At 38.9% G+C, this 288358-nt stretch overlaps 12 protein-coding genes and 1 long non-coding RNA gene across 23 annotated transcripts; 8 read left to right on the top strand and 5 right to left on the bottom strand.

The window, feature by feature from the left end:
- Positions 1–10582: 10582 nt before the first annotated feature.
- LOC116257116 (transcription factor UNE10-like) lies at positions 10583–17919 on the top strand. Its single transcript, XM_031633730.2, has 6 exons — positions 10583–10688; positions 11366–11897; positions 12075–12173; positions 13349–13414; positions 15976–16359; positions 17743–17919. The coding sequence occupies exons 1-6, from the start codon at positions 10645–10647 to the stop codon at positions 17839–17841; spliced, it is 1224 nt and encodes a 407-aa protein (XP_031489590.2). The 5' UTR covers positions 10583–10644; the 3' UTR covers positions 17842–17919.
- Positions 17920–27815: 9896 nt separating this feature from the next.
- Positions 27816–28364, top strand: LOC116257115 (secreted RxLR effector protein 161-like). Its single transcript, XM_031633729.1, has one exon. It carries the CDS (start codon positions 27816–27818, stop codon positions 28362–28364), a length of 549 nt encoding a protein of 182 aa, XP_031489589.1.
- A 13609-nt stretch (positions 28365–41973) lies between these two features.
- LOC116257481 (uncharacterized) lies at positions 41974–73323 on the top strand. Its single transcript, XM_031634267.2, has 6 exons — positions 41974–42325; positions 42945–43515; positions 44885–45023; positions 52874–52935; positions 71730–71868; positions 72957–73323. Exons 1-6 carry the CDS (start codon positions 42160–42162, stop codon positions 73092–73094), a joined length of 1215 nt encoding a protein of 404 aa, XP_031490127.1. The 5' UTR covers positions 41974–42159; the 3' UTR covers positions 73095–73323.
- Positions 73324–92789: 19466 nt separating this feature from the next.
- Positions 92790–108187, top strand: LOC116257388 (uncharacterized). Its single transcript, XR_004173385.2, has 2 exons — positions 92790–92892; positions 108063–108187. It is a non-coding gene; the product is annotated as an uncharacterized LOC116257388 (long non-coding RNA).
- Positions 107249–108187, top strand: LOC116257387 (nodulin-related protein 1). The gene is made up of 2 exons (XM_031634093.2): positions 107249–107753; positions 107840–108187. Exons 1-2 carry the CDS (start codon positions 107318–107320, stop codon positions 107920–107922), a joined length of 519 nt encoding a protein of 172 aa, XP_031489953.1. The 5' UTR covers positions 107249–107317; the 3' UTR covers positions 107923–108187.
- A 4607-nt stretch (positions 108188–112794) lies between these two features.
- LOC116257386 (probable ubiquitin conjugation factor E4) lies at positions 112795–131234 on the bottom strand. The gene is made up of 16 exons (XM_031634092.2): positions 129928–131234; positions 128752–128956; positions 128519–128670; positions 128159–128408; positions 123867–124019; positions 119880–120083; positions 119440–119552; positions 117212–117326; positions 116157–116246; positions 115833–116036; positions 115597–115692; positions 115379–115501; positions 115167–115259; positions 114868–115032; positions 113421–113510; positions 112795–113303 (listed from the first exon to the last, which is right to left on the bottom strand). Exons 1-16 carry the CDS (start codon positions 130761–130763, stop codon positions 113187–113189), a joined length of 3006 nt encoding a protein of 1001 aa, XP_031489952.1. The 5' UTR covers positions 130764–131234; the 3' UTR covers positions 112795–113186.
- A 5741-nt stretch (positions 131235–136975) lies between these two features.
- On the top strand, positions 136976–150369 carry LOC116257081 (uncharacterized). Its single transcript, XM_031633695.2, has 5 exons — positions 136976–137312; positions 137722–137854; positions 147535–147659; positions 147770–147916; positions 150038–150369. The coding sequence occupies exons 1-5, from the start codon at positions 137058–137060 to the stop codon at positions 150170–150172; spliced, it is 795 nt and encodes a 264-aa protein (XP_031489555.1). The 5' UTR covers positions 136976–137057; the 3' UTR covers positions 150173–150369.
- LOC126410195 (uncharacterized) lies at positions 140456–142267 on the top strand. Its single transcript, XM_050078571.1, has 2 exons — positions 140456–141143; positions 141437–142267. Exons 1-2 carry the CDS (start codon positions 140477–140479, stop codon positions 141478–141480), a joined length of 711 nt encoding a protein of 236 aa, XP_049934528.1. The 5' UTR covers positions 140456–140476; the 3' UTR covers positions 141481–142267.
- A 249-nt stretch (positions 150370–150618) lies between the features above and the next one.
- On the bottom strand, positions 150619–249644 carry LOC116257716 (uncharacterized). 8 transcript variants are annotated; one of them, XM_031634674.2, is made up of 16 exons: positions 249167–249644; positions 248487–249026; positions 233368–233445; positions 233194–233249; positions 225397–225516; positions 225232–225302; positions 225046–225139; positions 224544–224756; positions 221847–222098; positions 185048–185156; positions 157306–157373; positions 157053–157097; positions 151691–151760; positions 151545–151619; positions 151061–151152; positions 150619–150963 (listed from the first exon to the last, which is right to left on the bottom strand). In XM_031634674.2, exons 2-16 carry the CDS (start codon positions 248802–248804, stop codon positions 150843–150845), a joined length of 1782 nt encoding a protein of 593 aa, XP_031490534.1. In that variant the 5' UTR covers positions 248805–249026; positions 249167–249644; the 3' UTR covers positions 150619–150842. The 8 variants fall into 8 exon arrangements, with proteins under 8 accessions (XP_031490534.1, XP_031490532.1, XP_031490535.1 ...); XM_031634672.2 differs by having other exon boundaries at positions 248487–249120; positions 249236–249644; XM_031634675.2 differs by having other exon boundaries at positions 249236–249644.
- On the bottom strand, positions 159045–161676 carry LOC126410229 (uncharacterized). Its single transcript, XM_050078798.1, has 2 exons — positions 159531–161676; positions 159045–159444 (listed from the first exon to the last, which is right to left on the bottom strand). The coding sequence occupies exons 1-2, from the start codon at positions 160718–160720 to the stop codon at positions 159270–159272; spliced, it is 1365 nt and encodes a 454-aa protein (XP_049934755.1). The 5' UTR covers positions 160721–161676; the 3' UTR covers positions 159045–159269.
- Positions 164104–167557, bottom strand: LOC126410230 (uncharacterized). Of its 4 annotated transcripts, none has more exons than XM_050078799.1 (3): positions 165484–167557; positions 165189–165393; positions 164104–165092 (listed from the first exon to the last, which is right to left on the bottom strand). In XM_050078799.1, the coding sequence occupies exons 1-3, from the start codon at positions 165491–165493 to the stop codon at positions 164813–164815; spliced, it is 495 nt and encodes a 164-aa protein (XP_049934756.1). In that variant the 5' UTR covers positions 165494–167557; the 3' UTR covers positions 164104–164812. The 4 variants fall into 4 exon arrangements, 1 of the variants encoding a protein (XP_049934756.1); XR_007573862.1 differs by having other exon boundaries at positions 164120–165092; XR_007573861.1 differs by having other exon boundaries at positions 164119–165092; positions 165189–167557.
- LOC116257717 (uncharacterized) lies at positions 243356–246076 on the bottom strand. The gene is made up of 2 exons (XM_031634680.2): positions 244104–246076; positions 243356–243822 (listed from the first exon to the last, which is right to left on the bottom strand). Exons 1-2 carry the CDS (start codon positions 245179–245181, stop codon positions 243785–243787), a joined length of 1116 nt encoding a protein of 371 aa, XP_031490540.1. The 5' UTR covers positions 245182–246076; the 3' UTR covers positions 243356–243784.
- Positions 249645–273652: 24008 nt separating the features above from the next.
- LOC116257293 (uncharacterized) lies at positions 273653–277485 on the top strand. Its single transcript, XM_031633906.2, has 4 exons — positions 273653–274008; positions 274657–274746; positions 276345–276441; positions 277144–277485. Exons 1-4 carry the CDS (start codon positions 273756–273758, stop codon positions 277280–277282), a joined length of 579 nt encoding a protein of 192 aa, XP_031489766.1. The 5' UTR covers positions 273653–273755; the 3' UTR covers positions 277283–277485.
- The last annotated feature ends 10873 nt before the right edge of the window (positions 277486–288358 follow it).

Genomic DNA, 288358 nt, shown 5'->3' with positions numbered 1-288358 from the left:
AAATTGGCATAGTTTCGCTTAAATTTGTGAACCCATGTCTTCCAATCTAGACCTCATTTTCTAGTTTTGTAAAAGAAAAGTCTTCCACCTTGTTTCTAGTTTACCCAGCTCAATTTTTAGGAAGAACTGAGAAATTTTACCATCCCCCTACCCCCTGGCCAAATTATAAATGACTATTCCCTAAAAAATACAATTTGCAGGATTTGGGTCCCAAAAATTGGTTAAACTGTGAACTCAATAATTTGAGTCTTTAAGAAAAACTTTAGGATTAGTAAAATGGGTCCATTTCTATCATATGTCTAATTATCTATGACCAGTACCCAGGTCCAAGGAGTCTAGTCTACGTTTTAGGCCATTTTGCTAAAATCTCTTTTTTGTAATCTCTTTTTGTATTTTTTTTTTCTGCACAAATCATGATTTCTATCACGGATTGCTTGCATCATCGGTTTTTCAATTCCATCACATGGAACTATGTCTTCGTTACACCCTATGAAACCCAAGTGTGCTTGTGTGCCTCTCAATATATTCGAGAGGGTCAATGTTCAATTATGATTATTCCTGGTTTCATATCTATTACCCAGGTTTTTGCCTAACTTCATTGCATCATACCTATCATCCTAAGACAAGTTTTTCTTTTCAACCATTTGAAACAATCTAAATATGTTATAGTATTTCCTAAAGTTTTGGCATGAATCCATTTGGTGGGGTAGGTCTTTTATTTATTTTACCATAATTTATTTTTGGTTATTGTTCTTTTTTCTGTTTTTGTAATAACAGAATTTTCAGCTGAGTTTAGTTTTTTCTTTCCGAATCTGGAATACATTTTCCAAATCTATCACTTGCGGTAATTCTCAGTACATGTTTACTTCCTACAGAAGAAACGTTATGCCAATTCATGGTCATTTTCTATCTTTTTGTTATATCTCTCAAAGGTTTGTTTTTGTCATTGTTTTATTTTCTATAGTTGGATATACTTTGCCCTAACTTTCTTGAATTATATTTCAGTTTCTTTTACCGATTTTATGTTTTCCCACATGAACTTGGTTTTTACATGTAATTAGTGCATCAACATCAATTTTCATAAGAATCCAAGGTCGTTTAGGTTGTCTCTCATTTACTTTATGATTGCCTATTTTATGTAAACATTTCGTTCTATATTTTCTGCACAATCTAATCTTAAGTGTGAATTGCTTGAACGATATCCTGATTTCTATGTTGATATTTTCTGTTCTTTTGCTTGAGTTAAATTTACATGCATGTCTAGCATCCATGGTAAATTTTTCAGGCACTTACATGCTCATTTCCTAGGGTTTTGCATCTAACTATGAAATATAGGTTTCTATGGATTTAAAGGTTTTGCATTCATGCATACATTCAGTTATGGGGTTGCATAAGATGGAAAACAAGTTAAAGTCGAAGTCCCCAAGTGGAGACAAATTGATGTCATTGAGTTATCCTTGAATTGTATACATATCATTTCTCTAATTTCCTCATTTGTTACTTATGAAGCTGTTTGCTTTTCTCTTTTGTTTTCCTATTTCTTATTATTATTCAATTCCAAGAATGTATAATGCAATAAAAGAAAAATAATAGAAGATGCTTATTCTTTTTGCTTTAGTTTAGGGTTGCATCTCATATAGTTCTTTTATATCTCCATGCATCTGATCCTATAAATTTTCTATTGTTCCCACTTATGGGCTACAATTTGGACTGCCACCATAGAAGAATATGATCACATCTCGGTGTGAGCTGACTAGTTGAAGTGAAATTGAGCTGCAAATATGCCGAATAGGTGAGAGAGCAACATTGTGTTGTCCATTCTATAGCTCCAACATGGATCCTAGAACTGAAAGTGACTCAAGAAATACTCAAGTTGCATTGAGATAGTCCTAAGATGTGTTCAGCCAAGTTTGACAAGGTCCTATTGATTTATCGCAAGTGACTTGGTTCAATGAACTGTTCTGGATAGAGTGAGTTGGTTTTGACGTAGAGAAAAAAAGATTGAACTAGCTTTAGGCAATTCTCAGAGTTCTAGGGGGGAGGGGTGGTGGGCCTTTGAGATTCAAGACAAAATGGCAAGGCTTGGGTGTAAAGTGGTCTTTTAGCTGAGTGGCAACCTAGAAGATTGTGGTCTACTTTTAGATGCATAAGTGCCATTATGTTTGTCCATCGTTCAAAATGAGTGGCCCCTACATTTGAAATGCCTTAAGAAAATCCGTTCAAAAACCTCTTTGTAAGGGGTAAAATGGTCATTATAAAAAAATTGAAGTGTTTACAAATGCCCCTATTTGCTATTAAGTCAGTGAGAGTCGTACTTACTGGTAAAAATAAAACACACCAAATTTTGCATGGAATGTTTAGATCATGATGTACAAGGCCGAGACCTCTAGTTTTTAAAAAAAATGCCCAGCGTGAGCACTGGTATGACATTGTGAAAGGTGCTTATTGAGAAATGCTTGTTCAAAGCCTTATTTAAAAGATGATCCAGTTTAAAAACTGGTACGATGCTGCAAGAGGTGCTTGTTAAAGCATTGTTCAAAAGGTGCCTTAGCCGTGACAATTTTATGAGAGCCCTTGTAAAGTTTACCATTTGATGAAAAAAAAATGGTAATTCCAAATATTGTATTCATATAGACACTTCAATTTTTTCATGTCAAATTGACCCATTTTACCCCTTATATATGAGATTTTTAAGTCAATCTTCCCAAGAAGAATTTAGATGTATTATCATGAATTACATTAAAGCAAATCATATACCCTAAGTATCAATCACCAAGACCCAAAGCATCTAGGTGTTTGCCACCTAAAAATGACCATTTTAACCCAATCATCCATATTTCGTCTAAGTTTATAGAATAGCTATAGAAATCATCCACCTAAAAATGACCATTTTAACCCAAATCAGCAACAATTTTTGAAACAAGTTTGCCAACTTACATTTGGTCAAAAATGGCTCATTTCCCCCAATTTCCTACATTTCTTGCCATAAAAAACACTTGCACACTGACCAAACTCATGATAAGATCCCCCTAGTGCCAACAAAGCATTTCCAGCTCCATTTTTAGTTTCCAAACCCAAATTTTAGTGTTAGAACAACTGTTTCTAGGAAATGGTATCTCATTTCCCCCATTTCCACATGCCTGATGACCATTTCTACTTTATTCCAATGAGCCAGCCCAAACTGAGTAGGGATCATATTATTCAGTGTTGGATCTGAGTCTTTCTACTTTTAGTTTGAACAATGTTATCTTCAATTGAGTGTAATCATAGTTTTCCAATAACTATAGAGTGTCCATTTTCAGACACTATCACTAGTGACTTCTAAGCATATTTTTGAGAGATTTGAAATGTCAATTTCAATCAGATCGAACTAATTGATTCAAGATCGCTCTAGTAGAATATCAGTGTGTTCATTTCTCAATATAAGCCCAAATATGTATTTTCCTTATTTTACCCATTACATTCCCATTTATAGGTTTAAAAACTTATTTGGTCAGTTTTCAAAAATGTGATTTTTCATCGGAAAACATAGGAATTCTTTAGTCGAACATGGCACAACCCCTAAACTGAACCTAAGCTATGTCAGTGTTGTCAAATTACCCAATTAGGCTCACAAAGCCAAGTTTCTATGCCAAGGTTTAAAATGTCATTTTGATAGGCTTAGGGTATATATGTGCTAATCTAAGCTCAACGGGCTCATGTAGGGTCAGGGCCTGCTTAGAACTGAGCAAGGCCAAGATTAAACCTGGTTGAACCTATTTGAGCAAAACTGAATCTAGTTTAACCTAAGTCAGTTTGTACCTACAACTAGTAACATCTAGACCTAGATCAAGTCCAGGTCAACCAGACAATCATTGAGCTTGAACCTATTTGACCTACACTGAGCTTAGTTTGGGTGCCTCAAGCACACATCCTTGATCCATATCCTTTTTCATATTTCAGATCCATGATTTGGTATGATTCAAATCTAAATATGTGTATTAGATCTCCATATCTTAATGTCTCAATCAAGATCTCAATGCTGAGTTTTGATCCAAGTCCTAGGTCCAAATTCTTCTTCAAACCTCAATCTAGATATTCTCCTAGATCCATAACATGATATGAGTCTGTATATGAATCCAAATCTTAGATCCAAATTGACCAATATTAACACATGTCAGCCAATTTAATCTCTTACATGGATGACACTTATCAATCATCTAACGTATTCCCAAGGTTGCGTGTCAAAATCCTAACCTTTAGAACTTTGGACACTTGTCAAAATTTAATCTTTTGAGAATCCTCTAAAGGGAACATCGCCAACATTTGGAACCCCTCCAAAGTCTATAAATAGGTTAGAGAGGGGACGCCCAACCCATCTACGACCTTTCTTCTTCTCCTAAGGTAAGCTGTAGATTATTTTCTTGATTTTCTCTTGTGTTTCGTTAGATCACTAGCTTTTCTTTGATCTTTTATTTTGGAGCTGCATTGAAGTTAATGCTAGCATTGACTGTGCTTCCATGGACATCCTAGCTTGGCACAAAGAAGAAGAAGAAGAAAATATGAAGATAAGAATAAGAAGATGAACTTGAAGCGAACAAGGAAAAGGAAAAGAAGCAAGACACGTTTTTCTTTGTTACCCTTCTAGATTTTGTCAATCTCCCTCCTCGCTCTCCCTTCTTCTTGTCGCTGCCCTTTGAATTCCTTCTCTCCTCTTTTCCACATCTCCTTTTTCATTCTCCTTATGAGCCACAACAATTTCCTCAAAATAATGGAAATCAACCAAATAGATCTTATCACCAAAATCAAGGTAACTGTGGGTTTAAGGACTCTAACTCAGCGAATCAGCCAGTAGTATGTAAATTCTGTGGCAGGAAAATCACATAGCTCGTGAATGTTATGATATTCCTAAAGCATTTGCTGCTATTTCCTTGGGTCAGCAACCTACTGATACAACATGGAACCCAGAGACAGGCGCTTCTCACCATATGACTGCACAAGAAGACATTCTCGCAAATCAGATTATATGGGTACACATGGTGTGATGGTTGCAAATGGATCTAATGCTCGTATCTCCAATATTGGTAATGCCTCTATATCTACTAATTAATTTGCCTCATGTTCTTTATGTTCTTGGAATTGCTAGAAATCTACTATCTATAGCCAAATTCACTAGAGACAATCAATGCTTCTTTAAATTTTATCCTCATAAATTCTTGGTTAAGGACATGCAGACCAGACACACACTTCATCAGAGACTGAATAGGCATGAATTTTATGTTTGGGCCTCCTCTTGGCCTCTCAAAGTCGAAAACGGGCTTGTGTGCAGCAGACACGTGAAAAAACCTCAAGATATCAAGCATTGTCTACTTTAGCAAGGAATATAAGATGCCACTGTTTGGCACTGTCGCCTTGGTCATCCTAGCTCTAGAATATTGAATTTATTGAATCAGACTTCTTCTTTGTTTGTTTAGGCATTATCAAGATGTTGATTTTCGTTCTAGTTGTGTGGTTGGAAAAATGCATTGCTTACCTTTTGAAAGTTCAAATAAAGTTGCTAGCTTTCTTCTTGAAATTGTGCATGCGGATCTATGGGGCCCAGCTGCTCAAGAATCTAGAGAGGGGTATTGGTATTACTTGCTGCTTGTTGATGATAATTCTAAATTCTCACGGATCTTTCCTCTCACCAAGAAGTCAGACACTTTCAAATGTTTCAAAAACTTCAAAAATATAGTTGAAAATAGATTGGTCGGAAAATAAAAACTTTTCAGAGTGATGAAGTGGGTGAGTTCATGAGCCATGAGTTCTCCCAATTTCTTAATGATCATGAAATTAAAAGTAGAATATCATGTCCACATACCCATTAACAGAACGGCATTATCGAGAATAAACATTGACATGTGGTTGAAAGTGGTCTTACCGTGATGTCTCATGCTTCACTAAAGGATTTTTTATGGTATGATGTCTTTAAAACTGCAGTACATATTATCAATCACATTCCTTCTTTTCAACTTGGAAAGAAGACTCCGTATAAAATGTTATTGAAATACAAACCAGATTTAAAACATCTCCATTTGTTTGGATGTACATGTTATCCTGCCTTGGAGCCTTACAGGTTGAACAAGCTTGCTTCAAAATCCAAGGCATGTACTTTTACTGGATATGACATTTGCTATAAAAGTTATCTCTATTATGATCCAATTTCTAGAAAGACCATCATCTCTCGCCTTGTGGTATTTGATGAAAATAATTTTATATTCCCAAAGAAGAATTTTTGTGCCTCAGATATAGCTAAATGGCTTCTAGAGGAAAAAACGTCTTCAACAAGCATGTCAGACAATGAAATTATTGAGTTGCCAAATCTTCTTAACCACACTCTTCATGGTGCTCAACCTAGACAAGAAGACGACCAAGTGATCCCTCAGCAAGACTTGCACGACACATCCGATGGTGCAGAAATTGTAAATCAAATGCCTCAACACACTCATCACATGGTGACCAAATCACAAGATGGCACAAGATGCCTAGTTCCTTTCTCTTTTCTATCATCTTATTCTCCTGGAATGAGTTAAGAAGACGAGGAGCCTCACACTTTTCAGCAAGCTCAAAACAATATCAAATGGATGAATTCTATGAATGAGGAGATGTCTGCATTAGAACAGAGTCAAACTTGGGACTTGGTTCCACCACTGGTCAACAAAAATATTATTGGGTGTAAATGGATTTATAAACTCAAGCGCAATGCCGATGGATCTATTGCTCGACACCATGCTAAATTGGTTGCCAAGGACTATAGTCAACAGGAAGGGGTAGACAATTTTGACACATATAATCTTGTGGTCAAGCCTACCACCATTTGTCTAGTCATATCTATTGCCATAAGTCGGTGGATTATTCAACAACTAGACATCGACAATGCCTTTCTTCATGGAGCACTACAAGAGAATGTATATATGATGCAACCTCCAGGCTTTGAAGATAAACACGTACCACATTATGTATGCAGATTACAGAAAGCATTATATGGTCTTAAACAGCCTTCATAATCATGGTATGATTGATTAATGATATATCTAGAAAATTTTGGTTTTCATAATTCAAGGCAGATTCCTCTTTATTTATTGCTAATTGCAATAATCAAACTACACTCATACTTATTTATGTTGATGATATTATGATCACAGAAAGCTCCAATGATTATATTCACAATCTTATAAAGGCATTTGCTTAAGAATTCTCTATTAAAGATCTCGGATCCATTCACTATTTTCTTGTGACTGAAATTGGTAGAACAGAGAAGGGCTTAGTTCTATCTCAGTGCAAATATATTAAAGAATTATTTCACCAATCTAATATGAAAGAAGTCAATCCAATGGTTGGAGGACTATTAACTCCACACCATCAAAATATAGTTGACATACTTTCAAAGAACCCTCCACTTATAGGAGTATAGTTGGAGGACTATTATATGCCACATTTACAAGGTCTGACATTGTTTTGCAGTAAACAAAGCTTGCCAATCTATGCATGACCCGACTGAAGAGCATTTGAGCTATGTCAAACTAATATTGAAATACCTTAAAGGCACTCTAAATCTTGGTCTTCATATTAGTAAGAGTGACTTTAAGTTATGTAGGTATGTTGGTGCTGATTGGGCAGGGTGTCCAGATGACCATCGATCCACTGGTGGGTATCATACCTTTCTTGGAGCTAGTCTTATTTCATTGAGTTCATCCAAACAGTTTCTTGGCGCTTCCTTTTATCTTATTATTTTTATCTTTTTTCATTTATACTTGTTTCTTCCTTTCCCCCTTCCTTTTTCAGAATTCAAGGTAGGAGCCAAATTCAGCTCAAATCGGCATTACCCATCCTGGATACAGTTTCTCTCTTCATAGTTTTGATCCTTGAAGGTGGGGGACTCTTCACCCTGAACACAATCTTTTTTCTACCTATCAGTGGAACTTTGTTGTCCTTTTTTTTTTTTGAAAAAAGGATAGTGTTTTTCCAAATGAATGAAATTCATCACATATAAATAATCGTGGACAAGGCTTATAGGCCAGAACAAAATTTTATGTTAATAAAAAATGGTTTATTTTGTAATTCAAACAAAACTTTATCCACCCACGCACCTTATGTGTAATAGTTAAAAGAACTTAGGTCGATTTTGAACAATCAGTTTTAAATATGGAATATGACCGTAAAAGAAAATCACACCTTCATAAATGACTATACTTTTTTCATCTTTCATAATGTTTCCATTTAGGGTGTTTTTTGGCGATAAACATATACTGTTTTTCTAACACACGTTCCTATGACATGTGTTTTAAAAACACTATTTATTGTTTCAAGAAATGTGGTATAATTATGGCCAACATTTAATTGTTAGGTTTGCAAACAATATCTATATCTACAGTTACATCTTGTTTCGTCAAACAAAATTATGGTACTTGTATACTATCATGTATACATTTTGATAACATATATATGAACAAATGTTATTTTAGGTTACTACCCAATAGTGCAAACACTTCGTCACAACTGTAGGCAAGAAATGTATTTCTCCAACCAGAGAATCATATCCCCAAAGTAATTAAGCAAAGGATCCATTAAATATTTAAGAAAAAATTTGAATAGTGAAAGTTATTGTTAGCTGCAGCCTCATGAACACCAGGATTGTGAGTGCGATCTAGTTAGACTTTGTCTTTTGTCATTTTTGGCCTACACTAGATCGGATACCTACCCCACTCAATCTCAATTATATTTAGCTTCTTTTAAATTTTTTTTCCTTGTTCCGACAACTTGTACCATGCGTCCATGGACAAAGGAGAGGGCCCAACTCATGTTAATGGCATAGCGACCTTCTGTAGTAGAACATGCACTGTGTAAGACCTTGATCAAGTTGGTACCCAACACACGGCCACTAGGTCCTCTAGCATAGGGCCAGCCAATTGTAGACCATTTAAAGATTCTGTTCCTCAGCAAAACCCGTAAGCTTGTGGACGATATCTTCCCAATATATCTACAAAGCTAGCGAAACCATCTCATGCGCTTTAATCTCATCAATCAAATTTGTGGATCATTGTCTACATCTTGGCTCCACAATAGGCCTGCAGGGCTTAGGAGAAAGTAGGCTTTAAATGACCACGCTGAACTTGTGCTGTCAAGGGTTCGATGTAGGTATTCGAGCCCCAAGTGTGGCTTCTTTTTTATGAAAAGAACTGAATTTCCAGACTGGACCTCTCCAACACCCTTAGACATTGGGCCTCCTATGGATCTTGTCGCCATTCAGTCTGTCATTTTCAACAGTTATTTAGAGCAATCAATTATTGTGGCCACTAGACCACCGTCTGCTTGGCTATTGAGTTGGGCTTAATACCATTATGTTGGCGAAGCTGTAAAATTTTACTACTTGGGCATCAACTTGTTCATGAAGAATCCGCCTATCTGTAACTTGCCTAAAAAGTACGCCAGATGTCTAAATTAAAGAAACAGAAACAGCTTTCCTCTCTGCTTTTCCTTTTCTTTGGTGCTGCCACTGAACATTTTTGTCAACGCATAATACTAATGAGAGGCCAAAGTGACAAAGATCTGGGGTGATTAATTTCAAGGAGGTGCCATAGACCTTACATTTATCTGGCGATCTAGCAAGTTTAATGAGCTCGGTGAGGATGATTGGAAGGGTGAGCATGAAAGACAACACTCTTACTGATGGATGTCTTAGTTTTAATCCTAATTTGGTTATTTCAAACAACAAAAGAGGACCGGAAAAGCAAAAAGATTAAAGTACCAAACACGATTTTTATCCCATCTGTTAACATACCACTGTTACTGGCGATAATCTAAATTACTTTCTGTTGGTTCTGTCTACAAAAATATTTCATGATTAAGATGCCCATGAAGGGATCGCTCATCATAACTTCTTTACAGAGCCCAATTTACCTTAAAAAGAATATGACTTGACAAAAAGCCCGGGCTTTTAGACGTAAACAAGAGAGCAAAAGAAAGATGGAAACTAACAGTTTAAGTTTGTTGCTTTCATTTCTCTTGGTATAAGCTGCTGTCATTTATTATGGGAAGTTCTATTTACAGAAGAGGAATCCCCACTTCCGGTGAAAAAATAGTTCAGAACCAACTAGACGACCCAACAGAATCCCAGGCACCCAGACAGAAAACACTTTCATAAACTTGGAGACTCCCATGGAGTTCACGAAGCAATGGGGAACAACCCATAAACTTGGAGACATCGATGGAGACTCATGAAGAAGTGGGGTACACTTAAGAAATGAGAAATCTGGCCGGAGCATTCAAATCCCCAGATCAGATCTTCATAGGTGCTGAGTCATCCACTAAGAATTGACAATTCCTTCACAGAGAAATGTTGACAAGTACTGAATCTCCACGTTAAGATCTATTTGCCTATGGGTAGAAGGAAACCAAAAATCCCTATTTATGCCCACAACAATTTGTTGCTTATATATATATATATATATTTCATATTGTCATCTTATGGCACTTCTTATATGTGACAAGGATCTGGTCACTAGAATACATTCTGTTATATCATCATCAAAAGAAGAAGAAGAAGAAGAAGAAGAAGAAGAAGAAGAAGAAGAAGACGGCAAAAAAGAAGAAAGTAGTGAAAAGAAGAAAGCAAGTGGTCGATTGATGATGAAGCCCTTCTTATCGACCTTTGATCCAAGTCATACTTTGTGAGTAAACTAGTCTAACATAGCTTCTGCGTGTCCTTCAAGCTTTTTTTGTTCATCTCAAACATGTAGAAAAACCCATGTTTGGTGTATTATGGCTGACTTCCTTGTTTGGTAAGGGAGAAAGAAGAAACTACGAATCAGATGCCACGTATTTTGCGGTAAAGATTGTGCATGAAATCATATTGGAGCTTTCAGTTTTTCATGTTTTTTCTCAAAATCTGGTATGGCGATGTAATCTGCATTGCTCAAGGTGTTGGGATGGATTGCTAATTAACTGGTTCTTTTTTATGCTTAAATAGGCCTTTAATGATTCAAAATTTAGAAAATTTTATGTTACAAGTGATTGCAGACAACCAACCAAACAAGACTGATTCAAGCATGAACAGTAATGTTTTCAATCATGCAGATTACGTCAGCATGTTTAGCATCATTAATACTCGTTTCCAAAATCACCATAAATCGCTACATAGTTAGAGCTCTTTCTGATTTATCAGTTTTTCTTTCTACTATTGGTAGGAGGCTCGGACCAATGTATTTTTTAGTCTTATATTTCTTAATTGGCCTAAAAAGCAATATTTGGTTCGCATGTATGTGAATTTTCATAAAATTCTCAACATCTACATATTGATCAGCTTGTATGACATCTCTATTTGATTTTTCTGCAACAATCCGGGCAGATCCACCTCTGATGTGGCCGAATTGACATGGGAGAATGGGCATCTTGCCATGCACGGGCTTGGCAGTAGTAATTCACCAACTAGGACAGCGGGAGCGAGTCGATCTACTTGGGACAGCAACAGTGGCACTCTTGAATCTGTGGTGCACCAAGCCACCTGCCACGATTGCCTAAGGACGAGTAGATCACAGCTCCAAGGCCTTGTAAGACATCAGAAGCCAGCAAACATGTCATCAGTTGTCGCATCAACTAGTGTGGTGAGTACTGATGATTTGTTGCTGTATGAGAAACGGCCATGGCCTGATCACTATCATGAGAATCAGGCACTTGGGGAGGTCAACAACTACAGTGAGAGTGAGAGTAAGAAGTCGGTTGCCGGCTGGCAAGCCAGCAAAACGCTGATGGGAGACGGCACAGGGACGGCGGTAGTATGGCCGTCAACAGACCAGGCACAGAAGCCGCAGGGAGGAGGTAATTGTTCATCCAAACCTGTGGAAGAGGGGAGGAATTCCTGCGGCGTGGCGTTGAAGAAGGTAAAACCTGCACCATTTGTCTTTGACTCTTTGTTAAAACCCTAGTAAGGGCTATGAGCTTCCTTCGATATTGAGCAAGAAGGTAATTGGTTAGACTGGGAGTGCAGAAACAATAAGTGCCTACTAAATTGAATGTTGTTTTGCTTACATGGGATCTGTTCACATATGCATTTTCAGAGGAGCCATGAAGAGGAAGAAGCTAACAACAAGGAGGAGACGATTTCTCTCTCCACCAAGCGCAGCAGGGCTGCAGATGTTCATAATCTCCTGGAGAGGGTCAGTAAGGCACTTACTGTTGATTCAGATGACTTTATGTGATTTGAAGGTCGATATGTTTACCGTAGCATAAAGAAAAGCTCTTGGTTTTTAGTGTTTTACACTGTCTTGCAAAATTACCATGGCTCAGCGGCAGGCAACAAGAGTTTGCATGTGTGAGAAAAAAATGCTTTTGCATGCGTCCCCGAAGGGCTGAACAACAGTGCCGTAACCTTATTTGGTGTTTTTTTTTCGCCGAGGAATCTCTTCTGCCTGCAGTTGCATTTCTTGGATCTGTAATTTCACCTTATAACCATTAGAAATAAAGTACACACACACAGAGGCGGGGGGCAAGAGAGAGAGAGAGAGATGGTCCTGCAGATTCAAAAGGTGCATTAATTCAAACAATTATTCTCCTTTTCACTACAAAGAGATGCCGTTACAGATGGAGTGAGTGCTACCAACTGAAGAGGGCTACATACATACATAAACTATATTGGTGGGGCAGTTTGGCTCACTGCGTTTTCTGCTTTCAGATAAAAAGACAAGCATCTCTCTCTGTTTCTATCTATCTAAGCTGAACTAACAAAGAACTTTCTCTCGTTTTATGATGTATAACAAATGTGCTTTCTATCGTTTTATGCTGCATAACACGGAATGCTGCATGGAAGTTTCACAGCGTGAGCACATGACGCAGACCCATATATATTGAAGATCAAAGAACAGAATATTGATTTGCTTGACAACGATAACAAACTTGTGGAAGAGAAATCTCGAGAACAAAAACAAGAAAAGATTATAAGTTCATCCTTGATTTTGTTGTTCATTCTAAGGCATTGGTAGATGGATCTTGGGCATTTATATGTCGTCTCACGAGGCCCATAGTGAGAAAAAATGTTTTGAGAACAAACACATCCACAAATTTTATAAGAAATCAGCGACAAAAAGAAATTTATCTCTCAACACGAAATTAATACATATAGATGAAGAGAAGAAAGAAATATTACTCGAACGGAAAGTGATCACATCGACTGTTCGAGGTCAGAAGATGAAGATAAATACTCAAATCAGCCTGGCGCTGTTCACTAAGTAACTGCAATTTCGCAGAAATTACTCAATTTTTCGTTTTTTCTATTTTTTTTTTCCTGGAGAGTAATGGTCCGGGTTCTGATATCGAGAATGCGTACCTGATGCAGAGAAGACGTGATCGGATCAATATGAAGATCAAAGCCCTTCAAAAACTTGTACCAAACGCCAGCAAGGTAATAACTCTTTGAGCATTTATTTGAGAGTTTTCATGCATATACGGTTCTTTGTAATAACTCTTTCAGCATTTAGTTTGGATATTTTTCATTCATATACGGCTCTCTCGCTCTGTCTCTCTCTCGTGTGTATATATATATATATATATATATATATATATATATATATATATATATATATATATATATATATATATATATATATATATATATATATATATATATATAGGATTCGTGGATTTCTTCAACCTTCTTTGGACAAAATTTATGTGGATATCTCACAATATGGCAGTGCGTTTAATCAGGCTTATCCAATGCACTGCATCGGGAAACATGAATGTTGGACGGAGTTCAAAATGGCTGGAGGAATATTTCAGTTTATATATATATATATATGTGGGGAGAGAGATAGATGGGGAAGCTCTCCTATTACTTATAACCGATATGATTTAAAAAAAAAAACGTAAGTTTTAAGAGAGGGGAGGCCATTGCCACCCTACACAAAGCTAGAGATACCTGGCAGGCCTTGCCAGCAATCCTGGCGGGGTCAGTGTTGCTAAGGCTAAGGTCGGGCTGGCTGGACAATAAGTGGGGCTCAGGCCCGAAAGCAACCCATGGCCCACTTAGAATAAAAAAATATAGTTTGGATATAATTTGATAAATAAATAAATTTAATTATAACAAATTTTATATAATTATGTCTATATTTAAATAAAAAAATATTAAAAATAAGCTTTCGGCCAGTTTGCATAGGGCCTTAGTTGGTTAGGACACCAAGTGCCTATAGATACTTGGTTTGATGCCCAACCCTAAGCTTCAGTGGTGACCATGCAGATTTTTTTGAGCAGGCCGGCAGGCCACTTTAACTTAAACCCCCTGTTTAAGGATGGAGGAGGTTGTTACCACCTCGATGCCATTGGAGACACCTCAGTGGCAGGCCTAGCAGTCCTGGGCTGCTGGGGACACCTTGCGGCATTGGCAGACGGCGACCTCCTCCACTTTTTTAGTGGGAAACTGTTGCCTTACCCTGAATAGGGTCACAAAGTGTCGGGCCTCAGTCGATGCATATCTGCCTTTTTTTTTCCAAGTGTCTGATCAAAATGATGAGACGCACCACAAGGAGTGTACGCCTTACGCCCAATGCATGACAAACAATGTCGATATAGGATAAAAAGAAAAGATATGTAAATCAGAGAAAAAATGCGGGAGGAAAAAAAATATAATTCTATATGTAAATTTGTTTTGCCGAAACCTTGTTCGATTTTTGTCAACAATTATTGGCATTACTAAATTCTTGGTTCTCTCTTTTCATTCCATTTTCCATTTTACAACATTTCGAAACTTTGTTTCTTTCGTATCCTTCCACTAGCATCATTAATTTGCTAAAGTCAAAAGCTAATGAACCTTTGTTTAAAGCAAGAGGACATCCTTTAAGTTGTAAAATTCTGCTCAAAATATCGGAACTGGCGTTCTTATGTCTGAATTTGATATCGTTGCAAGTGGGATTAAGGGCTGGAAGGTGTCACAAATGGGTACGTTTGGTGTAGTGGTGTTTGCATGCATATTCAAGGTACCGCTGACTAAGTGTTTGACATCTCTCTCTCTCTCTCCCTCTGAGTGTGTGTCTATGTGCGCGCGCACCATGATTGTCACCTGTATTGTCACCATCGTATATTCATCATCTCCATCACTGTCAAGTCATTTATGTCGACTAATATCACCTTCCTGCCAACATGCCCCACCACATGCACCATTGCTGCCATCATCAATTGGACCGATTGAATGAAAAGAATAAAAAAAGCCGAGGCTAATTAATACGCTTGAAATGGTGATACCATGCATTACCAACTATCATACTCATCTTCACCATGGCTGTAATACTAGGTCTATATAGGCCGTTAGGCCTCCTTCATTCTCCTTGACCGCGACCATATCACCATCATGAGGAAAGCTAATGATGAGATGATGCGGGCAATCCCGAATATGTGCCGGCGAATTAAGTAAAGGCTCTACAATATGCACGTGCACATGCATGAAACATCCTCTTGCATGATGCCCACCGTCCATGATACATCATGGAATGTGATCCCTTCCATTTCTACTCAACCATACAGCAGACAACATGCCTCTAATCGTCCTATGATTCGGTCCCCATATCAATCGCACTCCCCTTCTCGTGATTGTCACATATCACCGCCACCCATCATCCTCATCTCATCATGATCATCATCATATCATCATGGCTGTTAATTATCATGTGATCTTGAAGAGCGCAGACCCTAAGCTGAATACGCTACTTGCCTATCATTCCTCATCACCGTCAGCGTAATTTTCTTGACACGAAACTGCCGACTCGTCATAAATAACATGATGTGTTTGAAGCAGTAAGAACATGAAGAAAAACATTCGTGTATAATGCACTCATATCCCTCATTTCTCTCTTGTTCAGTCTTTGACGTCATATCTGCTTTCTTTTGTCATCATGATCATTATTGTATGTAATCATCAACATTTGTTGTGATCATTATCATCATCAGCATAACGGTGACTGGTTCATGCAGACTGATAAGGCATCAATGCTGGACGAGGTGATAGACTACTTGAAGCAACTGAAATCGCAGTTGCACATGATGAACCAACGAGCCATCCCATGCACGCCCGGTATGATGACACCGTCCATGACCATGCAGCAGCAATTGCCTCTCATGGGGCACATGATGGGAATTATGGGAATGGGCATGCCGATGCCACTTATGGACATGGTTCCCGTCGGATTACCACCAGTGCCACCTCTGGCGGGGCTCATGCCACCGCCGGCGACGCCACCATTCATTGCACCACCACAAGCGGTGGTTGCCTCTGCTCCCTCACTTGTCAACCAGGATTCAATACTGTCATCAACTTCAAGCCCTCCTGGGGATCCGTACTATGCGCTCCTGGCCCAGGTAACCAACCAACGGAGAGAACTCACGAATTTGAAGTCATTTCCAGTCTCTAGGCCAGGTAACCAACCAACGGAGAGAACTCACGAATTTGAAGTCATTTCCAGTCTCTAGGCCCAGGTAACCAACCAACGGAGAGAACTCACGAATTTGAAGTCATTTCCAGTCTCTAGGCCCAGGTAACCAACCAACGGAGAGAACTCACAAAGGATACCAATGTTTGTTCAACTCTCAGTAGAGATTGAGAGCAAGGGGGCGGAGATAAGTAGGGGGTCTCGGTAGGGTGTATGTTAAATGGAACCCATTCCAAAACTTAATTTTAGTTATTGAATTTAAAAAGACCTGAGTTAGTTATATGGGTCAGCTCCATGAAACCCCGGTCATTGCCCAATATTAATTGAAAATTTGTTAATTATATATTTAATGTTCTCTCAAAAAAAAAAAATCTAGAGGCCCAACAATGTTCTATACCAAAATGCTCTTGATCTAAGCAAATCAACAAATCATTCAAACAATAAATGAGAAAAGACCCTTTTTCATATATCATTCAATGTGCGTGCTCCTTTCAAGGCCCAAATACCTTTGCTTGTGTCCAAGACGGTAGCCTTCAATTTGCTTCACTTTAACAGTTACACTCTTCATACCCATCGAGTAGTTCCAATAACTTTTCCTTCAATAACAAAATAACCTGATGTACCTAAGAGGTGGTAGGAAGCATTAAAACTTAAAATTCTTGTGTCCGGTTCTGTCCCAACCAATAGCAAAGCAATCATGTTTTGGTGGCTTCCACTCAATGATGTCCAGTTTATTTATAAGGGAGGAAAAAATGTCGGGTATTCGACCAAAGTACAGGAACACCACATCCCCTCATACGCCTTGCTTTCTCATCCTCCGCCACAACAACCACAGCCACAATTTTTTTGATCTTATCATGAAACACCCTTTCATATGATTGGTGGGGCGGCAGTTAGATGATGTCTAGTTTATTTATAAGGAAGGAAAAAATGTCGGGTATTCAACCAAAATACTGGAACACCACATCCCCTCATACGCCTTGTTTTCTCATCCTCCGTCACAACAATCACAGCCACAATTTTTTTGATCTTATCATGAAACATCCTTCCATATGATTGGTGGGGCGCAAGTTAGGAGGAGTTGAGTGTAATGGTTGGTATATATTTTCCATTTTTTCTTTTCTTGTGTCAACTAGCATATATTCTCAGAGGGTGCATGTCAAATGTGAATAGCAAATTTCAAACACATTAATTCTTGTGTCAGCTTTTCTTATTTCCTCTGGTCATTTGCGCTAATAATTAATTTCAATTAAAATTATTACTGTATGTAATTTAATCACTTTTTAATTTTGTCTTTTTTGCTTTTATGCAGTCTATGAATTTTCATTACTATAATAAGATGGCGACGTTCTACCAACAATTGCAGCAATCCACAAATGCTACCCGTTCCTCGCAGAACCGCAATCCTTGAATGACGTTAATTTTCCAGCTACGTGTTGGCGTGGGTGTAATTTTCTCATGATGTGACATTACAAGTTGCAAGTGGTCATGTAATTAAGAGGATATAGACTTGTATGAATTGTAAGTGCTCACTGGTTCCTATCTTCTTTTGGACAAACTGTATGAGAAGAAGGGCATCAATCATTCGGTGCTTTGTTTCAGAAGGAGAGAATTTGTTTTGTTAGCAAAAGTATGATTATAAATATCCCAAGCGATCAAACTTCATCTTTAATTCACAAAGCAATTCCATTGGATGAGGTTTGGCCTTTCCGTTATCAAGAATGAAATTGTGATTTGATGTATTAGCAAGTGGAAGGGCCAGGCTAGATCCTTACCGGTAGGTACTATTAGTGCAGTGCATCACTAGAGGTTCACATTGGGACGTCTAATATGTGGTCGAAGATGCATGTCGCAGTCTTGGTTCCCTAACAAGGCTTTATAACCATAGGCTAACTTTTCCACTCACATTCACACGCAACTGCCACACATTTGCAGGCGCACACTCTTAGAAACAGAGTCACTCGTAAGGAAACCAAAGCCCATGGAAAACAGAACGAGAAAATAAACTGGACACCAAAAGTTTTAATGTGGTCATCTGGCACTGGCCTACTAAGACTGTACAAATTAAAATCAGAGCGCAGGGAAGCCACAATGCTCTGTTATGAAACAGAGACACCAACAAAAAAAAGGAAGTGTGGCAGAGCAAAAACAGGGAGGCTGAGAGAGTGGGTTACCGCAGGAAAGAAAACCCTAGCGATGACATTATTGACACACCAGCATGGTTATTTGTAAAGATGTCCATACAAATTCAATGATTTTGTTACACGTGCAAAGGAAAAAGGAAAAGAATCATTTTTCAAACTATAAAATAACCAACTCCTTTTGGGACATGGGCATAGAGCAGATAATCATATCACATATGTACATATTTGTATTTGTTTCTTAATACACCCCCTTCATACTAGAGCGTGAAGACGGCATATTTGTATCTGTAATCTAAGAGCTGCCTTGTAATGTACCCCAGTGGGTCTTTGCATAAATCTGTTGAGAGAATGGACTGAAAATGTGATGTCTAAACATGTTATAGTGAAGTAGATGAGTCTACCCACAAAGTATCGATAAATAGATGGTTTTAGCATGAGATTTATCTCACTTAATCGCAAATTCAGTTTTTGTCCATGGATATATGTGATGGCTTAGTATTTAGAAGACCTACCTCATCTAAGATATCACATACATGCTTTGCAAAAGAATGATGCCTTCCTTGAGGTGGGTCAGTTCAATACCGAGAAAATACTTTAAAGGACTAAGGTCTTTCATTTTGAATTGCTTTCTTAAGTAGCTCCTAAAAGTACTTATTTTGTCATCTTCATCACCTGCAATGATTAGGTCATCCACATAAGCTAACACCACAATAAATACCTTACCTCTTTTGTATGTGAATAAGTTGTAATCATTCTTAAACTACTCGAAACCATAGGCTAACATGGCACTTGAGAGCTTTGCGGACCAATTTTGAGGGTGCTTGACAAAGTCCATGGAAAGACTTGCAAAGCTTACATATCCTAATTTCACCATTCTCTCTATAACCAGATGGTAGTTCCATGTAAACATTCTCTTCCAAATTTCATTTAGGAATGCATTAAAAATATCCATCTGATAGCTCAACCAATTCATCTTGGCCACCATGGCAAGTAAGCACCTCATAGTCACCAATTTTGCCAAAGTGCACCTCACCATTAGCCTTATACTTAATTTGATATACTCACTGGCAACCAATAGGCTTTACATCTACAGGAGAGTGTACAAGGATCCAAGTCCCATTCTCTTCTTATAGTGTTATTTTTGTTTGCGTAGCTTCAACCCAACTTGGATATCCAAAGGTCTCTTCATAAGTTTTTGGTTCATAGTGTTGAGAAATTGAGGCAAGAAACTTTCTATGTGGAGGTGGAAAATTGCAAAAAAGACAAGGAGTTGCCTATTGAATAGCTAGTTGCTTGCCCTTTCTCAAGTGACGATGGAGCAGGTGACTATATTTGTAGCACTACATATGAAATGCTTCAATAGGGTGGATGGTGTTCATTTCCTTGAAGATCTTTGTAGAAAAGAAACTTCATTAATGTCTTCAAGGCATGATTGATCTTGAATATTATAGTCACGGGTTTATTCACTATTAGATATTAGGGAAGGTACAATGGCTAAAGCAGATTCTTGCTCAACATTACTAACGGCACTACACAATATTGATCTCCAACATGTTTAAATGGAAATACCAACTCGTTGAATGCAACGTCTCTACTAGAACATATTCTTTTGTTTTCAACATCATATACTTTGTAACCTTTTTGACCAAAAATGTAACCAAGGAAAATACAGGTATGAGCTCTAGTATCAAAATTTAGAGTTTGGTCTTAAATTCTTGGCAAAACATAGTCAAATGAAAACTCTCAAATGAGTATAACTTGGCTTTTAAAAAAAAAAAATCAAATGGCATTATTCCATTTAAGCTTTTAGGACAACTCCATATTGAAATCTTAGAGGCCTACCACATTAAGAATATGGTAGTGGTGCCTTTCCACAACACCATTTTGTTGTGGTGCATGCAGGGAATTTTTATCACAAAAAATTCCTTTTGGAAGCAAAAATTGACTGAACTCATTCTAGAAAAAATTTAAGTTTTTGTCTATTCTAAGTTTCAAAGCCTTTGCATTATAGTTTTTTCTTGTCAAACCAATAAAATTGTCCAAATGTATCCTAATTTCACTAAATAGGTCCATGTATATTTGGAAAAGTCAACCACAATCATTACAAAATAATGAACCCTTGAATTTGAGGCTTGGGTACAGGGACCCCAAATGTGAGAATGCAAGAGGTCTAACACATGACTTGACTTTGTATTAATTAAAGGAAAGAGAAGTCTTGAATTTTTTTTTTATTTGCTTTTTCATTTGACAAACCTCACAAAATGGAACCGACATCTCGTTTTAGAATGACATTTGAAAAAAAAAAACTTTTTCACCGAAAAGGAGGGATGTCCTTGACACATATGCCACATATCTAACTAGTTTTTTTTACAACTTAATAGAAACTGTAATAGCAAAGAATTTTGGTTCAGTTTCCTTAAGGCTTCATGGCAAAATAGAATCCTCCTCGTTCGTTATCTACTCCTGTCGTCATCTTGGAGTTCTAGCCTTATAACACCCAGTTAGATGAGGTAAATGACAAATGTCACTAATTTTGTTTGGTTAATTTGTTGATTGAAGTTAAGTAGAATGTGAACAATGGGACATAATAAACCTTTCATAGAGTGACTAAAGGCAATAGAGAGTGTTCTTTTGGCACATATACTAGTGAGTTATGAAGAAAACGAATGGGAAATGAAAATCTAGTTTAATGGCATTACTTAGGAATTTCAAAGAAAATCATGTTTGGTGCAATGGAGCGTAACAATGATATAGAAATTTGGGTTTAAATGGGACATACTAGCGAAGCTGGCTTGGGAGATGCTGGAGACAAGATGTGAGATATCTCTTTTAGAAGCGACTTCTATTGGGCAAACTCTTCGTGGTTGAACAACTAATTTAGACCCTTGTTGGGTTCTTTTCCTTTCATAGCAGCTGCAATATAAGAGTTTTGGGTATTTAGATAGTTACCGCCACCATCTGAAAATGCATTTTCATTGGGAGTTTTATCGACTCTTGTTTGCAGACTTGGAGTTGAACAGGTACCTTACTAATTTAAAACATCTCTCTTTCATGTGTCCATTTTGACAAAAATATGCACACAAAAAAAATTTGGTATCTAATATTCTTTTCCAAGAAATTTCTGAATTCAGAATATATGGCAGCTAGACTAACATGTCCAGCCAGACAGGATGACAACATCTTAGCCTCTTTGTTTTTCCTCTTGAAGAATGAAAGCATACACTTTTTTTTATTGATGGTAATCTTGCAATAAAATCTGCTCCCTAATGGTATTATATGTTTCATTGAGGTCCATCAAAAAGTGAAAGACCTTATTCTCTTAGAGGTCATTTGATTGCTCCATTAGGACAGGACAGACGACAGGCGTCCTGTCCATTACACTGTTGTCCTGCTCTTATGAACAATGGTGTTCCTTATCCATCGTTTGATTACTTTAGGAACAAAACACTACATTCTTCTTGTCCGACGTTTGTTTTGTATATGTCTGTTCTGTTCGTTATGTCCGTTCTGTCTGATGTTTGTTTTTGTCCAGTCCGATCTATTCGCTTTGTCTGATGTTTGTGCCTCCATGGTTAGTTCTATCTATTTTGGCTGTCTTTTTTGGTGTTTGTATATGTGAATTGTCTGTTTTATTCAGTGTTTGTATCTAGTTTTGGCTATTATATTTATGTGTGGTTTGCAACAATGCCTATGATCCTTCATTGGGTGGAAATTGGCTATATTTATGAGCCTACATTTGTATGGTTACATACATAATTATGTTTGTGATCTGGCATGAATGGCATGAACAAGGTTGCAGATGGCAGATCTGATCTATACGCCAGGAACGTGCTTTCAGCAGCTTCTTTTCTATCACCACCAATCTTGGTTGTTTCATCGGCCTTGGAAACACATTAGAATTCATTTATTTTAACACACACACACATATTGATACATATAAAGTGAACTTGAAATCAATGAAAAGGACAAAAAATTTGAGATAAGAAAAATAAAAAATACAAACTCAAAAGAGAAAAAAAGTAAGTAAAAGAACAGGAAAATATTTGACAAGAGATGGAAAACATGAAGGTTGAATTGTTAAGTATCAAGTGCAAACATCTACGCTAAAGCTGATTTTCTATCACCACCAGTCTTAGTCTTGACCACTGCCAAATGTTAACCCTTCATCTTGAGAAGGAACATCTTTGACATAGCAGCAGCAACTTACATAATATTGAGATGAGATTCAAGAAGGTGCTTATTCACATATGAATACGCATAACGAATTTACGAAGGAAAATAACCAGCTTCACAATCAGGTATCAAGACATGAACAACAGGGTGAAAAAATGCAAAAAGTATCAATTAACGAAAAACATTTTAAATTCATCCAAAAAGTGCCGGTTAAAGATTTGAATATGTATCAGAGTTTGGTGCTCAATTTAAAACTATTCTTATCTTTGTTCACCTAAAAGTTCTTCATAGCTAGCTTGTAGGGTAGTGGTGCCCGTGCCTCGAAACATCAAAGTGTCTTTGACATGCTTGTGCAGAACAACAAGCTCTCATCTCAGGCATTTCAACAAACACTTAATCAGTAACATTGTGTACAAGCACCGGAAGAAGCGAGTTAGATAATTAAGCAGTGTAACAAGGGGAAAGGAGAAAAGAAAAGAAACAAGGGCAGAGTTCCGTGTTGCTTCGACTACCCGACCAACGCCTTCGCTGCCTGGCCAGCCATTCACCAGGTCCATGCGGTTGGTCCAAAGCTCAATTCTAGGGTATACTGTGATAAAATGACGATGGCTAAAGATCACAATGAAAGATCTTCTCCTAAAATCAAGCAATCGGCTGAAGATCAAGATAGAAGATCTCTTCCTAAAATCAAGCAGTGGGCTGAGGATAACAATGAAGAATCAATTCCTAAAATCAAGCAATTGGCTGAGCATAAAGAGTTACCTTGTTTATCCAAATCAAGATCCATGATTTGTGGATCCCAGCTGTAAACGCCAACTATAAATATCAATAAAGAACTCTCTCACCATCATTGAGAAAGTGAGAGGTTTCCCTTTGTCGTGGATGTAGGCTGAGTTTAGCCGAACCACGTTAATTGTTTGAGCATTCTTTACTGTTTCTTTTGTTTTTACATGATATCAGAGCAAAAAGGCATCAGCCAAAGCTTTGGTTTTTAGACCTGCGATTGATGCATTCTTGCTAGTGTCTGAAAGTTGTGCGTCCCTCCTTCACTACAGCCTCACGTTTCACCATTTCAGAAAGTCGTGTGTCCTTCCTTTGCTGTAGTTTTTCTTCTTTTCCTCATTGACAGCATTCTTGCTAGTATTGGAAAGTTGTCTCTCTCTTTTGCTGTAGCCTCACATTTCACCTTTTCAGAAAACCATGCATCTCCCTTTTTCGCAACAGCCTCACTATTGAAAAGTTGTGCATCTCTCATTTGCTGCAGCCTCACATTTCACTTTTTTGGAAAGTCATGCGCCCCCCCTTTTTTGCTGCAGCCTCACGTTTTACTCACTATTGGAAAGTTGCAACGTTCTGTTTCTTTGGCATTACAGCAGGGTTCAAACCTGATCTGAGACGGAAGAAGAGCTTCTCCAATGAAGAAAAGAGAGAGCAAACTGAATTTGGGACTGTCAGGCTGTAATAAGGCAGGTTTCTTGGTGCGCTTTACCTGAACTCTTTCTCTGAGGTACCTACCTCTGTCACTGCTTAGTTAATATACTATGTTATCTGTGAGGCAAATCATTGTGAATATTATGGCTGCTGTAAATTCGACTGAGTCTAGCTCAACCATAGCTCATGTCCCTAATCCAGAAACTCAATGGAATGCTTTTTCCAGCCTAGTTTCTGTTAGATTGGACAAAAGCAATTATTTGATATGGCGCTCACAAATTACTAGTGTGATGAAAAGTCAAGGCTTATTGAGGTACGTTAATGGCTCTTTTAATGCTCCACCCGAATATCTTGATGTTGATCAAACTAAGCCGAATCCAGAATATGATACATGGGAACGTGCAGACCAGTTAGCCTTGAGTTGGATTATGGAGACTGTGTCTGAACCCATTTTACCTCAGCTAATTTCCTACACCTCGGCCCGTCAAGCTTGGTGTGCTCTTAAACAACAATATGCATCACTGTCTAACTTAAGGATCATTTAGTTGAAACGAGATTTACAAAAAAAGGGAGACATGTTCATGGCTGATTACTTGAATCATGTTAAGTTTCTGTATGACTCTTTAGCTGTTGTCAATCATGTGATTTCTGATTCAGATCTTGTTATTTATACTCTTAATGGCTTATCAAGTGAATATGAAGCGTTTATCACCACTATTACCACCTTCAAGCAATTGCCAAGTTTTTCCGAAATTTTTGATATGCTGGTCACTCAAGAAAATCGTCTTCACATTCTTACGCCACCATCATATAATAACAATGATTCTTTCGCTGTCGCCTTTGTTGTCCAACTTGGGCGGGGCCGAGGTAACTTCAACTATGCAGGCCGAGGTAACTTCAACTATGCAAGAGGAAGAGGTAATGGCCGCAATGGTGGCCACAGCTGCAACAATAATAATTATGGCAATGGTGAGCGTGGAAACAATACTCTCAACACCAACTTCAAATCTGCTCAAGAAATCATTTGCCAATACTGTGGTCACAGAAATCATACGGCTCACCAGTGTTACGATATACCAAAGGCGTTTATGGCTATGACACTTAATGTTGGAGCTAATACAAGTCAAGCCAATACTGATGCATTTCCCTCTAATACGACTAATGATAGTCAAGAGTGGTACCCTGATACAGGAGCCACCCACCACATAACAAGCACCAATCAGTCGATGCAAGGTACTACTTCTTACTCTGGATCTGGTTCTGTTGTTGTAGGCAGTGGAGAAAGACTTACTATTAAAAGTATTGGTTATGTATTGCTACCATCTAAAAATACCTCATTTACCTTCAAGAATATTCTGCATGTGCCGACATTACAAAAAAAAATTACTTTATGTGGCCAAGTTTACTAAGGACAACTATTGCAAAATGGAATTCACACCTCATGATTTTACTGTTAAGAATATGCAGACAGGGGAGATAATGCACAGAAGACGACGTCTTAAAGAACGATTATACTTGTGGTCAAATGCTCTTGGAAACACTGCTGCCGCTAGGACAAGGAATAAAGTGCAACATGAAGGTTGCAAAAGCTATCTTTCTATTTCAAAGGGAGTTGTTGATACTTCTGTAGGGAACTCTAATAAGTTATTTGATTTATGGCATAGACGCTTGGGACATGCAAATGTTCATTTGATGAATAAGATGATTGCATCAATATTGATTTCTACTGATTCTATGCATAACAATAAAGTGTGTTCTGTGTGTGCCTTAGCTAAGATGCATCAATTACCTTTCCCTAAAGCAGATTTCAAGGCTTACGCTCTTTTAGAAATGCTTCATGCAGATTTATGGGGACCTGCTCCATGCAAATCTAGGGAAGGCTACAACTATTATTTGGTGATAGTAGATGATTACTCACGCTTTATATGGATCTTTTCTTTAACAAAAAAATCAGAAACTTTTGCTTGTTTCCAGAATTTTCACAAGATTGTTGAGCGACAACTTGAACAGAAAGTAAAAATCTTTCATAGTGATTCGGGTGGATAATTCTTGAGTCACGCCTTTTCTGATTATCTTAATGCTCAAGGCATTCGACGATGGCTTTCATGTCCACACACACCACAACAAAATAGCATTGCAGAGCGAAAACATCGACATATTGTGGAAATGAGATTGAGTATGGTCATCCAGGCAAGTATGCCCACATGTTTTTGGATTGATGCTTTCAAAATGACAGTTTACATTATCAATCGGCTACCTATAATTGACATGAAGGTGACACCATATGCAAAGTTACTTTGTGAAAAACCCCAACTTAAGCATCTTAAGGTTTTGGATGCACTGTTTACTCTCTTGCTGGGTCTCAACGAAAATCCAAACTTGCTCTAAAATCTTATGCTTGCATTTTCCTTGGCTATGCTAAAAGTCATAAAGGTTACATCTGCTATAATCCCTTAGACAAACGTGCCATCACATCTAGACATGTCTTATTTGATGAGAGTACCTTTCTTTATTCGGCATTTCTCCACCAACCACAGCCAACGAAATTACCCAATGGCTAGCGTTCAATCATACCGATCCACCAATAGTCAAGCCTCTTATTTCTCTGTCAAACCCTTGTTCCAACATTATTAAACCATGTAACCAAAATCCTAGCAATCAAGATACCGAGCCTACACCTATTAGAATTGAAACCAATGTTGAACACAATGAACCTCTTCGTCAACCTAAACTTCAACCACCATCGTCACATGCCAACCATATCAGGAGTCACCCTATAGTCACTAGATCTCAAGATGGGACGCGAAGACCCAAACTTGTCTCTTATCTCAGTGAAACCAAGACCCCTATCGAAGACTCTGAACCCATAAACTTACAAGCAGCTCAAAAAGATTCTAGGTGGGCCGATGCCATGTCTAGTGAAATCTATGCTCTTCACAACAACAAAACTTGGGAATTGGTACCTTGTCAGTCTCATTATAATGTTGTGGGTTGCCGATGGATATACAAGGTCAAGCGACATGCAGATGGCTCAGTGGCACGACTCAAGGCTCGTCTTGTAGCCAAAGGGTATAGTCAAAGAGAAGGTATTGATTATTGAGAAACTTTCAGCCCAGTCATTAAAGCTACTACTATTCGTTTGGTTTTATCTATTGCTACCAGTCAGGGATAGATTATTCACCAACTAGATGTGAACAATGCCTTTTTGCATGGCACACTAAAGGAAGAAGTATATATGAGTCAACTGCCAGGATTTGTAGACAATGATCACCCTGATTATGTGTGCAAATTGAAGAAGTCTCTATATGAACTTAAGCAAGCTCCTTGCGCATGGTTTGAAAGTTTGAGCATATATCTCATATCTAAAGGATTTGCAGGATCCAGATCTGATTCGTCTCTGTTCATATATACTTCAACATCATGCATTGTGTACATTCTCATATATGTTGATGATATTATTTTGACAGGAAACTCCTCACTTGAGATACGAAACATCATTCATGAGATAAGTAACAAATTCTCTATCAAGGATTTGGGAAAGCTACACTACTTCCTTGGGATAGAAGTTGAATATAATGGATCTGATCTTTATCTCTAACAAAAAAAATACATAAGTGACATCCTTGTTAGAGCTCAAATGGGAGAAGCCAGAGCCATTGTCACACCAACTGCTCCTAACATATCTCTTTCAAAATTTGAAGGAGAAAAACTCAAGGACGAAACTCTTTATAGAAGCATTGTGGGCGCACTTCAATATGTGACCCTCACACGTCCGGACATTGCATATACAGTCAACAAGGCATGTCAGTTTCTTCATGAACCCACTGATCTTCACTGGACTCATGTAAAACGGATCCTTCGGTATCTTCAAGGAACTCGAGCTTATGGTCTACATATAAAAGCATCCCCACATTGGAAACTTGAAGCATATTCAGATGCTGATTGGGCTGGTTGTCCTGATGACAGAAGATCCACAAATGGATTCGTCACTATGTTGGGTGGAAACATAATATCTTGGGGATCAAACAAACAACATACAGTTGCCCGTTCAAGTACGGAGGCAGAATATAAGGTAATGGTGGGAGCTACTGCAGAACTTACATGGCTAAGGCACCTTCTCAACGACTTACAGGTCCCACTACATGATGTCCCTATATTAAAGTGTGATAATCTGGGAGCCACCTAACTTGCAGCCAATCTTGTTTTTCATGCACGGACAAAGCATATCAAAATAGATTTTCACTTTGTCAGAGAAAAAGTCAGTAAAGGAGAAATTCAAGTTGAATTTGTCAAATCTGAACATCAGATAGCAGATATTTTAACTAAGCCATTACCAGGGCCGAGGTATCATTCTCTCAAAGACAAACTCAATCTTATTGACACAAGTATTGGTTTGAAGGGGCAAGATAAAATGACGATGGCTAAAGATCACAATGAAAGATCTTCTCCTAAAATCAAGCAATCAGCTGAAGATCAACATAGAAGATCTCTTCCTAAAATCAAGCAGTGGGCTGAGGATAACAATGATGAATCAATTCCTAAAATCAAGCAATCGGCTGAGCATAAAGAGTTACCTTGTTTGTCCAAATCAAGATCCATGATTTGTGGATCCCTGCTGTAAACGCTAACTATAAATATCAATAAAGAACTCTCTCACCATCATCGAGAAAGTGAGAGGTTTCCCTTTGTCATGGATGTAGGCTGAGTTTAGCCGAACCACATTAATTGTTTGAGCATTCTTTACTGTTTCTTTTATTTTTACATATTGAGCCTTCGGCGACGGCTATCTCTAGATTTTCAGCACGATCAGCCCCAACACCAGGTCCTAGAACCCCATCGAAAGCGAAACCAGATCGATTGGTAGTGACAGCATCGATAGAATCTCCCACTTCGACATCCTTCAGCTTGGAAGCTTTCCTCTTCCGTTTTTGCTTCCGCTTCTTCTCCAAGAGGAACTAGACTCTGTCATCGGCCAGCTCCTTTGTAATAGTTGCTGATTGCGATCCAGAAAGAAGCCCTACACTTTCTTCGATGCTCTCGTCGGTGAGGAGCTCAAAGGGAAGCTTCCGCCCCCTGGGCCTCACGTCCATGGATGGGATCCTAGCGCGCGCGTGAGAGAGAGAGAGAGAGAGAGAGATGACGATGACGACGGACTTGTTTCCAACGGCTGATGACTGCGGTCTCTCTCTTTCGCTCTATACCATTGCTCTCTCGCAGTAGCTCCTTCGGGGTTGGGGTCGGGGTTTCGTGGCGAGAGAGTTCTGTCTGTACAGAGGTCGTTTGATGGCAATGGAACAGGCTAGAACGGACACATTCGTTCCATTTATTAAAATGTGCATCAAACACCGTCCATAGAACAGAACGGACAGAGCAGACACTGGGACAGGGGTATATATTTCTTCCCTGTCCCGTACCGTTCCATGGTTAACCACAGAACTGACAGGACGCTTTTACGCTCGAGCTCACCTCCCTCTCTCGATACTCATCTCTCTCTCATTTTTCTCCATGAGTCCCTTGCACACTGCTCTTCACTGATGCTATGGAGATGATCAGATGAAGTCTGTCTCCCCCATTACTCACCATGAGTCACTGCTCACTACTCCTCACAATGCACCAGTGACGATGTCCAATGATCGATTGCTATTTGCACTCTTTCTCCCTCTCAGTATCTGGATTTCTTGCCCATCTCTTGCTGCTTACCGTGGTTTAGCAAATATGGTTGTTCTTCACCATCTATGTTCATGCTTCTCCCAATCTCCATCCTCCAAATGAGGGGTTTAGGACATAATAGAAGGCTCTGGTCTCCTACTCTAACCGATGACCATGATCTGGAGCTTCATGAGAAAGCCATCGAGTTCTCTCACTCATTCTCTTTCTCTCCAGCTTCAGCCCTAAATCTCTGAGATGCTTCATTTGCAGCCCTTCGATGGCTCACTTTAGCCTTAAATCCATGGAACGCCTCATCGACAGCCTTTCCTAAATCCATGAAATGCCTCTTTTGCAGCCCTTCAATGGTATGCTTCAGTTCTAAATATGTGGAATGTCCCATCTAAAGCCTTTTCATAGCCAGCTTCATATCCGTCAAATGACAAATTTCAACCCTTCGACGGCCAGCTTCATCCCTATATTCGTGGAAGCCCTTCTGCAGGTAGGGCAGAGATTTCTCGCACTCACTCTGTCTTTCTTTCTCACTCATTGTCTACTTCGCTCACTCAGATTGTATTTTAGTAGCAACAACATATTTGCAGCTCATTTGAAGTTATGTATCAAGACTTGCACTCCACGTGTTTGATGGAATGTTTGATCTATGGGACTCTTTTGACAATAAAATATCTCATGATCTTGCTATGATTTTTTTTGAAATTTTTAGATTCCTGATGTTGGTCCTTGATGAATGATGAAAATCTCACTCTGTAAAGTCAGTTCTTGTCCATGCGAAGGAATTTTTATCACTCGAACTGTGCCTATAAAGCGAAGAAGCAAAATCAGTCAGTTGCCATTCTTGGCTTTCACTCTGCAGACATCTTAGATTTTCGTCACACCAGGTGATACCACATTATGATGGACAGATTTCAGAACGTAAACAGAGGTTAAGCTCCCCTTGAGTCCTTTCCACCAAAGAAGGGAAAAGTGAAGGCAAACATTTGAAAGAAAGCTCAAGGCAGCAGTTTTCTGCTAGAAGATTCATGATTCCATGGCTGCTGTAAAGTATTATGGGTTGTCATCGTCATCTTTGAGGGGTAAAAGTTGACAGATATTGAAAGAAAAACTATAAAATATTATGTTCTTTATTTTTTCTTTTGAATGCAGTCCGTATGGAATCTAAGTGAAAATTTGGTGATAAACAAACAAGAAGTGTGTAATGAGTGCTTTTGTACTTTGCCTTATACTCTAGATTCTTGTAAAAAGGGCATGACTTCGTTCAAGTCTCAGCAGATCATTGTATTCAGTTCTATAGCTTAAGCATAGTATTGGGAAACAGGTCGAGTGAACTTTCTTTGAACGAACTTTCATGGCAATGACAGATCAACAGTCTGTTTGAATTGATCATCTCTCTCTATATCTCTCTCTCTCTCTTTATATATATATATATATATATATATATATATATATATATATATATATGGAGAGAGAGAAAGATATATATATATATGGAGAGAGAGAAAGAGAGAGAGAAGGATATATATATATATATATATGAAGAGAGAGAGAGAGAAGGGAGTGAGAGAAATTTCTAAATCTTGATCCATTGACATATCTCAATTTACATTAGATTGACATAAATAAAACATATTGCAGACAAATTTTCATTTTATCTTTCATAATTGTAATTAGTTTTGTTTATTATGCGAACAAACAAACGTTAGGACGAACACAACAGACAGAACAGACACACACGAAACAAACGCTGGACAAAAGAGCATAGTGTTTTGTGTCTAAAATCATCAATCGGTGGACAAGGAACACCATTGTCCAAGAGGACAGGACATCCTGTCTGTCCTGTCCCAATGGACAGCAATCAAACGACCTTTAAGAGGGTTAGCTCGAAACAGCATGAAACAATATAACAATTTATACTCTTGTCCTGGTGTCTGTCGTGTCTAGTCTGTCCTGTGGATAGTGTTTGATGAAAATTTTGATTAGACAGGACACACTTGTTCTGTTTCGTGTGTCTTGTGGCCATCAAACGACCTCTTAAAGTTTAACAACTCAACAACCATCGTATTCAAGGTCCACATGTACACACTGACAAAATATCATAGGATGCCAACTCCTCCCAGTATGACTTAAGCTTGGCATAATAAGCAAATATAGAAAACGACTGGTGAGTTATCTGCACATTGCAGATTTTAATTGAAAGTTTCTCGGCAGTCGGCACAAGACTCTGAGAATAGCTCTCCTTCAACTCATACCAAACTTCCTAAGCAATGGTAGTAAAAATAATGCTATCAACTATGTCTTTGGAGATAGAGTTAATTAATTATGCGACACCACAGTGTTGCAGTGGACCTACAAAACTTACTACTCTACACTTGTGGATGTAGTATAGGTAAAGAACCATCAATGAAGACATATTTGTTCTTAGCAATGAGTATCATGATCATGGAGTGACTCCATGTCGCATAGTTTTCTTTTGTTAAAGGTTTTGAATCAACAATTGCACCTGGCTTATCATTGTGTGCAGAAAATAAAGATTGATAGGCTCTATTGGAGTATCTATTGCTTATGTTGATGACGATGGTGGAGGGTTTTGAAAAGAAAGGAGAAGAGCAAGTGAGAGAGAATGAAGAGCGGAGGCCTGGGGCTTCTAGCGGGGATGTTGGGCAAGGTTGGTTCTCCTCCCCTACTGAGAACAATGGAGATCGAGGTGGAAGGGGGGACTTGAAGAGATGACGCGGGAGGCAGATTTCCCCTCGCAGGGGATAGTATAGGGACAAGCTAATGCTAGGAATTTGAGAGGATCAGCAGAAGGTCTGCATTCATGGGCTCAAATAGTGGAGGCCCTGGAGGGCAACGTGATATCTGCCATGAGGCAGATGAGATTCCTCCACTGGAAGCTCGTGAGGTTCAAAGGAAGAAAAGATCGTTTATACTGAAGGACGCATTCCAGAAGCTGATCAAGCCTTTTGAGCACTCTGCCATTACTGTGCTAGCAGGAGGATTGGGAGGGGTAGGATTGACTATGCTTTTGTTTTTTATTCTCTTCGAGAGCAATGGAAAGATTTTGGAAATGCCAAGTTTACAGTAAGGGCAGCTTCCTTATCCATGTTGAGAGCGAGGATGCCCTAAACGGCATCCTTGCTCCAAGGAGATGGTCTGTGGGGAAGAGGGCTTGTGGCAAATAGATGGAAACCAAGGAAGCCATTGAAGGTTGAAGCCCTAAATTAGTGAGGTTATGGCTTCGGTTAGTTGATCTCTCGGTGGAGTTTTGGTATGAACGATGCTTCAGGGATTTGGCTTCCATGATTGGGGCCAGATTTGTGGGCATTGGTAGCTTTACCAAGGCCATGGACAGGAATGGTTTTGCTCGCTGCCTGGTGGAGGTACTGCTTGGCTTTATGGCAGTAGAGGAGATGGAAATAGAGGTGGAAGAAGGGAAGGTTGTATCGCAGGTGATTGAATATGAGTCAAAGAGAGTTTTTCAATGCATGTACCTCCACCAGCCACTCGTTCGTGAACTATGATGCTCAAGGCAGGCTCGACCAAAGCAGCCCAGAGAAAGGGACGAGTAGAGCATGGTGGGTATGGCAAGGAAAGCACCAAAATCTCAACAGAAACCCATTAATAGTGGGTATATAAGACCACAACCTAGCAATCAATTTTAAGTGCTCCAGGAACCTGCAGTGGGAGGTACATAGAAATGAAAATGTCGTTAGCAGTGCAGCTGCAAGATGGGGGGAAGAGGAGTCAGTGGCCGCCGCAGCAGCAGCAAGAGCAACCGTTGGATCAGGAGACAAGCACAAACGAGGTGATGGATGTTGGCGTAAAGAAGTCCGGCGAGGTGGCTGCTAGAGAACAGTAGTCCGTTGGGCCCTGATAATCAGGATACTAGGATAAAATTGTGTTTCAACTCTACTAGAAAACATGGAGGGGAATCTATCACAGCTAAAGCAAAGAAGAAATCTTTGAAGTGCAAACAGGTCCGCTCTTTCAAGAAGCGGGCAAGACGCTCCAAGGGGAAAGATGTGCTTAAAGAAACTAATTCCGATGTCCAATTGAAGCTAGGAAGGGAGTAGGGAGGATACATGGATACTAACTAGAAAGGTGTTTTCAACGGGCTGGATGGACGCAGCTGTAAATCTGAATGTGGGGTGGCTTCCTTGAATGGTAGTTATATATAAGGGAAAGGAATGGAGAATATGAAGGCACCGGATGCCAGTGTTGGAGTCATTGCCCTTGGTCCACCTCCCACTACTCGTTACCATGCGGGTGCTTGCATGAAACGTGAGAGGCTTGTCACAAGCCTCTGCCCAGCACGACCTGCAAATAATTCTTGATAAGCTCAACCCTCAAATCACCATTTTGTTGAAAATCAAATTAACGAGAGAAGGTCTCACAAGTTGTCTCTCAAATTTTCATCCCTATGTATCATTTCAAATATTGACGTTGATGGGTTGTGGGCCAAAATTTTGGTTCTATGGCAGCATTTGGTGCCGGAGCTTAGAAACTGAAGTGGGAAAACTAGCTAGGTTCATATGGGGTTAGGTCCAAAGTGACAGAACTTGACTTCGATGTTGTTAACTTAGCCCCAGCTTCAGAATCCAAAATGATTTTGATTGAACTTAGTTCAACATTGAACTGCATAAATAGCCCCCATATATGTGCCAGAGATTTTAATTTTATTATGAAGGCAGAGGAGAAAACTGAGAAGGCTTCCACTACAGCGACATGCAAAGCCTTCTTTTGCTTTGTAGCTGCTTGCTCCCTAATGGAGGTGAGCGACACCCAGTATAAGTTCACCTGGTCAAATAACAGGGAAGGCTCATAAAATGTTATGAGCAGAATTGATAGTCTTCCTCGGTTGAAAGTCTTTCAATAAAATGCGAGCGTGCTGGCTTTGAGCGATCATCGTCAGATCAAAATGGTATTTTATTGACAACAAGGCCAAGATGTAAATAGGTAGTTGGCAGATCAGTCTTCAAATATTATTCCTATTGAAAGGACTTGAAGGGCAGTACAGAGACTATTGAACTCATCAACATCATAAAGAATCATCAAAATTTCATGCTCCGATCGAATTTGAAAAGAATCAAACGGTACCCATTTGGGATTTGTTATGCATAACTAAACAAGAGCTTCATCAGACCGCATTCACCTACCAGCATTTCAATCATATTGTTTGCCACCAGGCATGAGCAACATTAAATTGTATCCAATCTCTGCTACTTGTTTTTTATACAGAGAACGTGCATGTAATATTGACCCCAAATACATAGATGACTGCTACATGATTGTGCTTGGAAGATTCAGGCAACAAATTGAGGATGAATTTGTCAACTTGGTTAATTTTCAATTTTCCTTCCTGTGATTGCTTCTATCTGTTTTTTCAGCCTATATGATCTAAGCTAAAATGCTTCAAGCTCAGATGGGCTTATTTTGGTAAAACACAGTTGACCCATAAGAATTAAACATAATTAAACATAAGATGCTTGTGTTTTCCAAGCTTAAATTAGCTAATAATTAACTTCAAACATGATCAACTGCGCCCAATATTAAAAGTATGTATGTTTGCTCTCTGTGCTGGTAGATGAACCAAGGGGTTGAAGAATTAGAAATGGTTGGCAGGGACATAAGCCTTACAAGGTGGAACTGAGCAAAGGGAGAGCCAAGGAGGATGACATGGGCCATGTTCTCCCTAAATTTTTGAAAAATTAAAATTTTAGTACTGAATATTCTGGAAATTTTAATTTGGCTTTGGTAAACATTTTGAAAATTATATAATGCTCCCCTTTAAAAAATGTTGGCTTCCCCACTGGAGCCGAATACAAAAATATTGTGCATGCATGTCTGTGTGTTATATAGTTAACTGTTATATGTCATCAAATATTATTTTTATCCCAACATGATGTAAAAACTGTGCTGAATCATAATCATGATCAGCTTGGGCTTGATCCGGCTCATGCTGTCCTTCGATTCGTTAGATCTTCACAAATAAGGAGAAAAAGACTTACTCATCTCACTTTGTTCGATTACCAGCTGCAGTTTATTGCTGCGAAGCACCTTAACTATGGCTTAATTACAATATCCCTGTAGCATATTTGATTCATTGATGCATAACGATTGAGAGTAATGATAAACATGTTGTGTAGAGCTGTGTCCTTCTTGTTCATGTTAGGAATGAAATGCTTTTTGAGATTGGCCTCATCATTCTATTAAAACATGTATCTACAAAACTTGAGCGGTGGACGTGTTACTCATTGAAGATACTACCGATAGGTTGCGGGTCCTTGTCTAGGCTGACCCAGTTGTCTTGGCCAATGATCGGTGGTCATTCATTACCACAAATGCGTGGGGACCTGTTTGTTCATCTTAACCAAGGGCATGGATGGGCTACATAAGTTGAAAGCCACTGCACAAAATAGACAGACGGATCTATCAGAAATATTGAGCCATACCGATCGAGTTAGTAGGGAATTAAGTCTTGGCAGAATGACTTTTGCTAGGGACCAATCAGAGCTAGAGCGGCCTCCAATCCATACAAAACTCAATGTTGGCGGTACTTTGGGGAAGCGTCATGGGGATTTGGCAATTATCATCAATGATTTGGTATATCTAATTATTACTGAGATTTAAAATGCTATGGAAATTTATATGATGTCGTAGGTTGCAATAGTTTCTTACCAATTTCATGATTTGATATATTTAAATATAGCAAATATAAACAGTTAGATTGGCATAATTAAATGAGTAGATGGAACAGATATAGGTCCTTGCCCAAACTGATGCTAAATAATTGATATGGTGTAGGTCTGGCCAACATGGTAGTTAGATAGGGACGACCTTGTTGCTAGGGCGTATTGGGAAGAGGCTCCCTGGGTGGGATCGTCTCTCCTTAGAATAATATCCTTGAAAGATTTTGGATCCATTCACATGCATCCATATAAGCAAAATGCCTGAACGCAAAATTAATCAAGTTTACTATTTGCATGATACTTGCCGCCTCCATCTATGTGGATACATCTGATTTTCTTTCCAATGACATTTTCAACATGGTTCTTAGATTTTTGGTACACATTTAAAGCTTCATACTAAAGGCTGGTTCCAGTGCTTCAAGAAGCCTCGTTTTGGAAAATTGAGACGTTTACAAGACATTGGATCTAGGTAGTTTAGGTCTGGGTTATGGGATTTGATGCAAAAACCCATTGTTAGTTTGATTAAATCACATATAACACGATATTTCCCTGAATTCTGCTCAAGAGCCCTGCAATGCCTGCACATCCAAATATGGTGTCTCCCTCGCAATTTATCTATACGGATTAGTCCGGGGGAGTCATCACTTCACACTCTAACAACTTTGTTTGATTGCTAAGAGTGTCGAGCCGTGAAGTAGGGAGTAAAGTCAGATGAGGCAAAGACATTCTGAAGAAACCTTTGTGAGAAGATAATTCCTCAATTAGTTTTGGAAGAAAGGAGGGATAAAGCAGTAGGAGAAAAATAAGGCTTCATTGATAGGTCCTAATCTTAACAAGATGGTCCAATTAACAAGCTAGGGAGAGTTCTATGTCAAAGTCCATCAGGTTGAATCAGTAGTGTTTCCCCATCCTTTGGGATCATCATAGAACATCCAATCATGACATATTGGGTAAATTTTTGGCAATTCCAAATCAATCCTAGACAGGGGCGGAGGGAAGCAAAAAAAATATATACTATTCGGCCTCCTACACAAAATTCTGAAAAATATTGTTTGGCTCCTACACAAAATTTTGAAAATACTATTCGGCCTCCTTTAGAAAAAAAATTCTTTCTCTGCCCCTGATCCTAGACAAGTTTGACATGCCTGGGGTTGTGGCACAGGCGCCCATGATGAATAAGTCTGGCTCTCTCTCTCTCTCTCTCTCTCTCTCTCTATATATATATATATATATATATATATATATATATATATATATATATACACACAAGGATATCTCTGCCCCCTACATAAGTTTGTCTAATAGTGCCATCAAAACATTTCCTATAGAACCTACTAGGCCGGATAGCAGGGTGGCATTCTATGGGATACGAATCTCACATAGGCTAACTAGGGGCAGTGCAATAACTCATACTCATACAGCTATAGAATGTACCCCGAGTCAAGTTAGCCCCACCCACATGCATATAATAGAGATAGGTATTAGTCTTGCCCATGACCTATATATGTAGTTCATTAACCTAAAATTAACCACAAATATTTCTACACACATGTGAAAAATAATGTAAAAAATGCTAACTGCATTCAAAATTAACAATAAAATTACATAAAAATTAAGAAAAAGCACACAAAACAAACTCCTTCCTGCACAAATCAGGAAATCGGGATCAGTAGGTTCTAACAGATCCAAACATTTCTCATGCACAAATAATGTCCTAAAATCACGAAAGAAACCATGTACTTGAACTTAAAAACAGAAAGGAACATATAGAAACACCCAAAAATCTGTTTCCTATATAAATTAAAATTCAGACTGGGGAGGTCAAAAATCAAGGGTAATAACTTTCTGTTTTCTAAACAATAGAAAGATAGAGAACTTTAAAATTTTGTAACAAATAAATTATATCCCCAAAATTCTGAAAACTTGATAAGTAGATTTTACACTTGTAAATCTTACTGTTTCATAAAAATCAAAAGGAAAATTTGCCTCTAATACGACGTTATGGAGTTCACAATGCCTGCCCTGAAATAGGAATAGGAAACTACAGTTTTTAACTAGCTTCAAAATTTTGATCAGAATGGAAGCTTTTTGGATCAGATTTTTCACCAAACTAAAATTGTTTTGACTCTATATGTATCTGAGATAACAAATCAAAAAATTATAATTTTTCAAACTGGTTTAGTACTAGTGAAAATAAACTCTCAGCTTGTTCAAAATCTTGTCAAAAGATAAGGAACAAGAAAACCACTAATCTATGCACTATAAAACAAAAAAGAACAACTTGATATACTCTATAAAAGACTAAACAGCTAACCTGCACAGTCTGCTATGCAAAATAAGCTAAGTAATCAATTAAAAGATCAATAAACAAAAAAATCAACAATTAACTACTCTAAAACCCACCCGTCCTATTCTCTGCTTGCTCAACTATCAAGAAAAATTGAAGGAGAGAACAAACGGAAAGCTGGTGCTCTAAATTTGAGAAAAACATGCACTGTGCACTAGATACATGAGGCGTATATTTAGTAATTATTTCAAAAGTTTATAATTGTTAGTTGTGAAAGTAACCAAAAAATGCACTTGTGCTTCACCATTCCCTAGCCATAGAACCAAATCTTTGATGTGGTCTTGATAATATATGGACTTTTAAACAGAATTTTTAACAAAAATGGGTGGAAACCACACAAGAAATAAATGAAACTATATTGAACTTCCATGAAATGCTAGGTTGATCCCAAGGAATGAAATTATGGAGGAGATAAAAGGAGTAGTTTATTGCTTTCACTTGCAAAAACAAGGTTTTACTGTCCACTGCTCTACGTTACGTAGTGTATGGGCAATTTACCGTTAGTGATTGTTTACCATACAATGATAGCTTTTTACTGTTATGCATTTATTAAAAGTAAATAAGAACCTAAAGTTCCTTGAGCAGTTTAGTTAGCGAGATATGTGAGTTCCTATAAAACCAAAGATACCACTTGGGGTCCGACCATTTAGTGATTTGCGAAGCATAGCAACTTAAGCAAAGTGATGCAATCTCGAAGAATTTTTCAATAATTTGCTACAGACTGCCAATTTACTTTTTTCCATACAATATATATCTAAAGCTAACGAAGTTCCTTGAGTCTAACGAAGTTCCTTGAGTACCTAGAGTTGTATAAGCTCCCATAGCAAATCTAAACAACTATTACATGATTCTAAAAAAAAAAAATTCACCGGAACTAGGAGACTGAATGGGTTGAAGACAGGAGAGGAGATAAATGTAGGTAGTCGTAGTAGCCGACACCAACACACAACAATGAACAGCTTAATAATGGTGACCTACGTGATTGTTTGAGGAACTCGCGTACTAGAAATTCTTTCTTCTCTAGTGAAAACTTGAGGGGTCTGGTCATGAAAGTTTGGTGAGGGTTCTTATAGTGAGGATGTAGCTGGGGCTTAGAGGCATTTTTACCTGCTTTGCTGGTAATAAAGGAGAGTGTGGAAGATATTAATGCTACCATATTGATGGCCTTTTATGTACTTGTATCCAAGCATCATATTTGTTGAACTTCTTAATGATGGGGCATTTACATCTTTAAATTAAATTATCACATCAGTTGAAATTTTCAAGTGGAAGTGATATAAGACACATGGTGTCCGTAGGGACCCCTGAACACTTAAGTCGTTTGTTCAAGGGTCAATGTGCCCTTTTGGACAATAAAGTTAACAGTTTTCTTTGTACATGTAAAATGTGTGAAATTTGCTACTTTAGTTAACTGGATTTACAGTTGCTAATAATTTCTTAGATCCAAGTGCAATCGAAAGTATTTATTTGCCCAAGCTACCAAGAAGAGCAAACTAGGTCATATTTATACTAACCTCTGTTAATCCATTGTCAATCCTAAAAATCAAGCCATAAAATGTATTTTCATAACTTGGGAATGTGCCATTGAATAGCTTGTTTGGATGTATAGACTAGATTTCATAACTTAAAAGAATTTACATTAACGAACTTAAGTTTTATGGACTCGCAAAATATTGGTAGACTAATCCAAGATTAGGTTTAGAACATGAAAATCGCCAGTTAGGATTGAAGAAAGATCGAAGCTTGGTTGTCAGGTCTACTTCTATCATCAAGTTATAAGTGAGATTTTGGTTTTATAAGGAGTCACTGATCTCCGAATACAAGTAAATATTCTTATTCTGCTAATAAAAATCAGGGACACCCCCGCCCGCTTCCCCGAAAGCGTGGTTGCAGAGGAATCTCTGACCACAAACAAAATAGCTCACTGTAGTTAGTTTTCAACAAAAAACATTGATCAAATGAGAAGGTGGGTGGACCTCTTGTATCTTTATTTCTTTCTCCTTTTGTTTTTCCCTTTTTCCTTTGGTATACTTTTAAACATTTTGGCTTACTTGATCATTGAGACATGAAATCAAAGTCCTTGAAAGCCATGAGGGGCAAAGCTCCCATCAATGTTTTTTAGTACATCATTAGTGTGTTAGGAAATCTCATAAAAATGGACTTGTAGAACATCTCATAACACAAATAAGAATGAATGATACATTAAAACTATATTGTTTTTTCAAAAGAGGTATTAGTTCCTTCATGCGTACTTTAGTTAATTATTTCAGTTTTCTACTGATTGCTTCAGCTATAGGCCCAGTTCTTTTTATTGGCCCGAGCAATATATGACTTATAAAAAAGATTAACTGAATGCACAAGCAAATCAGGAGATTGAAAATCCAGATTTCTATAAATTCCATTCTAGGTATTCTATGGTTTTACTTCCAAAATCAATTGAAAATTCTTGGGAGTTGAGGTTACTTATTTAGATTAGGGACAGATATTAACTTTTCTCCTTTCCAAACCAGCTCAAAATGATTGAGGATTTTCATTTGGAATCGTGTTAGGTCTAATTCTTTTATTTTAACTGGATTGTAGTTAATGCCTATTTACAATATAGAAAAGGTGGTCAGTGAATTCTTTATTAAGATTTCGTTTTTTTTTTTTGTTATTGACTATCTACAGTTCACCTTTATGAGGTATTTTATTTCATTGATATTTGTAAATCAAGTTAATGGGATTCAATACAAAGTGGCATCACGCTCTGTAAGATTTGAACCTGACGTTGTTTTGGCGACCTAGGCTCCACCAAAGTGAACTAAGAGCGCTTTTTCATGACAAGAAATCACTTGATTGTTTTTCCCAGTACTTCTTAGCTGGCATGTGGTATCATTAAAGGATAATAATAATCATGACAACCCAATTTCATTTATACACAAAGAAAAAGAACAAAATGAATCTTCCACATAGTGTGGATCTTCGGAGCTTATTCGTAATAAAATTAAAGAAATATATCGAGGAGGACCAATTTTGAAGTATGCCTATCATGTTATAACGTAATATCCAGACTTAAATTTTATTTTCAAGGCTTAAGTTTCATTGTTAACGTGTGACTTCCGAAAATGAACTTCAGTCTTGCAAAGCGTTGCAGACAATGGGAGGCTCCTTCCTGCTGCGTTCCTTCAAGTCATTGCTTGAGAAAAGATGGACGATCACGAATCAAAGATTGAAGACGGAAAATCCGTGAAGCGGGGTCCACGCTGTGAGAAGTCGCTTGCCTTCTCTTGCCGGGACGCGCCATGACGGCGAGAGCCTGCAGGCTCGTTTGGTCTTCGGCGTTGTTATCGGATTCTGGGTTTGCCAGGCGAAGATGGTCGTCGAGTTTCTTTCGTTTCTTCACCCCCACCCTCTCCTCGTCTGGCTTCTGCAGTTCCCGCTCGACCAGTATCCGCATTCGAAACGGTGGTATGCGGAGCTCTTTCTCTTTCTCTCTCTACAAATTGGGTATTTCGACTAATTTCAGTGAAATTTCAACTGCGTGTCCTAGTCGACTTCATGTCACTCCATTTCATTTGTTTGAAATAATGACAATAGGCAACGATGAATGGAGAGTTACTCGAAATTGTACACAGAGAAAACTGCCATCTTCAATGGTGAACTTTATCGCGACACCGAAGCTCAGTTTGTCTTGTATGCATGTATATGTGCTTGTATGACTAGTCTAATTTATTTTTTTCAAGGAGCTTTTATGTTATGATAATGAAAAAGAAGTTGTTATTGCTCATATGGTCAAAGTTTCATGTCCACTATGCGTTCTTCTTTCACTGTCGTTTTTACTCATATAGAGCATTAGTTACTGTTGCTACCGAGACATATTCAATTTATTTTTTGGTGGTTAACTTCTAATGTTTGGTTCAATGAGCATGGAAGTTTCAGTTTTTCCTCGTGTAATTAAGTTTTAGTGTCCCTTTATTGGTGATAAAAGGATAGATTGGTCTGTTCTTCTACATACGTTCTTTGGATGCTTGTTCTGAAGGCTCCGCTGTTTACGCTTTAGCCTTTAAGCTCGTCCTTTGGAACATAGGTTCAAGGTTGCGTGCTACTCTGGCAAGTTCAGTTTCTGAGGAGGCTGGAGATAATATTGACCTGGCCACCACTATTTATGAACAAGTTGCTGGAGATGCTGACTATCCGGTCTCGATGTTGGCGGAAGAAGAAGCTCATGGAATGGTTAAGGAGAGCCATCTCTGTGGCTCCAAGAATGCAGTCGAGGAATTGCTTGGCAATGCTGAGAAGGTAAGAGGATTGATGAGAATGGAGAGAAAGCCTGATTTAAGCAAAGCTGATGAGCCCGTAGATATGTCATGTAGTCAGTTGGTAGAAGATGCTGCCGGGAAACGTTGGTTTCCATATCTTGATGCATTCAGAACAGGGGACACAACGTTGACATGTGCAGAGATTCTTGAATCAATTGAACCTCGTCTCTTGTATGCCCGGAAAGAAAGGCTTAAAAATGTGGTGAAGAATAGAAGCTACTCTGTCTGTCTTGTGGTTGAGGGGCTTACAGACTTTGGAAATGTGTCTGCTGCATTTCGTTCAGCAGATGCACTTGGGTTTCAGTCAGTTCACGTGATCTCCAGAGATAGCTCAAAAAGGTGCACCATGCTGTGAGGTGAAAGTAAATTTCGTTTTTGCTTAAATGAATATCTGTTCCATGGCTATGTAAATGAATGCAGTGCTAGAAAAATGAAAACCATGAAGCCTAGTACAGGGGAAGGTGGGAACTTTTCACATATTTTACTGAGTAGCTTTTGCTATTAATTGGTGGCTCAGTACATTAGAAAGTGAAGACTGTTTACTTTATTAACCAATACTAGAAGGTTAACTGGAAATATTTTCACGTTGCATGATGATTTTCGTTTCTCAATGGGAGACTGAAAATGACATAAGGGAATACTTGTGCATATAATATAATTAGAACATTTAACCTCTAAATATTTTCAGAAAGAGAAGAGGACCATCACATGGTGTTACTTCACTTGAAGAACATAGATGTGCACATGGTTTGACCTTGTTACAACAACAGAGATGCTTACGTGCTTGCATGTATTCATACTGCACACATACACATGCACGCACCTGTACCTAGGCAATGCCTCTCTCAATAGATTGTCAACAAACTAAAAAAACTGTGGATAGTTTTCAGTTCAGGCATATATTGCTGGGCAGATCCGCCATTTATTTGTTTGTTAAGAAGATTTTGGTTAGTAAAAAAGAAACATGAGGGCATATGAGTAAGGGAGAACAAAAATTAAAGTGATATAATGTGGAACAAAAAATCTAAATCTTTTGAGTTAAATAATGTGCTAGTCGACAGACAACAAAATAATCAAAGGAATATGAGTTTTGGAAGATGAAAAATTAAGATGGTATATGGGAAGAAGAATCTATTCAATCTAAATCTTCTGAAAGCTAAGATAAATATATAAAGTAGTCAACCAAATGTTTCCTTAGTGTATTTTATTTCTTAAAGGCATTTCTCATGTATAGCAATGTAAGAGTTAGGGTATTGGATGATCCTTTTCTCTCTGATATACATAACCTTTATGCCACCTCTATCACATCTACTTAGCTCTGAAACTGAACCTGCCCATGCTGATGACGATGATGCAATGCAAATTGCCATTTAAGCGTACCTGTTGCAGACTCCTCTATTTTCCCTGCTCTTTCCTAAGGGTTTGGCAATTCATCATTGCCATAATTTTGGTAGATCACTATGCATTTCTTGTAGGATGTCCTCCATTATTGTTATTAGCTTGAATTTGTGTTGATTTCTTTTGGATAATGTGTACTTCCTAATATGAGCACACTTCTTTGTTGCATTTTGGCATGCATATAAATTTCATGTCAATATTTTTGTTTTGTGGTCCTTATTGATTTGATTTTTCAAGTTAGCATCCTTTAAATATGCTTTGCTTCTTTTGCTATCTGTTTTTCCATCATGTCTGTGTTAATTAATTTTAGGTATAGAGAGAATCGAAATGTTAGTATGGGATCAGAGAAATGGTTGGACCTTGAGCTTTGGAACTCAACTCAAGACTGCTTCAAAGTGTTAAAGTCACGTGGATATCGAATTGCCACAGCTTGTGTTGGAACTGATGTGGTACTAATGCTCTAGAACATGCATTTTCTCAAATTTTCTTGTATGACTATGATTGTTAATCTCTTGTTCAATATATGTGGATCGAACATAGTATCTTTAGGTCTGAAAGTTTGACTATGATATGATAACTGTGAGAAGTGCTGTCAAAAGTGCAATCCAATTAAATATTCCATGTACTGTTGTCATTACATGCAGATACACAAACATGCACCTTCACACACACACGTATATAGGGATATAGGGAGAGAAAGGGAACATGCAGCATTGACAACCTATTGTGATTGAATTCATCAATCACACTCTATTTATATTCTCATTTATCTAGAGAAAAATTTGCTCTAGATCATTAAATTTTGGTTCCTAGACATGCTTCTCATAAATCTATAGACTCAATGGTCCATAATATTGCATTTGGAGCATCGTGATGAAGAGACATATATAAATATTGAGAATACAATGTTTCAAAATATATTCATCACGAAGATGACTATGAGGAGCCAATATTTTGGATAAGTTAGACTGAAAAAATATTGAGAAAGAAAACCATTGATCATCACCTGTATCTTTTTATAAATGTGTTGATGAAATTTTAAAATCAACATTATGATTTTTTTTTTTCATTTTTCTTCTAGTACTCATCTTCATGTCCAAAAAACATTACTTTTATGTTGATTTCTATGTTTCTAAACATGTGGATCATTTGTTCATTGTTGTTTTCTAAAAAGATTGAAATATATACATGGTACACACACACACACACACACACATATATATATGTGCAACCAGTTTGGCCTTGAGAAAATTGAACTCATCTCGATTTAGGGACTTGGTGAATATGTCTGCAATTTGGTTTTTGGTTGATATGTAGGCTGTTTTGATGAAACCAGAAGTAACGCAGTCGCGCACAACTAGACAGTCTATTTCAATGTGTTTTGTGCGCTCATGAAACACCGGATTGCTTGAAATATGTAAGGCAGCCTGATTGTCGCAAAATAAGATAGCTGGCTCATGAACATCAACACGAAGATCAGCAATTAGTGATTTCAGCCATTTTAACTCACATACGGTATTTGCCATAGACCGATATTCGTATATATATATATATATATATATATATATATCCTGAGGCCTTTCATTTAGGCTTCATATTAGGTCCTGGTGGGGACCATGCCAAATGATGTTTTTCGTGAAATCCAAGCCTGTGATATGCTTTTGAATCTTTTTTTATTATGGAACATACTTTAAATCAAATTAGTTTATCGAAAAAAGTTGAGTTTGTTACTATTAAGGTTTTGTGCAAGCTAAGCTGTGAATATTTCAACTTCTAGAAAAATAGTTATTTGTATAAAAAGTAACTACATTGAATGTGTTTTTCTATTCAACAAAACATAAACACATTTATGATCTCTAGTTTGGAATCATCCACCATGCTCACTAGCTTAGTGGTGGGACCTAATATGAGTCCTTACACACACACACACAAAATAAATAAATAAATAAATAAATAAGTAAATAAGTAAAGACAACCCAATTGCTACGTGATTTAGGTGGGATCTCATGATCATTTTATTGGCCTAAATCACAAAGCATGCTGCCACATCGTGTTATGGGACGTGGTCTGGACATGATAAAAAATGTGCTGTTACAAGTTAGAGCCAATGCACTGGACTGGTCTTGAATTTTCTTTCTCAAAACTTTTTAGTATTCTTTTAATTTGCTAAGAATGTTGTCTTTTTATGCTCTTAAAACCAATGTTGTAAAAGGCGTATCGTAAGCCGTATCGATATGGTTTTAAGATACGTAGTATCGTAAAATATCGTAACATATCGTAACCGTATCGTTTTTTTTAATAAATCAGAAAAAATAGGAAAAAAATTCGAAAAGTTCATAAAAAATCAATAAAAATCAAGAATAATATGTTCTTCATAAAAAACATGTTTTACAAAATGATAGACTTATTATTGCTATAAAGTTATGGTTCATCATTCGTAAACATCGAAATTCATAACAATATCACTCTAGAAAGCACAACAAGTCAACAATTACATAATGCTCGAGTCTCATTCATAGTCTTCAATTCTTCATCATATTCATTCTCATCCTCATCTCCATCTTCTTCTTCATCTTCATCTTCATGATTTTAAAAAACCACTTTCCTCCCAACTGGAATCAGCCACCCACGCACAAATCCATGGTTTAATCGATGATTTCATGGTAAAAATTGATGCTTTAACGGTGGAAATCGATGATTTCCCTCCACAACGGCACAATCTCTAGGTTAGAAATGAAGAAGGGGCGGGTTTTCATAAAGAAAACTCGAAAAAGGGGGATTCGAGCCCCCCTTTTTGAAATCTGCCCTTATCGTACAATACGGGGCGTATCGTACGATACAAACACAATACACCCTTATTTACGATACAAAGGGTGTATCGTATTTTATTTTGTAAACGAGACGATACGTATCGTACGATACGGTCCCGTATTGTGCGATACACACTGCTTAAAACTCTATAGTTGTGACTGTTGTAAAGTGTGTTTTTGTTCATGTCTTGACTATTCGCATGTATGTGTATGTCCACACATGCACACACACATATCATCACCACAAATATCACAATGTTTTCGAAAATGTCACGATATTGATAAGAAAAAATGAAAAAAAAGAGAAAAGGATGCAATATTTGAAAATATCATAAAAAATATTTTATTGTGATTCTTTTGTATATTTCAGTAACACGCTGAAATGGGGATGTCTAGCCATTTTGAAACCTTTAAAACACATGCATTTTACTTTTTAAAAAAGTGACATTGTATGTTAAAAAGTGGCTGAATAAGGGCATTTCTGAACTAGGATTTCCATTTTAGTGGTAAAAGAGAAACTTAAGATAGGATTATTAATTCTAAGCCCTCATTTTCACCATGGAAGGTTGGGTGTTGCTTAGTGATGTGAGAGGGAGGGAGACCACCGTGCAACATTTTTGTGACTTTGTCAGTTTGCTATATTGGATATCCTTCATCATCTTGTGATTGTTAAATGTTACTTTTAGTTGACATCAATGTCACGAAAAATGCGTCTTATTCGAAAAAAACATGTATAATACTCCAAAACACAGTAGGATGTATAAGACGTGAAAAAAATGTTTTTTTTTTAAATGGAAGAAAATAAAATCCACGTATTATATGCATATTGTACGCTTTTTTTTCTCATTTTTTATTTTTTTATAATTTTTAGGATTTATTAATTGTTTTAAATTTTTTAAAAAATTACCAAGATTTTCTCGAGATATTCCCGAGACATATAACTTTGCCATATTATACTCGAGAAATTCCTCGCCGTGTAATATCCGTACACATTTTTTGTGACAATGGTTGACATTGTCAAATTTTAAGTTTAAACTTGAACTGAAAATTTTTCATTATTTTCATCGTCAGGAAAAATCATTTTTAGAAGTTTACCATTTTAGTTGGATATTTTTTGTCTTCTGATTAGTTTTTTCATTTATCTTATGTTTACCTAATTTTTTACTTTTTTCATTTTTTTAATGCTGAGATTTTCCCAAAAACCAACTTTGTCAAAATAATATCTGAGAAAACCTCGCTGGTAGAAACCTGAAAATTATATATATATATATATATATATATATATATATATAATCTTTTAAGCAAACAAACATATATGTTCATTATTTATATTCATAGAATATAGATTATTAAACAAAAATTATTAAAATATAGCAAAAAAAAAAATACTCGAGTGTACTGCATCCATAGTTTTTTCATTTATCTTATGTTTACCTAATTTTTTACTTTTTTCATTTTTTTAATGCTGAGATTTTCCCAAAAACCAACTTTGTCAAAATAATATCTGAGAAAACCTCGCTGGTAGAAACCTGAAAATTATATATATATATATATATATATAATCTTTTAAGCAAACAAACATATATGTTCATTATTTATATTCATAGAATATAGATTATTAAACAAAAAATATTAAAATATAGCAAAAAAAAAAAAAAATCGAGTGTACTGCATCCAAGCCATGTCCCATACCTACACTTGTGTCTATCTATGTGGAAACAGGTGTGGCACCCTTTTAGGCATGTGCATGTGCCACCGACAGTCACAAAATTAATTTACCTTTTATAGCAAGGTATAATGAATATGCCAAAAGTAAGGAAAATAAAAATTTGAAGTCTAACTATAAAGATAAAAATGATTTCAGGGACAAATTGGTTAAAAAATTCACAATCATAGAAGGGACTAACCAATTTCATTCATTTTCTGAAAAAGACTGAATAAATTGACAATGGACCTGTGCCCATAATTGAGAGAGCAGGAGCAGTCAAAGGAGTCTCTGGTGGTGACTCTGTCTATCGTCAGAGAGAGAGAGAGAGAGAGAGAGAGAGAGAGAGAGAGAGAGAAGCAACAAGATTGGTTGCCAGTGTACAAGAAAGAGAGTGTTGGGTGACATCTGTGAGAGAGGAAAAGAGGCGAGAAAGGGGGAGGAAGAATGTACCTTAACTTTCTCTCAAAAGGCAGCAGTGGCCAAGGGAAGAGGGTTACTGGTGATGTTGCTGTTTGGATGCCGATTGATTGGAAGAACCCGATGGGGTTTCTCAAAGATGTGACGATACAGCAGCAGGAGGAGAGAGTCGCCATTGAATTAAAATTTTATTATTTACTTAAAAACAGGGAACAAAGTAGATCCAGCTAAGACTATACACGGAAGAAAATAGCCACGTGTGCATTGACTCACTTGACACGACATTGAATGTGGTGAGGTTGAGTCTAAACCCACACCTGTGTTTGGGTGTGTCAACGTGGGTGCATCAGGTTTTCTGATGTGTCCTTGTTACATAGCATAGCAGTGTCCCTTTACCCAAGTTTTTATACTTGCTTGCACCCATTTTCCATATCTATATTTGTAGCTGCACCCATGTGACACAGATCTTGACCAGTTTGAAGTAGAGACATGTTCAGCATAATTGAAGATCTACCCTTCAGTTGTATTCTTTTTTACAAGAATGTGTTCTTTTGAGCCTGTAGATTTCAGCTATTGGTTTGTGAGTCATAAAAAAATCTTCAGTAGACATTATATTCTGGTAATTTGTTGATCCCAACTGGCACTCTAGTAGTTTCCCCACAAACTAAATAGGTGGTTTTGGATTGATACAGAGACGTTCTCTGAAAGTAGATAACAGCCTTTGATGGGCCTTCTTTTGTGGGCCATCAAAGGCCTCAATTTTTTGGGATGATTACTTCCTAAGTGTCACTGAAATTCTTATTTCGATCTGTCACAAATATTACAAATATCTCTAATATTTTTGAAAATATTGTGACTTTTAGTCTAGATGATATATCAGAAAAATGTTGCAACGTCTTCAAAATATCATTGGAAAATACATTTCATGATATTATCACATAATATAACAAAATTTTCTTCTTTTCTTTAGAAAGGTATGCTGCTTAGATCTGCATTCTTGTGTTTTCCTTCCTTTCATTGTAAAAGAAAAAGTAGAAACTCATGTTCTCTTCATTTTTCTGTCATCCTTATACTTTTACCTTTTTTTTGTTTCCCAAAAAACCAAAATTTTAGAAAGCTTCTTATAACAGCTTTTAAAACTTGCCGAGTTAACTCATTAACTTGGTTGACTCGGCTCGACTTGGCCCCCTACCAGATCAACCCACTAGGGAACTCACTTTTTATTGAAGCTCCATGTGACTCTGCTATGAATCTGTTGGACTTGGCCATGACTCAGCTTGACTAGGCCAAATCTTGGTTTAACTCAGTAGAACTCGGTAGGCTCTGCCAAAACTTGTTTGACTCAATGCAACGAAGTGATTTGCTTGCTAACTATTTAATTACTTAATTTTTGACTTTGAATCTTCTAAATTATTGGAATATAAGGATATAGAATTATTGTCCATTTATTAAATTTCCATATTGCAAATGAAAAGTTAGAGCATTGACCCTTTGGACTTTTAGTTTTACAGTGTATAGTATAAAGTATAAACATAAATGTTATGTTTGTTAACTATTGGGTAGTTGTAAATGTTGAGTATAGTGTTTTTAATGTTTCATTGATTCTTGCTACTCAGTTGTGTTGAAGTTATGCAATTATAAAGTATGAGCAACAACTTGGTTGTCTGATTCGTGTTATCACATGATTAAATATAACTTATTTATTACTTGTTGTTAGGTTGATTTATTTCTCATTTATGTATTTGTTGTTTTACAATGTTTTTTATGTTTAAATGATAAATAGTATATTCTTTTGCATTCAAAACAATAGTTAATAAAACCCAACCCGAGTCACCGAGTTGGCCTATTGAGTCATGAGTCAACAATAGACGAGTCGAGTCTCGCATCGTTGGGTTTTAAATGGTTGTCCTAGGAAGTCTTCCCAGGAGATTGCCGAGAACAATATTGGTCATTGTGAGTTCTATTATTCACCTATATGTGTGTTGTATGCCAGTCATTTGTATGGCGGTTGTTCAGAGGAACCTACTTCCTTTTGGCAGAGGTGGGGCTTCCAAACAAAACAACTAAATCAAATGATTTTTGTCTGTTGGTGTATACATATTAGATTTATTAACCCCTCCTGAAGATAGGAAGGCGTGGATCATTTTACTGCTAATTTTCAGATTTCACATTTGTTTTAAGACTTGATTACCTCGATATCATCTACATCATTTCTTTAGTATGAATCTACTATCCCATTCATCTATTTTAATTTAGCATTGTTATATGTGAGGAATTTCAGACATGAGTGCCTCCCTATTCTCTACTTATTCAAGCCTTAAAGGATCAAGTTTTCATAAAAGAATGAAATGAACAAAATGGCCATGCTAAGAACCTCGACATGATTTGATTTGGTCATCATCCTTTTATATGTGTGTGTGTGTGCATATAACAGATAGGTTTGATTTTTTAGCCTCCTTTTTCCTCTCCCACTCTCTCACATACTTTTTCTCTCTCCCCTCCCCTTCTTTCTATTTGCCACTAAGCTACGATTCTCCTACCTTGGGATTGATGGAATCCTAAGAAGGGGTAAAGACCTGAAAAATAATCCCAAAATGAGACTGGTTTTTTTCATTTATGTACACCAAGCAAGCACACATGATTGTCACAAATATTTCCATCTAAAGAAAATAAAAAGGGGAAATAGAAAAAGTACAAATGTGAAAAAATCATGACATTTTAACAACACAAAAAAAATGAAAAGATCACGTCTTTTAGGGAATTTTTGTTTTTATTTTTAAACTTTAGATGTTTCTTTTAACACTTTAGTTATCTTTTCCATCAATGCTTTTGTAAGAAAATCAGTAGAAAATTCAGAACTTTGTATTTTTTTCTTTTCTTTTTTGAATCTTGGGAAAAACAAACTTCCTGATTAATAGCTGGAAGATCCTTGTTGATAAACTCAAAACCAATATTTTTTAAAATGATATGTGTGTGTGTGTGCACACTTCAGCATGTTCAGGAGCTAAATGATTAGTGAAAGAGAACCAAAATCTATAAATCAGTGGAGCAGATTGACCAGCTGAGAATTGCACCTAGATGCTGAAAAAGGAACTCCAGTTGAAATGGCTGTCATACCTCTGATTTATGTGCAGTTTCTCGGCATATGTGATGTTTGAATGTCAAAATCAGCTGAATTCTGTTACAATGTTTGCTATAGGGATACTGGACCATAATTCTTAACACTGATCACATTTGAATGGTTAGTCCATGTATTTGCAGATCTCCAGATACAGCATGTCTGCAGCCTGACTTGTATTCATGTTTTGTCATTCACTAATTTTTATTTGTATTTCTGATAATAGTCTTATTGCCAATCATACAGGTTTCCATTCATGATATAGACTGGACCATTCCAACTGCTATAGTTGTTGGAAATGAGCATAGGTAAAAGACGATGAGAATTGTAATCCTAATCTGCATCTGAATGCTAATACTACTTTGTGCTTCCTAACTACATGCAGTGGATGAATCTAGAAATTCATATATATAATGCTTCAAAATCTCTTGTGACTGTGTTCCCTTAGCAATCAGCATTTTACGAAAAATACCTTCTGATACAATGGGGAAAAGAAATAAATAATAAATACTGAGAAATTGCATCCATACAATTTGGTATTGAATGTTTAGTTTGGAAAGATTGTGCCAAAAAGCTCGATATAGTAGGAGTGCATCGTAGGATGTCCTAGCAATCTGCTGGATCTTTTCTTTCTATATGCAATTGAACGTATCTCGGTACTCCATTTCTAGATTTTGTCAGGTATGACCTGTCCGCCTAATACCAGACAGCAGTTTCAAGAAAATGCTGGCAGCCAAATTATAATGACATTTTGAGATGTACCGTGTTTTCATTGGGAAATTTTTGGCATACCTTACCTGATTAAAGAGTTAGAAGAAAAATATGTAAGAAAGAAGAGAGAGAGAGAGAACACCAAAATATTTGAGCAACATGAACAGAAATATTGTGATATTTTGGCTGAAGTTTCTACAAAATGTTGGCAGCCAAATTATAATTATTTTTGAGATGTACCACCAGTATGTTTTTGTTGGGAAAATTTTGGCTAAATTAAATTATTACAGAGTAGAACTCAAGAGCAAAATATGTAAAAGAAAAAATAATGATAAAGAAGAACACTCATAATATTTAAGCAATATGAACTGAAATGTTGTAATATTTTGGCTGTCAAGAATGGGGACTGAGGTATCATGTTTCTTTTTATAATATTCTTAACTTGTAGTTGACATTTGTTACTTTGCCTTATACAACTTCAGACATGCTATGGTATGCCATCTTAATAATCAAACCTTTGTCCGACATGGTAAATGATCTCAACTTCATTATGTCTTTCTTGTGGTCTTTATTATCTTTTATGTGTGTCTGTGTTTGTTTGTGAGTTTATGTGTATAGTTTCTCTTGGGTCATATAACCATTGTTCAATGTTGAATTCATTTATCGTAAGATTCTTTACAAAAATCCACAACTTTAATTTTATAATGCAACTATTTTTTTGGATAGACTAATAGTTAGTTGCTGCCAAGGGACTTGGTGTCATGGTTCTTTCCTTCTTTCAAGCATATCTAGGAAGATGTTTTTTCCTTCAGTCTAAGTATATATCTATTTTCTACTTTTCTTTTCTTTTTTTAATTATTTTTTATTTTATTGTTTAGCTAGTCGACATTCAACCTCATCTAAGCCTCATGGTATGGGGTAGAGCTCATGGCTGCATACTCATGATGTCTAGTTTACTAATATTTACAAGTAGTCCCTACCTGAAGAGCTGGGAGTTCATGAGCTAAGCTGCTCTTTTCATGAACGAAGAGCAGCTGCTACAGCAGTTTTGCTAATTGCAGTAATCTGAAACTCTTTAAAAGATTTTCTAATACTTATCTGATTGTACATACCCCTGGTCTGTCTTTTCTTTTTTATGGAGAAATTGTTGTATTATTTAGAAATGGGTGAAATATCATATCATTATTGCCAATATATGACCTGGTCTTCATGCCAAGAAGAAAATGAACAGCTTCAGATTGAGATACCTCCACAGGCTAGCTTCTTGATTTGTATTGTAAGATAATTTGTATAATTTTTTGCTGCATGGGTATGTTATATCTGGTCTATAGGATATGATTTTAATTCGTACTTTTTCTTGATTTCTTTATTCATTCACCTCTCTTAAGCACCAACTGTTTCAACTTTCCCTTTTGAAAATTGAAAATATAAACAACTCTGCCACCTCCATATCCTTTTTGTTGGTCTGCTTTTGGAAACTGATATCAATGTCGCCCTGCTCATCCTAGCCAGCAGATGAGCACTAAATCACCAATTCCTGCAAAATTGTGTGCTTTATGCATGATAATGCAGATAGCGATTAATTTGACTGTCCACCATTTTGCTATCTCCTTTGATATGATGAGAGAGATAGAGCCAAAAGAATTCTTCACTTACTTAACCCTAATCTCTTTTAAAAGAGATTAGGGCTGGCTGTAAACATTTTACAAAAAAGGTCCAATAACAATATGAAAATGTTTAAAGAGCACCTCTCTAACTTTCTAATATTTCAATAAAACTCTTTTAACACTCCCCCTCAAGCTGGAGCATATATATCAATCATGCTCAGCTTGTTACAACATCTCAGGAAATCGCCTATAGGAAGAGCCTTGGTGAGGATATCAGCTGCCTGATCTTCTGAGGAGACATGAATAGTGCTAACAATTCCTTCTTGAACTAAGTTTCGAATATAGTGGCAATCCACTTCAATGTGTTTAGTCCTCTCATGGAAGACAGAATTGTTAGCAATATACGTAGCTGCCTTGTTGTCACAATACATCTTCATTGGGAGATTCATTGAAACACCCAACTCTAAAAGTAGTGATTAAACCCACGACATTTCAGCTGCAGTTTGAGCCATAGCCCTATATTCCGACTCAGCACTAGAACGAGCCACCACATTCTGCTTCTTGTTCCTCCAGGAAATAATATTACCCCCCACAAAAACACAAAAACTTGTAGTAGACTTTCTGTCATCTACAGACCCTGCATAATCAGCATCACTATATGCTTTGATGTCAATACATTCTCCCTTTTTGAACCATAACCTCTTTCCCGGGGCTGATTTCAAGTATCTAACAATCATTAGAGCAGCATCCCAGTGAACCTTCCGGGGTTTTTCCATGAACTGGCTTAACTTATTCACAGCAAAGGTAATGTCGGGACGAGTGACAGTCAAATATAACAGTTTCTCTATCAGAGATCTGTAGGATCTATAGTCAAATGGCTCTGAGTCATCATCATGTATATGAATGCGGGGATTCATGGGAAGTGTGGCAGGTTTAGCCCCCAATAGTCTTGTTTCCTGCAGAAGATCAAGAACATATTTCCTTTGAGACACTACAACTCCTTTATTACTACGAGCCACCTCAATACCAAGAAAATAATGGAGTTGTCCAAGATCTTTAGTAACAAAGTGTTGCTGTAAAAACTCCTTTGTTTGAGCTATCTCTTGATCATTTTCCCCAGTAAGAACAATATCATCCACGTAGACAATCAATATCACCATCCCTGATGAGCCTCGCATGATAAACAATGAGTGATCAAGGTGGGATCTGCGAAATCCACACTTAGATAACAACTCAGTAAGCTTCTGGAACCATGCACGAGGACTCTGCTTAAGTCCATAAATAGCCCTCTTTAATTTGCATACCTTGGAACACTCCCTCTACCGCTCAAAACCAGGTGGTTGTTGCATATAGACGGTTTCAGAAAGGTCTCCATACAGAAAGGCATTTTTCACATCCAGCTGGAAGAGAGGCCACTCTCGCTGGACAGCAAGAGATATAATCAATCGAATGGTACCCAACCGAGCCACAGGCGAAAAAATCTCAAAGAAATCAACACCGTAAGTCTGAGTATACCCTTTTGCGACAAGACATGCCTTGAACCTTTCAACTGAACCATTAGAATGATACTTGATGGTGAATACCCATCTTGATCCAACTACATCACAGTGCGTCGGGGGATCTACCAAATCCCAAGTCTCCTGAGAAAGAAGAGCATCCATTTCCTCCTGCATGGCTTGTCGCCAACGTGGATCTAACAGGGCTTGATGGTGAGAAGACGAGATAACATGATTAGATAGAGCTTGATCAAACTGCACCAAACTTGTACTCAAACAATCAGTAGAGACAAAATTAGAAATAGGATGTAGTGTACACTGTCACTTGCCTTTGCGAATGACAATAGGGAGATCTGCAGCAGAATGGTCATCATTTAAACCTAAGTCAGTCTTATCAGTGGAGCTTACCTCTTGAGATGATGTTAGTGGACAGTTGAGAGAGGGACCTAGACGACGAGTGTAAACCAACGGAGGATCAAGGAAACGTTCATGTGACCTAGGTTGAGATGGTGGAAATGACTCAAGTGACACTGGTGGAATAGGAAGAGGTACAGGTACATGCATCTCAGACAAAGATGGACTTAACGAGGCAAAATAAGGACGAGACTCAAAGAAGGTAATATCCGCACTGATAATGTCTTTTTTAGTCAGGGGATCAAAGCATTTATATCCTTTTTGATTGGCTGAGTAGCCAATAAAGACACATTTGATGGCTTGGGCAGCAAGTTTATTTTTGTTTAGGCCTAAAATATGTGTAAAGCAAGTGCATCCAAATACTTTGGGAGGTAAGTGAAATAATGGACGCCCTCGATATAGAATTTGAATGGGAATACGTTCTTGGATGGAGGAAGAGGGTAATCTATTAATGAGGTAACATGCAGTCAGAATAGCATCACCTCAAAAATAAGCAGGTATGTGAGAATGTAGCATAAGGGTGCGAGTCACATTTAGGAGTTGCCGATGTTTGCGTTCGGCTACACCATTTTGTTGGGACGTATGCGGACAAGTATATTGAGGGTGAATTCTATGATTGACATAAAACTGAAGCAGAATAGAATACTTGAATTCAAAAGCATTATCAGTGTGAATATTTTTAACAATGAGACCAAACTGAGTTTTTATTTTGTAGAAATACGATCAAGGATAGGAAGAGGAACAACGATCACGATGTAACGTGGAAAACCCTCAACACGAGGGAGAAAAAACCACGAATGAGGAGGAGTCGGTGCCCACTTGCCGCCAGACTCTCTCTCTCCTTAGATTATCATTAACACACAAGGATTAGAGTTACATGACTTAAGTAGTGCCCAACACGGGCTACAAGACGGGTCGGGTATGGATCTGGACCCGAAACATACGATCTATCAACACTCCCCCTCTAGTTGGGCATACATATCAAACATGCCCAACTTGGACACATTCCTCTCAAATGAAGCTGAAGGAAGAGCTTTCATCAGAACATCAGCAGTTTGGTCTTCAGACTTCATGTAAGGTAAGATCAACTCTTTCGCATCAATTCTTTCCCGAATGAAGTGATGATCAATTTCAACATGCTTTGTTCTGCCGTGAAGAACAGGATTGTTGGCTAAGTTGATTGCAGACTTGTTATCACAATACATCTTCATAGGTCCTTCAATCTATATTCCAATGTCAGTCAGCAATATCTTCAACCATAGTAATTCTGACACTCCCATAGCAACTGCCCTATATTCTGCTTCTGCACTAGATCTAGAGCAAACATCCTGTCTCTTGCTTCTCCATACAACAAGGTTTCCTCCCAAGTAGACACAGTACCCTGTAATAGATCGTTTGGTATCACCACAACCTGCCCAATCCGCATCAGAATAGCCCTCGATTTCCACAATCTCTTGTTTCACATAGAGGAGTTCCTTGCCAGGATTTTTCTTCAGGTAGCATAGTACTCTGTCCACAGCCTTCAGATGTGCATCGGTTGGTGCATGCATGAATTGGCTCAAAACATTCACCGCAAAGGTGATATCAGGTCGTGAGGGTAAGATAAATCAACTTCCCAACCAGACGTTGATATCTTCCCTTGTCTTCTTCACAGAGAGGCTCTCCATCTCTAAGACTCAACTTTGTGCCCAGTGTCAAATGGGGTAGGAGTAGTTGAGGAGGAGTCGGTGCCCACTTGCCGCCAGACTCTCTCTCTCCTTAGATTATCATTAACACATAAGGATTAGGGTTACATGACTTAAGTAGTGCCCAACATGGGCTACAAGACGGGTCGGGTATGGATCCGGACCCGAAACATACGATCTATCAACATATTTCATTGACAAACTTTTGAAGAATACATATGACTTCAGATCTTTCCCTTAACAAGAAAACCCAACTGACTCTAGTAAAATCATCAACTAAAACAAGATAGTATCGGAAACATGACCGAAAAGGAACTCGACTAGGGCCCCATACGTCCACATGAATGAGATCAAACGGACTCTGACTCGAAGGAAAGCTGCTCCGTGTATGCTTGCCCAACTGACAAGCATTACATAAGGACTCTGATGCAGGAATATCTGGAAACATGCGACGAAGTTTTGGTACTGACGGATGACCCAGTCTGAGATGCCATTGGAAGGGAGAAGGCTTTGAAGGGACTGAAGATGCAGCAACATCAACTGGAATCGACAGAAAATAAAGTCCCTCATCTTCATGGCCACCACCAATCATCTTCCCAGTTGGTAAGTCCTGAAAAGAACAAGAGTCAGGTTTAAAAATGACTTTACATTGTAAGTCGATAGCTAGCTGCTTAATAGATAACAAATTAACAGGAAACTGAAGAACATATAACACATGTGTAATAGTGCCTAAATGTGGAATGTAGATATCACCGCTGCCCAAAACAGGAGACAGCTTGCCATCAGCCAGCCTAACATGCTGTGGTGTAGAAAATCTGACAAATGATGAAAAATTTTGTGGTTGATTACAACAATATCTAGAAGCGCCAGAATCTATCATCCATGTCATACTTGGATCATCAGTAGGAGCACCAACAGACAATGCTGAATCTATAACAGTAGCATTGGTAGATGTAGAGGTAGATGTAGAGGCAGACCTTTGAGCAAGAACACGATCATATTCATCCTTGTGAGAATCTTCGCTTATTCACGTCTCTCCCTCTGAAAATAGGTAGAATGAGAAGAAAGAACAGGAGAGAAGACAAATGGAGGAAGAGAGTCGCCGACACGCACAGCCGTGCGATGCTTAATCTATATTAAAGAATTAACCTAATCAGGTTATAACAAAATGTACAAAAGTGGATCGGGTCTAAATAGACCCGAGCCTCCATACGCACAAATCTTAACAGCCCCCCTCAAGTTGTGCATGAGATTTGATCATGCATAACTTGTTCTTCAATTCCCAAAAGTGCTGCCCTGTGAGTCCTTTAGTAAAGATATCAACTATCTGTTCACTGGTGGATATATAAGTAGGCAAGATCTTAGCTTCTTCAAGCTTCTGACAGATGAAGTGTTGATCAATTTCTATGTGTTTGGTATGATTATGCAAAATGGGGTTTAAGGCAATTTTTATCGCACTTTGATTGTCACATAGTAATGATGACTGGGCAATAGGAAGATTAAGCTCTCCAAGCAAATGTTGTAACCATGATGCTTCAGCTGTCCCTGCAGCCATTGCTCTGTACTCTGCCTCAGTGCTGGATCGTGCAACGGCACGCTGCTTTTTACTGCTCCAACAAATGAGATTAGAATCAAGAAAAAGACAGAAACCTGAAACTGATCGTCGATCATCGGGATCTCTTGCCCAGTCTGCATCAATATATGTATATATGCTATGTCCAAGAGAAACATTGGGACATTTTGTGTAGACTAGTCCATCTCCAAGAGTAGCTTTGAGATATTGCAATATCCACTTAGCGGCATCCATATGTCCTTCTGTGGGTGCATGCATGAACTGAGAAATCTGATTTACAGCATATACTATGTCTGAGAGAGTAAAAGTGAGGTATTGTAACATAGCAACAATGCTGCGATAGAATGTAGGATCGAAGTATGCTACAGTTCCATCAGATGAAGTCAACTTTGTGTTCAGAACACTAGGAGTAGTTATGAGTTTGCAATTAGTCATGTCTTGTGCTCCGTAAGACTCAATCTATCATTCGTCCTATCAAGCTCAACACCCAAAAAATACCGTAATTCGCCGAGATCCTTCATCTTGAATTCTTGCTTCAACATATCTTTAACATAAGATATATGTGATGCAGAGTTCCCAGTGATAACAATATCAACAACATATATAAGCAACCAAGTGGTAGCTTCTCCGGAATGATAGATAAACAAAGAGTGATCGAGAGAGCTTTGGAGAAAACCAACTTGTTGTATATGATGAGAAAACTGATCGAACCATGATCTAGAAGCTTGCTTCAACCCATATAGAGATTTTTGTAATTTACAGACCCATTGTTGAGGATCATGAGTAGTATAGCCGGGAGGTTGCTCCATGTAAACCTCTTCCTTAAGAATCTCATGAAGAAATGCATTTTTAACATCTAACTGATAAAGAAACCATCCATATGAGACTGCAAGAGAAATAATCACACGTATTGTTCCCATCTTGATGATCGGACTGAATGTTTCATCATAATATTTCCCATATTGCTGAGTGAACCCGCGTGCCACAAGACGTGCTTTATGTCGATCAATGCTACCATCTAGCTTATATTTCAGCTTGTAAACCCATTTGGAACCCACAACATTCTTATCATTTGGACGGGGAACAATCTGCCAAGTTTGACATTCATGCAAGGCTGCCATTTCCTCATTCATAGCTTCAACCCAACATTTTTCCTTACTCGCATGGTGATAGGATTTTGGTTCCACCTTTTTGTTGACTTCTGTCATAAACAACTGAAAATCCAAAGAAAAATTATTATAGCTCACCCATCTATCAATAGGATGTCTCACGCGTTGTGACTGGCGTGGAACTGCGGTAAGAACTGATCGCCTAGAATACATCAGGCCTGAGAACCGATTATGTGTAGGTGGATCATTGGGCTGAGAAAATGGAGGCATGCTGTCCAAGGAAGTACTGCTGTTCAAGGAGCTACCTACAAGTGTTTCGGGTTCATTAACAGCTTGCTCCTTATGTTCATTCAACTTTTCCGCCCCTTGTCTTAAGATTTCAGCATGTAACCAAGTATCATAAAACTCATTTTTGTCCTTGAGTGTCACAAAAGTTGCCTTGGAGTCCTGTAACCTGCTTTCATAAAAAACAACATGTCGTGAAATATGTACACGCCCAGTTTTAGGGTTGTAACACCTATAACCCTTGTAATTTTCTGCATACCCTATAAATCTGCACAAAACAACACGGACTTGAAATTTGTTTCGTAAGGAAACATCAACATGCACATAGCACACACATCCAAAAACACGTAAATCTTCATGACACGGCTGTTCTTGATTTAATAGAAAAAATGGAGATTTTCCATCAAGCAAAGCCAATGGCAGTCAGTTTATAACATGAACAGTCGTATGAAAAGCCTCGGTCCACAATGTCATAGGTAAGTCTGTGTCATGCATCATGCTAAGGGCGCTTTCAACAATATGCCTATGTTTCCTTTCAGCAATTCCGTTTTGCTGAGGTGTATGCGAGCATGAAATTTGTCTAGTGATCCCATTATCTAGTAGATACTCAGTAAATTCATTAGAAATAAATTCACCACCACCATTACATTGAAAATGCACAATATTGCTGGAGTATTTATTCTGAACCAAAGCATGAAATTGAGTGAACAGGCGGAAGACTTCTGATTTGTGTTTCATGAAATGAATCCAAGTATATCGGGAATATGAATCAATAAAAATGACATAATATCTACTCCCAGAAAAAGAAGGAATTGGAGCAGGCCCCCAAACATCGAAATATATAGTGTCAAAAGCCTTTGAAGCTCTTTTATTTATTAATTGAAAAGGAAGGGCATGGCTCTTACAGATATGACAACTCGAGCACATGCTGGACTCACTAACTGAACTCAGACTGGACTTATCTAAGAGCCCGTCTGCAACAAGACTCCGAACAAAAGACTTACTACAATGAGCTAACCGACCATGCCAAATGGATGGCTTATTATATTCTGCGACATTGATTTCACTATGAATTGAAAAACATGAATCTGAAGGGTGAGATTTTGACAGCTTTGGAGCCTCTTCAAGAACATACATATCTCCTTTGCGAGTGCCCTCAGCGAATGTCCTCTTGGTTCGAGCATCCTTGACATAAACAGAAGACAGTGTGAATTCAATAGAGGAGTGAGTATCATCAGTCAGTTTGGACACTGAGATAATATTTTTCTTGACACTTGGAACAACAAGGACATTCTTTAATGGAATGGAAGAAGAACCCATAGATATTTGTGCATTTCCAATGTGCGATATTGTGTGATGGGAACCATCTCCTGTGACAACTGAGCCTTGATCTAAATAAGGGAAAACACTAGATAAATTACCTATGTCACCAGTAACATGGGCTGCTGCTCCAGAGTCCACATACCACTTTCCTTGCTCATTTTGCTTCAAGTGAAGCTTAGATAAGGCTGTCATAAGAAGTTGTTGCACCTCCAATGAAACATTTGATGTTGGATTTGAGCTAGATGAGGATGAAACTGACCTGCTGCTGCCTTGTTTTCACGCTTGACTTGATTATTTTTATTCTGAGGATTGTGCCAACATTCTGATTTTACATGCCCCCTCTTATTACAATAGAAGCAAGTCAGAACCCTTCTAGATGTGGCAGCAGTAGTATTCATGCCTGGTGGTGTCGGGAGAATCCCTCTTCCCATTCCTGCCTGAGGAGTCCAAGGGCGAGTACAATTCCCTTGCAATGCATGTGTCCCTGTGATCAATTTGTTCGGAGAAAAGAGATTCTGTCGCTGAACACGACTAGCTTCGTTTGAAATAACTTGGCTTTCAGATCTTCAAAGGATGGGAGGACAGGTAAGACCTCCAAGGCTGTGCAAAAAATATCAAACTCTGTTCCCAGGCCACTCAAGGCTTGTTGTACTTTGTCTTTATCGCTGACAGGATGTCCAATGGCAGCAAGTTGATCACTTACATTTCTTATTTCATTCAAATATTCCAAAACTGTACGCGTCTCACGCTTGATATCCTGAAATTGCCTTCTTTATTGCAGAAACCGTGTTTACAATACTTGAGAATACGTTGTGGCAAGGGTAGACCACAATTCTAAGGCTGTTAAATCATCATCAATACCTCCTAATACCTCCTTTGACAAGGTAGAAGTAATATATGCAACAAGTGACTGGTCGTGGGCCAGCCAAACATCATATTCAGGATTACTTTCCGTAAGAGTTTCATATCCAATGCTAGTTTCACTTCCAGCCGAAGCCCCAGTAGCTTGATCTCCCACTACGGTCTTCTTCACTTCACGGTAAATATATTTTTGGAGGTGCTGGAGTAGTGCCATCGATATGCCCATAGAGTCTATGACTTTTAATAAATGGGACAATTTGACGTTTCCAAGTCAAATAGTTACTATGATTCAGTTTTTGGGAGATAAGTTGGGAGAGAAAGCTGGAGGATAGAAGAGAGGGAGTCGGCTGATCCATGACTGAATAAAGATGATTAGGGCAGACAACGTGAGGCAGAAAATTGGGGCAAATTGGGGCAGCAACAGAAATTAGGGCAAATTGATTAGGGCAATTCAATTTAGGGCAAATCAATTAGAGTAAATCACACAAGATTCAGGGCACAAACTGAAATGAAGGATATCCACGCCAGAAAATAGTACTTAGGGCAGATTAGGGATAATCACGTCAAACTGAAATCACTCATCGGAGGACGAGGTAACCTGGCTCTGTTACCATGTGAGAATCTTCGCTTATTCACGTCTCTTCGTCTGAAAACAGGTAGAATGAGAAGAAAGAACAGAAGAGAAGACAAATGGAGGAAGAGAGTCGCCGGCACACACAGCCGTGCGATGCTTAATCTATATTAAAGAATTAACCTAATCAGGTTATAACAAAATGTACAAAAATTATATAACATTTACAAAAGTGCCACCGCCTAGTATGTTTAGGCGTGTGGATTAGAAAACAAGTGGATCAGGTCTGAATAGACCCGAGCCTCCATACGCACAAATCTTAACAATCCTTACTTAAGTTAAGAGAATATGACATAGATATAGAAGGATCAGTAGAAGACTCAACCATAGATATTGTTGCCTTTGAATGAGTTGCTTGGGATGAAGAAGGATCTTCGCTTGTGGCGATTCATCCCACACAACATATATCCCCTTTTTCTCAGTAGGTTCATCCTCCTCAAGAACATTTTTTTTCTTATGCCCAGCCACAGACATCATGAACACCCTAGACCATATTTCATAGTTTGAACCATTCAATTTTATCGTGGTTCCATAAGAGAATGAATTTCCAGCCATCTTGTATTCAATAGAACTTTCTGATTTACTGTCTTCAGCCATAAGAAATCAAGAGGACCCAGCTGGCTACTAATATTAGAGGTATATCAAAATCACTGCAATGCAGGAGAATCTAAAAAATTCTTACAGCTCCAATATCAAATCAGAAGTTCAATAAAGCAGGCAGCAACCCAAGCATAAACTCTGAATATTTCCAGCAGACACAAGCAGCAATATGGACTGAAATTTAGGCAGTAAAACAGGAAAGAAACACAACAGACACTCAAATAATAGTTGCAGCCGATGAAGACAACACAGGCAGGAAATCTTCAAGAGACAGTAATGTTAAAATATAAATCCTTCACCAGCACGTTGAAGAGGAGTCTCTTAGGATTCCACCTCTTTGTAGAATGTGTTAAGATATTTAATGTCCTTGTAACATGTGAAGAGTCTCCTATGATTCTATGTTGTAGTTAATATCCTTATTATATGTGAAGTCTCCTAGGATTCTATGTTGTAGTTAATATCCTTGTAATATGTGAAGTCTCTTAGGTTTCTATGATGTAATTAATGTCCTTAGAGCTTGTGAAATCTCCTAGGATTCTACAATTGGAGACTCTTAGAATTCTGGAAATGGGATTATAAATAGAGGCCGTGCAAACCATTTTGGCTACGGCTTTTTCTCTTCAGTTTCTTCTTGTTTTCATTCTCTCTCTCTCTCTCTCTCTCTCTCTCTATATATATATATATATATATATATATATATATATATATATCTTCCTGCGTGAGTACTGTTTTCTGGTTACAGATATTGGTGCTAGATTTCTATCATGGTATCAGAGCGCCAGGTTACGTTATCTCTACCAAACGAAATGCCCAAACAGGTCTGATCTGGTTAGAACTCTTTTCTCATCTTGTCTCTATCCTGAATTTACTTTTCTCTTGCGCAATTCTTGTTCTTTTTTCTTCTTGCTTACCCAAGGACACATCTTGTTATATCATGTCTTCTTTCCCTCTCATCTTCTACCTATATACCATTCCTTTCTGCTGTCATGGAAAACCTTTCGCATTCTGGCATGTCCTCAAGTTTTCTTCCTCACCTTATTACCGAAAAACTCAACCATGAGAATTATCTGATCTGGAAAAGGCATATCATGCCTTTCATAAGAAGTTAAGGCCTCTTTGGACATCTCGATGGTTCAACAAAGGTTCTACCAATATCCGTTTTACAGGAAATAAAAAATGAGGCAGGAGAAGTTATTGTTGTTCATGAAGACAGCAATCCTGAACATGCTATGTGGATGAGACGTGATCAAAGTCTGGTTGCGTATATTTTGTTCATTTTATCTCAACAAGTGTTACTTTCAGTTTCTGATGATTGTACTGCAGAAGAATTATGGGAAACCCTTGCTGATACCTTTTCCCAAATACCAGAAGCTCGAATTATGTACTTAAAGAAAGAATTTCAGAATTTGAGCAAAGGTTCAACGTCTATCATGGATTATTTGGGGCGTATTAAGGCCTTCGCAGACCAACTTGCTGCCTCAGGGAATAACATTTCTGGTAAGGAAAAGGTGCAGCAAACCTTGAATGGACTTGGGCATGATTATCATGCTTTTATTACAGCTCTTGAGGTCCTTCCTGTTCTGCCTTCCTTCAACGAACTACAAGGTAAACTTCTCCAACATGAAATGAATATGAAAAGAGTCATTGAAAGGACTGATAAACGGAACTCCCAAAATGCGTTGGCTATGAATGTAAAGTTTGGTAAGAGCCATGGGAACTCCAACCATGGTGGTCGTGGCATTCTACCAACACCACATAACCAAGGTATGTCTCCTTTGGATACTTCAAGAAAAATACCAATTTGTTTTCAGTGCAACAAGAAATGACACATGAAGGCACAGTGTTGGTTTAATCCTCAAAATAAAAACAAAGGGGTAAGACATGATTATAAACAAGGAGGACAAAGTTCTAAATCCACCGCTGAAGATATGCAACAGCTATTGATGACCGCATTCTCAAAGATGACTATAAAACAAAATGAGCAGGGAGAATGGTTCTTGGATTCAGGTGCAGCTACCCATGTGACAGGAAATGCAGGTAAATTGACTAACTTATCCCCTCATTACGGTAGAAGTTGCATTATAACAGGTGATGGAAAATCTCATCCCATTACACATATTGGAAATGCACATATTCCATTGTCATCCTCGTCTCTATCACTGTCTAATGTTGTTCTTGCTCCCAATATCAAAAAGAACATCATATCCATTTCTAAACTCATTGATGATACAAGCTCTTCTGTTGAATTCACACCTTCTTCTGTCTATGTCAAGGACCTCCAAACGAAGAAAATGTTCGCTAGAGGGGAGCGTCAAGGGAATATGTACGTCCTCAAGGAATGTCTACCCAAGGATTCATCCACTTTTGATATAAGATTGAAGACATTTTCTCTTTCTCATAATGCATCAACAGTGCCAAGTTCTTGCCGTTTTCAATCAAAAGTAAGGGGCCCTAACCAAATTTTGGAGTCTAATTTGTGGCATAGTCGGGTAGGACACTGTGGTCGACATTTCATTGAAAAACTTGTCACAGATAGTCTCATTCCAAGATCAAGTTTACCTCTTACTTCAAGTGTCAAAAAATGTTCAAGTTGTGGACTTTGTAAGAGTCATGTTTTACCTTTCCATAATATAAATCAAAGGGCTTCCAAACCTTTTGAAACTATTTTTTCTAATGTATGGGGGTCAGCCCCTATTGATTCCATGTCTGGGTCAAGATATTATGTCTTATTCATTGACTCTTACTCACGTTTCACCTGGATTTACTTCATGAAACACAAATCAGAAGTACCCCACATATTTCGAAACTTCTATGCCATGATTCAAACTAAATTTTCATCCAATGTGGTGCATTTTCAATGTGATGGAGGGGGAGAATATTCCTCGCTTGATTTTATTGAATTTCTACGTGAAAAAGGGATAACTAGACAAATTTCCTGCCTTTACACACCACAACAAAATGGTGTAGTTGAGCGGAAACATCGACATATAGTTGAAAGCGCCATGAGCATGATGCATGATACTAATGTGCCCATTTCCTTGTGGACTGAAGCCTTCCATACTGCTGTATACATAATAAATTGTTTGCCTATGACACTCTTGATGTCTAAATCGCCATATTTTACACTCTTAGGCAAACAACCTGATTACAAGAACTTGAAGGTTTTTGGTTGTGTATGCTATGTTCACGTTGATGCTGCCTTGAGGAACAAGTTTCAAGACAAAGCTATTCAATGTAGATTCGTTGGATATGCTGATGAATATAAAGGTTTTCGATGCTATGATCCAACAACTAAACGTATCAAAACTTCAAGAAATGTCATTTTTGATGAACATAGTTTTAACAAATGAAATGTCTATGACCATTGAATCTTATGATCCCTGGACCAGTACACAGTTATTCAATGCAGATCCTGTTATAGAAAATGATGTGCCTCAAAATGAAGATCCAGAGAGAGCAATACAACCATCGGATATGGCTCAAAGTGAAAATCAAGAAGATCTAGCACAGTCATCAAGTCATCACGAAAGCAATAATGAAGAACAGAGCAACGATGCACATCGGTATTCGGGTCTTATCTACAGTCGACGACTAAGGGACAGAGATGCTCACAGTGAAGAAGACAACATGCCCCACCTTAGAAGATCCCAACGCATTCGTCATCCCATTCACAGGTGGGTTAGCTATGATTCTTTATCACTTGATTTTCAGTTATTCATGGCAAAAGTTGACAAGGAGGAAGAACCTACTTCATTTGATCAAGCATCAAAATCACATCATTGGAGAAATGCTGTTAAAGAAGAAATGGATGCCTTGCATGAATGTGGAACATGGGAGATCGTTCCGAGGCCACACGAAAAGAACGTAGTGGGCTCCAAATGGGTATACAAAATTAAATACAAACCTGACGGCAGCATAGAAAGAGACAAAGCAAGGTTAGTAGCAAAAGGGTTTACACAACAATATGGAGAAGATTATGATGAAGACATTCAGCCCTGTGATCAAAATGGGAACAATTCGCGTGATTATATCATTGGCAGTTGAATATGGATAGAGACTACATCAAATGGACGTGAAGAATGCTTTTCTTCATGGTGATTTAAGGGAGGAAGTATATATAGAACAACCTCCAGGATACACGAAAGGAGACTCTCATGCATGGGTTTGCAAACTAAGAAAATCTATTTATGGACTTAAACAGGCCTCACGTTCGTGGTTTGACAGTTTCTCCTGCAAGATTCAAGAATGTGGTTTTCGGAGATGTCCTCTAGATCACTCTCTTTTCATTTATCGAAAGGAAAACATATTTACTTTACTTCTTATATATGTTGATGATATTGTTATCACAGGCAATTCAGAAAAACACATAGAAGAAGCTAAAGTTTTGATGATGCAAAACTTCAAAATGAAAGAGCTTGGTGATTTACGATTCTTTCTTGGAGTGAAGATTGATAGGCACAATAATCGCCTCACATTGACACAACAGAAATACATGTTGGATCTGCTGAAAAAGTCAGGTATGTCTGATTGTAAGCCTGTTGGAACTCCTAGTGTTCTAAATCAAAGACTAAGTGCTCAAGATGGGGAGTTATATGAAGATCCTACGCAATATCGAAGTATTGTTGGGGCACTTCAATGTCTTACATTTACTAGACCAGATATTATATATGTTGTGAATCAAGTATCTCAATTTATGCATGCACCTAGAGATACTCACATGGATGTTGTCAAAAGAATATTAAGATATCTTAAAGGGACAGCAGGAGATGGCTTAGTTTATGGTAAGAGTGAAAATATAACTACTGGACATCAACTTATGACATTCACAGATGCAGATTGGGCTGGAGATCCCGATCAAAGAAAGTCCATTTCTGGTTTTTGTATTTTCATTGGACGTAATCTTGTGTCTTGGAGTTGTCGAAAGCAAAAGGCAGTAGCAAGATCCAGCACTGAAGCTGAATCAGGTACTGCTGAAGTTACATGGGTTAGACATTTGCTAGAAGACATTGGAGAAAAGATTAAAACATCAATGTTAATGTGCGATAATCAAAGCGCTATTAACATTGCCTTTAATCCTGTACAACATGGTCGAACAAAGCACATTGAGATTGATCAACACTTTGTTAGACAAAAGGTGGAAGACAAGGAGATTCAGCCTATTTATGTTCGTACAGATGAACAAGTTGCAGACTTATTTACAAAAGGATTAACAAAGGAACGACTCTGGTTTCTAAAAGGCAAGTTGTACATGGTGCAAAACCATGCACAACTTGAGGGAGGGTGTTAAAATATAAATCCTTCACCAGCACGTTGAAGATGAGTCTCTTAGGATTCCACCTCCTTGTTGAATGTGTTAAGATATTTAATGTCCTTGTAACATGTGAAGAGTCTCCTATGATTCTATGTTGTAGTTAATATCCTTGTTATATGTGAAGTCTTGTAGTTAATATCCTTGTAATATGTGAAGTCTCTTAGGTTTCTATGATGTAATTAATGTCCTTGGAGCTTGTGAAATCTCCTAGGATTCTACAATTGGAGACTCTTAGAATTCTGGAAATGGGATTATAAATAGAAGCCGTGCAAACCATTTTGGCTACGGTTTCTTCTCCTCAGTTTCTTCTTGTTTTCATTCTCTCTCTCTCTCTCTCTCTCTCTCTCTCTCTCTCTCTCTCTCTCTCTCTATATATATATATATATATATATATATATATATATATCTTCCTGCGTGAGTACTGTTTTCTGGTTACAGATATTGGTGCTAGATTTCTATCAAGTAAATATTAACTTCAACAATATCTGCCAAAGACAACAACTACTACCACCATCAACAAATGGCTGCTGCTATTCTTAAATACAGCCACACCACATAAGACTGGTTGTCCAAGACATACGGCAAGGATCTCAACATAATCAAATGTTAGATTTCATACTTACGTTCAGCAGCAGTCCACAGCTCATTAAACTTTAACTTTCAGACTTCATATCCACAATCTATAGGACAAATTAACATCCACGATCTATAGGATATTTTGCTCCCCACGGTCAACACAAAATCTGATCACAGCAGCCATATCATCCACAAGATTGATAAACAAGGATCTGATCACGCCTTCCACATAGGCGTGATCAGGTCCTTCCCCACGCAGCCCCCTCAACCTCTATTCTCTTACCGTCTCCTTATTGGGTGGTAAGAAAGAATAGAGGTGGGAGATGAAAAAGAGGGAGAAAGGAAGAGATCACCGGAGGGGGAGGTCGCCGGAGTGTTTGCCGGAGAGCCGCCGGAGAGAGAGGTCGCCGGAGGAAGAGGTCGCCGGAAAAGCTCACTAACCTGGCTCTGATACCATGATACGATGAGAGAGATAGAGCCAAAAGAATTCTTCACTTACGTAACCCTAATCTCTTTTAAAAGAGATTAGGGCTGGCTGTAAACATTTTACAAAAAAGGTCCAATAACAATATGAAAATGTTTAAAGAGCACCTCTCTAACTTTCTAATATTTCAATAAAACTCTTTTAACATCCTTGACCACCATTATGTATAATTGATTCTTAACTTTTATTTTTCATAGTATCTTGTTTTCTTGTGGAACTGTATAAGGGTCTTGGACTCAAACCTAGTTCAAGCAGCCTAACAAAAAATAAGAAAAAAACAAATTGAAATTTTAGTTTAAGAACTAGGGTTTCATTTTTAATTTCCTTTTGCAAAGTCAGCCAAAATAAACCTGTTGTGTTATTTCGACGAACATAAAATGCTTTTGGTAATGCATTTTCAATTCACATTTTGAAATGGTGAAATGTGTTTTCACAGTGGCATTAGTGAAGAGGCAGGACAACTAGCTGATTTGCATTGTTGTATCCCTATGATGGGCATGGTTGATTCTTTCAATGTTTCAGTTGCTGCCGGTATTATCATGCACCATGCAGTTCGTGACAGGAGTGCCCGTTTGGTAAGCATCCACACATAGTTTGTACAAATAACGTCTAGGAGAATTGTTGATCAATGTTTTATGTCCGTGTTTCGCAGAATGACATTACCTGATCTGCAACCCTGCATTTTGCTTTATTGTATAGTTCGAAGTAATTGTTGGTCCAGCATGTGCAACAGTAACAGTTTTCAGGATGCTAAAGTTTGAAATGGAATTTAGATTTATGATCTTGGTTGAATAGAGGAAAACCGCTTGACTGGCTGGTCTTGGAAAAGGCTTCGGCATGCATAAATATTCTTAGGGGGTGTTTGGCTACAGGAACACTGACACAATTTTTCAGGAATCTCTTTCAAAGCTTAGGGCAAATTCATGTAACACTGCTTTCTAATGATCCATGAATTTGCTTCAATCTTTGGGACAATTCACGGAACACTATATTACTGTTTCTGTTGCCTTTACTGGTCTAGCATCACTCGCTCATACATTCGTTTCCCAACCCTATTTTTAGCACCAAACACCATTTGTGATTTGATAAAGGAAATTATCATGGTTAGTTGCCTTTTGTAGCTCATTGCAGCATCGATATGCTCTCATTTCTTTATTTTCTTACATTTTGTCTCTCTTCCTTATCCATGTGAAGACAAAATTCCAACTAAAGGATCTAACTAAAAAAAGGAAATTAAAAGTCTTGAGCTTTTAATGGAATTGGATTTTTAATCTTAGTCGAGTGGAGGAACCCACTATACTGGCTGGTGTTCAAAAAGGCTTCTGCCTGCATACTCAATATTCTTTCTGATCTAGCATTACCCACTGATATATTTCCTGTTTTAGTGCCAAGTATCGTTAGTTAAAGGCAATGATCATGGTTAGTTATTCTTTGTATCTCATTAGGCATTGACACTGTAAGCTCTCATGTCTTCTTGGCTTTTTGTCTCTCTTTTTTATCCATCAAGACATAAATTTCCAGCTAAAGGACCAAAATAGAAGAAGGAAACATTTCCTTATAGCGTGTTCTGAAACTTGAATTTGTTCCATTTGCTTATACATTGTCATCTAAGTAACAGTGCTTTGTCATCTTAATATGAACTAGTTGCTGCCATTGTTTTCAGGGTTTCCATGGGGATCTTACTCCTGAAGAAAGCAAGATATTACTTGCAGAGTTCTATCTTCGTCACAGGAAAGATTCTGTCAGTATTGCCCATGAGTTTGCAAAACGAAAGTTGGTCCAGCAGATGGCTAAACTGTAGTCTTCACAGTTCTGTATTGTTCTGAAAGAAAATTTTCAATGTAACAGCCTAATTATGCTTAAGAGCCTCAATTGCTTTGCCATTTTTGTTATCAATGTCTTTGTGACATATTGATTACCTAGCTTCTTTAATCTGTGTGTATTATCATTTAGTGTTAGCATATACTTTTGTATATCAATGAATTGAAGGTTTAAAACTTAGCTTTATGATCAATCTAACATCTGGTACAGACATTTTGTTGTTTAGATTGTTTGTTCAAGATTTCCAAAAGCTTTTACTTCCAAATGAGGCCCATCAGCAGTGTGAAGTAAAGCTCCAGTAAGTTTATGTGTTTAAATAAGAGAGGTTTATAAAGAGTTATACGAAAGAACATACTAGGATCAATAAGCTTTCGTATCTTGCCAAGAGGATGCTAACACAGCCCGATGATAGGTGTGTCTCTGATACGGGCCAGTCTGCGTCCTACCAGTCTCCCTCCAAGAGTGCTTGAAGACTATTTGAAAAGCTGAGTAAAAGGCACAGATCCGGTTCATCGAAAACAAAAGAGGCACAGATCCGAGAACTCTTATTTATTTTTTGATGAGCCATCCATTGTGGGTACCATCTTATCTTCTTTATTGAAACTTGGGCAATATGAGTTTATGTATCTTGGTTATCCACAGTTATAACATTGTATCTTCCTTGAGTTGAAGTTTTGGCCCTTATATCCTTCACGTTCACAATAATCCTTTCTGAAAATGAGTGACATACAAGGTCCTATATTATTTCTGGATCTAGATATAGCCATAACGGAATCTTGTCCGCCATTGCACTTTTCTAAGCCTAGTTCTTTATATGGACAGCTTTGTGAAGGCTTACTCCATGAATAAACCTGGGAATGTTGATGCAAGTTTATCGTAACTTGTTCAAATTTGGAGCCTTCATCTATTAAGGAATTGAAAAAACTGAATTGGAGATTGTGTGATTTTAAAATCTTGAGTAGACTCCATGTAGGCTCAAAGAAAGTCGTTTAGTCCTACAGCTTGGTGATGGAATTTACCTCACTTATTGTCATATCATTTTGATTGGAAGGCGTGATTCGTCATTCAAAATGATGATGATAGGCAAGTAACTTTTGTTGTATTCATTCAGTAGCTCCATTGATCATTTTGACATCTTGTCTCACATTCTTCGGAAGCAGAAAGTAAATATTAATGTGGACCCATCAACTTATCCCCATAAACTTTCGTTGCATGCTTCATGGCTAAAGTCTGCATTATACGGTATGATTTGAGTCTTCAAGGGATGTAGTCATTATCCTCTCTCCCGTGATGAAGGTTTGATATGAATTAAAAATTACGAAGATAGACCACAAGGAGAAAACTAGCTTATGAGGCAGCACAAAACATTTCTTAAATCAGGCTAAGGCTTTGATACCATGTAAGAATTGAAACTCTTTTTCATGAACACAAATTAGAGAACCTTTTTAACTTTCATAATGTAATGTCTCACTTTATCTATCAAAAAGATATGCTCAAACACACAAAGAAATATAATCACACAAAAAGAACTAGAAAAGTTTTTACATCTCTAAACTTCATACGAAAACCTATAACTAATGCGAAGGAGAAAGGTCTTCATCTCCTCCGGCGTAAAAGGAAAAGTCATTCCAATTATCCAAGCTTTTTCTTCTTCCAAAATTGTGTAAATTTTATAATGAAAAAGGCTACACGTGCATTGCTTGTATTCTTAGCAAAATATGGAAGCTTCCATTTTCACATGTAAACTATGTCTCTTTCAAACAATTCATATTAGTGCATTCATGTGTATGGGGTCCAATTAGGTGTGATTTTATGAAGAAACATATTATTTTTATGTGATGTTTGTAGACAATTATACATTACATACATAATATAAATTGTTGGGCACATTTGAACTTGAATGAACTGCTTACTGAAGATCATGTATGTAAACTTCCCAACATAAAGGACTTCAAAAATGCATGCGCGTAGTAAAAACGAAAATTAAAGGCACATAGTCGAAACTAATTGAACACTTTTGAACTCAAGTAATGTTGCCAAAAACTATTCAGGCTGAAGTCATTCATAGTCATCTATCTAACCAATTTTATGCCTTCAGAAACTGTGAAACATATAAGTCCAATGGAAATGATTCTCAAAATAAAAACTAACTATTCTCAACTTAAGTGGGCTTAAATGCAAATGTTTTATTTTATTCAAAAAATGCAAACTGTCTTACCAAACATTATCTTGTGTCTTTTTGTTAGGTATGACTAAAATCAAAAGGGATATGAACCCAAATGTAATGCTAAGTCTGTCTGTAAAAATATTTGTTCTCTGGAAAATGAAAAAATGTATGAAGTCTCTTATAAAGATAATGAATATTCGTCTTTCTATAAAGGAAACGGTTTAATTGAGCATGAGGTTCATAGTTTATAGATAGATGGTACTGATACTTTTGTTGGTGTAAAATTCATGTGTAGTCCTGACAGTCGCAAAATGTGATACAATAATAGAATAGAAACATTTGATTTAATGTCTACCAATGTTAGAATTAGGTGAGACAGAGTGCTCCCGTATGCAGACATGAAAACAGGAAAGGCACGCAGCAGCTAAACGATCAGGAATTAGAAAGCGCAGAGAGTAAAATAGCTCTCAGTTAGAATTGTTCAGACTTAAATGGTTATATACACGTTTTTACAAGAGGGTAGAAAGGAGATACAACATACAATTCTGTTACAAGAATCATCCACGAAATCACCTAAGAACTTTCTGGAAGCGGCTCGAGAAATATCTACGCAACAGCTTTACAGCTGGACAGGGCTAATACATAATTGAGGAACAATATTCAGCTTTAGTTAAATTGCTCACTAGTACTATTAATTGCATCTGATGGCCGACTTGAATCGGTATTCTTCAACTGCCCTTCCTCAAACGGCGCATGGAGATTATACATGCCAAGTTTGATCTTTAAGTAAAGGAACTGATTTTTCATGAGAGCTTTAGTGAACAAATCAGCAATTTGATGTTTTGAAGGCACATACTGGTTTCAGTTGTCCTGCTTTTGACCAAATCTCTAACTAGGTGGCAATCCAGTTCAACATGATTGGTTCTCTCATGTTTAACTATATTGGCAGCCATTTTCGGAGAAGATTTACTGTCACTCATTATTAGAACTGCACCTAAATGCTGAACTTTGAAATCGGCCAGAATATACATCAGCCACTGAATTTCACAACTGACATTTTCCATGGCACGGTACTCTGCTTCTGCAGAGAACCGTGATAACAGCTGGGCTGTTACTTGGTTTTCCAAGACACCAAGCTACTGCTCATGCAAACACAGAAACCAGAAAGGGACCTTACATGCTGCCCAATCAGCGTCACAATACGCTGCAAGTTGACAATCTTCAGACTTGAAAAAATCAACTCTTGACCTGGGTTCTTTTTCAAGTAACGTAGAACTCTCATGGCTAAACTGAGGTGAGTTGTAGTTGGATTTTGCATATGTCTACTGAGGGCATGAACAGCAAACATGATATTCGGACGAGTTATTGCCAATTTGCATTCAGCAATCCTGTTTCATCCAACAGGTTACAAGTGTACTTGGGCTGTGCGAGAAAAATAACTTGTTTTGTATAGGTAAGTTCAAGCCCCAAGAAATATTTAAGTTGCCCTAGATCTTTCATTTTGAAGCAGCTGCTCAAGTGCCCTTTGAAGTCTTCAACACTTTTCAGATCATTGCCACATACAATTAAATCATCTATGTACACTAGCACGGCCATAAACACATTTTCAAATGTGAGGGTGAACAAGGAATAATTACACCTTGACTGAATCGAGGTGCTTGCTTCATGGACTTGTTCAATTTGCGCACAAGCTTGTCGTTGGAGTCTTTATATTCAGGGGGAATGAAATATATATTTCTTCATCCTGCCAATCAAAAAGGCATTGTGAACATCCATTTGATGGAAAAACCAGTTTCTCTTGGCTGTGATGGCAAGGAGACATCTAACAGTGACCAATTTGGCTGCAGGTGCATGTGTTTCATGATAATCCGGTCCCTCTGTTTGTGCAAAACCTTTGGCCACTATTCTAACCTTGAACCTCTCAACACCACTATTAGCTTTGAAGAACTACTTGGGAATGTGAAATATATTAGAGAAAATTAGAATTGAGAAATCTTTGTAAAGATCATTTGGAAAGATTGAGAAATTATTTTGAAGTCATTTTAGTGTTCCCTTAAGACTTTAAGTATGCTTGAGATTTTACTCTAATTTGGTTACTACCTAGTTAGTGCTCCATCTCATCTTGCTTAAACTCTTTTGGAGAGGTACTTGTGATCATGAGTGATATTAAGTGATTGTGGATGTATGAATGCATTGATCCTACATTATTCATTCCTACCACAATATTTATTTAAAGACATTTCTACCATAACGTTCATCTAGAAACATTCCTACCATAACATACATCTAAGATTTTTGTTTTCATGGTTACCATATATAAGAAGGAAAAGTTTTTGAAAATGGGTTGAAGTTGTAGACCATCAAGCATGAATCCAATATTGTGTCATTACTTAGTCATTGGTCCTAGTGAAGTTGGAAAATAAAAGGATCATGAAAGGAAAATGTTAAAAAGAATGGAAAAGATGAAATACTCTCATAAAAAGAAAGAGAGAGAGAGAAAGAAAGAAAGAGATGTACATATATCATCACATATGATATGTACGTATATGAAAGTTTGTAAAAATGATATTGATTTCAATAGAAAGAGAGATTTTTAGAGGAAAAGAGAAATATACATACATAATATACGTGTATGTATAAGAAATTTGTAAGAGAAGATGTTTATCTTGAAAAGTGAAATAAAATATTCAAGAGAGAGCAAATAAAATACATGTATGCATGTATTCATGTGTATATGAAAATTTTTAAAATAGAATATGAAAACATAGAAAGAGAAGGATAAAGGGGATCATCATGTGCACATATGTGTATACAACATATGTATATAACATATGTATATATAAATGTCTTCATGAGATTCGAAATCAAGAAATGGCTTAAAATAACCTAATTCAAGGTTGATTGTAGGTAGGAGGGGAGCTTGGACTCATACAATAACCTAAGCTAAGTCTCCAAAGTCACATTAAAAATGGTTCTTTCGAAAATATTTTGGAAAGCATGTTTTCAAATATTTGAACATAAAACATAGTTACCTGCTTTGTTACTAGGGAATATGTTTCTTCCACTGTTCGGTATGAAAGAAAAACAAATAATAGGATAAGATGCTCATTTGGGTTCCTAATAGAATGATTAAAAAGGAAACTAGTGCAAAATGTTACATATTCGTGGGGGTTTCCCTCGGGTTAGACAAGCATCAACCTCAAAAATCAACATAAAATGAAGAGTCTCATACCACACTCTCATTCTCGTTGTGCATTCACATATAAATGAAAAATCAAACAACTATGCATGGATAATATCTTGAAACAAAGTAATATTCAAGGAAAGAGAGAGAGCACGATTCAATCATAACATGAAATATCATCTCACCTTCTCATGCTCCTGGTACACTCGAGCATAGCTTCTTGACTCTAAAATAGAGATTGAGAGCTATCTCATATGGTCATGGGGAGATGAAGAGGAGAGAAAATGAGAGAAGCAAAAGAAGGCTATATTCAAGAAAAGAGATAGCATGCTTCAATCATAAAATGAAATATCATCTCCTTTTTTTCATATTCCCGGTGCACTCGAGCATAGCTTCTTTACTCTAAAATAGAGATTTGAAAGCTATCTCATATGGTATGGGGAGATGAAAAAGAGAGAAACAAAACAAAGGAAAGAATAGAGAGGGATGTTGATTACATACCTCTAATGAGAATGGTTTGAAGGAAAAATGATCACCCTTGCTTCGAGTGATCCTAGACTCACCTTGAATAGAGCTCCAAGGCGATGAAGAAGAGGCCTCCAAGAGATCTTCGTGTTCCCTTGAAGAGTTGTAACTTGATAAAGTTTGTTCTAAGTTAGAGAAGAAGAAGGAAAAATGAGAAGGAAAGAAGATGAAGAGAGCTAATGGTCCAGCCGATACTAGAGTATAAGTTGTATGTATTGTTTGAAAAATATTTAGGCTTTGGACCCATAATTGGGCTTATTTTAGTACATTTGAGAACTTCTTTTGTTCAGCCCATATAAACACACATACAAACACAAAAACGCACAGATACACACAAAGAAATTGGATACTCACCTTTGTGATGACGATTTCAAGTTCAGTGTTATCCCCATCGATGGTTGAACAATCAAGTTGCTTACCGAAGGGCATATAATCATCTGCTCTTGTGAACTCCAGATGATTATTCGGTGGTTTTCTGTCGTCATCATTATAGAGCCATGTGTTGTAGTCGTCATTCTGTTGAAACAAAGGAAATATAATAAGTCTTATACCATTCACACTACATTTCTCCTAATTTATGCAGTTTTTACTTCATCATGATGACCATAGGAAAAAAGCAGCCTGTTTGTTGCTTCACATACAAATGGAGATAGTTTCGCAGAGAGGGATTTTATAGGAATGAGTGAAACGTGCATTTGCATTTGCTAGTGTATTATTGGTGCTCTAAAAATCAACACCAATGGAGTGAGGCACAGTCATTTACCATGGTGAAGGCAAAAAACCGTGTTCTTCTATCTCCATATAACATAGGATAAACCTTCACCACAACAAAGACAAAAGGTTAAATAAAAGTGGAAAAAAGGCAAAACAAATAAAGCTAACTTGAATTTATTAAAAAGAAATGATCATCTCTTTTCCTGATGTGAACAAAGGAATCAAACATACCATCCAACCAGCTTCCAGTGACACTTCTATTTGTAACCCATATTTGTGATAAGCTTATCTCAATATCTTCCTCAAGCCTAGGTTGCCAAATACTCGAAGTTCCTCCTCCACCTCCATAACTTCCGGTTACATAAGCTGTTGCATACTATACATAATCCATGTATATGTTACAAACCAATACATTGTAAGGCCTTTGTTGATCAGGCACAACACACAAGATAAAATGAGTGCATGAAAGATCAATAAATTGTAAGAAGAAGAAGAAGAAGAAGAAGAAGAGTGATCGGAAAACGGGATATAATAGATATCAGACCTCATGTATTGAAGGATTGTAATCAACCAGCGGTTTTGTGGTTTTTATTTGAGAAACGATCTGGCACGTAAACTTACAAAACTTTCGATGGCACTGAAATTTAGCGGCCCTGCTTTGGTGGCCTTCAGAACTGGAAAACTTCCCGGTGGGCAGATTACTTTTTTGAATGCTCCGGCCTTTCTCTGCTTGTTTCTCGTCGATTCATGATCAGAATTGTTAGCTGTTGTTATTGTTCCATGTAGCGAAGGCTTTTCCCTCGACTGTATCTTTCTTAAAATGGAAGGGTTCCGCTTTCGAGGGTGACTACCAAGTTTCATGCAATCATAGATGTCTCCATCATCTACCTGAAAATCAGAAAAAACTATTAGGGACAATTGAAGTTAGGAGAGCAAGGAGTTTTATCCTTGCTTAAATTTGCAAATGTCATATTTTCTTAGCAACTATCTTTCAGTTTGTTTGAACAATTTGATAAAACTGTTACTGCGCTTCCTTTTGTGGCCACTGGATCCAAATAGAACTCAAAGGATATTGCTTCCAAGTTTGGACTATATTACTTAGAAAGAATGATCGTAGATTGAAAAGCAACTATCTATGGCTTAAGTTTAGTTGGTGCCTCCACGTATAATCTTGCATCAGATTTGGTTACCTTGTGGACTTCTATGGTTTACCAATCAATGTTGTCAATATTAATCTCTAATGATCTTCAAGACAGTGTTCCACCAAATTAATATGCTTCTGTCCACTAAGGGCTACATCAACCTCTTGATGTTTATATTGAAAAATAATTATATGCTCATTATAAAAATTATAAATAAATAATTAAAAGCTATTTTAAGTTATATACACTAAAAAAAAATCAAACATGTTTTACGTTTGTGGACCATGTGAAACCGAAATTTGTGAAACAAAAACAGACATGTCTAGTGGCTGACCTGTTAGAAATTCCTGGCTAAAGGGCACCAATAGTTTAAATTTCAAAATTGAAATTGCATTCATATATAAATAAACAAAAATGAAGAAGGTAGCTATATGTATAAAGAAGGCAATTTTTGTAGCTGGGCACACTTGCCATAGCAACTAAAAAGGTATAATGACAATAGGAAAATGGGAAATAAAAAGGGGTGCATATACCATGATGGTTTTGATGGGGACCTCCTTTCGATAATATTTTCCTCCCTCGAGCATGTGCCTGCTGCCTTTACTCAACAGGGCATGATTGAACAAGATGATCACAAGGAGAGGAAAGCACAAAGTTTTGAAACTCAAATGCATATCAACGGCTTTGAGCATTCTAGACCGCAGGGTAAAATCCAAAATCTAGTATTGGTTGTCCTCAAAGTGAAGCTATTGCCAGCTTGAAGTGAATAAAATGTGATATTTTTTGGGAAAGAAAATCACTTGGTTAAGGCCGCAAACAAGAATCAAAAGACCATAAAATGAAATCCTTTCTTTCTTTAAATAGAGAAAGTGGCCTCGTTTTGTGAACCACTTGTTGTGTAACTTCACTCAATTTTTGGTTATCTTGGATCCCATGCTTTTTTTTACATGTGGTTGTCAAATCTTTCGTATATAAGTGGCATTAATTCAGTATCATAATTGATTCTTAATCATATCAGAAGGTAAAACTTAAAAAGTGTTTCTCTTAAAACTATTTCAATAATGATTTTAGTCCACCAAATTTTTTTTAAAAAAAAAAAAAACCTTGCGTGCTTGTTTAAAAGAAAAAGGTGGAAAAGTGAAGGAATGGCCTTAAATTCAGATGTATCTTGTGAATGAGAAAATCTTTTCTTCTTCTTCCACTTCTTGCAGTTCTTTAAGTTTTCCTTTGGTGGTTACTGTTTAAGCAATGGGTTTGGTGTGTCTTTTTGAGAGGAGGTACTTAAAAAAAGGATGCTTTCCATAAAATACAGTGTAGACGAAGCACCAATTGCATATATCAACCTGCACTTGAATGCACAAGGAACGTGAATCATATTAGAACATCCAAGAAATTAATTTTGCTAATAGTTAATGTCCTTGACCCCAACAGGTCAGAAAATTGGCAGTGCAGAAAACCAGTTTGGAGAATACCATAAAAAACCCAACAAAGTCCACTAGAAATTAGATGAAATTTCGTCTGCACTTAGTTGATACGTGGATTACTTAAAAATTTAGAGTTAAAATTCATCCAAAATCCACATGAAATGAGTACGCCAAAGATGATTGTAAAATTTTCAGTATATAATCTTCAATAGTCTTCTATAAGGACTTGTTTCCTTTACTATATAAAGTATTCCCGGCCAAAAAATTGTTGGGTAAAAACCATATATATTTAAAACAGAGCGCAAACGTAAAATACTTAGGCTAACCTAAAACATGAACCAAATCCACAAGATCAAACACGAAAGAAAACTCTATAAGTATTGACTAGAGGCACCTATGAAAAGTGAGCCTAAGTACACCTCCTAGAGGGACCCATGCAATGACGTAAATGCAATTTCAACTAAACCAGACGAAATAGCGCACGTATTAAATGCATTCTAATGAAATTTAAATGAAATGAAATGCAAATGACATTGAATGCAATTAATTGAAATGCAACTCCAATAAACCTGGATGAAAAGCTAACCCGAATGAATGAGAGGATGAGAGAGAAAGGATGGGAGCCCAAGGGAGATGGAGGGTGGGAACTAGGCTGCCCAATTCGAGGAATACCAAGCAATGTGGAGAGTGAGTTGTGTGCGTTGTTAGGTGCACACAACACATATATGCCAAAAGAAAAAAGGAGAGATTTTGGTAATTATTTAAAAAATGAATGTCCTTTTTAATTTTTTCACTTTTTTACGATTTTCTTTTTGTCTTTACAAAAAGTTTTCTTTTTCCATTAGCCGTATTGGCGCATGAAAAATGCAGGTTGGTACTTCGTCATTATCAGTATTCGAACATGAAAAATTTATGACATTCATTGTGTCTGTAAATCTTCCTCTTTACTGACGCCAGGTAAAAACTTCAATAGTTACTTTAAAGATGAACGTCAGTCCATGGGGGGAAGAAAAAAAATTTAGAAAGTTGGAAAAGTTGTAATGTTAAATAACAACTTTGGAGCTCTACATGCCATCCCCACAATCGTCAAGATGAAGTAAATTTGCAGTAAGCTTCAAAAAGTAAGCCAAACAAGCTATTAGCAATTGAGCACAGACCTGCTATGTTAATTTAAGAAGATCAACATACTAAACAACTGGTTAAATGAATCAAATCCAAAATTAAGCATAAACGTGTGCAGATGTCATATAGTTTCAAAATGTACACCAAGCTTTGAATGGGATGCCGATTGCTTCCGCTGGAATCTTTGAACAGCTACCAAAACCCTCATGAGTGAAGGGGATGTCGATTGCTTCGGCTGGAATTCTGAACAGCCACCAAAACCCTCACAGTTTATTTTGCTCAGCTCAGAGTCTTGACAATGCATGTTTTAGCAACGCATTGGCCTATTTGCGTTAGGAAATCATCTCTGGGTGTACCACTTTCTCCACCATGAGTAGCGAATTGCGTTAGCGAAGCAAAGGATATTTGGGGCTTTACCAACGCATTGTCTTATGTGTTTGAGAATAACCTTCGTTGCAAACGCACCATGGTTCTGCGTAAAAAAAAACCTTAACATTGCGCCCCATTTCCAAACGCAGCTTTTTCCTGTGTTACGGAAAGTCCCGCAGTTTTTCTTCTTTTTCTCCTTCATTCCTCTCGTGCGAAGGTCATTTCTCAGTGTAATCGATTCCAGAAGGTGAAGGAGTGATTAGAGATCGCTGCTGCAGCTTTAACGCTTTGTTCGGTTGGAGGGAAAGGAAGAGATGGAAAGGGAGGAAAGGGAAGAGAAAGAGAATGGAATGGAATGGAATGGAAATAAATAGAAATAGTTGATTAAAAAGTTTGTTTGGATAGAAAGGAAAGGAAAATGAATAGAATTGAAAACTCTTTCACTTACCTTTCTTTCCTTTCCTTTCCAATCCGTCCGATTTGGGAGGGAAAGGATTTACACTAAACAATCCATTTCTTTCCTTTCTTTTCCTTTCCCTCCCCTTGCAGTCAAACACATTTTGCCCTTTTCCCCCCTTTTCCCTTCATTTTCCTTCTTTCTAATTAACCAGCCAAACAAAGGAGAGATTGTTCAATCCCTTCCTTTCCTTCTCTTTCCCTCCTACCAAACAGGCCCTAACATTCAGAAAAAAATTACGGCCAAAAAAAAAAAACTAAATCAGATTCAATTTCTTAATAGATATAATTTTTTTTATATTCTTTTTTTTTTGTGATGGTCAGGTTGGACCATGAATGAACAAGAACATCACAAGAAAGAGAAGGATACAGAGGTTTGGAACTCATATGCAGTGCTCCGAGCAATCTAGACTGCATGGTGAAATCCAAAATCTAGCTTTTGGTAAACCCCAAAGTGAAGCAGTTTACATTTTATAGCAAAAGAGATGATTTTTTTTTTAGAGAAGGAAATTTATTTAGTGAGGTGGCAAATAGGAATTACAAGAAAAGACAATAAAACCAAAATCCTTTCTTTCTTCAAGCAGATAAAACGGCCTGCTTTTGTGAATCCTTGATCGTGCAACTTCACCCATTTTTTGGTAATTATCGATACCGTCCTTTTTACGTTTAGTTCTAAATCTTTCGTACATAGGTGACATTAATTCAATGTCAAGATTGATTCTTTGTGATATTAGGTAAGGCAAAACTTGGCAAGTCTTTTCTTAAAAAAAATTTCAAGCATTGTTTTAGTTCACCCAATTAATAAAATCTTCAATCTTGCAAGAAGGAAAAGGAAGGTAAGCGAAGGGAAAGGCCATAACATTCAGACATATGTTGTGAATGAGATGGAAACCACATTTCCTATTTGTTGTTGTTAGCAACTTTTTTGGTCCTTCCGACCCCATGAAGCAGAGTTTTTGTAATCAGTAAATTTTACATATGGAACACTGATGCAGCGGACTGTCAAAATGGCCGTAAGAACTGAACGGTGGACCTTTTCAAACTCATATGACCCCAAAGTGGTTATATGCATAGGCCTGTATGCACTTGTGTGCCGTACACAAGTTCATGTGCATGACATATACTTCTTGACATTGGCACAGAAAGACACATGTCATGCACGAGGAGCTGTGCATGTTGCATTCCGGTGCACATAACTTCCCATGAATCCGGGATGGCTTGAAAGTCTGATGCTGATGAAAATGACTGAACTTTGTTGAACTGGAAAACTTCTGCTGCTCCAAGAAGAACGGATGTTCACAGCGGGCAGGATAACCAGGCAGGGCTGTAAAAAAGGCCTTGGGAAATTAAGATTAATGGCCTATAATTGCTATATGGTTTTCATGTATAATTTCACCAAATTAATTAAGACTTTAGTTATTGGTAATTACTATATATTTTCAGGTTACGCACATTAAATTGTGCGTAGAGAGAGAGAGAGAGTTCCTAATTAAATGTCAATTTTTTTCCTTTTTATTTTGTAGAAAAAAAGCCAGTAACAATGACTTTCCCCTTTCGTATTTGTCTTGTCAGGCGTTCTAGTCTAAACCATCAATTATCGGGTCGGTCATAATTTGCTTCACTGTAGTGGTACAATTAATTAATTTCCCATGTATGCCATAATTAAATATTTTAAAAGATTTAAACATGCAAATTATTTGTTTTGATTTACACAGGAGAAATGATAATCGACTTGATAGAAAATAAGATTGACATATGATCTATTCCCTATGAGTTACTTGACCCAGCTGATGATGAACATATCTGCCATGATAAGTGTTCCTTAGTGGCTATTGAAATCACATGCATGACATTTCTGAGGGGGGTGGTGCAACAAATAGGGTCAGTATTAGGGTCAGTATTGGTAAACAGTCAATCTCTATTTCCAATGCCCATGGAAACAGCCAATATACTTTTTTTAAAAAAAAAAGCAAACAAAGGACATTCATATGCAAATTGAAACATAAGTGGTCAGTTCATGAAACACTAAAAACAGATTATAAGGAGAAGGTGACTAACTTGGCAGTCACTCGGAATCACATGGATGACACCAATAGGAGATGAAGATGGTGTTGTGCAATGATTTTTCTCATGTCTCAAAAGTAACTTGATTAATTCAAGGAACACCACAAAACAAAACGCAAAAAAAACAAAAGAGGAATTACTTAACAGTGCAGATTAGCATCGATAACAGTCTAATCAGAAGGTCAAGGACATTTTATTCTATCATAACCAGGCCCACCGAATGTTATATGCTGGCGATAGCCATCGTCATCATCATCGTCATCGTCAAATTGGAAATATTTGAGATCATAGCAGTCGGGCTCGGTGACGTGTACATCGATCGCTTCGGGAGCATCATAACGATCCAGGTCGAGATCGTATAAGGCCATGTTACTGATGTATGCAACCCTCCCTGTCTGTTCGCTCGAGAAATGGCCGTTCCCCATCTGGGTGGATGTGTGCCTTCCCCTTGTCCGCTTATTCACTATCTCACCTCCCCATATAATTTTGTTTGCATAGGGTTTTCTGTATCTTGATTTTGGCCAAAAGCCGATCATGGTATCATCCACCCAAAGTCCCCAATCTTGATCTTCATCCTGACAAACATGAAAATACATTATTAATCCACTAATCAATAAGACATACCTTTTCTCTAATCTCTGCCTAGCTAAGTTGTTATTTGTTTGCAATTCTTCTTTTATTTTCTTTAGTTTTTTGGTTTGGAAGATTTTCTAGTGTGATGTAATTGGAACTTCGAATTTGAGTTATATTATAGTGCAAACAACAAACCAGAGTATTAAGTCAATGTTCTTTGGTGAGCAAGAGGAATATTTCCTTCTACTGTTCAAGAAGAGAGTCGAAGCATCCACCTAACCCCTTGTCCCTTTAAAGATATAGGGCAGTCATGTATTGGCGTCTTAAAAAGCCACCACCCCCACACCTCAACTTGCATGTTAGTGGGCCATGTTTTTTCAGCAAATAGAGTTGATGCCTACTAGCACTCATCGCCCCTACGGTTGTGCTAACTTTTTCGAGAACTATTAACTCCATGTTCAATTCTTTTACTTGCAAGGCAAGCTTAGATATTAATTTGCGATGATGTGGCTGACGCAAGGTCTTTACCAAGTCGGTTAATAAATGACAGATGTTAATTGATTTGGCATCACATTGTCTTAGGGGGCCTTTGGAATATTGTCTCAAAGACCTGATTTTCGCAGAACCTGGTTAGGTTAAAACGTGGTTTTTTAAAGAGCTTTTAAAATTTGGTTTGCCTGCTTGGATGAAAAGGCTAAAACAGGTTTTCACTTCAAAACCTGGCTTTTGTTTGTATGACAAAACCTGAATTTTTGAAGATACTTGTAATATATATATATATATATAGAAGAAAAATATTATTCTCAAATATAAATTTTCATTTATATATATATGTATATATATATATAGAAGAAAAATACTATTCTCAAATATAAATTTTCATTTATGTATTCTTAACAAATTGGACACCCTTACACTATGTCATGCTGAAAGTTCACTTCTACACATCCCCAATATCAATTAGTGAGTTTACACGTGCCTGTTTGTTAAACATATAATATGTATAAGCATGCACATAATCCACTCAAAAGTCATGTGGCTGTTTGAACTTTGAATTCACTTATTGGAAAGAAAGTCGATTAGTCCACCTTAACTTAAGTCGTTCATATTTGAATCCTCCACGCCTGCCAGAACATGGTATATTCTACTCCCGACAATAGAGCATTTAGCCTTGCTTGGACGTATTAGGTATTTATCCCCAAATCAAAACACTGTCTTGTGAAAACATGGTTTATTCGTGTGATCCAAACCCCACCAAAAACTTGGTTTTGGGGTTGTCAGCCAAAAATTTTTATAAACATATATATGTGCTAATGGTCCAGCCGATACTGGAGTATAAGTTGTATGTATTGTTTGAAAAATATTTTGGCTTTGGACCCAAAATTGGGCTCATTTTAGTACAACTGGGAACTTCTTTTGTTCAGCCCATGTAAACACACATACAAACACAAAAATGCACATGTACACACAAAGAAATTGGGTACGCACCTGTTTGATGACGATTTCAAGTTCAGTGTGATCCCCATCGATAGTTGAACAATCAAGTTGTGTACCGAAGGGCATATAATTATCCACTCTTGAGAATCGCAGGTTATTGTTTGCTGGTATTCTGAAGTTGTCATTATAGAGCCATGAGTTAAAGCCGTCATTCTGTTGAAACAATAGAAAAATAAGTCTTATAACAGAGAAAAAGCTGCCTATTTGTTGCTTCACATATAGGAATGACACGAAAACATCGCCAGCTGAATCTCTTTTTAGCACAATATCCTTATAACTTTCTAGAGTCTGATTTCTTAAGTATGAGAGTGGGTTTAACAAGAATTGTGAATTGGATAAGAGAAAGGGCAGCATCATGGGTATCCTTCAGAGCGTAAGAAAATTCTAATGCGCACACACATTACTTTTAACCATCTTACAACCATATATATTGTAGCCACACCGGGGCATTAGTGATGGCTTATCAGTGCAGCAAAGGTATATGGTACCCTTAGCATCACTTTCACTTTATATGGTGCTTTAATCGACAGATTTTTAACTTTAACCATCCAGCAACTATGTTAAATCTGGTATAATAGAATATTCCTATATATGTATACTTCGTCCATGTTATAAAGTAATAAATGTTATTTTGTAATTTTGAAGCTAAAACCCGTCTTCATAATAGTTTCGCCATTAAAGTCAACGAGTGAAAGCGTGCATTTGCATTTGCTAGTGTGTTATATGTGATCTAAAAATCAACACCAATGGAATTAGGCACAGTCACTTACCGAGGTGAAGGCAAAAAACCGCGTTCTTCTATCTCCATATAACCTAGGATTGACCTTCACCACAACAAAGACAAAAGGTCAAATAAAAGTGGGAGGAAGGCAAAACAAATAAAGCTAACTTGAATTATTAAAAAGAAGGGATCATCTCTTTTCTTGCTGTGAACAAAGGAATCAAACATACCATCCAACCAGCTTCCAGTGACATAGAAAAGTCATCCGGCGTTTTATTTAAAACCCATATTTGTGATAAGCTCATTTCACTGTCGTCCTCAAGCCTAGGTTGCCAAACACTCAAAGTTCCTTCTCCGCCTCCATAACTTCCGGTTACCGAAACTGTTGCATACTATACATAATCCGCGTATATGTTACAAACCAATACATTCTAAGTTCTTTGTTGATCAAGCACAACACACAAGATAAAATGGGTGCATGAAAGATCAATAAATGCTAAGAAGAAGAAATAGTGTGATCGGAAAAGGGTATATAATAGATATCTGACCTCATGTAATGAAGGGTCGATATCAACCAGCGGTTTTATGGTTTTTGATTTGAGAAACGATCTGGCACGTAAACTTGCAAAACTTTCGATGGCACTGAAATTTAGCGGCCCTGCTTTGGTGGCCTTTAGAACCGGAAAACTTCCCGGTGGGCAGATTACTTTTTTGAATGCTCCGGCCTTTCTCCGCCTGTTCCTCGTCGATCCATGATCAGAATTGTTAGCTGTTGTTATTGTTCCATGTAGCGAAGGCTTTTCCCTCGACTGTATCTTTCTTAAAATGGAAGGGTTCCGCTTTCGAGGGTGACTACCAAGTTTCATGCAATCATAGATGTCTCCATCATCTACCTGAAAATCAGAAAAAACTATTAGGGACAATTGAAGTTAGGAGAGCAAGGAGTTTTATCCTTGCTTAAATTTGCAAATGTCATATTTTCTTAGCAACTATCTTTCAGTTTGTTTGAACAATTTGATAAAACTGTTACTGCGCTTCCTTTTGTGGCCACTGGATCCAAATAGAACTCAAAGGATATTGCTTCCAAGTTTGGACTATATTACTTAGAAAGAATGATCGTAGATTGAAAAGCAACTATCTATGGCTTAAGTTTAGTTGGTGCCTCCACGTATAATCTTGCATCAGATTTGGTTACCTTGTGGACTTCTATGGTTTACCAATCAATGTTGTCAATATTAATCTCTAATGATCTTCAAGACAGTGATCCACCAAATTAATATGCATCTGTCCAGTGAGCGCTACATCAACCTCTGGCTGTTTGTATAAAATAATTATGAGCTCGTTATAAAAGTTATGAACAAATAATAATGTTTAATTTAGAGTGGGATCAACAACACTTTATGAGAGGTCAAATGGATGCATATTAGTTAATGGCATATAGTAATGGCTACACCAATACTTGCTAAATGTAAAAAACAAAAAAATAAAAGAGTTTTAAATGTTATGAAATATAAGACTCATCATAAAGTTCGCATAGACAAATTAGCTGTCGACAACAAGTTGGAGGACGACAACGACGATGATCGATCAGAAATGGCGACTTTGTTACTACTAATAAGACGAATCAGCCCTAATTGATCAATATTTATTAGGCCATGTTCTTTCACTTTTTAACAATTAAGAGCTATTTTAAGTTATATACACTAAAAAAAAATTCAAACATGTTTTAGGTGTCTGGACCATGTGAAACCGATCTTAGTGAAACAAATACAAACAGGTGTAGTGGCCGACCTGTTAGAAATTTCTCGCTAAGGGGTACTAATAATTTAAATTTTAAAATTCAAATTGCATTCATATATAAATAAACAAAAAAGTAGAAGGCAGGTATATATATAAAGAAGGGCAATTTTTGTAGCTTGTCGCACTTGCCATTGCAACTAAAAGGTATAATGACAATAGGAAAATGGGAAATAAAAAAGGGGCATATACCGTGATGGTCTTGATCGGGACCTCATTTCGATAATATTTTCCTCCATCGAGCATGTGCCTGCTGCCTTTGCTCAACAGGGCATGATTGAAGAAGATGATCACAAGGAGAGGAAGGCACAAAGTTTTGGAACTCAAATGCATATTGAGCGTTCTAGACTGCACGGTAAAATCCAACATCTAGTATTGGTTGTCCTCAAAGTGAACCAATTTCCATCTTATAGTAAATAAAAAGTGATAATTTTTTGGAAAGAAAATCACTTGGTAAGGCTGCAAATACGAATCAAAAGACCATAAAATCAAATCCTTTCTTTCTTCAAATAGAGAAATTGGCCTCGTTTTGTGAACCCCTTATTGTGTAACTTCACTCACTTTTTTGGTTATGTTGGATTCCATTCTTTTTTTTGCATATGGTTGGCAAATCTTTCGTATATAAGTGGCATTAATTCAAAATCATAATTTATTCTTAATCATATCAGAGGTAAAACTTAAAAAGTGTTTTCCTAAAAATATTTCAATAATAATTTTAGTCCACCAAATTTAAAAAAGAAAAAGAAATCTTGCGTGCTTGTGTAGAAGAAAAAGGAGGGCAAGTGAAGGAAAGGCCTTATTGCGTAACTTCTTTTTCTTCTTCTTTAAGTTTTCCATTCGTATTACTGTTTAAGCAATGAGTTTGATGTGTCTTTTTGTGAGGAAGTACTTCAAAAAAGTTGCTTTCCATGAAATACAGTGTAGACGAAGCACCAATTGCATATACCAGCCTGCACTTGAATGCACGAGTACCCTGATTCATATCAGAACATCCAAGAAATCAATTTTACTAATACTTAATGTCCTTGACCCGAACAGGTCAAAAGAATTTGCAGTGCAGAAAACCAGTTTGGAGAATATCATTAAAAACTATATGAAATTTGGTCTGCTCTTAGTTGACACATGGATTACGTAAAAATTTAGAATTAAAATTCGTCCAAAATCCACATGAAATGGAGTATGCTAAAGATGATTGGAAATTTTCAGTATATAATCTTCAATAGTCTTTTATAAGGACTTATTTCGTTTACTATATAAAGTATTCCCGGCCAAGAAATTGTTGAATAAAAACCATATATATTTAAAACAGTGAGTTGTGTGCGTCTGTAGGTGCACGCAACCCATATACACCAAAAGAAAAAAGGGAAGACTTTGGTAATTATTTGAAAAAAGAGTCCCCTTTTTAATCTTTTCACTTTTTATGATTTCTTTTTTGTCCTCACAAAAAAAAAAATTGTTATCTGGCAGTATTTTCTTCATTACCCTATTGAGGCAGGAAAAAATCATACACTAGTATGACGTGAGCAATGCGGGTCCTACAAATCTCTCATCTTACAAAGCCTGTGGATAGAAGGAGAGGGAGGGAAATAATGGAAAAAAAAAAAGGTAAAGTGTGTTTGGATGGCTAATTAAAACTGGGACCCGGGGGAGAAGTAAGACTACCACCATGGGGAACCAGGGGACGGCGGATCGTGGGGGTTATGGTGACTATCTCAAAATGGCTCAAGGATTCCTTAATAAACGTTAGTCCCAAGTCCTAAGCTGAGAGGATGCTCTCTCTCTCTCTCTCTCCCGTTCCTGAGCGATATAATTTCTTTTTTGGTTTGCAGCTGCACATGAAGGTAAATCGAAAGGGGAATCTGGTTATGGGGACTACCTAAAGCTGGCTCAAGGTTTCCTCAAGAAAAACTAGATTCTGGGTCTCTTTCTCTCTCTCTCTCTCTCTCTCTATATATATATATATATATATATATAAACGGGATTATCATAAATAAACCTTGAACACCAAGTTTGTATTTTCAAAGTCTCTGCAATTTCTTGCGTGATTGCAAGGAATCGGGCGAAGCCCTTTCTCCCGCTCCTCTGCCCTCCTTTGTTACTTCAGAAACCGAAACCGAAAAAAAAAAAAAAAAAAAAAAAGTAAAATGTCATTTGTTTCACTTGAAAGTAATATGTTACATGTTTGTATTAACAGTTGGTGAATTGACTCAGGTGCTACTGTGCATATTGTCAATTCTTTACAGGTCTTTCTGAGCAAAAGGGAACCAACACTACATAAGAGGAGCATTTTCTCAAGAAACAAAATGCGCTCACATGTGAAGGCTGTAGGAGAATGCCAGATTAGGCTTGATACTGGCTTTGTTTTGGATTTTCATGATGTTTTCTTTATTCCATCATATAGTAGAAACTTAATTTCTGTATCAAGACTGGACAAATTTGATTTCTGCTTAAAGTTTGAGAATTGAAAGATGTTCATTTATAAAGATCTTGTTGAAATTGATTCTGCTATTTTGTGTGATGGTTTATACAAGTTAAATGTGAAGATCCAATCTTCTGAATCGTTGGTTTCTAGTCGTTGTATAAGTGGCAATAAGCGTAGTACCATAAAAGATGATTTGTACATACTATGGCACCGTCGTTTGGGTCATATCTCTGAAAAGAGAATAAGGAGACTCTTAAATGAATGGATCTTACGATCTCTTGATTTTACAGATAAAGGCATATGTGTAGATTGCATAAAGGCAAAGCAAACTAACATATATAAAGAAGGTGCTGAGCAATGTACTAAAAGATCAGGAATTGTTCACACAGATGTTTGTGGACATTTTCCTCCTTGTTACACAGGCAAAAAGTATTTTGTCACCTTTATAGATTACTATTCTCTATATTTGTATCTCTACTTAATCTTTGAAAAATCCGATGTGTGTCAAGTTTTCAAGGACTATAAGAAAGAAGTAGAGAAACAAACCGGTGAAGTTATCAAGATAGTTAGATCAGATAGAGGTGGTGAATATTATGGTAGGTTTACTGAGATGGGACAAAGGGAGGGACCATTGGCACGATTTCTAAAGGAAGAAGGCATTGTGCCTCAATACACTATGCCTGGCAGCGCCTACCAAAATAGTGTTACTGAAAGAAAAAATCGTACGCTTAAAGAAATGGTTCAAGCTATGTTAAACTATTTGACTCTTCCTCTAACTTTGTGGGGTGAAGCTGCCAGGACAGTAGTGCATATTCAAAATAGGGTTCCTAGTAAGGTTGTTCCCACAACTCCTTACGAATTGTGGACAGGTAGGAAACATTCCCTCTCTTATATGCACATATGGGGATGTCCTGCTGAAGCTAAGTTGTACAACCCTTACATAAAAGCATTTGATCCTAAAACAACCAGTGGTTTCTTTATTGGTTATCCAGAAAGATTGAAAGGCTATAGGTTTTATTGTCCATCTCACACACCACATATTGTGGAAACAGATAAGGCTAAGTTCCTGAAAGATTGATCATTTGGATTAGATGCATTACAAAACCTCACTTTTGATGAAATACAGGATACTGAAAGTAGACCTGATAAAAAAAATATAAATGTGTATGATTATGTTGTCTCCCAGGATGACATGAATGCAAATCATACAGGTAATGCATCAAATCCAGATGAATTAAATGTAGATCATACTAATGAACACGAATAGGATGTAGACATACAAATTGAAAATGATCAATTACCTGTTCATAAATCTGCGAGAGCCAGGATATCTGCTATATCATCAGACTATGTGGTATACCTACAAGAGCCTAGTGATTTCATAGATGTTGATGATGATCATTTCACATTTATTGAAGCCGTTGAAAGCAAACAATACAAGCACTTGACTAATGCCATGAAAGAAGAGCTTGACTCTATGGCTAAAAACCAGACATGGAGTCTTGTGTCGTTGCCTGAAGGAGTTAAACTCGTAGGGTATAAATGAGCCTATAAGACCAAGAGGGACTCTAAAGGCAACATAGAGAAATACAAGGCAAAATTGGTTGCAAAAGGATTCACACAAATGGAGGGCATTGACTATAATGAGACATATTCACCTGTCTCTGCTAAGGAGTTAATGAGGATTGTCCTTGCACTTGTAGCTCATTTTGACTTAGAACTACATCAGATGGATGTGAAAACAGCTTTCTTAAATGGTGATTTGAATGAAGAGGTATGTATGGATCAACCTCAAGGGTTTTCTGAGAGTGGTAAAGATCATTTGGTTTGCAAGCTTAATAAAGCAATTTATGGACTTAAACAGGCCTCGCGTCAATGGTACATTAAGTTTTTCGAAGTCATTACGACTTTTGGGTTTATAGAAAACATCATTAATCGATGTGTGTATCTTAAGACATGTGGGAATAAGTTCATAATTTTAACTTTATATGTAGATGACATTTTACTTGCTTCAAATGATCTTCAATTGCTAACAGAGACCAAACATTTTCTCGCATCTCATTTTGAGATGAAGGACATGGGTGAGGCTTCATATGTTCTCGGCATTGAGATTCGTCGAGACAGATCTAAATGTAATTTAAGTCTCTCACAATCAGCATACATCAATAAAGTACTAAAGAGATATGGGATGGAGAATTGTTCTCCTATTTTGGCACCCATAGCTAAAGGTGATAAATTGAGCCTAAATGATTGTCCAAATGACGAATTTGAAAATGCACAAATGATGAACATTCCATATGCATCAGCGGTTGGCAGCTTGCAGTATGCGTAGATTTGCACTAGGCTTAACATTTCCTTTGTTGTTGGCATGCTTGGTAGATTTCAATCTAATCCAGACATGATACATTGGAATGCTGTAAAGAGAGTCATGCAATATTTGCAAGGGACAAAAGATTACATGTTGACATATCGCAAGGTGGAACATTTAGAAGTGATTGGCTATTCTGACGTCGATCTTGGAGGATGTACTGATAGTAGAAAGTCTACTACTGGTTTAGTTTTTCTTCTATCAGGAGGTGTCATCTCATGGGGGAACAAAAAGTAGACTGTGACTGCTGCTCACACCATGGAAGCAGAATTCATTGCATTATATGAGACTACATCGCAGGCAATTTGGATAAAGAATTTCATTTCACAGCTCAACATAGTAGAATCTATTGATAGTCCACTTAAGGTTCACTGTGATAATGAAGCTGCAGTGTCTTTTTCCAACAACAACAAAAGTATTACTTCTTGTAAGCATATGGAGCTTAAGTATTTTGTTGTTAAGGAAAGGACAGAGAATCAACTAGTGTGTATTCAACACATTGGAAGTGCAGATATGGTTGCAGATCCTCTTACTAAAGCGCTACCATCTGGTATGTTTTTTTAACATGTTAAGAGGATGGGTTTGTGTAGTTCAATGTAAACACACTATTATGCAAACATTTATGAATGTGATCACATACAGTTTTTTTATTCTTATTAAGCTTGTTGTCTATTTGTTTTGTATTCCCATTTGTTTATTGAGAAGTTTTGTAAGACAACAAAGGTGGGACCTTGAAATGGATCTTAAGGCCACTCCATTCATTTTGTTTACCCTTGATATCAACTTGGACTAGTGGGAGATTGTTGGGATTTCTCCATCTGGATAGTCCTGCGTCGATACGGGTCCATATCCGTTTCGGACCCTTAAGTATAAATACTCGTGTCTTGTGATGGTGAGAGACACATTCAGTTTTTACCGTCTGGGTAATCGGTCCCCTTAGTCATACGTGAATTGCATGTCCCCATCACTGGGCTGTTATGGCTGAGGAGAGACACCCATTGCCGCTGCCGCCGCCGCTACCTCCACAAGGGAACGACTCTATGGTCACTGTAGCCGTTCTACCAACAGCCGCTGACATTCAATCGGCGATCGCCTCTACAGGTTATACTTCCGCCCTATGAAACACACGTTTCTATGAATGGTTCTTTCAATTTCTGCATTTTCGTTTGTGCGCTATCTTGATTCCTCGCAAAGCTCCAATAGATTGATCTTGTTGTTGTTGTTGTTTGATCAAAAACTTTGTGTTAGGACTCAGCCTGATGATGAATAATAGTTGAGGAAGGTCTGCCCACTTTAATGTTTTGTTGTGGTATACAATGATCTGATATTTACTTCTTGTGGCTTCCGAATCATTGCATCCACAGATGGAAAGAGGGCTCTTTAATTTGTCTTTTATACGTGTTATCAGACGAGTACATGAGCAGGATCTGAATAACAGATTGAGGCAGACTCCAACTACAATGGGAAGATGTAATAACAGAGAAATGGGAAGCTGAAGAGGAGTTATCACTTATCAGGCCACGATCAACAATGTGACTGTCCCATATCTGTCGGAAAACGTGGTTGATTTTCAATCATCTATAGTATGATTTCCTTCAAGTTGGTAGAATCTATCCATCCCAACTTGTCTTTTATGATTCTGAATTTTTAAACTGAAAGGAATTTGGTGAATATATCTACCAACTGCACTCATTGTTAACAAACAGAGGTAGTAATAATTCCCTTGCTTTGAATATTTTTCTATCAACCGCGGAACTGCTTAACATAAATATGATCTATTTGACTACCATACATTATTTTCATTGAATCGACTATTTTAACCATCATATCTTGGACAAGTTGCCAAGTATAGACAATTATTTCTGATAGCTCAACCTTGGCATTTAATATTGACAATACCACATTTTGGTTTTCACTTTTCCTTGTAATCAACTTATTGTTTTCTTCAATTATAGTCCAATACCTTCTAGCATTAGGGTCTGCAGCCCAACTTGCATCATTGTGTCCAATTACACCAAAGCCTTGATTTTTGCCCATCACAATATCCTTCCCCTGTTATCGCTTTAAGACATTTTAGAATGTGATGAGCAACTTCCAGACGAGTTTTTAACGGTGAAGACATAAATCGACTTATAGGATTTTACCACTTAGGTTATATTGGTCGTAGTCATATTAGTCATGTAAATTTTCCTCCAGCCTTGCGAAATTTTGATCCTTTATCAATTTGAAGTTGAAAAATCCCTTTAGTAATAGTTGTTTCGCATTAGCTTCAAAGCAAGTACTCTTCTTCAACAAGAGTATGTTTTCTCTGACATTAAAAAATTACTCTATTTGAGTGAGCCACTTCTATATCTCAAAAATATCTTACGCCTCCTAAGTCTTTAATTTTTGAACTTTTTGTGAAGATAAACTTCAAGGTGTGTTAAGAAGTTCAGTTATTTTCTAGTTATTTTCTTGTAAGAATGGTATTATCTCCATACAAAAGTACAAGCTTGGTTATTTTACCTTTCTGGGACACGGACCTATAGTGATTTGCTTCACTCTTTCTGAAACCAAAAGAAAGGACAACCTTACCAAGTTTTGTATACCAATTAGCCCTAGGACACTGTTTTGTCCCATTTTAATTATTTTCTTTACATACAAGGGGTCTGGTAATCAAAACCCTAAAGCAAATCCACGTACACCACTTTTCCAAAGCCTAATGAATGTAAAATTTTTAATATCAAGTTAAAAACTTTACCAATTTTCTTTGGCATCATGGATAAAAGTATTCTAACTACACTCATCAATTGGTGAAAATGTTACAACATAATCAGTATGCTTAATTTTGGTATATCCTATTGCAGCCAATGCTTCCATTAACCTTTCAACTGTTCCATCACTATTACATTTGATTCTATATATCCAACAAGATCATTTCTTTTTCCAATGTCAATGGATACAAGGTCCCAAATATAAACCTTGTCAAGAGCATGTAATTCTTCATTTATTGCCTTACACAAATCTAGGTCTTGTTGGTCTTCTTCAAATTGGGGGGTGTGACACTTCGGACTCGTCAATGAATTCTTCATTCAAATGACAATTCGGTATCTTAACGTGATATGCATGGAAGTCTCTTAACTTAGAAGTAACTTTATGTTTCCTTAAATAACGCTGAAACTTGTTGAAAGGCACAGACATCTTATCTCATTGATCGCTAGCCTTATTATTATTATTTAAAACATCCAATCACTAGTTTTACTAGTCTCAAATTTGTGGACGATGGGAAGACCCAATTTGTGTTCCTCTTCTCAATTTCATCACATGTTTCCTTCCTAAATAATTTTTTTATAGCAAATTTTACGTCTCATGACAAATAAAATTTTTTAACTTGGGGATGAAAACAGGACGCTTTTTCATGGTAAAATATCCAAAATAGATTTAATTGCTCAATTTTCCACCTTTTTTTCTTTGGTGCCCTTGGTGTATATAACATGTACATCCAAAAATACAAAAATGAAACAACAAAACTACCTTGCCCCAATTGATTTTCATAAAAACAAATTCCAAATTGAATTTTTTGAGGCAATATTGCTTTGAAACATAAGAGTTCAAGTCACTGCGACTTTGTTACAGGACAAATATTTTGTGTATAATTTCCCTGACAAGTCATATATGATTCTAAAGCCTCATTAGCATACCACCATTATCATATCTAAGTTTTCTAACTTTAGTATCAAACTGCATTTTTATTTCTTTAGAAAACAAATTTGAACTATATTTAAAACTATATCTAAGTGAGATTGTATTACACAATTGAAAGTTCGAAAATTTAAAACTTTTAGGTTTCATGTATTATAGACTTTGATGACTAAATAAGTATGTGAAATAGGTTTATTAGTTTTGTGCCATAGAGGTCATATACCTTGATTTTACATCATGACATTCATCACGTGAATGGAAACCATATACTAGGTTTGATCGTGCTTGAATAGCTTTTCCAAGTTGAGTCATTCTCGGTTTCACAATTCAACTGCACCACAAGATTGTCTGTGTGTGAAAGCCACAGGAAAAGGGAACCAATACAGAGATCCTTCTGTCTATTCTTCTCTTCAAAATTTTGAAGTTCCGTACGTTATAAACTCTTATCAACAAATAAATGTGAGAATCGTGGTTATTAGTTTTCGAAAATGGACATTACATCTGTGCACATGATTTTGAAAGGAAAATTTGAGATTTTGATCTTTTGAAATGTAATCAAGCACATACCATACAGTCATTGCTTCTGATTCTCATTCCATTCAGTTTCTCTTTCTTCAACTTAAGTTGATCCAAAACCAGTTGTCCCGTGCCGTTGTGATGGTACCAAACGGTGGTCTAGTGGACATCCAGGGTTCAAGGGCTGGTATGATCGAATGTAACACCAGTGGCAGCCAGTATGCAGATTCAGCCCATTCGTTTAGTTCTTACGTGAAGATCGAGTCAAGCACAACTATACAGTTATGCTGGTACAAATAGAGTATTATGCTCGTGACACCTGTAAGTTGAAGGTTCTTAAATGCATGTCCTCCATATCCAAGATTTTGATTTTCACCAAAATTGTGTTGCTAGTGAATGTTCTTTTAAATTCATTTGTCTTCTGACCAATTGATTAAACAATATATGAGATAAATAAAGAATTTTCATTTCTAAGTAGATAAAGGTGGATGAGTACACCCGTCGTGAGCCGCTTTTATTAGTTTATACCCCAGCAAGAGAAGAAACATAATGATATTAAAGCGCAAACACTAAACCACCGTGCTCCTTCAGGCGCGCTAAACAGTGGGATGCTTCAAGTACATGATCGTCTTATACGCAAGGTTCTTACTAAAGTAAACAAAAGAATTACTAAAGTAAACAAAAGAAAATACAAGAATCTCTCACGTCACCCAAAAACTAACTTTGCATGAATTCATAATCTGAAGGCTCATGGAGATTCTCATGAGTTCCCACACTCTACAGTTTTTATATCTGATAATATATAACCAACTAGTAGTAATTGTATAAATGACTAGTGAAAAGCATAAAGCAACAATATTTGCATCAATCAAATGGGGAAAAACCTGCTAAACGTTTAGTAGAGAATTTCTTAAAAAAATAACCAACTACATCCAAGAATGAACTGGTGGTTATCCCACATCGACACAGCAGTAACAGAAAACGAGATGCCTACAAGAGCGTGCAACGATCACCATTAAAAATTGAATGCATGATAAGAACTTCGGGCTTGAGTTAATTATGTTATGGTGCAAATTGATATGAGATTCAGAATTATTTAAGGGCGTCGCAAGCGACCGGAGGGGGGGGTGTGGGGACTGTTGTACCACATCAGAACATTGAATTGCTAATTGATCGAATTACGGTTTTAGCAAATTAGCAACGTTACTGCTCCTAAGTAGAGAGATTTTAAAACATAACATGTTTCTCATACCCATTAAAATGTTCCAACAACAGAAATGGAGTGCGATAAGCTAAGAATCCCTGTGCTCTCCTTCTGAAGGAGGAATGTAGGATTAGATGATGTGAGAAGTTGTAACATGACATGAATCCTTGTGTACTCCTTGTGAGGGATGGATGTAGGATTAGAAGATGTGAGAGTCTGTAACGTGCATTTATGATTCATCTAGTTATTAAAGTTAAGACATCTACATTGATGTGGGCAGCTTGTTTTTACAGATTGAAGTATCAAAATTGCACAGCCTTTTGACATGTAGAAGGAAAACAAAGATGATGTCTTGGGCGTAGAAAAGCATTTTATGGGGATAGGATGAACTAGGTCATGTCTAAGTGGCAGTTGTAAAATGGCTAAACTTGCTGAATGTGGACAGTGTAATGGGGTTGAGATTTGCTCCATAACCTGATCGGATATGATATGAAAATTTTGGCTTAATTTAATAAAAATGTATTTCAAGTGATCAACTCAAGGTCATAGTGGAAGATTGTTGAAGCAGTGGCTCCTTGCGTGATGCGGGTTTTGAAAGGAACCAATTTTAGGCCAGAGAACGACATTGTTAATGTACGGAAATAAAGTGGCCCAAAACATTACAAGGAAAGAAATGTACAATCCCATTCAAACAAGAAAAACCATAGATCACATGAAGAACTTTATTTGGAGAAACGATGGCTTGCCTAAGAAGAAATGGTGTCCATATTTAGCTTTTGAAGGAAGATTTTTAACGCTGGATGGAATAAAATAACATGGCGTACATATGGCAAATAGATGTTAGTATTATAAGGAAAACGGAGTCATATTTCCCACAGTTTCTTCAAGTGTCATGCCACAATTGTTTTATGTAAGAGTGTAGGAAGATGATTCAATTTAACAAGCTCACTCTCCTATGTACAGGGGCAGAGCCAATAAATTGTCGCTAAGAGGCAGTGATTATCAAATTTTTGGCACTACCATACAAATGAAAAAAAATGAAAAAATTACTCTGAAGCATCAATATGAAAATAAGCATTTTTGTGGGTTTGTGTGGACAATTTCCCACATAGTTTCTGTACTTGCCTCTTCCCCTGCCTACCTGTTTGGAAGAGGCCATTAACAGGTGGTGGGAACCAATGTCAACTCAAAAAAGATGGCATCTATGTTCCTCTATGGCATCTGGAACATTTGGAAGCATAGAAACAAATGTGTGCACAGTGGTCGGGGGAACATTTGGAGCTTAACTAAGCAATTAACGGCAGATGTCAACCAGCTGATAATTGATCGTATGGATGATTACTGGGATCTGATCTCATCCTTGCCGTCATTTAGAAAATGGGACATGATCACCCAGTCTATTTGCCTATGGAAAGAAAAGAAACGCAAACTGGTTTGCATGATCTGCAGGAAAGAATAGAGACGAGATGCTTCCTAGCAACCTAGAAATAGGACACGGTTGTCCGGTAAATCTTTAGAGAAATTTTCCTAACTTCGAAGGTAGGATAGGAATTACACTTGGTCCTATGGAATGGAGAAACACCTATGAAACAGAAGATGGGCGGAGGGTGAGAGCAGAGTAAACAAGCATAGCAAAGAAGGGTAAGAGAGAGAAGAAGTAGAATGAAGCGCATAACAGCGAATGAAGGTATTGATTCTGCTTGATCATTATGATTTGGAAAGAATACAGCTTATATGGGCCATACTGTGCCTCATTATTACAGCAATATGAGAGAGGTTGCATCTCGATCATTGGATTATCATAACAGAATTGAGATTTTGTTACACTTAGAGATAGTTTCTGATTATGCCACAACTCCAAAGAGCATACTACAATGAATAAATATTAGGAACACTCTAAAACTCATAAAGTATAAAAATTGGTATACCTTAACATCTATTTCAGGGAGTTTTCGTTTATTGAAATCTTACCATGCAGGCACTTCTTTTTTTGTCCCGGGCATCATGTACCCATGCCTTTCCTCGATTGTTTGTTTCATTCTTTTAGGCAATAAAGATAGGGGGACCTTCTCCCAGGCTTCCGAAGATCTTAAAACCCTTGAAATATATTACTTTTGTACAGTTGCTATTTCAACCTTTCTGGGAACATAATCTTTATCACAATTTTTTCTTTTAAAAAAACCTTATTTGCTTTTATTAACACCTATTTCATTTTAAAATAAAATTTTGAGAAATTTACCATTTTGTTTCTAGTATATATTAAAATCATTGAACTACTACGTTTGTTTACAAAAAACGAGAAAAAATTTGCTCTTGATTTCAATACACATTTTAAGAAAACATTGAGAAAGGTGAATCCCACAATTTCAATGTTTTGAAGAAAATACAACCAATTACATGTATATTAAATATATAAAATTAAAAAACATCTCTCACTCTCAAAAAAATATAAATATATAGAATTAATTGTATTTAAATATATAACATTATAATATATATATCTTTCTCTCTCTCCTCTCTCTCCATCTCACCTTCTTATCGTCGGAATCTGTGGCATGCCTTGTGTAGAGGGATGTCCACTTTGCTATTCGGCTAAGGCGCTATCCTTCGCCTATTGTTAGGTGACTCTACCGCTTCGTCTGTCCATTTTCTTTTCATCTCTCTTATTTTGTTTTATTGTGCTGCTAACTTGTATATTTCTTTCTTCTATTTTATTTTTGTGGTTTGTTCTTGTATTTAGAGAACTTCTTGTCCCCAAATTTTGTTATACATTTTCATTTTATCGGCTCCATCTCTCTCTCTCCCTCTCTCTCCAAAAACAAAGTTACTTAGTTACATTCCTGCAATTGTTAGGTTGTTGTCAATAATTTTCTCCAACTACTTATTTGAGCTCCACATAAATTTCCAGCTCTACCTTAATTAATGTCTTTATGCCTTATCGATAAAGTTGGTTGAATCTCAAGTTAGTGGTACCGAGATGGCATATGCTTTTCCTCCACTTGAAAGTACCTTTTAGTTTAAAATCTCTTTCTTTTTCTCTCTCTCTCTCTCTCTCTCTCTCTCTCTCATATCTTCTAGGGATATGATAGCATGAAAAAAGAAACTAAGATTCCGAACCAGGTTAGCACAATGGATATGGTAGGGGCTCGTAGGTGGCAAGTGTTTGTTTCAATCTCTTGTAGTATCAACTCTTTGTGTTGTAAAAAAGAAAGACAGGATTTGAACATAACAGAGACATCACCCAAGGCACTGAAAGCTTGTCTACTATCTTCAAGAGATTGAGGGAAGGATGTGGGCTTCAACTCTCATTCCAGCAATAAGATACTCTCCAACTCACAAAAAAAATGAAAATAAATTATTAACATGCCAATAGTCACTAGTCAGATCCACATCCCAAACGCACACAAGGAAATTTGTATACAGAATGGTCTTGAAACAGGAAATTTAATTCTCGTGAGCCATTCAAAGCAAGAATATCTTTAATCATTCCTCAAGGTGGATGGAAACTCGCTTCTGACTTAGTTGGATCTCTTTGAATTAAAATTAGTGGATTCAGATTTGGTCTAGACTTAAATTTATGGAACCAAATCTATATCCCGCGACATATAATCAGGTCTTAGATTCAGACTTGGCCTCAGATCCCTTTCTGATTTCTGGTTCTGACTGAGCGGATCCATATGTTGATTATTCATTATTGTTGATCCCTTGGTCTGTGTTTTATCTAAAATTTGCAAGGAAAATCTCTCCTAGTCTTAAAATCCTAAAATCGATTGTATAATGAATTCTTGACATTTTTTTATGACACATAATTTATAGGCATTTTGCATTGTTTTATAGTTGAACTTGTGAAAAACGTTAGTACATCAAATTAAATGTATCCGTTGGATTTTGATAAATTTTCTTAACTAACATATAGTTTTCCATGATTTTACATCCATCTATATGCTTGGAATTGTATGAAGAAATAGAAACTTGTTCCAATTGCTAGACAGCATTGGCCAGAAACATATCTCATATGGAGAATGCTGACTTTCTCATCGCCCTCCCTTCACAGAAAAACCTAACTTGATAGATAGACAACAAACAATAAAAAAATTGGAATTAAATAAAAAGTGCAAACTCAAATGTTTAAATTGAACTTAATGAACCACGATTATTAACCTTAAAATCCTTGTAAAAACCAATTTACATCTTGAATTGTTACTACCGTTTTATTTAGAACATACAGTTTTCCGCAGTATTGCATCTATTTGTACGAGTGAACTTAGTAAAAAAAAAAAAAGAAAAAGAAAAAATAAAACTGGCTCAATATCTGGATATGCTATTAGATCGGCTAACCATCTAGTAGTCCATTGTTTATTCATTTGTCAGGATCTAACCACATAGAAGAATGTAGAATATTAGACAATGCAAAAGCGAACATAGAACCCAAGAAAATTTAATGTCTATGTCAGGCTTCCTAAGCATAGAAAGCTAAAAGTGTCAGTAGATCTTGAGACCCTTATAAGGTCAGGCGTATACACACTTTTCTGTTCGCACTTTCTTGACATGGTATCTTGGTATTTCTCCTGCCATATTCACTTCATGAAGAATGCTTTGGTTCACATTAATACTGCTTTGGGATGCAAAATGTGGCTAGAGAATTATCCAAGATCTGATTGGGTAGCTTAATTATACTTTATAAACATATACCTTATGGGGGAAAAATTAGAACCTGGTTTTTATCTTGTCATCAGAACACAGAAATCAGGTTTTAGAAACAGGTTCAGAAATCAGGTTTTCAAAAAACTACATATTCTAAAAGGAACATCCAAATGTCTTATAAGTTAATGGAATTACCAATGTGTTTATGTTATTAAATTTGCAAAAGTACTATGTCAAATAACGATATTTCACAAGCATATTTCGATTAATATATGTAACTCAAGCTTAATTACTACTGTAAGTTGTCGGCCAACCGTATCTCTTTATGAAAGTTAAATGTCTAGAGAGTCCCTCCCTTTCTCTTGATAAAGTCAACTGTATGATGTCAGTCAGATGTAACCCTATCCTTTCCAACAGTGCGCCTCTGACATCCAACGGTTGGAGCTCTGCCACGCCATCGGTTTGCCTGGATGATTCCAACCAACCAATGGTGTCACTGCCGACTTGGTACTTTTCCGTTTCCATGACCTCTTTTTCTCCAATTGACGGAAACCACCGCCCCATTAATTAGCACTTGTTTCATCAGGACAACCTTATTTGATCATTTTTTTTTCAATATATTGATTTGTTGTTAATGTCATTTGTAGATCATTATATCTTTTCGGTTTTCCCCAGCGTGAGCGGTGGGGGACTTGACAATATTGGAAAAGTTCGTGAGCCTATTTGAGTAGCGATGTCCAAATTTGTTATGCTCATTTTTGTAAACCAGATCATTCTTATTCGTTCTCAACTGTTTCCCTCAAAGTATAACTGCTTTGAGACTATTTGGCAGGAAAAAGGAGGCTGCTATACGGTTGATAAAGCAGGGAGGGGAATTGCTTTGAGAAATCAAGAAGAATAAATATTTTTTTGAAGGAATTTTTCTTTCTTGTAGTTGACTTCTTGTTAGGCATCCTCTTATGAGAAGAGGAATATATATATATATATATATATATATATATATATATATATATATATATACCGGTGAGCCAGTGGGGAATTGACTGCCTCATTGGGAGGTTGAAATTTTCCCTCTTTTTTCATGCTCTTAAGAACTTGAGTGAACTTCTTGTTCTCTTCAACTCAAAAGTAACACCTACTATCTTTTACAATCTAAAAAAATCAGAGCGCTCACTCGAATCAAATAGACCATCATGCCTTTAACGACTCATCAAGTTCCACTACCTATGCCCTTTTGGAGCAAAAGGAATTTTTCTATGAGAATATCTTATCTTATCAAACCGTTTTAAACATATCACTTTTTCTTCCCATTTTAGATTTCTTAAGAGAAACTGTGAAACTTTACAAGGAAAAGCACATTTTTAGCCATGATCTAAAGGTCATTTTGGAAGTGAAGAAAGATACATGGATGATTTTGAAAACTAAGCATGAAAAAGTTGAGAAAGAAAAGGGATGACATTGAAAAACTAAAATTGCAAGGACTATGTGGAGAAAAGGCCCCACCGGTTTGGCGAAGACGGACGGATATTAATGTGTCGGCGGGGAGCTACCGACCACCAAGGCACTCGTTCTCCCACCGGAAATATCAGACATCGGAATCCGGCTGATCTTCGATGGACGATCAGTTCTCCCACCGGAAACCAGCTGAAAATCCCGAACACGGGGGCCACCATGGGCGAAGATCCCCAACAGAACTGCTATCCAGCGCCAAGGTGATTGCGGAAGCAGGGCAGGCAGCCTACGGGCGCCAGATGGACAAGGTGGACAAGGCAAGAGTGGCCGGTGCGGCCGAGGACCTGCTGAGCGCGGCCAACCAGTACGGTAAACTGGAGGAGAGGGGCTTCGGCGAGTACGTGAAGAAGGCGGAGGGATACCTCCATAGCTACCATTCTTCAAGCCCCGGCGACGCCCACACTGCCGGCTCAGGTGGCGCCCACCACTCATCGGCAGGCACCCATGAAACGACTACCCACCATGGGGAACCAGAGGAAGGCGGATCGGGGGGTTATGGTGACTATCTCAAAATGGCTCAGGGATTTCTTAACAAACGTTAGTCCCAAGTCCTAAGCTGAGAGGATGCTCTCTCTCTCTCTCCCTCGTTTCTTAGCGATATAATTTCTTTTTTTGGCTTGCAGCTGCACATGAAGGTAAATCGGAAGGGGAATCTGGTTATGGGGACTACATGAAGCTGGCTCAAGGTTTCCTGAAGAAAAACTAGATTCTGGGTCTCTTCCTCTCTCTCTCTCTCTCTCTCTCTCTCTCTCTCTCTCTATATATATATATATATATATATATATATATATAATATAAACGGGATTATCATAAATAAACCTTGAACACCAAGTTTGTATTTTCAAGGTCTCTGCAATTCCCTGAGTAATTGCAAGGACGATTGATCTTGTTGCTGTTGTAGTTTGATCTAAAACTGTGTGTGGACTCAGCCTGATCGTGAATAATAGTTGAGGAAGGTCTGCCTACTTTAATGCTCTCTTGTGGTATACAATGATCTAATCTTTACTTCTTGTGGCTTCCGAATCATTGCATCTACAGATGGAAAGAGGGCTCTTTAATTTGTCTTTTATACGTGTTATCAGACGAGTACATGAGCAGGATCTGAATAACAGATTGAGGCAGACTTCAACTGCAATGGGAAGATGTAATAACAGAGAAATGGGAAGCTGAAGAGGAGTTATCACTTATCAGGCCACGATCAACAGTGTGACTGTCCCATATCCGTCGGAAAACTTGGTTGATTTTCAATCATCTATAGTATGATTTCCTTCAAGTTGGTAGAATCTATCCATCCCAACTTGACTTTTATGATTCTGAATTTTTAAACTGAAAGGAATTTGGTAAATATATCTGCCAACTGCACTCACTGTTAACAAACAGAGGTAGTAATAATTCCCTTGCTTTGAATATTTTTCTATCAACCGCTATATAACGTTCATGAAAGGCGGAACTGCTTAACATAAATATGATCTATTTGACTACCAGACATCATTTTCATTGAATCGACTATTTTAACCATCATATCTTGGACAAGTTGCCAAGTATAGACAATTATTTCTGATAACTCAACCTTGGCATTTAATATTGACAATACCACATTTTGGTTTTCACTTTTCCTTGTAATCAACTTATTGTTTTCTTCAATTATAGTCCAATAACTTCTAGCATTAGGGTCTGCAGCCCAACTTGCATCATTGTGTCCAATTACACCAAAGCCTTGATTTTTGCCCATCACAATATCCTTCCCTTGTTATCGCTTTAAGACATTTTAGAATGTGATGAGCAACTTCCAGACGAGTTTTTAACGGTGAAGACATAAATCGACTTATAGGATTTTACCACTTAGGTTATATTGGTCGTAGTCATATTAGTCATGTAAATTTTCCTCCAGCCTTGCGAAATTTTGATCCTTTATCAATTTGAAGTTGAAAAATCCCTTTAGTAATAGTTGTTTCGCATTAGCTTCAAAGCAAGTACTCTTCTTCAACAAGAGTATGTTTTCTCTGACATTAAAAAATTACTCTATTTGAGTGAGCCACTTCTATATCTCAAAAATATCTTACGTCTCCTAAGTCTTTAATTTTTGAACTTTTTGTGAAGATAAACATCAAGGTGTGTTAAGAAGTTCAGTTATTTTCTTGTAAGAATGGTATTATCCCCATACAAAAGTACAAGCTTGGTTATTTTACCTTTCTGGGACACGGACCTATAGTGATTTGCTTCACTGACAACCTTACCAAGTTTTCTATACCAATTAGCCCTAGGACACTGTTTTGTCCCATTTTAATTATTTTCTTTACATACAAGGGGTCTGGTAATCAAAACCCTAAAGCAAATCCACGTACACCACTTTTCCAAAGCCTAATGAATGTAAAATTTTTAATATCAAGTTAAAAACTTTACCAATTTTCGTTGGCATCATGGATAAAAGTATTCTAACTACACTCATCAATTGGTGAAAATGTTACAACATAATCGGTATGCGTAATTTTGGTATATCCTATTGCAGCCAATGCTTCCATTAACCTTTCAACTGTTCCATCACTATTACATTTGATTCTATATATCCAACAAGATCATTTCTTTTTCCAATGTCAATGGATACAAGGTCCCAAATATAAACCTTGTCAAGAGCATGTAATTCTTCATTTATTGCCTTACACAAATCTAGGTCTTGTTGGTCTTCTTCAAATTGGGGGGTGTGACACTTCGGACTCGTCAATGAATTCTTCATTCAAATGACAATTCGGTATCTTAACGTGATATGCATGGAAGTCTCTTAACTTAGAAGTAACTTTATGTTTCCTTAAATAACCCTGAAACTTGTTGAAAGGCACAGACATCTTATCTCATTGATCTCTAGCCTGATCATTATTATTTAAAACATCCATCAGAAGATCACTAGTTTTACTAGTCTCAAATTTGTGGACGATGGGAAGACCCAATTTGTGTTCCTCTTCTCAATTTCATCACATGTTTCCTTCCTAAATAATTTTTTTATAGCAAACTTTACGTCTCATGACAAATAAAATTTTTTATCTAGGGGATGAAAACAGGACGCTTTTTCATGGTAAAATATCCAAAATAGATTTAATTGCTTAATTTTCCACCTTTTTTTCTTTGGTGCCCTTGGTGTATATAACATGTACATCCAAAAATACAAAAATGAAACAACAAAACTACCTTGCCCCAATTGATTTTCATAAAAACAAATTCCAAATTGAATTTTTTGAGGCAATATTGCTTTGATACATGAGAGTTCAAGTCACTGCAACTTTGTTACAGGACAAATATTTTGTGTGAAATTTCCCTGACAAGTCATATATGATTCTAAAGCCTCATTGGCATACCACCATTATCATATGTAAGTTTTCTAACTTTAGTATCAAACTGCATTTTTATTTCTTTAGAAAACAAATTTGAACTGTATTTGAATAATCCTCAATCAATGTCATGAAGTACGTGAACTAACGGAACCAATTCAAACCATAGTTGGCAAACCCAGCGATCTAACTTAGGAATAGCCCGAGTCTTTAGGATCGTTCAGCTATGGGCCATGATTCCAGGTTTAACCCATATAAAACCCATTTTTAAAGAAATCAGGCCTGGATAGCTTGGGTTGCCCCAAATCACTGAATCGGATCCGGATCGTCCGAGTTGTTTCCTATCCGATTTCAGTATAAAACCTCTCGATAATGTATTGACCAGTTCATGGCAAACTTCTATAATAGGAAATTACAGTAGCAAAGGAAGTAGGAATTGTAGGCTGAGATCAACAACCTGACTGTCCTGTTATCCTATATCTACAGAAGAATCAACCAAATGCCCATCATATAAAGTTTGAATTGCTTATAAATAAGTGAGATTGTATTACACAATTGAAAGTTCGAAAATTTAAAACTTTTAGGTTTCATGTATTATAGACTTTGATGACTAAATAAGTATGTGAAATAGGTTTATTAGTTTTGTGCCATAGAGGTCATATCCCTTGATTTTACATCATGACATTCATCACGTGAATGGAAACCATATGCTAGGTTTGATCGTGCTTGAATAGCTTTTCCAAGTTGAGTCATTCTCGGTTTCACAATTCAACTGCACCACAAGATTGTCTCATTGTCAAAGCCACAGAAAAAGGGAACCAATACAGAGATCCTTGTTTCTACTTCTCTTCAAAATTTTGAAGTTCCGTACGTTATAAACTCTTATCAACAAATAAATGTGAGAATCGTGGTTATTAGTTTTCGAAAATGGACATTACATCTGTGCACATGATTTTGAAAGGAAAATTTGAGATTTTGATCTTTTGAAATGTAATCAAGCACATACCATACAGTCATTGCTTCTGATTCTCATTCCATTCAGTTTCTCTTTCTTCAACTTAAGTTGATCCAAAACCAGTTGTCCCGTGCCGTTGTGATGGTACCAAACGGTGGTCTAGTGGACATCCAGGGTTCAAGGGCTGGTATGATCGAATGTAACACCAGTGGCAGCCAGTATGCAGATTCAGCCCATTCGTTTAGTTCTTACGTGAAGATCGAGTCAAGCACAACTATACAGTTATGCTGGTACAAATAGAGTATTATGCTCGTGACACCTGTAAGTTGAAGGTTCTTAAATGCATGTCCTCCATATCCAAGATTTTGATTTTCACCAAAATTGTGTTGCTAGTGAATGTTCTTTTAAATTCATTTGTCTTCTGACCAATTGATTAAACAATATATGAGATAAATAAAGAATTTTCATTTCTAAGTAGATAAAGGTGGATGAGTACACCCGTCGTGAGCCGCTTTTATTAGTTTATACCCCAGCAAGAGAAGAAACATAATGATATTAAAGCGCAAACACTAAACCACCGTGCTCCTTCAGGCGCGCTAAACAGTGGGATGCTTCAAGTACATGATCGTCTTATACGCAAGGTTCTTACTAAAGTAAACAAAAGAAAATACAAGAACCTCTCACGTCACCCAAAAACTAACTTTGCATGAATTCATAATCTGAAGGCTCATAGAGATTCTCATGAGTTCCCACACTTTACAGTTTTTAGATCTGATAATATATAACCAACTAGTAGTAATTGTATAAATGACTAGTGGAAAGCATAAAGCAACAATATTTGCATCAATCAAATGGGGAAAAACCTGCTAAACGTTTAGTAGAGAATTTCTTAAAAAATAACCAACTACATCCAAGAATGAACTGGTGGTTGTGGTTATCCCACATCGACACCGCAGTAACAGAAAACGAGATGCCTACAAGAGCGTGCAACCATCACCATTAAAAATTGAATGGCTTGGGTTGTATTATTTATGTTATGGTGCAAATTGATATGAGATCCAGAATTATTTAAGGGCGTCGCAAGCGACCGGAAGGGAGGGGGGGAACTGTTGTACCACATCAGAACATTGAATTGCTAATTGATCGAATTACGGTTTTAGCAAATTAGCAACGTTACTGCTCCTAAGTTGAGAGATTTAAACATAACATGCTTCTCATACCCATTAAAATGTTCCAACAACAGCGAATAAGCAACACATTTGCATTCATCAGTCAGAAACAAGACCGTTTAACCACCCCATAACAAGAATTCAGATGTACTAATCACAATTAGTAATGTATTACAATTCTTAACCAGTTCTATGCAACCCTACAAGAGAGAGAGAGAGAGAGAGAAAGAGGGAGGCTTCATGAATAGATACAGGAAAAGCAGATCATGCCCCACCATACCTAGAGCGTGCAGTTAATAATATACATGCATGGAATAGAACAGTTTTATCATTTATGGGAGATGTACAGAAGGCCGAAAACTCGAGACCCGAACGAATCTTCGAAACCACATCCAAGGAATGTACCATAACTCAACACTCACAGCAAAGGTTGATCAGTATTCCTTCAATTGGGCAGAGTCGACATTCAGATTAATTCACGCTGTTTCTGTATCACTGGAAATCTTAATTCTGTACAGTATGTTCATTGGTTTTGGGAAGGCGATTGATGAGAGCGGATGAATTCTTCAATCCGGACTTTCAGTTCAACATTTGGAATTAGCATATCTTGAGTGAGATGTGATCGGTTGAATGGGTCGGTCTGCAAACACAAGGGGGGGAAAAGGCACTGTCAAACAGGTGATGCAAGCAATTGCTAAAAGGATCTATACTATTATCATGAGATTAAAGAAACTGTCTTTTTTTTCTTTTCACATACACTATCACTCAACAGGTGTCTCTGGATGATTGCTCTGTCCATTGTAGTCTTCGATGAAGGCAAAATTACTGGATCTCTCATAAGTGTATACTGCAATATCAAGCACCATACATTTTCACGTAAATAACTACAGCAATAAAACTGGTTTTTCCTCTTCATGTTTGGCAATCAGTGTCTTGTGTATCTTCCTAAAACGATTAAGGTGGTACAATGCAGCCAACAGGTTAGTGGAGTTAAAAAGAGAAAGAAATTCCATTTTCTTGTGCCAACAGGAATTCTATAAAGGGAAGCATGAGGCACTTTTCATAGACACAGTAAGCCTCAAAAAATCTGAACCTCCATGTTCTATAAACATAAAACTTGAAACACCAAAATTCCACAATCCCAATAAGGCATAACATTCAAAATAGTCACAAATAACGTTTTGAAGTTTTAAACGGCGAGGTTTTTCTCGGGTATAATACGGCGAGCTTGAAAAAAATGAGAAAAATATGATAAATTTTTAAAAATTTTAAAAAAGTTAAAATGAGAGAAAAACAAAATAAGTGAGAAACTAATAACAGAAACCTCAAAAGATAAGTAGATTTGCAACAAATAAAAAATAGAAAATGAAAAAAAAAATGTTTGGCATTAAAAAAATGGAAAAAATGAAAGTGAAAAAAAATTAACGTTTTTTTCAAAAAAAACGCGTGTTTTTAGTTTTAAATGACCAAATGGTTATTTTTTTATTTTGTATTGGTAAAAACTGTTGTAAAAGATTGATTTGCAACATCCAGTTGCCTGTCCACAGTTTTTAGTGATGAAATGTACCTTTTGCAACAGTTTTTGGCAACATATAAAAAAATAACCATCCAGCCAATAGAGGTAACTGGCTGATTTCAATTTTTCTATATACATAAGGGATTTTTGAAATCGGTCGGCTACTTCTGTGATCGAATAGTTATTTTTTTTATTTTGTATCATTAAAAACCGTCATAAAAGGTTTTTAAGTCCCTTTCCTTTCCTAGGATTCTCTGACCCTAAGGTGAAAAAGATGGTCTTGAGAAATAAAAATAGAAGAAAGATGGAAAAAATTGATGATAGAGAAAAAGGGGTTGAAACACACACACACGCACACACACATATATATATATATAGAGAGAGAGAGAGAGAAAATCAGAATGGTGCTCCCTAGTTTGTATGCCCTTCCCAAGCCAAAAGAAAGTTATGTACTACAAGGAGATTTTAAAGATGTACCAAGAGAAGAAGGACATTTACTACCCACATCTTAGAAACAACCATCCTTTAGCAGGGTTTTCAGAAAAATGCCATAATACAATAAGTAGGGATAATAATGATGACGTTTTTAAATTTGCTTGGGGCATATGATTGTAGTAAACACATAAACAAGCATGGAAGATTTACAAGATTTGCAGGCAATTCCTGAGAGATTTCAAACTTCACTTACCTGAATTGGATCAAGAAACTCTTCTGGAATGTCCCCCAAGGCAGCTTCAACATCCATTGCTTTTGAAGCTGCAGCTTTGGCTTTGTTGCCAAGTTCAACAAATGCCTGAATTAGCCGTCCATCTTCACCTATTTTACGAAGAACATCAGCTGCAGCTGTAAACAACTGGTTGCATTTGTAACAGCCATTAGATCCAACAACAGAGAATCAGGAAAAGAAATGCAAATGCACTTGCTAAGATGCATCCAGACTAGCTTAAATTTGTAAGCAAAGGCAATGATATAAGAGTAACAAAGTACCTGATCATTATACGATCGACCATCCTTAGATATTGCAACTGGAAAAACTTCTTCTTTATCACCCTTTGCAAGATGAACATAGATGTCCACAATCTATACACCAACAAATAATATATAAAGCATAGTTGGTGATATGCTATACAAGGAATGAAGAAACAAGACAAGGAAGTGAAGTATGAAACTTATATCAACTACTGATGAGAGCGACTCACTTGTTTGAGTAACTTCTTTGGTCTAAATTCATACTTTTCAGGATCCTTTAAGCTAAGAGCTCTTCGCTGGGGTCCCACTAATTGTAACAAGAAGTAGTTCAGCATGTTTGCCACTCTTTCAACCTGGAATCAGAAGAACCAAGATAAAACTAAGCACACAGTTGATGAAGGCATTAGGGATACAATATTAGTCACGCCTGCAAGGGAGAGAACGGCACCATTTCAGGAAGGAGGAACGGTGCAGTAATTTGCTCAGACGTAAAGGCCAGCATACCCAGATCTTCATGTGCCAATTTCATGTCAATCCGGATAATCTACAATATCAACATGTGCATGCAATGACTTACACGAGGAACTTATTCTGTCATTCTTCATAAAAGGAAGAGATCAAACAAGGATAGCATAATTAGAACTGAAACACAGGAGAGTACTCTTAAACAAACTCTGAACCTACATTCTCTTGGGCATGAAGCTGGCGTGTTCTATCTTGCCTTTCTTGAGCAGGTCTGCGTTCCCATTCTGCAGTGTTCGACATCTCAGCTTCTATCTCTTTAAGCTCAAGAATTCTGTTCAGACTTTCGTCCAACAGAAAGATGCTATCATTGATAAGGAAATTTAAAAAGTTCAAATACACCCCCTTCATCTCTTCCTTTGCAATCTGGATAGTTATAAACAAAGATAATAACCAAAAAAAATAAGTTTCTCATGAACTTTTCTTCAAAAAGTTTTACATGTGAAACCAAATACATTTTATAGAAAATAAAAAAAGTAAACTTACTTTCCTCCATAAATTCCGATGGCTAGGAATCTGCCACAGATACTCAAGCAGTTCCGCAATATTGTGGCGAATATTGAATTTGTCATAGAACTGTCAATATCAAAAAAAACAAATCAAAATAACTAATAGACTGACAAGTATAATCACAAGATATCAATCATATTGTCACTGATACACCAAAAGCAACAGAAAAGAAACTCTCTTTTGACACTACAATCGGGATCTCAAATATATGAAACCAGAAAACTTAAGCTAGAAATATCCCTCAGGAGCTGGAAAGAAATTCCACATGAAAGAAACAGCACACCCTTTTGTGCCACTACCGTTGGTGATGTCAAATACAGAACCTGCAAAACTGTACTAGAAAGGTGGCTATAGTCTGCTGGTTGTAATATCTGTACGTACCAGTCAATGGCTAAAGCTTTTGCGACCTTTGCTGTTAGCTTTATATATTTCAAATTTTTTAAACTTCCATATTTCCCAACATTTTCCAAAGAAACATAATATCTCAAAGAAAATGTTTGCACCAATGAAGACCATGCTCAGCCATCCAGTCCAGATGATTGGAGGGCTTGCAGGCTGTCATATCAAAAGTAAATTTAGAACAAACTTGTAGCTGTAATCTACACTTTGGGAAAGTCGCTTTTGTGTACGGAAGATGATGTATTGATGGAATGGAATGCTGATGTTAGTGCCAAACACTGACACCTTGACCCAGTAGAAGTGTCAAGATAATGGCTGCAATGCATACAGCAGTAACAAGCAACCAAGAAGCATTGAACAACCACCCCAAAAAAAAAACTCACATTATTTTATTGTGGTCATAACATAATCTTCTGATTATTCATTACACTTTCTAGAGAATCTGAGCTAGCATGGAAAACATACCAGGAACAGGAAGGCAAGAACTTTATGAATGGTTGGCACATTATGCATTTGGAAAGTCCAATTTGAACAGCAGAACATAATGGAACACCAGGGCGGAAAAAGGATAACAAAAGATAGCATATATAAATAAGATAAAATTAAAATAAGCATAATTGTCATGAAACTACCTGTGTATGAGAACCAGTGAACTCAATGTCCACATAAAGCTTCAAAAGGTTGTGTACTAAATGTTGAAGGGCAAGTTGGTGTCCTTCAAAGAGTGCTGCCATCGCAGAGGACTCACTGCACAGACATAAAACAAATAAAAATAAATTTTTTAATATTCACATAAGCTGTAATGGAAAGTGGTGTGCGAGATTTTAGAAAAATGGAAGTTACAAGTTTTAATCTGAATGTATATATATTTGCCAATTGGATTTGCTAAAAGAGTCAACTATTTCATCACAAAACACCAGTATACTACCAGCATTTATATTTAGATGGACCCTAGTGATGAGCTTTCAAAAAGGGTCGGTGCCTAGGCAGGCCAAAAACAGCAAATGAAAGAAAAAAAAAAGAGGAAAAAGGAAAAGGAAAAGAAAAGAAGAACTAGAAGGAAAAGAATAAAAATGTCAACCGAAATCAAGGAGCAGGGGGGCCGGGCCGGGGGCACAGGGAGGCCAAGGCATAAAGAATAAAACTAATAAAAAGAATCAAGAAAGATAAAAGTAGAAGAATAAAGAAAAGGAGAAAAGAAAGAACTTAGAACATACTTTTCACTTGGCTACCTAGGTGCTATGTCACATGGGTGCTTCATTTAGGGTGCTGCAACTGCATTGATGCAACGTGGGTGTGGACATGGCTGCACTTCCGACACGCACAGGGGCTGCACCTGCTTCTTTTTCTTTCATTTTTTCCTTTTCTCTCTTCTTTCTCCTCTTTCTCTCCCTTTCTTTCCTTTTTCTTTTTCCCTCTTTCTTTTTATTTTCCCCCAATTTTTCCCTCCTCTCTCTCCCCTCTTTTCCAATCACAGGCATCTCACTCTCTCTCATCCTTTTAAAAAGAGGACATCACTTGGTTGTCCTTTTTAAAGGACGACCAGACTGCCAATATTTTAAAAAAAACTTCATTTTATTTAATATAAAACTTTAAAAATAAACTAAAATGACCTTTGCATAAAATCTATTTTTCAGCAAAAAAAACTATAAAAGGTGGCCGCCGAAGTTTTAGCCACACCCCGCATCCAAACTGACACTGGCACCCCCACCCATGTAACATAGCCTAGGTGGTCCAGTCTATCTGAAAAGGTGGCTGCCTAGCCACAGTTTCATGTATTGTCTGTTAAAGCGCATGTAGTAACATGTTTGGATTGGATCCAAATGTAAATCAGGCCCAAGTTAGGCAAATACTTCAAGAATATCACTCTTGAATCTCTCACTAACTCAACAAGGCAATACACAAGAATCCTCTAACAAGAGGATAAGGAAAATATATTGATCTTCAGCCAAACAAGGCAAAATACTACAAGATGTGGCTTAACAAGCCATGACCTAAAAGGGGACAACAGTCCTTTATTTATAATACAAGGGAAGAAGAGAGGAGGAGGGGAAATGGCTGTTGGGCCATTTCCAACGGCTAGAATTCTAGCCGTTGGAGAGAGGCCCAACAGCTAGTTCCCCTCTTAAATAATAATAAAGGTGTAAAAAGAAATAGAAAAATACATAAAAGAAAAAGGAAAATTACAAGTATGACCTAGGTACCCTAAAATATACACATATCTATATATGTAAGACATATATTAGCACACTAATATATGTAATGTACATGCACATAGATATATATATATATATATATATATATATATATATATATATATATATATATAGGAATACATACATTCTAACACCAAACATGTCTCATGTTGTACACACTATGTTAGGTGTATCTTTTATTTTGCATATGTCTTATTCTTTGATTAATGGCATCATGTATCCTATGTCAGTATGTTGTATTTAGGGACCTTATTGTCCATATGTGTACAATATGAGATTAATGTTAAATTAGGGATGAGAGGCTGATCGATACCCACAGCCATCTCTCTCTCTCTCTCTCTCTCTCTCTCTCTCTCTCTCTGTGTGTGTGTGTGTGTGTGTGTCTCCTATCACTGATTTTCTGCAAGACCAGAACTTCAGTGAAGATTTGAAGACTGATTCCTCTAAATCTCTCACTATGATCATATGAGATACAGGTATTCTAGCATCAAAGGGGAAATGTTCAAAAATTTGTTAAAAGTCCTATACCATGATAGTAGTCAAGAAACCAAAATAAAAGGAGAGATACAGCCATACAGCCTGAAAATAGACAAGCATCAAGAGAGAGGAAAAGAAAAGTTCAACTAATGAAGTGCAATCGAGACCTTCTCTGGCGCATCCAACAGTTCAAGACCTCCACCATCTTTGCTCTCAAATATGGGTTTCTCACATAAGACGGACTTGCCATGAATATGATAATAAAATTCATGAAATCATCCTGAAAAAATAAACATAAAGAAAAATTAATTTAGCCATAACCACACTTTCAGGATATGTTTTGGATAAAAACTCCTCTAGATCATATTGTCCATAATCTCATTTATTTATCTCTAGACTTGTATTAAGCGATGTGAACCAGCAAGCAGTTCGCAGAACAAACTTATGTTGAGCACCTTTTCTATTAGCATCTACCTTCTTAGAGTATTAAGATACTAGACTGCCCAATCGTTCAACTTATTATTGTTTCATGATGAAATGTAATGAATCACGTTAATGAGAAAATATATACTAATCTTCAAAGAAAAATGCAAGCAAGACTACTCACTAGCAAAAAACCATCAAGAGCTTTTGGGATCCGAGAAGCAAAGAGAAGCAATTCCATGGCATCTTCAATGAAGTGCTCAGGCATGCACGCAAATATCATTGGACAAACAGAAGGCAGAGGCAATCTAAATCCACCAACAAGGTCCACCAGCCATACAATCATTAGCCTATAATAAGATAGTCCTTGCTGAATAAGTGCACCATCCTATGAAGAGTAATGAAACAAGAAAATGTTAGAGAAGCAATAGTGCAATACTATACGCAAACAACCAAATGAATATAGATATAGGGAAGAGTGTTATTAATGGAGGATATGAAACTAAGCACCTAATCCCTCATAATTTTTTCATCACACTTTACAGATTATAATGCCCTCAAATACTGATGGTAACAACTATTGCAAGCTGTACAGAAGTAACCAACATGATCTATTGTGTCTGAAATAATCTTGGATCATTTGATTTTGACACTTAACGGGACCTTCCAAATGATTAACTAACGGTGCATGAAAACTTTATGACCTATGCTTAGCTTGCCCCTAAGAACACACACACACACAAACACACATATATATATATATTATATATGTGTTGTCAAGGTGCCAAGGCGCCTAGGCGGGCCTAGGTAAAAAGGCAACCAATTTTTATTTTGATTAACTATTACTAATATTTGAAATGTAGAGAGTAGTAATATAACAAGCATAATCAACTTAAACAGTCAAAAATTAATTGTTGACTTCATTAAATATGCAAAATCAATAGAAGAATTTTAACATTACTCATAAATGTAATCCAATAAAAGAAAAAAGAAAACTAAATCTAATCACTAGAAGAAGGAATGTAAATCCGCAAGAAGGCTTTAATCTATCTGTACTTACAGAAAAACATAATATAATAAAAAGACTAACAGTACATAATAGTATACATATAAGTACACAACAGTAACAGTACATATATAATATGTAGTATTGTGATACCCATTATATGTATACATTCGTATGGTTATGTACATATAATAGGTATAACAGAGTACAGGTATTACAATACATATAACAGGAATAACAAATTGTTTGTATTACAATACATATAACAGGTATAACAGCAGGTATTATAACAGTATTATAACAAATTAATAATACATATAACAGGTATTACAAAACACATAATAGGCATAACAGCAGGCTAACAAAACAGACTAACAGTACATAATAGTATATACATAATAAGTTTATATAAGTTTAGAACAGGTATAACAAATTAACAATCAAGATAACTATATCATATAGGTATGTAACATAATCATACTATCGTATACATATAACAGGTATGAGGTATCACAATACTATATAACAGACGAAGTGACTAACAGTATATACATGCAACAGTCTACATACAAAAGCATAATCAACACAAAAATACGTAATTAATACAAAATAAAGTACATAACAATATATACTCAATTAAGAAACTTTAATTGAAAGGGAAGGTGACTTTTCACTTTCCCATGGGCTAAGCGTGTTGGCGACAAGGCGCCAACACATATCCCATCACCTAAGTGATGGACTTGACCCATGGCTTACCTTGCACCTGACAATATATATACATAGGTGATCATCTGATTTTGACACTAAATGAGACTTTCCAAATGATTAACTAATAAACTGCCCACACTACATGAAAACTTCATGACCTATAGAACCACATTTTTACATGAAAAACCTGATCCACGGCTTAACTGATACACACGCATGCGCACAGCCAGACACGCACACGCACACACACACACACACATATATATATAAGGAGAGAGAGGGATCTGTCCTTTGACAAATAAATACAACTATCTATGCAGGAACAAGTACAACATCCAAGACATTTGATGTTTTTTGTTCCTTTGGCATCACCTCCATGAAAAAAGCAATAGTAATTCAGAATGACAACCATTTTCCCAGCATTAACATAAAGTATGAAATAGTCTTAAAACAATTTTTAAGTTTGAAAAGGCGAGATTAGTATATGGATTCTTGATTTATAACAACAGGAGGTAAGCCACTAAGCTAACTTCTTCAGCAGCTTATGAGAAACATCACCAGCAAAGGCCTGAAAAGATGGTTAACCAGAGAGTTTTCTCGAAACATTCAGATTCAGTAACTCACGGTCACCATGTGCTTGACTGCATGAATCTAATATTAATAGTTTTAAATGACCATTTCCACAAAAATAAGAAAGTGAGAGATGCTTAGACCTTGAATTACCATTCCCTTATTTTTAGGTTGGCAAGCTCGATCAGGTAGACCATTTACCAGGTCAAGCCAAAGATGAACCCCTCGTGTTGAACTCTTGACCTTTTCAACTTTATGGTCTTATGCTGACCCACGCAAGACAGGGTTACACACATTTCTTTGGTATTATAGTTCAAGGCATTTACTTTGAAGCGTACAAATTTATCAGCCCATAATGAGACTATGACTTTACATATGGTCTCTTAAATAGAACTGCTACTTATAATGTTGATTACCTTACACAATCACAGATATACTCTGTGCATTGTGTTTTTTAATTGATTTACAATTTAGTTGATTATCCTACACAATCTTACATGTAGTTGGTGCGTTTATTTGATTTTCAGTGACACGCTTAATAAGGTGTTGTGATGATGGACTAGATCATGGACTGGATCAGATTCGTTCTCATCCAGATCCAAAGTGAATTATTGTCCGATCTGTGTGCATGTTGTTTAATAAGGATATTTGTGTACTATTTCTTTTGTATTTAAGGACAGTTATGTCCATTGAAGATATTGTAAATCTCAAATACAATGAAGCATAAAAGATCACAATTCACATTGACAATCATAACAGGTCCTGCCCGCCATTTCAGCATTTTCTCCTCCTCCTTTGTTGGCAGACTTCCGTTTTCTCTTTTAGATCTGACATGGCATAAAAGCAAGGTCAGGTCTAGGGCTTGTCACTGACTCTAAAAGGTATGCCCACAGAGATTGCTATCTTCTTCAAGTCAAGAGATGTCTATTATTTTTCTCAAAACTCTAAGTCGTCCCAACTAAGTAGTTCTTTTCTCAAAAAATCAAAAAAAAAACCCAAGTTTTCAAAACCCTAAGGTTGCATTCTGACGACACCTTGAAAATTTGGTTTTTGTGAAGACCAATTTTTTTATTAGTTTTGAAAACCTGATTTATGTGTTTGGTGACATGACAAAAACCAGGTTTTAAAAACGTGGCTATTTTTTGGATGAAAAAAAATGTTTTGGATGGTGCTTCTGAAAGCTGTATTGTAAGACCACGATCCGTATTGTAGACCGTGACATGTTGAGCCCCCACCTTCTCCTCTATTAACATCCCATCTCTCTGTTTTCTCCTTCTCCTTTGTAAACAAATTCTTGTGCCCTCTTCTAAATCTAACAATGATATGCCTTTTATTGCTTTTGACAATTCAATTGTTGTGACTCCATATTCTTTCAAGTGATTTTCTCTTGGGAGACTACTGGGGCCAATTTGCACCAACTGGTCCCAGCTGGTCTTTTCAGGAGCTTTACCAACTTGACAAGAATACTCCACTTTGGCACTCTTTATCCTTATCCCCAGAAATTTTAAAAATGTCGTAATCCCACCCACATTCTTGCAAGGTAGGTTCAAAATTCAGAAGCATATAACAAAAATGGAATATGAAGCCAGATAAAGATATCAGAGTTGTGGCACTTTATGGACTCGACCCACCATAACAGTTACTTATATTTAAAGAATAAGAAGCCTCTTCAATCTAGTGTATTACAATATGATAGACAAGCAAACCTGGCAGATATAATAACTTCTTATATAGAATTCACATTTTGGTATCCTGGGCCTTAAGAGTATGTTAAGAATGAAATACTAGCAGAATTATTGATTGATTGAAATACCATCTAAGAATTATTAATGTTATAAACGACTAATCTAGAAAATCAAAAGTTTTCATCAAGGTCCCAATGAGTACCCTCAATATCTGAGCTTCATAACACAATTTTTCCTGGGTAAGCCTCTCGATTTCAGCCTCCAGTCGGTTTATATCTTCCTCTAGTTGTGGAGTGCTTCCTTGTGCTTGCATCGCCCGGAAGTTTGAGAGTGTTTCTTCGCATCTAGAAAGGTCCTGCAATTGGTTCCATAGTTCAGCAGATCAGACACAAAAACAATCAGGCTGTAAATAAAAGATAAAGCACAGAAGTACTGAAAGCTAATCAGTTGGCTGCATCAGGAGTAAAAGAGAGAAAACTATGAGCATGAATGCAATGCACAATTGTCAACTCAAACCACCATTAATCAAGAAAAAAAATTACTAGAAATGAAAATATAGGTAAACAGTAATCTCATCTCATGGAAACTGCATCCACATTGGGAAAGCAAGAAGGGGGAGATTTAAAAATTGTAGCGGTCAATTGTTCCAAAAAGAGCCACCATGAAACATAAACTCTCACAATCCATTCCCTCTATCAAATTTTCAAAAGAAAGGATATGTACACCTTGGTATCTGCTGAACAGAGTGTAGCATAACCAATACAGCCATCACACTGAAATCAATGGCACCACTATCCAGCTCCCTCTCTCTCTAGATGGAGAGAGATTTTAAGTTTCAGCCAGTCACAAACAGTGTTGTTAAATGTGTATGCATCAAGGCATGATGTGCACAGCTCAGCACACACCAGAGCACTTAACGCATCAAATATTATATGTGAGGCGCACAACGACCAGTTGTGTGCGTCCCACGGAGCTGATCACGTGCATCAACATGATGTGCATGCTGTGCCTGAAGCGGACACTTCGGACAAAGTTTTTTTTTTTTTTCTTTCCCCCTCTAAAAACATTTTTTTTTGTAAATTTTCACGTTAGTTGAGCTCTAATGTTAAGGAATAAAGGGTTTGTAAACCCTTTCTCCATCTGAACTCTAAGAGTTCTTCATCATTATCTCTCCGGCAAACCCTCTACCTCCATGTGCTACTGTCCTTCTCTCTAGCTGTCTGGTGAACATTCCAACTGTCTGCAACTGTCGATTAACCTCCAGTGGTGAATGGTAAATGCATCTCTCTCTCTCTCTCTCTCTCTCTCTCTCTCTCTGTGTGTGTGTGTGTTCAAGGTTGCTGGCAAGGATTGTAGACCAGCCGGCAGCTGTTCTTGCTGGTTGTCCTGCTAATAGGCCACCAGTTGGCAGTTGTTTCTTGGTTTTAACCTCTGCTGCAACAAGGGTCACTAGCTGGCAGCCCTCTTTCTTGTTAAAATGTTCTTTTTTAGATTTGAGAAGGATTTGCCATATCGGTTTGAATGTTTCACATGCAGCTCTTCCAATCTTCTCACCTTTCCTATAAGTGAACTATGAACTAGTCCACAGACACAGATTGTTCTTCCTACATCAAGGAATGGAAGGCAGAGGGAAGGGGCTACAACGATTTGCATACATGGGCAAGTGAAAATGTCTCTTCACTAAGGTTGTGGTCTCCGAGCGTAAAATTGGAACGGGGCAAAAAGGCTGGACATAGGTCATTACCTCTGATCCTCACAGCCACATGTTTGGTTGGAGAATATGGCTGAGCCCAACTACGTTTTACTTTGATCTTTACACATTTCTCCAGTTATTTACACTGCAATTTGATTAACAATAATAGGTGACTTTGATTTGGCAATAGCTGAATCCAGTGGAAGACATGATGATTAACAATAATACTAGTTAATGTGCTTTGCATTGTTCTTTATTTATGTACTTGTTATTTCAGTCTTTTTATTTTTTATATTATTTTTAAGGATATTATATGCTTCAAAATTTTCGTCATGATGCTTATGCATCACTTCGCCTCGTTTTGCATCGCCTCGCCTCGCCTCGCCTCATAGGCTGAACGCATTGGTTTGCATCATCGCACTTAACAACATTGGTCACAAATATAGTTTTTTCATTTTTAAAAATGAGGTTTTCCTGATAAATAATATGGCGAGTTTGAAAAAAACAAGAAAAAACGAAAAAATACAGTAAATTTTTTAAAAATTTAAAAAAACTTAAAAATTAGGAAAAATAAAATAAATGAGAAAGTAATAATACTGTCAAAAAATAAGTAGATAAGCAACAAATAAGAATTAAAAAATGGAAACAAGCAGCTTGGCATTCAAAACCATAAAAAAATACCTAAATAAAAAAAATGGGAAAAGAACATGAAAAAAACATGTTTTTTTTTTCATTTTGGTTTTCTTTTAACAACTTTTTTTTGCCATTTTCTTGGCTGAAATATTTTTTGTGTTTTTAAAGAGGGTTATTAAATAAATGGTTGTCTAAGTTCCTAGCCTTTTTGAGTTGGAGCCAAAACTGCTAGGGGGGGTTGGGATCCACTTGACCAAAGGTCCGAGTGCAGGAGTGAGTCGGGTCGTTACAATGGTATCAGAGTCGGTTCAACACTCGGACTTGGGGTCCCACATGAGCGAAAGTGTGTGTAAAGGGAGTGGATTGTAACATCCCAAAAATTTAGTCTCGTATTGAAGATTGTGGGGTCTTCAAGGTTTTATAAATGGGTTTATTAAATAAATGGTTGTCCTGGTTCCTAGCTTTTTTAGGGTTGGAGCCAAAACTACTAGGAGGTGGGTTGGGATCCCCCAAACCAGGGGCTCAAGCTCAAAAGTGGGTCGATCAACATAACCAATTCAGATTTCACACTGAAAGCAGTCACATAACTCTGCAGCTCCAATTTATTCTATTTTCAGTTGTTCTACTTTTTCCTGATCTCATTCCTAAAAGCAAAGCACCATTCATGATTCATCAATCATTCACTCTTACCAACCACTCCACTGACTTTCTTATCAAGGATCAATTTCAATTAGAACAATGTCTGCAGTGAGCCAAGCACAAACAGCATTCAGCCGTCTTGATTCACTAAGAAAGTTTGCATAAAATTTTTACTGACGAACAAGATTGAGTTAAGAAATTGGAGAACCAATTTTCACAGCGAAGCTCTCAACACTTGTTTCTGACGCAGTATAGTCTAGAGTAGACTAGATCTTATATTCGGATCCGTTAGGCTTATTTGGACTTTGTTGTATTTTTTGGTTTAGATTTTTTAGTTTTTGTGGACCCAAGATCCAATTCGAATCTTAGGGTTATGCCACTTAAAAAGGCCTCTTTTCTTGTGATTAGGGCTAATTTGCATTGACAAAACCTTAACTTTAATTTGATTATTGAATTCCCCTTTGTTTTCTTGCATTTTCCCCTTCTGTTCTTGCTTTTGGTGCTTTTCTCACGGAAAGTAGAGTGAGGAACTCTAATCACTATGTCAAATTGGTATTAAAGCCAAGTTGTCGCCTCGATTTTTATGATGTTAGTAAATCAAAGGGACGATCATGTATTGGAACAGATCTCCATCAAGGAGATCGCAAAAGAGAAAAATCAGAAGAATAATAAGGTCATATGATGAAGTTGATCGGTATGATGACCCAAATGCAAGAAAGCATGGTGAGGATGAACAAGGGACAATCAACACCATCTTCAACCCGGGGAAATTGACACAGTATAGTCTAAAGTAATCTGGATCTTATATTCGGGATCCATTTAGGCTTATTTGGACTTTGTTGTATTTTTGGGTAGTTTTGTGGACCCAAGATCCAATTCAGATCTCAAGGCTAGGCCCCTTAAAAATGCCACTTTTATTGTGATTAGAGAAAACCCCAACTTTTGAATTCCCCTTTGTTTTCCTGCATTTTCAGTTCTATTTTTGGCCTTGCTTTTGATGATTTTCTTTCTGCGATTAGAGTGAGAAACTCTAATCACTGCATCAGTTTCTATCAAGGAAATACCAAAAAAAGAGTACTTCAATTATTCTATATTCATATGCAACGTGACAAAGGCCCCATATATTGGACTATATAAACCAAGATTATTGCTTAGCAACACAAAAGTGGCACATGCTTCATTTTAATAATCTCTTCTTCCTCCCCACTTCCCCCCACCCCACCTGTCACCCCCCGCAAAAAAAACAAACAAACAAGCAAACAATATATTGTGTTCTATCACTACTATCATAATTACTGCTAACGCTCCTGAGACCATGCCTTTCCTTAACTACATCTGCATATAAAGGAACTTGCAATAAAATCATGAGCAAAAAAAAAAAAAAAACAGAAGCAATTATGTAACAAATTATGAGAAATTGGAGTGATTTTTTTTTAACTTTTTTATAATCAAAACAGCTGATTGATACGTTTGCAGATTACTCTAATATATATAAATATTACAAGTTAGGGGCATAAAAAAGTGTTCACCTGAATAATATTCTTGAAGTCAGATAATGCTTTTAGGAGTCCCAGATTTAGTGCTCTTGCTGTCATAAAAAAGCATTCACATATAAATGAGTATTTTCCCTTGCCAGAAGAGCTTGCTGATGATCTGCCTTCCAAGTTGGCAGACATTTGACAGCTGCTATCAGCTTTAAAGCCATTAGGCTGCATTTCTTTATCATTCGCAAGCCATGTTGCAACCTCCTCAGATGAGGCATGGATGGCTGTCAAGTCCCTGACGCAGAACAGCTTTAGCATATTAGCATTTGGCCAACATTCAATGAGTAGCCAGACCCAGAAGGAAGACTAACAACACAAGATAAGAGCCATAAGCGTGAAACTTACCGCAAATTCAATCTAGTATTGTAGAAGACGTACTTTGGATCAATTTTATCCCTTTTTGATAAATTTACATCTAGGAATGGTTCACAGAGCCGAAGCATCACAGCACTGAGATTAACAAATGCACCAGAACTTGCACAAATAAATGGGTTAACCTGTGGTGCAAGAACAGAAGTTTAGAGAATTCATATTCATATTTAACCCTAAAAACTAACAGATCATCTAAAAGGAATCACCTGCATATGAGACCTCGCAGAATTTCTCTTTATAAATTCAGATATATATTCAAGAATATGCTCACGTGTCTCTGTATTTTTAAGGAGTAAAAGAAGAATATCTTTAAGTCCATCATACAAGTGGTTCATAACAGTCTTAATTGATGTAAAAGAAGACAATAAATCTGCTGGACGGCGAGCCGATGCATTAGAGAAGCACTGCTTCCTGAAATGGAACATATATTAGCACTACATTCACATTAACGAGAAAATCACTTCCAAACTTAGGACTGGAAGTTCAAATGTAGCTTAAAAGATGTTACATTGAAGCAAGCAAGCAAAGGCAAGAGCAGCATCAATTTCAAACTAACTTCCTCCAAACAGCAAAGCTTGCCCAATTATGTATAATCAATTTTTTCACCAGGAATGAAAGAAAGGAACACATGCCATATGACCAAATATTATTACTGCCTTTGAAAAAACATACTAATTCCACTGCTTGCCATATTCCACATTGAAAAAGAAATTATACTTTCTGTCAACGTGAATTAAGGAGTAACTAGTTTGGAAAACAACCCGGAACAAACTGGCCTATAAGGAAATGAAGTAAACAACCATGCAACATGGATGAACCACTCACGAACAGCAGTACAGAACAGGAAATATCCACTCATGGAAGTTAATATCCACGGGTCTAAATGCATGAGTTCTCCTGCAGTATATAACAGGAGAAGGAGACCTTAAAACTTGTTTCTCACCATTCAAATAATAAACATCAAAGTTCCATTGGTCGACTAAGGGATCAAAAACCATTAGGAAACTCTCAAATAGCACCTCATACCTCAAACTGATATTAAGCATCCAAGGGCCTGACACGGAAGAAAAAGTAAAGGAGAAAAGTTGCCTCAGTTTCATTTACTAACCGTAAAGGAGAGGCTGGAACACACATTGAGGACACAGATGCAGCAGGCCCTTATAATTGGAAAAACATAAATATGGAGAAAACAGATTTGAATAAAAAATCCATCACCTGGAAGTGACACGATTTAGTTAAACGATCAGAAACCGGGGCAATTATTTCAAAACAATTAAAAAAGAAAAAAACAAAAACAAAAGGAAAATCTGGTACTTTTTTTTCTTTTCAAAACGCCGTGACTCGAGAATGTCGATAGCAAAACTTCGGCGAAAAATACGTACCCAACATCAGGTTGGCCCACGAAAATGGGATGATCGGGGAGAGCGCTGACGTGAAAGAACGGTCCAAGCAAACTCGTCACCTCAAAGACTCGTCCATCCACATGGCTCGGCACGGGGCACCACTTGGGATGATTAACCAACGCCTTTGCACAAGCCGGATAACTAACAAGCAACTTTAACGCTCTCAAAAGTGGCTGAAAGTTCCCGAGAGCAGAGACCTTGTTCACCTCAGTCCTCAGGTCTTCAAACACCGGCCTAAGAACAGTCTCTAGAGTCTCCTGATCCAAATCCCTGAAGAACTCGTCCAAAAATCCAGGAGGACACTGAATTCCACTGCCACCACCAAACCCATCAATGGCGAGTGAAACCTCCGAGCAGATCAATGACACAAGCGGTGAAGAAGGTGAGATCTTTGCCACGGTCTCAGCTTGGGGAAACATATCAGGATTAGCCAAATGGATCCTACAGTAGCAAACCACCAACTTTTTCGCCTCGCGGATGACTGCCTCCATCTCTGCTTTCGTCTCCCTATCCCTCATCGACGCAATCTTCCTCCCCTCATCGATCGCCCTCCGGTAGCACCCTACAAGATACTCAAACGGCGGCTCCGCACCAGGAAAGACAGACGAAAGGCGATCAACCAGAACGCGCTCGATCAGGTCCCTTGATAACTGCATGGGGCGGCCCTCGCTAAGGATCTCAGCGGCCGTGAGCTCCAGATAGGCGACCTTTGCATCGGATTCATTAGGTTCCATAAGCGAAATGAGGAAGATCCGCCGGAGGAGGATGTCTTCAAGCTCAGGAAGCGTTCTCTTTGCAGACTTATGGCTCGCCATTTTCCGAAGAACGATCAGACGAGAAACGAAGACAAACGCAGGAAGAAGACACGAATACCGCAAAATTCTTCTCTTCTTAGACTGAAGAGGACGAATTCCGCAAACCGGATAAAAGAAAAAAAGAGGCCGGCTGCAACCTGATTAGGGATTTTCCAAATTCGTTCCGGCCAAATAATAAATTTTTGCTCATTCGAAAGAGAAATCAGATCCTGTAAAACAGGAAAATGAAGAATTGGGGGACAGGTCTGTTCAAATTCCGGCGCTCCTCCGTAGGGGTTCGCGGAAAGGTACCGCCGTCCGATGCCGTCTTTCGCGTATTCCACCCTCTCCCGGCGAGAAGCGAGAGGGGACCGGGGGAGGATCGAACTTCGGAGGCAAGAGAGTCGGCGAGGAGTGCCGCCCCGTTAGAAAGCGGCTCTGCTATGCTTCGTTTGCCTTGGGTTCGTTACTACGACAGTACCCTTCATGTGCTCGAAAATTCCAAATGTAATACATCTTTTTGTCGAATAATACCGCTCCTTTTGTTGAGGGCCTGTTGGGTGTTCGGCCTCCAATGCGACATTGTGTTTACGGGGGAGAGGATTAGTGCTAATTATTTGTTTTGTAAGTGAAATGTTTTAACCTACAATATGTTTTTTTAATAGTCTTTTAAATATATATATATTTGTTTTGGCCCTCAAACAAATTCTTTTTCTAAACATAAAACATTGAGATGCGACGACACAATAATTCAAAAAAAAGAGTCATTTGAAACAATGGAGCAAATTTTCATTTATATAACAATTTCAGTTCATACAAAATCACATTTATGTGCATCACAAAAATGTTTCAAACCATATAATTGATGTCTAACAAAAATAAGATATCAATATAACCAAAATAAGATGCGCTGACACTACAAAGACCTAAAACATCCTCAGTAAAATGTGAGTGAAGCCATCTGATCAACTTGTTGTTTCGAGTCCACCAAAACCTGAAAAAGGAAACAACCGAAGGCTTAGTCTTCTCAGTATGACAACAAGTCAGAAAAATCCATAACCCCCTACAGTGAGGGCTCAAATATGGGATATAACAATTTCAAAAACAATCACTATCATGTCGCAATGGGACATACTTTTCCATGATTTGACGTGAAAGTCTCTCACATATACCATGACATGTAAAGGCCACTTGATGGCCATCATAACACATGCACAAATCAGATTCAACTCATGCATAAATCTATCATTCTCATTCACTTCATTCACACCACAATATGTAAATGTCACTTAATGGTCAAACTCAACATAATTCATAATCGCATTAATTTCATGCATATTCACTACATTCACATTCACTTCATTTATATTCACAATCACATTCTTCTCATTTTCTTTAACTACGAAACAATTTACTATCATGTTGTAATAGTTCACACAGTCACAAAACTTGTCAAGAAGCTCATCACATATACCACAACATGCAAATGCTACACAAGGGCTACAATATCACATTCAATAGTCACACACAATTCATGCATATTGCATCATTCATATCACTTCTTTCATATTCTTTCATTTACATTAACTTTAGTGAATTGACAGTTCTTGTGGGTGCAAACACAGGTACGTGCACATCGCGGGCGGCCTACAGCCGAGAGACACCCCCTGTGGTGACCCATAACAGTATGAATCCATTCCCGCTGCAGCGATAGAACAGTCATCCATGAATATGTGAATTCTAAGGAGAGATACTCAGCATTTCCTAGGACACCCAGGTTGGGAAGGTAGGAGCCCAACGCTCCAAGCACATCACACAACAATACATTAAGCCTTGCACCGCCTGTGCTTCGAACAGGCGGGACTAGTGGCGAAAGCGGGACAACTCCCAAACACATAGCCACATCCCACTGTCCTCTCATCCCTTATTCTTTCATTATTATTATTATAATTACACATTAACAAAAAGACTGGCTAGTTCATGAGGTTGGTTCACTTCACGAATGCACTCATACCTTCAATTACCTCCACACGAGGGCCACACGTAGCATTAACAGTCTTAGCTAGCCGTCATAACAATATGGGTACATCTACCATCTAATCTCGTTTAATTGCATCATTGCCCACGGTAATACATATGCAACAAATCGCCATATTCACATTCATAAAAATTCACATATCAAACACATCGATCATATCTTTCAAAACTTAACTAAATTCCGAAGAATAGTCTCGATCTGTGATGGCTCGTAACTGTCCTACACAATTATCATTCTATGATGCTCTTTAGTGCACAATCGGGGTCGATGAGACACTCGACTCGATATCTCATCTCATCTGTCCTAAACAGTTATCAATTCTAACATGCATATGCAAATGCGTAACAATTTTCAAAACAAGCTTCTAATAGTTTTCTAAAACAAAACTTGTCACATGACAAATCATTCACAAAATGACTGGCTAGCTCATGAGGTTGGTTCATTTTACAAGTGCACCTACACCTCCAATTGCCTCCACAAAAGGGCTACACATAACATTAACAGTCTTAGTTAGCCGTCATAACAATACGAGTACAACTACCATTCAATTGCATTATTGCACATGGCAATGCATATGCAACAAATCACAATGTTCACAATCACACACATCAGTCACATCTTTCAAAACTTAACCAAACCACAAAGAGTAGTCTCGATCCGTGATTGGCTCGTAGTTGTCTTAGGCAAGTATCATTCTATGATGTTTTTTAATGCATGATTGGGGTCGAGGAGATACACAACTCAATACCTCACCTCATCTGTCATAAGCAGTTATGAGTTCTAGCATGCACATGCAATTGCATAGTATTTTTTTTTTAACAAAACTTATCGTATAAGCATTCAATTTCCATGTATATACATTTTCATTCCAGTACATCACAAACATTCAGTCACATCATAAACACAGGATTCAACAATTCTGAACACACATCCAAAGGTTGGCCCCAGGCAGGGAATTGCTTAGAATGTCGCTATACCTGTCGCGCGTCCACAAAACACTTCAAAATATCTCGAGCTACAAACTGCGTTGCTCAAGGTCTACTTAACGTGCCCGGTGTACCTGCAAACACAATCAAGCAGTAAGTTTTTTATTCGGATCGCTATCCAATTAATACAAATCTGACAATAAAATCATTGAGGCATGTCATTGCCTCCAAAGAGTGTCGACCCACAAAGCCCTCCAAAATGTCTCTTCCCAACCCTAGAGGTTGTCACCAAATGATTTATGTCCTGAGCTTTCGATTCAACCAATCACTAATACACTTTTTATTTGCTTCCATAGTTGAGGCGACTTCCCAATAGTTACACCCATCTCATGTACTCTTTCCCAACAAACGCCACAATTCACATATTCATAATAGTATGCACCACATAATCCAAAAAATGGTTTTAAATTTTCTCAACCACATCAAATTTCTACCATATTTCTTAATTGCTTCGAAAGTCAACCCATAGTGCTAAAGAGGTAGATATACACGTGGATTCTCGTCCTTCTCAAAATAATCCTAATTTTTTTCCAAAATAGTAACATTGCTAGCATGCAATCTAAATCATCAAATCATGAGTCTAGCACTCAAATAATAATTATACATGCTCTAATAGATAACATTCAACAATTTAAGCTCAATTAGGCTTTGCTCACCTCAAATTTAGAGTCTTAGCTACTGCAGTCCTTCCGGCAGCCACCTCACGTGTTCGAGAGATCCTCAAACGGCTAAAATCTCTCAATGCTGCCACCACCAAAGCATGCTAGTCACTATTAAAAGGGGGAGAAAGCGTCCCCAAACTGCAATCCATTCAACAGCCACAAAAAAATCGAAATCAGTGAAAATGAAGTTTAAGAGAGGGGTATGCCGCAAGAAGAGCCCACGGTAGCGGTGAGGGTGGCTGAAACAAGTGAGAGAGGGCGTTGACAAAGAGGAGAAACTGAGAGAGAGAGGGTTCGGACAAAGGGGAGAGACAAGAGAGTGGCGGAGGAAGGGGGATAGCACGGGAGAGAGAGAGGGAGAAAGAGAGAGAAGGGATGGGGAGAGAGGTGCGAGTGAAGAGCGTGCGAGAAAGAGGGGGATTCGACAGGGAACCAACATGCTTACCTACGCGTCGCCGTTAACCTCCGTGACGGGCTCTTCACGCAAGCGGGTCCGGGTCTGGACTCGACCCAACCCACCCAAAAAGTCGAGTGTTACAATATGTATATTTATATTAAACCAAAATTCTCGTACTTTTACCTCAATTTCATCACTACATAAAAATTCAATGGCCCATATTAAGTTTAAAGACATATAAGTCTAATTATATATTTAAAATACTAAAATACATGGAACAAACAAATGAGTTTCCTTAATTGCCATTTTTTGTCTTATTTGAGGGGTATTTTAATATCTTAATAATAAACTAAGTTTCAGTTTTTTTAACAGAATCTCCACCTCGGGACATTATTATTAATAACCCAAAGAATTCTCATCAGCCCTGGCATATTAAAGTTATATACATAACCCAAATAATTATCTATCTACCAAAAGGAATTTGGTAGAAACGAGATCATTAGGTCAGAGACAAAACTAAATCATTTAAATGTGATGTTTAAGGTTTTTTTTTTCTTTTTTGCAATCTAACCTTATTGATATGATATTAAAAATAAAATACACTTAGATCATTTTTTTTTTTACTTTACTAGTCCTTTCACAAAAGCAAACATGAATGACTCTCATACGATCAACATTTTGATAATAGAAAAATCTACACTTTTCATAAAAAAAAATATGAAAATAGTTTTTATAAATATATTAAGATGTTCATATTTCATTTAAAATCATTTTTAGCAAAAAAAATAAAGAGTTTAGTTTTTGTCCCTAAGTGTGTATATATATATATATACTCACAATTTTACCTCAATGCCCTAGCTACATATCATAACATTTTTTCTGCCAACACATTTCTTGCCACATTGAGTGAACCTATTAACTTGTTCTGTTTTTCAGGGAGATCAATTAATTGTATTGGAGAAGCTACCCACGTTTGCAAATAAACAGATAGAGTTTCAAGAAGATACATGTTCATTTACCAAATCGTTTGGCATAAAAATAAAAATTGGTAATGAATAAAAAAATAGCAACATAAATAATTTTAAAAAATAAACAAGAAAACATACTTTCACCTTTACTAATGTATTTTTAATAAAAATAATGCACAATTTTTAATTTCATACTAATATTTCACGTTCAAAAGGTGATATATGTGGTTTCATTATTAAAGATGCAGTAGGGAATGTTGGATCCACTAATGAGTTTGCTTGGTTATAGAGAAGAAGAGAAAAGAAGGTGCTAGTATATACAGTTAGATACAACAATGAAACACCAATAAAATGATAAGATAATGTTGTACATGAAGGTAACTTTACAGAGTGACACATTGTTCAAAATGATATATTTAAAGTTATATGTACTTCTTTACCATTAATTAGATATGCTTTTCATATCTAATTGAGACATTTCATCAAATTCTAATAGTGTAGTAGATGTCATCTGAACCAAAATAATAGCATTTACACTTTAGATGTAATGGATAATGAAAAAAATGCCTATAATAATGACTATATTTTTATACTTGCTTCTCGAATTCAATATGACATTGAGGCTTATGAATAGTCGTCGTGTCAGCAGTACACTCAATTGCCTTTTATTGGACATAGTGGTGACCAAGTAGCATTTGCTCCTTCACTTTCCACCTTTCAAACCTCTTTCCTACAACGTTTTCCTACAACGTGCAACAAGCAGCATAACTACACTCTATCATGCATGTAGTGAATATAATTTCAATCCAATATCCTTTATCTACATTGCATTATAGTTTACTAGAGTGTCATTTACAAGAATATGGCCACATGCTTCAAAGGCAGGAAGGGTTGAATGCCTCTTGACCAAGTAGGGAGAGTGAGGTCTACGGACTTCAGTTAGATCCAAAACAACGGATTCACTAGGCACTCCTTTGGAATCCATGCTTGAATAATTGTTGACAGCTTGAATTGGAAGCATAGTTTGTAGTCACACACAAAGATGGCAAAATCTACTGAACAAAAGATGAATTTTGAAATTTTGGACGTGGCGACCACGGTCATCGTGATCTCAATGAAATCCCAAATGAAGCTAGGCGCTTGAATGCAGAAAGGTGTTAACGAGTCCTTGGTCGAACGAGTCGAGCATAGTGGAGCTCAGAGTTGGTAGGTTCAATTCACAGCAGTTGCTTGGATCACCGAAAAGTTTCTTTAAACCGCGGAAATGCGGGGGGCAGTCGACGTGAGAGAGAGAGAGAGAGAGAGAGAGAGAGAGATGGACATGGAGATCGATGAACCCCAGAAGACGGATGATGAGGCATGCACTTTGACGGACGATGAACTCTTCCGAGCAGCCGAAGCCGGGAAGATCGGGGTTCTCCGGCAACTCTCCGGAGATGAAATCGCCAGAGCGTCGTCCCTGAGGAACGAAGATGGCCGGTCTCTCCTCCATGTCGCCGCTTCTGCCGCCCAAACTGAGGTCTTCCTCTCTCCCTCTCTTTCTTTCTAGGGTTTGGAATGGGAGGTGACTTCTATAGTTCACCATGCGACGCTTTGAGTTTTTAGTTAAAGATTTGGTCGTGCCAACTAGAGAATCATCCCAGATTTTTGCGTTTGCCGTGGAAGACATAACACCGTTTTGACGACTGCTATAAACAAATAATCCATTCGAAAGAACCCCATCGTCCTTGACCATGCAATCCGGTTTAGCAGCAGTGGAGCTCCCAATAAGTTCGTCATTTTTCTGTATTACACATCTTCACAATCGAATGACTAATATGAAATAGGTAGATGGTATCTGTTCTCTTACGATCTTTTGTCATTATCTAGGTATAATATAAAATAAATAGGTGGTTTCACCCAGTTTCCGTTTTCTCTTCTCAATTTAGGTAGTGGACTATCTGTCATCACTTGAGCAATTTTCGGGTTGCATCAACAGTAAGGACGAGGAAGGCTGGGCACCCCTTCATTCTGCTGCAAGCAGTGGGCGCGTAGATATCCTCGAAATTTTGCTCAATAGAGGTGCGAATGAAGTCCGTAGGAACATTGTCTACTATTTTTATTCCTTCTATCATTCCTCCCTAGATAGTTTATACTTTATACTTAAAACTATTAAGTATATCCTTTATGAAACTGTGGCACATCCAATGGCTTGCTGGAGCAAGTAACTGTATTTTCTGTTCGACTAGTGGAGAAGTATAACGCTTACCGGCCACCTTCAGAGCCTCCTAGCTCAAAACCAAGCATAGAACGAAGGTCAGGATTGAAAATGCCATGTGCACAAACGCTCGTGCTTGTGTTTCAGGCTTTCAGGACCTGAAAATAGGATGAGGTTACTTTCATGGTCGATTGCTTATTCGGGTGCTAGATGAATTTATTAAAGACACTATGCAACACTTTATGACATGACATGACATGCCATGACTCTCTCTCTCTTTCGCCTTTTTCTTGTTTGTTAAATAGGGAAATTTTGATTTGAGGTACTAGCGTTACCATGTTCTTATGCAGTTATCATCTTGTCCTTGCAAAATATTACATTATTATCATATAATTCTTCACCTTGAGGAGAAACTCACACTAAACTGGACAAATTTGTCCTTGTCGTTGCAAATATTATCTTACTGTCATATGATCATCAGAGCATTCAACACAATTGGTAGAATAGGGTATATTTCATTCCCATTTTTTCCTTCCAGCACTTTGTTGTCATAGACTCATAGGAGAAAGTGGTCACTTGGTGGTAAGTGCGTCATGCACCAAATTGATGCAGGACTGCAGGTGTGTGTCCAACTAGGTCAATATGGTGCAGGTGTGTATGCATAAGAAATTTCAGGAAAGCAAGGTTGGCACATAAAAAGGGTATCACATGGAGCATCTTGGGTTGACAGTCGCCAGGGGCTGCTCATTGAGGAGGCTGAGTTCGGCCTTGTACACAGATATATAATCAAGGTTTGGAAGAGGGAGTTAAAGGGAGGGTGTGGAGGCATTGGGCAAGCCGAGTTTTTTCATCAGGCGTACAACCTTGAAGAGGAGATATCCACATGCATTACTGGTGTGTCGTGGTCTTTGCTTAATTAAGAGATACCTTGAGGGGCCAGAGCATGATTATTCAAACCTAGAAAGGATATGCTTGGAATTAGTGTTTGCAGTGCAACAGCTTATAAAATAAATCTATTGGAACATCACAGTTGGCTCATATGAAGAGCACATCCACAGATTTCACACCATAAACTTTGTTCTCAAGCCTTTTTAAAGTTTAACTACCAAGTACCAAGAGGATATCAGTAAGGTCATCAAAATGGTTAACAATGTTCTGTAAATTCAAAATGATAAGATAAATCAATTGCTTAGCTTCCGAAAACCCAAAGATTCATTGAATTGATTGTTCTTACTATTTGTGAATGTGGAAAAAACAGATTTTAATTGCTTGGGACATATTATATGGTTAAATGAAGTAAAGGAATAGAAATGCTTGCATCAAATAATTCATTCTTAAGTTTCATTTCTCTTAAAAGGCAACAAGAATGTTGTGCCATGTTTCATCAACACACTAAAGGGGTAATTTGAGATATGCACACATAATAATATCTGTTAGAATATCTTGTATAGGGAACCGGGTCTGGATATGGACCCGGTCCCATGGGCGCGGGTACCGAGGGTGGCTCGGTACCCTAGGCGGGCCTCCCTCTTATATTATCTCACATATTGTGTAATTGTTGATTAAGTGAAAATAATATTCTCTCTCCTAGGGTTGCGGTCTTGCCCCTAGGTTAGAGCTTCTCCGTGGTTTTTCACCTCTTACTGAGGTTTTCCACGTATATCGTGTGTTTCTTCTCCATTATCTTCTTGCGTTGCTTGTTTCTACATGGTATCAGAGCCAACGCGTGTGGATTCTTTGGTGTGATCGTGGAGTTTCTGACTTTTTTTCCGCCGCCGTTGGAGTTCCTTGTTTTTCCCGCCGCCCGCCGCTGTTGACGTTTCCGCGGCCGCCGCTGTTTTTTCTGCCACTGCCGCTGACGTTTTTCGCCCACCGCCACTGACGTTTTTCGCCCACCGCCGCTGACATTTCCGCCACTGCCGCCGCTGCGTTTCCGCCGCTGGTGACCTGCGGCGCCGCTGTTCTTCCGCCGCTGCTAGGGTTTCTCTCGCCGCCGCCGTCAGGCCTTACGTCTCTTCCGCCTTGGTTCTTCCACCTTCGCCGCCGCTTGTCTTGTTTTCTCTTGGGCTGGTGCCGCGTGTCCTGGTGTTGGATATTGCCTTCCTGTGGGGATTGTGATGGCAGAAGAGATGACTTGCAAGATCGATGCTGCCTTTGACTCGGGCAGTCATACCAAGAGCGAGAACTTGCCTGTTCAAGTCACCTCCATTCGGCTGAACAAAGACAACTATCTCTCTTGGTCTGCTGCACTTGAAATAGGGATTACCAGTCGCGGTCGTCTTCCCTATATCACTGGGGAGAAACCTGCACCTTTTAAAACGGATCCACAATGGGCGACTTGGGCGTTGGAAGATAGCCAAGTTAAAGTATGGATCATTAGTTCTGTTTCCGCTGATATTCAGCTCCTGATCTTGCGTAAGTCGACTGCATATGACATGTGGACTGTGCTTGCAAGGATGTATGGCCGTAAGAAGAGAGTCTTGCGCATGTACCAAATCAAACGTGGCATCTACTCCCTTAAACAGGGTGACTTGTCTGTTGCATCCTTCTTTGCAGCCCTGAAGACTAAATGGGAGGAACTGGACTATCATGTGAATGATGACTGGCATTGTGGTTCTGATCATGCCCTGTACCGGGAAAAAGAATGGATGGACCGGACCTTCATTTTCCTTGGAGGATTACGTGATGAATTTGAATCCATTAGGAGCCAAATTCTAAACTGTGACGAGATTCCTGGGATTGAGGAGGTGTATGCCGGGGTAGAATCTGAGGAACAACGTCGCCAAGTCATGCATATTGACTCCAGCCAGGGGAGTTCTCCCTCAGCGTTTGTTAGCCGTGCCTCTAGGACTGGACAACGTCCTGTTCGGCGTTGTAGTCATTGTAACAAGTTGGGGCATTCTGTGGATTTTTGTTGGGATATTCATCCCGAGAAGAAACTTGTTCGTGGTCGTCCTCCTTCTAGTCGGCGAGGGTCGTCTGTGCTTGACTCTAGTCAGGGTAATTCATCACATGTTGAAAAATCAAAGCTTTCCTCTGAGCAAATCAAGGAGTTGCAAGCTTATATCAGCCGGCTTTCTACTACACAAGAGGAAACTTCCACGACCGAGGGAGCTAAGTTAGCTCAAGCTCTTGTGGCCACAAGTGATCAAGGTAATCCCTCCCATGGTGATTGGATTGTTGACAGGGGGGCTACACATCATATGACAGGGGATCCTAAGCTGTTTCAAGAATACAAATTGTCTTCAGGGCAGCAACGCGTGTCTATGGCTGATGGGTCTTCTATCTCTGTGGCTGGAAAAGGGAGTTTGTCCTTGTTAAATAAATATTGTCTGCATAATGCTCTTCATGTTCCCAATATTCCTGTGAACTTGTTATCTGTCAGCAGTATTACCAAAGAACTAAATTGTAATCTGATTTTCTCGGCTGACCATTGTTTTCTACAGGACTTGGTGACGGGGAAGAAGATTGGGATTGGTTCGGTTATTGATGGGCTCTACAGACTGCCCGTGCAAGTTGCGTCTGCATTGATTTCAGCCACTAGTGGACAGTTGTCAGGTGTGGAAGACAGGTCTATCATTATGCGATGGCACGAGCGTCTTGGACATCTCCCATTCCAGTTGATCAAGAAGTTGTTTCCTAGACTTTTTACGTTTGTTTCCATTGACTCCTTCACATGTGAAGTGTGTCAGTTGGCTAAGCATGTCAGGGCTTCGTACTCTATTTCTTTCAATAAAACCACCCGTCCATTTGCTTTGGTTCATTCTGATGTTTGGGGTCCTTCGGGAGTACCCACGTGTCGTGGTTTTCATTATTTTATGACTCTTATTGATGACTACTCCCGTTGTACGTTCGTGTACCTGTTGAAAGAACGTAGTGACGTTCCGGTCATTGTAAAAAATTTTGTGGCTTTTGTTGAGACTTAGTTTCAGACCTCTGTTCAGGTTTTCCGCACTGATAATGCTAGAGAGTATGTCTCTCAATCTCTAGATGATTTCTTGAAGAGTAAGGGTATTGTTCATGAAACGTCCTGTAGTTACACACCTCCCCAAAATGGCGTGGTTGAACGTAAGAATCGCCATTTATTAGATGTCACTCGGGCTATTATGTTCCATCGGCAGCTTCCTAAGCGCTACTGGGGTGATGCACTTCTCACTAGTGCCCACCTTATTAATCGTATGCCTACCCGTGTGTTGCAGGGTCATTCCCCATATTCTATGCTGTGGCCCACTCAGAATCCCTGGCCTCTTACTCCTCGGGTGTTCGGGTGTGTCTGTTTTGTTCATGACCATAGTCCCACCTTCAAGAAACTTGACCCTCGATCTATCAAGGCTGTCTTCCTGGGGTATTCCTCCACTCAGAAGGGATACAAATGTGTTGATCCTACCACTTCTAAAGTCTGTCTCCCGGGATGTTACTTTTCATGAGCATGAGGCGTACTTTCCTGTGAATCCTTTTCAGGGGGAGTGTCTAGGGAACAGTAGTGAAGAGTATTCCTCAAATCAATTGATTCAGTTTATGGACTTCTTGGATTACAAGGTTAGTCACAGTGTGGCAGACACAGTCAGAGATGGTAGACACAGTCACACGGACGGGGGCCTTGTTGTCAATCAGTCCACAGCTCGTGATCACTTGTTTGGCCAGGTGTACACCAGGAAGAAGACAGATGTGGTTGAGAATGTTGATATAACCAATCCCAATCCTGTGAGTTCCCTGAATGACCCAAGTCAAATCGATGAAGAGCTTCCTATAGCCTTGCGCAAGGGCACCAGGTCATGTACTTCTCATCCTATTCAGAGATTTGTCTCTTATGCGAAACTTAGTAAGGATTACAAATGCTTTATTACATCCTTGTCTAAGTCTGTGATTCCCAGGTGTGTGGAAGATGCTAGAGAGGATCCTAAATGGCTACATGCCATGACAGAGGAGATGGAGGCCTTGGCGAAAAATGATACTTGGGAAGTAGTTGATATTCCCAAGGGGACTCATTTAGTTGGTTCCAAGTGGGTGTTCAATGTGAAATACAAACAGGATGGCACCGTGGAGAGGTATAAGGCTCGTCTTGTTGCAAAGGGGTTCAGCCAAAAATATGGTATTGATTACCTTGAAACCTTTGCCCCTGTTGCTAAACTGAAAACTGTGAGGGTCATCTTAGCACTTGCAGTGCAAAAGAAGTGGAGCATGAATCAACTTGATGTCAAGAATGCCTTCTTGAACGGCTATCTACAAGAAGAGGTCTACATGAGCATGCCTCCTGGATATGTTCAAAGCGGAAAATGTTGTCATCTCAAGAAAGCCTTGTATGGGTTAAAGCAGTATCCTAGAGCATGGTTTGAAAGGCTGAGGATAGTAATGAAGACTAATGGATACAAACAGGGAAATGGTGATCACACCTTATTCATTAAGCAGAGAAATGGCCTGGTGAGTCTTCTTCTTGTGTATGTTGATGATATGATAGTCACAGGTGACGATGAAGAAGAAAAAAGGAAGATGAAGGAAAGGTTAGCTGCCGAATTTGATCTTAAAGATTTGGGTAAACTAAGGTACTTTCTGGGAATCGAGATTGCTCGGTCAGAGACAGGGCTTGTTATGAGCCAAAGAAAATACACTCTAGATCTTTTAAAGGAGACAGACAAACTTGGATGTAGGCCATTTCTAACTCCAATGGAGTCTGGTACAAAGATAAGCATCAAAACTGGCAACATCCTTGATGAGGAAGGAAAAGTGAGGTATCAGAGGCTGGTTGGTAAGCTCATCTATCTTACTCTTACTCGCCCTGATATTACGTATGCTGTGAATGTGTTGAGTCAGTTTATGCATGCTCCTACTGATTGTCACTGGAAGAGTGCAGAAAGAGTGTTGGGGTACCTAAAGAATGACCCAGGGAAAGGATTACTCTATACTCAGCAAGACCAACTTAATATTGAAGGATACTCTGACGCAGATTGGGCAGGATGCACTGATACTAGGAGGTCTACCACAGGGTACTGCATCTTTCTGGGGGGTAACCTGGTTGTATGGAGAAGTAAAATGCAAGAAATTTGCTCTAGATCCAGTGCTGAGGCTGAATACAGGGCTGTGGCTATGGGAGTTACAGAAATGCTATGGTTAAAGATTCTCCTAGCGGATATTGGAGTTGAAACGGAAGAAAAGATGAAGATGTACTGTGACAACAAGTCTGCGATTAACCTTGCAAACAATCCCGTCCTTCATGACAGAACTAAACATGTGGAGATTGATCGCCATTTCATACGGGAACGTATAGATTCCAAGGAGTTGATCCTGCCGTACATGAAGTCTGAAGATCAAATTGCCGATGTTTTGACCAAAGCCTTATGTACATCTCAATTCGAGAAAAATGTGAGCAAGCTTGGCATGTTTGACATGTATGCCAAGCTTGAGGGGGAGTGTTAGAATATCTTGTATAGGGAACCGGGTCTGGATATGGACCCGGTCCCATGGGCGCGGGTACCGAGGGTGGCTCGGTACCCTAGGCGGGCCTCCCTCTTATATTATCTCACTTATTGTGTAATTGTTGATTAAGTGAAAATAATATTCTCTCTCCTAGGGTTGCGGTCTTGCCCCTAGGTTAGAGCTTCTCCGTGGTTTTTCACCTCTTACTGAGGTTTTCCACGTATATCGTGTGTTTCTTCTCCATTATCTTCTTGCGTTGCTTGTTTCTACAATATCAAAAGCAAAGCAAAATTTGTAAACTTTGCATAGTAAAGAACAAATATAAGCTCATAAATTGAATTAATAACTCATTTAGCAGCACCAAACTTGAGTTTAGTTAAATCTATTATGCATTATTTGAAGGCACTTTTGACGGTTGATTTTGGTGAGTCAAGGCAGTATTAGCACCTGCTGTGGGTATGCTGACAGGCTTAAAGAGTTAAAGTAGTGCAGATATCTAGGCAGAGGGCTGTGTGTGCCCTTGCTTTTCTCTCTCTCTTTTCGGTCAAGAGAAAAGTCGAAACAGGATCAGACTTGGCAAGTAAGAGGTATACATGTGGTGCTGAGCCAGGTCCAAGGTGGGCATCAACTAGTTCTTGGATGGTTGTTGCTTATGAGTTCTGTCCCAGCCATTCTGTTGGCTTTCGGAGTATTGGCATGAGCACTTGGCTACCTGGAACCATGTGACCGTGATACTAGTTTAGGCACATGCCTGCTATTCCTTTTTGTTTCTTAAATAAGTATTGCTTCTTTATGCATGTTAGCATGTAGAAATATTATCTTTCACATTTCTCCATGTGCATGTATTTGATATACGTGCATCTTAACATTCTATATGTTTATACGGGCGTGTATTGCATGCAATTTCAAGTATTGCTCCAAAACAACATCATTTATATATTGGATGTTTGAGTTGCTTATGAGCTTCAGCATTTAAAAGAAGGAACTTTGTTATCATTTTTATAAAGGACAATTTTCCTCTATTTTGCTTGTTTGGCTGATATGCGAATCAGGTTTGAAACATAATTTTGGGCCCGAATGAAGGTTTTTTTTTTCAAATAAATAAATAAATAATATTATAAAAATATACGGAGCCTTGCGAAACAAGATTTTGTTTTGGGCAGTCAGGTCTCTCAAAACCTCAATGCCATGTTAGTGGGGAGCAATAACGGAGGCCAAACAAATATATCAACCATTCTAACAGAGGCCCATTGCCTATGGGTGGGAAAAATTGTTAGGTCCTTTTTAAAACTTGGGCCCGTGTTTTTTGTTCACTGACGAAAAAAGATGGTCACCTGGGGTTAGCATGAAGCTTTTTCTTTTCCCCAAAATTTAAACCAAATGCCACTTGCCCAGTCAATAGTGGCCAGGAGATGGTCACAAATGTTCTTCCCTGGCTTCCTACTGCCCAAGGAGTGACAACACAACTAGAAGTCTAGAACTTTTTGTGGTTGTCAAAACAAACCATGAAAACTAGGTTTATTTAGAAACCTGGTTTTGGACAAATTTGGTTCCCCAAAAGCCTGGTCCAGAGGGTAAACAGATGCTTTGTATCACCAGGTTTTGTCCATTGTCGTTCAAAGAGGACTTACATGCTTATTTGATTATGCTTCAGCATTGAATCTAATTTTGTCCTCCTATGCTGATCTGCTTTTAATAGTATGTATATGCAGCCAATATCCTTTTATGTGTTGCTGACTTGGTTCTTAACATGCTAAGTCACACGGGTGCGGGTGCGATACGGGTGCGGATATGGGGATACGGATACGGACACGGCAATTTTCACAATTCTCGGATACGCGGATACGGCAAATATAATATTATCAAAAATTATAAATTGAAAAAAAAAACATTAAATTAATAGTTCACTATAAAAGTCACAAACAAAACATTGTTTATCAAAAAACATTGTTTATCAATATCATCATTCTATTAATTTATCAGAAAAACAAAAAAAACCCCAAAGAGAAAGGGAGAAGAGCTCAACTTAACTTAAAATCTGTTTTTTTTTTTTTTTGGTTCGGATCGGGTCTAATCCAGACCCGATCCAAAACGTATCCGTGCCGTATCCACACCCGTATCCCCGTATTGACACGGATACATGGGCCAAATAGGCGTATTCGTGTGACTTAGGGGCGCAGCAAGTGGTATTTGTTCAGCAACTGCTCAGGGTTTACGTATTTATGATCATCAAACTGTCGGTGCTCACAAAGTGGGGAACATCTCAACCACAGTTTAAGGCCCCTAAATTCAGGACCCAACTAGCAGTGGATTGATTGGTACCCCAGTGACTTAGCGAGATCAAACTTCATGTTTTTTCGTATGTAAGACGCATTTATATATGTGTTCATATAAAACGTTTAATAATATATTTGACAGTAGTTGTGGCATAACATATTTGTCTATGCCCATTTTTTAAATAGTATAATGAAAATGTTAATAAAATTCATGGGCACATCATAGTAATATATGCAATTTATTTAGTTCATTTAATGTGTGTGTGTTTTTTATGGACATGTCACATACAGGAGTGACCGAGTTGAATCATGCTAAAACTCATGTAACTTGATGTATAGGTAGGTAAAGCTCAGATCCCTCAACTAAGTCATTTCATGACTTGACCGAGTCTTGTTGACTTCCTGGTTGTTCATTTTGTTTACCAGGCAGGTCACCAAGTCAGATGAGCTAGATGATTGATCTGAGTTTGGCCAGTTTTCAAATACCATTATCAACAGGTTGATTGTTATCATGAACAAAATTTTTAGTGTAAAAGGAATATATATCAAGGTTCAGCTCTGGAACCTCCAACTACTACTAACTTGGGTTGTGAGTTCAGCTCATCATGATTTTAGATGGCTATCCCAGACTTGGTTTGCATACAATCCACAATCTAATATAGAGCTCCCGCCATTAGCTAGTTTGTCCTTCTAATTTGGATAGAAACATGGCACCTTTCCTTTTGGTTGTTAGATGAATTTTATGTGCACGCTGCAAGTCTAGGCTTCAATTGCATGGTTGTTCCTAGTGTAATTACTTCAGGTGTTATTAGAAGGTTTGAATACAATAACTTATTAGGCCTAGCCATGAACAGGGGGTGACATCAACTTAACAAACAATGGTGGCCGCACAGCACTTCATTATGCAGCCAGTAAAGGTTGGCTGAAGATGGCTGAAGTTCTTATATCTCATGGGGCAAAGATTAATAAAAAAGATAAGGTTTTAATGTTTTCCAACTCGGAGCTTTCTATGCGTTCTTTTTGTCATTATCTAGTTTTAACGTTATGGTTCTTAGTTCCATAAACATGTTCCTCTGCGTACCTTTTTAGGTTGGTTGCACACCACTTCATCGAGCAGCCAGCACAGGTAACATTGAATTATGTGAGTTTCTGATTGAAGAGGGAGCAGAAGTCGATGCTCTTGACAGAAGTGGGCAGACGCCTCTTATGCATGCTGTAATATGTGAGAACAAACAGGTACACATGTTCAATAAAATGAAATCAAACAAGTGTACAGAGCATGCAAGTCTTGATGTGCTAAAAGCTTTCTGTGCTAATTTCTTATTTGATAAATCATAAATGTTTCCTTCTCCAGGACAGAGTACTTGATAAATGAGTCACAGCTTTCCATGCTGTTTAGTTGGATTACTAGACTTTACATTTCATAGGATGACCTTAGATCTTTTACTCGTGAGGGAGGGAAATGGTGTGCTAAAGAACGATCTTAGCCTTTGATTTTTTCCACATTGATGGTTGAGAGAAAGAGAAGAAAAGAAAGTTGTGAATTAATACTAGATGACCAAAACGCTGAAACTCCTTTTTCTCCCAACCATCAATGTGAATAAAAATCGAAGGACGAGATTGTTCCTTGGCACCTATCCGTTTCTCTATGATAGAGCAACTTTGCAGATTACAGCTACCTGTTTGCCTGAATACCCAGGTTAGGTGCTACCTTTTCTTAAATTCCTGATGTGGACCTGTACCTCAAAAGAAAGGGAATGATTTGCTGCAAACTAGTGTGGAGAAAAAAGTCAAAGTCTTTTTAGTTTTTACTATAGGTTCTTTGAGGTTTCAAAAGACACAGGTCTCTTTTCAATATCTCTTTTTCTTTAAGTTAGAATGTATACTCATTTGACTTACCAAGTATGAAAGGAAGTTCTATTCAGAATTTCTATTCTGATAATATATGTCACACATGTTTTGAGAAGATCATGAACTGATGTTCTTGAAATCTAATTTATGTTGTATTTCTTCTTATCTTTAGTGGTTTCTTGTATGCTTTTATGGTGAAAAGATATATTTTACTTTATAACTCAACCTTTAGGAAGTTGTTTTAGTTTCTCATTTTGTTTCTAAGTCACACGGGATGCGGCCCAACACGACACATGACTTGGTCAAACCGAATTGGGTGCTGTTGCCCGCACATGTTCTTTTCTTTTGTTTTTTTTTTCATTTTTTTCCTTCTCCTATCTTGCCCTCTTCTTTTTTCTCTCTTCTCTCTCTCCCCCCTTATTTTATTTAATAAAGCTTTGAATTTTGTATGAGATTAAGGTAACCTTGATAAAAAAACATTTAAAAATATAGACAAGTAAAATTACTTATATAATAAATAACATATATATGTATGTCACTCACACACACATATATTTATATGCTCTCGCCTCACCTGTACTCAATTTTTTTTGGAACTTGCTGCATCCCACACCGGCACCAGCACCGGCACCCCGCACCCTTTTGACATAGTCTTGTTTTTGTCAAGAATTGTCAGTGTTTAAATTTAGATGAAGGGGAGGAATAGAGGTTTAGCCTTCTCATTTTGTTTTTGTCAAGAATTGTCAGTCTTTAAATTTAGATGAAGAGGAAGAATAGAGGTTATCTTTGAAAATAACCTAGAAAAAATAAATTTTGATAAAGGTAAATCTTTTTTTTTTTCAAGTTCATAAACATGTAACAACAAGTATAAGGATATGTACGATATAAGATTGACATTGAGATGATAAAAAGCAGTAACTGTGGATAAAGTTCCAAGACTATTAGGTTTATGAAAGATAATCTTTTTTTAAAAAAAAAAACCTTCTATTTTGGATCTTCAACAAAGTTTTTCTTTGTTGTTATTAGTAACAGAAGAGTATATCTTTGCGTATGGACAAAAGATGTGCTTGACCAAGCATTTGTCCTTTAATGGCCTAAAAGATTAGTATAAATCTTTGAGTAATTTTTTCACAGTTGAATGTCTAATTGAGCCTAAATCATCGCTTGTTGCAGCAGGTGTCATCCATTTTCCAAGAAAAGTAGGCTCGTCTGAGAAACATCACTGACATATTTCATAATGTTGCTGATGTTTAATATTAAAAAAATCATCAGTGTAGTTCTTATGTCCTTTGTTTTGGCCACAAAAAATATTTAATTTCCGAAGAGTAGACAACAGAAAAGATGTGTTGGATCAATGAATTACTTGATGTGGGGTTTCCCGTCTAACAGTGGTCTATTTCAATAAATTTCCTTTCATTCAAACAGTTTATAAAAGACAACATCATGAATTTAATTGAAAACTCCAAGTTTGAATGTAATTCTTTAGTTTGCCTCATTGCATGACAGGTGGCCTTACTTCTAATACGGCATGGAGCAGATGTTGATGTAGAAGACAAGGAAGGTTATACTGTGCTTGGGAGAGCTTCTGAGGATTTCAGACTTTCATTGATCGATGCTGCAAAGGCCATGCTTGAGGGGTGAATTTTTAGAAACGTTTGAACCCACAGGAAAATGGAGAGAAGACCTTATTAGATGAAAAATATCACGAAAATAGATCTTTACCTTTCAGTCGCAATTTTAATTTTGTACCTCGTGTGTGTGGATAAGTTTTCTCGTGGTAATGATTTTGTTCTCTTTGATATCGTGGAAATCAGAAAGGATGACATCTTTCTAGGTAATGGCGGTTTCTGATTTGCATATTTTTCAAACTCCTCTCAGACTGCTATCTAGTAGTGCAACATAATCCAATTAACACTAAATCTCACATTATGAAATGCTCTAAGCACCTAAGCTTGTGGTTGAGCATATGATCGGCTGAGAAAGTTCTCGAGTCAGTTCGTCCCTCCGCTCTCTCTCTCGCGTGGTCTTGTACATTCAAAGGCGGACCAGCCTACGGCAGAAGACACTTTTCATACCAATTCTAAATATGTAAAGCATGTACCACCATAGTGAAAGATTTTTCACTTTGTTAAATCGTAACAAACGACAAATGACTTGCTTATTCTTTGATCACAATGGACATGGCTAAACTGTACATCTATAAATACAATGCATCAAGAACCAACGGCACACTGACATTCACTAATTCGCCAGCCATCAGAAAGAAAAGTAGAAAAGTTACAAACTGGATCTTCAACTGCAACCAGCACCATCAAGATAAGCCTCTACTGTTGGTTGACGAAGCAGATGAAAGTAACCCAGGTCTCTGGTATATATATTTTGTCCTTGGGTCCACAATAAAGCCTTTTCCTCCGTTCACCTCGATATCATGCCTGCATAGGCCAGAATTAGAGATGAAAAACCACAAAACTGCAACCAAGTGAGGACATTAAATAAAATAGGATTATTCCATGCCAATCAAGCACGCACTGGAAGACAAAATCTGGGATGCTCAATTGTTCACATGGAACATAGCTGAACAGCTGAACAAGTCGATCAACATAAATAACTTTCCGCCACACCTGTAAAAGACGCAAATATTTCAGCCTGCTTCCTAAAAATTCCAGCTTATGAAAAATTGCATTTGCTACTGAAACCCCCTCATCCTCTTGCCAAGCACATGAAACAATAACATGACACCCAGATAATATGATTTTGCAAGGATGGTTTCATGCAAGCATATGAACACAACCATGCATGGCCCTATGCAAATTCCTCCCTAACACTGCAATATGTCCATGTTTTTCTTCTTAACCAATCAAGGCATTTCTTTTTGTCTCTGCCAACAACCAATGCCGATCAAGGAACTGACAACATATTTGTATAGATCGTTAATCTACATATTTCAATTAACAAACATAAATAGGAGAGAATTGTTGTTGCCATCAGGGGCAGCAAAAGTGCAGCCAAGTACCACTCCATCAACAAACAACTGCAGGGCAAAAACTGCAGCCTTCAATCCCAATGTTGGGTGAAGCACATAAATTGCCTGCAAGAGATGCCCCGATGTCAGAGATAGGGTAAAAATGTCATGGTAGCACTAAGATCAAGTTCACTCACATGCAAATTATGCCGGTGTTTTTGGCCTAAGATTTGCTGCAAGCACTTCATCCATCCTAGATCCAGTTTCCTGTTTGTTCCAATAGCAAATTAATATGTCAAAAAACAAATTAATATGTCAAAAAGTACAAAATAAACAGAGAAACAGCAAGTACACAGCAAGATTACATGCATTAGTACCCAAAGAAAGCCTGCATAGCCCTGTTTCTTTGCAGACTGAGGCATTTCATGTAGCATGCATATGATAAATAGACTACCCATGACGATCCTCAAGGATAAGTCTCCATGTTATATACTGTCAAGTGTTATCTAACTATTTGGAACTACGTGTTTTTGGAACTGATTGTTCCATTCATGTTGACAGGTCCATCAGATATAAATTTCAGGATAAATATATTAAATGTATGTTTATGGGCTATGCAATATAAGGGGTACAGGTGTCATGATCCTCACACCAGATCAATCAAGAGATCGTGGAGTTGTCCTTGATGAATTAAGTTTCACCCAGCATATTGATGATGACATCTGTGTATCGACGCCTACCACTGAGGTGTATTACTTGTCGCTAACTGCAGACTTGTTTGCTCATCTTGATGGAGGATGCTCCACAAGTTGGTTCTAGGAGCAAGAACAATATGTTATGTTGAAGACTTGTTCCATCAAAAGTTCTCATCACTCTTGAGGCAAATTCAAGAACATTACTTATACATGTAGAGAGAAAGAAAAATTACCACTCCCACCTAATCTTAACAAGCGTCTCTTTATCACATCTACTCCCCCCCATGTACCCGAAATTAGATCTTTTTTCTTGATCTTATAATCCAATTGAATGATGGCTAAATTATGACACTTTCTCCATGGATTTTCAAGTGTTTATGCTTGCTTTAGCCAAGGAAGATGAACTTATCACTTCCACCAGGTTGCAAGTTCTAGAAAGTAGATTGAAACCATGAATGATGAGATAAAAGCTTTCCATGAATATGGCACGCTGGAGATCTTGTAGCAACCACCTAATAAGAATGTTATAGGATGCAAGCAGGTGTACAAAATAGAATATAAACCTGATGAGACAATTGAAAGATGTAAGGCATGACTTGTTGGAAGAAGATTTACTTAGCAAGCTAGCCAAGATTATGATGAGACATTCAGTCTAGTTATGAAAATAAAAATTGTTCTGGTTACTCTAGTCTTTACTGTTGAACATCAATGGTCACTTAGTCAACTTGATGTCAAGAATACGTTCTTGCATGAAGTTATGAAAGAGGAAGTCTACATGGAGCAACTCGCTTCACACAAGGAAGGAAACTCAAGAGGTCACACGTGTAGATTAAAGAAAGCAATATATGAACTGAAGCAAGCTTCACAGTCAATGTTTAATAATTTCTCCTTTAAGATCCAAAAACATGGTTTTCATAGATCTTCTCGAACATTCCTTGATCCTCTACAATCAATCACTACTACCTTTTTGTTGATATATACCGAAAATATTCTTATCGGAGGTAGTTCAGAGGATCACATAAATTAGGCAAAGGCATTTCTGGGCAAGAGATTTAAGTTGAAGAATCTTGGAAACTTGTGTTGTTTCCTTGGAATTGAAGTTGTCAGAACAGAAGATTAAATGACAACCAGCACAAAAACATAGTTGATGCTTTGAGTGGAGTGGGCATGAAGGATTGCAAGCCTTTAGCTACCCAAGCCTATGTCACATAGGTATGTGTGCTGGTGTGGACTGTTGAAAGGCAGCACAGGTAGCATATTATTTGGATTAGGTGTAGACCCAGGCATACTAGGCATTTACTTCTTTTGGTATGCGTTTTACATATATATCTTGCAAGTGTCTTGTAATATTGAGTAATTTCTTGGGTTCTTATTGATGTTTGTATGTTGTCATATAAAAAAAAAGAAATTAGGTCATGAGACACATTGGAGTCGTTACTTCCATAACTTCTCTCCTTTGTATTATCTGCCCAAAGACTGGCCAACGATAATATGGTATCAGACCAGGGCCCGATTTCCTGGTTTCCCAAAAGGTCTGGCCATGTATATATTCTGCCCTTCCAGACCGCAATAGCGTGAGTTGTCATCTTTTTCTCCCTTTCTCCATTTTTTCCTTATTTTTCAGTTGGTGTTAATCTTCCTTGTCCCTGGCCTCTTTTCCTCCCTCTATCTGTGCTCCTTTTATTTCTCTGCCTTCAGCCCCTCTACTTCTGATACTGTTACAGAGTACAAATGAAAATCATAGCAAGATTTCTGATATATCACTTGAATGTTAAGTTTACGTATTGTATTGATTGTTAAAATAATCATGAGTGAGTACTGGAAGCAAGCTCACTCCAGCACTAGTGAGTCGTAATTCAAAAGATTCACTAAGTTTGGTTTACCGATTTCTTCGGCATTCCAACGAACCACATGAAAACCAATCACATCGGTAACAATAAAGAAAGCAGATAAATAAATAAATAAATAAATAAACAAACAATTCAGAATCTCATGAGTTTTTATGATGCATACACACGCACCTGCCTAAGTAAGATCACATGATGCCAACCAGCTTGTTGGTGCATTTAGGGCAGACCGTTGCACAGCTTACGGTCCCAAACACTGAGTCACTGAGAATATTGAGTATTGACATAATTTGGGGTAACTACTGCCATGACTCACATTTTGTTAAGTTCAACTGCATTACTTCAGTAGCTACATTCCACACTCATTGCCTCACAATGGGATGGGCTCCTCTAACTCTAAGTAGCTCAGTGAAGGAGCACTTTATCAATCCCTGCATTCAGGGAAGGTTCCGCTCATGGGTCCCCGGACCACTGTGCCACCCAACCTGGTCCCTTTCATGTTTTACAGTTGAGTTTGACTCTTTATAGTCGCAACATGTGCCCATCTCGGACTTTTCATTTCCGGTATACTGGGCTGCTCTTGGACTTTCCCCTTAAAACATCAACTCGGCGGTTGCGCACATCATAATGATAACTCAGGCCACGAGCAAACATTTGCGTAAAGTAAATAAACAACCAGCATGATCAATCAATTCAATGCATGAACGTACTTCCACATCTATCATCATTACCCGACTTGTATTATCAAATATGCTTATCTCAAAACTAAAGCATAGGTTTATCATTAAACAATTCACTCTTGGAACTCGATATCAAGCATGTATCACCAACACAACTCAAGTTTCCTATTTGAGTGTGGCACGTACTTCCAAAAACAAATACAACTAAATAACAGGCATGCATGCATAAACATGTATTCAAAGAATCAAACTGAAGTTCATTAACTTAAGCCATTTGCTTAAACGTGCAAATTAGTTAAAGCCTACTAAATCTCAACTTTGCTAGTCTAAGCACTCTATAAAATACGTGATTAATCTAATTTTGTATTATTAACATAAAATCTTAACTAAACCTTCGTGTAGTCAATTGCCCACCTGGCTTTATCTCGACTCTAGGTACGGCCAAGGTTATCAAACCAAAATTGACTCGTAGTAAACCAAGATGTACTAGTAATCATGGCCGATCAAGGCTAGCTGGGTCCCACGCCATAGCCTAACCCACTGCCAAGTTTTACGATACAACAAACCGATGGACAGTTCGACGTAGCCTAGACAATTAAGCTGCGCAAACACTAATGGCACAGGCCGTTTGTTGCTCGTATGTGCTACACACAAAACGAGGGGGTTCAAGGTTTCTGACGAAAATTCAACAGCATCTCCACTACCACCTCTAATTTTCTGGATTCCAATCCATCAACATCGTGAAGAATAGCTGCAAAGTGCAGCCTAAGAGAAGAAATTAAAATTTCTATGGTAAACAATCTAAAACTCTACATGTAATCGAAAAAATTGCAATAACTTTCATTATACCTGATATCTTAGCAAAGTCTACGCTCTAGGTGATCACAACTTGCGAGAGTAAGGATTCACCAAAGTTCCGTCACCAACAAACACTTTAGCTCTCTTCTCTCTCTTTCTCCTCCTCTTTTTTTTCTCCTCTCCTCCCTCTTTCTTCCTCCTGTCCTCCCTCTTTTTCCTCTCCTCTCTTTCTCTTCTCTCTCTTCCTCTTCTCCCTCACGTTGCATTCCAAAGGAGGTGGCAACCCCTATTTACAGCCAAAATTTATTATTTTTATATTACTTATTATATCATAATTAATATTAATCTATCTTGAGGAGGTTTATTCAATTAATTAGATTTAAATTATTAATTTTAGTTCCAGTTTAGCTTAGTGTCTAATCCTAGCTTAAGAGCTCTAATCTGTCATTAATTGAGTGTTTAAGCTCTTAAACTATCATTAGCTAAACTTAATCATGATTAAAACAATTTAATATCGATTAGCTAATTACTAATTACTAATCTACCCTGTCATGGCTGAAAATTCCAAGTTTGCCAATGACCAAAGACCATAATATCCCAGTCTTACTGGGTCTTGGACTATTTTAGCCTCCTAATTTGACTGCGAATTTTGTAACCATCGGACATCCATTTTCTATCTGATTCGAAACATGAGCAAGACTAAGTCATATACTTCTTATATGTATTATTATTTTCAAATTCTGATGTAGTGTCTTAACAATATACACACACAAACATAATAGGGTTCAAGAACTTTTAGGGCTAAAACTGTAACTCATAAATTGTTTCTGATGCCAAGAAGCTGTATGCAAAATTGTAAGTGCAAGACATTACAAGAAAATTTGGTATTGACCATAAGTAAAAATCACACAGAATTTGGAACACCTCAAGCTTATGCTTCAAGAAATACATCCAAGTATAGGGAGAATAAGTGTAAATGAACATAACATAGTATCAACTCCCAGATAAAGAGGGAACATGTGCAGGCCTCCAAACATCAGAACATATGATTTCAAATGGCTTGGAAGCCTTTTTACTGATAACATGAAAAGAAAGAACAATACTTTTGCAGAGTTCACAAATTGAACGCTTCTTATTATCCGAGGAAAAACTCAAACTAGATTTTGGAATAAGACTATCAACAATAACTTTTTCAATGAAACCCTGACTACAATGACCCTGCAAATAGTCTTAGTCATGAAAGTCTCCAGACATAGGCTGATGAAAACACAGATGTTTTCACTACCAGATGCATAACTTTGAATTCCATTCATCAAGGTCCCTAATGGACACGCTTAACCTATAGATGGTCTATAAAGGCTTGAGATAAATCAAGCAACAGCCGTTTCACGGTTCTTCCAGAATATAAATTTTGCCCATATCCTGCCACTTAGGTACCAGCCTCAATATGTTGGCTAGTTAAGTACATTATTGCACTTTTTCTCTTGATAAATGAAGGCGAAGCAAAATAGTAGAAGACAAAGAATGGAAATCATTAACCTGTTGGGACAGACGATCCCCTTGCACGTTGGAACTTCCCCAACCCTATTGAAGTTGAAGGGTAATAAGTTGTTTTAGAGATGCATACAGCAAATTAGTGTCCATAAAAGAGGAAAGATTAGGACTACATTTTAACATTCCAAGAAATAAAAGGTCATCGAGAAAATGGACAATCAAGGCCTATAAAAATGATAGAACATAAAGACTTTCATGATGAATTTACCCTTCTTAGACTATGGTAAAACATACTCACAGCTGTAAAGAAGTTGCAGAATGCAAGTATACAATTGAATAAGGCTTCCGTATTAAAGGTTCAAACTCCTACAATAAAAAAAGCAACCATGTGAGTGCAGCTATATTATATATAAGCATAGGCCAATCTGAAAATCAAAAAGTGGGATGGTGGACAAGGGTGGCCGGAAAATTCAGCAAAAGCAGATGATACTCCTAATGTCAGTCTAAAACTGTAAGCATCACATTGAAAGCCTAACTAGGAAAGTTCAACCAAAAAGAAGATATCCCAAGAACAAGGCAGTAATCTTTTAATGTACAAGTTCATCCTTTTAACATCAAAATGTGCAATATCGCAAGATGACATGACTAGTAGTTGCAGACTTTATGGTTCATCAATCATCATATATATACTTGAAGTATGGTCACTTTTCTCCACCAGATGAAGTCTTAAATCTCACATTATGCTCTTTCATAGTACTATTCCTATTCTATTGTGTTCATGGATATGTATAGACAATTTTTCTCCACCACCATAGATATTAGCATGAAGATAATTGAAATTCCCTAAGCTGGTACTGAAGTCCAAACTAATATGCAAGCTGAGAACCAAATAGGATGAGGTATGAATAGCCTTGTCGTGAAAAAAACGAAAGAAAGTTGGCAATGTAAGAGAAAGCAGGCCGGCAACACCAATAAAATTCATAGGCACAAAAAAGGACAATCTCAAGGGAAAGACCAAAAGAAATTCGGATTAGTTCAAGCCCATCAGGTTGGAGCAAGCTTTATTTATGCAGCAAATGCAACGGTGAAGTGAAAAGCATATATAGCCTTGTCGTGAAAAAAACGAAAGAAAGTTGGCAATGTAAGAGAAAGCAGGCCGGCAACACCAATAAAATTCATAGGCACAAAAAAGGACAATCTCAAGGGAAAGACCAAAAGAAATTCGGATTAGTTCAAGCCCATCAGGTTGGAGCAAGCTTTATTTATGCAGCAAATGCAACGGTGAAGTGAAAAGCATATAAACAAGGATCTACCGTCTTTTGAAACTTGGTTCTAAAGAATATGCCTGATATTTTGAACCTTGGTGTGGGAACCACCCCACAAATAGTTAGCAAGAACAATTGTGTTAGTTAGTGACCAGAAAGCACCCACTAACTATTAGAATGTATGTATTCCTATATATATATATATATATGTATATTACATATATTAGTGTGCTAATATATGTCTTATATATATATAGATATGTGTATAGTTTAGGGTACTTAGGTCATGCTTGTAATTTTCTATTTCTTTTTGTACTTTTTCCTTTCTTTTGTTTTTTTATTATTTTTTAGAGGAGAACTAGCTGTTGGGCCTGTCTCCAATGGCTAGATTTCTAGCTGTTGGAGATGGCCCAACAGCCAACCCCCCTCCTCTCTTTTATTCTTGTATTATAAATAAGGGACTGCGGTCCCTTGTGATAGAAATCTAGCACCAATATTTGTAACCAGAAAACAGTACTCACGCAGGAAGAGAGAGAGAGAGAGAGAGAGAGAGAGAGAGAGAGAGAGAGAGAATGAAAACAAGAAGAAGCTGAGGAGAAAAAGCCGTAGCCAAAATGGTTTGCACGGCCTCTATTTATAATCTCATTTCCAGAATTCTAAGAGTCTCCAATCGTATAATCCTAGGAGATTTCACAAGCTCCAAGGACATTAATTATATCATAGAAACCCTAAGAGACTTCACATATTACAAGGATACTATGTCACACGGATACGGGTACGGGTACGGGGACACGGCATTTTCAAAATTTTAGGATACGCGGATACGGCGAATATTATATTCAAAAAAATTAAAAATGATAATAAAGAAAGTCTCAAACAAAACATTGTTCATCACCAATCTCAAAAGTGATAACTGCTAAGACATAAGCAAGAAAGTCTCAAAGAAAGTTACAAAACATTGTTCATCAATCATCACAAAACATTGTTCATCATCATTCTAGTCATCATCAATGCCCAAATCATCGTTCTCCCCAATCTCCTCTTCTTCCACAATAGAAGATGTTGAGGGAATACAAGGTTCTTCGAATCTTGAATTAACAACTTCAAGTTCATTCTCTTGTTCTAAGTTAAAGTCCTCAACATTCACGTCCCAATATTTAGTTTCTCCTTCCCTACAAGACAAAAAAATTGTAATTATTATGATGTTAGCGAATAAGAAGAGAAACATCTAAATCAATAAATCATATACCTAATTTACCTATATTCTTCTTTGTTCCGTGATAGAAGCCGAAGGTTAGAATGCACATAAACCAGATTTTCTGCACGTTTGCTTGTGAGATTATTTCGTTTTATAGTGTGGATTTGTGAATATGTACTCCAATTTCTCTCACAGCATGAAGATGTAGCAGGTTGAACTAGCAATCTGAAAGCAAGGTATTGAAGAGTAGGATAAGCAGTTCCATGTTTAATCCACCAAGATAAAGATGGATAATTATCTTTGTCTACAGTTGCACCTACATCTTCTCCAATTCCAGTAGAAAACCTTTCAAACTCATCATTAGCTCGGCGATTTTGATGTACATCAATGAAAATCCTATTAATACATGCTACTCTGTTTGTTGATAATTCTAGATCCAGATGTGGTGGGGTTCTTCCAACACCCCCTGTAAGCCACTTTTTTCCATAATATTTAGGATTTAATGTATGTGCCATGCATTGAAGAGGATTGCTACTTTTATCCCATCTTGCAATCAATATTCTATGCACATGATAAAAAAATGCTGAATCTTCAAGTGCAATACTTTTTTTTTCATGCTTAAAAATAACCTCTTGGATTTTTTCAATCATAGTGTCCCACATCTCATACACACAGTGCAACGTTGAATTATCACAATCAAGAACTCTCAACATCTCCCAGATCGGTTCTGTAAATGCAAGAAAATAAAAGATTTGATCCCACCACTTGTCTTCAAGAATCATTCCTTTGATTGCTTGAGCTTTGTCATCATCATCAGCACGGTAGAAACTCCAATCATCATCAGTCACCATACTGATCAATGCACTTTTCACCCTTTTTATCCTTTTGACCATAACAATTAGAGATGCAAAACGTGTCTCTGCAACTCTTAATAATTTTAGATCAGAATGCTTGTTATAACTGGAAAGTGCATGTTGATGATTTACTATGAAATTTCTGATGTTCCTCACATCCTTTTCCAAGTCTTCAATCCACGAACATAATTCATAAGCATGAGGATCTTGCTCTTTACTTGGTGGATTGCATATACTCTTTAGAGCCAAATTTAAGCTATGAACTGCACAAGAAGTCCAAAAGATATGAGGGTACTTCTTTTCTATCGCAATAATACCAGCTGCTCTACATACAGGTGCATTGTCTGTAATTAGCTGAACAACGTTTTCTTTCCCCACTTCTTCAATTATTTCCATAAACAATCCTTTCAAATACTCAACACTTTTGTATTCACCAGATGCATCTATTGCTTTCAAGAAAATTGGTCCATTTGCTGAAGTTGCAATGAAATTAATAAGAGGGCGTCGTTGCAAATCTGTCCAGCCGTCAGAAACAATAGAAACTCCGTGTTGATCCCAAGTGAACTTTTGAGACTCTTAACAATTTGTTCACTCGAGTCATCTGTTGTTCTAGTAGTACAGTGCGAAGCCTTTCAGAACTAGGGGGAACATACCCAGTCAAGTTAGAATTTGCAATAGATGTAACTAAGTCTCTCCAATATGGACTTCTAGCTACATTAAATGGTATGCAATTAGCATAGAAAAATGTCGCCACTTTTAGATCTAATTCTCGCCGTCCTTGTAAACTAAATGAATCCTTAATTGATTTCTGATGAACATCAACAACTTTTCTTTTTTTGGTAGGATTCTGAATATCATCATGTAAAATTGAAGCAATGTCAATGAAACCAGATCCAGATGATGTGCTTTTCTTATTCTCAAAGGCTTTTTGTTCTTTCTTCAACTGAGCCAAAGTCTCGTTAGTGATTTTCTTACATGGTTGAATTCCTTTTTGACTGATTTTTAATAGATGTGCTTTCACTCTTGTATATGATCCATTGAACTGTCCCTCACAAAAATTACACCTAAAAAAAGCATTTCCACCGCCTCCAGGAGGTTTCCCCATTAGATTCACGTATGACCATAATGGTGGCTGAGGTGTAGCTGATCCAGAACCACAACTTGTAGGTTGAGAGTCTTGAGACTGAGACACTGTTTTTCCTTTGCTCGCCATACTAGATTAAACATAATAAAAAAATGGAAAAAACGTATAATGAACATAAAATTTATGAAATAAAACAATACAACAAACTGACAAAGTATAAACATGCACTGCAGTCACAAAACTTCAGAGATTCAGAAGCAGAACGAAGGCTGAATAGTGAACAGGAACATTCAAGAATGGTAAATGATAGTACTGCCAGATTGAATAGTGAACAGGAACAGAAGCAGTTCGTTAAAGCCTAAAACTAAAAGAAACATGAACAATAGAGAAGGCTGAAGTGAATAGTGAACAGTGAACAGGAACATTCACGAATGGTATATTATATGTTAATGCCATCTAGATATCACGTATTCATCATTGTCTAGCATCATGAACAACAGCGAAGGCAAAATCCCCAAATCGGTTATACACCCAAAACGGCAAAATCCCCAAATCCCAAAATCAAACAAAAAAAAGAAAACATCGCACATAGCATTGAAGAATATGATTCTAAACCGTCCAATCTTCAAACCAAAACATCCCCAAATCAGATTTTAATACCCAATGTAAAAAATCCCCAAATAAAAGTTGAAACCCTAACTTCTATTATCGAAAATAATCGACAAAACACTTACCTGTCTGTCGCTGGCTGCCGCCGGACGCCACCGGAAGTCGCCGTCGATCGCCAGAGGTCGCCGTCGCCCGCCATTGCCTTACTGTGCTGCCAGCCTGCTGCGGAAGCCGTCGAGGGTAAACGAAGGTCGAGCGTCGAGGGTAGATGTCAGTGCGTAAAACAAAACGCGGGTTAAAAAATCGGTTATACAAGTGGTTTGGATCGGGTCTGACCCAGACCCGATCCAAAACGTATCCATCCGTATCGCCGTGTCGGGATCCCCGTGTCCGCCTGTCGACACCGATACTCGACCCAGTCTGCCGTATCCGTGTGACGTAGCAAGGATATTAACTACATCATAGAAACCTAAGAGACTTCACATATTACAAGGATATTAACTACAACATAGAATCCTAGGAGACTCTTCACATGTTATAAGGACATTAAATATCTTAACACTTTCTACAAGGAGGTGGAATCCTAAGAGACTCCTCTTCAACGTGCTGGTGAAGGATTTATATTTTAACACCCTCCCTCAAGTTGTGCATGGTTTTGCACCATGTACAACTTGCCTTTTAGAAACCAGAATCCTTCCTTTGTTAATCCTTTTGTAAATAAGTCTGCAACTTGTTCATCTGTACGAACATAAATAGGCTGAATCTCCTTGTCTTCCACCTTTTATCTAACAAAGTGTTGATCAATCTCAATGTGCTTTGTTCGACCATGTTGTATGGGATTAAAGGTAATGTTAATAGCGCTTTGATTATCATACATTAACATTGACGTTTTACTTCTAGCAAATGTCTAACGCATGTAACTTCAGCAGTACCTGCAGCCATGCATCTGTATTCAGCTTCAGTGCTGGATCTTGCTACTGCCTTTTGCTTTCGACAACTTCAAGACACAAGATTACGTTCAATGAAAATACAAAAACCAGAAATGGACTTTATTTGATCGGGATCTCCAACCCAATCTGCATCTGTGAATGTCATAAGTTGATGTCCAGTAGTTATATTTTCACGCTTACCATAAACTAAGCCATCTCCTGTTGTCCCTTTAAGATATCTTAATATTCTTTTGACAACATCCATGTGAGTATCTCTAGGTGCATGCATAAGTTGAGATGCATGATTCACAACATATATAATATCTGGACTAGTAAATGTAAGATATTGAAGTGCCCCAACAATACTTCGATATTGCGTAGGATATTCATATAACTCCCCATCTTGAGCACTTAGTCTTTGATTTAGAACACTAGGAGTTCCAACAGGCTTACAATCAGACATACCTAACTTTTTCAGTAGATCCAACGTGTATTTCTGTTGTGTCAATGTGAAGCGATTATTGTGCCTATCAATCTCCACTCCAAGAAATAATCGTAAATCACCAAGCTCTTTCATTTTGAAGTTTTGCATCATCAAAACTTTAGCTTCTTCTATGTGTTTTTTGAATTGCATGTGATAACAATACCATCAACATATATAAGAAGTAAAGTAAATATATTTTCCTTTCGATAAATGAAAAGAGAGTGATCTAGAGGACATCTCCGAAAACCACATTCTTGAATCTTGCAGGAGAAACTGTCAAACCACGAACGTGAGGCCTGTTTAAGTCCATCAATAGATTTTCTTAGTTTGCAAACCCATGCATGAGAGTCTCCTTTTGTGTATCCTGGAGGTTGTTCCATATATACTTCCTCCCTTAAATCACCATGAAGAAAAGCATTCTTCATGTTCATTTGATGTTCAACAGCCAATGATATAATCACGCGAATTGTTTCCATTTTGATCACAAGGTTGAATGTCTCATCATAATCTTCTCCATATTGTTGTGTAAACCCTTTTGCTACTAACCATGCTTTGTGTCTTTCTATGCTGCCGTCAGGTTTGTATTTAATTTTGTATACCCATTTGGAGCCCACTACGTTCTTTTCGTGTGGCCTCGGAACGATCTCCTATGTTCCACATTCATGCAAGGCATCCATTTCTTCTTTCACAGCATTTCTCCAATGATGTGATTTTGATGCTTGATCAAATGAAGTAGGTTCTTCCTCCTTGTCAACTTTTGCCATGAATAACTGAAAATCAAGTGATAAAGAATCATAGCTAACCCACCTGTGAATGGGATGACGAATGCGTTGGGATCTTCTAAGGTGGGTCATGTTGTCTTGTTCACTGTGAGCATCTCTGTCCCTTAGTCGTCGACTGTAGATAAGACCCCAATACCGATGTGCATCGTTGCTCTGTTCTTCATTATTGCTTTCGTGATGACTGTGTTGGATCTTCTTGATTTTCACTTCGAGCCAATGTTGTAAAATGCGTATCGTAAGCCGTATCGGTCGGGCTTTAAGATACGCTGTATCGTAACGTATCGTAACCGTATCGTAATTTTTTTTAAAAAATTATTAATAAATCAGAAAAAATTAAAAATAATAAATTGTTCATAGAAAACATGTTTGAGATAATGATAGACTTATTATTGCTATAAACTTACGCGTTCATCATTCATAAACATCAAAATTCATAACAATAATACAATATCATTCAACAAAGCATAAGGCCATAAGCCATAAAGTGATAAAGTCATAAAACATTCAATCAAGTGTTCAACAACCATAGATTCATAACTCTTAAGTTTTTGATACATATAAAATGAAAGCACTCTTGACTTGACTCTCATTCATGATTCATCATTCATAATCTTCATCTTCATCTTCTTCTTCTTCTTCATCGTCAAGAATTGGAAGATCTTCACCAACATATTCAGCACCAGCACCAGCAGTAGCAGACTCTCCTTCATCAACAAAGCCTTCTGTTGCTTCAGCTTCAAGGTTGAAGCATTCAAGATCTTCATCATCAAATATTGTAGCTGGTTCTTCTTCAATCCATGGCTCTAGATCGTCAAAATTTTCCAAGCTGATAGGATCGAACTGAGATGTGTGCTTCCTTGCTAATGATTTTTCTAATTCTCTACATTAAATAAGAGAAAATTTGTTAGTATATAATTTCATATACATATATTGTACAAAAAATGTAAACATTAATTAAGCTATATGCCTATATTACCTTTGTTTCAACCTCATATTATATCGAACAAAGACAAGGTCATTCAACCTTTTATGTTCAAGCCTATTCCTTTTTTTGCTATGGATATGTTGGAACACACTCCAGTTCCTTTCGCATCCACTAGCACTGCATGTCTGGCTGAGGACTTTGACTGCAAAACGTGCTAGGTTTGGACAATCAAACCCATACCTATTCCACCACAAATCTAAACAAAAATATAACAAATCAATGTGAAAGTTTTAAAAGAATCAAATGTAACAAATGCAAAGTAAATTAAAAATTTCTATGTATTTACCTGGACGCATCGTTGTCCTGGCTCGAACGGCGACAGGTAGTCACATGTTCCGAAAACAACTATCATATAGATCCAACTCATTGTGCACAGCATCTTGTTCTGTAGAATCTTCCACTAACACATTAATACAATCTAACAAACCATGCATGACTTCTCTGTCCTTCTTAAATGTAGGAGAAAATCTAATTGCAGGATTTAGATAATAAGCTGCTGCATGAAGAGGTTGATGAAGCTGTCCAGTCCACCTTTTATCTATAATCTTCCATATGGGCATATATAACTTTTTCTTTTCCTTTAAGTTGTCTCGAATTGTCACTTTTGCTTTGTCCATAGCCTCATATAAGTACCCTATGGAAGGTCTGTCCTCGCCGTCAGCCAACCTGAGAACCTTAACTAATGGAACACAAACCTTCAGTAGCTTCACACATGATTCCCAAAATACGTTATTGAATATAATATCCACAACTAAAGAAGCATTTCTTTTATGAGCATGTGGATATGCAGCCCATTCTTCACTAGCAAACATCTGTCTCAAAGGAGTTCTTTGTTTCACCACACTCTGCACAGTCAATACATTTGTGGCAAATCTAGTTTGTGCAGGTCGTATTAATTCAACTCCTTTTGTAAATTTTCTCATCAAACTCAATACATATGCATGATTATAGATAAATTTTGTTAACTCTTGACATTGGTCAATGGCTGATTTTATATCATGCATCTCACTAAGATCTTGAAGCATTAGATTAACACAATGAGTGGCACATGGACTCCAATAAAATGTTCTATACTTTTGAAATAACAAATCTCCTGTAGCTCTATAATTTGCAGCATTATCTGTAATAAACTATACAATGTTTGCAGGTCCAACTTCTTGTACGACATTATCAAAAACATTGAATAAAATCTCAGCAGTCTTAGGAACATCAGACAAGTCAAGAGATTTCAAGAACATTGTACCTTTAGGGCAATAAACAAGAAAATTTACAAGTGTTCTTGACCTTGTATCAGTCCAACCATCTGACATAATGGAGCAACCTGTTTCCTTCCAACATAATTTCAACTCATCGCAATGCTCAGACACTTCTTTGACTGTATCCTGAAGAATTTTACCCCTCAACTGATGATATGATGGCATTTTGAATCCGAGGCCTATAGAAGCAATTGCATCTGCCATGGCTTGGAATTGAAAAGAATTAGCTGCATTAAATGGAATACATGCATCATAAAACCATTTCCCTACCTGCTTTTGTGCATGATATAGCATATCTTTAGATGTCATAGCAGCACGAATCTGCGGCTGACCACCTGGGCTGGTATATGAAGGGAAAAAACTCTTAATAGAGCCAACACTAGACCTACCAGTAGGAACTCTACCACTAGGTGGTCGCATACCACGCCTGGCCCTAACATCTGTTGTGCCTCTCCTCTTCCTTCCCGTTATGCCAGATCGACCTCCTTCATACATAATCCCTTTTGCTCTACGATCTCTACCTCTTGAGGTCTCCAAATCTGTTCTTAGACTGCTATCGTCTTCATCATCACATTCATAAGCTTCTTCCTCTTCTTCTTCATCTTCCAAAGGCACATTATAGCCTACATCTGCATCTTCAATTTCTTTTTGTATTCTCTTTTGACGTAAAGCATGAAGCATATCTAAACATTGTTGACGCACAAATGGAGGCAAAGGTTTGTTTGGTCCTCCAACACAAGGAGACGCATCTTTGGAGGTCCCTGCCAAATGGTGTTTCATTCTAATAATCCCTCCTGAAAGTGTATTCCCACAGAAGCCACATTTGAGTTTCAAACGATTATTCTCCTTCACCCTTTCGCACCATTGCCATGTAGGATCCATATCTTCAAAAAAAAAAAAACGAAATCTTATGGTAAACTTAATGAAAAACACTCAAAGTCTTCCAATCTACGATTATACGGTAAAAAATTAAGAATACATGGTAAGAACATGAGATTTCATACCTTACGAAGAAGAAATGTCTGAAATGAAGAAAACCCCTTTCCTTCCCACGAAAATCAAGCACCCACGCACAAATCGACCACTTAATCTTCGATTTGACGATGAAAAACAAGTTTTTCACGGTGAAAATGAACGATCGCCCTCCCTCACGGCACTATCCAAGCGTTAGAAATGAAGAACGGAAGAAAAATTTGAAAAAGAAGCCGAGTAAGTAGGTCTCGGGCCTCCTTTTGCGATTTTAGGCCGTATCGTACGATACGTGGTGTATCGCCCCGTATCGTACGATACGTGGTGTATCGTGCGATACAGGGCCGATACACCCCCTTTTTACGATACGGGGGGTGTATCGTACCGTTTTTTTCAAACGAGACGATACGTATCGTACGATACGGGGTCGTATCGTACGATACGTACAACATTGCTTTGAGCCATATCCGACGATTGTATTGCTCTCTCAGGATCTTCATTTTGAGGCACATCATTTTCTATAATAGGATCTGCATTGAATAATTGTGTACTGGTCCAGGGATCATAAGATTCAATGGTCATAGGCATTTCATTTGTATCATCAAAACTATGTTAATCAAAAATGACATTTCTTGAAGTTTTGATACGTTTAGTTGTTAGATCATAGCATCGAAAACCTTTATATTCATCAGCATATCCAACGAATCTACATTGAATAGCTTTGTCTTGAAACTTGTTCCTCAAGGCAACATCAACGTGAACATAGCATACACAACCAAAAACCTTCAAGTTCTTGTAATCAGGTTGTTTGCCTAAGAGTGAAAAATATGGCGATTTAGACATCAAGAATGTTATAGGCAAACATTTTATTATGTATACAGCAGTATGGAAGGCTTCAGTCCACCAAGGAAATGGGCACATTAGTATCATGCATCATGCTCATGGTGCTTTCAACTATATCTCGATGTTTTCGCTCAACTACACCATTTTGTTGTGGTGTGTAAGGGCAGGAGATTTGTCTAGTTATCCTTTTTTCATGTAGAAATTCAATAAATTCAAGCGAGGAATATTCTCCCCCTCCATCACATTGAAAATGCACCACATTGGATGAAAATTTGGTTTGAATCATGGCATAGAAGTTTCGAAATATGTGGGGTACTTCTGATTTGTGTTTCATGAAGTAAATCCAGGTGAAACGTGAGTAAGAGTCAATGAATAAGACATAATTGTGAAGTCTGTACGTATAAGTGTAAGGGGATTGGGTCTGTTAAGACCCGATCCACTTCGTTTTTATGTCTTCACGTCTAAGTGGTGGCACCTCTTGTAATTACTTCATGTTTTATTCCTCTTTTTGTTGTAACCTAATTAGGTTTATGTTTTAATAATAGAGATCAAGCATCGTGTGGCCGCATTGGCCGACGATTCTCTTACCTTCATTGCTTTCTTCTATTCTCTATTCTCCATCCTCCTTATTTTTAGACGGAGAGACATGATTCGGTGGTGTTTTAGTGAAGATTCTCACATGGTATCAGAGCCAGGTTACATCATCCTCCGGTGAGTGATTTCTGCTTGGAGTATTCTGCCCTAAATCTTATTTTCTGCCGTGCTTGGAGTATTCTGCCCTAAATCTTATTTTCTGCCGTGGTTATCCTCAAACTCTGTTTCTGCCCTTAATCCCACGATTTGCCCTAATTTCTGTTGCCCTAAATTCTGTTTTTCGCCCTAAGTCACACGGTTTGCCATAATTTGCCCTAATTTGCCCTAATTTCTGTCGTGACCTTTAAAATTCTGCCCAAATCGTCTGTTCTAATCCTCTTTTTCAATCATGGACCAGCCGGCTCCCTCTCTTCTATCTTCTAGTTTTCTCTCACAACTCATCTCTCAAAAACTGAACCATAGTAATTATTTGACTTGGAAACGTCAAATTGTCCCATTTATTAAGAGCCATAGACTGTATGGGCACATCGATGGGACTACTCCAGCACCTCCAAAGTATGTTAACCGTGAAATAAAGAAGACAGTCGTGGGAGATAAAGGTGCTGGGGCCTCGGCTGGAAGTGAAATCAGTTTTGAATATGAAACTCTTCCTGAGAGCAATCCCGAATATGAAGTTTGGCTGGCTCACAACCAGTCTCTTGTTGCTTATATCACTTCTACCTTGTCAGAGGAGGTATTGGGAGGTATTGATGATGATTTAACTGCCCTAGAGTTGTGGTCTACCCTTGCCACAACATATTCTCAAGTCTCGGAAGCACGTTTTCTACAATTAAGAAGGCAATTTCAGGATATCAAGCGTGAGACGCGTACAGTTTTGGAGTATTTGAATGAAATCAAGAGTGTTAGTGAACAGCTTGCTGCAATTGGACATCCCGTCAGCGACAAGGACAAAGTCCAACAAGCCTTGAGTGGACTGGGAACAGAATTTGATATTTTTTGCACAACATTGGAAGTCTTACCTGTTCTCCCATCTTTTGAAGATCTTGTTGAAGTATGTTAGATGGGTCTCGGGACCGGGTCCGGATCCGTATCCGATCCAACTTGTAGCCCTTGTTGGGCATTATTTAAGTCGTGTAACCCTAATCCTTATTGAGAAAATGAAAGACTAAGGAGAGAGAGAGTCTGGCAGCTAGTGGGCACCGGCTCCTCCTCATTCGTGGTTTTTTCCCTCTTGTTGAGGGTTTTCCACGTTACATCGTGATCGTTGTTTCTCTTCCTCTTCTTGTTCGTGTTTCTACATGGTATCAGAGACGACGAGTTTGGGAAATTTTTAGGGTTTGTGAAGTTCCAACCCTAATATCTCTCACCGCTACCATCGCCACCACTGCAGTCACCGCCACCGCTGCAGCAGCCACAGCCGCTGCCACTGCCGCTGCCGCCGCCGTTGCTGCAGCAGCCACCGCCGTCGCCGTTGCTGCAGCAGCCACCGCCGCTGCCGCTGCCACTGCCGCTACCGCCGCCGCCGTTGCTGCAGCAGCCACCGCCGGTGTCACCCTTTGCGCCATCGCCATCGCAGCCACTCTTGCGGCGTCGCTCTTGTGTTGTTGACCGTCGCCGTCACCGTTGTCCCTTGCGCCACTGCCTTTTGCGCCGTAGTCTTGCTTCCCGGAGAAGAAAGAAGATATGCATGCTTAGGCGCTTCCTAGGCTTGCCTCCCCCTATTCACGTCACTTCCTAGGGGTCTTTTGCAAATCCGGTGAAGTGCATCCGCCTCTTACCTGCAATATATTGCTTGGTTGATCTTTGATTCCATCTTCTTGTTTTTGTTTGGCACCCACCGTGCAAGAAGAGATGGTTGGTCCTTGACTTGGTAGAGGACGTAAAGGAGGAGAGGAGCGTAACTTGAGGATTGCCTCAACGTCCGCCGGCGCTCCGGCGATCGCATCCCCCTTTCCTTACAAAAGACCGGGGTTAAATTAGTCTTACGGCAAGGAGAACGTGTGGCGCAACCTCTACCTGTGGGAGATTGCAGCCCGAGAGAGAGAAGGCATCGCTTCCGTCGAGCGACATCGACGATCGTTTCCCCCAATCGACATTCTGTTCACTCTTGGGGCTGATTGGGAATCCGGTGAAGATATTACCTCTCTCTTTATCGTTCCTTTCTAGATAGAACTTGATTTTTCTCTCGTTCTTGTGATTCTATCCAAGGATATTACTGCCCGTTGGTGCTCTCTGTTGTCATCGGTGCCTCTCTTGTTGTATCGCTGCTCGTGCCTCCTGTTGGACTATCTGTGATTATGGCAGCTTCTTCATCTATAGACGTTATGGCGGATTGCCGTATGGGAGAGTGGATCATTGATAGTGGCGCTACTCACCACATGACCGGCGATCCTAAGGTCTTTCATGGGTATAAGATTTCATCAGGAAAGGATCGTGTTTCCCTTGCCGATGGTTCATCTATCTCTGTGGCTGGAAAAGGGAGTCTCCCACTTTTGAACAAGTTCTTAGTCCACAATGCTCTACATGTTCCTCATATTCCCTTGAATCTCTTGTCGGTTAGCAAGATCACGAAGGAGTTAAATTGCGAACTTATATTTTCCGCTGATCGCTGTGTTATGCAGGACTTGGTGACAGGGAAGAGGATTGGGATTGGTCTAGCTTCTGACGGGCTCTATCGTTTACCTATGCGTGCTGCTCAGGCTCTCATGACGGCAGACAGCCAAGCCACGAAGAATAGAGAGGACTCCCTTCAGTTGCTTCTACGGTGGCATGAGTGCCTTGGACACTTGCCTTTTGGCCTTCTTAGACAGTTGTTTCCTGATATATGTTCCAGGTTAGATATGACTATGGTGTCTTGTGATGTCTGTCACCTGGCCAAACATGTTAGGGCTTCATACCCTTTGTCTAGCCATCGGTCTAATGAGGTATTTGCCATGATTCATTCTGATGTGTGGGGGCCTGCAGGGATTCCTTCTTGTCATGGTTTTCAATATTTTATCACATTTATAGATGATTATTCTCGTAACACTATTGTCTACTTGCTGAAAGACCGTAGTGAAGTTCCTACTATCATAGAGACTTTCATTGCCTATGTGGAAACTCAATATGGAGCATTTGTTAAGACATTTCGATCTGACAATGCTCGAGAGTATATGTGCCAGTCTGTTGATAGCTTCTTTCAAAAAAAGGGAATTGTTCATGAGACTTCCTGTAGTTATACCCCTCCTCAAAATGGAGTTGCTGAACGAAAAAATCGTCAGTTATTGAATATGACTCGGGCTCTTCTTTTTCAACGTCATGTTCCAAAAAAGTATTGGGGGGATGCTGTGCTGACCAGTGCGTATCTTATAAACCGGTTGCCTAGTCGTGTGTTGAATGGGAAGACGCCTCACTCTCTGTTACCGAGGACTCGTGAACCTTTCTCTCTTCCACTCAGAGTTTTTGGTTGTGTTTGCTTTATTCACAATCATAGTCCTCACATTAAAAAGCTTGATCCAAGATCTATTAAGGGCATTTTTTTAGGGTATTCTCCCACTCAAAAAGGGTACAAGTGTCGAGACCCTTCCACTGGTCGGGCCTATGTTACCAAAGATGTCACTTTCCTTGAACATGTTTCCTATTTTGGTGAGAATCCTCTTCAGGGGGAGTACTATATGTCATGGGAAGAGTATTCTCCGAGTCAGGAAATTCAGTTTACAGATTTTTTGGACTACAGGCGTGACTCCGTTGGTCCATCTAGTGAGGTGCATGAACAAGAGAAAAATGGTCCATCTAGTGAGGTGCATGAACAGGAGAAAAATGGAGAGTGTTCCACTGAGGCAGAAGAGAAGTGCAATCGTTTATTTGGGCAAGTTTACTCTAGGCGAAGAGTTTGTACAGATGAGATGACAGGTGGTGAGAATTCTACTCCCAATCCAATTAGTCCTTCCCTGGATGACCCAAGTCGTGCGCAGAAGCAACCTGTTGAAGAAGAGATTCAGACTGTTGCTGCTAGTGAAGAGCTTCCCATCGCCCTGCGAAAGGGTGTCAGGTCATGTACTCAACATCCTATTGGTAACTTTGTTTCATATTCTAGACTGAGCAAAGACTACAAATGCTTTGTATCTTCTCTTTCTTTGACTATGATTCCCAAGAATGTTGCTGAGGCTCAGCGTGATCCTAAGTGGACTTATGCAATGCAAGAAGAGATGGAAGCCTTGCGAAGAAACATGACATGGGAAGTTGTAAAGATTCCTGAGGCGGCTCACTTGGTTGGATCTAAGTGGGTCTACACCATCAAGTACAAACCAGATGGGAGTGTTGAAAGATACAAAGCTCGTCTTGTGGCCAAGGGGTTTAGTCAGAAATATGGGATTGATTATTTGGAGACCTTTGCTCCTGTTGCGAAGATGAAGACTGTCAGAGTCATTATCTCTTTAGCTGTGATGAAGGAGTGGAAGATGTACCAACTTGATGTCAAGAACGCATTTCTCAATGGAGACCTTGAAGAGGAAGTATATATGTGTATGCCTCCAGGATATGAGGAACCTGGAAAATGTTGCAAGCTAAGGAAAGCTTTATATGGGCTCAAGCAATCTCCTCGAGCGTGGTTTGAACGACTCAGACTTGTCATGAGACAATGTGGATACCATCAAGGGAATGGAGATCATACACTTTTTGTGAAGAGAAATAAGCAAAAGGTTACTATTCTGTTGGTATATGTTGATGATATGATTGTCACAGGTGATGATGAAGATGAAATAATGAAGTTAAAGAAACTGTTGGCGATCGAGTTTGATCTTAAGGACCTTGGTAAGTTGAAATACTTCCTTGGCATAGAAATTGCTAGGTCTGGGACTAGCCTTGTGCTAAATCAACGGAAGTACACTCTAGATTTGTTAAAGGAGACTGGGAAACTAGGGTGTAGACCAGCTTCTACTCCTCTAGATGCTGGCCATAAGCTAAGTCTTAGAGACGGGGAGCCACTCTGTGAAGAGGCAAAAAGAAGATATCAATGTCTTGTAGGGAAGTTAATTTATCTTACTCTCACTAGACCTGATATTACCTTTGCTGTGAATGTGATGAGCCAGTTCATGCATGCTCCCACGGATGCCCACTTGAATGCTGTTGACAGGATCTTGTGCTACTTGAAGAGGAATCCTGGCAAAGGTCTCTTATATGTCAAGCAAGACACTCTTGGGATTGAAGGTTATTCAGATGCAGACTGGGCAGGCTGTATTGACACTAGGAGGTCCACCTCTGGCTATTGTATTTATTTGGGAGGGAATCTCATAGTGTGGAGAAGTAAAAGGCAAGATGTTTGTTCGCGTTCCAGTGCTGAAGCAGAATACAGAGCTGTTGCTATGGGAGTTTTCGAGCTTTTGTGGCTGAAAGTATTGTTGACTGATATTGGTATAAAGGTTGAAGAACCAATGAAGATGTATTGTGATAACAAGTCTGCAATTAACTTGGCCAACAACCCTGTGCTTCATGACAGAACAAAGCATGTTGAGATTGACCGGCATTTCATTCGAGAGAGAATTGATGCTAAAGAACTTGTACTTCCTTACATGAGATCTGAAGACCAAACGGCTGATGTTCTGACGAAGGCTTTATCTTCGACCTCATTTGAGAGAAATGTATCCAAGTTGGGCATGTTTGATATGTATGCCCAACTTGAGGGGGAGTGTTGAAGTATGTTAGATGGGTCTCGGGACCGGGTCCGGATCCGTATCCGATCCAACTTGTAGCCCTTGTTGGGCATTATTTAAGTCGTGTAACCCTAATCCTTATTGAGAAAATGAAAGACTAAGGAGAGAGAGAGTCTGGCGGCTAGTGGGCACCGGCTCCTCCTCATTCGTGGTTTTTTCCCTCTTGTTGAGGGTTTTCCACGTTACATCGTGATCGTTGTTTCTCTTCCTCTTCTTGTTCGTGTTTCTACAGATCTAAAGGCCAAGCTTTTTCAACATGAAGCTAGTCGAGTTCAACGACATAATCTGGTTCCTTCCAACAACCACAATGTACTGATCACAGGAACTCACGCACTGCAAGGAAATCGCACTCGTTCTTGGACTCCTCAGGCAGGCATGGGAAGAGGGATTCTCCCAACACCGCCAGGCATGAATACTACCTCTGCCACATCTAGGAGAATCCCGACATGCTTCTATTGCAACAAGAAGGGGCATGTAAAATCAGAATGTTGGCACAATCCTCAGAACAAGAATAGTCAGGTCAGGCGCGAGAACAGGACAACAGCGGGGTCAGCTCCATCCTCATCTGGATCAAATCCAACTTCAAAGGTTTCAGCAGACGTGCAGCAACTTCTAATGACAGCCATATCCAAACTTAACTTGAAGCAAAATGAGCAAGGAGAGTGGTATGTGGACTCTGGAGCAGCAGCCCACGTTACTGGTGACACAGGTAATCTCTCTAGTGTTTCCCCTTATTTAGATCAAGGCTCAGTAGTCACGGGAGATGGTTCCCATCACACAATATCGCACATTGGAAATGCACAAATATCCATGGGTTCTTCTTCCATTCCATTAAAGAATGTCCTTGTTGTTCCAAGTGTCAAGAAAAATATTATCTCAGAGTCCAAACTTATTGATGATACTCACTCCTCTGTTGAATTCACACCATCTTCTGTTTATGTCAAGGATGCTCAAACCAAGAAGACATTCGCTGAGGGCACTCACAAAGGAGATATGTATGTCCTTGAAGAAGCTCCAAAGCTGTCCAAACCTCACCCTCCAGATTCATGTTCTTCAAGTCATAATGAAGTCAATGTCGCAGAATATAATAAGCCATCCATTTGGCATGGTCGGTTAGCTCATTGTAGTCAGTCTTTTGTTCGAAGTCTTGTTGCAGACGGACTCTTAGATAAGTCCAGTCTGAGTTCAGTCAGTGAGTCTAGCATGTGCTCGAGTTGTCATCTTTGTAAGAGCCATGCCCTTCCTTTTCAGTCAATTAATAAAAGAGCTTCAAGGATTTTTGACACCATATATTCTGATGTTTGGGGGCCTGCTCCAATTCCCTCTTCTTCTGGGAGTAGGTACTGTCATTTTTATAGATTCATATTCCCGACATACTTGGATACACTTCATGAAACACAAATCTGAAGTTTTCCGTTTGTTTACTCAATTCCATGCCTTGGTTCGAAATAAATACTCCAGTAATATTGTGCATTTTCAATGTGATGGTGGTGGTGAATTTATTTCTAATGAATTTACTGAGTATCTACTAGATAATGGGATCACTAGACAGATTTCATGCTCACATACTCCTCAGCAAAATGGAATTGCTGAACGGAAACATAGACATATTGTTGAAAGCGCGCTCAACATGATGCATGACACAGACTTACCCATGACATTGTGGACTGAGGCTTTTCATACGGCTGTCCATGTTATAAATCGACTGCCATTGGCTTTGCTTGATGGCAAATCCCCATATTTTTTATTACATCAAGAGCAGCCATGCTATGAGGAATTGCATGTTTTTGGATGTGTTTGCTATGTGCATGTTGATGTTTCCTTACGTAACAAGTTTCAAGATCGTGCTATTTTGTGCAGATTCATAGGGTATGCAGAAAACTACAAGGGTTATAGATGTTACAACCCTAAAACTGGGTGTGTTCATATTTCACGGCATGTTGTTTTTGATGAAAACAGGTTACAAGATCCCAAGGCTACTTGCATGACACTCAAGGATAAAAATGAGGTTTATGATACTTGGCTGCATGCTGAAATCCTAAGACAAGGGGCTGACCGTTTGATTGAGCACGAGGAGCAAGATGTTAATGAGCCTGAGACACTTGTGAGCGATTCCTTGGACAGCATGCCCTCATCCTCACAACCCCATGATTCACCTATACATAGTCGGTTCTCAGGCCTTGTGTACTCTAGGCGATCAGCTCCTATTGCAGCCCCACGTCAGTCCCAACGTGTGCGACATCCCATTGATCGGTGGGGGTAAGTTATAACAACTTTTCTTTAGATTTTCAGTTGTTTATGACAGAAGTCAGCAAGAAGGTCGAACCAAAATCCTATCACCATGCAAGGAAAAATGTTGGGTTGAAGCTATGAATGAGGAAATGACAGCATTGCATGAGTGTTAGACTTGGCAGATTGTCCCTCGTCTAACTGATAAGAATGTTGTGGGCTCCAAATGGGTCTACAAACTGAAATATAAGCCAGATGGTAGCATTGATCGACATAAAGCACGTCTTGTGGCCCGCGGTTTCACACAGCAATATGGGGAAGATTATGATGAAACATTCAGTCCGGTTATCAAGATGGGCACAATACGTGTGATTATTTCTCTTGCAGTCTCATATGGGTGGCCTCTTTATCAGTTAGATGTCAAAAATGCTTTTCTACATGGGATTCTTGAGGAAGAGGTATACATGGAGCAACCTCCTGGCTACAATACTCATGATCCTCAAAAATGGGTTTGTAAGTTACACAAGTCTTTATTAAAAGATATACAGAAAAATACACGAAAAATAAAAGGAAAATAAATACAAAAAGGTCTACATACATATATTTATATATACAAATCATACATCAAACTACTAGGAGTTTAAGATATATGAAAGTACATATAAAAATAGATATATGCATACTTACATTAGAGCTAATCCTTAAATTCTAACAGAATACCCGTTAGATCCTTTGAGAATAATGGCTTGTAATGTCGTTTTCATGCTTTAGTTTAAAAAAGTTCTTAAGTAAATTATTTGATTTCCAAGTAAAAAGAAGATATATGTATGAACACACACATGCACTTGCATAGATGGCTATGGGCTCAACATATATATAAAAGGAGTAAACATGGTACGCACATAAAGTCTAACTTGAAATCAGCTGGCTACCTTTGTGGCGGAATGGTTTTTTCTATTGTGTCACTAAAAACTGTCACAAAGGTGCATTGTCGAAGGCCGATTGATGTGACACCAAGATCAAAATGTCAGATGCCAAATCCAAGGCCAGCTCAAATTTGAAAACCTCATGATCAGTATTTTCCTAAAGTCTTATCTTGCTGCTTTATTGGCTCAATGGGTCATCTCATTCTTTTACTGCTCGCATCTCGTTTTGCTAAATCATTTAAATCAATGGTTTACAATTCTAGTTTCCATATTAATTCTCGTAATAGAAAAAGTTGTCTGTCTTTTACGTACTCCTACTACTCTTTCAAAAGTTTTGTCTCATATAAGAGTTTGGTTGATGATGCAATACTGGGATCATCCATCCCGCCGGTTATCAACTCTTCCTCTTTTCTCTTCCATAAATAGATGTATATATCTCCACATGCATAGGTTTTGTGCAGCATGTTGGACACTTTGTATATCCAAGCAAGATATACAATTCAATTCAGTTGTGATATTTGTTCCATCGTTTGCTAACTTTTGTATACTTACGAGCACTGCTATTGGAGTGAAAGAGACGGAGAGAAAAGGAAAAAATAGGCAAAATTGTGTTTGGATGTCAAATTTAAGAGGTAAAGGAAAATATTACATTTTTTTTGTGCGTTTGGAAGAAAGGAAAGGAGGTGAACACACGATATACGTGGAAAAACCTCAGAAAGAGGAAAAAACCACGGGAAGCTCTGACCTAGGTGCACACCGCAACCCTAGGAGAGAGAAAAATTTATTCACTTAACACACCAATTACACTTAAGTGAGGATTATATAGGAGGGAGAGAGGAGTACCGCCTAGGGTACCGAGCCAGTCTCGGTACCCGTGCCCCATGGGACCGGGTCCAGAATTGGACCCGGTTCCCCATTACAATCTATTTCAACACTCCCCCTCAAGCTTGGCATACATGTCAAACATGCCAAGCTTGCTAACATTTTTCTCAAATTGAGATGTACATAAAGACTTGGTTAAGACATCAGCAACATGATCTTCAAACTTCATATAGGGCATGATCAACTCCTTAGAATCTATGCGTTCCCGTATGAAGTGACGATCGATCTCCACATGTTTGGTTATGTCGTGTAGGACTGGATTGTTTGCCAAGTTAATAGCCGACTTGTTGTCACAATACATCCTCATCTTCTCTTCCATTTTCACCCCAATATCTGCTAATAGAATTTTGAGCCATAACATTTCTGTAACCCCCATAGCAACCGCCCTGTATTCAGCCTCAGTACTGGACCTGGAACAAACTTCTTGTCTTTTACTTCTCCATACCACCAGGTTACCTCTAAGAAAAATGCAGTATCCTGTGGTAGACCTTCTAGTATCTGTGCAACCTGCCCAGTCGGCATCAGAGTATCCTTCAATGCTGAGTTGACCTTGTCGAGTATAGAGCAGTCCTTTCCCTGGGTCATTCTTTAAGTATCCCAATATTCTTTCAGCACTTTTCCAATGACAATCAGTAGAGGCATGCATAAACTGACTTAACACACCCACAACATACGTAATATCCGGGCGAGTAAGAATGAAATAAATTAGTTTACCAATCAGCCGCTGATACCTCCCTTTTCCTTCCTCATCCAAGATTGTCCCAGTTTTGATACTTATCCTTGTGCCAGACTCCATTGGAGTAAGAAAGGGCCTGCATCCCAGTTTACCTGTCTCTTTTAGAAGATCCAAAGTGTATTTCCTTTGGCTCATAACAAGACCAGTCTCAGATCTAGCGATCTCAATTCCCAAAAAATACCTCAATTTACCCAGATCTTTGAGATCAAATTCAGCAGCTAACATTTCTTTCATCTTCCTTTTTTCTTCTTCGTCATCACCTGTGACAATCATATCATCAACATATACTAGTAGAAGGCTCACTAGACCATTTCTCTGCTTGATGAAGAGGGTGTGATCACCATTTCCCTGTTTATATCCATTAGTCTTCATCACAACCCTTAGTCTTTCAAACCACGCTCTAGGGGACTGCTTGAGGCCATACAATGCTTTCTTGAGATAACAACACTTTCCTTTCTGCGCATATCCAGGCGGCATGCTCATATAGACTTCTTCCTCAAGGTGACCATTCAAGAAGGCGTTCTTGACATCAAGTTGGTCTATGCTCCACTTTTTTTGTACTGCCATAGCTAAGATGACCCTTACTGTCTTCAGTTTAGCAACGGGAGCGAACGTCTCAAGATAGTCAATCCCATATTTCTGGCTAAACCCCTTTGCAACGAGACGAGCTTTATAGCGTTCTACAGTGCCATCAGGTTTGTACTTCACAGTAAACACCCACTTGGAACCAACTAAGTGAGTTCCATTAGGAATATCAACAACCTCCCACGTATTGTTCTTTGCCAGGGCGTCCATCTCCTCTGTCATGGCCTGTAGCCATTTGGGATCCTCCCTGGCATCCTCCACTGACCTGGGAATAACAGCCATAGATAAAGAGGTAATAAAGCACTTATAGTCTTTACTGAGTTTAGCATACGAAACAAATCTCTGAATAGGATGAGAAGTACATGACCTGGTGCCTTTGCGTAGGGCAATGGGAAGATCTTCATTCATTGGACTTGGATCATCCGGAAAGCTCACAAGATCGGGATTGGTAACATCAACAACCTCCATCACATCCTTCTTCTTCCTGTTGTATACCTGACCAAACAAATGATCACGGGACTGTTCTTCCATAGGGCCCCCCTCCATCTGACTGTCTCTGTCCTCACTGACTGTGTCTACCACACTCACACTCGGAGAACTGGCCGTGTAATCCAAGAAATCTGTGAACTGGATCAACTGATGCGAAGAATACTCGTCCACTCTCTCACCTAGACACTCCCCCTGAAGAGGATTCGCAGGAAAGTATGACTCATGTTCATGAAAGGTAACATTCCTGGAGACATATACTCTGGAAGTGCTAGGGTCAACACACTTGTATCCCTTATGGGTGGAGGAATACCCCAAAAAGACCGCTTTGATGGACCGAGGATCAAGTTTCTTGAGAGTGGGACTATGATCATGGACAAAGCAAACACACCCAAACACCCGAGGGGTCAAAGGCCAGGGATTCTGAGTAGGCCATAGAACAGAATAAGGAGAATGACCATTCAACACACAAGTAGGCATGCGGTAAATGAGATGAGCACTAGTTAGGAGTGCATCACCCCAGTACCGCTTAGGGACATGACGTTGAAACATGATGGCCCGGGTGACATTTAACAAATGACGGTTTTTCCTTTCAGCCACGCCATTCTGAGGAGGTGTGTAGCTACAGGATGTTTCATGTATAATCCCCTTGCTTCGCAAGAAGTCATCAAGGGATTGGGAGACATACTCTCGAGCATTGTCAGTACGAAGGGTCTGAACAGGGGTCTGGAATTGAGTTTCAACAAATGCAATGAAGTTTTTGACAATGCCGGGAACTTCACTACGTTCTTTCAACAAATACACGAACATACACCGAGAGTAATCATCGATAAGAGTCATGAAATAATGAAAACCACGACAGGTGGGTACTCCCGAAGGACCCCAAACATCAGAGTGAACCAAAGCAAATGGACGGCTGGTTTTATTGAACGAAATAGGGTACGAGGCCCTAACATGCTTAGACAACTGACACACTTCACAGGCGAAGGTGTCTAAAGAAACAGACTGAAACATCTTAGGAAACAACTGTTTAATCAACTGAAAAGGAATATGACCAAGTCTCTCGTGCCAGCGCATAATAACGGATCTGTCCTCCACGCCAGACAACTGTCCACTGGTAGCTGAAATCAAAGCAGAGGCAACCTGTACTGGCATTCTGTAGAGCCCATCAATAGCCGAACCAATCCCAATCTTCTGCCCCGTCCCCAAGTCGCGCAGGAAACAACGATCAGCAGAGAATATTAGATTACAGTTTAGCTCTTTGGTAATACTGCTGACAGATAACAAATTTATGGGAATATTAGGAACATGCAGGGCATTATGAAGACAATATTTGTTCAGTAATGATAAACTCCCTTTTCCAGCCACAGAAATAGAAGACCCATCAGCCATAGAAACACGCTGCTGCCCAGAAGTCAACTTGTATTCTTGAAACATCTTAGGGTCCCCGGTCATATGATGAGTAGCCCCACTGTCAACAATCCAATCACCGGGAGGGGAATTACCTTGATCACTAGTAGCCACAAGAGCCTGAGCTAACTTAGCTCCATCAGACGTAGATGTGTCCTCTGACGTAGTAGAAAGGCGACTGATGTAAGCTTGTAGTTCCTTAATTTGATCCGGGGAAAGCCTCGACTTTTCACTACTAGAAGAGCCACTCTGATTTGAGTCCTGCACAAGAGAACCTCGCCGACTCGACGGAGGGCGACCACGAACAAGTCTCTTCTCAGGGTGTAGATCCCAACAAAAATCAACAAAATGTCCTGACTTGTGACAATGTGTACATCGCCTAACAGGGCGCTGGCCAGACACAGAGGAACGGCTAACAAAGGCCGAGGGACCATTCCCATGACTGAGGTCAATCTGCATCACTTGGCGTCTTTGTTCCTCGGATTCCACTCTGGCATAAACATCTTCTATTCCAGGAATCTCATCACAGTTGAGAATTTGACTCCGAATGGATTCAAACTCATCACGCAAGCCTCCAAGGAAAAGAAACGTCCGGTCCATCCATTCCTTTTCCCAGTACCGGGCATGATCAGAACCACAGTCCCAGTCATCATTCACATGATAATCAAGTTCCTCCCACTTAGTTTTCAGGGCTGCATAGAAGGAGGCAACAGACAGGTCACCCTGTTTCAGAGAATAAATACTGCGTTTAATCTAGTACGTACGCAGAACCCTTTTCTTGCACCCATACATCCTCGCAAGCACAGTCCACATATCAAACGAAGTCGGCTTCCGCAGAATAAGAGGCTGAATATCAGCGGACACAGAGCTGATGATCCATACCTTAACCTGACTGTCTTCCAACACCCACGTCGCCCATTGAGGATCAGTTTTGCTGGGCGCCGGTTTGTCGCCTGTGATATAGGAAAGACGACCACGGCTCGTTATCCCAATCTCTAGAGCAGCAGACCAGGAGAGATAGTTGTCTTTAGTCAGACGAATGGGCGTGACCTGAACCGGCAAGATCTCGCTCTTGGGAGCGCTGCCCGCGTCAAAGGCCACATCACTTTTAGGTGCAATCTCTTCCGCCATCACAAGCAGTCAAGTCAGAACGGCAGCAACAAGACAGCACGACGGCGGCTGAAACACCAGCACCACACGGAACCTTAGGGGTCGGCGACGGCACTGGATCGCCCGACGGCGGCGACGCAGAGGAACACACGACAACAGGCGGCGGCGCTGGATCGTCTGACGGCGACGGCGGCGGCGCTGGATCGTCCGACGACGGCGGTGGCGCGGAAAACCCTAACGGCGCAGGCGGCAGCGGTGCAGGGGCGACGGCGGAAACACGAGACGAAGCCGAACGATCTCACGGCTCTGATACCATGTAGAAACATGCAACACACGAAGGAAGAAGAGAGGAACACACGATATACGTGGAAAAACCTCAGAAAGAGGAAAAAACCACGGGAAGCTCTGACCTAGGTGCACACCGCAACCCTAGGAGAGAGAAAAATTTATTCACTTAACACACCAATTACACTTAAGTGAGGATTATATAGGAGGGAGAGAGGAGTACCGCCTAGGGTACCGAGCCAGTCTCGGTACCCGTGCCCCATGGGACCGGGTCCAGAATTGGACCCGGTTCCCCATTACAATCTATTTCAACAAAGGAAAAGGAAACAAATAAGATATGCATTTCCAATCCCTTCCAAAAATGGAAAGATTGGGTAGGAAAGGAATATGTGCACTAAAAAAATGACGATTGCTCTCATTGTTGGCCTCCCCCCTCCCCTTCTTGACTGTTCCGTTGAGAGGGCAGGAGAAAGCAAAAAAGATGTCAAGTTAGGTTCTGTTCTAGTGTGTCAGCATCTCTTTCCTCGGTCGATTCGTCTGCTCATTCCGCGTATGATTTTGATCAAATTGCTTCTTCCGATCAGTCTGATGAAACAAATTCGGCTTCCGATAGGCATTCAGATTCGTTACGTGGGGCTGATGAGGATGAGTGACTTCGGGCTCTTGAGGGTTCCGTTGTTTCGGCTTGATATGTGAGTTTGGCCTCGGCTTCAGGGACCGCTTCAGCCGGTTCAGATTGAGAGGGAAAGAGGAGCCCTAGGCTCCGCTTCTGAGGATGATGCCTGTGCTCTATCGGATTCTTTTGATTCGGTGCGTTGTTTTTCAGCGAAACCGCTGATTCCACAGTTTGGGGTGCTTTTGACTGCTTCTGCGAATGACTCAACGGATACTACTCAAAAATTTCCCATATCAGATCATGGAAGGAAATGGGATTTTGGAGAAAAGGGGTTGGGAACCATCGAAGGACTAGCAACCTGACAGTCTGAAGCAACCTGGAACCAACAACGTGACATATACCATACTGCTTGCTATAGAAGACATGAATACCAGTTTACAGGACGCGTACACCCAAAATTGGTGAGCTACTGACTGCCCCTTCAGTCAAAAGCTAGTAGTACTATGATACTATCAGCAAAGGATATCGTCACTATGGCGAATACGTTTTTCTTGCATGCCACATACCGGAATGCGAACTAAGCAAGAACAAGGTTCCATCGAGCATTCGTTAGATAGTGCAAAAAAAAGAGATATTAATTATATTCACGGCACTACTATAAACAAACCCCAATTTTTACCTTTCCTTTCCTTTCCTGTATATAGTTAAATACAACATGATATTTGACAATTTATTTCATTTCATTTCCTTTCTTCCCTTCCTTCCTATACAAAGAAGCTTTTATAATAATTTTTCCTTCTTCAACATTAATTGCAAATTTCTTTTCCTTTTCCCTCCATCTTTAGTATCCTTTCCTTCCCCTCTATCTAGAAATAGTGTAAACGTTGGTTAGCATGGGTGCCATTAATGCCTAGTTCATGCTACAGTGTTTCAATAATCAATAAATTGCGTTTAGTAGAAAAATAAGCATTTAGTCTCAAAGATGAAAAGATCATAGAGAAAGGAAGTGCTACAAATCCTACAACTTTTCACCATTGGACAAGAATACCCATATTAAGTAGGGAAAACAGACATTTCAGTATGGACATACATTCCGAGGGAAAAAGATGATATACTGAAGGGTCAAGTATTTAACATTAAGCACATGGCTTACCAAAGATAATGGTGTACATATAACAAATGGAAATCAACAATTCACAGATCCAAGTAATACCAGCTGTTCTGAGCAAGTACCTTTACAACATACAAGACAAACTGCTCCAGATCAAGGCAACGGAGTAGAAAATGAGCCCCCACCACAACCATGACAGGACGCCCCTCACTATCAACACCTCCACGGTACCTGGAATGCAATACAAAAATTGAAGGTGCCAGTTTGTATTTCATAGAAGTTTTAAAAAAGTGAACAAAACAAGAGCAAGATATAATAATTTTAGCTATAAAACAAACCATAGGATACCATCAACATTTGTGAACTATATAACCATTGAATATCCAATATTATGAGATAGGCTATGAATTATAAGCCTTCTCTCCATTGAAATGCTACATCCTACAGTTGGAAATGGCTTGGGAACAATTATTATACCTAAGATTTTGAAAATTCTGGATGACCATATATATTCGAGCCCTATACTACCTTTATGTTTTGAATCAAAGCCAGCTACACAGCAAGCTGGAATATGCCAAACCAAGCAAATAGGTTAGCTTTAAACCAGGTCATATAATTGGTACTAAAACTAAGTTCAAGGCTTGGATTTAATAACGAAGAAGCATTGGCATGCACAAATAGAGAAAAAATATTTTTTAATTTGATGGGTTTGAAAATCAAAATTTTATTTCTTAAAAATCAACAGCTCCAAACCCATCAAAGCTTATATGAAAGGTCATAATTGTATTCCTTAAAAAGTTGTTTCAAAGCATTATTTTTATTGATGTGCAATAGATCATATAGTGAATACCAATCATGTTTTATATAATGACATTCAACCAACCAACACCAATGAATTATGTAAAATGATTGTGTTCTAGGCTGAAAACACACCATAACTAACTTGTACAGTTATATCTCTTATTTACGTCAATAATCCTTTAATAACAGGGTTTTATTCCTCAAACATGCATTTTCAACTCTTGATAAGGGCAGCATGAGTATGATGGAACATTAACAAGGTACAAAGCATTATTGATAGATCGGTTATAGATAGTTTTGACTTTTGAGATGCAGGATAAAGAAAAAATGCAACAAACATTGAACTGACTGGGGCTAGATTTCTGTGTTTGAGTGATCCTTTTTATTATGCTTGCACATTTAAAGAGTCGTGAACAAAACAGAGTTGCTCATCATCACACTCCTTAACAAAATAGGGCTGCAAAAAGGAAGCACTACTAAATTATAGAAACTGCCCACACTATGACGCATGCAAGTAAATTACCTATGCGATTATGGACCAAGGCATTTCATTCTACAGTTCATGTGATATATCAACTTTCCAAAAAAGATAAATAAGAAATTTTCTTATTCTTTTTTATAAGGAAAGTATCTTCAATATAGCTATTAAAGACTTATGGCTGTGCACGTCATGTTCACATTTGTAGAAACACGAACCACAGAGAGAGAGAGTGGAGAACAAACACACAATCTACGTGGAAAACCTCAGAAAGAGGTGAAAAACCACGGGGAGGCTCTGACCTAGGGGCTCACCGCAACCCTAGGAGAGAGAAAATATATTTCACTTAATTCAACACTAAACACAAGTGACAATATAAAGAGGGAGAGAGGAGAAGCCGCCTAGGGTACCGAGCCCGCCTCGGTACCCGCGCCCCATAGAACCGGGTCCAGATATGGACCCGGTTCCCATAACAACATATTCTAACACTCCCCCTCAAGCTTGGCATACATGTCAAACATGCCAAGCTTGCTAACATTCTTTTCAAATGAAGAAGTACAAAGCCCTTTAGTTAGGACGTCTGCAACTTGATCTTCAGACTTCATATATGGCAGAATCAGCTCCTTTGAGTCAATGCGTTCCCGGATAAAATGACGGTCAATCTCCACATGTTTGGTCCTGTCATGTAGAACTGGATTATTGGCAAGATTAATCGCAGACTTGTTGTCACAGTACATCTTCATTTTATCTCCCAGTTCCACACCAATATCAGTCAAAAGAATCTTCAGCCACAGCATCTCTGTAACCCCCATTGCAACAGCCCTGTACTCAGCCTCAGCACTAGACCTCGAACATACTTCTTGCCTCTTACTTCTCCAAACAACTAGGTTACCTCCAAGAAAGATACAATACCCTGTAGTAGACCTCCTTGTGTCAGTGCAACCTGCCCAATCTGCATCTGAGTAGCCCTCAATAGTAAGTTTGTCTTGTCGAGTATACAACAGCCCTTTTCCTGGGTCATTCTTTAGATACCCCAACACTCGTTCTGCACTCTTCCAATGACAATCCGTGGGAGCATGCATAAATTGACTTAGCACATTTACCGCATACGTGATATCAGGGCGAGTTAGAGTAAGATAGATAAGCTTACCGACTAGCCTCTGATATCGCCCTTTTCCTTCCTCATCCAGAGTGGTGCCCGTCTTGATACTTATCTTAGTTCCCGACTCCATAGGAGTAAGATAGGGCCTACAACCAAGTTTACCTGTCTCCTTTAGTAAGTCAAGAGTGTACTTCCTTTGATTCATAACCAGCCCTGTCTCTGATCGAGCAATTTCTATCCCCAAAAAGTATCTCAGCTTACCCAGATCCTTGAGGTCGAATTCTTTAGCTAATCTCTCTTTCATCTTTCTGTTTTCTTCTTCATCACTGCCCGTGACAATCATATCATCAACGTAGACAAGGAGAAGACTCACCAGACCATCTCTCTGCTTTATGAATAGGGTATGATCTCCATTTCCTTGCTTGTACCCAGTAGACTTCATAACGATCCTTAGTCTCTCAAACCAAGCTCTAGGCGACTGCTTCAAGCCATACAAAGCTTTCTTGAGGTGACAACATTTTCCCTCTTGAACATACCCGGGAGGCATGCTCATATAGACTTCTTCCTCCAGATGGCCGTTCAAGAACGCATTTTTAACATCAAGCTGGTCCATGCGCCACTTCTTGTGCACAGCAAGAGCAAGAATAACCCTCACAGTCTTCAACTTTGCAACAGGGGCAAAGGTCTCAAGATAGTCGATCCCATACTTCTGGCTGAACCCCTTTGCAACCAGACGAGCTTTATATCGATCTACAGTGCCATCAGGTTTGTACTTCACGTTGTAAACCCACTTAGAGCCAACTAAGTGTGTCCCTTTAGGGATATCAACAACTTCCCATGTTTTGTTCTTAGCTAACGCACCCATCTCCTCCGTCATAGCATGTAACCACTTGGGATCATCCTTAGCATCATCCACCGACCTGGGAATAACAACTTTGGATAAGGTTGTGATAAAACATTTGTAATTTGTACTGAGCTTAGCATAAGAAACAAATCTCTGAATAGGGTGAGAAGTACATGACCTGGTGCCTTTGCGCAAAGCAATAGGGAGCTCTTCATTCGATGGACTTGGGTCATCCGGGGAGATCACAAGATTGGGATTGGTTCTATCCTCATCACCAACATCTTCCACAGTAGCTTTCTCCTTTCTGACATAAACCTTGCCAAACAAGTGATCCCGGGCAACAGTGGGCTGAGCATCCACCGTGACCCCTTCCATATGACTGCCCTTCTCATTACTGACCGTGACCGTGTCAATCACACTGGGACTAACCTTGTAATCCAAAAACTCCATAAACTGAATCAGCTGATTAGAGGAATACTCTTCCCCTTTGTTCCCAAGACACTCCCCCTGAAGAGTATTCACCGGAAAATACGACTCATGTTCATGAAATGTGACATCCCTCGAAACATATACTTTGGAAGTAGTGGGATCCACACATTTATACCCCTTCTGAGTGGAAGAGTACCCCAAGAAAACTCCTTTAATAGACCGGGGATCAAGTTTTTTGAGAGTAGGGCTATGATTATGCACAAAACAACTGCACCCAAAGACACGAGGAGTAAGAGGCCACGGATTCTGAGTAGGCCACAGGGTAGAATAAGGAGACTGACCATCCAGCACTCTAGTAGGCATACGGTTAATGAGATGTGCACTAGTGAGAAGTGCATCACCCCAATACCGCTTCGGGACATGACGTTGGAACATAATGGCCCGGGTAACATTCAATAGATGACGATTTTTACGTTCAGCTATACCATTCTGAGGAGGGGTATAACTACAAGAGGTTTCATGAACAATACCCTTTCCTTTCAAGAATTCATCAAGGGATTGGGAGACATATTCTCTTGCATTATCCGTACGGAAAGCTTGAACAGTAGTATGGAATTGAGTCTCAACAAAGGCAACAAAGTTTTTCACAACTGCTGGAACCTCACTACGTTCTCGCAACAAGTACACGAACGTACATCTAGAGTAATCATCAATAAGCGTCAAAAAATAGTGACAACCACCACACGTGGGTACTCCAGAAGGACCCCAAACATCGGAATGAACTAAGGCAAACGGATGAGTGGATTTATTCAAAGAAATAGGGTATGAAGCCCTGACATGTTTAGCCAATTGACACACTTCACAAGCGAAGGAGTCAATGGAGACAGAAACAAACAAATGAGGAAACAACTTCTTTATTAACTGGAAGGGGAGATGTCCAAGACGCTCGTGCCATCGCAGAACAGTAGATCTATCATTCACACCAGACAAGTGACCACTCGTGGCAGAAACCAACGCTGAAGCAACTTGTACCGGCAGCCTGTAGAGCCCATCAGTAACCGAACCAATCCCAATCTTCTTCCCCGTCACCAAGTCCTGTAGGGAACAATGATCAGCAGAGAAAATTAGATTACAGTTTAATTCTTTAGTAATACTGCTGACAGAGAGTAAGTTCACAGGAATATTTGGAACATGCAGCGCATTGTGGAGATGGTATTTGTTCAGCAGGGACAAGCTCCCTTTCCCAGCCACAGAGATAGAAGACCCATCTGCCATAGACACGCGTTGCTTGCCAGAGGAAAGTTGATATTCTTGAAAGAGTTTAGAGTCCCCTGTCATGTGGTGAGTGGCTCCACTATCAACAATCCAATCACCAAGAGAAGGGTTACCTTGATCAGTCGAGGCAACGAGGGCTTGGGCTAGCTGAGCCCCTTCAGACGTGGAGGACTCCTCAGGGGTAGTAGATAGACGGCTGATGTACGCCTGTAGCTCCTTGAGTTGAGCAGGAGACAACTTGGACTTTGCACCACTAGAAGAATTGCTCTGACTGGAATCAGACACAGTAGGGCTACGCTTGCCAGAGGGAGGACGACCTCTGACCAGTCTCTTCTCGGGATGAAGATCCCAACAGAAATCCACCGAATGCCCCAACTTGTGGCAATGAGTGCAATGTCGGGCAGGACGCTGCCCAGTCCCTGAGGCACGGCTGACAAAGGCAGAAGGGCCATGACCGGTGTCAAGATGCATCACCTGGCGACGTTGTTCTTCAGACTCAACACGAGCATATACTTCCTCTATCCCCGGAATCTCATCACCATTAAGAATCTGGCTACGAATAGACTCGAATTCATCCCGCAGGCCTCCCAGAAACAGAAACGTACGGTCCATCCATTCCTTTTCCCAGTAGAGGGAATGATCTGAACCGCACGTCCACTCATCAGTCACATGATAATCTAGCTCCTCCCATTTGGTCTTCAGGGCAGCATAGAAGGCAGCAACAGACAAATCACCCTGTGTCAGAGAGTAAATACTGCGTTTAATCTGATAGGTACGCAGATGTCTCTTCTTGCGACCATACATCTTTGCAAGCACAGTCCACATATCAAAAGAGGTCGGCTTCCGCAGAATGAGGGGCTGGATATCGGATGACACGGAGCTGATAATCCACACCTTCACTTGGCTGTCCTCCAACGCCCACGTTGCCCATTGAGGATCAGATTTGATGGGCGCAGGTTTGTCGCCAGTGATGTAAGAGAGGCGCCCACGGCTAGTAATCCCAATCTCGAGAGCGGCAGACCAAGATAGGTAATTGTCCTTGGTCAGACGAATAGAGTTGACCTGGAGCGGCACGTTCTCAGTCTTGGAGGCGCTGCCCGTGTCAAGAACGGCATCTTTTTGAGTCCCCATCGCGTCTGCCATCACAAACAAGCACACAGCAGCGGGAATGAGGCAACGGCGACGGGAAGGAGGCAGCGGCGACGGCGGCGGGAATGAGGCAGCGGCAACGGAAAGCAGGCGACGGCGCAACACATAGGCCACCCACGGTGGCAGAAACAAAGAACGGGCCGAACGGAGGACCGCGGAGGCGCAACAGAGGACGGCGGCGGCGGAACAAAAAGGACGGCGGCGGCAGAGCAGGGCGACGTCACAAGTGCAGCAGCGGCGCCGGAACAGAGGACAGCGGCGGCGGAACAAAGGACAGCGGCGGCAGAGCAGGGCGACGTCAAACGGGCAGCAGCGGCGCCGGAACTTCAACGGCGTCGGGCGACGAAAAAACTTGACGATCCTCGGAAAAAACGCTTCTCCAACTCCGCTGGCTCTGATACCATGTAGAAACACGAACCACAGAGAGAGAGAGTGGAGAACAAACACACAATCTACGTGGAAAACCTCAGAAAGAGGTGAAAAACCACGGGGAGGCTCTGACCTAGGGGCTCACCGCAACCCTAGGAGAGAGAAAATATATTTCACTTAATTCAACACTAAACACAAGTGACAATATAAAGAGGGAGAGAGGAGAAGCCGCCTAGGGTACCGAGCCCGCCTCGGTACCCGCGCCCCATAGAACCGGGTCCAGATATGGACCCGGTTCCCATAACAACATATTCTAACAACATTAATAAGACCCAATGAAATAAATTTGGAAATAAAGCCAATACCTGCAGGTTCGTGGGACACATAGATGGATATAAAGGTCATCTCTGTTATGACATTGGCATGAAAAATATTTAAATTTCAGGAAACATTGTCTTTAATCAGAATGTTTTCTAACATGTACGTATTGCAGATACCTTGCAAGAAAATCAATTCAATTTGAATTCTTATCAGCCTTGGCCATCTCCTAAACTATTTCTCACTCAACCAATGTTTTATCTAACATAAAGCTTATTTGGCATTTTCCCAAAAGGAAATCCGATGTTTCAGTTGTCATATGTAAACAAGACTAGAAAAGGAATTTCATATGGCCATAGGTGTAACTTAAGCAAATATAGGCCTCATGGGCCTTAAAATAATAAATTATCCACACCAAATTCATATAAAACTTAAATATTATAAGGGAATTTTCCATGCAAACATGGGTAAATTGGGAACATACATATGTCTAATGAACAACAAAAAATTGGCTAAGAGGAACTGATTTGTCCGATTAGGAAATAGTTAAACTAAATACACCTACGAATATATAGAGGGGCATTACTGGAAACATTGTCACGAATATCGTTTTTGGGAAAATTATGGCAAGGTTTTTCTCGGGTATTTTTTGGTGAAGTTCTTCTCGGGTAAATCTTGACAATTTTAAAAATTTAAAACAATAAAAATAATAAAAACTTTCAGAAATGCAAAAATTTTAAAAATATTACAATCTCAAGAGAAAATTGCAAGATTTTCATTTATGGTGAGATATGTAAAATCTCGAGATTTTGTGATGATTGGAAATTAAACAAAAGAGAAAGACTAAAATTGGTCGATTAGCTACATAGTCAAATTATGTACTTGGAGAATAAATTTTTGCAAGAAAAAAAATATGCATATATATACAAACTATATATGTGTATGGGGAAGGGTTTGGATTTGGACAGCATCCCCCACGCCTCTCTCTTAGCAAATAGAGAGACTGAAAGACGGATTGAGAGAAAGGACAGAGAGAGAGAGTGTATGAGAGTGAGAAAAAATAGTAAAAAAAGGGTCAAGTGAGACGAGAGATTGAGTGAAAGAGAGAGAGATTGAGGGAAAAGGGAGATCCTCCAATGGTAGGGAAGAAGAAGACAAAGAAGAAAAGCAGAGGCAAGGCTACATCACAGCAGGTTGAGTGTAGGGAGAGAGAAAGAAAGAGAGGGTCGTGGTGGGGCAGCCATGTGCAAAAAAAGGGAAAACAGAAGCGAAGAGGAAAAGAAAAAAAGAAAAAGAGAAGAGAGGAAGGAAGAAGAGGAAAGGAGGAGGAGCAGCAACAGCAGCATGGATGCTGTTGGCGGCAGTAGCTGTTAGAATGTATGTATCCCAATCTATATATATCTATATGCATGTATATTACATATATTAGTCAACTAATATATGTCTATATATATATATATATATATATTTTAGGATACTTAGGTTGTTTATGTAAGTTTTCCTTTCTTTATGTACTTTTCCTTTTTGTATTTTCTGATTTCCACTTTTACCCTTTTGATTTTAGCATATTGACTAGAAATGGACTAGTCCCAACGGCTAGATTTCTAGCTGTTGGAACTAGTCCAACGTCTAGAATTCTCTCATCCTTATGTAATCTCATCTATAAATAGTGTTGTGGTTCTTTTATTTTAGCTAATGTTTTTAGGCCTGTTCTTGTGTATCCATTTGAGATCAATATACGTTTATTTCTCCTCAAGTTTGAGGTTTGGTTTGTGTAACTTATTGAAGCTGCTAGAATCTTCAAGAGTGTATATCTTGGAGCATTTGTATCTCCAAGTTTTGGGCCTGATTTACATGGTATCAGAGCCGTGGTTTGGCTCTTCGATTTGCTGATTTTCAAATATTGGAGAATCAGTTCGTGCTGCCTTTTTTTTCTGAAGCTGTGAAGCACATGAAGTGTTTGATGTAATTGTTGGCTGCGGTTTTGTGCAAGAAGGTGCTATTTTTCTTGCTGGTCCTTGGCGATTATTTCTCATGGATTCTTGGTGATCTTTGTGACCAGGTTTGACACTATCGTATCAAGCTTCCTTGACTGCTGGGACTGTGGCTGTTCCCTATTGTTGCTGAGATCTTTTTCTCTTCACGTGGCACCAAGCTTCTCCAAAAATTGTAAGTAGATTATCTTTTTTGATTGTGCTCAATGGATGACAAAGTTTCATCTCTTCCATTTCCTAAACTTTTGTCAACAAACTATATCAAATGGGCTAAAACTATGGAAAATTCATTCATAGTAAAAGCCTTTGGGGACTAGTTGATGGGACAAAACTTGAACCTCAACAAGTCTTGACCAAAGTTGTTGATGGAATGGTTGTGGAATTGGTTGGAACGGAAAAAGAAAAAATTGTGGCTGAGTACAATAAGAAGTGGAAAGAATAGAATGTAGGTCATTACAAGATTATCACATGAATATTAACTCGTGTTGACAATGCTAGTGGGCAGATTTCAAAATTAAATTCTACTAAAGAGACATGACAATATCTTAAGAAAACTCATACCATAAGAGATGTTGCTTATATGCATAATATTCAACTCAAACTCAAGGTTCACAACCTTCAACAAGGAGATAGATCTATTAATGACTATGTAGCCGAAATGGATCAATTATATAATGAGTTGAGCATTTTTAAACCACATTAAGTTGATGCACAAGATCTTATTCTTAGTGAAAAACAAATCCAATATGACAAATTTTATAAGTTTATCACAGGTCTAAGACCCAAATTGGATGGTGTTAAAACCTCCTTGCTTCACCGTTCTAAAACACCATCTATGAATGAGTCTATTGCTGAACTCCAAATGGAAGAAAATCGACTATCTTGATAGAGAAAAAGCAAACAATGTTCTTGTCACATCTATGCCGGGGGCCTACTTAAAGCCTTATCGACTTCCACATTTCAACCGAACAAATGAAGGAGGAAGAAGGAGAATTATTTGTTACCATAGTCAAGAAGAAGGACACATGAAACCCAAATGTCTAAAGCTAAGAAATTTTGACAAAAGAAATAATATGGCGGCTCCCATCCAAGAAGAAAAGAGAGAATCAAGCTCCTTTCCACTTGATCAACTCATAAGTGCTCTTCAACCAAAACTCATTGAAGCCATTCAACATTTGCTTAAGGAAAGAGGCACACCATCAACATTGGAGGCTACCATTGCATCTACTTCTTCAAGTAAGTATTCTTGGATTATTGATTCATGTGCATCTTTTCATATGACTCATTGTGATCCCTTCTCGCCGAATGCACTTCATATCCCTTTGTAAAAAACAGCTGATGGAACTCCTCTTGAAATTGATTTTATAGGAAATCTTAATCAAACATTTGAATCCAACATTTTAAAAGTACCCCAAGTAAGATGTATTCCTAAATTGAACTTGAATTTATTGTCCGTTTCACAAATAGCCTTGGTTTTGATATAATTTTCTCACAATATAAATGTTTGATACAAGACCGTTTATCCAAGAAGATGATTGAGGAAGATTTTAGAAAAAATGATCTCTAATACATTGAATTTTTGGACCTTTCAAGACCCTCATGCAATATCGTCAAAGAAAGTGATATTCAAACTTGGCACCAAAGACTTGGACATTCAAATCTAGAGAACAAGTCCCATCTTCTCTTCTTGGAAAAACATTGTCAAAAGAACTTTTGTTGTAATGATTGTATCAAGGCAAAAATGAAGGCCTTACTTTTTGATAATAGAAATTTTGTTGCCCAAATGTCTTTTGAATTGGTGCATTTGGATGTGTGGGACCCACTCCTATTATGTCTAAAGGAAGATTATTGTATTATGTGATCTTTATTGATGATTCCTCTAGACATACTTGGGTGTATTTTCTCAAACACAAATCAGAGGTATTTGCAAACTTCAAGAATTTCTATAACATGATCAAAACCCAATTCGGCTCCAACATTAAAATCCTTAGAAGTGATTCGGGAGGAGAATTTATTTCAAATGAATTTGAACAATTTCTAAAAGATAAAGACATGACACATCAAAAATCTTGCCCAAATACTCCGCAACAAAATGGAGTGGCTGAACGAAAACATAGGCACATTATTGAAACTACAAAAGCACTTCTTTTATCCAAAAATGTTCCTAAAAATTTTTGGGTTGAGGTTGTTTTGACATTGTTGACGTATGATATATTTGGGTCACCTATTTGGGTCTGGATCTGGACCTGATCCAGTGTATTGCTGTTATGACCCTACTTAGCCCGTGTAAACCCTAATTTTCAGTAAGTGAATGAAAATCTAAGAGAGAGAGTGTCTGGTTGCTAGTGGGCACCAGTCCTCACCCGTGGTTTTTTCCCTCGTGTTGAGTGGTTTTCCACGTTACATCGTGTTTCTCTTCTTTGTCTTTGTTTCTACATGGTATCAGAGCCAAATCTCTAGAAAAAATTTTTTTGGCTCGACTTGCTGCCATGAAGTTCCGGCTGATCCTCCGCCATCGCTCCTGCTGCTGTGTTCTACCGTGGAGGGTACCTCTGTTACTGTTCAGCTTGGATTGGTTTGGATCTCACCACTGTCAAAGTCGCTCATTCCTACTGTTGTCCCGTGGAGTCCGTGGTGCCCGTGGAGCTCTGCTGTCGACCGCTTGCCGTGGAGTTCCCGTGCGTGACAGTGGAGCGACGTCACCTGACGCCTCTGCTCCCTTCAGGCTTCAGCATCGCCGCGTAGCTCTGTCGTTGCCATTGCTTGCATCGCCTGAGCCTGGCGACCGTCGTCATCCATCGCTCGACGCTCTCTAGCTGACGTCTCTTGTGCCGTTGGTGTTGCCCACCGTCTGTCATCAGCAGGTCCCACGCGTCGCCTCTCTCTGCTCTATCATCGTCGGCCAACCCCTCTGCTCGTTCTACAGGGGAAGGCTCGTTCTGCAGAGCGTTGCCATCGCCCGCTTCCTGCATCGCCAAACGCTGCCTGTTCCGGTGTCGACGCTCTGCTGCCTGAATCGCCTGCTACCCAGTTCCCTGCGGCAGTGTTCTGCTGCATCACCTGTACCAACGTTGCTGCCCTGCTGCTCGACCGACGGTCTTTGTCGCCACCAGCATCGCCGCCAACTCTGTCGCTGGTTTCTGGCGTCGCCTTGCACCTGGAATGCCACCAGCTTGCCGCTACTCCCGTCCTGTCTAGCGCCGCTCATGTTGGTGTCGTCGTCCACCATTGCCTAGCTTGTCTTCTTCCGCTGTTGGTTCTTTGGGCTGTGCCGGGGGATGCCTGCCACTGTCTTGCTTGTCGCAGCTCCTGCATAGTTGTTCATGTTCACCTGTTTTTTTTCACTCTGCAATATTGATTTGTGGTCATGGCTGAATCATCCTCCTCTACTATGAACACTGGTCAGACTGAGGTTGGGGGTGTTAGAACTAAAAATATACCTCTTCATGTCACCACTATTCGTCTTACCAAAGAAAACTACCTTCAATGGTCTGCTGCTATGACCATGGGGATCGTAGGTCGAGGTAGAATTGCTTAAATAAACGGGAGGAAGATTGAACCAGCTGAGACGAATGTTGCTTGGGACACATGGTTTCTTGAGCACAACCAAGTTAAGACTTGGATTGTCAACTCTGTGTCCCCCGAGATTCAACCCCTTATTTTTCGCAAGAGGACTGCAAGGGATATGTGGACTATACTTGAGCAGATGTATGGCCAAAAGAAGAAAGTTGTTCGGGTGTATCAGTTGATGAAGGATGTCTATTCTCTATGCCAAGGTGACCACTTTATAGCAGATTTCTATGCTGCCTTGAAATCTAAGTAGGAGGAACTTGACTACCATTTCTGATGACACTTGGGATTGTCCCCAAGATCAAGTCCGCTATTTAGCCAAAGAATAGGAGAATAGGGTGTTCCAGGGTTGAATGATGATTTTGAAGGTATAAGGAGTCAAATCCTTAATTCTGACAGACTACCTAGTATTGAAGATGTTTACTCCCGTGTAGAGGCTGGAGAGCAACGACGCCTTGTTATTACTGGAAACGAGGGGGATCATATCTCGTATAATGAGAGGTCTGCCCTTGTTAGCCGTGATCCTGTAGGAGCTGCCCGACCTCCTCGCAAGTGCACTCACTGCAAGAAGACTGGTCATACAGTGGATTTTTGTTGGGACCTTCATCCAGAAAAGAAGAATAGTCGAGGGAAACCTTCCAGTGGGAAGAAATCTATTTATGATGCTACCAACTCTAGTGGAGGGAAAGCCTCTATCTCAGCTGAACAGATTCGTAAGCTCCGTGCTTATTTAAGTCAGATTGATGTTGGTTAGGCCGAAGTGTCAGATGATGTGAAGGTTAACCATGCTCTGGCCATTTCTGGTGAAAAAGGTAATTCTTGTATGGAAGAATGGATTGTTGACAGTGGTGCCACCCATCACATGACTGGCAAACCTAAGCTCTTTCATGAGTATAAGTTATCTTCTAGAAAGGAACGTGTTTCTCTTGCTGATGGTTCCTTTACCTCTGTGGCAGGAAAATAGAGTCTTTCTTTGATAAATAAATTTTTAGTGCATGGTGCCTTACATGTTCCTCATCTTCCCTTAAATATGTTATCTATCAGCAAGATTACTAAGGAATTGAATTGTGAACTTATATTCTCTGCAAATCGTTGTGTTTTGCAGGACTTGGTGACAGGGAAGAGGATTGGGATTGGTTTGGTGTCTGAAGCAATGTTGTAAAAGGCGAGAAAGCGAGGCGAGGCGTTGAGCCTCTTATGAGGCGAAGCGAGGCGAGGCGTTAATCGAAGTGTAAGCTTCACAGACAAATTGGTTCAACGGACAAACTTGTAAACCAGTGAGGTGATAGATTATTCTAGTTAGAACGAACGTCATCAGTGAAGTGCTAGATTATTCTAGGTAGAATGAAGTGAAGTGGTAGATTATATTATCGTGATAGATTAATTATCTAGTTTAACAAATGCTTCTATTACAAGCCCTTTTCGTGCATGACTAACATGCATATCATCGGACGGCTCTCCGGCGGACACGCTGCTCATGTTTTCCAGCATCTCTCGGCGACGTGTCTGACATGTGATGGCAGAACATCTGTATAAAGATTGCCTTCTTGCGTCTTCATCGTTTTGTGATCAGAAGGGGAGGAGCTGTGGTGGTGGCGGCGAGTTGTTGCAGAGAGGCGGCTGGAAGGATGCCTGGGTTAACGATTGGCGATACCATTCCCAACGTTGAAGCGGATTGTACTCGTGGAAGAATAAGGCTTCATGAATATGTGGACGATAGTTGGACCATCATCTCTTCGCACCCTGGTATTAAAGATGCATTTTTTTTTCTTTCTTTCTTCATTCAACCGAAGACTACTCTGTCTCCATCAGAGAAAGAGTCAAAGAACCCTCTCTCACTCCCTCTGTGCCTCTCATAAATCGATGATCTTTTGAGCAGGGGACTTCACACCGGTATGCATGACCGAGCTGGGAAGGAACTTTGCTGTATTATGCCGACAGAAATGCATATATAACTTTTTGCAGAATTAGCATGCAATTTCGAAATGAAATCTTCAATATCAGTTCAAACTGTGCCACTCATGTGTTCCACTACAAGCCAACTGACTTTGTAATCTTGCTTTCTAATGCACCTGTCAGAATTTGGGTTGAGCGGAAAGGTATCAACTAAAGTTGATGTTTATAGTTATGGCGTTCTTTCTCCTGGGGACATTCACATTGCACAAGAAGAAAACCTACAGTTGCAATGTTTGCCGGTGATTTTAGCAATTAATTAATCTGTCCTCGAGGTGTACGCCTCAAGCACTGAACTTGCCACATATGGAGGCGTACGCCTCTTCCATATGAGGCGCACGCTTCAGGGATGCGTGCGCCTCACACCCCTGCCTCAAGGCGTTTTTAAAAAAAAACGCCTTGACTCGTTTATATTTTGTAAGAAGCGTACGCTTCTTACAACATTGGTCTGAAGGCTTATATCGACTTCCCATCCGGGTGGCCAATGTTCTTATGACAGCTGTTAGCAGGACCGAAAAGAAGAGAGAAGATTGTTTTCAGTTATTTTTGTATTGGCATGAACGCCTTGGACATCTTCCTTTTGGAATTTTGAAACAGTTATTTCTTGAGTTTCTAGTTTGGACATATCTATGATATCTTGTTGATGCTTGTCAGTTGGCTAAACATGTTAGAACTTCATGTAAATGAGACCCAAACAAGACTAATGCTTCAATAATGTCACACTTGAAGCTTCCTCCAACACAACAAAGTAATACTCAAGAGGCCACACCCAAGATGAACAAAGAACATATATTGATTCCAATAAACACTACAAGAAGTGGCTAAAAAGCCATGAGAAGACACTAGAGGATGTACACTATTTATAAGGAAGAGAACAAGAGAGAGGAGAAGACTAGCCATTGGAGACTAGTTCCAACGGCTAGAATTCTAGCCGTTGGGACTAGTCTTCCCTTGGGTCCCCTTTGGATAAAAACAGAAAGGGGCAGGGGTAAAAGAGGAAAAATACAGAAAAGAAAAAGACATAAAGAAATTGAAAAATTACATAAATATCCTAAGTACCCAATAAATAAATAAATAAAATATATATATATATATATATATATATATATAAGACACATATTAGATACTAATATATGTAATGTATATACATATATGTATATGTATAGAAGGGGTACATACATTCTAACACCCCCCCCTCAAACTTACAGTGTGATAACCGAAAGTTTGCCAAGGAGAAATTGAAACCTGGCAGCCGCAAGAGCCTTTGTGAAGAAGTCGCCTAGTTGATATTCAGATGAAACATAGGAGAGATCAATATTCTTCTGAAGGAATTCTTCATGAACATAATGACAGTCCATCTCTATATGCATCGTTCTTTCGTGAAATGTGTGATTGCTAGCAATATAAATTGCACTTTTGTTGTCACAACAAAGCTTGACAGGATCCTTGATATGAATTCCCGTATCTTTCAACAAACTCTTGAGCCACACTATCTCCATTGTTGTAGTTGTCATTGCACGATACTCAGCTTCTGTTGATGATAGTGACACCTCATTCTGTTTCTTGCATCGCCAGGAAATTAAGAAATCACCTAAAAACACACAAAATCCAGTGGTGGAGTGACTATTAATGGGATCTCCACCCCAATCAGCATCTGTATAAGCAACTAATTCTAATACATTAGAGGAATACATAAATAGTCATTTATTGATTGTGTTTTTCACATAACGCACAATCTGCATTGCCGCTCCCATGTGAACTGAGGTGGGTCTTTACTGAAATTGGCTTATAACATGCACGTCATGAGCAATGTCAGGTCTGGTGATAGAGAGATAAGAGAGAGCACCAACTATTTACCGAAAAGGAGTGAGATTCTCTAATATCTCTCCATCATCAATTCTCATTTTTATTCCCAATGCTTCTGGAGTATCCACAACTTTGTCATCTGAGATACCTGTTCTGCCAATTAATTCACTAGCAAACTTCATTTGAGAAAGCAGATAACCTTGTTTGCTATAAGCAACTTCAATTCCAAGAAAATATGTTAGTCTTCCCAAATCAGTCATTTGAAAGTATTTCTTAAGAAATTGTTTTACCTCTATGATCCCTTCATCATCACTCCCAGTAATAACCATATCATCAACGTACAATAATAAAACTACACCTATGGAGGTGGTTTTTACAAACATGGCAGTATCAGAGTAACATGATTGAAAACCTTGATTAAACATGACACTACTAAACTTGTCAAACCAGACCTTCGGAGCTTGTTTCAAACCATAAAGTGCTTTCTTAAGACGTAAAACTTTGTTTTGAGGTAGATCAAAACCAGGAGGAGCACTCATGAAAACCTCTTCTTGTAAGTGACCATTTAAGAAGGCATTTTTAACATCCATTTGAAAATTAGTCCAATGTTTAACAGAAGCAATGGCAATAAGAGTTCTAACAGAAGTCATGCGAGCTACAGGAGCAAAGGTTTCTTCATAATCAACCCCATATTCTTGAGCATATCCCTTGGTAACAAGTCTAGCCTTATATCTTTCTAAAGTTCCATCACTTCTAGTTTTGATTTTATAGATCCATCTACAATTAATAGTCTTTTTCCCTGTTGGTAGAGACACAATATCCCAAGTCTCATTGCTTTCAAGAGCTTTAAGCTAAGATTCATGACTTCAATCCAATTGGGATCTTCCTTAGCTTCAAGGTAAGAAGATGACTCATAAAAAGAATGATGTGCCATAAGACAAACTTGAAATTTTGGAGAAAAAGACTCAGGGATAAATTTTTTAGGAGGCCTAATGTGCCTTTGGGATCTCCTAAGAAGAGATTGATTAATTTCTTGATTTTGGGGATCTCTTCTCTTATAAACTAAAATCTCTTTTGGAGGATTGATATGAGTAAGATTATCATTGTTGACTTCTCCAATTTGCACTTCTTCAACTTTGTCAGGTTTATCATCATCAATATCATCATCATCATCAATATTATTAGTCCAAAGAAAAGTATAATCTTCTAGTTTCTTGGGTTCATCTTTAAAACCATCTTCATTTTCTAAAAAGATCACATTTCTAGAAACATACACTTTGTCTCTTTCAATATCATAACATCTATAACCCTTTTGAGTTTCAGAATACCCAATAAAAACACAACAAATAGCTTTGAAAGAAGGCTTATCGTATTTGTCACTTAACACAAAACATTTGCAACCAAAGACTTTAAGTCTATTGTAATTAGGTTTAACATGGTGAAGTTTTTCAAAAGGAGAAATATATTTCAAAAGTTTGGTAGGCATTCTATTAATTAAATAGGTTGAAGTCAAAACAGCCTCAACCCAAAAGTTTTTGGGAACATTTTTAGATAAAAGAAGAGTTCTAGTTGTTTCAATAATGTGCCTATGTTTACGCTCGACCACTCCGTTTTGTTGTGGAGTGTGTTACGTTGAGAGGTAGAGAAGAACGAGAGGAAGGAGGAGAGAAAGGTAGCAGTCCAGAAAAACGTCCAGCTGCTCCTGTTTTCATTAGACTAAATAGGATTAGGGTTAAGACTAACCCTTTACATAAAGAGTCCACCAAAATATTAAAAATTCAGAAAGCTACCTAATACTAAATACCAAAACACATAACACTTTAAATATCAAAAAGCAGCACGTTTTCTTAACACTCCCCCTCAAGCTGGAGCATAGATGTCTATCATGCTCAGCTTGCTACAACACTTCATGAAATTGGATATTGGAAGAGCTTTGGTAAATATGTCTGCAGGTTGGTCTTCGGAAGCAACATACTCAGTAGAGATAATCCCTGCTTGGACTAAGTCTCTAATGTAATGACAATCAACTTCAATATGTTTGGTCCGCTCATGGAAGACCGGATTATTCGCTATGTAAGTAGCCGCTTTATTATCACATTGCATTTTTATAGGTAGCTCAACCTGAATTCCAAGACCTTCTAGCATGCCTTTCACCCATGTTATCTCAGTGGCTGTTTGGGCCATGGCTCGATATTCTGACTCTGCACTTGATCGAGCAACAACAGCTTGTTTTTTACTTCTCCAACAGACTAAGTTGCCACCAACAAAGATACAGAATCCTGTAGTGGACTTTCTGTCATCAACTGAGCCTGCATAATCTGCATCAGAGTAAGCTTCTATCTGAAGTGAGGTGCTTCTTCTAAATAATAGACCCTTTCCAGGGAGCCTTTTAGAAATTTCAATAATAACAGAGCTGCATCCCAATGGGCTTTCCTCGGCTTGTCCATAAATTGGCTTAGTTTTCCCACAGCAAATGATATATCAGGTCTAGTAATTGTTACATATAGTAGCTTTCCAATGAGAGACCGATATGATTTGCTATCAACAGGCTCAGATTTGTCATCATATAAATGAGTGCGAGAATTCATAAGTATAGAAGCTGGTTTAGTTCCAGTCATACCTGTTTCGTGAAGCAAATCAAGAACATATTTTCTTTGAGAAAGGACTAGACCTTCTTTGCTCCTTGCCGCTTCTATCCCCAAGAAGTAACGTAGAGAGCCAAGATCTTTAGTAACAAAATGTTGCTGCAAATATTCCTTTGTGTCCTGCATTTCTTGTTCATTGTCACCAGTTAAAATAATATCATCCACATATACCACCATAACAACTATACCTCTGGAGGTCTTTTTTATGAACAATGAATGGTCTAGAGGCGATCTCTGAAACTCAAACTTAGATACAACGTCACACAACATCTGAAACCATGCTCTAGGACTTTGTTTCAAACCATATATAGCCTTCTTTAACAGACATACCTTGGTACACTCCCCCTGTTTCTCAAAGCTGGGTGGTTACTGCATATAGACTACTTCAGTTAAATCCCCATAAAGAAAGACATTTTTAACATCGAGTTGGTACATGTTCCAACTATAATGAACTGCAACAGATATAATAAGTTGTATAGTGCCCAAACGTGCCACAGGAGAGAATGTTTCAAAGAAGTCAACACCATATGTCTGTGCCTACCCTTTTGCTACCAAACGTGCCTTGTAGCGCTCAACTGTACCATCTGAGTTGTACTTGATAGTGAAAACCCATTTCTAGCCAACAATATCTGCCCCATAAGGAGGTTCAACGAGATCCCAAGTCTGACGAGATATTAGAGAATCCATCTCCTCCTTCATAGCCTGGTACCACTTAGAGTCCAACATAGCTTGTTCATGTGAAACAGGAATGGATGTAGCTGACAAGGCATCAATGAATTTGCACATATGATTTCTCACATGAGCTGTACTAACAAACTTAGAAAGAGGATAAATTGTACATTGTCTAATCTCTTTACGCAGAGCAATAGGTAATTCATCAGGAACTGGAGCATTAAGGGAACACTCAGGCATGTTATGTAATTCAAAACTACTTATCTCCTGAGAGCAAGATGGTGCTGGGTCATTAGATGATGGATTTCTTCTTGAATATGTAAGAGGAGGATCTTTAAACCGAGGGATGGAGGGTGATGATGAACAAGGAAGGGACTCAAGAGGAATTGGAAGTGGAACCGAAGATGGCATCTCAGACTTAGGATTTGAAGGACTTGCAAGAAAGAATGGAGATGACTCGAGAAAGGTTACATCGGCATTGACAAACTCTCGATTAGATATAGGATCAAGACATCGATACCCCTTTTGATTTTTAGAGTATCCCACAAACACACATTACTTGCTTGAGCAGCCAGTTTATCTCGATTGGGACCAAGTTTATGGACAAAGCATGTGCACCCAAATATACGTGGGGGTAACGAAAAATAAAGCTCTATTTGGGTATAGAATTTGTATTGGAATTTTGTTGTCTATGGAAGATGATGGCATTCTATTTATTAGGTAACATGCAGTCAAAATTGCATCTCCCCAAAATTTGGAAGGCATATGAGAATGAATCATGATGGTGCGGGCTACATCCAACAAATGGCGATGTTTTCTTTCAACTACACCATTCTGTTGAGATGTGTGAGGGTTAGGGCTGTTCAACGAGTCGAGCTACTCGAGCTCGACTCGTTTAACTCGACTCGTATGTTTAAACGAGCCGCTTATTTAGTTAAACGAGTCGAGCTCGAGTTGATGAGCCGACTCGTTTAATTAATCGAGTCGAGTTCAAGTTCATGTAAGTGAACTCGTTAAAGCTCGAATCGGCTCGATTATTTAGTGAACTGGTTTTTTTAAAACCGGTTCAGATGAAAAAGCATCAAAGCGGGACGAGGTTTAGGGTTTCCTCATTTCATTTTCGTTCTCGAATCTCACTTCTCCCTCTCTTTTGAAGTTTTCGCTCTCTCCGACTCTCCCTCTCTCGCCAGTCGCCTCTCGATCTCTCCGACTTCATCAACTCTTCTCTTCTCTAGTTCTCCCGTTCGGGATTCTCCGACGTCTGCAGGAGGAACCACCGAACCAGTCGTCCGCGGGCCGCGTCCGTGGGCCACTTCAGCCTTCAAGGTCAGCCGGCTGCTCCGCCTTCGATTTCATCTGTTTCATCTGTTTTTTACCCCATTTCTTGTTGGATTCCTAACACAGTTGTGATCTAAGTGTATAGCAACTGATTTGAATGTTAACACATCGTCTCTGGTGCAGATTCAAGTTTAGAGGGCGTCCCTCGATCTTCCTCTCCGGTTCTCTTCGATGGATCCGACAGTCTGGCAGCGAGCGGGTCTTTGCTCCTTCGGTTGATTCCGTGAATCGGTAGGGCTCTCGAACATATCAAACATGCCCAACTTGGATACATTTCTCTCGAACGAAGTCGAGGATAGAGCCTTCGTCAGAACATCAACGGTTTGGTCTTCAGACTACATGTAAGGAAGGATTAACTCTTTAGCACCAATTCTTTCACGAATAAAGTGACGATCAATCTCAACATGCTTGGTTCTATCATGTAGAATGGGGTTGTTGGCTAGATCGATTGCAGACTTATTATAACAGTACATCTTCATAGGTCCTTCAATCTCTATTCCAATATCAGTCAACAATATTTTCAACCATAGTAACTCTGACACTCCCATAGCAACGGCTCTATATTCTGCCTCTGCACTAGATCGAGAACATACATCCTGTCTCTTGCTCCTCCATACTACAAGGTTTCCTCTCAGGTAGACACAGTACCATGTAGTAGACCGTCTGGTATCAACACAACCTGCCCAGTCTACATCGGAATACCCCTCGACCTCTATAGTCTCTTGTTTTACATACAAGAGTCCCTTGCTAGGATTTCTCTTCAAGTAACATAATACTCTGTCCACAGCATTCATATGTGCATCAGTAGGAGCATGCATGAATTGACTCAATACATTCACCGCGAAAGTGATATCAGGTCTTGTGAGGGTAAGGTAAATCAACTTCCCAACCAGACGTAGATATCTTCCCTTAGCTTCTTCACAGAGCAGCTCTCCATCTCTAAGACTCAACTTGTGCCCGGTGTCAAGTGGGGTAGAAGGAGGTCTACACCCCAACTTACCAGTCACTTCCAACAGATCTAATGTGTATTTCCTTTGGTTTAGCACAAAACCAGTACTCGATCTAGCAATCTCAATACCAAGAAAATACTTCAGCTTGCCAAGATCCTTGAGATCAAATTCCGTAGCCAGTAACCCTTTTAACTTGATGATCTCCTCCTCATCATTACCTGTGACAATCATGTCATCCACATAGACAAGTAAAAGAGTGACTCTACCCTCCTTTTTCTTCACGAATAGAGTGTGGTCTCCATTCCCTTGTTTGTACCCATGATGTTGCATTACTCGTCTCAGTCGTTCGAACCATGCTCTGGGCGACTGCTTGAGGTCATATAAGGCCTTTTTCAGCTTACAACATTTCTCTGGTTCTTCATATCCTGGAGGCATATGCATATATACTTCTTCTTCGAGGTCACCATTGAGGAAGACATTCTTAACATCTAGTTGGTACATCTTCCACTCCTTCATCACAGCTAGGGATATAACAACTCTGACTGTCTTCATTTTCGCAACAGGAGCAAAGGTCTCCAAGTAATCAATCCCATATTTTTTGCTAAACCCCTTGACCACAAGACGAGCTTTATATCTTTCAACACTTCCATCTAGTTTGTACTTGATGGTATACACCCATTTAGATCCAACCAAGTGAGCCGCCTCAAGAATCTTCACAACCTCCCATGTCATGTTTCTTCTCAAGGCTTCCATTTCTTCTTTCATAGCACCAGCCCACTTGTAATCACTTTGAGCTTCAGCAACAGTCCTGGGAATCACAACCAAAGAAAGAGAAGAAACAAAACACTTGTAATCCTTGCCAAGTCTGGAATAAGATACAAAATTACCAATAGGGTGTTGAGTACATGACCTGACACCCTTTCTCAGGGCAATGGGAAGATCTTCATTTTCTTTTTCAACCTCATCCTGAGTTTTCAAGGTAGGACTTGGTTCATCCAGGGAAGGAGTGGCATTGGGATTGGAAGTAGATGTCGCACCACAAGTCACCTCCTCTGTCCGAGCACCTCGTCTAGAATAGACCTGTCCAAACAAACGATGGCCTTCCTTCTCAGTGTCACACCCTTCCTCCTTCTCAGGCACATCAACAACAGTGAGAGATTCTGCTTTCCTATAGTCCAAGAAATCTGTAAATTGAAGCTCCTGACTCTGAGAAAACTCTTTCCTAACCACAGACTTCGCCCCCTGAAGAGGATTCTCACCAAAGTAAGAGGCATGTTCCAAGAAGGTAACATCCCTCGTAACATAGACTCGGCCAGTGGTGGGGTCAATACATCTGTATCCTTTCTGAGTAGGGGAATACCCAACAAACACACCTTTGATAGATCTGGGATCAAGTTTCTTAATATTGAGACTGTGATTATGTATAAAACACACACATCCAAAAACACGAGGGGGGAGTAGAAATGGTTGACGACTGCCGGGAAGTAACGAATGGGGAGTCCGACCATTCAGAACACGACTGGGCATGCGATTGATGAGATACGCACTAGTAAGAACTGCATCACCCCAATAGTGTTTAGGAAGATGTCTCTGAAATAGAAGGGCCCTGGTGACATTAAGAAGCTGGCGATTTTTCCTTTCAGCCACCCCATTTTGTGGGGGGTATAACTACAGGACGTCTCATGAACAATCTCCCTTTTTCGAAGAAAATCCTCAACAAACTGACACATATACTCACGGGCATTATCAGACCGAAAGGTTTTAATTGTCCCACCATATTGAGTATACACAAGAAGAATGAAGGTCTTTATGATATGAGGAACCTCACTGCGATCTTTTAACAAGTACACAAAAGTAGCCCGAGAGAAGTCATCAATAATAGTGATAAAGTATTGAAAACCTTGACGGGTATAAATTCCCGAAAGCCCCCACACATCCGAGTGAACCAAGGAAAAAGCTTCATTAACACAACTAGTAGAAATAGGGTACGAAGCCCTCACATGTTTGACAAATTGACACACATCACAGGAAATCAAAGACAAATTCAAAGAAGAACACAAATCGGGAAACAACTGTTTCAAAATCCCAAAAGGTAAATGTCCAAAACGTTCATGCCAGTACAAGAAGGACTGAAGACAATCTTCTCTTCGTTTCTCTGTCTTGCTGATCGCTGTCACAAGAGCTGTAGCCACATGTATGGGAAGACGATATAGGCCATCAGACGCCAAACCAATCCCAATCCTCTTCCCTATCACCAAGTCCTGCAAAACACAACGGTTGGCAGAAAAAATGAGTTCACAGTTCAGCTCTTTAGTAAGTTTACTAACTGACAAGAGATTTAAGGGAAACTGGGGGACATGAAATTTGTCCAACAAGGACAGAGTCCCTTCGCCTGCCACAACAGTAGAGGAACCATCTGCGAGAGAAACTCGTTCCCTTCCCGAAGATAACTTATATTCATGAACTAATTTTGGGTTACCTGCATCTTGCCTTTTACTTTTCCACACTATGAGATTCCCTCCCAAATAAATACAATAGCCAGAGGTGGACCTTCTAGTGTCAATACAGCCTGCCCAGTCTGCATCTGAATAACCTTCAATCCCAAGAGTGTCTTGCTTGACATACAAAAGACCTTTGCCAGGATTTCTCTTCAAGTAGCACAAGATCCTGTCAACAGCCTTCAAGTGGGCATCCGTGGGAGCATGCATGAACTGACTTATCACATTCACAACAAAGGTAATATCAGGTCTAGTGAGAGTAAGATAAATCAACTTCCCTACAAGACATTGATATCTTCTTTAGGCCTCTTCATAGAGAGGCTCCCCATCTCTAAGGCTTAGCTTATGACCAGCATCTAGATGAATAGAAGCTGGTCTACACCCCAGTTTCCCGGTCTCCTTTAACAAATCTAGAGTATACTTCCATTGATTTAGCACGAGGCTAGTCCCAGACCTAGCAATTTCAATGCCAAGGAAATATTTCAACTTACCAAGGTCCTTGAGATCAAACTCGATCTTCATCATCACCTGTGACAATCATATCATCAACATATACCAACAAAATAGTAACATTTTTCTCATTTCTCTTCACAAAGAGTGTATGATCTCCATTCCCTTGATGGTATCCACATTGTCTCATGACAAGTCTAAGTCGTTCAAACCATGCTCGAAGAGATTGCTTGAGCCCATATAAAGCTTTCCTCAGCTTGCAACATTTTCCACGTTCCTCATATCCTGGAGGCATACACATATATACTTCCTCTTCAATTGAGAAAAGCGTTCTTGACATCAAGTTGGTACATCTTCCACTCCATCACAACTAAGGAGATAATGACTCTGACAATCTTCATCTTCGCAACAGGAGCAAATGTCTCCAAGTAATCAATCTCATATTTCTATCTAAACCCCTTGGCCACAAGACGAGCTTTGTATCTTTCAATACTTCCATCTGGTTTGTACTTGATGGTGTAGACCCACTTAGATCCAACCAAATGAGCCGCCTCATGAATCTTAACAACTTCCCATGTCATGTTTCTTTTCAGGGCTTCCATCTCTTCTTGCATTGCATAAGTCCACTTGGGATCACTCTGAGCCTCAGCAACATTCCTGAGAATCATAGCCAAAGAAAGAGAAGATACCAAACATTTGTAGTCCTTGCTCAGTCTAGAATATGAAACAAAGTTACCAATAGGATGTTGAGTACATGACCTGACACCCTTTCGCAGGGCGATAGGAAGCTCTTCCCTCGCAGCAACAGTCTGAATATCTTCTTCAACAGGTTGCTTCTAAGCACGACTTGGGTCATTCAGGGAAGGACTAACTAGATTGGGAGTAGAATTCTCACCACCTGTCATCTCATCTGTACAGACTCTTCACCTAGAGTAAACTTGCCCAAACAGACGATTGCATTCCTCTTCTGCCCTAGTAGAACACTCTCCATTTTTCTCTTTCTCTTGTTCAAGCACCTCAATAGAAGGACCAACAGATTCACACCTGTAGTCCAAAAAATCTGTAAACTGAATTTCTTGACTCGGAGAATACTCTTCATTTGACATAGAATTCTCCCCCTGAAGAGGATTCTCACTAAAATAGGAAGCATGTTCAAGGAAAGTGACATCTTTGGTAACATAGACACGACCAGTGGAAGGGTCCCGACACATACCCTTTTTGAGTGGGAGAATAACGTAGAAATATGCCCTTAATAGACCTTGGATCAAGCTTTTTAATGTGAGGACTATCATTGTGAATAAAGCAAACACAGCCAAAGATTCTTGGTGGAAGATAAAAAGGTTCACGACTTCCCGGTAACATAGAGTGAGGCGTCTGCCCATTCAACACACGACTAGGCAAACGGTTTATAAGATACGCACTGGTCAACACAGCATCCCCCCAATACCTTTTTGGAACATGACGTTGAAAAAGAAGAGCTCGAGTCATATTCAATAACTGACGATTCTTTCGTTCAGCAACTCCAATTTGAAGAGGAGTATAACTACAAGAAGTCTCATAAACAATTCCCTTTATTTGAAAGAAGCTATCAACAGACTGACACATATACTCACGAGCATTGTCAGATCGAAAGGTCTTAACAGATGCTCCATATTGAGTTTCCACATAAGCAATGAAAGTCTCTATGACAGTAGAAACTTCACTACGGTCTTTCAACAAGTAGACAATAGTGTTACGAGAACAATCATTTATAAAGGTGATAAAATACTGAAAACCATGATAAGAAGGAATCCATGAAGGCCCCCACACATCAGAATGAATCATGGCAAATACCTCATTAGACCGATGGCTGTACAAAGGGTATGAAGCCCTAACATGTTTGGCTAGGTGACAGACATCACAAGACACCATAGTCATATCTAACCTGGAACATAAATTAGGAAACAACTGTCTAAGAAGTCCAAAAGGCAGATGTCCAAGTCGCTCATGCCAACATAGAATCAACTGAAGGGAGTCATCTCTGTTCTTCGTTGCTTGACTGACTGCCGTCATGAGAGCCTGAGCAGTACGCATAGGTAAACGATATAGCCCGTCAGAAGTCAGACCAATCCCAATCCTCTTCCCTGTCACCAAGTCCTGCATAACACAGTGATCAGCAGAAAAAATAAGTTCGCAATTCAACTCTTTCGTGATCTGGCTAACCGACAAGAGGTTCAAGGGAAGATGGGGAACATGTAGAGCATTGTGGACTAAGAACTTGTTCAAAAGTGGGAGACTCCCTTTCCCAGCCACAGAGATAGATGAACCATCAGCAAGAGAAACACAAGCTTATACCCATGAAAGACTTTAGGATCGCCGGTCATGTGGTGAGTAGCGCCACTGTCGATGATCCACTCTCCCATACGGGAATCCGCCATCACGTCGATAAAACACCCAAATCAAAGCTGATAACAATGCCAAGGGAAAAAATACCAAAGCCCAACAAGAGTCTCAGGGGCTGTAACACTCGGCGTCACAGGACGGCGACGCTGGGCGGCACAAACAACACAGCAAGAGACAGTTGCCTGACCCACACAGCAGACGCTGGGTATCGAACGAACAGGAACCGTCAGGCGGTGCAGAGACAGAGGGGCACCGAGCGACAACAAAGAGTCATCGGCGGCAGCAAGGGACACAACAGACCTGGAAGGCGATGCCTGGCGCCGGTGGCAAGTCGGACGGAGCAGACAGTGGCATCAGACGGAGTAGACAGGTTTGGCGGAGCAGGGAGTGGCGTCAGGCGGAGCAGACAGAAATAGCGTCGGCCTGGACAGCAACAGAGGGCACGGGAACGTCAGGCGGAGCAGAGGCAGGCGACGTCGGGCAGAGCAAAGGTAGGCGACGTCGAACGAAGCAGAGGTAGGCGACGGCAACGTCGGGCGGAGCAAAGGCAGGCGACGTCGGGTGGAGCAGAACACCAACGATAGACAGCACCGGAACTCCACGGCAGAGGTAGAAGCTTAGGCGATGGGTGACGGCATAGCTTCACAGAGTGGCACAAGAACGAACTCCGTTGGGGGCATAAACCACGAACGACGACGGTGAATCTGGCAGACCTCGTCGGAACTCACGACAGAGGAAAGACAATGTCGGGCAAGGGCGAAGAACAATGCAGTCGGCGGCGGCGGTGGTGGCAGCAGTGGCAGGGACAACAGCGGAAATCTTCACGATCACCAAAAAAAATCCCAAATCCGTGGGCTCTGATACCATGTAGAAACACAAACACTGAGAAAAGAAAAATGAGGAACACGATGTAACGTGGAAAAACCCTCAACAAGAGGGAAAAAACCACGGATGAGGAGGAGCTGGTGCCCACTAGCCGCCAGACTCTCTCTCTCTTAAGATTTCATTCACTTCTCCAAAATTAGGGTTACAATCTTTAAGTAAGGCCCAACAAGAGTTACACGATGGATCGGGTATGGATCCAGACCCGGTCCCGAGACCCATCTAATATGTTTCAACACCTACCAAACTTTTGAAACATATTTCTCCATTTGAAAAATTACACAATATTAGACCTAATTACAATAGACTTAAAGTCTTTGGCTGCAAATATTTTGTTTTAACAAAGATGATAGATAAAATTTTCTCCAAAGCTATTAATTGTGTTCATTAGATACTCGAAAATACAAAAGGGTTATAGATGTTATGATATTGAAAGAGATAAAGTATATGTTACTAGAAATGTGATTTTTTGAAAAATGAAGATGGTTTTAAAAATGAGCAAAAGCAACTAGAAGATTAAGCTTTTCTATAGACTAATTTCGATGATGATGATGATTCCAATGATGAGGGACAAGTTGAAGAAGTTAAAGAAGATAGTCCTATGAATATCAATCCTCCAAAAGATATTATTGTTTATAGGATAAGAAGTCATGCAATTCAAGAAACTAACCAATCCAATCCTAGGTCCCAAAGACATAGTAGGCCTCCCCAAATATTTATTTCATATAAGTCATTTTCTCCTAAATATCCAGGTTGTCTAGCACATCATTCCTTTTATGAGCCGTCATCTTACCTTGAGGCTAAGGAAGATCCAAATTGGATTGAAGCCATGAATCATGAGCTTAAAGCCTTCAAAAGTAATGAGATTTGGGATATTACTTCTCTACCGATAGGAAAAAAGACAATAGGATGTAAATTGATCTATAAAATCAAAACTAGAAGTGATGGGACATTAGAATGTCACAAGGCTAGATTTGTTGAGAAGGGATATGCCCAAGAATATGGAATTGATTATGCAAAAACTTTTGCTCTAGTTGTCCGTATGACCTCTGTTAGAACTCTTATTGTCATTGTTTTAATTAAACAATGAACTATTTTTCAAATAGATGTTAAAAATGCTTTTCCAAATGGTAAGTTAAATGAAGAAGTTTTCATGAGCGCCCCTCTTAGACTTGCTCTACCTCAGGATAAAGTGTTACTACTTAAAAAAGTTCTTTATGGTTTAATACAAGCTCCCAAGGGTTGGTTTGACAAATTTAATAGCGTTATGTTTGATCAAGGGCTTCAATCTTGCTATTCTGATGTCGCCATGTTTGTGAAAAATACTTCTGTAGGTATAATTGTTTTATTGTTGTATGTTGATGATATGGTAATTACTGACAGTGATGACAAATGAATAATAGAGATAAAACAAATTCTTAAAAATTGCTTTCAAATGACTGATTTGGAAAGACTAACATATTTCCTTGGAATTGAAATTGCCTATAGCAAAAGAGCCTATTTGAGAGATAAAACAATTTCTTAAAAATTGCTTTCAAATGACTGATTTGGAAAGACTAACATATTTCCTTGGAATTGAAATTGCCTATAGCAAGAGAGCCTATTTGCTTTCGCAAATGAAGTTTGCTAGTGAATTAATTGACAGGGCAGGTATTTCAGACAACAAAATTGTAGACACTCCAGAAGCTTTAGGAGTAAAAATGAAGATTGATGATGGAGAGATATTAGGGAACCCAACTCTTTTTCGACAAATTATTGGTGCTCTCTCATATCTCTCTATCACTAGGCCAGATATTGCACATGCAGTTCATGTTATAAATCAATTCCAACAAAAGCCCACTTCAGTACACATGGGAGCAACAATGCGAATTGTGTGTTATGTGAAGAACACAATCAACAAAAGACTTTTCTTGTCTTCCTCCTCTACATTAGAATTAGTTGCTTATACAAATGCTGATTGGGGTGGAGATCCCAAGCCACTGGTTTTTGTGTGTTTTTAGGTAATTTGTTAATTTCCTGACGATGCAGAAACAGAACAAGGTGCCTCTATCATCAACTAAAGCTGAATATCGAGCCATGGCTTCTACAACAATGGAAATTGTGTGGCTCAAATGTTTATTGAAAGATATGAGAATTCATCTCGTGGATCCTATCAAGCTTTGTTGTGACAACAAGAGTGCAATTTATATTGCTAGCAATCACACATTTTACGAAAGAACAAAGCAATTAGAGATGGACTGTCCTTATGTTCGTGAAGAGTTCCTTCAGAAAAACATTGATCTCTCCTATGTTCCATTTGAATATCAACTAGGAGATTTCTTTACCAAGGCTCTTCCTGCTGCCAGGTTTCAATTTCTTCTTGACAAACTTTCGGTTATCAAACTGTAAGTTTGAGGGGGGTGTTAGAATGTATGTATCTGAATCTATGTATGTATATTACATATATTAGTCAACTAATATATGTCTTATATATATTTATATATATATATATATATATATATATTTTAGGGTACATAGGTTGTTTATGTACTTTTTCCTTTCTTTATGTACTTTTTCCTTTTTGTATTTTCTGATTTTCACTTTTACCCTTTTGATTTTAGCATATTGACTAGAAATGGACTAGTCTCAACGGCTAGATTTCTAGCCGTTGGTACTTGTCCAAACGTCTAGAATTCTCTCATCCTTATGTAATCTCATCTATAAATAGTGCTGTAGTTCTCTGATTTTAGCTAAGGCTTTTAGGCCTGTTCTTGTGTATCCATTTGAGACCAATATAGGTTTATTTCTCCTTAAGTTTGAAGTTTGGTTTGTGTAACTTATTAAAGCTGCTGGCTTCAAGAGTGTATCTCTTGAAGCATTTGTATCTCCAAGTTTTGGGCCTGATTTACAGCAGCAATCCAGTGGCAGCCAGAGGAGAGATAGTGGTGGTGGGAAGCACAACAATAGGCAACTGCCAGCAAAGGTGTTCAAACGAAAATTTTTTAATTGGGTTCTAGTGTGCTCTGCAGGTATGGCGGCTATCCTAGTCCAATTATTGCCCATTATGACCTTAGTAAATCAGTCATCCTAATAGGATTTGATCAAACTGTGATATGGAGATAAAGTGGTTTTGATGGGATGGTTGATATTAAATTCAAATATATGATTAGGATGGATAAGATTATGCATGCACATACTATATGACTCCTACATAAGGTAGCATCCTAGAATTATAATTGTATAGATTAGTTATTTGCTGACTGCAGAAAGAGAATACTCTCCATGGTTGGAAAAAATGAGCATGAATTTAAAATTGAAACCACTGTAAATAAACTGGAACTCCAAATTAAGTTGTGGCATAATGAATACTGTTAAAATATATTGTAATGGGGAACCGGGTCCATATCTGGACCCGGTCCTATGGGGCACGGGTACCGAGGCTGGCTCGGTACCCTAGGCGGCACTCTTTCTCTCCCTCCTATATATTCTTCACTTACGTGTAATTGTTGAGTTAAGTGAATATTATTTTCTCTCTCCTAGGGTTGCGGTTTGCCCCTAGGTCAGAGCTTCCCCGTGGTTTTTCACCTCTTTCAGAGGTTTTCCACGTATATCGTGTGTTCTTTCTCTGCTCTCTCCTTGTGGTTCGTGTTTCTACATGGTATCAGAGCCAACGCGTGTGAGATCGTTGGTGTGCGAGTAGTGTTTTCCGCCGTCCAGGTACGCCGCCGCTGTCGCTGTTCCCAGCGCTGCCGCCGTCCAGCGCCGCCGCCGTCCAGGTACGCCGCCGCCGTCCAGCGCTGCCGCCGTCGCTGTTCCCAGCGCCGCCGCCGTTCCTGCGTTTTTTTCAGCGCCGCCGCCGGCTGTGATTATTCCGCCGCCGTGGGTTGTGACTCTTCTGCCGCCGGTTGTGACCTTCTTTGGTGATTGAGATGGCTGACGCGGTGATCCCCAAGATTGATGATGCCCTGGACACGGGCAGCAATACCAAGAGTGAGAACTTGCCTGTTCATGTCACCTCCATCAGGCTGAACAAGGATAACTATCTCTCGTGGTCTGCTGCCCTAGAAATCGGAATAACCAATCGTGGTCGCTTGCACTATATCATTGGGGAGAAACCTGCACCTTCTAAAACTGATTCGCAATGGCCGACCTGGGCGTTGGAAGATAGTCAGGTTAAAGTATGGATTATTAGTTCGGTTTCCGCAGATATTCAGCCTTTGATCTTGCGTAAATCGACTGCATATGATATGTGGACTGTTCTTGCAAGGATGTATGGTCGTAAGAAGCGTGTTTTACGTGCATATCAAATCAAACGTAGCATATATGCTCTTAAACAGGGTGATTTATCTGTTGCCTCCTTCTATGCCGCCCTGAAGACTAAATGGGAGGAACTCGATTATCATGTGAATGATGACTGGAAATGTGGTTTAGATCATGCCTTGTATTGGGAAAAGGAATGGTTGGACCGCACCTTTATCTTCCTTGGAGGCCTGCGTGATGAGTTTGAATCCATTCAGAGCCAAATTCTTAACTGTGATGAGATTCCTGGGATCGAAGAAGTGTATGCTCGTGTTGAGTCTGAGGAACAACGGCGCCAGATTATGCATATTGACTCCAGTCAGGGGAGTTCTCCAGCAGCCTTTGTGAGCCATACTTCAGGGACAGGGCAGCGTCCTACTCGACGGTGCAGCCATTGCAACAAAGTGGGCCATTCTGTTGATTTTTGTTGGGATCTTCATCCTGAGAAGCGTCTCGTCCGGGGTCGTCCTCCTCCTAATCGCCGTGCTCCTTCTGTGCCCGAGCCTAGTTCGGGGTCGTCCAATGTTGCAAAATCCAAGCTCTCCTCAGATCAACTCAAAGAGTTGCAAGCATACATTAGTCGTTTGTCTACCTAGGATGATGCTTCTACTTCTGAGGGGGCTAAGTTAGCCCAGGCCCTTGTTGCTACTAGTGATCAAGGTAATTCCTCTCTCGGTGATTGGATTGTTGACACTGGGGCTACTCATCATATGACAGGGGACCCTAAGATGTTTCAAGAATACAAGTTGACCTCTGGGCAGCAGCGTGTGTCTATGGCTGATGGTTCTATCTCTGTGGCTGGAAAAGGGAGTTTATCATTACTGAACAAATATTGTCTTCATAATGCCCTGCATGTTCCCAATATTCCCGTAAATCTGTTATCTGTCAGCAGTATTATCAAAGAGCTAAACTGTAATATAATTTTCTCTGCTGATCGTTGTTTCCTGCAGGACTTGGGGACGGGGCAGAAGATTGGGATTGGTTCGGCTATTGATGGCCTCTACAGACTGCCCGTACAGGTTGCTTCTGCTTTGATTTCAGCCACTAGTGGACAGTTGCCTGGCGTGGAGGACAGATCCGCCATTATGCGCTGGCACGAGAGACTTGGTCACCTTCCATTCCAGTTGCTTAAAAAGTTGTTTCCTAGGATGTTTCATTCTGTTTCTTTGGACACCTTCGCCTGTGAAGTGTGTCAATTGTCTAAGCATGTTAGGGCCTCGTACCCTATTTCGTTCAATAAAGCCAACCGTCCTTTTGCTTTGGTTCACTCTGATGTTTGGGGTCCTTCCGGAGTACCCACTTGTCGTGGCTTTCATTATTTCATGACTCTTATTGATGACTACTCCAGATGTACGTTCGTGTATTTGTTGAAAGAACGTAGTGAAGTTCCCGGCATTGTCAAAAACTTTGTTGCATTTGTTGAAACTTAGTTCCAGACCTCTGTTCAGGCCTTCCGTACTGACAATGCCCGAGAGTATGTCTCCCAATCCCTTGATGACTTCTTGCGAAGCAAGGGTATTATTCATGAAACATCCTGTAGCTACACCCCTCCTCAGAATGGCGTGGCTGAAAGAAAAAACCGTCATTTGTTAAATGTTACCCGGGCCATTATGTTTCAACGTCATGTTAAGAGGTACTGGGGGGACGCACTTCTCACTAGTGCTCATCTTATTAACCGTATGCCTACTCGTGTGTTGAATGGTCATTCCCCTTATTCTGTGTTGTGGCCTACTCAGAATCCCTGGCCTTTGAACCCTCCGGTGTTTGGGTGTGTTTGTTTTGTCCATGATCATAGTCCCACTCTCAAGAAACTTGATCCTCGGTCCATCCAAGCAGTCTTTTTGGGGTATTCCTCCACCCAGAAGGGATAGAAGGGATACAATACAAGTGTGTTGACCCTAGCACTTCCAGAGTATATGTCTCCAGGGATGTTACCTTTCATGAACATGAGGCATACTTTCCTGCGAATCCTCTTCAGGGGGAGTGTCTAGGTGACAGAAGGGAAGAGTATTCTTCGCATCAGTTGATTCAGTTCATGGATTTCTTGGATTATACGGTTAGTTCTCCAAGTGTGAAAGACGCAGTCAGTGATGACAGAGACAGTCAGATGGAGGGGGGCCCTGTGGAAGAACAGTCCCGTGATCACTTATTTGGTTAGGTTTACAATAGGAAGAAGAAAGATGTGATGGAGGACGTTGATGTTACCAATCCCAATCTTCCCAATCTTGTGAGCTCCCCGGATGATCCAAGTCCAGTGAATGAAGAACTTCCCATAGCCCTGTGCAAGGGCACCAGGTCATGTACTTCTCATCCTATTCAGAGATTTGTTTCGTATGCAAAACTCAGTAAAGACTACAAGTGCTTTGTTACTTCTTTATCTATGGCTGTTATTCCCAGGTCAGTGGAAGATGCCAGGGAGGATCCTAAATGGCTACAGGCCATGACAGAGGAGATGGACGCCCTGAAAAAGAACAATACGTGGGAGGTTGTTGATATCCCCAAGGGAACTCACTTAGTTGGTTCCAAGTGGGTGTTTAATGTGAAGTACAGACCTGATGGCACTGTAGAACGCTATAAAGCTCGTCTTGTTGCTAAAGGGTTTAGCCAGAAATATGGGATTGACTATCTTGAAACGTTTGCTCCCGTGGCAAAACTGAAGACCGTAAGGGTCATCTTAGCTCTTGCAGTGCAAAAGAAGTGGAGCATGGACCAACTTGATGTCAAGAACGCCTTCTTGAATGGTCACCTTGAGGAAGAAGTCTATATGAGCATGCCGCCTGGATATGCTCAGAACGGGAAATGTTGCTATCTCAAGAAAGCTTTGTATGGTCTCAAGCAGTCCCCTAGAGCTTGGTTTGAAAGACTAAGGGTTGTAATGAAGACTAATGGATATAAACAGGGAAATGGTGATCACACCCTCTTCACCAAGTAGAGAAATGGTCTGGTGAGCCTTCTACTTGTATATGTTGATGATATGATTGTCACAGGTGATGACGAAGAAGAAAAAAGGAAGATGAAAGAAATCTTAGCTGCGGAATTCGATCTCAAAGATCTGGGTAAACTAAGGTACTTTTTGGGGATTGAGATCGCGCGATCTGAGACTGGACTTGTTATGAGCCAAAGAAAATACACTTTGGATCTTCTAAAAGAGACAGGTAAACTGGGATGCAGGCCCTTTCTTACTCCAATGGAGTCTGGCACAAGGATAAGTATCAAAACTGGGACTATCTTGGATGAGGAAGGAAAAGGGAGGTATCAGCGGCTGGTTGGTAAACTTATTTATCTCACTCTTACTCGCCGGGATATTACGTATGCTGTGGGTGTGTTAAGTCAGTTTATGCATGCCCCTACTGATTGTCATTGGAAAAGTGCTGAAAGAGTATTGGGATACTTAAAGAATGACCCAGGGAAAGGACTGCTCTACACTCGACAAGATCAACTCAGCATTGAAGGATACTCTGACGCCGACTGGGCAGGATGCACAGATACTAGAAGGTCTACCACAGGATACTGCATCTTTCTTGGAGGTAACCTGGTGGTATGGAGAAGTAAAAGACAAGAAGTTTGTTCCAGGTCCAGTGCTGAGGCTGAATACAGGGCGGTTGCTATGGGGGTTACAGAGATGTTATGGCTCAAAATTCTTTTAGCAGATATTGGGGTTAAAATGGAAGAGAAGATGAGGATGTATTGTGACAACAAGTCTGCTATTAACTTGGCAAACAATCCGGTCATGCACGACAGAACCAAACATGTGGAGATCGATCGCCACTTCATACGGGAACGCATAGATTCAAAGGAGTTGATTCTGCCCTATATGAAGTCTAAAGATCAAGTTGCTGATGTCTTAACTAAGTCTTTATGTACATCTCAGTTTGAGAAAAATGTTAGCAAGCTTGGCATGTTTGACATGTATGCCAAGCTTGAGGGGGAGTGTTAAAATATATTGTAATGGGGAACCGGGTCCATATCTGGACCCGGTCCTATGGGGCACGAGTACCGAGGCTGGCTCGGTACCCTAGGCGGCACTCTTTCTCTCCCTCCTATATATTCTTCACTTACGTGTAATTGTTGAGTTAAGTGAATATTATTTTCTCTCTCCTAGGGTTGCGGTTTGCCCCTAGGTCAGAGCTTTCCTGTGGTTTTTCACCTCTTTCAGAGGTTTTCCACGTATATCGTGTGTTCTTTCTCTGCTCTCTCCTTGTGGTTCGTGTTTCTACAAATACAATTAGGTGTTGGTACCAGCTTAGGATCATCAATCCCAAGTGTAGAATTTAGTGGGAAATGGGAATGGATATCTAAGGCCACAAATAGACTTGAATTCCCAAATGTTTGATTGACAGGGCACGCTTCTTAATGATTTGTGCATGCTTCTTAATGACTTGTGCTTCACCTTAGTGCTTGAAGGCATAATGGCTCAATTCTGTAACATACACTTCACTTACTGAAGCATATGTATCTCATAAGCCTGGTACAAGTGACTAGGTCTCACAGACGATAGGACACACCAGTCTCCTGTAGCTAAAACACAAATGCATTTTGACATCCTAACTACGAACAGAGAAACATAGAAAAAATGAACATACGCAACCGTTCAAATGGGCAAAAAACTGGACTATATCATTCTGCATTTAATATTCAAAAACAATTCAGATTGCATTATTTCAGACCTTGAAAACCTGAATCAGCTAAATGAAGATAATAAAAAAACTTAACAAAGACTTGGACAAGAAAGTCTTACACAATCTTCATTTCTGCAATTTCTGAAAGATTAAGAGAATTTGCTTTGGCAAGATATCTTGAGTGGAGTGAATATTCTTCACCCAGAGATAATGGTGGGCCACCTAGATCACCAAACCCAAAAAATTTGGCCCAGTTCCACCCAGCATAAGCCTGAGCAGCTTTTTCCCATTGTTCCTTGCGTTTCTGATCAGGATCCTTAGTCACAGACATGAATGCAGGGTCCAGGTATGCATCCAAGAATGACACATTTCTGTGGCAAATGTGGTAAAGCCAAACAATTAACCAACATAGGAAGTAGCACTAACTAATCAAAATAGCAACCAATACTGCTCTGATTTCTAACATGGATCTTATTCTCATCTTCAATGGCACAGAAAGAAGAGGCAATACTTTAGGCAGACCGTTACATACAGGGAACCACACACCAAAATTGCATCACCTTCTTTAAGGGAAAATAGTTCCAAATATTGGTGATATTTTGAATGCACTATAATTTCAAAATATTTTTCTTCCTTGAAAAGAAAAATACCTATGTTTATATATTTTTGGTGAATATTTTCTATTTTCTCTTCTATAGTTTAGAAAAAAATTATGAAAGCCATTACTTTGTCAGGAAAATATTAGCACATTCATAATCTCATAATTTTTTATTGCTCTTTTATTTATATTATTGCATAACTCTTGAGATTTTCCTTCCAAGAAAAAGCTTCTGAAAGATTGCCGAGAAGGTTATTGGAGACTAAGAAGGGGAAAAAGGAACATCTTTAAGATAAAAGCAGGGATCATTTTGCTATCTTTGAGAAGCCAAACGTAAAGAAAAGTTCTAATATAATAAAAATCATAGATTAAATAGACTTGTAAGTGGAAAAATCATAAAGGCTTGTACAAAAATGCAAACAGAAATATAATTTTAAGATCGTAAATTTGAAGAGTTAACATAGAAAGACCTGCATAAAATGCCAAATAGACATTTTAGTTGATCAAACCACTAACGACTGGAAAACATACACCTAAGCTGACCCAGAAAATGACATGAGTTGCATGACTAAATCATGCTCAATTACCCCCAAACCACTAAGACTGACCTCTCACATGCACTTGCAAGTTCATTGTGCACAAGTCACCTCTAACAGTCACAATATTCTTCATTTGCACAGTGAACTGAAGTATATGACCTGGAATTTCATGTATATGAAAACATCTTTGCATTTTCAACAACACCCTGCTTATGTGACTTGTGATACATGACCAGCAAACTGGAAACCATTTTACTCTTTAAGAAAACTTAGTAGAGACCTCTTGCACATTTCAGTCAAAACTCTTAAGATACTAACCTTCTTCAAATGATAGCCACATATACTGTGGAATTTTCAAAAATATTGTGATATTAACCAAAAAAAAGAGAAAAAAACATGAAATATTTTGAAAAAGATGTCAAAATCAATTTATAAATTTTTATTGTGTTTTCATCATATACCTTTATATATTTTATTCATACGCTGAAACGGGTGGATTGTCAACATTATAATGTTTAAAAGTGGCATCAGGAATGTGGTGCTTTTCGTTTTAAAAGGGAAATTTAAGTGAAAAAGAGAGCCAAGATAGCATATTTGAACATGTAATTCCTTTTAATAGCAAAAGGGAAGTTAACACATCCTTAGGGCTTGTAAGCCTTGGCTTTTTATTTCATTTTCATTTGAAACGTGAGAAGAAGAGGTTGCAACCATGCAACATTCCTGGGAGCCTGTGAGACATCCGTATGTTTTATTTTATTTTATTTTTTTGTTTCACTTTTTCCATTTATGCCAAGTGAGCAGCCTATGATGCTCATTTTTTTTCCAACTCCAGTTTCATTGTTTCATTTCCATTTGTGTGGACTTTTAAGTTTTTAACATGACATTCAAAGTTTTCATCTGTGACTTTGTTAGTTTGCTATATTCGAATATCCTTCATGTTATAGTGCTTGTTAAATGTTAGTTTTAGTTGACATTGTTCTCATTTATTTTCTTTTTACCTTTTTTCTTTGGATTTTTTCCTTTTCGAAAAAAAAATTCTGAGATTTCCCAAGAAAACAACTTTGTAAAAGAATAGCTGAGAAAAAATTCACTGATGAAAACCTGAGCATGATATTTGTGGCCATGCTTCAAATAATCATTAAATCTTATCTGGTTAAAAAAAAAAAACCCTTGTCAAGTTCAGATGACGATCATAATTCAAAATATCTTAAACCGAAAGCAATCCTCGCCTTACACTACTCAATGATCCTACAACAAGCTATTCCATGTCCAGCATGGAAACACAATTTCTAAAAATGAACACTCATAGATAGTTAGGCACTACACTAGTAGAAATCCAACACTTCTAAAATAGATCTGCAGCATTTACAAAATAAATAAATAAATAAATAAACACGTAAAACAAACAACACTAAATAAGTCTGTAACAAATAAACTACAAAATTTTGGTTTTGTCTTTATCTTTTTCTTTTTGTTCGACAACACCATTTATTCATAAGAAAACTTCTTATTGCCTCAGTTTTACACTTGGTCCATCCAAGTGCTAAAACAATGGATTGAATAGAGCATCAACTTTTGCCCTGAAAGATGCACACAGACTCGCAATACATATCCATTAGAAATGAAAAAAGAGATTACAAGAGTAACTTTAACTGACATAGTTCCTGCTCATCACTAACCTCCGTTGTGCACAACCAATATCACTAACAGAAAGATTCAAAACAGGTGATGAAACTTTTGGTATGGCTGCTGACACAGCTGGTAAAGGCTTAATTCTGATTTTACGCTCATCTATAACTGTATCCCCATTTTCATCCCCTATATCAGCTGGAAGATTAGATATTGACATCTCCTCTTCATGTTTATCCCTTGGAAAATAAAGTGGAAGCAATCTGCACAGAACACGATTTAGAATATGTCAGTGAATGCACATTTCCAACACAACACAAAGACATCAACTTTTAGCACTGAGGACAGCTACGAAGTGTAAAAACAAAATAATGACTTGGCGGCATAATGACTGTAAATCAACTGAATTCATCATGCCCACAACATCAAGAATGTAAAAGATATGGAAAATACAAACTGAGAAACTAATATGAAGTATTCATTCAAAATAATTTTTGCCTAGATGAGAAAGAGTTTCCCTTTATACTAGTCTCAAAGTTATGGTTCAAGCACCTCTTATATATCTCAGTATCATCAGATGTAGAGGTACAAAAGACAACAGCCTTAATTTTATCCTTTTGCTTTTCTAGAAACCTCCGAACATTTCCTGGTCAACAAAGGGAATTAGGTCAAAGGAATAGAGAAATTTCAAGCAAAGAAATCAGTAAATGGATACCAAAGATGCCCATGATGTCTCACTTAGTGCAACATGGGCAGCTGGTTCTCTTGGATAACTTTTAGCTTCTGTACATATACAAAGAAAAGCAATGCTGCATTACAAAGAGAAGTACAAAGAGATTAAATTTGTCCATCCACCAGGAAACATGTTGGTAAGAAAGCAGGACTATTGCTACCAAAAACAACCTCCGAAGTCCATTCTCGATTAGAAGTTCAAGGCATGAACGGTAGCAATGACCCAGTGAATTCTCTGCAGCTGTGTGGTATTTCACAGCATACGTTGGGTCCACAGTGTGAATAACTCTCCTGAAAAACCAAGCCAATATTAGCATTTCAAGCAATAGAGATAACCAAGGAGAGATATTATATTCCAAACAGAAAAACATCACTCATTAAAATAAGCATGCAAGAACTTGCAGCAAGAATCAAATTTCATAGGCAATAATAAAAGAATGATGATATGGCATCCTGCACGGATATATCTGTTAAAGGATGACCGACGGGTTTGGATCTTGGACCAGACCCAAACCCGTCAGAAATAGGTGCTGTTTCGTTTATGTTTTATTTCTCACGTGCCTTTATGTTTCATTAATCGCATATGAAGTAATTTGGTGTACCCTTTTGGTTTATTATTCTGGCCTTGTATCTTACGTGAGATAATAAAGTTTAGAGTTGAGACTGCGTGTAGTGATTGCAGTCATTTCCCTTCTATCCTCTCGTCTTCTTCCTTATTTTCTGCAAGACTAAACTGAAGTGAATATCAAAAACTGACATGGTATCAAGACATGTTTAAAAGAAATAAAGTGGGGGGAAGGGGGGGGGAGGAGGGTGTTGAACATCCTTTTCTATTCCTCCTATTTTTTGCTCTCTTTTTCTTCAGCGTAAAACAGAGTTGTATCTGTCTATAGAGCTGTGTTGAAATAATTGAGATATGCTCTAAGAAGTGTTGAATGTTTTTTTTTATCATTCATTCTATTCTCTACCATCTTTCCTTCACCCTATATTACAATCAAATCTGTGCATGTTCTCCCTTGTTTTCAGTCTACTAATAGAATTCCATGTCGTGTTTTTCAGCAGAATTAAATATTCATTGTGCAGTTGATTTCATATCTGTTTCACAAAGTCTTAGTTCTCTGCATAGCAGGACTCGATAACCCCCCACCCTCTTCCCTAAAAAAAAAAGGAAGAAGAAGAAAAGGAGCCTAACGATTGTCTTGTCTTGCAACATTCTGTTTGACAACATAAGAAAGTTTCCCTTCCCATCTATTCATGGATTCCACTTTTAACAATGTCATTTCTTCTAGTTTCTTGACCCAACTTGTTTCCCAAAAGCTTACCCATACCAATTATCAGACCCGGAAACAACAGATATTTCCTTTTATAAGGAGTCATGATCTGTTTGGACATCTAGATGGAACTTCCCTTGCCCCGCGCAGTTTATCTTTCAGAAAGTGAAGAATGATAAAGGAGAGTCATCTATCACAACAGAGCGGAATCCAGAGTATGTTAAGTGGTTGAGGAGTGACCAATCTCTCGTAGCATATATCACTTTCACCCTTTCAGATGAAGTACTTACTACTATTTCTGATGATCAGCAGAGTTGTGGGACATACTTGCAGACATATATTCTCAGGTTTCAGAGGCACGAGTTCTACAATTCAAGTGAGACAAAGAAAAGACAAAAAACTATGCAGCTATAGGAGAGAAAGCTATAGAAGATGTTGACGGATATTGGTGTACGGGTCCAGGTCTGGACCCGATCCAGTATGTCCTAAGTAGGGCATACTTATATCATTGTAACCCTAATCTTTGACGTTAATGAAATCTTAAGAGAGAGAGAGTCTGGCGGCTAGTGGGCACCAGCTCCTCCTCATCCGTGGTTTTTTTCTTCTTGTTGAGGGTTTTTCCACGTTACATCGTGTTCCTCGTTTTCTCTTTCTCTGTGTTCGTATTTCTACATGGTATCAGAGCAAACGAGGTTGGGACTTTTTTGGTGATAGTGGTTGTTGAAATAAGAATGTTTATGTTTCTAGGTGGTTCTTTGTAATATTAAAGAGTTATAAGATCTCTTTAATATTTTCTTTATTTTAGATTGATGTAATCTGTAAATCTTCTTTCTACCCTAATCTCTTTATAATAGAGATTAGGGTTAGTGAATTGAACAAGTTCTTTTCTTCTCAACTCTCACGTCTTCAGCCCTCTCTCTCTCTCTCCACGTTTCAAGGCTGCAACATGGTATCAGAGCGGGACGTGACTGGCGACGCAACTTGAACAGCCGGCAATAGGCTGACAGTGGTGTTTTCTCCACCCGCCGTTGCCGTCGTCTTCACCGCCGCCGCCATCGTCATCACAGCCACCGCCATCACCGCCGCTGCCGTTTCCAACCGGCTGCGTCGCCTTGTGCGCCGTCGACCTTCTCCCTTGCTCCGCCGCCGTCGACCTTGCTCCCTGACGTCGCCCTCTGCTACTGCTCCTTGACGTCACCCTTGCTCCGCCGACGTCGACCTTCTCCCTGACGTCGCCCTTGCTGCCGCCGCTGACGTCGCCCTTGCTCCCTGCTTCAGCAAGTGCCTCCTCTTGTCGCCGGTACCTCCCGTGTTTTACCACCGCCCGTGCCCTTTGCTGGACTGGCCTGAGATTATGGCAGCCTCTTCTTCGTCTACCGTTAACACCAATCAATCTAAAATCGAGGTTTTTAAAACTGAGAATGTTCCCGCTCAGGTCATTACTCTTCGCCTTACAAAAGAGAACTATTTCCCGTGGTCGGCTGCTATGACTATGGGGATTGCTGCCCGCGGTCGGATTGCCTATATCGACGGAAGGAACCCTGAACCAACAAAGACAAGTGGTGTGTGGGACACTTGGTTTCTTGAGGATAATCAAGTGAAAACTTGGATTGTCAACTCTGTCTCCGCCGATATTCAGCCCCTTATCCTTCGGAAGAAGACTACAAGAGACATGTGGGTAGTCTTAGAGCAAATGTATGGCCAAAAGAAAACGGCAATTCGTACTTACCAAATAGTGAAGACTGTCTATGGCCTTCGACAAGGGAACTCTTCTGTTGCAGATTACTACGGAGATTTGAAAGCCAAGTGGGAAGAGCTTGACTATCATTCTGATATTCCTTGGCATTGTCCCCAAGATCAGGCACTTCATGTAGCTCAGGAATGGGAAAACAAGGTGTTCCCCTTTTTAGCTGGTTTAAATGATGAGTTTGAAGGTGTTAGAAGCCAGATTCTGAATTCAGGAGAGGTGTCCAGTATTGACGATGTGTACTCCTGTGTTGAAGCGGAAGAACAGAGAAGGCTGGTTACAAATGAGGGCAAGAGGGATCTCGTGCCCTATCATGAGAGATGCGCTCTTGTGAGTCATGGTCCTGGAGGCCCGACAAGATCTCTTCGCAGATGCACTCACTGCAAGAAGACTGGTCATACCGTGGATTATTGTTGGGATCTTCATCCAGAGAAGAAGAGAAACAAAGGGAGGTCTTCTATTGGGAAGATGCCTGTGTCTGAGGTGCCCAAATCCAGTGGAGCAAAAGTCTCCATTTCTGCTGACCAGATTCGTGAACTGAGGGCCTACTTGGGTCGGATTGATGTCAACCAGGCCGAGACACCAGATGAGACAAAGGCTAATCATGCTCTTGCAGTTATTGGCGATACAGGTAACTCTTCTGTGGGGGAATGGATTGTGGATAGTGGTGCCAGTCACCACATGACAGGTAACCCAAAATTATTTCATGAATATAAGTTATCTTCGGGAAGGGAACGAGTTTCTCTCGCAGATGGTTCCTCTACTGTTGTGGCAGCTGAAGGGACTCTGTCCTTGTTGGACAAATTTCATGTGCGGGGAGCATTACATGTCCCCCAGTTTCCCTTAAATATCTTGTCAGTTAGTAAACTTACTAAAGAGCTGAACTGTGAACACATTTTTTCTACCAACCGTTGTGTTTTGCAGGACTTGGTGACAGGGAAGAGGATTGAGATTGGTTTGGTGCTTGATGGCCTATATTGTCTTCCCATACATGTGGCTACAGCTCTTGTGATAGCGATCAGCAAGACAGAGAAACGAAGAGAAGATTGTCTTCAGTCCTTCTTGTACTGGCATGAACGTTTTGGGCATTTACCTTTTGGGATTTTGAAACAGTTGTTCCCCGATTTGTGTTCTTCTTTGAATTTGTCTTTGATTTCCTGTGATGTGTGTCAGTTTGCCAAACATGTGAGGGCTTCATAACCTATTTCTACTAGTTGTGTTAATGAAGCTTTTTCCTTGGTTCACTCGGATGTGTGGGGGCCTTCGGGAATTCATACCCATCAAGGTTTTCAATACTTTATCACTTTTATTGATGACTTCTCTCGGGCTACCTTTGTGTACTTGTTAAAAGATCGCAGTGAAGTTCCTCATATCATAGAGACCTTCATTCTTCTTGTGCATACTCAATATGGTGGAACTATTGAAACCTTTCGATCCGATAATGCCCGTGAGTATATGTGTCAGTCTGTTGAGGATTTTCTTCGAAAAAGGGGGATTGTTCATGAGACGTCCTGTAGTTATACCCCCCCACAAAATGGAGTGGCTGAAAGGAAAAATCGCCAGCTTCTTAATGTCACCAGGGCCCTTCTGTTTCAGAGAAATCTTCCTAAACACTATTGGGGTGATGCAGTTCTTACTAGTGCGTATCTCATCAATCGCATGCCCAGTCGTGTTCTGAATGGTCGGACTCCCCATTCGTTACTTCCCGGCAGTCGTCAACCATTTCTACTCCCCCCTCGTGTTTTTTGTTGTGTGTGTTTTATACATAATCATAGTCCCATAGGTATTGGTATGGGTGCCGGTGCGGGTACGTCAAAAATGTCTTCTTACATAGTGATTTAAAGGAGGAGGTTTATATGGAACAACCTCCTAGATATGCTAAGAGCTATGTCACATAGGTATTGGTATGGGTGCCGGTGCGGGTACGGGTACAGATCATTTTTAAAAAACTTGGGTGCGAGGGTACAGCCATACATACACATGCACACACACACACACACACACACACACACACACATATATATATATATATATATGTCAAAAAATTTCAAACATAATAACATATTCTCATATATATATATATATATATATATATATATATATATATATATATATATATATCAAAAAATCACAAACAGAATAACATATTCATAAACTTAATGGACTCTCAAAGTGCCGCTTAAGCAACGATTGAAAGCCCTAATCAAAAGTTGAATAAAGTCCTCCCAACCAATACATAGTAAAATGATCTGTCACAGCAGTAGAGAATAAATAAGGAGAAACCAGAACAAAGAGAGCTGGGATCTGTCATGTGCCCAGAAAACTGATGCTATTACGTATTAAAATGCTTAGGTCCAGCCATTTTTGTGTTGAAAAGATTCATACCCTATAAAAATGCGTTGTTTATGACAACACATATTATTGCCGCAGCACACGCCTTTTGGGTTGCCTGGTTCTAAACGGCAACCACATGCTACTGTCTAGAATATGAAAGGAAAATGGAATATGGAAAACTTGCGAGCCATAGAGAGAGAGAGAGAGATTGTGGGTGGTGAATCTGGTGATTGGTGAGTGATGGTCGGAGAAATAAGAGATCAATAAAAGAAGCAGAAGCACAAACAAAAGCTCCTTAGAAGCTCGATAGAAAATGAGAAAAAAATGAAAAAAACCAAATACCGTCGCCGTTCAACGCCTGCCGTCGCCGGTCGCTGCCTGCCACCGCCTTCCGTCGCCTACAGCCGCTGGTCGCCGCCCCTGCCTTCGCCGGTCGCCGCTGCCTTCGTCGGTGAGAGATGAAGGAATGAAACCAAACAAAATGAAAACGGGGGAATAGGGTTTCGAAAGTTTTCACGTTACAATAGTTTAAAACGTTAAAATGAAAAAACGTTAAGATTTAAAACGGACAACTTTAGACTCGGTCAACTTTGACCGAGTCTGAAAACGGACGAAAGTAGACTTGGGTGCGTTGACCGCACCCGGTTAGGGTCAACGCCTCATTAATGGCGTACCCAGTACCGTACCGGTACCGGTGTCGTACCGGTACAGTGCGGGTACTCCTCCTTAAGAGGAGTACTCGCGTGCAATAGGCTAAGAGGGATCCTATTGCATGGGTGTGCAAACTCGAGAAGTCTTTGTATGGCATGAAGCAAGCTTCTCGATCTTGGTTTGACAGTTTTTCTCTACAGTTCAGCAAGTATGGTTTTAGGAGGTATCCTCTTGATCACTCACTTTTCGTTTATCAAGAAAAGAATATTACCATCTATGTGGATGACATTGTGTTGACTGGAAGTTCTTATGAACATGTCTCTGCAGTAAAACGATATTTAATGAAGGGCTTCAAAATGAAAGATTTAGGAGAACTGAGATATTTTCTAGGTGTGGAAGTTGACAGGCAAGACGAGAGGCTAACACTTATGGAACATAAATATCCACTGGATTTATTCGAAAAAGCAAAAATGTCTAACTGCAAGCCAGTTAATACTCCAAGTGTACTGCATCAAGTTTAAGTGTTGATGATGGAGTCTATGCTAACCCTACTAGATATTGGAGTTTGTTAGGTACGTTACAATATCTCACCTTTACTAGACCCGATATTGTTTATGCAATTAATCAATGTCTCAGTTTATGCATTCTCCAAAGGGAAGGTCATACAGAGGTTGTGAAGCGCATTCTAAGATACTTAAAAGGCACCATAGGGGATGGACTTGTTTATCGAAAGAATAAATATGTGGATCAAGGTTATCAACTTATTACATATGCAAACGCAGATTGGGTTGGTGATCCAGATGAGACATGATCAATTTCTAGTTACTGTATATTCATTGGAAATCATCTTCTATCATGGAGTAGTCAAAAGAAAAAGGCAGTGGCCCGTTCCAGCACAAAAGTTGAATATAGATCCATGGCAACAGGCACTGCTGAGGTCACATGGGTGTGCCATCGACTGGGTGATCTAAGAGAAAATATTTCACGGTCCATATTATTATGTAATAATTAGAGTGCAATTAATATTGTCTTTAATCTTGTTCAACACAGTCGAACAAAGCATATTGAGATATATCAACATTTTGTTCGGCAGAAGGTAGAGCTGAAAGAGAAAGAACCATGACACGTAAAAACAGAAGATCAAGTTGCAGATTTGTTTACAAAAGGATTGACAAGTCGACAATTTTGGTCATTGAAGAACAAGTTGCTCATGATAAAAAACCATGCACAACTTGAGGGAGGGTGTTAATAAATAAGGTTGTTAGTTCTGGATCTGTATCTAGATCCATAGGTAGAAACACTCGAGGTCTTATTAGTTGGATGACGTCTTATTGGTTGGGCACATCATTAATGGCTGGTTATCTTGCTTTATTATTTGATGTATTTTTGGTTCCAATGTAATTATGTTTAACATATATGAAGATTAGGGTTAGACGGCAGTTATCTCTCTCTGCCCCAGCACATCCTCCTCTCCTTCAACTCAGTTTTCAGCATATGCAATCTGTGGTTCATCTTCTACACGCCTGATTCTTTCAATGGCCTGTCCTTTCTTTTGTCCAGCTTGCCAAGGCCTTGGGCAAGAGGACAACCATGGATACCTTACCTCACTCTGCCAAGAGTGCAAACTCCCTTGACCACTAAAGCTGAGGTCAAGCTTCCTTGGTCAGGCCCTTAGTTTAGTTCGACCTCCATGCCGCAGGCAGATACAGCAAGCTGGATAAGTGTTATATGAAGTAGAAGTAGAAACTAAAACCTCCTAAGTCTATAAACTTGGAAGCCAGAACTAAAGGAAAAACACCTGAGAAACTTCCTGAAACAGTAAGCAAAGAGAGGTTATTGCTTTTGAGATAAGGAATATGATAAGAGATGTTGATCAGAGAGTCAATATTTGTCATCAAGGAACCAAAGAATTATAGAAAAGCAAAGTATCAACAAGAAAGCAACTGAAAGGAACTAGAAATTGACCTAGCAGGAAGATCATAAGCATTGGTAATCTTTGCCATGCCAGTTCGACATCCACCCTGCAAGACGTGATATACTTTGATTATTGATATACTGAAGATGCAATAATTTGTATGCAATATGCATCTTGTAAAGTATGTGAAGACTACCTGAACCATACAACTAAAACAACCTTACCAGCATCCTGCACTCATCTGCAAGACCAGGTCCAGCAGCAGCATGAAGACCAGGACTGCTGTGGGCTTCATCAAGAGCCTGCCAATTAACAAAATTCAGTCAAATTAACTAGTTAAGCATCATTGGCACTAACAGATTACAAACCCAGTTAACAAACACCTTGATCCTTGCTCTATGCCTTTGCATTTATAATCTAAAAAGATAACAATTTCACTCCTGGTTTGGGTAACACTTTGCCCATATGGTGTAAATTGAAGAAAAACAAAGGCATAATGGGGCTCTGATACACGGGTGCAGCTGTGCACCTGAAGTGTCGGTGTTGCTCGGCTGGACATGGGTGCGGGTGCAGAGATGCACTAGACATGGCACGAAGACGACATATGGCTGTGTCAGGTACAGTCAGTGTACCCAGGGTCGTGTCAGACCATTTTTGGAAACGGCCAGCACTGACCGACTCCCCTTTCGTAATTTTTTTTTTTTTTACTTTTTTTTTAGCCTTTGATTTTTTTTTTTTTTTGTTTAAGCCTGCTCCTCTCCTTTACCTCATTCCTTGCATCTTCATTTTCATTTTTACATCTTCCTGTCATTTTTTCCTTGCTTCTTTCCCCACTTTTCATTGGCCAACGATTTAATTCCTTCCATTCTACATCACACTACAACTGCCATGTGCTCTTTTTCACTTTCATGACTGCAACTGCATACATGCTGTTATATATTGTTGTATCCATAATTATGTGTTCAATATAGAACATATTAAGAATTTATATATCCAATACATTACAATAAAGTTATATGTCATAAGATGTTGGATCTAATCTGATCCAAATATAACACGTCTAACTATGTCTGATCACATTTATCTAGGCAGGGTTATGAGTGTAATTTTTGTAATTGTTTTATTTTAGACTCTAGATTATTGTGTTGCTTCACTCTAGGCTCTAGATTATTGTGTGGCTTCACTCTAGACTCTAGATTATTGTGATTATTTCATTCTAGATTCTTGTAAATTGTGTAGAGGAATCATTATATAAATGGGCTGCGTGAGAATGTAAAGACTCACCTCCCTTTCTCATTTCTCTTTTCTTGTTCTCTCTCTTAACCTTTCCTTTGCTGATACTGATCGTGGATTATAGTTCGATACCAAAAATCTTACATGGTATCAAAGAAAGGTTTGGCTGGTTCTACCAAAGAGAATGTTTGAACAGACTTGAAATCTCCTGGTTGGTTTTCTCTTATACCCCTTCTAACATTCTGCTCCTAATCCTTCATCTATCTTGACAACATTCTTATTATTTCCGTTAGTACTTAGTATATATCTACGTTGATAGATATATAAATTATCATGGATATTCTCTCCCAATCCAGTATGTCATCCAACTTTTTACTATAGCTTATTTCTGAAAAACTAAACCACTCCAACTACCTTACTTGAAAAAGGCAGACCACTCCTTTCATTTCTGAAAAACTGAACCACTCCAACTACCTTACTTGAAGAAAGCAGATCACTCCTTTCATAAGGAGTCGAGATCTGTATGGGCATCTTGATGGTTCCATTCCAATGCCACCACAGTTCATTCAACAAGAGATTAAGAATGAGATAGGGGTGTTAGGCTCTGTTTTATTTAATTAAGCTATGTTTTATTTAATATGTTAGGTTCTGTTTTAGTTTACGTTATATTTGGGTCCGCTTTGCTTATGTTGTAATCTCTTTTTGGGCGTGATTAGCCCTAATGCAGATCATTATATGATGTTTTGTTCTCTTTCTTGATCTCTTCCCCTCCCGTTCTCTTCCTCTCTTCCGTCGTACCAGTCGACTGATAGCCTTGAAGGCTATCAACTGGTATCAGAGTCATGACAGATTCCGCTACCGCCCTTGAAGACAACGTGACTCTCGCCGCCATTGAAGCACATCACGCCTAGACGGAGAGACTATCATTGAAGTTAACCGCCACGTACAGACGATGGAATGTTCGCAAGCCGACTCCGACTCCAGACTACATAGCGCCATCCAAGCCGCTGTCACCGCTGGTCTCCGTGACACCCTCTAGTCTCACTATCTTCCGCCCGGCCCACCTGCGACACCGTCACCACCGTCCCCTCACCGGCGATTCCCTCTTTGGCACGCCGAGCATGGGCCACGACACACAGTCGAGCGTAGGTCTACACGGCCACCCACGAAACAGCAGCATGATGGGAGCAGTTCTGCCTACACAGCAGCCGAACACCAATGGTGGTTTCGGTGTTTCCTTTGGCGCCTTTAGTGCTACCAGTGCCGGCGTCGGAACAGCCACGGGTGGCGTTTTCTCGAGCAATATGAACTCGGCGCATAGTGGTGGCAGCCCACCGTCGGCACTGCTTAGTTGTCAATATGAGGGAGGAGACTTAAACTAATGGAAGCCAATCAAGATGGACTTTCCCCGCTTCAATGGAGACGACCTGCCTAGTTGGATCTTTAAGGCCAAACAGTTCTTTAAGTGCCAAGGAATTTTGAAGACGATGAAGGCCAGCCATGCAGCTATGAATTTTGAAGGACCTGCCATTCGGTGGTTTCGATGGTTGGTATCGCAACGAGGACAACCCGACTGGCAGCAACTGGTGGCCACCATGACAGCCCGCTTTGGATCGTCAATATATGTGGACTACAATGCAGAACTTTCTAAGTATGCCAAAAAGGAAGTATGGTGGAATACCAAGAGCAGTTTGAAGAAACTAGCAACATGGTTCGAGCATGGCCAGTTGAGGCTCTCATCGGGGAATTTGTCGGCGGCCTTAAGGAGGAATTGTGGATTGAAGTACAAACGTTACGATCCTCCACTCTACATGCTTGCTTTGCCACGACACGTATGGCTGAAGAAAAGCACCATCGTTTCATAAGCATCAACCGGACATCCAACGCGTCGCGCATCCTACAAAAACCCACCATTTATCCGATTGAGTAGGATAAGTCGATGAACGAAGCACCATCTAGAAAAGGTTCCGCTAGCCTTTTGTACGACGCCTCACGCCTGAACAGATTCAAGAGAAAAGGTGCCAAGGAATCTACTTTCATTGTGACCAACCGTGGACAACAGGACATTCATTCAAGCGTTTCCACATGTATTGAGTGGAGGAAGATGAAAACATGTTTGAGGAGGAGCCCACAGAAACACCCAGTGACTTGTTGGCCGTGAATATGGTCGGGTACCCACCGGAAATCTCCTTGCACGCACTAGCCAGGAACGAGGTGCCTCAATTGATGCCGGTAGAAGGCCGACTCAGAGGCCGATCGGTGAGTGTGCTGGTCGATACAGGCTTTATTCACAACTATATCTGTGAAAAATCTACGAAGGCACTGAGTTGCAAGATTGATACACAACTAGCGTTTGACATGTGGTAGGGGATAGAAGTACTCTGAAATGTAAAGGACGTTGCAATGAAGAAAAGTTGGAAATTCAAGGCCATTGCTTTCCCGTGCAGTTGTACATGTTAGCTATGGCAGGCGCAGACCTCGTGCTGGTAATGCATTGGTTACGAGAGCTTGGCGAGGTCATGTGGGATTTTGTTGGCATGTGGATGCACTTTACACAACATGACGGCCGTCCACTCATGTTATCGGCCAGCCAACACACGACCATCAGCTACAAAAGCGGCTAATTACAAGATGTTGAGAGGAGCAGCCGCGAGCCTTGTCCTACTCATGAGTCAGACGGGGCTGGTCGAAAATTCGAAAGCCACACCGGAAATAGATAGAGTACGTTTATCCTTGCTTTTCGATGAGTTCTCTGATGTGTTTGCAGTTCCTTGGGATTACCGCCACCCCGCTCATGCGACCACAGGATCGATCTTCAGCCTAGGGCGATCGCCGTTCAAGCAACGCCCCTATCGGTATAACCCATTCCAACGGAAGGTACTCACGCAACTAGTACAAGAGATGCTAGCACAAGGCATCATTCAACCTAGTTGGAGCCCTTTCGCTTCACCAGCATTATTCGTGCGAAAGAAAGATGAAAGTTGGTGATTCTGCACGGATTATCGGGCCCTCAACACCATCACTATCAAGGATCGATACCCTATTTCTGTTGTGGAGGAACTTTTGGATGAGTTACAAGGAGCATCGTTCTTTTCCAAGACCGACCTGCGAGCTAGCTACCATCATATCAAAGTACTTGAGGAAGACGTGCCAAAGACCGCCTTCCTCACACCCAACGGCCGTTACGAGTTCTGTGTAATGCAAGCAATTTGACGATCCAATGTTGTTGAGCAATTGTAGTGACTCACTGTGCTAGGCAATGTTATCCGTATCATACGATACGGACGTGTATCGTACGATACGTATCGTATAGGCTATATCACACGGACGCGGCTAAAGAGGCCGTGTACCCGTGTCGACTTGCTGACACGGCGATTCCGACACGGGACTCGGCTAGGACACGGCAAAATATAAAAATTAAACATTTAATGTTTTTTTTCATTTTAACAATTTTTTGTGATGCGTCCAATTATTTCCATGAACAATCCTTTCAGATATTCAGTACTTTTGTGACAAAACACATTTTCTTTCAAGATTGTAAGAGTGAACTATTAATTTAATGTTTCTTTTTAATCTTATCATTTTGTAGAATATTTAATGTAGCCGTGTCCGCGTATCCAAAAATTTTGAAAATTGTCATATCTGCACCCGTATCCCCGTACCCGCACCCGTATCGCATCCGCACCTGTATCCCCGTATCCGCACCCGTGTGACATAGCGTATAGGTTTAACCTATACGATACGCACTCGATACGTGATACGCATCCGTATCGTACGCGTATCGCATGTATCGTGCGATACGGCCCCCGTATCGCACGATACGGGAGAAAAATAAAAAAGGGGCCGTCGGGTCCTTTTTTCGCGTGTTGTTTTAAAACCAACGCTCCTCTCTCCCTCTTTTATTGTTTGTAAACATTGCAAGAGACGTGGAAGGGAGAGTTTTGCCGGTGAGAAACTTTCTTTCTTGTTGTGGGGAGTCTAGGGACGGTGGGAAGCTTGGAGAAAGAGGGTTTTTTATTTTTCCAACAGCAAGAAGGTAAGAAATAACTCATTTTCACCATTGAATCGTTCATTTCTCTTATTTCCTACATTTATTTGTATGTTTTTACTTATTTTGTGAAGATATAATGTTGAATCCTGCATGGAAGTGGTGTGAAAGGGTGAATCCCAAAGATAGGTTAAAAGTTAAGTGCAATTATTGTAAGCAAATCATATCAGGAGGGATCTCTCGCTTTCAACACCATATAGCTGGTACACACAGTGATGTGGCTCAATGCAACAGCTCCCTAGAGAACCCATTGCCAGCCTATGTAAGGCACCAATGTTTGGAGCTTACTAATGTCGTGAAAGCAAGCGGAATTGAAAAGGAAATGCAAGATGCAAATGTAGGATATGGGGACCCATATGAAGAGGAAGGAAGCAAAGGTGATGATTGAGCTCGAAGAAGAAGATGTTGGTGTCAGTTTGGGAACAACTAAAGGGAAAGACATCATGCATATAGGTGGTTCTTCTTCAACTGCAACCAAAAAAAGAAGAGGTGCGAGTACAGTTTTACGAGGATGTGGCAGGAGTGGGGGTCATACTGGTGGTGGTAGAGTACCTACTATGAAGTCGAGTAACATGTCTGGTTCGATCAAGAATTTTTTCCCCCTGTTGGTGGTCAGCCTGAGATTCGTACAACCATGTGTTCAAAGGATATTGTTGAAGCAACAGATGAAACCATAGGAAGATGGTTCTATGACGCATCCATTCCCTTCAATGCAGCAAACTCTTTTCATTTTCAGGCTATAGCAGATGCGATTGCTACTGTAGGCCGAGGGTATAAAATGACATCTTTTCATAAATTGCGAGGTAAAATTCTCAATAATATAGTTAGAGATGTCAAGGCATATTGTGATGAACTGAAATTGAGCTGGAAACAGACAGGGATGCAGTGTAATGGTTGATGGTTGGACAGACATCAAGAACAGAACATTGGTAAACTTCCTTGTATATTGCCCCTTTGGTAGAATGTTCTTAAAATCTGTTGATTTGTTTGATACTCCTAAGACTGTTGATGTTTTGTTTGAGGTTTTTGATAAAGTTATACAAGAAGTTGGGCCTCAAAATGTCGTGCAATTTATCACTGATAATGCAGCAAATTATAAAGTTGTAGGTGAAATGTTAGCAGCATGATATAGGACATTTTATTAGAACCCATGTGATGCTCACTGTGTAAATCTAATGCTTCAGGATCTTGGTGAAAGAGATGATATGAAGTTTACAGTTCAAAGATGCCAAGAAATCACGAAGTTTATTTATAATCATGCTTGTGTCTTGAATTTGATGAGGAAATTCACAAATGGGGCTGAATTGATTCAACCTGCACAAACACGGCTTGCTACAAATGTTTTGACTGTGCAGGGTATAGTCAAGCAAAGAAATCCTCTCAGGCAGATGTTTTCAAGTGATGATTGGGCTGCATATCCACATGCCTATAAAAGAAAGGCTACGACAGTTGTGGATACCATATTCAATGTTGACTTTTGGGAATCATGTGTGAACTTAATGAAGATTTGTGTACCGCTAGTGAAAGTCCTCAGAGTAGTTGATAGTGAAGATAGACCTTCTATTGGATATTTATATGAGGCTATGGACAGAACAAAGAAGGCCATTAGAGATAATATGAAGGGAAAAAAAAAGTTGTACATGCCTATATGGAAGATTATAGATGAAAGGTGATCTGGACAACTTCATCGCCCACTTCATGCAACAACCTACTACCTAAATCCTGCTATTAGATTTCTTCTCAATTTTAAGAAGGACAAAGAGGTCGAGTATGGCATATTGGATTGTATTGAGGTATTAGTAAGTAATTATAAAGAACAAGAAGCTATCCATATGTCGATCAACAAATATGATACTAGTTCTAGTACCATGGGGAGAGACACAGCAATGAGATGCAGATCATCTATGCGTCCAGGTATTAGAAAAAGGGACTTTATACTTTTTTGTTGTTATTTCATTTGTTCTTTATGACTCTACCTTCTCATATATTTATTCTATTTCGTTTTTACTTTCCATCTGTTATTAGATTTGTGGTGGGACAGGTTTGGGGTTGATTGCCCAGAATTAAAGAAGCTTGCAATTAGAATCCTCAGTCAAACATGTAGTGCAACTGGATGTGAAAGAAATTGGAGTGTATTTCAGCACATCCATAGTAAGAAGAGGAATAGGCTGGAACATAAAAGGTTGAATGACCTTGTTTACGTTCGTTATAATATGAAGTTGAGACAAAGGTAAACATTTGTTACGCAAAATAGTAAATTCTAATATATATTTTAATTTCTAACAATTTGTTAATTTGTTCTCTTGTTAGGTGTTGCGTAATAGGGAAGGGGAGAACGAGAGAGAGAAAGAGAGAGAGAGAGGCGGTAAAAGATTTCATTCAATATCGTGCCCTAATCTCTACTAAAAGAGAGATTAGGGCACAGCTGTATCAGTTACAAACGGAGGACACATAAAATATTGAAAGGACATAAAAGAACCCTAACTTTTAAATATTCAAATAACTACCACATTTAAAGCCAAACTTTCTACTTTCAACACTCCCCCTCAAGCTGGAGCATAGATATCAACCATGCTCAGCTTGTCACAACATCTAGAGAAATCACCAATCGGACGAGCTTTCGTAAACATATTTGCTGCTTGGTCTTCAGAAGCTACATGAATTGTAGACACTACACCTTCTTTTATAAGATCACGAATATAATGACAATCCACCTCAATGTGCTTAGTTCTTTCATGAAATACTGGATTGTTTGCAATATAAGTAGCAGCCTTGTTATCACAGTACATTCTCATAGGAAGAAGAACATGAATACTCATATTCGTTAGCATAGATTTAATCCACATCATCACAGTCGCTGTTTGAGCCATTGCTCTATATTGAGATTCTGCACTTGATCTGGAGACCACATTTTGTTTCTTGCTTCTCCATGATATGAGATTACCCCCAACAAAGACACAGAAGCCAGTTGTGGACCTTCTATCATCAACAGACCCTGCATAGTCAGCATCACTGTAAGCAACAACATCTAGAGATTCACCTTTTTTAAAGAAGAGACCTCTGCCTGGGGAAGATTTTAGATATTTCAACACCATCACGCCGCATCCCAGTGGGCTTTTCTAGGTTTTTCCATAAACCGACTTAATTTTCCAACAGCAAAGCTAATGTCTGGTCTTGTTACAGTAACATAAAGCAGTTTTCCAATAAGAGACCTGTAAGATCAGGAATCTACTAGTTCTGATTGATCATCATGAAGATGAATACGAGGATTCATCGGGAGATTAGCCGGCTTGGTCCCTAGCATCCCTGTATCCTGCAGAAGATCAAGGACATACACCTTTGAGACAATGCTACACCTTCTTTGTTCTCCACAACTTCAATCCCAAGAAAATATCTCAAGTGACCAAGATCCTTCGTGACAAAATGTTTTTGAAGGAAAGCCTTAGTAGCAGATATTTCTTGACCACAATCACCTGTCAGAATAATGTCATCAACATATACTATCATGACAACAATACCTGTGGAGGTCTTCTTGATGAATAGAGAATGATCCAAAGGAGATCGTTCAAATCCACACTGTGAAACTACCTCTGATAATTTGTGGAACCATGCCCTGAGACTTTGTTTAAGTCCATAGATAGCCTTCTTCAACCGACACACTTTACTACACTCCCCCTGTTTCTCGAACCCTGAAGGTTGCTGCATATACACGGTCTCCTCAAGATCACCATACAGAAAGGCATTCTTCACATCGAGCTGATATATAGGCCAATCAGAGTGGACCGCAACTGAAATAATAAGACGAATAGTGCCCAATCTTGCCACTGGAGAGAACGTCTCAAAGAAGTCAACCCCGTATGTCTGAGTGTAACCTTTAGCCACTAATCGGGCCTTGTATCGCTCTAATGATCCATCTGAATGATATTTGACTGTAAATACCCATTTGGAGTCAGCAATGTCACAATCTTAGGTGGATCGACCAACTCCCAGGTACCACGCTGTACGAGAGCATCCATCTCATCTTGCATAGTTGTTCGCCATTTACAATCGAGTAAGGCCTGTTGATGACAAGTTGGGACTGTATGAACCGCCATAGCCTTAAGAAACTGTTGTAAGTTATCATCAAGATGGGCAGTGGAAACAAAGTGAGAGATAGGATGCATGGTACACTGTCTCTTGCCTTTGCGCAGGGCTATAGGCAAGTCATCTGAAGGAACAACATCAAGTATACTTACTTCAGTGGAGCTCACATCTTGAGAAGAGTCTGATGGTCGACCATGAGAGGGGTCCTGTCGCCGAGTGTAGACCAATGGAGGATCCTAAAACCTATTCATAGTCAGCGTAGGAGATGGAAAGGATTGCAACGGGATAGGTGGGATAGGTAAAGGGATAGGACATGGCATTTCAGATGATGCAGAGGTAGGATTAAAGTAAGACCGAGACTCAAAAAAAGTGACATCCGCACTGATATACTCTTTGTGAGTTACCGGATCAAAGCACTTGTACCTTTTTTGGTTTCGGGGGTAGCCAATGAACACACTTAATGGCTTGAGCAGCAAGTTTATCACGTTTAGGCCCAAGAATATGAACAAAACAGGCACAACAAAAAACTTTTGGTGCAACGGAAAACAAGCTTCGATTGGGATAAACAAGTTTAATAGGTACTTTGTTTGTTGTCAATGGAGGATGATGGCAAACGATTGGTCAGGTAACAAGCCATGAGAATGGCATCACCCCGTAAGTATGCAGGTACGTGATTACGAAGCATTAGGGTTCGAGCAACAGTTAGAAGTTGCCGATGTTTTCGTTCGGCGACTCCATTCTGTTGTGAGGTATGAGGACATGTAAATTGGGGAGAGATACCATTTTCAGCATAAAAGGTCATTAAGATAGATGATTTGAACTCAAGAGCATTATCAGTGCGAATACACTTAACCACAGAACTAAATTGAGTCTTTATTTCAATAATCAAGTTTTTGAGAATACAAATTACTTCAAACCTTTCCTTCAACAGGAATACCCAACTGACTCGAGAATAATCATCAACAACGACAAGAAAGTACCTAAACCTATCTCGGCTAGCAACCCTGCTAGGCCCCCACATATCAACATGAAGAAGATCAAATAACCCTTGACTTGAAGGACTAAGACTCAAAGGAAAACTACTACGTGTGTGCTTGCCAAGTTGACAAGCCTCACACTGAAAAGACTCTGGAACTGAAAGTTTAGGTAGGAGAGAACGAAGCTTGGGTGCTGAAGGGTGACCAAGCCGGAGATGCCACTGGAAGACTGTAGACTTTGATGTAGAAGAGGTAGCTGCAAGACCCATTGGAGCCGATAGGATGTAGACGCCCCCTTTCTCATAGCTGCCACCAATCGTCTTCCCAGTTTGCAAGTCCTGAAATGAGCATGAACCAGGGTCAAAAATAACAAGACAGTGTAAATCAGTAGTCAACTGTTTAACCGAGAGTAAATGAGATGAGAAGTCAGGAGCATATAAAACATGTGAAATAGTCATAGACTGAGAAAGTTTCACATTTCCATAGCCCAATACGGGTGACAGTCTACCATCTGCAATTTTGACATGACGTGGCTGAGGAAATTTATGTAGAGTAGTAAACCACCCATGGCTACTGCAGAAATGTCTCGACGCTCCTGAATCAATAATCCACAAAGTACCTGAGTCAGATGTGGAAGGACCCGCTGAGAAGGCTCGATCGGTCAACGTTGTAGAAGCTGAAGCCTGTGAGGCTTTGTGCGCTAAAAATTGCTCGTACTCAACTCTGTCAATGCTGACTGTAACTGTCTCTGGCGCTATACTAGACGAAGCGTCCTCCACTGTAGGAGTGGCAGTCTGTGCAGAGCCCATAGATGAGTGAGTAGGACTCTTGCCCAGTTTGATGACTATATTTCTTCCTTGCGACAAAGAGGATGAGCGGCCATGTTTATCCCAACAGCGATCCTCTAAGTGTCCAATCTTTCCACAATAGGTACATTGAAATCTCCCACGGCCCCCAGTTCCACGACCTATACCTCTTCCTCTGGCATTATAGGTGGAGCCATGACCACGACCACCCCCCACAGCAAGAGCAGAAGCAGAGGCAGGCGTCACACCAGTTGGTTGAGACAGGCTAACAGCAAGACGGCTAAGTCTATTGTATGTATCAGAGAGGTCAGGAATTTCACTTCCAGTGAGCATCTGATCCTTAGCAGAAGCATACTCAGGGGAGAGACCAACAAGAAATTTCACAACCATAGTAGGTTCAAAGTATGACTTATAACACGATTTGCACGGAGGATGCAAAAATTTCAGACGTTCATAAGTAGCTTTCACTGTTGCAAAGTATTGAGATAAGTCTTGATTTCCCTGTCGGAGGTTGTGCAACTCTTGTTCAACTTGAAGGATTTTACTTACATTCTTATCTTGAGAATATGTCTGTCTAAGGAAGTCCCACATCTCCTTCGCAGTAGTATAGTAAGTAATAGTAGAAGCAATTTGAGGTTGGACACTATTCATAATCCAAGACATAACCATGCTGTCGTCCTCTTCCCAGGTTATGTACTTCCCTGTCTTGTTAATAGGTTCATCCTCTTCAATTATGTGTCTCTTTCGATGTCCTTTTACTGACAATATAAAGGATCTAGACCACAACTCATAGTTGTGTCCATCTAATTTAACTGTAGATCCATAGGAGAAGGGATTTCCAACTCCTTTATGATCATTACCACCCTCCAATCTTTGGTTCTCAGCCATCATAAATCACAGCAAGAATGGGATGACCAAAATAAAATATATATATATGCAGCAATTTCACGCAGCCTTCAGGAACAAAACAAAGAACCGTCACGCAGCCTCTTTCAACAACCCCCAACCAGCAAGGAAAAAGGAGAAAACGGACAACTTGCTGGAAAGAAAATTTGCTGAAAGTACACAAGAAACGACAGGGAATAAACTTGCTGGAAAACAGAACTTATAAATGAAGTCTTGCCGCTGCTTCTAACATTCCACATATTGCGTAGATAAATTCTGCATCTATTCTGCTTCACCAGAATTTCTGATCATCCCTCAAACCACAACTACAGACAGCATATCAACGTTTCTTCAACACTCTAAACAGTATCCATGAACAGCACATAAAAAAAATATCCAAATACTCCATGTGAGGATCTGATCACGCCTTTCACATAGGCGAGATCAGGTCCTCCTCCACGCAGCAGAGAATATGAGATAAGTTAGAGATTACGCCAGCAACAGCCTGAAGTGTTCTCGTAAGTCTGAGATGTTCTCGTAAGCAAGATGGGCAAGAAACGATCACGCCAGAACACAGAGTCGATGACGCCAGCAGCTTGAGTTGATCACGCCTGCACCTTGAGTCGATCACGCCAGCAGCTTGAGTCGAGGCTCTGATACCATGTTGTGTAATAGGGAAGGGGAGAACGAGAAAGAGAAAGAGAGAGAGAGAGGCGGTAAAAGATTTCATTCAATATCGTGCTCTAATCTCTACTAAAAGAGAGATTAGGGCACGGCTGTATCAGTTACAAACGGAGGACACATAAAATATTGAAAGGACATAAGAGAACCCTAACTTTTAAATATTCAAATAACTACCACATTTAAAGCCAAACTTTCTACTTTCAACATTAGGCAACTAGAAACAACATCTATGAGGAAGCATCACACTCAATATGATCCTATCAACATTGACCATTTTGATATATTAGATTCTTGGGTTGAAGAACAATCTGCAATACTTGATGAGGACGATCTTGATTTTTTGAACCTTGAAGAAGCAGCAGAGTATATTGAAGAAGGAGAGGCTGGGGAGCAATGGAATGTTGGTGACATTCCATTTCCAACAGAGGGGATAGAAACACTTAATGAAGAAAATGAAGATGATGATGCAGATGATGATTGACAAGGATTGTTGTTGAATGAATCATGATAACTATATGTTTTGACTTTTGAACTTATGAATTGTGATGTAATCGAATTCTCTTCGGCTACTTATTATGTTATTTTGAATGTCTGATTTCTTATTTTGGAATGTGTTGTCCATACTTCATTACATGAATGATGAATGTTCCTTTAGGCTTTAAATACATTTTTCTTGATTTTTTCTGATTTTTGCTTGTTCTTTCGGATGTTTTATTATTTTTTTTCAAATTTTTATGATTTTTTTAATATTTTTTAAAAATTAAATAATTAATTTTACGATACGTTTACGATACGGCGTATATGTCAGCCCGACCGATACGCGATACGCTACGCCAGTGATAACATTGGTGCTAGGTAGTTCGACAAGCACGAATGAACTATGAAGTACTATCTCGCATCATTTCCAGTTAAAAAAAAACCAACCTTTTTTCCCCCACCTTTGGATTCTGATACTTCCAAAACTGAGCAGTGCATCTTAAAATTTTCCTCAACTAGACTTAATAACTCAAGACAATCCAACAGACTGGTGGGACCACAATCCTGCAGTCAAAACAAAGTTATTCTTTTAGGCCTCCAAAAAATGCACCAACCAGAGCATCTCTTGACCATCCCACAACCATATGGCTGAGTTTTTCAAAGTCCACCTGATATTCGGGAACAAAGGCTTCTTGACAAAGCCTTGTGAGCTTGACATTGTAAGCCAAGAAAGCAGAACAGACAAGTGATTGGTTAAAGCTTGTGTGAACTAGTACCAACTAGGTTTCTGTGAAGACCTTCAAACCATTTAGACGGCCTAACAACATATGCCTAACAGAATGTTAACACAGAAAGTATTGCTCTGCCCATGAGAAAGAGGTCATCACCTGAAACTCATGACAACTCCAATTTGATTCGTGATTCAGCAATACATGGCTTTGAGCTACCAGATTCTTGGAGGAACGTGTGATGCATTAGCTATGCATAAGAATTATGGACATGGGGTCCCTGCCAAAACCCCAACCAAAATTGGGTAGCCTTGCAGTTGCAGCTGACTCATGCAAGGTGAAGAATCCACCGACAAACCAGTCAAGATTCAGTTGCTTGGTACTGGTTCATATGAGACGAGGAACCTTTTTCCAACAGACAAAGATCAAGCACCATCAAATAAACCATGCGAAATTGAAAGGGATTTGCTAGATTTAACTTTAGATTGCAATCTGCTGCTTCATTTTGCTTTACAGAGCACAAAAACAAGCTTCCATTGCTGCCCTGTGATCAAGGGTATCCTTCACTTTGGTTCAAAGGATGACAGTTGTATCATTGGTGGAGACTGGTTTTTTTAACTTCGTTTTTCCCGTTATATTCTTTTGGAGTCATCTGGCTCTGGTGCAAATGTTAACATTATTTTGACTAGGGTAGCTAGTTCAACAACAGAGTAGGGCAGAAATAGGGAAAAAGAAGAGAAGAGACAGACAGACAGAGAGGTCTTTATCTTCGCTAGACATTCTGGAACTACAGATCTATTTATACTCCTGGGATTTGTTTGGCTGGACTAGAACCTTGAGTTGGATCTTTATTTCTGACCTGAGACCTTTTCCTTGCATAGACCTGGTTGACTGTATAGTTCTACATACCTGGTCTTTGTTTATCATGTTTGTACTCTGAAACGTAACGTTGCAAATCATACTGTTTGATATGTGGCGTCCAAGTAGAGATTATGGCTTAGATTAACTGACAGATCGCCAGGCGATTAACATGGAGAACAGAATAGATATCTTTTCACAAAAAAACTCAACTGATATCATGGGCATTTTTTCCAACAAGATAAGTAATGAAAAAAAAAAACAATCCAAAACAGAAAAGGAAGATTCTCCAGCAAGTTGGATTAGTTTTACTTCTTTGGGGCAATTTTGGCAACATTCCTCTAAGTTCAGGAAAACCAGAAATCGGAGCATGCAGCAGCTGTATTACCAATACTATTGGCTTAAAGGACATTACACTTGATTCTGAACTCGCAGCAGAAAGGGTTTTACTAAATCCCAACTAGACTGAACTCTCTTATCCAAAGCCAAAATTTATTCTATTTGCAAGCATGGGTAGTGAAGAAACTATTGAGGCACCCAGGCAAGAGCACACAAACTGCATACCTCATTTGTGGAATTAACGACTGCATCAACGTCAAGGCTCCATGGCTGCCCACGCCACAAATAGATTATGGAATTGATGTCGTGATCGACTGGAAACCTCGACAAAGATCCACTCGAGCCGGTCTCCGGCCGTGAAGGCGCTGTAAGTGGATCCGGAAAGTGTCGATGGGGAATTGAACGATCACGACTATCATCCGCAGCAAGAGAATGGTGCTCTCCGTCGCTCCAGCGTGGAACCTGATGAAGTTTCACCACATTGTCGCCACTATGAGTGGGCACGCCACCTCGGGGTCTAGCCATAGATCTTGATCGATACATCTCGACAATCCCTAAGACGTCCCTCCAAACTTACGATCTCTTCCTAGTTCACACTCCTAAGAGAACTTCCGCAGGGCTGAATTACTCGGTAATCATCACCGCTTGATGCAATCATCAAAATCACCCATACCATAGTCAACCACAGCAGAACCCCAGGTATGATGCTGACCTCAATTCCGTTCAATACGGCCACATGAACGGAGAACGAGCGCCCCCAAGTTCCTGAGAGGCGGAACTCCAAATCAGCTTAAAAGATTGAGTTCCAGAATAATTAATTTCCAGCCGTCTCTCCAGAGGAACTCATGAATTCCGCAATCTGAAGCAGCAGTCCCGTCATAATCGTCTTGAATACAAAGACTTACCATGTCTAACAATCTGAAAAGAATAAAAGTGCCGGATAAAAATTTGCAAACGAACGATCTAAAGCTCACCAGTCACCGCAGCCACACAGAGTATGAGAATTTCCCACCTCTAGCCAGATGTAACAACGTGTTGCGCAAATTCCGGAACTCCAAACCCAATCATGACGGAATACAGAGAACGAGAGAACAAGGAAGCAAGGGGAATCGTAAACGGAAAACGTAGCGCGATGAGCTTGGGGAGCGATTCAGGGATTAGATTTGCTCCTCTCCTTCGTTTCTTGGTTCTGAGAATTTTCACGCATGGAGCACTTAACCAAATCAACCTACCAACAACACCTCTTTTCAGGTCCGTCAAGCCTAAATAATTCTATGGAGCGAAGGAACTAGGAAGTGGATTATGAAAATGGAAAACCACCGTCTAAGTGTAACTACGAGGTCATAGGCCATCTTGCTCGAGTGTAAAGTGTAACTTTTTTTTTTTTGTTTGAAGCATGTACTCTGCACAATTTTATGTCATCTTGTGGATGTAATTATGTATAAATTGTGTTTAAACTTTAAAGGCCTATGTTTGCATTTTAAACTAGCATTGATTCAAATTTCTTGAAAAATGAAGTTAAAACAAAGGATACATATGCCTTTTAGCACTATTTGAATGATCCAAGAAATAGATAGGCCTAGAAAATCTAACATTCTCCTCTAAAACGAAACTTCGCAAGAGAAATAAGGTGCACCGCCCACTTTCGATCCCATACCTTTTCTTCTTTATCTACTTTGTTTCATGTTTAACCTCTCCACGTCTCTTGCTTTGTTCTTCTTCTACCAGTCAAATCCCTTCACCCATTCATGCCCTCTACCATTCAAATCTCTTCAGCTGTTCATGCCCAAAGGGCCGCTCTCTTGGCCGGATTGCAATAGGCAAAAGAAGTTGCTAGGCTGGCTAGATTTCTCACCTTTGCCAACCAACCCTTCCTCTCTTCTCCAACCTAGCTGGCATCCAAGAGATGGCCGGCTGGTTATTCCGTCTCATGAACTCTATCTCCAAAGTGCGGATCACTTCCCTCCAAAGGATCGCAGGTGGCTTCACCTTTCCCCTTCCTCAAAATCCAAGGGCATCTTCAAGTAGAGGTTAGAATATGACTACTTCATGTTAGGGATAATCATTGCATCACTCTAGGTAGTCATCACCTAGCTATAGTACCATGAAAAAGCAAAGGAATAAATAATATGCGGTTTGGAAAAATGATTCCTAATCCACAAATTCTCATTCATCATATATTTTGTGATGAGTTTCCTTTCAACTTGTTTATTGATTTATAAAATGGTCACATGCAGATTGCAAAGCAGGTATAATATTTGAATCATCCTGCATTATCAAATTGGATATGTTTGTGATCACTAGGACCATAATACCCATCGTTTGTATACTAGCAATTTTTTGCCTGAATTGTATTTTTAAAACTGACAGTTGCACAATCATCTTGTGAGGCCAAGTGTCAATCTTTAGCTACTGTAAGTGCCATGCTTACTTGGGTTATGTTCATCTTAAGAGATACTGGCATGTTCCTTCCAAAGCCATCATTTTGTCCAGCGATAGTTTGTCAATTTAGACCACTGCAAAGCCTGATTAATTGCATTCCTACACGTAAGATATTAAGTTGACCTATCAATTCATTTGAGAAATTGTAGCCCTTGGAGCTCTAGTAAATACAGTTTGTATCCGCTCAATATCAGTTTGCATGCTTATTTACGAAGCCTCTTCCAATAGCACATCCCAATCAGCCCCTAAGGAATGTCAGACTTCAACAATCTCCAAACCCTTGATTGAGGAGAGCTGTTAGCAATAATCACATCACTCAGGTGGTTGTCAATTTGATAAATATCTTACCATCATTGCAATAGTTCCTCTAAATGGACATAAAGTTAATAAACATATGTTACTGAATATTAAAAAACAGCCCAACAAAATTCTCATACTCAAAACATGAAGCAAATGGAAAGAAATCAGCACAATGAAAAATGTTTCTGCAAAAACAACGAGCAGTACCATAATTTTAATGACAATTATATCTAATATGGTAAAGCAGAACCCGTTTTGAATTCAAATATTGTAATTCTCCTGCCATCTGCATGTGACCATCTATATAAAGCAAGAAACAAGTTGAAAGGAAACTCATCATAGAAAATATAGTGAGAATTAGCGGATATAGGAAGCATTTTTCCAAACCATGTCAAGATTATGTCTCTTCTTTTCACTTCCTTTTTCTACCTTCTCTTAAAATAGAGACTAGGTAAGCAAGTCAGTTTTCTTTTGTTTTAGGTTTATTTTTCTAGAGATAAACCTTAATATCTATTGTATTAATCAAACTTTTATCCTTTTCCAAATTAGTATTGAGATTTGGAATTAAGTTGCCACTCACTTCACCTTAATAAGTCACCTTAGCATAAAAGCTCTCCTTCCAGTTGTGAATGTCCATCAATATACTGAATTCTCACAAGATCAAATGTGTAGGCATGAGTATTGTGCAATGCAAACAGGTGGCAACCTTATCTTAATTTAAACCTTATTGCAGATGGATGGATTTGATGCATATACATCCTGGTTTTCTCCTTCATTTTTAAACTTTTGTCTCTCCTTTCATTTCCATTTTTCTTTTCTTGCTCACATAAGAATGTTACAAATGCATTTGGTAGGCATGCATATGTTAATGATTGTATACTATATGTTATCTATTTAAGTAGGCTCAATAAAAAATGAACGTATATATCTAGGCATGTATCTTCTAACTTGATGTTGATCAAATATATACAGAAAATTAGAGAGGGTCCATATCCTGTTTATGATGGGAAAATTGTCATTCTGACCCACATAAGCCTATAAATAAAGTTGTGGTCCTCAAAACAATATGAGATTTTTTTGTGGTTTCCTCTATTCCCATCTTAGAGGTTTTCTAAACACATTGTAGAAGCTTTCAAAAATCCACAAGGCCCCTTCATTTCATCAATGGAATTTGATATACTTCCACATTGTATTTTCTTCATCGGTTGAGTGGTTCAACATGAGCATGTACAGTTTCATGGAAATAGTTTTTAACATTTGTTGTAAGAGTCTCCATTCATAGTTGAATTATTGAACGAATGTTGTTTCTTCATGAAACTAAAGTTTTTCTTCCAATTCACAATTTGTTTCTTCTTTTTTTCTCTCTTTCTCTTTGTGTTTTTACTTTGTTTGTTGGTCTCTCTTGACTCTTTATTTTTCTCTATTGGGGGTACGCATTGTAGTGTGCCTACACATTGAAGGCAATGCATGCACCATTAGGTGCTACAATGTTAAAAAAACAAAAGAGTAATGGGGAAGGAAGGGCACTGACCCTCCCTTTGATGGCCCAAGCCACCACCATTTGGTTTCGGCAATGGAACACTACTTCTCATGTATAAAGAACAGACATGTCCATTAAGCACTCCATTATTGTTGTTTTGGTGACAAGTAAAAGAGGGAAAGCCGTCAGGCCCTCCACACCTCTTCTATGTGAGAAAGCTAAGTGGGGAGGTCCATTTGGCCATCCCTTCTTGTATTGAGAAGGATCATATGGAGAGTTGTTACCCTCCTTCCATCTTTCATAGAGATAGAGACAAGAGAAGGCTAGTGAGGCCTCCTATCCCTGCCAATGGGTTACAGAAGCAAATGAGGGTTGTTGAGCTCTCAAGCCTCTACATAAAGAGGTTTGCTTCTTTTCGATTAGCCTTGCTCATGTCTATAGCAGCACCATGTAAAATGTTTGACATTGTAGAGCGTCAGACATTTGGATTAGGTTCCAGATCTGGACCCAGAACACCACCCACATGAAGAGGGAGGCCCAACGCTGGGGGTCTCTCTCTCTCTCTGCCCCTCTCCCTGTTTGGGGTTTGGCATAGAGGAATAGGAAGCAGAAGAGGAAGCTGTTGATGAGGAAGATGCAGAGGCAGTGTAGGTGGAAGGTGGCAGCATTAAGGTAAGCCATCCTCCCTCCTGATTTCTCTCTGTCTCTTCCATCTGCTCTCATTCTCGCCCTTTATCTCATCTTTGTTCTCCCTGACGCTTTCCCCCTTTTTTGTCTTGTGTTCTCCCTCGCCCTGTGCCTCTCTCCCATCAGTTTTCTCTTGCCTCACCATCTCTCATGCTCGCTCTTGTTGGACTCTCCTTCACCTACTCACTCGCTTCGTTGACCCTCTTAAGCTCTCCCTCAACTGAGTCCTCTTTCATGGACTCCTTTGGTCTCCCACACTCTCCTCCTCTCGTCTGTTTTTTTTTTCCTCGCCCTCATTCTTGCCCTTTGTCTCTCTCTTAGTTTCTCTCTATCGCTGTCCATCTTTCCCGTGTGTGCCTCCTCAGCTGGACCCTATGTCATTCTCTCACCCACTCCCTCATTCTCATCCAAACTCCCTTGCAAAACTCTCTCTCATGCACCTCCTTCAGACGAGCCATCTCTCCCTGTCTTGGCTCTCCCTCTCAACCTAATGCTCTCTTCTCTCGTCATACCTCTCTCTCGCTCTTCCTTTTGCTCATTCTCACTCTCTTTAGCACTGTTTTGGATTTGATAGTTGGACGAATGCATCTTTCCGCTTATACCAGCAAATAAGGTGTGTTGGTGGTGATGACAACATATAGACTTTGGCATTTAATGATTGATCAAGCATTTGGGGTGGTTGCTAGGGACCAGTATTGTACATATCGTACGATATGAGCCCGTATCGTATGGTACGTACCGTATCATTTTGAAATTATGATACGATACACCTCTCGTATCGTAAATAGGGGTGTATCGTTCTCGTATCGCATGGGGTATCGCACGTACCGTGCGATACAGGGCCCATAGCGTACGATACGGGGTGTAAAAGCCCGCCCGAGACCTACTTATTTGACTTCTTTTTTAAAAAAACCCCTTTGTTCTTCATTTCTCATGCTCGGATACTGCTGTCAAGGAGGGCGATCGTCCATTTTCACCATCAAAAGTTGATTTTCACCGTGAAATTGAAGATTAAAGGGTTGATTTATACGTGGGTGGTTGATTTTTGTTGGGAGGAAAGAGGTTTTCTTCATTTTTTCTTCGTAAGGTATGAAATCTCTTGTTTTTACCATATATTCATATATTTTTACCTTAGATTGAAAGATTTCAGTTGTTTTTCATTAAGTTTACCATAAATTTTCGTTTTTTGTTGTGAAGATATGGATCCTACATGGCAATGGTGCGAAAGGGTGAAGGAGAAAACTGGTTAAAACTCAAATGTAGCTTTTGTGCGAATACATTCTCAGGAGGGATTATTAGAATGAAACACCATTTGGGAGGGACCTCCAAAGATGTAGCTCCATGTGTTGGAAGCACAAACAAACCTTTGCCTCCATTTGTGTGTCAGCAATGTTTAGATATGCTTCATGCTTTACATCAAAGAAAGATACAAAAACAAATGGAAGAGGCAGACTATAATGAGTCTTGGGAAGTTGAAGAAGAAGAAGAAACTTATGAAAATGTTGAACATGATGAATATGATAGTAGTCTAAGAATAGATGTGGATAGCTCAAGAGATAGAGGGAAAGGAATCATCTATGAAGGAGGTTGATCTGGCCCATCGGAAAGGAAGAGAAGAGACACACCAGATATTAGGGCTAGGCGTGGTCATCGACCACCTAGTGGTAGAGTTCCTACTGGTAGGTCTAGTGTTGGTTCAATTAGGAGCTTTTTCCCTTCATATACTGGCCCAGGTGGTCAACCGCAGATTCGTGCTGCTATGACATCTAAAGATATGTTACATCAGGGGTATGTGAATGGTTTTATGATGCATGTATTCCCTTTAATGCAACTAATTCCTTTAAGTTCCAAGCTATGGCAGATGCAATTGCATCTATAGGCCCTAGATTCAAAATGCCATCATATCATCAGGTGAGGGGCAAATTTCTTGAAGCTACGGTGAAAAAAGTATCTGAACATTGTGAACAGTTGAAATTATGTTGGAAGGAAACAGATTGCTCCATTATGTCAAATGGATGAACTGATACACGGTCAAGAACACTTGTGAATTTTCTTGTTTACTACCCTAAATGTACAATGTTCTTGAAATCTCTTGATTTTTGATGTTGTTAAAACTGCTCAGATTTTGTTCAATGTTTTTTATAATGTTGTACAAGAAGTTGGACCCGCAAACATTATACAGTTTATTACAGATAATGCTGCAAATTATAGAGCTTCAGGAGATATGTTATTTCAAAAGTATAGAACATTTTATTGGAGTTTATGTGTCACTCATTGTGTTAATCTTATGCTTCAAGATCTTAGTGAGATGCATGATATGAAATCAACTGCTGACCAATGCCAAGAGGTTACAAAATATATCTATAATCATGCATATGTCTTGAGTTTGATGAGAAAATTTACAAAAGGAGTTGAATTAATACGACCTAGACAAACTAGATTTGCCACAAATGTATTGACTGTGCAGAGTATAGTGAAACAAAGAACTCCATTAAGGCAGATGTTCTCTAGTGAAGAATGGGCTGCATATCCACATGCCCATAAAAGAAATTCTTGTTTAGTTGTGGATATTTTATTTAATAACGAATTTTGGGAATCATGTGTGAAGCTATTAAAGGTTTGTGTTCCATTCGTAACATAACTGACAGCGAGGATAGGTCTTCCATAGGGTACTTATATGAGGCCATGGATAAAACAAAAGAGGCAATTCGAGACAACTTGAAAGGGAAGAAAAAATTATATATGCCCATATGGAAGATTATAGATAAAAGGTGGACTGTACAGTAGCTTACTATCTAAATCCTGCAATTAGATTTTCTACTGCATTTAAAAAGGACAGAGAATTCACACATGGTTTGTTAAATTGTATTTCAGTGTTATCGGTAGATTCTAGAGAACAAGATGCTGTGCACAGTGAGTTAGATTTATATGACAGTTGTTTTGGGGATATGGGAGAACCAGGCGCCGTTTGAGCTAGGACAACCATGTGTCTAGGTAAATACATAGAAATTTTTAATTTACTTTGCATTTGTTACATTTGATTCTTTTACGTTGTTTTAAGTTTTTAACTTTTACATGAAATTTGTTTTATTTTTGTTTAGATTTGTGGTGGAATAGGTTTTGGATTGATTGTCCAAACCTAACACGTTTTGCAATTAAAGTCCTCGGCCAGGCATGTAGTGCTAGTGGATGCGAAAGGAATTGGAGTGTTTTCCAACATATCCACAACAAGAAAAAGAATAAGCTCGAACATAAAAGGTTGAATGATTTAGTCTTTGTTCGATATAATATGAGGTTGAAACAAAGGTAATATAGCTTAATATTTACATTTGTTTTACAATATGTTTATGTATAATTATATATTAACAAGTTTTCTCTTATTTAACATGGACAATTACAAAAAAACATCAGCAAGGAAGCACACATCTCAGTTTGATCCTATCAGTTTGGAAAATTTTGAAGATCTAGAGCCATGGATTGAGGAAGAACCACTGCAATATTTGATGAAGAAGATCCTCAATGCTTCAACCTTGAAGCTGAAGCACAGAAGAATTTGTTGATGAAGGAGAGCCTGTTGAATATGTTGGTGTTCAAATTCATGGAGATGAAGATGAAAAAGAAGATGGAGATGAGGATGATGAAGATTATGAATGAGAATCGAGAGTGCTTTTATTTTATAATCTTTTGATGTAAATCATGTGATGTCATGTAATACATAACATTTAGATAATAATAAGTCTATCATTATCTAAAACATGTTTTTTATGAAGAACTTATTATTATTTTTATTTTTACTGATTTTTTATGATTTTTTATGATTTTTTATATTTTTTTTCAATTTTTTTCTGATTTATTACTATTTTTTAAATTACGATATCATTACGATACGATACGATATTTTACGATACGACGTATCTTAAAGCCTTTCTGAATATGACTTACGATACACTTTTTACAACATTTCTAGGAACATCTACAACAACTAAGACTCTATAGAACGGTGAATATGACTAAACAAACCTAATTTTATTAAATTTTTTTCCTAAAAGTATATAGTATTATCCTTTTAGCATGATAGATTAATATTTGAAGCAGTTAGGGGGCATGGTAGTGATTTTGATAATGTGGGGAAGGTTTGAGACTGTTTTAATGAACTCTTGATGTAAACTATTGATGATATGAATATTACGTTGCTTGTAGGGAAAAAGTACTTATGTTGGTCAAATTATGATTTGAAGGGACGACAAAACATGTAAATTATTAGGGTTCAGACATATGTTAGGGTGAATAATACTTCTTTCGTGGGAATTCAATCAAATTTTACAATCTTACTAGTGAGCTAGAGTTGTCATCATCGAATTGACGAATGAGAAACATAATTGCCGGGATGACGCCTCAACTAAGAAAGTAAGTTGAGAAACATACTATTGATAGGTTGAATCGAGGTCTTGGAGCTTAAATCAATTGGTCATAACCTCAGAAAGATGAAAAAGGTTTGTTGGAAGATTGTACAGGCCGATTCTACCTTTCCGCACCCTCTTGAGACGACAACATATGCCTCAATGGTCTTACTTCTTTTAGAGTGAAGTGAAGGAAAAAACTCATCACTTTGAATTTTTGCATGTGAACTGGGTACATCGAGTAGGCCTTGAGTGAAAAGATTTGGAGCTCGAGGCAATTGTGAGTTTTTGTGGGGACACACGATAGATATGATGACATTACAGGCAAATTCCTACATGAGACCAAATATGGAGTGTGAGTTATGCTCCTAAGTGTGGGGTTTTTAGGATCGTTGAATCATATGATTGTGTTTCGTTTGACTTGAATCATATGATTGTGTTTTGTTTAACTGATATGTGATATAACATGCTTATTGTCATATGAATGCATGCGTGAGATTGATTGACTATTTTTAAAATAATATCAATGGCATAAGCATGCTAGGAATTATAATTGCTTAGGACAAATTAGGCGGGGTATCGAGTCGAGTATCTCTTCGACCTCGATTGTGCATTAGTGAGCATCCTAACATGATATTGACATAGGATAACTATGAGCCAATCATGGATCGAGACTACTTTCTATGGTTCGGTTAAGTTTTCGTATGAAGTGATTGTTATGCTTTGACTATTCTGAATGTTATGAGATTTTCGTTTGTATTGTTGTTGGGCAGTGATTCGATTGAATGGACTTACGGATAGAAGTGCCCATAATGTATGACCTGGCTAGCTAAGAGTATTGATTGAATGTGTGACCTTCTTAGAGAGATGATTTAGGGTTTGGATGCACTCGTGAAGTAAACCAACCTCGTGTGCTATCCTATCCTATTGTGAATGTGCTCTCATAATAGTAAATTAAGAAAGAATAATTGATTGGAGGGTTCTAGGTTATGGTAATATGTTTGAGATACATCCCGCCATCGCCATCGGTCTCGCCTGCTCGAAGTACAGCGGTGCAAGATCATAGGATATTGTTGTATGATGTGCTTGGAGCATTGGGCTCTCGCCTTCCCAACCCGAGTGTTTTAAGGAAGGCTGAGCAACTCTCCTTAGAATTCACACATCCATGGTTGATTGCTCTACCACTGTAGCGTGAACAGATCATTGCTATTTTAGGCCACCACGGTGGTCTCCTGATTGTAGGTCGCCCATGATGTACACACACTTATGGTTTGCACTCACAAGAGCTGTCAATTCACCGAATCAAATGTAAATAAAATGAATATAAATGAAACGAATGTGAATGGAGTGAATGTGAATGAATTAAATAAGACTATTAACTGTATTGATTGTGGCTATTGAGTGATCCATACATATCGTAGAATATAAGAAGGACCACTATGATAAGTTATGTAACTACATGCATGTAGCATGATATTGTAATGGTTATGTTTCTTTGTATGTTAGACTCCATATTTGAGCCCTTACCTTAGGGGGTTAGGGATTTTTCTGGTTTTTTTTGTCTATCTTTTTCAGGTTTTGGCATGCCCTAGACAATAGACGGCTCCTCTCACATCCTACTGGAGAGATTTTGGGTCTATAGTTGTGCCAGCGCATCACATTTTTGTCTCATTGATGTCTTGTTTTTGTTTAGACATCTATGTTTTGGTTCTGAAAGCATTTTTTGTCATATGTGTTATTGATAAACGTGAAGTCATTTTGTATAAACTGATTTTGGTACATAATGGAATATTTGTCACACTGTCATTTTGATTTACATAGCTTCATTTTAATTTTTGTGTCGTCACACCTTGACGTGTTTGTAATTTTTTTTTTGTTTGGGGTTAAAAAGGTCCGGGTGTGACACCATGGTTGTTGCCATAGGTCAGAGAGAGAGAGAGACCCGGTTGGGTCATGTGTTGTGGTTCATGTTTTAAATTGATTTTAATCTAGATTTTGATTTAAGTATTCTATCCAAATCGCTTTTGGGTTTTGGATCTTTGTATGGTTTGGATAATCTATGTTCTATTTAGATTTAGATTTGATGCAATGTCATATCCATGTGATGCCTAGATTTGAATTTGATGTAGGGTTCATGTTCTTGATATCCAGATCAAGATGTTGTTAGTTATCATGATCTAGTTTTCACTATAGCATGATTAGATCCATATGAAATTGAATTTGGATATATAATTATGTTTTAGGTCCTTATTAGATTCACTTATGGATTGTTTGGATTTTATAGCTATAGTTCTCGTTTGTATTAAATCAAAATATCATCATATTCTTAGATCCAGATTTTTGTGCTAGATCAATTAGTTTGGATTGATTTTCATGAACTTGATCCTATGATCTTGATCCAAACTCATGATTTGGTTTGGATGTGAAGTCTTGATCTGGATCTATTATCCTAATATATATTTATTTGGTCTAAATCTGAAGTCATGGTTTGGTTCTGGTGTCATGATTTGGATCTATTTGGTTTGAATTGAAAGTCATGATTTGAATCTATTTTGTTCGGATCTAGAAACTTGATTGTGGCGATGTGTTTTGGATCCATGCTCATGATTTGAATTCATTTGGCTTAAATCTAAGGTCATGATCTGGATCCATTTGATTTGGATTTCAAATAGTTTGTGCATGTCAATACCTATCATATTAGGATTTAAATCTCAAATTCTTGTGTTTGAAATTCTAAGATGAACTAACTTAGAACAACATCGACCTAAGTACCCTCTCTTATAGAAGTTAATTCATCTGATGAAATTAAGATGTTTGTATGTTTGTTTTCCATGTGGACATTGGCCAGCCAAAGCAAGGATGTTATACAATAGAATTCAATAATCTCACTCACTAATGAATATGCAACCATCTATGAGGTTTCCATGTGGGCAATAGGTCAGTCCTAAGAGCAAGGTGTTCTATAATAGCTTACATCATCATTTGAATTTGATGATTAAAAGTTGTTGTATGCCTAGTCATATATTGATAGTGTGCTTGTGTTTGTTTGTTTTGATCTTCATATAGTTAATGCAAATCTTGCTACACTAACTGCAAACATCACTTCTATTCCCATTTGAATGACACAAATTTCAAAAACTGGAGAGAGTGTGCAATGATAGTTCTTAGGTGTATGGATTTGGATCTTGAACTAAAAGAAGAGCAGCCAAAAGCTCTTTTGATGAAAGTTCCACTACGTATAAAAGAAACTTTAAGAAGTGGTAGCATTCTAATTAAATTTGTTTTATAATTATGAACATGTGATTTTAGAAACTTTAGGGAGGCTATATCTGAAAAAAGTAATGTCAAGCAGTTCCTTGCAGAGACGAAGAAATGTTTTGCCAAAAATGAGAAGACAAAGGCAAGCACACTTCCTACAATCATGCACCGTCCTTGGCACCAACTACATCATGGTTTGCTCTGACTTACTTCTAGGTAGCACTGCTACATTCTGAACGCGTACTCCCATGTTGGCTACTCCTCATCCACCCACTGACAAAGTACTTCTTCGACTCACTGACATATGCGACAACGGCCTTTAAGTTGCATACTTGATCGAAGGTGCACTTTGCAAGATTGGCTCCCGTTGTGCATGACTCTTCTCTAGATCTTTAACATCGACATAGAATGACTTCAAGTTGCATATGTGAAACACTTGATGCATCTTGAAGTCTCGCGACAAGTGTAGCTTGTATGCCAGCTTCCCAATCTTCTTGATTATAGTGAATGACCCTTCTTACTTTCAGATCAAGGCATGTTGTCAGCCACAAAAGATACCTTGCGATCAAGATACAACTTCACAAGGACCTGATCTCCAACTTGGAATTCAATAGGTCGTCGGTCTTTGTTAGCTACTTGTTCATCTTCTTTGTAGCCTTATGCAAGAATGCCTTGACGAGTTTCATATGCTTCTGCCAATCTCTCACAAACTAGTATGCAAATGTAGGTCTTTCCTTTTCCTAGGTAGCAAGAGTGTGCGACATCAGTGGTTGTCACCCTGTACCTATGTCAAATGGACAGTGCCCAGAAAAATCATTCTTCTTTAAGTTATAGCAGAATTGGGCAACATCGAGTAGCTTCACCTAGTTTGTATTGACGAAGTGTCACTGGTATGACTCCAACAAAGCATTGATATGCTCTATCTGGTCGTCTATCTACAAGTGGAAACTCATGAAAAACGGTATGTCTAAGTTAAAGAACTGAAATACTTCATGCCAAAACTTGCCCATGAAGCAAGCATCATAGTCACTCATAATACTCTTTGGCATACCCCAGTGTTTCACTATGTCCTGCATGAAGAACTTCGCCGCCTTCTTCGTAGGACATTCCTTTGAGGTTGGGATGAATGTAGCATACCTTGAAAACTTATCCACAACCACAAGGACAGAACTGACGCTGTCTACTTTTGGGAGGCTCACAATTAAGTCTATGGAGAGACTTTCCCATGAGTGCTCTGAAATGGGTAGTGGTTCTAAGAGGCTGGTACTTTTTGGTTCGACTCTTTATCTTGTTCATAGATGATATACGTCTTCACATATGCATCAACATCGTCGTGCATCTATGGCCAATAATAGCCACATTCAAAGAGTGCTAGGGTCTACTCTTGGCCAGGGTAGCTAGCCCATAATGTGTCATGGTACTCCTTTAAGAGATCCCATCGAAGGATGCCCAGAGGCATAAATGCATGTCCGCCTTTAGTGAGAAAAGGTCCATCCTGTAGCCAGAACCTCTGAGTCTTACCTGCTTCGACCAAGGCCAACAAGTGTTGAGTCGTTGGGTCCTGTCGCATCCCTTCACAAATGCACTTAAGGAAAGCACCCTCTAGTGGTACTTCATAGGCCTTTGCTCTAATTGTCGCAAGTTCAGCACTCTGACTCAATGCATTAGCAACAACGTTGGTCTTTCCCATCTTGTACTCTACAACAAAGTCGAACTCTCCCAAAAATTTCTGCCTGCAGGCCTGCTTTGGGGACAACTTCTTTTGTGTCTAAAACCAGCTTGTGGCTATGTTGCTTTTTTTTTCACGACGAACTGAATTCGCAATAGATAATGTCTCCTTTTGCAAAGACAATGCATAATAGCAGTCATCTCTCACTCATGCACAGTATAGCACCTCTCTATCTCCTTGAATTTTTGGTTCTCATAGGGGATCAGATGATCTTCTTGCAACAACACTCCTTCGATGGCAAAGTTAGAGGCGTTAGTGTGGACCTCAAAAAGTTTCAAGTTGTTGAACAACTTAAGCACATGCTCTCGCACAAGAACTCTCTTTAAACCTTTGAAAGCATATTGGGCAGACTATCTCGAAACCCAAACCTTGTTGTTCTTGAGTGAGTCAGTGAGGGGGCAACAATCAGACAATACCCCTCAATGAACTGCTTACAGTAATGGGCCAATCCAAGGAAGAAATGCAATTCAAGCACTATAGTTGGCAGCTTCTATTCTTAGATGGCTCTCACCTTCTTCAGATCTATTCGTAGCTGGTCGTCTCTGATAACATGGCTGAGAAAGCTTATCTCCTGTTGGCCAAAGAGACACTTTTCATTTTTCACATAGAGATCATTCTCTGTCAACACTTTAAATACCGTTCGTAAGTGACTAATATGATCTTCCATGTTTTCACAAAAGACCAATATATCATCAAGATAGACCCCCATGAACTTGTCAAGATCTTATTTATCAATGTTGAGAAGGTCACTGGTGCATTAGTCAACCCAAATGACATCACTAAGAATTTATAAACTTGATACCGGGTGACACAAGTGGTCTTTAGTTCATCTCCTTCTGCAATCTTGACCTGTCAGTAATCCGAATGAATGTCCAATTTCAAGAAGATTCATGCATTACCCAACTCATTGAACAAGTTGAGAATAAGTGACAAAGAGTTTTTGTTCTTGATTGTTGCCTTGTTTAATGCACAATAGTCCACACATAGTCGCTTTGAGCCATTATGTTTCATCTAGAACATCACATGGGCTCCAAATGATGCCTTTGAAGGTCAGAATGATGTTTGTTTCCAACGTCTCATCGAGTTGTCTTCATAGCAACTTCAATTTGGCCAATCTCTTATGGTAAGAAACCATGGCTAGGGGTCTACCTCCACAAACTAGTTCCACACCTCGCCTCAGTGGTAATCACATTGCTAGTTCAAGTGGCATTACTTTTTGAAACTCTTTCAACAAAGGAACTATACTATGTGGAATAAAAACTAGCCTGGCTTCTTCCTCGGCATGAATGGACACGAGGAACGTTTGCACTCTGTACCTCATGCCCTTTTTTAGTTGCATGGCAGACAACATGAAAAGTGACTTTCCTCTGACAGAGTAGCACAACACCGTGTGTGAATAGTCTAGCCTCATCAATGCCAATGAAGTGTATCTTGGCAACATCATAACATTTTAGCCTCGAAGGAAGTCAATACCAATAATCACCTTGAAATCATCCAAGGGAAAAATTAAGAAGTTTCTAGTGGCAACCTCTCTTTTGATCAGGATGGCTACACCCTTTTGCTTCTCAAAGGATAGGTCTGGCCATAGAGTTCACTGTCTTCAAGGTTCTTTGTCTAAGCTCAAGCTTCAAACTCAATCGCTTCGCCCCTTCTTTCGAAACAACGTTGTGCATTGCCCCTCAGTCTACCATAGTCATAAAAGACTTTCCCTTTAAAGTAATGTCCAAGTACATACATTCCTTATTCACCATCATGCTTGATGCCACTTGACTTTCGATAGCATTGAACATCTGAATGGCCTCCATCAGTGACTACGCTTCTTCGGCCTCATCGTTGATAACTTTTGTGGCATTGACCAACCAATCATATTTTATAAGGAGCTTCAGACATTGCCTGGCTATGTGCCTATCTCCATAGAACCACAAGTCACCACTTTACCTTGGTTATTGTTGTTTCTTGTGAAAGAAAAGTTTCTTCTCGAAATGGTGTTGGACTGATGACTCACCTTTATTGTCTCATTGGACCTTTTTATTTCCTCCATGATCAGATGTTTTCAAGGACCTGAAGTTGTTAGTGTAGTTTTTGCTTTGGGTATCGGCCAAGCACTCTGCTGCCACATAAGCATCCTCCAAGGTCTCTGGATTACTTCTTTCCACTTTGGATTGCACCCAAGGCTAAAGTCTCAAAACAAACCAGTCAAGTTTATCCTCTTCTAGCATATCAGGTACATCCAACATAAGCTTCAGGTAGGTCCTCACATAGTTTTGCAAGAATCATGTGTGCTTCAATTCATCCACCATTTGATACGCATGTCATCTTGCATTCAGGGACATGAAGTAGCTCCTCAACTCTTGTTAAAAGTCACCAAAGGTATCTATTTTGCAGATACCTTTTTTGATATCAAGCTATTTTTGCCTCCACCAAACAACATCATCTCCCTCAAGTAACATGGCTGCAGTTTTGACTTAGAGGTCGTCTTCCATAATGCTTTGAAAATCTAGGTATTTTTCTACTTAGAACAAAAAGTTGTCGATCACCTGGCTAACCTAGATGCCATTGAATTTTGTTGGTCTTTGTATGTCGACCTTTGATGGTCGATCATTACTGCCACCTATAGAAACCTGCTGCAGAGTGTAGTTCTTTGCATGAAGTTCCTTAACTTCAGCTTGCAATGCAGTCATTATATTAGAAAGTGACATGTTCATGCCCACAAGTCCAGCCATCTGTTCCTGCATGGTCTTTTTGTCCCTCAGTTCTTTGAAGGACTCGACTGGATTACCCAACTCTTCCTCATGTGAGGTTACGTTGACAATTAGCTTGTTGTTCACAATTTTGGTCAGGTCTTCCCAGCCATAGGATGTGCCCATATCGTTAGATTGAGCCACTCTCTTGCCCTTGGCACTTCACATATTATATTGAGTTGCTAGGATGTCCTCCTCAAACTTCGTTTGTCGACATGTTGCTCTACGCCGACTCTCTAACTGCTTCCCCAGATTGAGCCCGAATGTGGTCCTGATACCAGTTGTCACGAGGTGACTCTTCTCCGGCAGAAATAAAGACATACAAAGGAAGTTTGGTCTCGTATAAAACATTACGTAGACAACTCAAAAATAGTGCATAAAGAAATAATTTTTGAGTGCATAAAGAAATACAAGGAGAAGAAGAATTTGTAATGAATTGTTTCATTCACTTAGAAATATAATACATCACAAGAAAGAATAAGCAAGAAGATTGACTTGAGTTGACTTACAAGGGTGCCAGAAGGATCATACAATGGTTCTCATGGCGAATACCTAAAGTAAAGAATCTTAAACATGACACTTGGACTGGTGCAAGGGTATTCCCTTACAAGTGAACAATCATATACAAATGAACTTTGTAAACAAAAGAAAGACTATACAAATACAAACACAAGTATAACAATCCATAAGTTTAGTCCTGTATTGAAGATTGTGAGGGATCTTCAAGGACTTATAAAGGGGGGTCATTAATGAGATGAATGTCCTGGTTCGTAGCCTTTTTGAGGTTGGAGCTGAAACTGCTAGGGGGTGGGTTGGGATCCGCCAACCAGGGGCCTTACCCCAAGAGTGGGTCGGGTTGTTACAGTGGTATTAGAGCCGGTTCAACACTCGGACCTCGAGGGGGGAGGATTGTAAGACCCCATAAATTTAGTCTCGTATTGAAGATTGTGAGGGATCTTCAAGGACTTATAAATGTGGCTCATTAATGAGATGATTGTCCTGGTTCGTAGCCTTTTTGAGGTTGGTGCCGACACTGCTAGGAAGCGGGTTGGGATCCGCCGAACCAGGGGCCCGAGCCTAGGAGTGGGTCGGGTTGTTACAACAGGAGAACATCACAACCTCTGGATCTTTTTAATACACTGTTGGAATGTTAATGCCCAAATAGTTTTTTGCATTACACTAATTATCACATGTTTCACCAACAAATTTGTATGTTCCACACAATAGATTTCCATGTTTCGTATAAGTATCACAATTTATTCACAATGATTTGCATGCTTCATACAAATGTCACATGTTTTGATCGACAGATTGTTGCATGTGTCAAACAAGAGATTTGCATGTAATAAACAAATTTTGCATGTACCACACGACTTTTACATGTGACATGAAGTTGATTTCCATTTTCATGCACTATACACTTTTCAGCATGTGGCCTTCCTCATATGCCTTTTATATACATCTTGTTATATCAAACATGATATTTTGTGCAAAAAACAATATAATCATACAGTATATATCTACAAAATACATTGTTTAGACATTGTTTCAATACATTTAAGAACATCCGAAAACAACATTTTTTTCACACATACTTTGAAAATAAATGATCTACATGCTCCACTTATGTAGGAATATTTCCATCACTCGTGCGTGTGTGCGCACACACACACACTATATATATATATAATGAATGTCTTGCTATGCCATGGCATAATGGGTGCACAATGCACAAGCTACTCCTTGATGCGTCGGGCAACAACCAAGGGAGTAGGCCGAGTGTCACACCTCGACACTTTGACCCTCAAATAATTTTTTTTTTTGTTAAAACATAAAATGTTGAGGTGCGATAACAAAACAATTAAAAAGTAAAGGAGCTATGCAAATCAAAGACAATGGGGCGAACTTTCCATCATATAATAAATTTTGTTCATACAAAATTACTTCACATTTCTCAAAAACACCTACGACAAAAATGCCCCAAAACCATGACATTGATGCATAACAAAAATAATATATCAAAGAGACTGAAACATGATGTGCCGGCACTACAATAGACCCAAAATCTTCCTAGTAGGATGTGAGTTAATAGACCCAAAATCCTCCCAGTAGAATGTGAGTTGAGACATCTGATCAACCTGTTGCCTCGGGTCCGCTAAAACCTGAAAAATAAAGCAACAAAGCTTAGCCTTCACAGTATGACAACACACCAGATAAATCCCTAACCCTCTAAGGCAATAGCTTGAATATGGAATAAAACAAATACAATAACAAAACACTATCATGTAGTGATAGGAGCACGCAGTCACATGACTTGTCTTGAAAGCCCGTCATGTATACCATGACGTGTAAAGACCACTCAATGGCCACCACTTAACACATTTAATGATCACATTCACTTCATTCACATACACTTCATTCACATTATTTTCATTTACATTAGCTTTAGTGAATTGACAGTTCATATAGGTGCAGCTACAGACATGTGCATACTACGGGCGACCTACAGTCGGGAGACAACCCCGTGGTGGCCCAAAACGATACAGTTCCATTCACGCTGCAGTGGTAGAGCAATCATTCGTGCATGTGTGAATTCCAAGGAGAGTTGCTCAGCCTTCCTTAGGACACCCAGGTTGGGAAGGCGAGAGCCCAACGCTTCAAGCACATTACACAACTATATCTTGAGGCCTTGCACCGCCTGCACTACGAACATGCGAGACCAATGGCGAAGGCGGGATATCTCCCAAACACATCGCCACAACCCACTAACCTGACATCTATTAATCTTTCTTACTTATTATTATGATAGTACATTCACAATATGACCGGTTAGCACATGAGGTCAGTTCACTTCATGAGTGCATCCATACCTCCAAACGCCTCCACACAAGGGCTACACATATAGTCAACATTCTTAGCTAGTCGTCATAGCATTACAAGCACAACTACCCTTAATTTCATTCTATTTGCATAATGCCCACGACAATGCATACAAAACATATTACAACATTCACATTAATCAAACACATCAATCACATCTTTCAAAACTTAGCCAAATCATAGAGAGAAGTCTCGATCCGTGATAGGCTCGTAGCTATCCTATATAATTATCATTTTAGGATGTTTTCTAATGCACAATCAGGTTCGAGTAGACACTTGACTCGATACCCCACCTCATTTGTCCTAAACAGTAGTCATTGCCAATGCACATGCAATTGAGTAGTAATTTTAAAAACAAAATCAATCATACATTCATTCAATCACATACATACATTCATTCAATCACAACACAAGCATAGGATCCAATGATCCTGAAGGGAACACATTCTAAAGTTAGCCCCAGGCAGGGATTTGCTTAGAATGCCGCCATACCTGTCGTGCGTCAACAAAATACTAGAAATGCCTCAAGCTTCGAATCTTGTCGCTCAAGGTCTACTCGATGTGCCCGGTGTTCTTGCAAACATAAAGCAAGTGATAAGTTCTCTACTCGCTTCACTTTACAATCTATACAAGTACGAAATATAATAATTAAGGCATAGGTCATCGCATCAAGAGGGTGTCGACAGGTAGTATCTACCCACAAAGCCCTCCAATAGGTCTCTTTTCATGACCAAATAACTTAAGTTCTGTGTTTTCAATTGCACCAATCGGTAGTACGTTTCTCACTTGCCTTTCAAGTAGAGACGTTAACCCCACAATTAAGCTTCCCAACTTACATACTCTTTCCCAACCAACAACATAATACGCACATTGACAATAGTGTGTGCCACGTGTTCGTTACAATGGTCCTACACCTCCTCCACAATATCAAAGTCTCTACCATGCTTCCTGATCACCTCGAAAATCAACCCATCATGCTAAAGAGATAGTTTGACATGTGGATCCTCGTCCCTCCAAAATAGTTATAGACCTTCCTCAAAAAAGCAAAGTCGTTAACGTACATTCTAAATCATCAAATCTTAAGTCTAACATGCTCAATCAATAATGATACATGCGCTAACAGAAATTATTAGACAATTTAGGCTCGATTAGGCCTCACTCACCCCACTCTTAGAATCCAAACTGCTGTAGTGCTCCCGACAGCTACCTCAAGTGTTTGACTAAGCGCCAATGCCAACAACATAGCCTAATTGCTGGTAAGAGGGAAAATGCAGACTTCTCTAGCTGAAATCCAACCAAATAGCAATAATTATGATGAGAATCAGCCGAAAAGAGATCAAAAGAAAGGTTTGCTGTGAGAATAGGGCCTCCAGAAGTGAAGGGGCTGGTTCGGCTGAAGGTGGGAGACACTCGGAGTGAGGAAGAAACCCAAAGTAGAGAGGGAGAAAAGTCCATAAGGGTGACACAGATCGGGGGAGGCAGGGAACAACAAGAGAGAGGGAGGTTGAAAACGAGAGAGAGAGAACACGAGAGAATGGGAGTGAGAGTGAAACAGCACGCGTGAGGGAGACAGTGAGAGAGGGGAAACAAAGGGTTCAGGCAAGGGAGAAAGGGCAGGTGCGAGAGAAAGAGAGTGTGCAGAGAGGGACAGTTGTGAAGGAGGGAGACAATGAGGGTGAGAGAGGGTGGGAACAAGGAGACAAGAGGGAGAGAGAGAATGCTGCGACTGATAGAGATGGGTAGTAGAGAGAGAGTGCAGTGAAGGGCGAGGAAGAAGAAGGAGAAGAGAGAAGAGGCAAGGAGAGATCAATAAGGCTCACCTGAGCACTGCCATAACCGCCATACACCCCCATCGCCGCTGCTCCTTCTGCCTCCTGCTTCACTATGATGCACGAATCAGCAACAAAGGATGAATTAGCGACAGGGAGATGAAGGCGGAGAGCGGGCGTTGGGCCCTCTTCACGCGATGGATTTCAGGTCCGGGTCTAGACCCCAATCCAATCCAAACTGCAAAGAATAAAACATTACACCGAGGCCATCCGGTGGTCCATAAATATGCCCCTCAACAACCCTTCCCACCAAGGATGGTTCGGGGGCATGACTGCCTCCTCAAGCCTAAAAAGAGAGGCAGCTGGGGCCTCTCCTACTTAAAATTTTTCACCCCAATGGCACCGGTGGTAGCCCCGCAAGGCATCACCATCGGTCTTGGCCTAACGAGGCATCACTATGGGTCGCCAATGATGTCCTACTGGGACATCCCCAGTGGCCCAACTAGAAAAATTTGTCAGTCACGCAAAATTTTTTGAGCGACGTGACAAGCAACTGCTGCCTAAGGCTGGGCACTGGGCCAGGCCACGGCCAGCTACACGGTACCCAGCCTGACTTGGGCATGGGCTCGGGCCTGGGAAAAAGGAACCCGAGCCGGTCTGACTCATTATCACGCCAGCTCGGGTGGGCCTAATAAGCCCAATTCCGACTCGATAAATTTTAATTTTTTTTATTAATTTATATAGATATTTATAATATTTTATTATAAATAATTATATATATATATTATTTTATATTAAAAATATATTTTTAAATTTAATTGGGCCGAGCTTGGGTTGGGCTCGGGTTTTCCGAGTCAGGCCATGCCCAGGCCTGGTTTTTGGATGCCAGGTCGGCCCGGGCTCGACTCGTTATCAGGCTGGGCCAGGCTAGGCCGGCCCGATGCCTAGGATTAGCTGCCCCTTGATAAAATCGGGGATATATATATATATATATATATATATATATATATATCCCCGATTTTATCAAGGGGCAGTTGGCTATTGCCTCTTTTCCCAACATTGCCAGGGCTGGAAAGGGGATGCAATGGCCTCCCCCTTATGATGGCTGCAATGCATTGGGTGACGAGGCCTGATGCCTGTGGTTTTTTAAATAAAAGGAGAGTCCAACTGAAAATGGAGCGCACCTGCTACGTTTTTAAAAAGCATACTGGGGCACTCACTATATATATATATATATATATATATATATATATATATATATGTGTGTGTGTGTGTGTGTATGTATATTCTAAACCATAATGTACATGAAATATATGTTTTACTAGTGTTGGAGTATTTCCCGTACATGTATATGTATTTCATATTTTAGAAAAAAATACACAAACTACTGACTACCTGACTTGGTGAAACATGTAATATACAAGCTAGTAAGGTCAACACCATAACATTGGTAAAACAACATACTAAAATATGGTAATGGACACAATTGCTACAACAAAGCTTCCTATAAAACCAAACATGTAAACTAGAGTGTCAAAGCCCGGAAAAATATATCAACGCACTAAGTAAATTATTTTATTTTCATGTCTCAATTTTGGCAATTTTTCTCATGATATTCTGCTCCTCGATATGAATGGTATCTCCTTGGTTTTTCTGCATCACTATCAAGTATTTTTGCATACTTATATATCTAAATGAAGGAATGTTTTTTGAAAATAGAATATCTTAAGTAAAGTACTTTACCTTGCCTTCATGCTTTGAATGCATGTGCACGAATCATGCCCATATTTACTGCAAACGACACATCTTATATGAAATTTGGTTTGATGGATGCTTCAAACAATTCACTTTAAACTCCATTTAGGAGAAGCTTGTTCACAAACCTTGACGACATTAACATCTTCTTCTTGTAACCTTGAAAACATTAACATCTTCTTCTACTTATGTATGTCGCAACACTTTCATTGGACATTTTTACTGAAACATTTGCAACTGACTCCTGAAGTATATTGTGCAAATCTTGTAACAATTTATCAAACTTCACTAATGCATGCTCAACACTTTTTTTATTTGATAATGCTTCCTTTCCACACAAAGTTGTCTTTAACTAAAGAATATTCTCAATCGTTAGTAAAGCAGTTTTTTCATCTGTCTGTGTTTGAAAAGTAAAAGATTTCTGTAGAGCACTTTTTTGCCTATAGATATTGGCACTTTAGCAAATATATACCAATTGCAGCATCTGTACATAGTTGGCTGATTTCAATATATATATATATATATAATATCCATTGAAATCAACAAGCTTTTTTTATATGGTTAGATAGTTATTTTTTATTTTGTTTCACAAAAAACTATCACACAAGTTATATTTATGACGATCAATTGTTTAGCCATGGCTTTTAGCGATAAAATGGATTTCTCGTGACAATTTTTAGTGACATAAAATAAAAAATAACCATCCAACCACTAAAGTGGCCAACTAATTTTGTCCAATCACAACTACCCGATGCATTACAGTATATTATGAGAGACTGAAAGATTTTTTGTCCAAACTTGAATGGAGAAATCCACAAATCCTGGAATTTCTATGTCTAGATATAGATTGAAAAATCCTCTTGCATAGGATACACGTGCTTGGATGGAGGTTTGAATAGTGATATATATATATATATATATATATATATTCTGTGTTTGAAAAGTAAAAAATTTCTATAGAGAACTTTTTTGCCTATAGATATTGGCACTTTAGCAAATATGTACCAATTGCAGCATGTGTACATAGTTGGCTGATTTCAATATATATATATATATATATATATATATATATATCCATTGAAATCAACAAGCTTTTTATATGGTTGGATAGTTATTTTTTATTTTGTATCACAAATAACTATCACACAAGTTATATTTATGACGATCAATTGTTTAGCCATGGTTTTTAGCGATAAAATGGATTTCTCGTGACAATTTTTAGTGACATAAAATAAAAAGTAACCATCCAACCACTAAAGCGGCCAACTAATTTTGTCCAATCAGATGCATTGCAATATACTATGAGACGCTGAAAGATTTTTTGTCCAAAATTGAATGGAGAAATCCACAAATCCTTGAATTTCTATGTCTAGGTTTAGATTGAAAAATCCTCTTGCATAGGATGGAGGTTTGAATGGTGATATATATATATATATATATATATATATATATATATATATATAGGAATTGAAATCAATCAGCTAGCTTTGCAGTTGAATTATTATTTTTGATTTTGTGTCCATAAAAACTATCGTAAAAAATGCATTTGCAACAGCGAATTACTTGGCTACGGTTTTTAACAATTAAATTTATCTTTAACAACTGGTTTTAGTGACACAAAAGGATAAAAAAATAACTACCTCATTACAAAGGTAGCCCACTAAGTTTTTATTTTTATTTTACGTTTCTAAGAGTTGTAAAAGGTGTATTGGTGACGACCAATTGTTTGTTCAAAGTTTTTAGTGATGTAATGTACATGTTACGATAGTTTTAGCGACAAAAAATAAAAAATAACAATAGTTTTTTACGAAAAAATTAGAAAAATAACCATCAACTGGTACCCGCTGGATTTGACAAATCGCGGAGGTCGCTAATAAATTCCAGAGCTGTGGTCCTCCTCATGGGAAAGTACAAGGGGCGTACATCGCTGGAAATCCAGGGCGGAAGATAAACAACCGAAAAATGAACAAGGATAAAGAAGTGAAAGCCCAACCATCCGCCCGCTGGAACGGGGAGACGAGCTTTTGTTGACAAGGTAAGGAGGGACGGAAGCATGCCGTCCTCGTCACTCCTCTCGTTCTTGGAGGCTCCCGTCCACCCCCCGTCCCATCCCAATGCGTTGAAGCACAAGATCAGGACGCCATCGAAATATCGAAACGTGACGGTTTTTAATCATAATGGCCCGCTGAGCTTGTCATGGAGTGAAGGAAAGAAGAAAGAGTTCAGTGGTAGCCATTCTTCGCAAATCCAGCAAGGGGCTCTACCTCTGGCTGTCACTATTTCAGTTCTTCTCTGCTCATTTCCAGGTACCCATCAATGTCACTGTCATGAACTGACCTTTCGGAACGTTGAGCACCACTTTCTTCTTCTTCTTCTTCTTCTTCTTTCACTTTTGCTCTAACTGAATTATATTCGGATCCTGTTTGGGCTATTGAAATCAATAGTGTTGCAAAATCACCTCTATGGCTTCATTACTGAGTTTGGTCGAGGGGAGCCAATCTTTCCCCTGCAAAATTCTGGAGTTAGGATCGCCATGTGATAAACAGGCAGCCACCAAGAAAATGTTTAGCAGCCCAGACAGAAGAGGGTCTTATAAAAACTCTTGTACACTGATAGGCCAAGTTTTGCTTGTGAAAGATTGTTTATCATAACCCTTACCAGAGCAGCCCTAGTATGTTCTCTTCAATGGTTTAATTTCACAACTCATTCTGATGTTGTAACGGATAGAGGATTAACTTTGTTCAAGTGTCAGGATTGGATACAGGGTTACCTTTGTTTTTAAGTGTCAAGGTTGAATATCTGCAATTTGGGCCTTGTTATTCTGATTTATGTTTCAAATAACATCCAGCTTCCGTGGGCATTGTAGTCCACGTGCCAGTCGTTGGGTTAATAGGTCGTTTATTCATCACGATCAACTGTATACAGCTGCTAATTTTTTCACTCTCGTAGTGTAGCGAAAGCAGGAATCCTCTCTGGCTTCTCAGGCCTTGAATCGGTCCCGGGACCCCAGCTGCCTCAAGTTGATTTTCTGGCGCGGTTAAACGGTTCGTTCATGAACTTCCAGTTTTGGATTTCCTTGTTAATTCCATAGCGAGAACACTTCTGCATGTAGTAGAAAAATGACCTAATTTTCCTGTTGGCTTTCAAATCATTAGACCTGAAGTAGGTTTCTTACGAAGGTACAGAGTTCATGTGCTTTATGTGTTCGATGTTTGTTCTCTTTTTTCCTGAGTAGCAGAGACACTACTCTCGGAATAAGAGATCCAACAGCCCTGGAGTAACTTGCCTTGCTTATAGGGTCGCCTGGATGATGTAGAATTCTGGGGCAAAGGCCAAAACCCAAGGATTTTGTCCAAGGCAAACATGGCAGAACTCAGAACCCATCACCGGCCACCTATTGCAAAGGCCCTCCTCGATTGTGCTTAACCCCTTGGGTTTGTGTTTGTTCTGTTACTGTCGATAGTTTAGTGAAGAACTAAGAGGTTTATATGTTAGGATTCACCAAGTCAGGTGGCATGACATAGCTCATTTCTAGTGTCTATATATGTAGATTCTGCATCAGGCCATTAAATTTCTCTTGGTATACAATTAAATATCTACTAATAGGTCATGTTGTAAGTGTAGTTAGTAAGCCTGTGAGAGGGATGATTATTGACCCTCAACACCTGTGCCTTGGACAAGCATAAACACTATCAGTCCTATCTAGTGGCCACCCCCATACTTTGGACGTTAGGTGTTCAACAAGGGAGAGCGTGCGCTTTGTAGATATTTGGAGCCAATCCTGGATTTGCTCACCTATTGGCAGAATGCTTTATCCTAGCACTTATGTGAACTTGTTCTAACTTCTGGGTACATTGATTTCCCTCCTTTTCTGTTGACCAGGAATCCTTCAAGAACCAGGCCACTTAGTGGGCTGGTACTTGAGAGGTAAACACGTGAACGTGATGCAGCTTCATGCATTATAATGCCAAATCTAATGTTGTAAGAGCGGCAGGGACGGTCTTCAGTGTAGCTAATAGGAATTCAGTATTCATTCCTTACCAACTGCTTTCAGAAATGTGGCGAAAAGCTCGTGATATTTATGAGAAAATCAAATAATACGAAAAAGGAAAAAATGTTGAGTTTTTTGAAAATCTCACCCAAAATGAAACTCTCATGAAGTTATTGTCATTTTTTTCAAATCTTTTCCAGAAATTTAATATTTTTTAATGTTTTGAAAATAGTTAAGTTTTTTATTGTTTTTAAATTTTTTTAAAAATTGTCGATATTTTCCTGAGATTACCCAAGGAGAACAACTTCGCCGAAAAATACTTGAGAAGAACCTCGCCAGGATTTTCCTGAGAACGATATTTGTGACAATGGTTCATCCAAAGATAAATCGGCTCAATCTTATCTTTAGATTTTGTCTTTAGACTAATATGGCATCATTGGAGAACTATCTAGCTGTACTTTAAGCACAGTTTTGCTGGTTGACAAAGAGATCCTATTAATGTGCGTGGAAGCCTTTTTAAAATGTTGGGGATGTGAAATGTAAGATTCGGATGATGCTTTTGCGGCTTTTATTTGCAAGCCTGAAACAGAAGTCTGACTGCTATTAGTCTTGATTGTGATCTTCCCTCGTCTTTTTTCCATTCGTTTGCAGAGGAAAATCAAAAGAAGTATGCTGACTTTGACGCAAGGTTTAAATCTTCACCTTTGCTGAAAAAACTTCTGGAAAAGTCTAAGCTCAACAGAGAGAAGTAAGCATTATTCATTTTCTTTGAGCATTGAATGTACTGTAATATGCATGTTTCTTTGCTTTATAGTTAGGACATAAACTGGGTTAGGAGGCTGTAACTATTATGGCCATTTTAATGTTTTAGTGGATTTGAAGTTTTTCTTTCCTCATTTTCATGTCAGGTTAGCATCTTATCTAGAGTCGTTAGAAATGGTAGATGCTCACATGTTGCATTTCTTAATGGGCCATCTGTTGCGCATGAAAATCACATGTACATCTGGTTAGATTTCAACTAGCACAGTTGAGTGATAGACAACCTCAATTGAGCCTTACAGAGTGGCATTTGTTTACTCTGAAATGTGCCATCCATACTTCAAAAATGTTTCTGCATGGCATTCCCATGGTTGCTGGGAAATTTTAAAACTTTCCCTAAATTTTTCTTTGCTGATGCCATAAATTTCAATACATGATTTCCATATAAAGGACTACAACATAAACCAAATCAACAACCCATGTTCCTCAATCTCCAATACCTCACCTTATTCATAACTGCTTAGTTCTACTAATGGAATCCTTTAATTAACTTGAATTTGAAAGCATATGTAAGTCGGTGAGCAAATTAACTTGGATTTGAAGGCACATTTAAGCCGGTGTGCAGATTGAGCGTCTTCATTTGTGCCATATGGAAAAGTTATAAGGCATTATTTGTTCTCTGTATTTCCAGAAACCGGCAACAAATTCTGGATAAGTATTGTGAACGTGGAGCAGAATGGGGTGTTGGTGATTGTTCAACTGAAGGAATGACGCCAGAAGAAAGGGATGTGTTCATCAAGACACTGAAGAAAAATAGCACTGCTAGATAAGCCAGGGTTTGTTTTTTCCTTCTTCTGTGAGTTTTTTTCTCTTGCATCAGACTATGCAAGTAACAACATGATTCCAAATTTGTGAAAAAGCCGACCTTTCCCTTTTTGGTCATAGGCTTTCATCTAGGTTTTTCTAACCATTCATATTTTGGCTGGTAGTTTACCGGAATATCATTTGAATGAAAACGATAAACCTCTCTCTCTCTCTGCATTATTGGTTAATATTTTCGGATTCACATAATCACTGTTGGTCACTAAAAATGCCTGTAAGTTGGATAATCTCTCTCTTTTGTAAAAATGCCAAAAAGTAATATATGCAAGTTGGCAATTGCAAGCACGTGAATGTTCCGATCTTAATAACAAGCTTAGCAACAAGAGTTGCATTCTGTTAGCACGTGGTTTATATTTAAGACAATTACATGTTTTTGAGCATGGTTGGCAAGCCCAGGAATTGTTCTCAGATTGGCCAACAAATGGGATGCGGATTTGGTGTCTCAGCCGGTTAGGTCACAAAATTTTAAATAAAAATAATGAACTTTTGGCTTGATATTTCCAACATAAGAAAATCTGAAATTTTTCCAACATGAGAAATGAGAAAGCATATTAAGCGATCAATAAACTAAAGGATCATCAATCATTAAAGACGAATTTCGTTTTCTGTTGTATAGAGAGAGAGAGAGAGAGAGAGAGCTTGATTTTCAACTTTCAACCTACTCGGTAGCAAAGATGGGCATCAATGAACACCAAAATTTTCACTTTTTCATTTTCTTGTTTTACCAGGACTGTGAGCCAGGTCCACCTCGAGCTCAGTCAACTCGACTGACTCAGTTCATATATTGCTCAACCCGAGCTGTACAAAGTCACTCAAATTCGACTCAATAGACTGTCCCGACTCGTACTGGACTCCTTTAAACTCGTTTACCATTCCTTAATTTCAAGTTTAGAAATGACAAAAAAAAAGACAGATTAAAAGAGCTTACTGGAGTTTAATCAAGTTGAGTTCATGTGAACTCAAACTTGACTCATTTATTAACTTGAGTTTTAAGTTAAGCTCGAACTCGACGTTTACAAACAAGTCAGCTTGAATCTAGTTTGGGTCAAGCTGAAGTTGGCTCGACTCATTGTAGAACAGTAACTTAGCTATTCTCCAACAACCTTTTTAGATTGTTTTTTGAACTGTTTGCAAACTTCTTTAAACCTATGATTGGCCCTTTACCTGAAGATGTTCCCGGCCTATTCTGTCCTGCTTCCTTCTAGGCTTACGTTACCTAATTGTTCCTAGACCCGGTAGACTGTTAGCTCCCACGTTTGTGCCTATACTATTTTATCATTTGTCCCGTCATTTTGGCCGACACTTAAAAACACCAGAAATCAATAAGCTAAACGGCCATTCAACCTCAGTTAGGATTACTTCAACCCCACCGTAGGTAAGTGTCATTTCTAGCTCAACAATTTCCAGCTTAGTTGAAACCAGCTCGATCGATAGGGCTCATTTCCTAGGAAATGGACCAATTCTAGCTCAATTCTGCATTTTTAGCCCGGACTATGCTCAAATCAGTTCCATCACAAGCCATGTGACCTAGCCTTAGTATGATATGTGTTATGGTCACCTAGCAGTTTTAGTTCAAACTCAGTTTATCCCTATCACTGGGTCACTCCCACTTCACCTTAACTCATTTCTAGATCAGTGAAGGTTAGATTATACTCTTCATAATCTATTCACTTTAGCCTCAGCATGGATTGAGTTCAAGTGCCCGAGGTACAACTCAATTCACTGTTTTTTTGATACCAAGTTCACTCACTTCATTCTCAGTGTCAGTCCAAGCTTATTTTAATTAGACTGTTTTCAAATTTTTGGTTTCTGTTTCAGCTTAACGTTGCTTTTGACAATCCTTATCTGGTCCACTCTGCTCATCCAAAAAGACCATGTCTGAAACCTTTTATAACATTCATTTTTTCCATCGCTCCACTCAATGGTCTTCTGCCAATTTGGAGCGAGTCATTTTAGAAAAACTGAATCTTAGAGCAAACCAAGTCTAGTTTTTGAACAACACTTGAACCAGGTTCAGTCTAAGAGGCTTACCACCACATGCTCCAGTCTGGTAGGCTAGGTGCGTTTCAATTTTTGAGATTTTTAGCAATGGAAAAATGATCATTTGACATCGATATTCAAGTGTAATTTGAAATATTATTCTGATATATACTATTCTAGTATTCAATATATAGCTTTATACACCCAACTGTGTATGCTTTAGTAGGCATTACGGTTTTGCTCAAATCAAGTAGAGGCCATCTCTTAACCAGGAAGGCTTACCAATAGGCGTGAGCCACATCTGATCCAAATCTAGGGCTTGCCTCTTTTAGGCTAAGTCCAAGACAACTAAACCCCATCTTCCAAAACTGAGCCTATTGGACTTATTCGGTGACCAATGAACTTAGTTTCTATCAACCTAAGCTTGTTGACCAGCTAAGTTCAAATATACTGAATCCAGGCTAGGTCTTAAACTAAACCGACTTTAACTGAAACCAATGTCTCCTACTTAGCTTATAACTTCTACTCCTTTACGTCCTTTGCCTGCTTAGAAGTTTGAATCATGCAAATTGTGTGCAGGAATGTTCCATAAAAATTTCTTTGTTGATGGATGTCGATTTTGTCGACTTTCTTTTCCTTTCTAAACTTTCTTGTCCTGTCCTTGTTTTCTGAGGCTTTCTTCACCACATGTATCAATGATGTGTAACCTTTCTGTCTGTGTTCTATAATCATCAACAGTTCCTCGTGAAGCAAAGGTTCTTCCATCATTTGTTTTCATAGCATAAACAAACTTCCTTGAGCCATATTTCATGGCATGTTTTCCATGATTCAACCAGTTCAAGCTAAACCATAGTTATTATTGGTCATCAATTCCTTAAAGGCAATTGGACAATTGTCAGAGAAAGTATCCTTGGCCCAACACCATCACTATATTATGAACAATATATTTAATAATTGTTGCTATTCAGATAATTGGATTTGTTCTTGTAAAGGATTACAAACTGTTTGAAACTGCTCGTTGTAAGTGTTATCATTTCAAAAAAACTAAAAAGATGGTGTAACTCCTTATTGATGGACTTTTTGGTGTAATACTTGACTTAACATGCCCAAATTCACACATAGAAATAAACATATAGGGCATTTACAGGTTCCTGCCATGATACACAATAAAAATAATGAAGACGTTCAATCTCTTCAGCCAACGGCCATTGTCGATGAGCAGAAGCACAGAATGTTGAAGGTGGGTAGGGACCGATCCTCAGAGAGTTTTTGCAACCACTATAAACCGCTCTCATAATGTGGTATAAATAGAAACAAAGAGAAACCTTGAATCTGGGCGAAGTAAAGAGGTGCATGGTGAAGAGGTGCTGGAATGAAGGGTCATAACAGTTGGACCCTTCATCACATACGCTCCAACATTCTCTCATGTGACCCAAGTGACAAGCAACTGATATACCATGCAAATTAGCCTAAAGTCTATACTTTCGGTTCATAAGTTGTTATGCAATATTTTTAATCATAATGAATATACTGAATACAAAATCAACAAAAATAAAGAGAATCAAACTTATTACTAGAACGTGATCATATAAATATAAATGTGTACTTGATTGCAATGACTAAACTCATCCTCTTAACATATTCGGAATACAACCCCGACTTCACATTTTTAGTAAGAGGATCAACAGTCATATCTTTAGCTTCAATGTTATCAATATACACTAAATGATTCTCTGTCTTCTCCTTAACAACAAAATATTTTGATTCCATATGCTTACGAAGTAGTACCTTTTTTGTTGTTGGAGAAGAACACAATGGCTTATTGTCACAAAATACTTGAGTGGCTTCCCAATAGATTCAACTGCCCTCAGTCTTGATATGAAGTTCCACAACCAAATAGCTTGTGACGTGGTCTTGAAGAGAGCAATGAATTCTACCTCCATGGTGTAGGTAACAGTGGTGGACTACTTTCCATTCTTCTAAGAGATGGCAGCATTTGCTAGTGAAACAACATATCTAGTAGTAGATTTCCTCTGTCAGAACATCCATCCAGATCTGCATCTAAATAGCTAACAACCTCTAGGTGGTCCATCTTTCTATATGTTAACATGTAATTTTTTGTCCCTTGCAAGTACTGCATGACCTTCTCCGTAGCCTTTTGTTTGCATCCCAAAATTTTCATTGGTTTTGGAGTGCTCTAGAAAAATAAGGTTTTTGTTTTGAAAGAGGAAAGAAAGGGACTCGCCCGTCGGTACGAGGATCGACCGTTCCCGGCGCCTTTACCGGGGGTAATCAACCCAAGGACTATGTTTATCATTGATGCATTTCGTTTTAACTAAAACATCTTTTTGATTCTATATGCGGTGTAGAAAATATTGAAAGTTTGGAGTTTCAAACTTTTGAAAGGGTTCTTGAAGAATTGCTTGAAAATGTGAAATGTTTTGAGGAAAAAGTGAAACTAGTAAATATCATTTGAAAAACTTGTGAAAACATTTTGAAATCACTTTAGTGTTCTCTTAAGACTTTAAGTAGGTTTGAGATTTTGCTCTAATTCGGTTACCACCTAGCTAGAGCTCCATCCCTTCTTGCTTAAGTTCCTTTAGAGAGGTGCTCGTGATCATAAGTGAAATAAAGTGGGTGAGAATGCATGAATGCATTTACCCTATATGATTGAAAAAAAAGTAAAACATTCCTACCACAACATTCATCTAATATCATTCCTACCACAACATACATCTAAGATTTCGTTGTTATAATTATTATATATAAGAAGGAAAAGTTTTTGAAAATGGATAGAGATTGTAGACCATCAAACATGATTCCAATATTGGGTCATTACTTGATTTGTGGTCTTATTGAAGTTGGTAAATAGAAAGTTCATGAGATGAGAATGTTAAAAAGAATACAAGAGATAAAACACTCTTATGAAAAGAAAGAGAGAGATATAGAGAAAAAAATGCATACTTGTGTACATATCATCACATATAAAGAGAAAAAGATGTATTGATTCGAAGAGAAAGAGAGATTTTAGAGGAAAAGAAAAATATCATACGCATATATGGGTATGAGAAATGTTATAAGAGAAGATTTTTGTCTTGAAAAGAGGAATAAATATTTGAAAGAGAGGAGATGGAACACATATACATACGTATTCATGCACATATGAAAATTTATAAAATAGAAAGTGAAAGCATAGAGAGAGAAAGATGGGGGTCATCATGTTAGCATAAATGTATATAACATGTGCATACATCCATACCTTCACAAGATTAAAAAAAAAATCAAGGAACAACTTAAAATTACCAACTTCAAATTTAATGTGGGCCGGAGGGGAGCTTGGACTCATGCAAGAGTCTAAGCTAAGTCCCTAAGGCCATATTAGAAGGTTCTTTTTGAAAATGTTTTGGAAAATATGATTTATATAAGTATAGAATGTTATTATTTAGTTTGTTGTAAGGGATATATTTCTTCCATCGTTGGGTATGAAAGAAAACAAGCAACATAACGAAGCACTCGTTAGGGTTCCTAATGTGATGATTAAGAAAGAATCTAGCGCAAAATGTCATGAAAATGCATATTAACATGTACATTTTCGTGAGGGTTTATCCCGGGTTGGACAAGTCCCAACCTCAAAAATTAATATGAAAATAAAGAGTTCCCAAACCACACTCTCATTCCCGCCATACATTCACATGTAAGTAAAGAACCAAGCAATCATGCGTGCATAATTTATAGATAACATTCAAGGAATGAAAGAAAGAAAGAGAATGATGGAAAAAGCAAAGTTCAATTAGGAGGGAAGACATGATGTAACTATGAATTGATATACCACTTCATCTTCTCATGTTCCCGGTGCACTTGAGTATAGCCTCTTGACTCTAAAATAGAGATTGAGAGCTATCTCTTTTGGCCATGGAGAAATGAGGAAGAGAGGAAAATAAGAGGAAACAAAAAAAAACAATAAGAATGTATTCATGAAAAGAAAGAACATGATTAAAATGAAAGATCATCTCATCTTTCCATGCTCCCGGTGCACTTTGAGTATAGCCTCTTGTCTCTAAAAAGAGATTGAGAGCTACCTTTTTTAGCCGTGGGGAGATGAAGATGAGAAGAAAATATAGAAAGAGATACAATGTTATATTTAATAAAAGAGAAAACATGATTCAATCATGAAACGAAAGATCTTCTCATCTTTTCACACTCCCAATGCACTTGAGCATAGCCTCTTGTCTCTAAAAAGAGATTGAGGGCTATCTCTTTTGGTCATGGAAAGAGGAAGAAGAAAGAAAAAAAAAAATAACAAGGACACGACTATTGAAGAAATGAAATAACAATAACAACAAAAATATATTCATTAAGGAAAAGAATAACAACAACAAGAATATATTATTGAAGAGAAGAAAGAGCAATAAGATATTAATATAGAGAAAGAACAAGAACAACAAGAATACTTGAAAGAACATGATTTAATCATAAAATAAGATATCATCTCATCTTCTCATGCTCCCGGTGCATTTGAGCATAGCCTCTTGTCTCTAAAAAGAGGTTGAGTGCTATCTCCTTTGGCCATGGGGAGATGAAGATGAGAAGAGAAAATGAAAACAACAACAACATTATGTTTAAGAGAAAGAAATAACATAATAATAAGAACATTAATGAAAAGAAAGAAGAAAGGAATGAGAGAGATGAAGATTACATACCTCTAATAGGAAATGACTTAAGGAAGATGAACACATTCACTTGAAGATCCCCTTTTGAATGAAGCTCCAAAAGTGCTTGCTCTAAGTTGGAGAAGGAAATGAAAAGAGGAAGAGGGAGAGAGAGAGAGAGCTCAAGAGAAACTCTAAGTCTTCAAGTGAGAATACACTAGAGTTTCTCCCAATGACCAATCTTGCCCAAGAGGGGGGATATGTGGGGGTATTTATAGAGGATTTTGGAGCCAAATCCCAAAATTTGAATTTTTTTGACCTAAAAAGACTAAAATCACCCTCCAAAAAGAGATTTTTTGGCCAAAAGGAAGGGCAAATGAGTCTTGTCCACCCAAAAAGACTAAAATCACCCTCTAAAAGAAGGTTTTTTGGTCAAAAGGAGGGGCAAATCGGTCTTGTTTACCAAAAAGACTAAAATCACCCTCTAAAAGAAGGTTTTTTGGTCAAAAGTAGGGGCAAATCGGTCTTGTTTAAAAAAAAACTAAAATCACCCTCTAAAAGAAGGTTTTTTGGTCAAAAGGAGGGGCAAATCGGTCTTGTTTGAAAAAGACTAAAATCACCCTCTAAAGGAGGTTTTATGGTCAAAAGGAGGGGAAAATCGGTCTTAAATGATTGATTTGGATCTGAACTTGGGTTTTGGATCTAAAAGTAGTATTTTGGATTTAATTTGGATCTGAGAGTTCTATTTTGGATTTAATTTGGATCTGAGAGTAGTATTTTGGAAATCTTGTGCCTAAATTTGAATTTCGCACTTGGATAAAACATCATAGTCCTTTAGAAAAATTTGGGGTGATTACAGATGCCCCTCTTTGTTAATAAGCCGGTGTTAGCCGTGCTTAGTGACAAAGATAAACGCCACAAATTTTTCAAGCAAGATATTTTCATAGAGATGTTTCAGGCTTTACCCCTTACTTGAATGGGTTGTTTGAGCTTAAAATGCAGGTTTAACCCCTTACCTGCATGGGTTTGCCGATTTCAAATTCAGGATTAACCCCCCTGAATGGGTTGCCTTGACTTGCATCACAAGTTGAACCCTTTAACTGTGTGGGTTGCTTTGGCTTGTAGCACAGGTTTAACCCCTTGCCTGCATGGGTTGCCCTCATATTGCGGGTTTAACCCTTTACCTGCACGGGTTGCTCTCAAGCCCTGAGCGATAAAAATAAAAATGCCCCAGTGTAATTGTCATGTTTTACAACTGGGAAGAATCTAGATTGAATAGTCGATGTGGAAACACAAATGTTTGACATTGATTGGAAAATGAATACAAGAGAACTAGGCATAAAATTTCTTGAGGTGAAGGGCATTAACAGGATCGGCAAATTCCACCCCATCAGCATCAATTAGTCGGTATGAATTGTGGGGCAAAACTTCCTTAATGACATATGGGTCTTCCCAATTTGGTGCCCACTTGCCTCGTGGTCGTCCTCTCAGGTACACTGAAGATCGTAGGACCGAGTCATTCACTTTGAACTGTCTCTCGATAACTGACTTGGCAAATTGTCTGGCTACCCTTTGGCGATAAGCTTCAGCATGTTCAGCCGCTTTTAGCCTCTTTTCATCTAGCAAATCGAGTTGCATTAGCCTTTTTTGTTGATATTGAGTAAGAGGGAGCTCTATGAGAGAAGCGAACTTCAAAGCAGGTTTCAACACATGTAATGGTAGAACCACTTCTGTTCCATAGACTAGCTCTGCTGGAGTGGCATTTGTTGGAGTTCTCATAGTGGTGCGATATGCCCATAGAGCGTTGTGCATCTTTTCATGCCAATCTCTTCCTGTTTCTACTGTCCGTTCCAAGATGCGGATCAGGATCTTGTTGGTAGCCTCTGCTTGTCCATTGCCTTGGGGGTAATAAGGAGCTGAAAAATGGTGCGTGATGTGGTATTTGCTGCACAACTGCCTCATCTTTTCATTCTTGAAATGAGTTCCATTGTCTGATACTATATCATGAGGGACTCCAAATCTGCAAAGAAGATTTTTGTGAATGAAGGACACTACATGACGTCCTTCCACCGTTCTAAGTGTGACGACTTCTACCCACTTGGTAAAATAATCTGTTGCAGCAAGAAAATACTTATGGCCGTTAGAAGCTGCAGGGGATATCGGTCCGACTACGTCAAAGGCCCACATTGAAAACGGCCAAGGAGATGTCACAGAATGCAAGTGAGATGCTGGGGCATGAATTACTGGAGCATGCAGTTGACATTCTTTGCATCTTTTGACAAATTGGTGACAATCTTTTTGCATGGTAGGCCAATAATACCCTGCTCGAATTATTTGTTTGGTGAGGGTTTGGTAACCAACATGGCCTCCACAATCTCCTCGATGTGATTCTTCGATTACTTTCTTTGCCTCATCTTCATCAAGGCACCGAGAGTATTCAGTGCTAAATCCACGTCTGTATAATACCCCTGCTAGGATAAAGTACCTTGCTGACATACGTTGTATTGCTTTTTGTTCATTTTTAGACATTTCAGTCGGGAATTCTCCGCTTTCAATATACCTTTTGATGTCATGGTACCAAGGCATATCCCCCCCTTGGATATGATGAACATGCGCCATCGTTTCAAAAGCAGGGTGTTCTAATCTTCCAATCTCAAAAGAGCGGATTGCTTCATTGGTTCGAAAAGTGATGGTTGATCCTAAGCTCGCGAGGCCATCCGCAATAGGGTTACCTTCTCTCTTTACGTGAGCCAATTGTACTTCTTCGAATTGACAGATTAAGGAGGTAGCAATTTCTTGATATGGCACCAACTTTTCATCTTTGACTTGCCATTCTCCATTCACTTGGTTTATAATAAGCTGAGAGTCGCCGAAGGCATGCACTCTTTTCACTTGAAAACTCAATAAAGAACGAAGTCCTTGTATGAGGGCTTCATATTCAGCCATGTTATGGGTACATGGAAAATCAAATTTCAAAGAGTACGGGATCATTTCGCATTCTGGAGTGATGAGTAAGATGCCTATGCCTGCTCCCATCACATTTCTGGACCCGTCAAAGTACATCTTCCATGTCGAAACCGTTTCCAATCTTAGTACATGTTCATCTGGAAACTCATCATTTGTTCTGATTTCTTCGTACTGAGGGAAGTCTGCTAACTGATCCGCAATTGTTTGTCATTTGATTGACTTTTGAGACACATATTCAAGATCATATTGCATCAACAGAACTTGCCATTTTGCGATACGCCCATTAAGGAATGGTTGTTCCAAGATGTACTTGAGAGGATTTAGTTTGGAGAGTATCTTGACCTCACAAGCCAATAAGTAATGTCTCAACTTCTGACACATCCAAACCAATGCCAGACAAGTTTTCTCTATTGGAGAGTACGTCTTTTCGTACTGAACAAAAGTCTTGCTAATGTAATAGATTGCATATTCGATGCGACTTCCTTTCTCATATTGTGCCAAAAAGCCGCCACATGCTGACTCATTCACTGTGATGTAAAGCAGCAGTGGTCTTCCCAACGTTGGTGGTTTTAGAATTGGTGGATTTAGAAGGTATTTCTTGATCCTTTCGAATGACTGTTGGCATTCAAAACCCCATTCAAACTTGACACCTTTCCTCAGTAGCTGGTTGAATGGCTCGCATCTCATGGCCAGATTGGAAATGAATCGTCTGATGGATTGGATTCGTCCTTGCAAGCTTCGCAACTCCTTGATATTGGTATGTGGTGGCATATCGATTATTGCCTTGGCTTTTGTAAGATCCATTTCAATTCCCTTCTTACTGACCATGAAACCCAACAGTTTGCCTGACTCAACCCCAAACACACATTTTTGAGGATTCAGGCGAAGCTTGTACTGTAAAAGCCTCTCGAATACTTGGGCAAGAGTTTCAATGTGATCTTCTCTTGTCTTGGATTTGATCAATATGTCATCGATATATGCATCCATGATTTTATGCATCTGGTCATGGAAGATGGTGGCCATGGCTCTTTGATAGGTTGCTCCAGCATTCTTCAACCCAAATGGCATTACCGTGTAACAAAAAGTACCCCATGGTGTAGTAAAAGCGATCTTAGGTTGATCTTTGACTGCTAATTTGATTTGATTATATCCCGAATATCCATCCATGAAAGAAAACATTGCATGGCCTGCAGTACTGTCTACCAATAGATCAATGTTTGGAAGAGGATAATCATCCTTCGGTGTGGCTTTGTTCAAGTCTCGAAAGTCGATGCACAACCTAACTTTGCCATTTTTCTTGGGGACCACCACGATGTTCGCCAATCATTCGGGGTAATCGATGGCACGAATGAATTTTGCCTTTAGCAAGTCCTCTAGTCCTTCTTTTACAGGGCCTTCTAGTCGAGGGTCAAGCTTGCGCAATTTTTG

This window comes from Nymphaea colorata, chromosome 7 (genome assembly GCF_008831285.2).
Source record: "Nymphaea colorata isolate Beijing-Zhang1983 chromosome 7, ASM883128v2, whole genome shotgun sequence".
NCBI classification, from domain to species: Eukaryota; Viridiplantae; Streptophyta; class Magnoliopsida; order Nymphaeales; family Nymphaeaceae; genus Nymphaea; species Nymphaea colorata.
This window is presented reverse-complemented; position numbering and strand designations above follow the sequence as displayed.

Excerpts from the sequence above, each read along its gene's own strand:
- LOC126410195 (XM_050078571.1), top strand. The coding sequence starts at position 140,477 with ATGTACCAAATCAAACGTGGCATCTACTCCCTTAAACAGGGTGACTTG. Across the intron at positions 141,144-141,436 it reads TGTGGCCACAAGTGATCAAG|GACTTGGTGACGGGGAAGAA; the intron begins GTAATCCCTCCC and ends TGTTTTCTACAG.
- LOC126410229 (XM_050078798.1), bottom strand. The coding sequence starts at position 160,720 with ATGGAAATAATTGAAGAAGTGGGGAAAGAAAACGTTGTTCAGCTAATT. Across the intron at positions 159,445-159,530 it reads CGGAACAAAGAAGAATATAG|GGAAGGAGAAACTAAATATT; the intron begins GTAAATTAGGTA and ends TTTGTCTTGTAG.
- LOC116257293 (XM_031633906.2), top strand. The coding sequence starts at position 273,756 with ATGCCGTCCTCGTCACTCCTCTCGTTCTTGGAGGCTCCCGTCCACCCC. Across the intron at positions 274,009-274,656 it reads TCTTCTCTGCTCATTTCCAG|CGAAAGCAGGAATCCTCTCT; the intron begins GTACCCATCAAT and ends CTCGTAGTGTAG. Across the intron at positions 276,442-277,143 it reads TCTAAGCTCAACAGAGAGAA|AAACCGGCAACAAATTCTGG; the intron begins GTAAGCATTATT and ends CTGTATTTCCAG.
- LOC116257115 (XM_031633729.1), top strand. The coding sequence starts at position 27,816 with ATGGGAGAAGCCAGAGCCATTGTCACACCAACTGCTCCTAACATATCT.
- LOC116257387 (XM_031634093.2), top strand. The coding sequence starts at position 107,318 with ATGGACGATCAGTTCTCCCACCGGAAACCAGCTGAAAATCCCGAACAC. Across the intron at positions 107,754-107,839 it reads TCAGGGATTTCTTAACAAAC|CTGCACATGAAGGTAAATCG; the intron begins GTTAGTCCCAAG and ends TTTGGCTTGCAG.
- LOC116257116 (XM_031633730.2), top strand. The coding sequence starts at position 10,645 with ATGATGAAGCCCTTCTTATCGACCTTTGATCCAAGTCATACTTT. Across the intron at positions 11,898-12,074 it reads GCGGCGTGGCGTTGAAGAAG|AGGAGCCATGAAGAGGAAGA; the intron begins GTAAAACCTGCA and ends ATGCATTTTCAG. Across the intron at positions 12,174-13,348 it reads TTCATAATCTCCTGGAGAGG|AGAAGACGTGATCGGATCAA; the intron begins GTCAGTAAGGCA and ends TACCTGATGCAG.
- LOC116257386 (XM_031634092.2), bottom strand. The coding sequence starts at position 130,763 with ATGGCGAGCCATAAGTCTGCAAAGAGAACGCTTCCTGAGCTTGAAGAC. Across the intron at positions 120,084-123,866 it reads ATGAAGCTCAGATATTGAGG|GATGGTGCACTTATTCAGCA; the intron begins GTACTCATTGGG and ends TACTCTTCATAG. Across the intron at positions 116,037-116,156 it reads ATCGGAATTTATGGAGGAAA|ATTGCAAAGGAAGAGATGAA; the intron begins GTAAGTTTACTT and ends ATAACTATCCAG.
- LOC116257081 (XM_031633695.2), top strand. The coding sequence starts at position 137,058 with ATGCGGGGGGCAGTCGACGTGAGAGAGAGAGAGAGAGAGAGAGAGAGA. Across the intron at positions 137,855-147,534 it reads CGAAATTTTGCTCAATAGAG|GGGGTGACATCAACTTAACA; the intron begins GTGCGAATGAAG and ends AGCCATGAACAG. Across the intron at positions 147,917-150,037 it reads TAATATGTGAGAACAAACAG|GTGGCCTTACTTCTAATACG; the intron begins GTACACATGTTC and ends ATTGCATGACAG.
- LOC116257717 (XM_031634680.2), bottom strand. The coding sequence starts at position 245,181 with ATGATGGCTGAGAACCAAAGATTGGAGGGTGGTAATGATCATAAAGGA. Across the intron at positions 243,823-244,103 it reads TCCTTCCACATCTGACTCAG|GACTTGCAAACTGGGAAGAC; the intron begins GTACTTTGTGGA and ends TGCTCATTTCAG.
- LOC126410230 (XM_050078799.1), bottom strand. Across the intron at positions 165,093-165,188 it reads AATATGAGGTTGAAACAAAG|AGAATTAGAAAAATCATTAG; the intron begins GTAATATAGGCA and ends TATTTAATGTAG.
- LOC116257716 (XM_050078797.1), bottom strand. The coding sequence starts at position 248,804 with ATGTATCGATCAAGATCTATGGCTAGACCCCGAGGTGGCGTGCCCACT. Across the intron at positions 233,250-233,367 it reads CAGATGAGTGCAGGATGCTG|GGTGGATGTCGAACTGGCAT; the intron begins GTAAGGTTGTTT and ends CACGTCTTGCAG. Across the intron at positions 151,153-151,544 it reads AGTTGTTTGTTGATGGAGTG|GTGTGGCGGAAAGTTATTTA; the intron begins GTACTTGGCTGC and ends CGTCTTTTACAG.
- LOC116257481 (XM_031634267.2), top strand. The coding sequence starts at position 42,160 with ATGACGGCGAGAGCCTGCAGGCTCGTTTGGTCTTCGGCGTTGTTATCG. Across the intron at positions 42,326-42,944 it reads TATCCGCATTCGAAACGGTG|GTTCAAGGTTGCGTGCTACT; the intron begins GTATGCGGAGCT and ends TTTGGAACATAG. Across the intron at positions 43,516-44,884 it reads TCCAGAGATAGCTCAAAAAG|GTATAGAGAGAATCGAAATG; the intron begins GTGCACCATGCT and ends AATTAATTTTAG.